Genomic DNA, 288358 nt, shown 5'->3' on the forward strand with positions numbered 1-288358 from the left:
AGGTCCCCACGGCCCCATGAAAATCATGAGATTTTTTTAAAAAGATTCTATTGTGCGTTTTAGGTCAGTCTCTTGCTGTTTGAAGCCCCCTGCCCGTTCGCAGGGCGTGTGCATGTGACAGTAGTGTTACCCATTCTCCCAGTGTGCTGCGTATGGTGATTTTGGCCCCTGCCGCAGGAGCTCTCACCCCCACATCTGCCCCTCTCTTGCCCAGCAATTAATGCTGTCCCCCAGCCCCCCATCAGTTCTGCCTCCACCCAACCCCCCTCAGTTCAGTTCCCCAACCCCCATCACCACCCCAACAGTTTGTCCCCCCTACCCTATCGACCCCCACCACCCTCAGATCATCTTCCCAGCACTCACCCCATCTGCGCAGAACCCACCATCAGTACAGCCCTCACCCTCCTCACATCAGTCCCCCTGGCCATAGTTCAGCCCTCCCAGCCGCACCTCTGCTCCTCTTAGGGTTCTTCACCCTCTCCAGGTCTGGGGGGCTGCAGTGGGGTCCCTCTCCCACATCCCATGCTGGCCTTAGTGGAAGAACTGGGAGGTGCACCTGCCCACTTCTAAAGGCTCCTCCCCCAGCCTAGCGGGAGGGACCACTGGACCCAGGAACCAACTAATCTCTTGGGACAACTAATGAGCAAATAGGGAGTGGAGTGATGGTCAAAGGTTCAAAATAAGGGTGCCAGATGGATATAAGGGGCAGGCCTCGGGAATGGGGATAAACCGCACCAGGTACACGCCCGTGCTCACAGCTCCGTGAAGGAGCCGCCAACCGATGTCCCCGGCGGGCCGTGGGACCAAGGTGGAATAAAGGCTGGCCCACTGGGGCTGGCAGTGGAGCCGTGGAGTCCCACCACATCCCATGCTGGCAGTGGGAGCCCCACCCCCCAGGGCTCACAGCGATTTCTAAGTAAAATTAAGCCTCACGCTTGACCTCGGCGTAGAACTCCCAGATGGCAAGATTTTTTTTTTTCAGCGGCAGCCACCATGGCCTTTCTGCTGATGTCCCCAGGTGCTGTAACCACATATGCCCTCTGTCCCGTCCTCACGGCACTCCAGGCCCAGTTAGTTTAAAGGTGCCCAGCTGTTTTTCTGGTCCCACGCCCTCCTTCTCCCTCCATGGAGGCAGGGCCCTTGCAGCCCAGCTCAGTAGTGCAAGCAGGGGGCCTGGTGGGGGCAGGCCCTGCAGGAAGAGCTGAGCTGGGGCAGGCAGCTGATTTCCCTAAGGGCTTGGCATCAAGCTGAGGGGGAGCCCAAGGGTCAGTGGAGCATGGGGAGTCAGAGAGGCGGGCAAAAGTCAAGGGAGGGCTCAGGCTGGAGGAAGTCAGGGGGAAGGGAAGTCAGGAGCCCCACATCTATCTGAACAGCAGCCATGGTTCCTGGCGCCAGCCCTGCCCATGTGCTGTGGGAAGAACCCCCAGCCCCAGGTGGGCCACGAGATCACAGGGACAGCGCCAGACCAGTGCCCAGCATCACCACAGCAAAGGCCAGAGAGACGCTGCCAGGAGGCCAAGCCCAGGCTGGGGGATGTGGAACGGGCTGAGTGGAGCACTGATTGCACAGCAATGGGCTGTGCTAGCCCTGGGGAGGCACAACTGGCTTGGAGACACTCCCAGAATATGGGCTTCTCAGCAGGGGGCAACAAGGAGGCTGAACCCCATGGCATGGCATGGCATAGCCCTTTGGCACAAGGCTGGGAGGGGCAGCCTGGGCACTGGGTACAAAGCAGAGCGGGATGCCAAGCAGTGGGTGTGGAACTGAGGGACAGCAAGAGGTGTGCAGCTCTTGGGGATTCTCCGGGCCTCTGCTTTCAGCTCCCCATGTAGCCATGTCCTCCGGTGCAGGCTGCCTGATGTAGTCCACGGTGCAGGCCCTGCCCTCTCAGGGGCTCCCCAAACCCAGCTGAGCTGCACCCTTCCTTGTGGAGCCCTGAGAAGAGCTGGTCTGGGCTCCTACAACATAAAAACGGCCATACTGGTCCATCAAGTCCTGTTTCCTGTCTTCCAAAAGTGGCCAGTGCCAGGTGCTTCAAAAGGAATGAACAGAACAGAGCAATTCTTGAGTGATCCAGACCCTGTCCTCCAGTGCCAGCTTCTGGCAGTCAGAGGCTAGGGACACCCAGAGCATGGGGTTGCATCCCTGGCCATCCTGACTAATAGCCATTGATGGAGCGCCATGAACTTATCTATTTCTGTCCTGAACTCACTTATACTTTTGGCCTTCACAACATCCCCTGGCAACAAGTTCCACAGGTTCACTGTGTATTTTGTGAAGATGGACTTCCTTTTGTTTTAATTTAATTTGCTTCTTAATTTCAGTGGGTGACCCCTGGTTCTTGTGTTCTGTGAAGGAGCAAATAACACTTCCTTATTCACTTTCTCCACCCGAATCATGATTTTATAGCCCTCTCTCATAGCCCCCTTGTTTAGTCATCTCTTTTCCAAGCTGAACAGTCCCAAGGCTTTTTAATCTCTCATACAGAAGCTGTTCCATACCACTAATCACTTTGTTGCCCTTCTCTGTGCCTTTTCCATTTCTAATATATCTGTTGGGAGCTGGGGCAACCAGAACTTCATGGAGTATTTAAGGTGTGGTGTACTATGGATTCCAATAGTGGCATTATGATATTTACTGTCTTATCTATCCTTTTCTTTATGGTTTCTAACATTGTTAGCTTTTTTGACTGCAGCCTCACATTGAGTGGATGCAGGGCCGACTCCAGGGTTTTGGCCGCCACAGGCAGCCAAAAAACAAACAAACAAAAGCCGCGATTGCGATCTGTGGCGGCAATTCGGCGGAAGGTCCTTCGCTCCGAGCAGGAGTGAGGGACCTGCCGCCCCTCTCCGGAGTGGCCGCCCCAAGCACCTGCTTGCCAAGCTGGTGCCTGGAGCCGGCCCTGAGTGGATGTTTTCAGAGAACTAGCCACAACGACGCCAAGATCTCTTTCCTGAGTGGTAACAGCTAATTTAGACCCCATCATTTTGTATGTATATTGGGGATTATGTTTTCCAATGTGCATTAACTTTGCATTTATCAGCATTGAATTTCATCTGCCATTTTGTTGCCCAGTTACCCAGTTTTGTGAGATCCTTTTGTAACTCTTTGCAATCTGCTTTGAACTTAACTATCAAGTAATTCTGTATCATCTGCAAACTTTGCCACCTCACTGTTTACCCCTTTTCCCAGATCATTTATGAATATGTTGAATAGGACTGGGCCCAGACCCCTGGGGGACACCACTATTTACCTCTCTTCATTCTGAAAACTGACCATTTATTCAGACTCAGACTTTAAGGTCAGAAGGGACCATCGTGATCATCTCATCTGACCGCCTGCATATTGCAGGCCACAGAATCTCACCCGCCTACTCCTATAATAGACCCCTAACTTGTGGCTGAGTTACCGAATTCCTCAAATCATGGCTTAAAGACTTCAAGTTACAAAGAATCAACCATTTATACTAGTTTAAACCTACAAGTGATCTGTGCCCCATGATGCAGAGGAAGGCGAAACCCCCTCCAGGATCTCTACCAATCTGACCTGGATGAAAATTCCTTCCCGACCCCAAATATGGTGATCATTTAGACTCTGAACATGTGGGCAAGACCCACCAGCCAAATACCTGAGGAAGTATTCTCTGTAGTAACTCAGAACCCTCCCCATCTAATGTCCCATCACTGCCCGTTGGGGATATTTGCTGCTAGCTGTCACCCATCAGTTACATGCCATTGTAGGCAGCCTTATCATACCATCCTCTCCATAAAATTATCAAGTTCAGTCTTGAAGTCAGTTAGGTTTTTTTGCCCCCACTGCTTCTCTTGGAAGGTTGTTCCAGAACTTCACTCCTCTGAGGGTTAGAAACCTTCATCTAATTTCATGCCTAAACTTATTGATAGCCAGTTCATATCCATTTGTTCTGGGATCCACATTGGCTCCTCTCCCTCCCTGGTATTTATCCCTCTGATGTATTTATTTATAGAGAGCTATCATATCTCCTCCTCAGCCTTCTTTTGGTTAAGCTAAACAAGCCAAGCTCTTTGAGTCTCCTCTCATAAGGCAGGTTTTCCATTCCTTGGATCATCCTAATCGCCCTTCTCTGCACCCTGTTCCAGTTTGAATTCATCTTTCTTAAACATGGGAGACCAGAATTGCACCCAGTATTCCAGGTGAGGTCTCACTAGTGCCTTGTGCAATGGTACTAACACTTCCCTGTCTCTACGGGAAATACCTCACCTGATGCATCTTAGGACTGGCTTGGCCTTTTTCATGGCCGCATCAGTGGCAGTCCATAGGCATCCTGTGATCAACCAAGACACCCAGGTCTTTCTCCTCCTCTGTCACTTCCAACTAAGTCCCAAGCTTATAGACTCATAGACTCATAGACTTTAAGGTCAGAAGGGACCATTATGATCATCTGGTCTGACCCCCTGCATGCTGCAGGCCACAAGACCCTTCCCTGGACTCTGCCGTTGAAGTCCCCAATCCTGTGTTTTAGTGACTTCAATCGGCAGAGACCCTCCTGCTAGTGATCCCTGACCCATGCTGCGGAGGAAGGCGAAAAACCTCCAGAGGCTCAGCCAATCTACCCTGGAGGAAAATTCCTTCCCGACCCCAAATATGGCAATCAGTAATACCCCGAGCATGTAGGCAAGAGTCTCTAGCCTGACCCTTGTTGGCCATTATACTATTTACATACCATTGCTTGGTTTTCCTTATGCCTTTGCTTATGGCAAAAATTGTTGTTGTTAGTCCCTAAGTGCATGACCTTGCACTTTGCACTATTAAATTTCATCCAATTTCTATTACTCCAGTTTTCAAGGTCATCCTACCTTTTGTTTTCTGTCTTTTAATCAGTTACTGATCCACGGGGAGCCCTTATCCCATGACTGCTTATGACCCTTTGGTGAGGGACCTTGTCAAAGGGTTTCTGAAAGTCCAAGTACACTATATCCACTGGATCACCCTTGTCCACATGGTTGTTGACACTCCCCTCCCCATAGAATTTGATTAGATGGGTGAGGTATGATTTCTCTTTACAAAAGCTGCGTTGACTTTTCCCCAACAACTTGTGTCCATTTCTGTGTCTGATAAGTCTGTTCTGTACTATAGTTTCAACTAGGGCTGTTGATTAATCACAGGTAACTCACACGATTAACTTAAAAAAAAATTAACTGCGATTAAAAAAATGAATCATGATTAATCGCACTGTTAAACAATAGAATACCAATTGAAATTTATTAAATATTTTGGATGTTTTTCTACATTTTCAAATATATTTATTTCTATTACCACACAGAATACAAAGTGTACAAAGCTCACTTTATATTATTATTTTTTATTACAAATATTTGCACTGTAAAAATGATAAAAAATACACTGTAGTATTTTTCAATTCACCTCATACAAGTACTGTAGTGCAATCTCTATCGTGAACGTGTAACTTACAAATGTAGATTTTTTTATTACATAACTGCACTCAAACACAAAACAATGTAAAACTTTAGATCCTACAAGTCTGCTCAGTCCTACTTCTTGTTCAGCCAATTGCTAAGACAAACAAGTTTACGGGAGATACTGCTGACTGCTTCTTAATTACAATGCCACCTGAAAGTGAGAACAGGTGTTTGCATGGCACTGTTGTAGCTGGCGGTGCAAGGTATTTATGTGCCAGATGTGCTAAACATTCATATGCCCCTTCATGCTTCGGCCACCATTCCAGAGGACATGCTTCCATGCTCATTAAAAAAATAATGCATTAATTAAATTTGTGACTGAACTCCTTGGGGGAGAATTGTATGTCTCCTACTCTGTTTTACCTGCATTCTGCCATATATTTCATGTTATAGCAGTCTCGGATGATGACCCAGCACATGTTTGTTTTAAGAACACTTTCACTGCAGATTTGACAAAACGCAAAGAAGGTACCAATGTGAGATTTCTAAAGATAGATACAGCACTCGACCCAAGAATCTGAAGTGCCTTCTAAAATCTGAGAGGGACGAGGGGTGAAGAGTGCTTTCAGAAGTCTTAAAAGAGCAACACACTGATGCAGAAACTACAGAACTTGAACCAGCAAAAAAGAAAATCAACCTTCTGCTGGTGGCATCTGACTCAGATGATGAAAATGAACATGCATTGGTCCCCTCTGCTTTGGATCATTATCGTGCAGAACCCATCATCAGCATGGACGCATGTATGTTGAAGCATGAAGGGACATATGAATCTTTAGTGCATCTGGCACGTAAATATCGTGTGATGCCAGCTACAACAATGCCATGCAAACACCTGTTCTCACTTTCAGGTGACATTGTAAACGTGGGCAGCATTACAGGTAGCTCCTGCAAATTGTAACCACACTTGTTTGAGCGATTGGCTGAAGTAGGACTGAGTGGACTTGCAGGTTCTAAAGTTTTACGTTGTTTTATTTTTGAATGCAGTTATTTTTTGTACATAATTCTACATTTGTAAGTTCAACTTTCATTATAAAGAGATTGAACTACAGTACTTGTATTAGGTGAATTGAAATATACTATTTCTTTTGTTTTTTACAGTGCAAATATTTGTAATAAAAATAAATACAAAGTGAGCATTGTACCCTTTGTATTCTGTATTGGAATTGAAATCAATATATTTTAAAATGTAGAAAACATCCACAAATATTTAAATAAATGGTATTCTATTATTGTTTAACAGTGTGATTAATTGCGATTAATTTTTTTAATTGCTTGACAGCCCTAGTTTCAACCAATTTGCCTGATACTGAAGTTAGGCTTACTGGCCTGTAATTGCCAGGATCATCTCTGAAGACTTTTTTAGAAATTTGCATCATATTAGCTATCCTCCAGTCATTTGGTACAGAGGCTGTTTTAAACAATAGGATACATACCAGAGTTAGTAGTTCTGCAAATTCATATCGGAGTTCCTCCAGAACTCTTGGGTGAATACCATCTGGTACTGGTAACTTATTACTCTTTAATTTATCAATTTGTTCCAAAACCTCCTCTTCTGACACCTCAATCTGGGACAGGTCCTCAGATTTGTCACCTAAAAAGAATGGCTCAGGTGTAGGAATCTCCCTCACAGACTCTGTAGTAAAGACTGATGCAAAGAATTCATTTAATTTCTCCCGCAACGGCCTTGTCTTCCTTGAGTGCTCCTTTAGCACCTTGATGGTCCATTGGCCCAACTGATTGTTTGGCAGCCTTCCTGCTTCTGATATACTTAAAGAATTTTTTTGCTATTACTTTTTGTCTTTTGCTAGTTGCTCTTCGTATTCTTTTTTGGCCTGTCTAATTATACTTGATTTGCCAGAGTTTATGCTCCTCTCTGTTTTCCTCAGTAGGATTTGCCTTCCAATTTTTAAACAATGCTTTTTTGCCTGTAATTGCCTCATCTACGCTGTTGTTTAGGCATAGTGGCATTTTTTGGTCCTCTTATTTTTTTTCATTTGGGGTATACATTTAACTTGAGCCTCTATTATGGTGTTTAAAAAGTTTCCATGCAGCTTGCAGACATTTCACTCTTGTGACTGTTCCTTTTAATTTCCATTTAACTAGCCTCCTCATTTGTGTGTAGTTCCCCTTCTTGAAAGTAAATGCTATTGTGGTGGGTTTCTTTGGTATATGCCCTGCAGAAGGATGTTAAATTCAATTACATTATCATCACTATTACTGAGCAGTTCAGCTACATGCACCTTTTGGACCAGTTCCTGTGCCCCACATAGGACTAAAACAAGAACTGCCTCTCCCCTGGTGGGTGCCAGGACTAGCTGCACCAAGAAGCAGTCATTAATGGTGTCTCTGAATCCCGGCCTGAGGTGACACCTCAGTATGGGGATAGGTGAAATCCCCCATTATTACTGCGTTTTCTGTATTTATAGCTGAGCCTAAGAGCCAACACAGGACTGAAACTCCTTCCATCTTATCCCCCAAATCAACATGGGCACCAGAAGCCCTTGCAGTGACCAGGCTCCCTGTGGAGGAGTCTGGGGCCTCGGGGAGAGATCAGATTTCCAATGCAGAAAGGCACTTGCCACTCTGGGCACTAGATGGGGCTCCATTTCCAGAAACACAGGTAGGCCGGCAGGACCAGGTAGTTCAGCCGTGGCTAGTGCTTCTTGGTGGGGCAGCTTGCAGGGCGGAGGAGGGTTACAAGGATGCCTCCTGTTCTGCCAGCAATAAGAGGAATCTCTCACCTGTGCGGGGTGCCCTCATTGCTCGTTCCCCTCGTGCCAGCCTGCTCCATGACTCAACCCTTTCTGGGCTGCTGAGGTCTCTCCCGCCACCCCAAGCCCCCTCAGGGATCACAGTTCCTCAGAGAGGAGCAGCCTTTGCTTCAGCAGATGCTCTAAAGCCAGCAGGAGTTCAGGTGGAAGTGTCCCTGCGAAGGAGCATGAGTCCCTGCAGACAGCAGGGATGGAGCCAACCAATCAGGCAGGCCACTGGCTTCAGTCTCTGTGACAAGCACCAGCTTAAATCATGGTTCACGAGAGGCCCTAAGTGCTGCAGCTTTCACCCGCAGAGCCACGCGTCCCACTCCAGACTGACTAGATGTAGCCTATTCAGTGACCAGCTCAGGGAGCAAAGCAGCTGACTCCATCCCAGCTCCCAGCTGTCCAGTTCCTAAGCACACACCTGGGCTCTGTGCACTGGGTGGTGTGCCAGCCAGGGTTCAGGCTCAGCTATCGCCTGGAAGGGGTAGGTGGGTCCCCGCCATCTCCCCAGTTAGCAACCTCCTGGCAGCATGGTCCAGCAGCTCACGCCTGGAAGCCCAGGGATGCTGCAGCTCAGTCTGCGGTGCTCTGAACAGACTGGGAATGTTCCCTCTCCAATGCCCTAATGCCCGTCCTTCCTAACCATTTCCCAAAGGGGGCAGAGCCTGGCATAGCCTGTGCCCAAGGACTTCAGCCCAGAGCTTGTCCGCAAGGCATGGTCCCAGGCACGACGCTTGCTAAGGAGTCATCTTAGTGGGATGGAGGGAAAGGGATGGGATGGAGGGCCATGCCCTCAGCTTGTGATCTAGCCAGCTCTCATGCTAGGCAGGGCTGCACTGGTCACTGGCTAAGGACGTGTGAGGATTTTGATGGTTCAGGAGGGCTCTAGCTAAGCATGTGCCCTGACTAAGTCTAATCATGGCATTACATGGGCATTAAATTACATGGGCTGGCTGGACAACCCAACTTTGGGCCATGGCTCCTCTGTGCAGAGGTGCTCACTCCACGCCAGCTGCTGAGTCAGATCCAGCTGCTGAAGACCTAGTGACCTCGGCTAACAAGCTGCCCGGTGCCCTTGCTCACACCTGAGCCCTGGCAGGATTCCCAAACTAAGTGTTCCCCTGCCCATCTCACCCCCAGCAAGCACCTGGATGTGTGTACAGCTATCCACCACCGAGTGGCCAGTAGTCCAGGGGTCAGCTGTGATGTGAAAAATCAGGCATCAAGTCCTTGCTCTGAAACAGGCAGAGCAGGAATTCAAACCCAGGTCTCCCGCACCCTAGTCAAGTGCTCTAACCACTGGGCAGAAGCGGTGGTGGGGTCTACCTCTGCTTTTTCATGAAAACCAGCTGAGCTGGCTCAGGCATCCAGCTTGAGGAAGGGTCATGGCTGAGAATCCAAGTGGAGAGGCACCTGACTCTCTCTCTCCGGGGTCCCTCTCCTCAGCATTTCCCACTGGCTAGTTTTGGCAGCTCCTTGTGCCACCTGCTGGTTTCTGTGACTCCCATTCTTAGACCCCTCTCCCTCCCCTCCCCCCCGAGCACAGTACAGAGAGCCTGGACATCCAGCTCACGCTGTGAATCTCCTAGGGGACAGGACCCCTGGGGGGAGGGGCTGCAATACTGCGCCTAACTCCCTTTGCAGCTCTAGCCCTCTGGAAACGAGCTGGTCCCCCTACCCACAGGAAGCCTGGCAGAGTGCAGCATCTCAGGACCGAAATGTCTTGTCACCCCAGCCTCAGTCCAGAAACAGCCTGAGCCCTGCTGACACCTCTGCAGAGAAGCCGCATCTCCAGCTCCCAGTGGAGAAAAGTGCTCGCAAGGCTCCTGCCTGGTGAATTCCACCCAGGCACATTCCACCAGGGGGACCCTGGACTGGGGCGAGGGTGTCCCAGAGCCGCTGGGGCTCAGCCTGCCTGGATGTACCTCCCCAGCTCCCGTAACAGAGTAACATCAGCCTAGGGATTGGGGAGGGGCAAGGCCCCAGCCCATTCCTCTTCTAGCCCTGGCGAGTCAAGATCCTGAGTCAGGACGGCAGGAGGAGCTGCTCCCCACACGCCCAGGCAGGCCCTGGGCAGCACACACTGCAATGTGGATCCCTTGCTTTGGTTGAGTAGCCAGCCCAAAGCAAGGGCTTTGGGCCAGGAGTCCTTAGCTTTCTGTGGGCTAGATCTCATAAACAAGGCCACTCCCAGGTGTTTGCTGCAAAGGAGCCTCTGGGGATAAGCACCGGGGGCTGCAGCTGGCTTGGCCGCCTAGCCATGGCTACTCTCACCCAGGGGCAGATGGGGGAGGGGCCAAGGGTCTGTTCTCTTCCAGGCGCCACCCACAAAATAAACTCCACCCACCCAGAACACCACTCACCGCAGATTGTGCAGCTGCCCTTGCTACGAGCACTTGGTCTCTAAGCGCCACTGGGCTCTCCTTAGTGGGGCTTCGTTGTGGCTGTAGGCTCAACTCCTTGACGGGGGGGGGGGAGGGGGGGGAGAGATAAGTGGTGGCATCATCTGAGATGCTGCTCTTGGTGAGTTATGCAGACCTGTGTAGCCCCCTCTCCCCCACGGCCCTTCCTTAGTTAAGGAATGAAACAGTTAATGTTTAAATCATCACTAGGCAATCGAGTTACTATTGCAATGAGGTGAGTGGAGCTGGTCACACCTCGCCAAGCGATTGTTCCAGGCTCTCTTCAGACTCAGGCAGTCATCTCTGCAACAGTCACACTCAGTTGTAAAGGTTTCTTTGTACCTGCCATTTGCTGCTTTTTCCACTTAGCATGGACCATCTCCCCAGCAGCCCAGGACAAGGGGTCCTAGGGAGCTGCCTGCATGCACCATGTTTGCTATAACAGGTTTAATCCTGCTATGCATCCACCCTCCCTCTCTGTCCTAATGGCTCTATACTTCTCCCCTCCTTGACCACTGCAGCCCCAGATCCCATCTCGCCTCCCTCCAGCCCACAGCGGTGAAAAGCCTCTTACCCGTAGCTTGGACAAGTCATTGCCTCCTCTCACCCTCCGGCCCAGCTTTGAGTTGGTCTTTGCTTTCAACTTGCGGCCTGGCTTGCATCTCTGGTGTCCTTTCCCACCATTCCTTCCCTTTGCCCTGCTCCCACCACCAGCTTCACTTCTCCCCGGCACCCCAAACAACCGCGCCACCCCAGCAGGGCTCAGCCTCTCCTTTCAACCCCCTTGTTAAAACTCACGATCTCTTCACAGCCCCAGGAGCAACATTGCTCCCTCCTTGCTGTGACCTGCAATCCCCAGCAGCCCTCCCTCACCCCCCGGAGACGGTGCTCTGACTACACCCACCCTGTCACCCCGGGGGTGGGGGAGTATAAACTTCGCAGGTCAGGAAGGGGTCTTCCTGGGAATGGAGCGCACTGCTGAGCACAAGGAGATCAGGGCGATAGGAACCCAGGTAGGGTAGCAACTGGCACTTGCTTTGTAATCCATTTGCAGTGACACTTTGTGCTCATTTTCTTTTCCTAAAAATAGTCCCTCACACTCTGCATAAATGGCAGGCCCGCCAACCCTGGGGTCTTGGCCGAATTCCAATTCTGCCTGCTTTAAACTCCCTCCGCCATTTGAACTGACTAAAGTATTCTATGCACCTGGACCCGGCGCCTGTGAAGGGCTGTTCTCTGTGGCTGAACTCCAGCAGAGATGGCTGCATACCAAGGAGGGGTAAAAAAGCAGCTTGCAAAATGGGGCCCTCCTGGATTAGATAGCTTGCACTTCACACACATTCCTGAGGTATACGCCCTCTCTGAGCCCTGTCCATTTGCTGCTACCTTCATTGACTCTTTCCAGCACAGCCACTATCCCAGCTACCTACTTCAGCTTGCGTCCCTTGGGGCAGATCTTGCTGAGCCTTGCATACCTCGGCTCTCCAGGGAAGGAAGGAAAACAGCAGCCAATTGGATGTTGGGTTTTTTATTTCATTATTATCCAAGTACCTTTTAAAAGATAATTGTACAAGTCAGCACATGAAAACGCTCAGGAGACGCCGTTTGTAGGCATGCCGCTGGCGGCTGACGCTGCGGTTAGAAAATGTACATATTTACAGTGGAACCCTTCAGAAACGAGGGCAAATGGAAAACCTGTGGCTGTCGGGTACATTAACAATCTCACCAGACACAGAATACAATCCGAACTTAAAAAAAGAAGAAAAATGTTTGTAATGCAGTTCCCTGGATGAAAACAATTTCTCATTTGCTGGACTTCACATAGTGATAGGCAAGTTACAGAACCGTGTTCAAAAGGCACTCTGTGACATATACAATATACTGAGAGGCAAACCTACCTGTGCGGATACACAATCACGCAGGCCTATCCCACTATATCACCTCTGACTGTCATCACCACGCCTGCGCCTAGCAACGCTGCAGCCAACAGAAAGAGTAGAGCTGAGAACACACAACAGAAGAACAACTGTGGCCAGAGTCAGTGCTGATGTGAAAGCCTTCACACCCTTACTGTGGGGCAGAAATGGACCCACTGATCTGCAGGCGGGGCATGGCCTGGTATCTGAAGGGGGTCTGGGTCACCGGGTGATTTAATTGACAAATATTTACATTGGACTCAGGAGCAGGGATGATCCGCAGTGTGACGGATTAAGAGAGCTCAGCGGGTTGGTGAAGAGAGGCCTGCAGAATGGTGCTCAGTGGGGAGCATATTTAAACAACAATCGCTTTGGAGTCTGAGCCCCCAGCATTCTTGCTTCTGAATAAACACTGGCCCTTTGGGAACCTTTCCTGAGGATCCTGTCGTCTCTGCAGCCAGGGTGACTGTTCTCCTTAGGGGATGTATCCTCCCGGGAGACTCCTGGTTAGCTCTACTGATGATAAATGGTCCTAGATGTGCCCATCGAGGGGGAAACAGGTAGAAACAGCTCTATTTACCACAGTCTCTCAGAGCACCCTTTCTCAGAGGATTCAGATATTGGCAGCGGTGCTACCAGAAGAGATCGACCTGCAGAGCCCATGGTGAGATTTCTCTCCTTTCCTGGCCGCGTGGAACAGAAACTGCAAGTTTCCAAGTGGTTTTCCCTCTACACTACATTTGCTCTGATTAAGACTCCCGTGACCACGTCAGGTCTCAGCATTGGCAGGGCTGACATGCCATGCCACAGCACGACAAATTATTACCATCTGCAGCCTAGCAACCCCCCTCGCGGGATGTTACATTCTAAGTCTTAAGAAGTAAGAGGCTTGAATGGAGGGCTCTCTTTGATTGCCAATTACATACGATGAGAGCCCTCCGGCAAAGCATGCGCTCGGGAAAGGCTTATGGCTGGGAGCAGGCATCACCAGACTTCTCCAACTATCACCTCTGATCTGCGGAGAAAAGAGCAGGAGACGGCACTTCACAAAGAAAGCTCTCATCAAAATGGTACCTGCTGATCCCAACCCTAATCCTGGTGCACCATGCTCCGGGTGCCCCCTCCTGGCCGGACTGTAGCTAACACTCACTGGGATGCACCTGAGTTGCAGGAACCAGACACTTATGGACTCCAGTGACAACCAGCCACAGTAGGTGCTCTAACAAAAGACCACTGTGTTAAGAGCTCCTAAATACAAACCCTCTCCTCCAATGCTTACTCAGTCACAAGAATGCTTGGAGAAAAAGCACCTAGGAGATCTGGTGGCTTAAAACATGGGCAAGGTTAACAGATTAAAAGTGGCTTGGTTAAAATGTCATAAATCCAGATTTTCAACCCTGCACTACGGTGGCCTTTGTACTGTCAGTGTGAGCCCGCCAAAGTGTGGGCTTCCATATCAGCATCTGAGATAGCAGCTTGTGTGGACTTCCCCGAGGGAGTTCTCCACCTCAACACACACAGTAGCATCAACTAAAAGCCATCCACTGTCAGGACACGGGGAGGGTCAGATGAAGGCAAGGCTCCATGCCGAGCTGGACAGATGGCTGTACACGCTGGGTGAGCTCCGAAGTACCTGTACGTCTTACATTTACATAAGAGCACTGTGACATTGGAAAGATTTTCCTTTTATTACAATATATCAAAAATATGCAGCTTTAGTAAACAAGGTCATATTACACTTTCTAATGCAACTGTACAATGCTACAATACACGTAATATTCTGTCTGGAGAGGGAGCCCGGCGGGGATCCCACTGGCAAGTCTGTGTGGTGGAACTCCTCCCACTGGCAACGCGTAGCTCCTGGAAGTCCTCGGGAGGGATCGAGGTGCCTCCCTCAGTCTGGGTCAGCCCAGTACCGAGGGATCTGTGCCTCCCAGAGCATCGACTCTGGATCTGCTCTAGACTGTTGAGATTTCCAAAATCTTTCCCAGGCCTCTCCCGTTAGTCAATCTTCTCGACCTTTCCAATGATCTTCTCCTCAAAGATGGGCAGGGTGGCCTCATCCTCGCGCACCTCCTCAAACACGACTCCGCAGTCAAACTCATGGCTCACTTTTTTAAAGTAATACCTGCAGAGCAGAGGGGGCCACGTGAACGACTCGCCCAGCTGGCAACAGCCCAGAACCCTGCAAGGTCCCACCCACCAAGGGCTGCACCAGCCCCAGCCATGGGCCCTAATAGGCTTTGGAAGCCCCACATTGACTCAAACCCAAGCATGCCGTACCCCTGATTCCTATGTGATAATGCCTGGGGGGTGGATATGATACACAGGAATAAATATCCATAACACCCAAATTGGCTCCAGGGCCAGAACTAAAACCCCTCTCCTGCCCTCCCACCAAACCCTCCCCTTCAGAAGCAGCATGGCAGAAGAGATACCAGGTGCCTGTGATAGCAGGGGACTGGACTCAAGTGTTCCTGCTGATCAGCTTTGCAGGTGATGGCAGGCTCACCAAGGCAGGCATTGCCAATCCGAGTACAAATACAGCGGGAGTGGCCCTTACCCCAACTATACTCGCAGCACTCCTCGCACCAGAGGCTGACCAGCTGGGTCCTGCAGCCCACCCCCCAAATAGTCCCACAGTATGGACCAAAGTTGCTCTCCATTTGAGGCTAGAGCTATGGCTCAGAGAGGCTACAAGTCCTAGAATGCAACTGGCCTCTATGCAAATGGCGAGCAGCCCAGGCAGCCCTCCATTGAGCAGCGTTTGGGGGCTGCTGGCTTGGTACACAACCAGGTTTTTGCTTGCAGCAATTGCTGTTGTAACACTCTTCAAAGCCAGATCCTGCTCTTGAAAAAACACGCTCAGGCCACACTGCCTTGTCTGCCCTGATCGTTTGGCTGCAAATAGTTCAGGTGCTGAACTGTCCTGTCTGGATTGCAGCACGGCACAAGCATAGATTGGAACCAAATCCCTAAAATACCCATAACTTGCCACTTCAATAACACACAGTGTACACACGTTCAGGGCCAAGGCCGAATTCCTGCCTGATCCACCCTTCTTTAAATTAGCTCCTGGCAGGCCATTCTACCTGTCTCTTAAAGAATATACACACAAGAAACCTCCTTAGCCACTGGGTGTTCTCACTCGTCTTCACGGCTAATGACAGCTGCAGCACTGCAGGAGGAAGTGCCACAGAACGGAGCCCCAGGGAGAGCACCTCTGACCACATCACCTGCATTGGCTCATTAATCTGTCTCTGCCGGGAGAGACAAATGGGCAAAGCACTCACACCATTGCCTGCTCACAGGTAACACGGATGGCGTCAGATCTCTCTGGATCCCGCTAGCACATCTCTGCCAGGGATGCCGTATTCCTAGGACTCAACGAGCCTTCTGCCCCTGCCCTGGCTTAGCCTACACTGCTGAGGCACTCACTCTCCTCTCCAACGGCCCTGCGCTGGACTAGCTGTATGCTTATCAGGGACTGAGCCTGCTCATTTCTCTGAACCCCAGGCTCTCTGCCCGTGGTGCCGCCTCCCTCCTTGCTTAAGGGTTGAGAAAGCTGTTCTTTTTAAAATTGGGAAAGATTTGCCAGCTCCTCCCTGCCCCCTGCAGGCCCTGCTTTGTTGGAACGTGGGGTTCAGCATAGGCTCAGAGAAAAGACTGGACTCAAGTGTTTAGCTTGGTGAGCCTTGGGGGAGGGATAGCTCAGTGGTTTGAGCATTGGCCTGCTAAACCCAGGGTTGTGAGTTCAATCCTTGAGGGGGCCACTTGGGGATCTGGGGCAAAATCAGTACTTGGTCCTGCTAGTGAAGGCAGGAGGCTGGACTCGACCTTTCAAGGTCCCTTCCAGTTCTAGGAGATGGGATATCTCCATAAAAAAAAAAAAAAAAAGACAGTTACCTTTTCCGTAACTGGCGTTCTTCGAGATGTGTTGCTCATGTCTATTCCACAATAGGTGTGCGTGCTCGCCACGTGCACCGGTGCCAGAAGTTTTCCCCCTAGCAGTACCTGTAGGGGACCCTTGGAATGGCACCTCCATGACGTGGTATAAGGGGCACTGCGCGCTCCCCCCACCCTCAGTTCCTTCTTGCCAGACAACTCCGACAGAGGGGAAGGAGGGCAGGATGTGAAATGGATATGAGCAACACATCTCAAAGAACAGCAGTTACAGAAACGGTAACTGTCTTTTCTTCTTTGAGTGATTGCTCATGTGTATTCCACAATAGGTGATTCCAAGCATATCTGCTGGAGGTGGGAAGGAGTTCACAAACTCTCGGGACAGAAGACGGCCAGGCCGAACCCGGCGTCCTCCCTGGTCTGGGAGACGATCACATAATGCGAGGTGAACGTGTGAACTGAAGACCATGTTTCAGCCCTACAAATGTCCTGAATGGGGACATGGGCCAAAAAGGCAGCCGATGAGGCCTGCACCCTAGTCGAGCGTGCCCTCACAATCGACAGCGGGGGGATATCTGCCGAGTTGTAACAGGTACGGATGCATGAGGTGATCCAGTTGGAGCATCGCTGAGTGGAGATCGGCCGACCTTTCATGTGCTTGGCCGAGGCGATGAACAGCTGCAAAGACTTCCTGAACGGCTTAGTCCGCTCCAAGTAAAAAGCCAGAGCCCGTCTCACATGCAGCATGTGGCGGCGGCGCTCCTCACTGGGATGCATGTGGCTTGGGGCAGAGGACCGGCAGAAAAATGTCCTGACCTACGTGATAGGCGGAGACCACCTTCGGGAGGAATGAAGGGTGTGGGCAGAGCTGGACCTTATCTTTATGAAACACCGTGTACGGGGGCTTGAAGGTCAGGGCCTTGAGTTCCGAGACCCGCCTAGCCAACGTGATCGCAACCAGGAAGGCCACTTTCCACGAGAGGTGTGACCAGGAGCATGTAGCTAGCAGCTCAAATGGGGGCCCCATGAGACGGGCCAACACCAGGTTTAGGTCCCACTGTGGGACTGGGGGCCTAACATACAGGAAGAGACAATCCAACCTGTCGGAGAAAAACTGAGTTCTCACTATTTTGTTTAGGTACAGCAAGTCAGAGCTTTATGCAAATAGAGATTTGAGAATGTTTGTTGTACTAGAAGTACAAAAGGGGGGGTTGTGGAAGCAGAGAAAAGAACTGACAGAAGGGAACTGCAATGCATGACGTTTGTTAGCAAGAGTCAGGCTAACTGTAACCCTGATAACGCGAGATTTGTAGAAGCGAGGATTGTGTGAGCCGGGTGAGAAAGAACTGTGTAAGAAGTCATTATGACCTCAGTATAGATAAGGTGTAGAAGACCTTGTGTAGATAAGGTATAGAAACTAATTGTATGTTGGCAAGAGTCAAAACAAGTGAGGAAATGAGATATCAAGATGGCCTATGTATAAACAAAATGCTGCTGTCCCTCATTATTTCTGTGATGAAAGGTATAAATGCTTGCTGTAATTAGTTACCAGAGAGAGACCTGCTTTGCTCTCTCCTCTGCACATGTGAGAGTTAATAAAGCTCTGACTTGCTGTACCTAAACAAAATAGTGAGAACTCAGTTTTTCTCCGACAATTTGGGGGCTCGTCCGGGATGGCAACGCCCACTGAGGCAACGGCAGCTGCTACGGATCGTTCCCCTTCGAACCCCATGGCGCCACAATAGAGGTAAGAGACCTTTTGAAATCTCTATTGGGGTGTCGGAGGAGGACTGTCCGTGGGGCCGTCTGCCCCTGTTGGGCTCACGCCATCCGAACTTATTGACTGTGCAGCAAGGTCAGATGCTGAGCGGCGTAATAGGGGAATTGTTTGCCGCCCCCTGTAAGCATATGCTAGGTGCATAGGGTTTGCACCTGTATTGAGGAGTTGTTACCGCCTCAAGAGGGGTTTTTACCGCCTCAAGTGATGCATCGAGGTACTTGGGAATAGTACCTGGAGGTACTCAGGAGTAGTACTTGGTATAAGGCCTTGGTATGTTGGTGTGTGTGGTCTGTGTGTGTGTGTGTACACAGTGTGAATTGAGTGTTACCGGAAGACGCCCAGAGTACTCTGCGAAGTCTTTTGGCTCGTGACCAGAACTACTCTAACGCAAGCCCGGTAACTAGAGGATCTTTTAGGAGATCCGACCCATGTAGGTTGACTCGGCCTGGCATCGTCCGGCGAGGAGGCTACCTGGGTCTAGGAGTGTGTGCACCCATCTTCCCTCCCCTTTTTCCTCTCCGTGTGAGCCACTGACAGTCTGACCATCTCACTGGATGCAACAGAGTAAGCGGCGCTTTCTCTCTGAGATTAGCCGACGCTCTTTGCTGAAGGGAGGTGTAGGGGGTCATGGCTATCCTCGTTAGTCACTCCTGTGTGAATACTCTGTAGGGAGAGTCCTTAGTTTATGAGCCGCTAGCGCGGACAGGGCATCCTTCCCCTTTTGAGTGTGTGATTGGAAATTGGGTGGGGGACAGTCTAAGTCTTCCCTTTCACCCTTTCCATTAAACAGGGAGCCAGAGGGCTCCTCCATCTCCTCCGCAGTGCCGACTAGTTGATGGTGCTGAAGGATCGCTGTGCGTCGACTCGGAGCGGCGCGCCGGAGCCAGGGTCAGCGCCGACTCCATCAAAATAACCCAGAGCCTAATGTCCCTTTATCTCTTGGTCCAAGGCTTAAACGACTTGCAAATCTTGCAGCGATCACTGAGATGGTTTCCACCAAACAGTGTAAACAGTCTGCATGCGGATCACTCACTGGCATAGGTTGCCTACAAGTGTCACATGACTTAAAACCCAGGGCACGGGGCATGCCCAGGCCCGGGCGCTCTAGCTAAACTAAACTAACTAATCAACTAACTAACTGCAGGTACCACACACTGAACGAACAAGCAGTTCTTGGGATGAGCCACAGCAAAGCTGGAGCAGAGCAGTTCCGAAGCACCTTCACTGGTGGCAAGAAGGAACTGAGGGTGGGGGGAATGTGCAGCACCCCTTATACCGCGCCATGGAGGCGCCACTCCAGGGGGTGCTAGGGGAAAAACTTCTGGCACCGGTGCACGTGGTGAGCATGCACACCTATTGTGGAATGGACATGAGCAATCACTCGAAGAAGGGCCCTTCTCAAAATACTGGGAACACATACCAGAGAACCCCGCCATGTGGTTAAGGCCAGGGCGGTGGTGGTGTTACTCTGGGATAGGAGGGGCCTTGTCCCCTTAGTCTCCAGCGCGCCCCCATGATTCCCACTCCCATTGACACCTGCTGCTTTGGGTTTAGCATCCTGGCATTGCACTGAGACAGCGTCCCCAGCTGACTCAGGAACACCTCCCCCCCGGGCAGTCCCTTGCCTCGTCTACCTTGCATGGCTCTGTCTCTGGAGGATCACTGCGAGACAAGATACCATGACATCCATGGTACTGGGGAACGTACACAGTAAGGAGCTAGTGCCGGCTCAGAGGGAGGCCCCGACACCCGCCTTAGGGGCAAAGGGGAGGAAGAGCCAAAAGGTGAACATGGCCATCCGTGGAAAGCAGAGATCTAGGAGCAGGCTGAGCTGAATGGACTTTTCCATAGGTCTCTCCTCCGCCTTACCTGTAGTTCCCTTTCTTGGTGAGCAGCTCCTTAAACTGTCCCAGTGTGACCACGCGCCCCTTGACCAAGGTGCGATAAGGGATGGGCTCTCCACAGAAGTAGTATGCGACCACGATATTCTCGCATGGCTGGGAAGCGCCATTGCCTGGTCTCTTCTGAGGCTTCAACCTGCCATGAAAAACAAGAACATTCCCACTAAGTAATGATGCCTGTTGGCTCGTTCTGGGAGAGGCTGCCGGAGTTTCCGAGGACTCGGGCTGCCACTGGGGAACGTGAGATGTGGGTTAATGGTAGACGTCATTAAGCCCTAGTTAACGCTCACTGCAGGCTCCTGGGGACCAGCTGACACGGGACGGGTGGGCTCCTGGAGTCCCATGGTCAGGGAATTGGTTCCCAGCTCCCCAGTGAAATGGGAGACACGTCCCATTATGAGTCTCCTGGCTCCACTGAGCCACCACATGTGGCAAGGAACTGAGGAAGGCTGCAGGGGGACTCTGCTGACCGCTGGCCTGCTGGGGGAATGCCTCTTCCCCTCTGGACTGATTTCTTCATTTCCAGTGTCAGCCAGGGCCAAAAGGCACATCTTGGGCCCCACCTCTGCCTCCTGGACTGTCTGGAGGAAGCAGAAACTCAGCAGCTTGGCCCATGACAGTCAGCCAGGGACGAACCGATGCCCGGGGCGGAAAGTTATATGGGCCTGTGGTGCCTGTGCTCCAGCAATATTGAGGGCCCGGGGGCTTGGCTCCACCAAGGTTCGGGGCTGGGTCTCTCCCACGGCCCCACCTGCTGCCCCCGTGCGCGTCCCCCATTGCTTGGGCAGCGGGCAGCAGACCCCTACCTGCAGCTCTGCGCTGCGCTCTGCCGGCTCCTGGCATCAAATGCCGCTGCAGGATCCTAGCGCCCCCAACCACTGGTGTCAGGGCAGGCTGACCCAGGCTGACCTTGACCCCGTCCTTCCGCCTTTGACGGATGGACCCTTCCCTTTTCTGGCAGGACCCTCCACCAGCACAGGGGGCCCCCTCGCCTGCAGTCACTGCTCCTGCCCCACTCTAGGCAAGGGGCAACCCCATCCCCCACCCTCAGTGAGGGGCAGCAGCAGGGGAGGAGGTGCCCACGTGATGATAGCTCCCCCCCCCACACCCACCACAGGGTAGGTGAGGGGACTTCCTGGACCTGAGAGGGGCCCTAGGAGCACGTGCAGTGACAGTGGTGTGAGGTGAGTGTGCTGCCGAGGGGAAAAGGGGGGTCTCTCCCCTGGAGCTCGCTGCTGCCGGTGGGGAGAGGGCTGGCGGGGGGAGTCCTCTCAGGCCTGCCTGCACCCCAAACTCCTCATCCCCGGCCCCGCCTCACCCCAGAGCCCGCACCCCCAGCCAGAGTCCCCACACCCCAGCCCTGAGCCCCTCCCACACCCCAAACTGATCTCTGGCCCCACCCCAGAGGCCGCACCCCCAGCCAGAGCCCCCACCTCCCCGCATTCCAACCCTCTGCCACAGCCCTGAGCCCCCTCCTGCACCGTGAACTCCTCATCCCCGGTCCCACCCCGCACACCAACCCTCTGCCCGAGCCTCTCCCACTCCGCAAACCCCTCATCCCCAGTCCCACCCCAGAGCCCTCACATTTTTACATTATTTTAAAAAATATAAATCGGCTTACAAGGCAGGTGTATGTTGGGGGGTGGAACTTGGGCCCGTTCAGGGCACCACCAAAAATTATACAAACCTGACAGCACGGAGCAGGTCCTGGAGGGAACGCCCTCACTCAGAGCCGTTCTGTCTTGTGGGGAGGATGGCATTTGGGTTTTTTAAATTGGAGTCCTCCTTCAGGACACCCCATCAGCTGATCCTGTCCCTCCCAGAGCTTGGGGGGGGCCTCCAAGGACCTGGGGGTGGGCTGTGGAGAAGTTTGACACTGGCTGCCTGAGAGGATGCAGTAACAATCAGCTGGCTTTATCTAAGAGAGCATGTGCCCCAGCTCTCCCAGCAACGGGGCCTCTTGCTGAGCCCATGGAGCTGTTTCATGAGGGTCGCCAGAACCAGCTACCGGGGAGGACATATTCTTCGGGGTTACACTGGCCCCTTCAGTGGTCCCCACACTGGCACCCAGATGTGACAATTTAGCAGAGATGGCCTCAAGGCCGAGTGCTGGCATGAACACCCCTGCCGCTCTGCACACAGCCAGGGGCCGGTCGGAGATCTGTGGCCGAGCCTATTCCTGGAACAGCCTTGTGGCAGTCCCTGCAGTCAGGGGTCAGCGCTGGGGGACTGGGGCCCTCTCTGCCATTGGCTGGTGTGACTGTCTATTGTCTGTATACAAACGGAGAGGGGCCCACGCTGCAGAACCCTACCCCTAGTAACGGAGGGAACAGGGTCTAATGATGAGTGGGGCTAGGATCCAGGAGCGTGGGGGGCTGATCCCTGGCGCTGTCAGTGACTCACCGTGCAATGTGACTTTGGTAACCCACTGGAGCTCTCCATGTCTCAGCCCCTGGCTCTCCAGACAGTGGGAGATAACGCTTGCCTGCCAGGAGGGGGTGCTGAGGTTTAATATGGATTCATGTTTGTAAATCCCTGTTGACTCCTGGATGACAGGGGCTAGTCACCAGTGAAGTATTGAGGAGCATCCTCTCCAAAGGTGAGCTTGAGCTCACCTGTGCCAGCATGCTTAGCCCATCAGGGCAGTATGGGGTTGCTAGCACAGCCTGCTCATTCCCGATACAAGGTACAGAGGGTCAGGCTGACAGACAGACCTGAATGGGCTGCTGCTAGGGAGAGAGGATGCAGGTTCTAGTTCAGCTGTGGCACATTTCAATCGCTCCCCTCCTCTTCCTGCAGCATCACTCCGTTTGAGGAAGAGGGCTCATGGGCCCACAAGCATGAGAGGGAAGGGGCTGTGCTAACAAGCCCTCCTCGGCTCTCAGGGCAGGAGCTCAGTGTCCCTTTGCAGGAGTCGGCGGGAGCGCTGCTAGCACGGGACACCTGTACAAACAGACAGGCGTGTGATTCCTGCTGACTGCGCCGCCTCCAGAGGCAATCTGTGTCTGCAGAGTGCAGGCAGCACGTTTCTACACCCTCCTACAAACCACGGACTGGCCAAGCGGAGCATCAGCACCGCAGGGTATTCAGCGTCTGCTAAGAGAGAATCTAATTTGTAATCTGCTGTGCATTCCCCCTCCTGCGCAATAAAAACCAGGAAGAGAGACAGCAATGACTTCTGAACAATCTGCAGAATCCCCCGTTCCTGGGTCCCGGAGCTAGCCATGTAAGCCAGCGGGGAACGCTCCCTGGGCAGCCCTGCATCCACAATTACAATGTAAACACACAGCCATGGCCAGCCTGTCTGCACCAGATCAGGATGGTGTTTCACTAGTCTACGCAAACCAGATCATTTCTCTTACTCCTACATACAGGAATGCATAAGGCAGCCTGACTTATTAAGGGCAGGACTCATTTTCTTATTGCCAAGTCAACTTTCCGGAGGTTTTAACATCCTCAAAAGAAGCAAATCAAAGAGATAACTCAGGCTACTATTATAGAGGAGCGCCCCCTTGCTGTCAGCAGCTAATTTAGCAGGTGGTTTTGAATCGACAATCTGGGAACGGATAAAAGGTTTCGGGGGGGGGGGGGGAGGGAGAGGAGCATAGGCGCCGACTCCGTGGGTGCTCCGTGGCTGGAGCACCCATGAGGAAAAATTGCTGGGTGCTCTGCACCCACCGGCAGCCAAGCTCCCCACCCCACCCCAGCTCACCTCCGCCTCCTCCCCTGAGTGCGCCATCTCTGCTTCTCCTCCCAGCGCTTGCTGCCGTGAAACAGCAGTTTCGCGGTGTAACAAGCTGTGGGAGGGAGGGGGGAGGAGTGTGAACGCAGCGTGCTCATGGCAAGAGGCTGGGCTGAGGCGGGGATTTGGGGAAGGAGTCCAATAGGGGCAGGGAGGGGGCAGAAACTTTGGGGAAGGGGTTGGAATGGTGTCGTCGGAGCAGGGCGGTGCGAGGACCCACTGGTGCCAGGAGAAGTTGGCACCTATGGGGAGGAGCACATACTCCCCTGAATCTGCAGAGCAGCTGTGTGTGTGAATGCACTTCTGGAGGTTTGGAGGCTACACAATCACGGTAAGTCCCCTTGGAGCTGTGACACAAATCCTAGGTAGCATTTTGTTAACAATCCTCCCAAAAGTCCATGTGCCAGACTGCTGGGGGTGGAAGCAGGTGGGCATGCTCCCAGTATGGGGGGCACATTTTAAATCTTATTATTTTCGGAACCTCTTAAAGTGTTGGTGCATTCGCTATGCACAAGCCAGGGTACTGAGTTAGCTGGCGCTATGGTTATGGCTGTCACATCACATCTCAAAAAGAACGCTATTTTCAAAGGTGGATACACCAAGCAATAATAGCACTTTGCACTTCTATAACGCCTTTCATCTGTGCTCTTCTCATTCATAAAGTTTAGACAAATTCACCACTTTGCACATGTGAGCTTAGCCAGAGGTGGCTTTAGCTCTGAAATCCATACAAGTTTGACAGCTTTGAAAATTACAAAACACTGGACTGGATTAAAGGATGGTTTTATATTTATATAACTGGAACTCACTATAAAAACAGAATTTGCCAAGCACATGAGCTAACCCCAGTTTTGCTATTTTGGAAATAACCTTTAAATATTGGCTCACATGCAGAGTGTCTTTTTTATTACATGCCTATGTAAATATCGACACGGAAAACCTGGGCAGGAGAAAATCTTTTTGCCTCCTTTCAAAGCCGTGCCATGTAACGTGCAACTCAACTGTTGGTGCATGTTCTGCTCAGAAGAGTCTGTGAAAAAGAGTGCAGGGTTTCTAAGCTCCCAGGGCCCCCCACTGCCAGCACAGCTGCAGAGCCTCTCCAAGCCGCATCACAAAGCATAGGCTGCCCAGTAGCTAGGAGAGCATTCAAAAAAATCGAACCATCCTTGGAAAACACATGCATTCCAATGAAAGTAAAAAACAGTTCATAAAGTCAGGGGAATTCTGAGCCAAAAGTTAATCGAAGAGGTGTGGAAAACCTCCCACTCCACTCCCCAGGTGTCTCCCAACTCTCCTAGCCCCAGGGATGGCTGAAATGTGTGCCTCAGAGGCCTAGGCTGTGCATTTGTGTGGTACAGAATATGCAAGTTACACATGGCATCCACAGGTTTAATCCATGTTGCTCACAATACTGATGGGTAAAGAAGCCCTTGTTCATCCTGTGAGATGGAGAGTGCTCGGTCTGTTCTGGGAACGAGAATGCCAAGGAACACAACGCCGGCAGCCTTGCCAGCCCCTCCGGGGCCCTGCTCCACCAGGGCAGCGTGAGTAAGGGAGAGATGGCAGTAGCTTGGTGCAGGTGGCCACGGCTCTCTCACAAACAGCTATTAACTGAACATGCTAAGAGCGGGGAAACTCAAAAGATCCGATGTCCCTTCTTCCTAGGGCTGAGAAAGGGGCTGCTGCAGTTCTGCTGGGGGGAGTGCAGGGGAAGGGAATGAGCACTGGCCCATCTGAGTCGCCTGTAAAGCACGTTCCCACTTGGAGAAGCAGCAGGATCCGATAGTTATGCTGAGCCTGCTGGAGCACATGTCTTTGGTGCCTCCCTTACTCCAAGGGCCTCTCAAAATGGAAGGGAGGGAGAAATGACACCACCATGGAAAATGGGCTTGGGTTCTAGGCATGGCTAGGAGAGCACCTGTTCCTTTCCAAAGCACAGGCACAGGTTGCTAATGCCTAGCAACGCTAACTCTGGTACTTTTTATGGGGCTGGGAACCTCCCCCCTCACATTTTTAGATGCCCCCCACTTTTGCCATAAATCAAAGCAGTGTGGGCTGCCGGCATTGGGACAGACAGATGACGGTTTACAGCGCGCACGCGAAGAGCAGTGACACATACTCAGACTTGGTGAGACACAGGTCAGAGACAATGGGTATTGCATTCAGCACTGGAATACTATCTGGCTGATAGAAGTGCGACCAGACTGGATCTAAAGAACAATCTCAAACTAGAAATGCGTGGCTACCCTCCACCGCTGCTAAAGATTACAGCACAGTATGGCACTGGCACAAGGGGCTGCAGCAGCTCACTCAATGGGGCATTCCAGGGAACGGGCAAGGACCATTTTCCCAACTCCTTGGTGGTGCGAAGGTCAGGAATTCACATCAGCTCTTCGCATCAGGGCATCCCAGCACACGTTGCCAAAGCACTCGCCCAGCCCTCAGTCACAGACAGGCATTTAGAGAGACTGCCGGAATAGCCAATCATTCCGTACGTATATTCCCCCTCCTCACAAGAACGCTCCTACACTCCACATGAGATCTACCTCTGCTACACACAGCAAGAGACCTGCTGTGCAATGTGTCTCCCCCGCTCTCTGACCTGGTTTCCAAGAGAAAAATGCATTCCTGTTGGAATGCTGGGAACACTGTTTGAATTGCTGGTGTCAGCTGTGTACAGCTCCTCTCTGTACCCTTTAACAAGACAGGGTTTGGTCCACCTATGCAGAATCTCTCTGCCTCAACATGAATTGATTTTAGCTGCAAATAAGCCTTAAATACCTTAAAAATAGCCTTAAAAAGTGCAAAAACAGATTGGTGTCCTGACTGAACAGCCATCCAAAATGTAACAGCTTACAAGAAGAAAAGATGGCTTGACCAAACCGACAGGGCACAAAAGGCGCTCTCACCTCTGGGCCAGGAACCCTGATAGAGAAGCAGCTCCTCGTGACACACCTGCTCCAGCACAACAAAGAGCAGGCAACAAACCAGAAAGACCACAGCACAGAGTGCTTCTTCGCAAACACCCCAGGAGTCACGATCAGAACGTCTAGCATGCGAGGAACTCTACTGATTGTGGAACAAGATCAAAAGTCTCAGAGCCGCTGCTTTTTGGAGCAGAACATTTTATTTGGGGTGATCAATGTACCCAACATACGCTTTCCTCCTGAAACTGCAGCTCGGGGGGGGGGGGGGGGGGGCTGTTTGTAAGTAATCTCTGACCCCTATAATAAACAAGCCGCCTTCTCACGAATGGGACACGACCACATCGCTGCCTGTTGCACCAGCCCTTTGCCATTCCAAGGAAGGCTCCCGAGCCCACCTTTGTCCAGTGTGCCATTACTGATTGTCCTGCTGGCTGGACTGTTCAAAAGGACAATGTATAAATACTCCATCACAACGCCCCGTCCTCCTCCCACACGGATGCATCTATAGGGCTCCCAGCCCCACTGAGCTAGTGGTTTTTCAGTATTGTCAGCTTTGGAAACGTGACGCTGAGTTACACACCACGTATAAAGCTCCAAAGTAATCGAGTGTTACTTCTGATCTGAACGTGAAATGCTACTGGAGAGCAAAGAGGATGCCTTAATGCTGCACTAAGATGACTCATTGCAGTTGCACTTCATTATTATCCCTTGTGACTATCTAACAGGCTATTACAATGACAGGTGTAGTTGCATCATGATGGAGCCGCAAGTGAAAGAGGCGCAGTTTCAACATGGAAGGAAGGTTCACAGCACCAAGGCTGGTGGTACCCTGAGCTGGACGTGGTGTCCGAGTAGCTTTATAAGGGCTGTGTTACTCCTGGGCAGAGGCAGAACAAATGGACTAGCCTGAGGTCTGAGTGTCTGTCCCTGCCATGGCCGCATTCATTACACATCATATGCACGTTAGAACGTCTGCTGGGCATAAACTAGTGTGCCACTTGCAGAAGCTGTCAGTCTGAACAGCTAATAGACATCACCACCTGCCTAAGGGCTTCCTACATCTCAGTGGGACCTAGCTAAAGAAACTGGCTGTGCACCTGACGTGAGGGAAATGGTTCAGAGACGCCAGTACAGGCAGAAAGAGAAGTGTGCCCCTTGGGATGGGGCCTTTAATAACTGGGGGGAGGCGTTGTGCACCCAACACCTAACAGCTTCAGAACAGTTCCCAAGGAAGCCTGTGCCTCCCGCAGCAGGGCCCCGCACAGGGAGAGCAGGGCCTGTCAGGTGAAGGTTTGCCTGTCGTTACAGTTGGGTACAGACACACACTTTACATCCAGAGCCAGAACACGGTAGTGGCTGGAGTGCTGTTGAGTGACACTGCTCACCTTTGTCTAGAACAGCCAGGTTTTTTTTTAGGAGACAGCATAAGAGATTGTGGGGCTTCTGGAGGGTCCCTTCAGAAGGAGGGGACAGCTTACGGAGAAGGTAAACGTGTGAGCAACACGGTCAATTTGACAGGGAAATTAACCCTTCCTAGAAGGGGTCGAAGAGCTTAGCTCTCTTAGAACGGTCATGGCCAGCTGGTGCCTCGTGCTCTCCTCCTCCGTCTGAAAGGAGGACCCTGGAGCCCCCCGAGGCAGGGTCTCTGTAGGGAAGCTCTCTCCGCTTTCCTAAGCAAAGGACCAGCCTCTACCAAACCTTGCTGTTTTGCTGGGCTTTTGGTTCCATTGTAGCGGCTCCCTGCTGAAGTGAATGGCATTTTAAAGGGCGTAGCCTATAGGTACAGGCAGGTGTGATATAAACATGGATTAAGGCAGTAATACAAAAGCCTACAAGCCTCAGGCCTGTAAGATATTTAGCATAGCCAAACAAGGCCTCAGGGCCAAAGAACGATTTGACGTAAGCAGCGAACATGATCTGGGGTCACTTTACTGGTTATCACAAGATGGCCATGGCCCAACACCCCAGGATATAAGAAGTGCGATAAAACTCCTGATATTTAGAAAATAGATACTGCAATGTACCAGTTAAAGCTGGTTCGAGCATTCTGGAGATTTTTCAGACATCAGATGTCCAACCACGAGAATACCACGGTAATTAATTGCCATATGTGCTAATAAGCCTGAGGTAAAAGGCCTAGTAATCTATGGGAGAAGGGCACCCCAACATTAGTGGGGTGTGGAAGTTCAAATGAGGAAGAGGGGCTAAAACACTACCAAATATGCATTAGACTTAGTGGAGTCAGTATAACATATTATCAAAGCGGTATCACAGCCTGCATGCCTGGGACAGGCCAAGACAAGGACCACTGGTGATGGTGACGTGGAAAATAATGATTAACACTTCAGGTTGTTCTGCAAGGGATGGAGTGAGTATATGGCTGCTCAGACACTCATTCTATATTCTCTCTATCTTGTTGGGTTTGAGTGTTTGTAACTTTGCTATCTGTGTTAATAAAACTATTGCAAATTCAAAACGTTTTTGCTAAGTGCAAATGTTGCAACCGTGCATGCCAGGGTTCCCAAGTGATTCTAATAATACTGGGCCTGATCTTGGGACAAGAACCTACCAAACCTTAGAGTGTTAGTTGGGAATTCTTAGGTAATCAATATAGTTAATACACAATTGTTTCTGTCATTGGAGGTTTTTAAAAACAGGTTAGACAAACACTTGCCAGGAATGATCTAGTTATTACATAGTCCTGCTTGAGTGCAGGGGACTGGACTAGATGATCTCTCAAGGACCCTTCCAGTCCTACACGTGTATGATTCTATGCTATGAAGCTGGCCAGCATCCCTGAAGGGGTGCAACAATGCTGCATGGAAACAGTCTCCTGTTAGAGCTAGGTGTCTCTCATCAACAGGTATCCTCTACTAACTTGGTTTCTGGGGTCTTTCTCCATAAGCCTGAATCTCAGCCTTTGTATCTCACTGGGACACCCCATTACCCAGAGATCTTATTTTCAAGTCTCCTGGATTGCTAGTCCTACAAGGGCATGGACTCTAAGGAGCCCAAACATGTTTCCATGTGAGCATCAGGGTTTCTCCAGGCAATACAATTCAGCAGGGACATTTCTACTGATAGGAACTCTTAGCTCCCCAGAGGACTCCTGCATGTGTTCTCGTGGGTCACTAAACATGCTACCCACAAAGGATACAGGCACCTTTGCCTTTTATAACAGCTGTATTATTCTCTCCAGTTTGCAAGGTTCTCTCAGAAACCAGAAATGAAACCATCCTTGTCGGCACATTCCATGCAACAGACAGGTTTGTTTCATTCCTGTGTTCTCAACAGAGGGGCAATATGCCCACCCATTTGGGGAGGTTGCTTGTTGTGTGTGTGAGCAGCAGCACAGCCCTGAGAATGCAGCTGATTATGCAGCTTGTTCTCTTGTCCTTGGCTTGACGCTAAATACCACAATAACAAACAACACACACCACCATGTAGGTCCTACAGAGAACGTTGTTTACTATACTTGCTATATTATTTTAATTCTGCAGGTAGCATGGGCCTCTGTATATAGGCCATGTGTCTGTGTCTATACATTTCTGGGAGGGTGGGTGGTTCTTTGAAATGCTCTTTGGAGCCAAGAGGACAATTCCTATTTGATCTCACCAGTTTATATGCAGGCTGGATATCTGGGGCTTAGCCTACTTGGGAGTGCCCTTTAATTACACACTTACCAACCTAAACTTCATGTAAACATTGCTTTGAGTCTGCCATAGGGCAGTTGCATGAGAAAATAATTAAAACCAGGCAATTAAAGGGTGCCTTTGAAAAATTATGTCTATGTTTCTAAGTAGGCAGACACTGAAGTTTCATGTCTCTGGAACACTGCATGAGTGGCTGTTTGCAATCGCCATTTAAAAAAGAATGTCATGGCTAATGTTAATTATCTTGTGCTTCTCAAATGCCTTTCATCTGAGGAGCTCAACATGTTTATGTAAACACAGATTAATCCCACACCTCTCCTGCCAGGTACGTTAGGGACAGGACTATTACCCCTGCTTGATAGATGAGGAAACTGAGTCACAGAGCAGTGAAGTGACTTGAACATGGCTGCACAGTATATCAGTGCCAGAACAGAACTACGGTAGAACCTCAGAGATACCAGTCAACTACATACCTGATTTGGAACCAGAAGTATGCAATCAGACAGCAGCAGAGACCAAAAAAAAGGGGGGAGGGGGCAAATAGAATACAGTATAGTACTGTGTTAAACATAAATAACTAAAAACATAAAGGGAAAGTTTAAAAAAAAGATTTGACCAGGTAAGGAACCTGAGCTGGTTTCACTTAAATTCAGATGGTTAAAAGCAGCATTTTTCTTCTGCATAGTAAAGTTTCAAAGCTGCATTAAGTCAATGTTCAGTTGTAAACTTTTGAAAGAACCATAACGTTTTGTTCAGAGTTACGAACAACCTCCATTCCCAAGGTGTTCGTAACTCTGAGGTTCTACTGTGGAACTGAGTGTTTCTGCCTCTCCCTTCTCTGTTCCTGCCACGAGAACCATCTGCCACTTCAACTTTTAAGGACACCAGCAAAAAGTGATCATTTTACAGTTGTCAACTTCAGGAAATTCGCTGCACCACAGAAAATAAAGGCCATTAAAAATCACATCCCCATTTAAATCATCTAAACAGCACAGACCTGATGAAAACAAGTGAGCTCTTCCCCACCAAAAACCACAAGCACACTGCTGGGGCAGTGAGAGAGGGCAACCCCATAGAGCCCCCATTCGAGCAGTTCCTAGAGCACTGCTTGGCACAGTTCCTTTCCAGGAACTGAAACAGGACTTTGCCTCGTGCCTACAGCAAGAGGATCCCTTCCGGCCCCGCCATCTAAAGGCCCTGCTCCTCATTCTCAAGCCAGTTTTTGGATTTTGCTCCTGGGATGCTCCCTGCTGTTGAATGGATGAAGCATTACAGAGCATGCAGCATCCTACAGCTTCCAAAACGTGCTCTTTGCTAACCACCCATCGCTCGCCTTTGTCTGGTAGATCCTGATAACAGCAGCAGGACCAGCTCAGTGGGTCACCGTGTCCTTCCCTCCTCGCCTCTAGGTTCTGCTTCAGAACAGCCTCCCCTCCCCTCTCCCTCCGATCAGACTAAATCATCTCACCTCTGTTTGGGGGGCAGTTTGCCAGCCCTCTTCTCCTCTTCCTCCAGTCGCCTGCGTGCTTCTTCCAGCTGCGTCAGAGGGTTGGGGGCTGGGTTGGGCGGCATGGTAGGATCTTGAATGAATGGGTGAGAAGGTTGGACGATGTTCCTGAGCTGGGCACTGACCCAGGGGTGCACAGCGACAGGGCGCTCGATGGAGAGAGGTCTGGGCATATCATGGGCCAGCTGCTTCTTGGCACCTGAGGAGCTTCACACACAAACACAACAACATTTGACCCATGCAGCCATGTCCCCTGACACACACAGAGCCGTTCAGTGCTTCATTGACTAGACACAACGATCGCCCAGCCACCCCAAGCCACTCTCTGCACTGTCACCCAGGTAGAAGGTTCCAGAGAATACCATCCATCCATCCTAGGGAGGATTTAGGGGGTACTGAGGAACCGTCTGAGATGGAATTTTGCAAGGCCACTGGGGAGAGCAACTGGCTTACTACAAAATGAGCCCTGGGGTCACACGTGGTTGGGACCTATTTTATGAGTCAGAGGAGACGTCCAATATGCATAAATAAAACTAACAGGAGTTAGTTAAAGAGCGGTCACTCCCCCTGTGCAGTAAGGTGTTCGAGATGTGTCCCTATGGGTACCCCGCAAGCTCTTGACTGGAGATTGTCATTAGCAGCGTCCATTCGGCCCATGCACACGCTGCAGATATCCTCGTGCCCCTCGCTGCGTGGTCGAACTGCCCTCAGCTCTTCTCCACTGCTGAGCCTCCGAAGGAAACTCCGAAGCAGAGGGGAAGGAGGGTGGGCAGTGGAGCACACGCAGGGGGCACATCTCGAAAAACTACAGTCACTGCACAGGGTGAGTAACCTCTCCGAGTAGTGCCCCTATGGGTGCTCCAATTCAGGTGACTCCCGAGCAGCATCCCCATAAGATGGAGGCAGCTTCAGAATTTAGTCCAGCACAGAACTGCATTGCCAACTGCTGCATCAGACCTAGAGGCACAGACTCAGGCGTAGGGCCTGGACCACTGTGGAGCAGCTCTGCAGATCTCAGATGCCAGGACATTTGAAGTAAAGCCTACGTCTAGACTGAGACCTCGCAGGGTGAGCTGCCACACCAGAATGGGGTGGAATGCTGGCAGCAGCGTACAAGCAGTAATACACCCAGAAATCCATTTTGATAGTCTTTGGGCAGAAACAGCACAACCTTTAGATCTGTCTGCAAATGAAACAAACAGTCTAGGAGATTTACGAAATGATTTAGTCTTATCCAGACTGATGGCTAACATGGCTCCTGACATCTAAGGTACAGAAAGCAGTCTCCAGATTGGAATTCTGGGGTTTTGGAAAGAAAGCCCATAGGTAAATGATCTGATTGAGATGAAACTCAGAAGACACTTTAGGAAGAAACCTGGGGCGTGGCCGTAAGGAAACCCTGTCTTTGTAGAATACTGTTAAAGGAAGGTCTGCCATTAAGGCCTCAATCTCTCCGACTCTGTGGGCTGATGTAATAACCACTAATAGACAGTCTTGATAGACAAATGCAGTAAAGAGCAGGTCGCCAGCAGCTCAAAAGAGGGTTTTATGACATTATTAAGAACAAAATTAAGGTCCCAAACTGGGGTGGGGACTTTCACCTGTGGAGAAAGGTTTCCCAGACCTTTCACGAACCTTACAGTTGTAGGGTGAGCAAACAGCGAGAACTCCTCAATAGTGGTATGAAAAGCTGTAAGGTGGTCAAACGAACCTTGAGAGAACTAACTGACAGTCCGGATTGCTTTCATTGCAGCAGGTAACCCAGAACAAGCAGAAGCGAGGCGGATTTGGGAACAGCTCCCTGGAGTTCACACCAGTCACTAAATCGTCTCCGCTTTTTGAAGGTAAGCATTTTTGGTAGACTCTTTCCTACCATTTAGTAATATCTGTTGTACCTCTGAAGAACAAGCCGACTAACCCCATGAACCATCAAGGAATCTTGAGGCGAAGAATGCTCAGATTGGGATGCAGCAGAGGATCGTCATTGTGGGAGAGGAGCAGAGGAGTGTCTAGGTGAAGCAGGTAAGGAAACCATGCCTGTCTCAAACACATCGGGGCTATTAGGATAACTCTGGCCTTGTCCTGTCTGAGAATCAGAGACACCAGGGGAAATGCATGAAACAGCTTCATCATCCAAGTGAGGAGAAAGGCATCCCCTAAGGAATTGCGACCTAGCCCCCTCTTGAACAGAGCAGATGGCATTTTGTTTGTAGCTATCCCGCTTCGGGAACCCCCAAAGTCTGAACTATGCCAACAAGAACCTGGGAATCCAACTTCTGTTCATAGTCTTGGGAAAAACACCCGCTGAGAGCGTTGGCTGTGACATTTCCCCTGCTCAGGAGATATACTGCTGGAATTCTTATGCGATGTTTCATAACCTTATTGCTTCGGTGCACAGGGAAGGCGATCTCGCTCCTCCCTGCTGGTTAATACAGAACATGCAGGCCACGTTGTCTGTCATGTCTCTGATAGACCTGTATCTGATGAGAGCAGAAAATGAAGGCAGATATTTCTAAGGCTTGGTCTACACTACCCCCCCTAATTCGAACTAAGGTACGCAACTTCAGCTACGTGAATAACGTAGCTGAAGTCGAAGTACCTTAGTTCGAACTTACCTTGGTCCACACGCGGCAGGCAGGCTCCCCCGTCGACTCCGCGGTACTCCTCTCGCCGAGCTGGAGTACCGCAGTCGACGGCAAGCACTTCCGGGTTCGACTTATCGCGTCCAGACTAGACGCGATAAGTCGAACCCAGAACTTCGATTTCCAGCCGTCGAACTAGCTGGTAAGTGTAGCCAAGGCCTAACTGCTCTGAGCTCCAACAGGCTGGTGTGGAGGGTGGTTTCTTGGGGTAACCATCTGCCCCGTACTGTGAGAGCATCGAGGTGAGTGCCCCATCCTAACAGAGATGCATCCATGGTTGTGGTTACCATTGGTGTCAGCTGGAGGAAGGGAACTCCTGCACCTACATTGCAGTGAGCCTGCCACCAGTCTAGGGAGCATTTCACCCATTGAGGAATTGAACCTGTTTGTTTCCAACAGTGGTTTTCAACCTTTTTCATTTGTGGACCCCTAAACATTTCAAATGGAAGTGTGAACCTCTTTGGAAATCTTAGACATAGTCTGTGGATCCCCTGGGATCCATGGATCATAGGTTGAAAACCACTGGTCTAGGCTATCTGGCTGGTGAGTAAACTGATCTAAGGCACCCCTGGAAATAAGTAATCTCGCATGTTCTGACACAAAAGTGCAAGCTGCTACGTGATGTAGAAGTTGAAGACAGTTTCTGACTGAAGTCCATTTTTCTTTGGCATGAGGAAGTACCTCAGATAGAAGCCCCTTCTTTTCTGCTGAGTTGGGACCAACTCTATCACTCCTAAACGAAGGAGGAAGTTGATTTCCTGTCTTGTTAAGAGCTCGGGAGAAGTGTCCCTGAAGAGGGATGGGGAAGGGAAATGAGAAGGAGAGAGGTAGATAAAATGGATGGCGTAGCCTGACGATATTATCTCCAGCACCCACTTGTCCAAGGTGATTCACTCCCATGCTTGTCGGAAACAGGAGAGTTGGTCTCCAAATGTGAGGAGGTTGGCAAATCGCTGCAGCTGACAGGGTAAAGAGAGGGGAGGGTCCAAACCCTCCATCATCCCGTCAAAACTGGTGCTTTGAAGACGAAGCCTGCTATGATCTTGTGCTGGGTGGGTTAGAGGATCTCTGGAGGCTACGTCTCTTTTTGGAGGGTCCGTTGGTCTCTGAAAACCAGAGAATTGCATCGGGTGGGATCTTTGAGCCGTTTGCCTTCTACTGGATTTTCTTTTGTTCGCAGGAGTGTAGATGACTAACGAATGTAATGTGGCCCTGGAATCTTTCAGGGTATGCAACCATTTGTTGGTATTCTCTGTGAACAACTTCAGACCATCAAATGGGAAATCCTCTACCATATTCTGGAATTTTCTGGAGAAACCAGACAACTCAGGGAAAGGGGGTTCTTATATGGGTACCCAGGAGAACCCTGGAGACATATCAATAATGCTGAAGGTAGGTTTCCATCATCGGTCTCTTCTTCCTCTAAAGGGGGAGCTCTGAGCGAAAGGGGAAGTGATGGTACCGGGACGTATAAGGGTCCAGAGACAAAGTGGTTCTCGGTACCGAGAGATGCTTGTTACCTGCAACAAACAGAGACTCTCGTTCACCAGTCACCAATAAGTCCTTGGATACCAAAAGTTTTGTGGCGCCGAGTGGCATTGCGGTACTGACGGCCCAGTATGCTTGTCCCTACAGGATGGTTCCAAGTAGGGTGACCAGATGTCCCAATTTTATAGGGATAGTCCCGATTTTTGGGTCTTTTTCTTATATAGGCTGCAATTACCCCCCACCCCCTGTCCCGTTTTTTTCACATTTGCTGTCCGGTCACCCTAGTTCCAAGGGTTTTGAATACTTCATAGGCGGTGCTGCCTGAAGGAGACGGAGGCTTAGTTTTACATGGGACTTGATTTCCCGGTTCTTCCATGCCCTGGATTTTAAGGCTAAACAGAAGTTACACTTCTGTAAGATGTGAGACTCTCCTAGGCTGCGAATGCACTTAGAGTGTCCATCTATGTGAGAGGCAATGTTTAAACCCCAGAGAAGGGGTATGCCCCTTGCATGGAGGATTTCCCTGGAGGAAATAAAACACTCTCTCAAATAACTAGTAACTAACTAGCAAACTAAGCAGCTAAACTAAAACAAACTCAGAACTAAGTCAGCAAGCAGCCGAGGCATGCACAATGAAGACATGCTCAGCTCTGTCTCAGGTTGAGATGTGTCAGAAGGAACTGGGGACAGTTTGCCGGTGCAGCCTGAGATAGCCTGGTGGGGGGGAGGAAGGCACGAGGATATCAGCGGCGAGTGTGTGGGATGAACAGACACCATTAACGAAAATCTCCGATGGCAGGAGAGTGGGGCACATGTGCCCTTGAAGTGGAGCACCCACGGGGACACTATTCAAAGAAGAATACTCTCTTGCAAAATTCCCCTAATAGCCCTAATAGACTTCCACAGAGCATGCTGGTAAGTGATGGCTCCATTTCCAGGCTATGAATCCCATTTGCTCACTATATTTTGCAATGTTGTTGTAGCTGTGTCGGTCCCAGGATATTAGAGAGACAAGGCGGGGGAGGTAATAGCTTTTATTGGACCAACTTCTGTTGGTGAGAGAGACAAGCTGTTGAGCTTACACTGAGCTCTCTGTAGCTCGAAAGTTTGTCTCCTTCACCAGCAGAAATTGGTCCAATAAAAGATATTACCTCCCCCGCCTTGTGTCTGTCACTATTTTTTGGCATATCCATGTGCAGTCAGCACTGCAGCACAGTGAGGGTCCTTCTCAAGCAGAAGCGGTGGCACAGGGTGACTTATAATCAGTAACTCAAACTTTCCACCGCCCTGGCACTCAGAGTCTGATTATGCTACGCAGTCAGACAATTGTGGGCACCACTGCAGGGGGAGAGAGGGCTAACAAAGGACTATCACTGAGCAAAAAGGAGATCAGCAGGGTAAAGCCAAGTGCTGGAATTTCTCTAGGTGCAAGAGATGCCCAGAACATTCAATCCTGCACTGCCAGGGTGCGGCTTAAGTTGGCCACATTTACAGTCAGCACTTAGTTAATAATTCTGTTGATGATGCGCAGCCGGACTAGTATCCAGCTCCCGTAACTGTTGGCTCTCGAGGCTGGCTGGAGAAGTCAAGGCTGAGTGCTGCCAGCAAGCCAAGCAGCCACGAGTCTGAAGCCAGGCCAGACAGGGAGCAGATCTGCTGAGTTAGAAAGGGCCTTCTGGGAAAGTCTCTTTTCTGCCCACACATTAAAGGGCTGAATATATTCCAGGGCTAGTGCATCCTGGTAAGCTAGAGCTCTTGGGACTTTGGAGGGCATGGAACTGAACACAACCATCCACTGGCACTGCCAGAGCACCTGCTTCCAGCCCTCCAGGCCTGAGGAGTGGTTCTTGAGAATCCCTGTAACCAGGCTCAGCTAGGGCTGGGGCGCTTCGATACAGCTACGCATATGAGAACGTGCGTTTGGTAATTGTATTAGGAGTCAAAACACCCTGTCCGTATAACCAAACCCCACACACCTGTCATGAACTTGTGGCACCTCAATACAGACTCCGGCCATCCCCACGGGGGGCACCCGAGCAAGACGCAGGGCTCCTGAAGAGCTGAGCCCTCACAACTGTGCTCTCACACATCTCCCCGCTGCCCCCAGGAATGCTGCTGTACAATGACATGCAGGCTCCACACACTGCCAGCCCTTACCCATGGCTTGTTTTCTTATGCCTGCTGATCTCCTTCTCTCCTTCGATGATCCACTGCAGGATTTTCTGGTTCCTCTCCACGTCCTCAGGAGACCCGGGCATCTCATAGTTGGCACCATCACTTTTCCCTGAATCAGTCTTCTTGACATTTCTTTTTGAGAGCAGACTCGCTTTCCCACTGCAAGAAGAAGGCTTGAGACGTTAGCTACTCATCTGAACCCATACATAGCAGAGAAGTGGCGGACCTGGGACGCTTTTTGCTTTCTAGCTACACTCAGATGGCAGCTCAATGCCCCTGAACGACAGCCCCACAATCTGAACTGGTTTACAGAAGCTCAGCAACACAGCTTGGGGATATCCCAGTGACACACAGAATCACTCCAGCACTGCGATCCACCAGTTTTCATTAGTTTAAATCAAAGACTAGGCCGTGCTTTGGGCTGAAAGCTGCCTGGGGCCTGGATCACCCGGATATATCCCACCTAATCAATTTGCTACCACTGCAGAGGCCTTGGGCATTGGTGGCATCTTGGTCTCGCCCGTCCTCTGCCTGTGCAACACAACAGTTTAGTCTCCCAAGGACTGAAATGCTTTAGTCTACCCAAGTTATTGGTTCAAAGCAGGGGTAACTAACTGGGTGAAATTGGCTGGCTTGGATCATCAGACTAGATAATCTAATGGTCCCTTCTGGTCTTAAATGCCATGAAACTAGGAAGGGCTAAGGCAGTGTGTATGCCTGTTTAAATCACAAGGATGTCAGGCCTCTCACCCGTTCTACACTGTGATGATTATCCTGTTACACAGCTGCTCTCCGGAACTAGAGGACTTCTCCATTGCCAAAGGGATCACAGCAATGTTACACAATTACGGCTGTCGATTAATCGCAGTTAACTCACGCGATTAATTAAAAAAATTAATTACTATAAAAATTAATTGCAATTAATAAAATTAATCACAGTTAATCACATTGTTAAACAATAGAATACCAATTGAAATTTATTAAATATTTTGGATGTCTTTCTACATTTTCAAATATACTGTATTGATTTCAATTACAACACAGAATACAAAGCACATGGTGCTCACTTATTTTTTATTACAAATATTTGCACTGTAAAAGTGATAAAGAAATAATGTTTTTCAATTCACCTCATACAAGTACCATAGTGCAATCTCTTTATCATGAAAGCGCAACTTACAAATTTAGATTTTTTTGGTTACATAACTGCGCCCAAAAAACAAAACGATGTAAAACTTTAGAGCCTACAAGTCTGCTCAGTTCTACTTCTTGTTCAGCCAATCGCTAAGAGAAACAAGTTTGTTTATATTTATGGGACATAATGCTGCCTGCTTCTTATTTACAGTCACCGGAAAGTGAGAACAGGCGTTCACAGAGCACGTTTGTAGCCGGCATTACAAGGTATTTACATGCCAGATATGCTAAACATTCGTATGCCCCTTCATGCTCGTTAAAAAAAATGCATTAATTACATTTTTGACTGAACTCCTTGGGGGAGAACTGTAGGTCTCCTGCTCTGTTTTACCCGCATTCTGCCATATATTTCTTGTTATAGCAGTCTTGGATGATGACCCAGCACATGTTTGTTTTAAGAGCACTTTCACTGCAGATTTGACAAAACACAAAGAAGGTACCAATGTGAGATTTCTAAAGATAGCCACAGTACTCCTGGCTGAACAAGAAGTAGGACTGAGTGGCCTTGTAGGCTCTTGTGTAACTTCTGTTTAGCCTTCAAATCCAGGGCACGGAAGAACTGGACTGAGTGGACTTGTAGGCTCTAAAGTTTTACATTGTTTTATTTTTATTTTTGAGTGCAGTTATTTTTTTTGTACATAATTCTACATTTGTAAGTTCTACGTTCATGATAAAGTGATTGCATTACATTATTTTTATTAGGTGAATTGAAAAATACTATTTCTTTTGTTTTTTACTGTGCAAATATTTGTAATAAAAATAATATAAAACAAGCACCGTACACTTTGTATTCTGTGTGGTAACCGAAATCAATATATTTAAAAATTTAGAAAACATCCACAAATATTTAAATAAATGGGATTCTATTATTATTTAACAGTGCGATTAATCGCGATTAAAATCGCTTGACAGCTCTAGATGCAATGCTTGGCAGATCTCCTAGATCCTGGCGAGGGAGTGAAAGCCTGGACTAACTTCCAAACTCTTAGCTTCAACATGGCAACACAGCCCAATCTTAGACCATCCGGCCAGTTCTGGAGCTGAAATTTACCACCCAGAAAAGGATTTGCCATTCCAGATCGGAGCATTGCTCCAAGTCTGGGTCTCTTCTTCCTGCCACACGAGGAGCTCATCGAGGGTCTGATACTCTGCTCCTACCACATCCCTCCCGGGTGCTTCTGCCCCGGATCCCTCTGCTCTCTGGCCCCCACTACTCTACTCTTAAAGGGGAAGCACCGTTCTCCCCTTCCTCATGGGGAAAATGTAGCAGCTTAAGCCTCTCTGCTCCTCCTCCCTCCTCTCAAAGGAGCTGTGTTGTTTAGGCTGCTCTATTCTGTGCCCCACACCTCCCATCCTAGGGAGGAGTCAGTGACGCTCCAGCCCCGCTCAGCCAGTTTTCCCATCAAAACTTCTACTCCCTGGGGCTTGTAGCTGAGTAGATTTGCCATGCCTGGCTCCAATTGATAAACATTCATTCTAGGGTTCTTGCAGCCAGCCCTCTCAATTAGTTCCACACTGTGGCATTTATTAGTACAGGGGATTTACTGAGCACCCATCAGCCGGGTCAGGACGATATCTGGATGATGCCTACAAGAATAATGCAATAATGTAACTAACAAAACTGGCCCAATGGAACACAACAAACTCTCATCACTGCCTTTTCCCCCACACCTGAGCAGAAAGAGAGGTGGAAACATGGGAAGTGAAGATGGAACAGGAAGGAATTTTAGATCCTCCAGTGATCGTCCTCAGGCAGATGGTCCCAAGAAATGACCTCATCACTGAGAAACGGCGGGCCTGACCCTATCAGACTGAACATTGGGATGGAGGGCTAGGTCAATTCAGCTAATCTTGGTTACTTTCACGAGACAGGGAAAGGAAGCTCCGGCAAGTCCCTTTGACCCTGAATTATGAAAGGGTCTTATGCACTTGCACTAACACTCCCTATTAACAAGGCCATGAAATAAAGCCGTTAGTTTAGGGGCTGTGAATGCAGCATGTGAGAAGAAGCCAACTTTTAGGCACCTATAGCATACAGAGAGCGCCCGGGCACCCGGCACACAGAGAGCGCCTGGGTACAACATTAATATCACCACTAGTAAAGGAGCAAAACAGCCCCCGGCTCTATAGTTCCAGGGCAACTTTAGAGGGAGCCTTTGCAGCAACATAGCCCAGAACTGATAAGGGACAGCATGCATGACTGTGGAGAGATCCACTGCTGAAGGGAAAGGACAGACTGCCGAGGAGAAGAGCGGGACTGGACTGCCATGCTCGGAGAACAGCCCAGAGTGACTCCTGAATTCCACACCTCTGTTACAAGCGGGGACCCAAACCCATTTTGCGCATTTATTTGCATGATGCAGTCCGTTCCCAAATGACCTTGCTACAAAGCAATGGCTATAGAACTCCCACTGGTCCTGCACTCACCTGTAGCCCAAGGAATCCGCAGGGTTGGGAGCCAGGCCCATGCTTTCAGTGTAGTTCCGGGATTTTGTTGCATAGTTATGTGAATCTACATTCCAAGCAAAACTGTTCTGCACTCTCTGAGTGGCTTCAGCCTCAATCTGCTCCTTCGGTTTCATCACACTGTGGTGATGAATGTGGTGGTAGATATGTTTATGGTGGTATAAGTTAGCTGCGTCCAGTTTCATTCCTGATTTTGTTGCATGCTTGCCATGCCCTGGAGGTATTGTCCCTTGCATCTTTCCAGCCTGGCCACTTTCCGGTGACCGGGGCTTAGGTGAATGGCGGCCAGGTCCAGGGGACTGACAACCTGGAGTTTTCATTACTCGCTGTACATGTTCATCGAGAATGCTCTCCGGATTTTCTTCATGAGCATCTCGCAGCTGCATCCCAGCACAACCCATCTCAGAGTAACGAGGAGTGAAGTGATGCAAGGCCTGGGTGGAAGGCAGCTTGTGGCTAATGACTGAAGGACCAGAAGAGATGTCTGCGTCCTCACCTTCTTCTTCCTGCAGGAAAATGGAAAAAGTGGAGAAAACTTGAAGTATATGTCGTCTATCATATTAGGGGCAGACAGCAAGATAGGCTTGTTTCAAACAACTATCAGTATGTGTGTGCGTCTCTCTGACCATATCATAAACAAACAGCTGAGATGAACAGATGGAAATCCTTGAAAACCATAATTTGATTGTATTAAGGAGAAAATAGTTCTTGCTTAAACTGCTGAGTTCCTTGGAGAAATGACTGTAATGACCAACAAAGGAAAGGCAGCTACATGTTGTACATATAGTTTCCAAAAAGCATTTAATAAAGTATCACATCAAAGCATACTGGATAAAATAGAAGAGTTATAGGATAGACAATAAAACAGTTTGTTGAATAGGAAAAAAAATGATAGGAAATAAGTGATGGAAAATGGAAAGAAATGGCAGGGCTATCCACAGGAGAGATTCGGGACTTACCATTCAGATGATTATTTCAGAATATAAGGAAAGCAGTGCTGAGCACACGAAAGCAGAGGATACAGGAGTTAATTTAATGATGACAGCAGCGTGCACGGTTTCAGAAACCAAGGCTCTACCTTCCAAATGCATGACCTCTGAGGCCTAAGGCAAAATACTTCACACATCTGAAGAAACCAGATTATAACTCAAATACTCACTGTGCTAGTCTGAGAGTGGATCACAGAGCGCAGCTGATAACTATATTTTAAAACACCAAATTCCATTCGAACCCATGGGCATGCCAGTAAGAAGGAAAACTTTCCAGTCCTGGCAGCCAGGAATTTTGAAGTTGACAAATCGTTTGATTCTCGAAAATTGCACTGAGATGCTTATGAAGTTGTTTTATAGGGAAGTCAGGATCTTGCTTTTATTTTATTACTTACCCAGGAGAATTAAACAATTTCTTTAGTCTGCCCCTTCCCCCTCCTATCAGGGACAGTAAGCCATGAGTTGCAGTGCAGGATGCTCTGTGCGGCTGTCTGGCCTGCCAATATAGCATGAGCTTTATCTGCCAGAGCATATTGGCTCACATCTGCTTTAACTGCCCACTTGCAGATGGCATCCACCTCCACCAATTAATTAGCTTCTAAAGTCACAAGTGGTAGGCATAGATCAAGGGAAGAAATACAAGATTTCTTTGCCATTCCGTACCTGAGAGTATAAAACCTAATTGACCTCACTAGTGTCAGGCATTTATGTCACATGGGCGCCCTTCACAATGGAGGCGAGGAGGCACATCCCAGAAATTAGAGAGGGAAAAGGCCTGGTAAGCCACCTACTCCAGCCCAGTGCCCACACCACCCTTGCCTCTGCTGCACCTGCTCTTGAATACCTGGGAGTTCATTCCATCCCGCACTAAGTCCCCCCCCGCAACTCCCTTCACACATACTGCAATCGTCACTAACACACTTGTGTTTGAAAGCAACCTAGGAAAATAGGTCCCCACTGACTGGGGAGTCGAGTGCCGAATGTGTGAGATAAACAGAGTAGGAGGGGCTGTCAGCACACGAGAGAATTCAAACCCTCCTTTCCCTTGAGCTTCAGGTCCCTGGCTTCCTCTCCAAGACAGTCCCAGCCTGCACTCTGCAGCTGTGTCAGGGAAGGGCCAATTCAATACAGACACACCTACTGTAGGGCTTGGCAAGACCAAACACCAAACAAGCCAAATAAGACGGTTACTCACCGTTGTAACTGTTGTTCTTCGAGATGTGTTGCTCATATCCATTCCATTAGGTGTGTGCGCGCCGCGTGCACGATCGTTGGAAGATTTTCTACCCTAGCAACACCGGCGGGTCGGCTGTGGAGCCCCCTAGAGTGGCGCCTTCATGGCGCTGAATATATACCCCAGCCGACCCGGCGCCCCCTCAGTTCCTTCTTGCCGGCTACTCCGACAGTGGGGACGGGGGGCGGGTTTGGAATGGATATGAGCAACACATCTCGAAGAACAACAGTTACAACGGTGAGTAACCGTCTTTTCTTCTTCGAGTGCTTGCTCATATCCATTCCATTAGGTGACTCCCAAGCCCAACTTAGGTGGTGGGGTCGGAGTGAGACATTGCTGTGTGCAAAACCGCTGATCCGAAAGCAGCATCGTCTCTGGACTGCTGCACTAGTGCATAGTGAGCTGTAAATGTGTGGACTGATGACCAAACCGCTGCTCTACAAATGTCCTGGATCGGAACTTGTGCCAGGAAAGCCGTCGAGGAAGCCTGGGCCCTCGTGGAGTGAGCGGTGAGGTGCGGTGCTGAGACACCTGCCAGGTCATAGCAAGTCCGGATGCAAGACGTAATCCAGGAGGATAGGCGTTGTGAGGAGACCGGTGAGCCTTTCATTCGGTCGGCCACTGCAACGAAGAGTTGCGTCGTCTTTCTAAAGTGCCTTGTGCGGTCAATATAGAAAGCCAGGGCCCTGTGTACGTCCAGAGAATGCAAACGTTGATCCTGGCGAGTAGCATGTGGTTTAGGATGAAAGACCGGGAGAAATATATCCTGGTTGATATGAAATGGAGAAACCACCTTAGGGAGAAAGGCAGGATGTGGGCGAAGCTGCACTTTATCCTTATGAAAAACTGTGTAAGGGGGCTCGGATGTAAGCGCCCTGAGTTCAGAAACACGCCTTGCTGAGGTGATGGCTACGAGGAAGGCTGTCTTCCAGGATAGGTACAGGAGTGAACAGGTGGCCAGTGGCTCGAATGGAGGACCTGTGAGCTTGGAGAGAACCAGGTTGAGGTCCCACGTCGGAACGGGCTGACGTTGTTGTGGGTACATCCGGTCTAAGCCCTTGAGGAATCTAACGACCATTGGGTTAGAGAATACCGAAGACGCGAGTTCCCCTGGATGAAAGGCCGATATAGCGGCCAGGTGAACTCTAATTGAAGATATCGCCAACCCTTGCTGTTTTAGGGAGAGGAGATATTCCAATATGAGAGGAATAGGTGCCTGTAACGGGGACGTGGCTCAATGTTCGCACCAACAGGAGAACCGCTTCCACTTGGCCAAGTATGTGGTCCGTGTTGAGGGCTTCCTACTGCTCAGCAGAATCTGTTGGACAGAGTGCGAGCACTGCTGCTCTGCCTGGGTGAACCATGGAGCAGCCACGCCGTGAGGTGGAGTGATTGCAGGTCGGGGTGACGCAGGCGGCCGTGGTCCTGAGAGATGAGATCCGGGCATAATGGAAGCGGGATCGGTGTCTGAACCGAGAGCTCCAACAGCGTGGTGTACCAATGTTGTCTCGGCCACGCTGGGGCGATCAGAATCACCTGTGCCTGGTCTCTGCGCAATTTGAGCAGTACCTTGTGGACCAGAGGAAACGGAGGAAAGGCATAAAACAGGTGGTCTTTCCAGGGAAGGAGAAACGCATCCGAGAGGGAGCCCGGAGCTCGACCTTGCAGGGAGCAGAACACGTGGCACTTCCTGTTGTCTCGAGATGCAAACAGGTCTATCTGGGGAAACCCCCACTTCTGGAAAACGGAATGTATGATGTCCGGACGGATAGACCACTCGTGTGTTTGAAAGGACCTGCTGAGTCGGTCCGCCAGAGTGTTCTGGACTCCAGGGAGGAACGATGCCGTGAGATGGATTGAGTGGGCGATGCAGAAGTCCCACAGGCGAATGGCCTCTTGGCATAGAATTGACGAACGTGCTCCTCCTTGCTTGTTGATGTAAAACATGGCCGTGGTGTTGTCGATGAGAACTAACACACAGCGGCCACGTAGGAGATTGAGAAATGCCTGGCACGCCAGGAGCACCGCCATCAGTTCCCGAACATTGATGTGCAGGGCTATCTGGGGTACAGTCCACAGGCCCTGGGTATGGTGTTCGTTGAGATGGGCGCCCCAACCCAGGGATGAAGCGTCTGTGACCAGGTGCAGAGAGGGTTGTGGGGCGTGAAACGGCATCCCCTCGCAAACCCCCTTGTGGTCTAGCCACCATGTGAGGGAGGTCAGGACCGAGTTCGGGACCGTGACCACCATGTTCAGGCTGTCCCGATGTGGGCGGTATATTGATGACACCCAGGTCTGGAGTGGGCGAAGCCGAAGTCTGGCATGCCTGGTTACGTACGTGCAGGAAGCCATGTGACCCAGCAGGGTAAGGCACGACCTCACCGTGGTAGTTGGGAAGGCCTTGAGTCCTTGAATGAGGCTCGTGATGGTGCAAAAGCGATTGTCTGGCAGGATGGCTTGTGCACGTCTGGAGTCTAGAACTGCGCCGATGAATTCTATTCTCTGGGTAGGTTCTAGAGTGGATTTGTCCTTGTTGAGTAGGATACCCAACTTGTTGAATGTGTGCACTATTATGAGGACGTGATCTCGAACTTGTTCTTTGGTGCGACCGCGTACCAGCCAGTCGTCTAGGTACGGGAACACCTGTATCCCTTGCCGACGAAGGTACGCTGCCAAGACAGCCATACATTTCGTGAACACCCTTGGGGCCGAGGATAGGCCGAAGGGAAGGACTGCAAATTGGTAGTGCACCCTGCTTACCACGAATCGCAGGAAGCGTCTGTGAGGCGGGTAAATTGCAATGTGAAAGTATGCGTCTTTCATATCGAGGGCGGCGAACCAGTCTCCAGGATCGAGGGAAGGGATAATGGCCCCCAGAGAGACCATGCGGAACTTCAACTTTACTACGAATTTGTTGAGTCCGCGCAAGTCCAAGATAGGTCGCAGACCTCCTTTGGACTTGGGAATGAGGAAGTAACGGGAATAGAATCCCCTGCCCCTTAACTCCACTGGAACCTCCTCTATGGCCCCCATAGCAAGGAGCGTGGAAACTTCCTGTATAAGAAGTTGCTCGTGAGAAGGGTCCCTGAAGAGGGACGGGGAAGGGGGGGAAGAGGGGGGAATTGAAGAAAACTGGATAGCATATCCCCTGTCCACCGTGCGAAGGACCCAACGGTCCGAGGTTATAAGGGACCAGGCATGGTGGAAATGGGAAAGGCGATCCCGAAAGGATGGGGCTGGATCCTGGGGGATGACTGGGGCGCCGTCCTCGACCGCACCTTCAAAAGTTCTGCCTGGGGCCTGAAGGTGGTCTAGGTGGTCCCTGGTTCTGACCAGGTTGAGGGCCGGTCCACCTTCTTCTACCACCTCGCCCTCGCCTCCGGGCCGAGTCCTGTCTCTGACGAGGCGGGGGGGGGTAGAAGCGCTGAGGCTGCGGTCTAAATGGCCTGCGCTGAGGGCCCACAACGTGCATCCCCAAGGAACGCATGATCGTCCTGGAGTCCTTGAGGCTCTGCAGGCGAGAGTCCGTCTTTTCTGAAAACAACCCTTGACCTTCGAAGGGTAGATCCTGCAGGGTTTGCTGCAGTTCCTGAGGCAGACCCGAGACCTGGAGCCAGGAGATCCTCCGCATAGCGATACCTGAGGCCAGGGTTCTCGCAGCAGAGTCCGCTATGTCTAAGGAGGCCTGTAAGGAGGTCCGAGCCACCTTCTTACCCTCCTCTACCAGGGCTCCAAACTCCTCCCTGGACTCTTGGGGAACCAACTCCTTGAACTTCCCCATAGAGTTCCAGGAGTTAAAGCTATAGCGGCTCAAGAGCGCCTGCTGGTTAGCCGCTCTAAGTTGCAGCCCTCCGGCTGAGTAAACTTTACGGCCGAATAAATCGAGGCGCTTAGCCTCCTTTGATTTGGGCGCTGCGGCCTGCTGACCGTGGCGCTCCCTTGCGTTAACTGATGCCACCACCAATGAACACGGCTGGGGGTGGGTATACAAGTACCCGTAGTCTTTAGACGGGACAAAGTATTTCCTTTCCACCCCTCTCGCTGTGGGTGGGATAGAGGCAGGAGTCTGCCATATCGTAGAAGCATTGGCCTGTATCGTGCGGATCAGGGGTAATGCCACCCTCGATGGGGCATCCGCTCCGAGGATATTCACGATCGGGTCGTGGACCTCCACTATCTCCTCCGCCTGCAGGTCCATATTACGGGCCATCCTACGCAGAAGATCCTGGTGAGCCCGAAGATCTATTGGAGGTGGACCTGTGCACGATGTGCCCGCCACTGCCTCATCCGGAGAAGAAGAGGAAGATGCCTCCGGTGGCACAGGATCCAAGGGTTGGTCCTGGTCTCCCTGTTCCTGGGCCGGAGCATCACCTGCGCCTGGGTCCAGGGCGTCAGGTGGTGCGGACACAGAAGCCTCCATGCCCCCTGGTGGAGGCCGAGAAATGGTGGACTCCGGGGCCCTTCTGACGGAGTGACCGGAGCGAGAGGTCGAAGCAATTGGAGCCCCTTGCGCCTGATGGTACGCCCACGGGGTCCAAAACGACCAGTGAGATGGGCCATGAGAATGGTCCTCTGTCGTGTCCTGCCAATGGCCCAAGTCCTGTTCCTCGGCTTGCCCCTGAGGGGGGTATGCCGATCTCGAGAGGTCCTCCGAGGAGCGAGACACCGATCTCGATGGCCACGGCGGTGCCGAGAGCGTCGAGACGATTCCCGTGGGCTGCGGTGCCGCACGGTGCCGGTCCGGAGATGATCTATCTCTACGCGGTGCCGGCGATCGGTGCCGGGACCGCGACCGGTGCCGATGACCTCGTCGGTGCCGGGAGTCGGATCTGGACCTCGACGAGGACCTGGAGTATGCCCGGTGCCGGGAGTGGCCTCTCGACGTCGAGCGTCGACCGTAGCGGTGCCGAGAACTACGTCTCGACGTTGATCGGTGCCGACGATCATAGCGGTGCCGAGACGTAGAGCGGTGCCGCGAAGAAGATCTTGGCCGCGAGTACGACCAGTGCCGAGGTGATATTCGGCGCCGGGACTGCGAGCGGCGTGGGGACCTGCTTCGGGACCTGGATCGGTGCCGAGGTTCCAGCCCTTGGGATGGAGGGCGCATCAAGGCAGGTTTCCCCCTCGACTGGACCGGGCGAGTCAACGGTGCCGGCTCCGTGAGAGCTATTAAGTCTCTCGCCGCCGCGAAGGTCTCTGGAGTCGACGGGAGGCACTGTATCACCGCCGGCCTCGGTGGAGACGTTATCTGCACCGGACTCAACGGCCTCGGCGCCGGAGTCGACGGTGCTGGAGGCACCTGTTTCCGGTGCTCCACCGGCGGACGCGGCTCTACCCCCGGCACTGGGGGAGCCGGCGTCTTCGGCACGGAGGTCCCCGTCTTATGGGCTTTTTTATGCCCTGGGGATAATGACCGGCGCCGAGGCACTTGCTGTGCTTGCGGTGCCGACGAGGTCCGGTGCCGGGGAGGCTTGTCCGACGCCACTCGCGTGGTCGTCGTAGCCGGTGCCGCCGGGGCACTGCGCATCGAGGCGCTAGGTGCCGGGGCCTGGCTTGTAGATGGAGCGTCCGGACTAAGTGCCGCCTCCATCAGGAGTTGCCGGAGCCGAAAGTCCCGCTCCTTCTTGGTCCTTGGTCTGAAGGCCTTACAGATCTTGCACTTATCTGTTTGATGGGACTCTCCCAGGCACTTCAGACAGGAGTCGTGCGGGTCGCTCGTGGGCATAGGCTTAGCGCAGGAGGCGCACTGCTTGAAGCCGGGAGCGTTGGGCATGAGCCCGGCCCCGCGGCCGGGGGAGAAAGGGGGAGACGACCCCCTTAATCCCCTGAACTACAACAACAACTAAAACAACTTTAAAACTATTTAACTATTTAACTATAACACTAGAACTAGAACTATAACTATAACTGCGAATGATCTAACTAAGCTAGGGAGAGTGGAGAACAGCTAAGCAGCGCTCCACAGTTCCAACGACCGTCAGGGGCGGTAAGAAGGAACTGAGGGGGCGCCGGGTCGGCTGGGGTATATATTCAGCGCCATGAAGGCGCCACTCTAGGGGGCTCCACAGCCGACCCGCCGGTGTTGCTAGGGTAGAAAATCTTCCGACGATCGTGCACGCGGCGCGCACACACCTAATGGAATGGATATGAGCAAGCACTCGAAGAAGAACTGTAAGGTCATAGAACAAGGCCCAGCCAGCGAGGACAGTGACCACATGCAGAACATTAACACACAGAATACCATGCCCGACCTTGGAGGTGGCACATTGGGACGTACATGTCCTGATGGACTACGCTACGTTCACACTGGTAGTTCACAGGAAGAAAAGGGGTCCTTCCTCTACATCTACAATAACCCTAACAGGGAAGTGCAACACTTGGGGTAGCTAATGCAGGTTATTAAAACAACATCCTTGAGAGAGATACAATGCATAAAGCTCTAGCATGGGGATACCACAGCTGTTACTGGCTTATGGAAACCTCACAACTCGTGAGGTGCTTCTCTGACATCCGCGATGGGATGGTTCCCTCCCAGAGGAGCTCAGCCAGAAGAGGCGGCACTGCAAGGCTAACAGCAATAGCCGTTTAGGACATTTACACTCAAACACACGTTTCCAGGGAGCGACTCTGCAGTTATGGCGGAAGCAGCATAAGTGCTGCCGTGCAAAGAGCATGCAGTGCAAATCTCAGCTCATTCGGCCAAGAACCTGCTTTTAAAAAATGACAGCTTCTCATAACCTTTCATGCCCACATTGAGATCAGAGGGGAGAATGCAAGAGATGACGCTCTCCCTGAGCTCTCCTGTAGTCAGTGTACACCACCCAGCCCTGGCTCCAAACACAACCAGACGAGATTATTAGCTGGTCTGTTCGGTTCTGTGGAGCAAGTGGTGACTGGCCTGATGGTGGCCTGTGCAGGCTCAGGCTGGCAGATGGCACTGTGCCAGCCAGTGCATGCTTAGGCTAGTCCCAGTTAGGAACATACTCATCACAGATATGAGCAAATACCAGCTCAGTCATTGAAATAACGTGAATGGCTCACAAATTATTCTGTGGCACCCAAAGACAATGAATTCATGTCTCCACTTCTGCTGACAGCTGTTAATATTCTTCTGCACCTCACAGCTCTTGGTATTAGTTTGCAGCTAAAATGACTGAAGTTGCACAAGGTCAAATTAGGACCCCGGTGTATAATACACCAGACCAAATCTCATTCACTGGGCCACTCTGCCCCTGGCAATGCATCTGCCAAGTGAAATGGTCATGTGATGGTACATCACTGCAGTGTGCGAGGAGGGGCTGCATAAGGAAGGACAATGGGGCTCTGGTTACTGGAATTGACTAGGGACCAGGAGACTCAGGTTCTGCCCAGGACTCGAGTGCAGACTTCAGCGATTCACAGATTCCAAGGCCAGAAGGGAACATTGTGATGATCTAATCCGACCTCCTGTATAACACAGGTCAGAGAACTTGCTCCAAAATCATTCCTAGAGCAGATCTTTAAGAAAAACATCTAAGAGTGATTTAAAAATCGCCAGTGATGGAGAATTCATCCCTCTCCACCTCTGGTAAGTTGTTCCAATGGTTAATTACTCTAGCCATTAAAAATTTACACCTTATTTCCAACCTGAATTTGTCTAGCTTCCACTTCCAGCAACTGGATCATGTTAGACCTTTATCTGCTAGATTGAAGAGCCCATTATTAAATATTTGTTCCCTGTGTATGTACTTACAGACGTACCCCTTAATCTTCTCTTTGTTAAGATAAACAGACTGACATCCTCGAGTCTATCACTATACGGCACATTTTCTAATCCTTTAATCATTCTTGTGGATCTTCTCTGAACCCTCTCCAATTTATCAACATCCTTCTTGAATTGCAGACACCAGAACTGGACACAGAATTCCAGCAGCAGTCGCACAAGCGCCAAATACAATAACCTCTCTACTCCTACTTGAGATTCCCATGTTTATGGATCCAAGGATTGTATATTAGTCCTTTTGGCCACAGAGTTGCACTGCGGATCAAGTTCAACTGATTATCTATCCCTGGACCCACAACAAATCTTTTTTTAGAGTCACTGCTTCCCAGGCCAGAGTCCCCCAAGCCATAAGGTTGGCCAACATTCTTTGGTCCTTCATGTGTACATTCACATTTAGACGTATTAAAACACATTTGTTTGCTTGTGCCCAGATTTCCAAGTGATCCAGATCACTCTGTACCAGTGACTTGTCCTCTTCATTATTTACCACTCCCCCAATTTTTGTGTCATCGGCAAATTTTACCAATGATGTTTTTTTCTTCCAGGTCATTGATAAAAATGTTAAATAGAGTAGTGCCAAGAACCAGTCCCTGCAGGACCCCATTTGAAACATACCAGTTCAATCAGGATTCCCCTTTAACAGTTACATTTTGAGATCTATCAGTTAGTCAGCTTTTAATCCATGTAACATGTGCCATGATAATTTTATAACTTTCTATATGTTTAATCAAAATGTCATGCGGTACCAACTCACATATTTTACAGAAGTCTAAGTATATCACATCAAGACTATTATCTTTATCAGCCAAACTTGCAATCTCATAAAAAAAATATCAAGTTAGTTTGACAGCATCTATTTTCCATCAATCCATGCTGATTGGCATTAATTATATTATCCTCCTTTGATTCGTTATCAGTTGAGTCCTGTATCACCTGCTCTATTATCTTGCCCGGGACTGATGTCAGACTGACAGGCGTATAATTACTTGGGTCATCCCGTTTACCCTTCTTCTCCTTGCTCTGCATCTCTTGGCTCGAGTTGCTTGAGCTCTCTCTCTGTGCTTCAGTTTCCTCATCTGTAGTATATCTGGCATCTCCAAGGACCTGATCTACCCCTTTGCCTTCTAAGATCTATGCGGATGCCATATTCACAATCACACCCTGCTTGGGATGAGAAGGCATCAGGAGGGGGAGACAGGGGTTGTGAAGGCAAGTGCCGTGTTTGGTGTTATATATTTGTAGACTGTAGTTCTGAGCCTGCTGAGCAGCAGGAGTGGGGCAGGAGGAGGGGAGCCTGTGATCCCTCCTTCCCCTCCCCATCAGGAATTTCCCTGAGAAAGGCACGGGGAAGCTGAGAACAGCCAGGCTCGGTGCATGTAACAGGGATACAGGGAAGCTGAGAAGAAGAGATTACTCACTTTGTGCAGTAACTGCGGTGCTTCAAGATCCGTGTGTTTATGGATGCTCCACTTCAGGCACACATGCGCCTCTTGAGCCCCCGATCAGAGATTTTCAGTTAGCAGTGTTGGTTCGGACCACACATGCTCCCTGTGCCGTACATCAAGGCTACATAGGAGCGTGTGGGCGAACCACCCTCAGGTTCCTTCTCCAGCCGAACATCCCACAGAGGACAGTCCGACGCAAAGGGGAAGGAGGGCAGGTAGTGGAGCACCCAAAGGGGACACACATCTCGAAGAGCCGTAATTACTGCACAAAGGGAGTAACCTCCTTTTCTTCTTCGTGTGTCCCTTGGGTGCTCCACTTCAGGTGACTTCCAAGCAGTATCCCCCGAGGGAGGAGGGAGCTTCAGAACTGAGACTAGAACTGAAGACAGTTCAGCAGAACCAAGTGCCACATTGGATTAGCAGCATGGATTAAAGTAATGTTTTAAAAACATATGTACACCCTACATATCTCAGATACCAGCACATTCTTATGTAATGCCGTGAATGTTACTTGTAGTCTGGTCGAATGTGCTATCACCCTTTGGGAGGATGAATGCCTCTTATCATAACATGTGATAATACATCCAGATATTCATCTTGATAGTCTGAGCAGAGATCATGAACCCCTTGGATCTATATGCAAAGAAGATGAAGAGCGTCGATGACTTTCTAAATTACTTGGTCCGATCTACATAATAAAAAGCCAACACCCTTCTAACATGCAGGGTATGGAAACAGGACTCCTACGGAGAGCTGTGCAGCTTTGGAAAGAACACAGGTAGATGAACAAATTGGTCAAGGTGGAACTGCCACAGAACCTTAGGCACGGATTTCGAGTGTGGATGTAAAGACACTTTGCCCTTGAAGAATACCATCAATAAGGGGTCTGCCATCAGGGTTCCAATCTCCCGACCCTCTGAGCCAACGTGATGACTATTAAAAACACCGTCTTCACAGATAAATGGAGCAAAGAACAGGATAATGTTGTCTGTCTGATTTTGTTCATCACCCTTGGTATCAGCGGCACTGGAAAAAATGCATAGAATAGACCCTTCTGCAAAAAAAGATGTCACTTCCTGTTTCTGGAGGTGGCCAAGAGACCTACCTCTGCCAGTACCCATCATTGGAATATGCTGTGGAGAGCTTGAGCGTCTAGCTTCTATTCATAGTCCTGAGAAAAGTGCTGCTGAGGACATCGGCTGTGGTATTCTGAATATCTGGAAGCAGACTGCAGAAATTTGGATCTGATGAACTACGAATGAGTTCCCTAGTTTCATGGGTTCAGCACACAGGGAGGGGGATCTTGCTTCTCCCTGTTTATTGATCTAGAACATAGAGGATATGTTGTCTGTCATGACCCTGATTGATTTGCCCCTGGTGAGGGGCTGGAAATGAAAGCAAGCATTCTTGATAGCCCTGAGCTCCAACAGATAGATGTGGAGACTGGTTTCCTGAGTTGTCCATCTACCCTGAGTCTAGGGAGTTCCTCCCTCCGTCACCTGTCTGTCCAAGGTGCCTCTGACAGGAGAATAGATCGCTCTGAGCCAGTCCTGGAAGCAGCAGAGGCATAGCCTTGTGTGATTGGTCAAAAAAGTTGCAAACTGCCATGTGTCCCAGGAGCTGTAGACAGTTCTTATTGTGGCCCCAGGGCTCCCCTGAATTGTCCGTACTAGACCGGAAGTTACAAATCTAAGGGAAGTCAGGCTCTGACTGTCAATGAGCCCAAATGTGCTCCTATAAACTTTATCTTTTGTACAGAGGTTTATATAGATTTTTTAAAAATTCAGCTGCAGACCCAACCTCTGCAACAGAGTTAGGTGCCATATGGGTGGAAGATAGCAGTGCTTGGTAGGATCGGCCCTTGAGTAGCAAGTCATCAAGGCACAGGAAGATTAGGATCACTTCTTGTCAGAGGTAAGCCATCACTATCGCCAGGACCTTTGAGAACAACCTGGGGACCAAGAAAAGGCAGAAAGGAAGCACTTGGAATTGGAAATGATCCTGGCCTATAGTTAAGCATATGAATTTCCTGTGCAATTGGTGTATCATAAGAACATAAAAACGGACATACTGGGTCAGACCAAAAGTCCATCTAGCCCAGTATCCTGTCTTCCAACAGTGGCCAGTGCCAGGTGCCCCAGAGGGAATGAACAGAACAGGTAATCAAGTGATTCATCCCCTGTCGCCCATTTCCAGCTTCTGGCAAACAGAGGCTAGGGACACCATTCCTGCCCATCTTGGCTAATAGCCATTGATGGACCTATCCTCCATGAATTTATCTAGTTCTTTTTTGAAGCCTGTTATAGTCTTGGCCTTCACAACATCCTCTGGCAACGAGTTTCACAGTGCTTGGAACATGGGGAGCTGAGAACAAGCAGGCTTGTAGCATGTCACATGGAAAAAAGCACAAAGACTGAGGGGGAGCTGATGATGTGTAATGCTCCCGGAACATGGTGTGAGCCTCCACAGGTTCCAATGTGGGGAAAGGATTATAGGGCTACCTCTGTTCCATCACTCTTGCTGCTCATGGTGGGGCTGGAATTCTGAGGGGGAACCCGCTTCCTCTATACAGGACATTAGCAAGTGATAGGCAGATTGGGTCTCCCCTTATGCCCTGGTGTTGACTTTAGCTGGGAGATGAGGAGCTGGGAGGAGTACCCAAGAACACATCCACACCTGTCCCTGAATCATGGCCCCCACACCACTGCCATTTTTCAAAACAACAGAAGTCACACACAAGAAAGCTACATTGACATGGAGTGAAGGTGGCCGGTGCTCAGCCCTGCCCTGTGTGCCTCATTCCCTTCCATTGCAGGAGAGAGTCATTCTCAAAGTTCAAACGCTGAGTGAGAGGGACCCTTCCCACCCAACACAGCCACAGCCTTAACGCTGTCCCTGTGGAGAATGCTATAGACACTGGGAGTGTAACAGCACCTGACCCTACCTAAGCAAACCTGTCGTTGTATCTGTGCCTAGCACAGCTCCCAGCAGCACTCCCATTCACATCCTCCACCTGAGCTCTGGATGGCACCAGAGACCTCGTTGGGACTTGTTGCTGCTTGGCAGACACTGAGGGAGTGGTGAGGAGTTCTTAGGGCTCACAGGGGCAGAGTTAAGGCTGTGGCTGTGCTGGGTAGGAAGTGTTTCTTGGCTGCATTTCCAGGTTTGCCAGCACTTGAGTTTTGGAAGAGGGGAAAGGAACACAGGGCAGAGCTGAGTGTCTGTGACCTTCACTCCATGGTAAAAAAAATGTCACGCATGTGAATGTACGCACACAATAGTTTATGCATCATAACCTCTATAAACTAAGAGCCACATTTTCAACAGCAGGCACAAAAAGCAAGTACCATATATACTTGTTCATAAGCCGAATATTTTTGGTAAAAAAATGACGCATCAAAGAGCGGGAGTCGGCTTATAAATGGGTCTACACCAAAATTTGATGATTTTAAACTCTATGGAATCACTGAATTGAATATCTAATACATTGTTGTTTTGTTTACCTGGAGCGTCTGCAGGCATGGAGCCCCTCAGCTCCTTGTGGCCGCGGTTTGCCATTCCCAGCCAAATAAACAAAATGTCCCACCAGTGGCTTACCTTGACAGGCCAGGAGCCAAAGTTTACCAACCCATTTATTGATGTCAATACTGCAGCCTTTTAAAGTTGCAAAGGCTTTGTTTAGTGGACTAGATTGGCTCAAAATGGACCTCATAAGTCTCGAGCCAATATGAAAATATAAAATGCAGAATCGATGGAATCGCTAATAAAATTGAAATAGCCTGTTATCCCTACAGACATGCCAACCTACAGGGCTGAAATAAACAAAGAACAATAATAATTTGACAGTGATAAAGCAGGTGACATTCCTATATAAAGTCCTACAAAATCTATAACTACAATAATAATAAACTATTTTCATACTAGTATTTAAAATGAACAACGGTGAAATCAAAAGAAAAAGGTCTTCTTATGCAGCATTCAAACTTAAAGTTGTTGAATATGTAGAAGCAAACAATAATTGTGCCGCTGCTCGTGAATTCTGTATCAATGAGAAGCAAGTAAGAGAATGGTGAAAAAATAAAAACACTAAAAGACATGCGAAGAAGCAAGAAAGAATGTCCAACGAGGTACGCTTCATTTCCTGAGCTGGAGAAAGATCTCAATAATTGGGTTGTTGAATGTCGACAAAATGGGTACATTGTCACTAGGACTGGAATTCATCTGCGTGCTCTGCAAATGACGAAAGACGACAAATACAAGTCAGTAAAGCCGTCAATGTTTGTCGCATCAGTGGTTGGAGAACTCGCTTCATGAACCGTCATGGTCTCTGTCTTCGTCAGCGAACAAAGATAGTGCAAAAGCTGCCTAGAGATCTGGAAGAAAAAATCGAATCTTTCCAAAGGTTTATTATAAAATATTGAAAGGAATATGCATTTGAACTGTCACAAATAGGAAATATGGATGAAACACCAATGACATTCCATCTCCTGCGCAACGGAACGGTAACCGGTGTTGGTGAAAAAACAGTTTTAATTAAAACCACTGGCCATGAAAAAAATCCATTTTACGGTGGTTTTATGATGTTTGGCAAATGGATCAAAGCTCCCTCCTGTTGTTAATTTTAAAAGAAAAACCTTGCCTAAAGACATGAAATTTCCTGCTGGTGTCATCGTACGTGCACACGAAAAGGGATGGATGGATGAAAGTGGGACTATTGAATGGCTGGAAAAAGTGTGGAATAAGAGACCAGGAGCACTTTTCAAGAAACCGGCTATGCTCGTTTGGGACATGTTTAGGGCACACAAGACGGATGAGGTGAAAAATGTGGCCAAAAATATGAAAACTACTTTGGCTGTAATACCTGGAGGCTTAACTTCAGTTCTACAACCACTTGATGTCTGCCTGAACAAACCCTTTAAAGACAGGCTATGCAAAATGTGGTCTGAACGGATGTGCTCAGGCATGGCGAAGTTGACAAAAGGCGGGAATCTTATGAAGCCCAAAATCAATCTGGTTGCCCAGTGGATCAAGGTCTCCATTCCCTCAGAAATGGTAGAAAAATCATTTAGGAAATGCTGTATCAGCAATGCACTCGACGGGTCAGAAGATGATGATATATTTGATGATGACACAGCAGAGGCTGCTGATGAGAAGGAATCTGAGTCTGAAGGTGACACTGCCAACATCTATGATGACAATGCATGTGCAGCTGTGACTGAAGCCAAGTTTAATGAACTGTTTGGTGAATCAGAGACTTGATTCAGACTTTGAAGATTTTAAGACTTTTTAAAGTCTCATATTGTTCTAAGTTACTTGTTTTAAATATCCATTTACTGATTTTAAATATTGACTGTAATTTTGTATTTGTTCAGTTATTATTATAACAAGAAGTTTTTCGTTAGATTACATTAAAATAATTCTAGCAAAACTTTTAAGTGTTTCTTGTGATGCCAGCTTTTAAAATAGAGCAGGGGTTGGCAAACTTTGGCTCCCAGCCTGTCAGGGTAAGCCGCTGGCGGGTTGGAACGTTTTGTTTACTTGGAGCGTCTGCAGGTATGGAGCCCCTCAGCTCCCAGCCAATGGGAGCTGCACTGGCTGGGAATGGCAAACCGCGGACACTGGGAGCTGAGGGGCTCTGTGCCTGCAGATGCTCCAAGTAAACAAAATCTCCCGACCCACCAGTGGCTTAACCTGACGGGCCGGGAGCCAAAGTTTGCCAACCCCTGAAATATAGGGTCGGCTTATGAAAGGGTCATACAGTTTTTGCTATTTTTACCTAACCATCTTGGGGGGGTCGGCTTATAAACAAATGGGCTAATGAACGAGTATATACACTAGTTAAATACATCCTCAAAATACATAGCTGGATGCCAACACGGAATGATTTTCTATGGTTTTGTCTACACAATTTAAGTGCCTACTTTTGAAAAATTATCCCTACATTTTATTTGAGGTATTTTTACTCCAAAGTTAATTTTGACTTCACTAGCTGCAAGATAAAATTATAAAAACGTGCCTTTTTGTCTGCTTAGGATAACAGCTGGATTTTGCACAGAAACAATATAGGGTTCAGCAAGCAGCTGATGTGATGGAGTCTTTGTGCATGAAAGGAAAGCAGTTCCGGGAGGCACACGCGCAAGCCCTTTCTTTGTGTGAGCTCTAAAGCAGGTATTTCAGTGCTGCTGGGAATGAAGCTTGGAGACAGCACGGCCTCTGCAGACTACACTTTCCGAAACACAGAATAATGAAAATCAGGTCTGCTGTGCCCACTAGATGGGGCCTGGTGGTTACAATATTGTCAGAGGCTCCTTTAATCAGATTTAGAATGCTCCAAGTCATTTAAAAACACATCTGCAGTGACATTATACCTAGGGAAGTCTGAACAGCCCTTTCTATTGAGCTAGGAACACACACACGTGCACACACACACACTGATAATCTGTAGAAGCAGCAACATCTCGTTTCCTCTCCTTTTTACCTATCAAATGACCCGCGATTGAGCTGAAAGGATTCCCCTGATGTATGTGTGCTTTTTGTTTTAACCGGCGATGCCACTGAGCAAAAATGATGCTGAAAGAAGTTCCCTTCCTAGCAATACCAGCAATGCTTTACATTAACACGGAAAGAATTGTAAACACAGATATGCTTCTCACTGGTGATGTGGCTGGTTGCTTTTCAAATTTCACTCAGGTCAGACAGTGACGCTAGATCAGTCTGTCAATAGCGCATTTGACTTTTTAGTTGCCATTCAGCAGCACAACACTGAAATGCTTGGGCTGGAAATACCACAGGGCAGTGGTTTTCATCTAGGGATACGTGTACCCCAGGTGTATGCAGAGGTCTTCCAGGGGGTACATCAACTCATCTAGATATTTGCCTAGTTTTACAACAGGCTACATAAAAAGCACTAGCGAAGTCAGTACAAACTAAAATTTCATACAGACAATGACTTGTTTATACTGCTCTATATACTATACACTGAAATGGAAGTACAATATTTATATTCCAATTGATTTATTTTATAATTATATGGTTAAAAACGAGAAAGTCAGCACTTTTTCAGTAACAGCGTGCTGCGACACTTTTGTATTTTTATGTCTGATTTTGTAAGCAAGAGGTTTTTTAAGTGAGGTGAAACTTGGGGTACATGAGACAAATCAGACTCCTGAAGGGGGTACAGTGGCTCTGGAAAGGTTCAGCACCACTGTTATAGGGGAATGCACACATCCAAAAAACCCTTTCTTGGGGATTTAAAGGGATGGATGAAGACAGTCCAGTGCTTGGTTTTTCTAAATGTTAAGAAAAAACCATAAATAGTGGGTATAAATTACTTGTCAGTGCTCCCTTAACAAAATCACGTGACTTTAAATTCACTTTCCTTTCTCCTGTATTCATTGACTCATGCTGCCTTGGAAAGGGAACTGCAGGCAGTTGGGTGAAGGGTATTTTTGTTTCAGTAGATTTTGCAAATGTTTCCAAGCCCTATGCTGAACCAATGATTGTGCTTGATGCTTTGCAATTTTTTTTTAAATTTTGGCACCGTTCAACGAGCCATCCCAGAGATTTGCACTGAGAGGAGGCCTCCAGTCCTGACATCGTGCCCCAAAAAGCTGTGGTGCATCAGGATTCAAGCTCTCCTTTTGCAGATACCAGCAGGTCCTGCACTTTAAGTACTAACCTAAAAGGGCTTATATTTAGTTATTCTGAATCCTTAATGCCTCGCACTGACCATCCAATACATTGTTCTATGTGACTACCACAGGGTTTACCATACAGCATTACCTAGAGACCCGGGCTCAAATGTGGATTAAGTCAAAAAGGAAATTTGCTTAAACAGACTTCAGTCTGTTATTTAGCCCAGCGTTTCTCAAACGGGGGTCCGCAAGAATACTCCAGGGGGTTCGCGGGCCCCCCGATCAACTCCTCCCCCTCCCTCCTAGTGCTTCCTGCATGCCGGGGAACAGCTGTTGAGCGGTGCACAGGAGGCACTGGAAGGGAGGGGGAGGAGCGGGAACGGGGCACACTCAGGGCAGGTCTTCATTACGGGGGGGGGGTCGATTTAAGATACGCAAATTCAGCTACACGAATAGCGTAGCTGAATTTGACGTATCGGAGCCAACTTACCCTGCTGTGAGGACGGCGGCAAAATCGACCTCCGTGGCTCCCCGTCGATGGCGCTTACTCCTACCTCCGCTGGTGGAGTAAGCGCATCGATTCGGGGATCGATTGTCGTGTCCCGACGAGACGCGATAATTCGATCCCCGAGAGATCGATTTCTACGCACCGATTCAGGTGGGTAGTGTAGACCTAGCCTCAGAGGAGGGGCGGAAAGAGGCAGGGAAGAGAAGGGGCGGGGTGGGGCCTTGGGGGAAGGGGTGGAGTGGGAGCGGGGCACTTGGGGGTCCGCAACAAATTTTACATCAAAATGGGGGTCCTTGGGTTGCTCAAGTTTGAGAATGGCTGCTCTAGCAGATTTTGATACTGCTACTGGCAGCATTTGCTGGCAGAGGGCTGGGACAACATGTAGTAATTGGGCCCATAGATTTACCCCACTTGTGAGCCTAACTGTGGAACTGTAAATAAAAGTTAATAAACTGTCACAATAACCTATAATAACAAATATGAATGGGAAAAGGTGCAAAAGGGAGACAGAAAGACTGAATTAGTCCAAACAAAACAGCCCACTCATATAATTCAAGGACTGTGTTAAGATCATGTTTGGTGAACACCTGGGACCAGGAATTGGCACGTGGGAGCTTAGGCCTAACGGGTGAACCAAATAAGGAGAAGACAGGTTATTCTGCCCATTACTCCCTTTGGCGCCCTCAGACAGAGACTTGAAGGGAAGCTGGCTACTATGACGCTGGGGGCCTGAAAGAGAAGAGAACAGGAGAAGGCACAATCTTCACCATCCTGGCTGCTGCCCCCATTAACTTTTGGGACCTACTGTGACACTGTTTGTCCTCCTTCATCCTAATCCTGAGAGACACCCTGACCAGACCGCTCCAGACAGAGGGAGCCAAATCACCACCTTCACTGGCTCCAGCTGAATCCCAACCACCAGCTGGGACCTTGTCACTCACACCTCCCTCAGGTGTTCTTTTCCTTCCCCACCTTATTTCTTCTCTTTCCTGACCCTCTCCTTTTGCCTTCTGTTTAATAAGAGTCTGGCTTAGCTGGCCAAGATTGCATTTTTGCAGTACTGGTGTAGGCTGTGACCAGAGGCAGCTAAAAGCAATCCCCTAAATAGCCTGGGGCTGGTACAAGTTTGCCAGGTCTTGCAGTGAGACAGGGTGGGTGAGGAGCATCTTTTACTGGGCCAACTTCTCTTGGTATAAGAAACAACCTTTTGAGCTTCACTGAGCCCTTCTGTGGGACTGGAAAAGGCAACCAAGTGTCCAGACAGTGCGCTAGCCTTGCGTTTCTCCAGCAGTGAGGTTGCAAGTGAAAGTCAACACCAGAGACAGAAGCTGCATTTTTACTCTTTGCCGTTCTTATCTTTCCCTTTTTGTTTGGATCTCATGTTGTCTTCTAGGAAATGTGACTGGACTTTTCACAACAGCAGCAGCAGCAACAGCTCCAGCCCATTTAAGTGCTCTTTTTTCTAAAAAGGACAGTTATTACCATGTTTAATATCATCAAAGAGACTGTCAGACCAGGTTTTCCCCCTTAAAGACTCTCTCCTGCTAAAGGGAAAGGGAAGATGGAATGTGGTTAAACTGAAAGCCTTACATTTCAACTGATTTAATGTTTCCTTCGTTTCTCTACCCTAATAAAGGGGTAAAGAATTTTTAATAGCATATTTGCCATGGCACTAAGTAGACCGAGGGCTCTGTATACCTGAACCTCGTTGACCACGGGTAATGTCGGACAGTTTCAGGGTCACGCTAGCACCTTTGACTCTTTGGGCCCTTTATTCCATCTAAATTAATACACCAGAGTGGTAAGGGAGGCATTGGGCAATGGTGGGGATGTGGGAGAGAGGTTCAGGACTGTATTAACAGGGAGTACCGCAAGCCAGGACTGAGGGGAATCAGCCGATGGTAGAGAACTGTCGTGGGCCAGGTTGGGAAGAGCAGAAGTTATCACAGGAGTTAGCACCTAGAATCTAGGCAGAAAAGACCAGGTAGGTCACCATCATCAACTCTCCTCTCTGCCAACTCACAGGTACTACAAGCAAGCTATTTAAGCCATGGAGTATATGTGGGGATAGATGCTTGTGTCGACATTCAAATCCCCTAACCCGTCTACATCTGGATCAGTTACAATGCACACCAGACATTCCAATCCACTACACTAGCATCTCAAAAAGAGATTTCTGACAAACGCATACAATTCATTTTTATGCTGGTGAAAGGTCTTCAATTGACAGCCCTGGACACTTAACCCGAATACAGAACCACAGAGCAGGCAGTGGTACTTCAAGCCTGCCCACACTAGCTGGCACCATTCTTTGTCCTGATGCCAACATGCCACCCTTAGGGGTAAAATGATAGTTTCAGATGCCATTGAGTCCTTGGACACTCAGCTGAAGCAGCCAACAGGGGAGCCCTTTGGTTTTGAGGGGTGGTGATTTTGGTATGTGGACAGTCATCTGCTAGGAACTGAGATGCACAAACTTATTTTGCTTAGCTATACAGTAGCAGGCTGTGATGTTAAGTAACACACTGATGCACTCAGCAAAATATCCTGTACTTACAAAATAGTATTTATACTTATCTAGGAACTCAGAACACCAGAAGTGTAAAGGGGCTACGTGAACTCTCTGAGCTTTCTGAGCATAGGACTGACCCACCTTTCTCCCATTCCCATCCTGCCACGGAGCTAAGAGCCTGGTATGATTTTTTGGCTAATCCAAGGCTCACCACTGAAAAAACGTACCCGGGTGTCCCACCTGGTCCTTTAAGCTCTCGTGAAACATCATATGGCTCAGCAGCATCGTGACCTATGACAATGTAGTGTTACTCAATACAGCTGCTGCTGAAGGATTCCCACAGTGCAAGTTATTCAAACAACCTGTATTTCCCAGTTTCCAGAGATGCTGAGGCTGCTACTAACCGCTCGAACACGTTTAAGGCGCTCCTCTAATTTCTCCTCTGCTTCACGTTCCCTTTGTACTTCCTCCAGGCGATTGATCAGCTCTGCAGCAAACTTCTGTGGTTCAACATGGATATCCTTTGGCATTCGGTACGTACGCTGAAGGAAGAACACACCATTGTTTAGCAAAAGGAGCAATAAACTGAAGCCAAAACTTAGAATTCCCTTTAAGATTTTAATCTCAGCTTGGAATAATAATAATTTATGGAAATATACCTATCTCATAGAACTGGAAGGGACCCTGAAAGGTCATCGAGTCCAGTCCCCTGCCTTCACTAGCAGGACCAAGTACTGATTTTGCCCCAGATCCCTAAGTGGCCCCTCAAGGATTGAACTCACAACCCTGGGTTTAGTAGGCCAATGCTCAAACCACTGAGCTATCCCTCCCCCCATGGTCCTACCATGGATCAGGCAGCACTAGGAGGGTAGAATTTGGGTAGGCTAGTGAACAACCCAAAGGGATGGTTTGGTCCATGCCAACAGCATTCCACTGATGAAACTGGAGTTCTGCTCTGCTTTCTGGGACCTCCTTCCGCACACCATCTACACAGTTCCTTAATGATGAAGAGATTTTCTAGGATGACAACTCTAGGGATGTGGTTATCATTGAATAACCAAACTCTGTTGCAGACATGCCAGTGCTCAGTCCTTGCTGCTTATATAAGTTAAATGTAACAAGCTAATAATACTCTTACGAAAGGGCTGAAACATCAGGAATTTGTAGCAGAAAAGTTACCATCTTTTTGTTTAACAGATGAGGGGGATTCTTACATGCATATCTGGCTTCTGTCACAGACCCACCAATCTAGGCTGGTGAAGTTTACCTACTTAACTGTGTAAGCATGGCCCAATGAGGCCAAAAAGGGTGAACTCTTGTGGCCTCTCGCCTGCTGGGATCTTCCATTCAGTTACATCCCACAGAGTTTGTGCTACTTAACCCATGCACAAAAGGCAACTGTTTCCCATGAAGCAACCTCTCTAATTGGAATAATGACACGGCACAACTGCATCTAGTTCTCTTCAAAGTCACGCAAAGGCAAAGGCTGCTGTTTGGACTCCTCAGAAAAGCAATATTTTGTCTTTTATAAAGTGCAAAAATATGGATATAATTTGACATTAACTAGAAAAAATAGCTCCAGCTTTACATTTACTGATAACTCTAAAAGGCAGCATGCTGTCCTTAGCTGGCCAGATGGTAAGGGGAAGAAAGTCTAAAGGAGCATTTTGCTAAGGAAACAAGACAAGTAAAAGAATGATTTGCTGCTTGTTCCATGAAGCAGAGAGACGCCCACTCACAGGGAGCAGAAAAAGCCAACTACTTTTTCCTTTTCCCCAGACCAAATTATGTTGCACCTGGGGAGCTGAACGATGGAATGGTGACATGCCCCATACCGAACTATCGAACTGACAACAATTGCATTTTCTCCATTGCCCTTTGTTCTATTGCTGTGCTGACCAAGTGAAATGACTTATCCCAACCAAAGATTTCACCAATGCCGAAAACAAGACAGAAAGTAGTCACGTGGAAACAGAATATGCTGTTACATGAAAAAGGAGGAGGGAGATGTACATTTTCTACAACGAGAGAGAACACAAAGGAACATGGAAGCAAAACAGCAGGTATGTCGGCCCGTCCGGAGCAGGAGGACTTGTGCAGTGTACTCGGCACCAGCCCTTTAACAGGTAAACTCAAAATTTGGCAGTCTGCACCTTTAAACTTGTAAATAAACAAAGTAACCACTTGATCCCTGTGTTTAAACAAGAGCCCTGACCTGGCCAAAGGCTCTGGGCTAGGATCGAGGGGCTCCTTTCCTGTTCCAGCCCCAGTGATGAAGTAGTGCCTGATGGCTCCTGATTGGTTAGTCTCTCTTTCTGGCCTTTCTAGACCCCTTGAGGACTAAGTCCTGTGAAGGTTCTTCCTAGGCAGGGGAATGCCTCCCCCAAAATGCGAGAAGACTGGATAGACGCTGTCATACGCAGGATAACGTATACACCTCTACCCCGATATAACGCTGTCCTCGGGAGCCAAAAAATCATACTGCGTTAGAGGTGAAACTGCTTTATATCGAACTTGCTTTGATCCACTGGAGTGCACAGCCCCGCCCCCCTGGAGCACTGCTATACCGCGTTACATCCAAATTCGTGTTATATCGGGTCACGTTATATCGAGATAGAGGTGTATAAAGAATGGCTATGATACCATGATACCAGGGAATCATACTGACGGAGGAGTAGAGACCAAATCTCTGTGAAGTTTTCAAGTTTCTTTCTCATGCAGAACATGAGAGTTAATCTACAGTCCAATAAGGAGGATGGAAATAATGCATTTCTGCAAGACTTAGAGGTGCAACCAAACTCTGTTTCTGCTCTGCCCCAGCACATGCTGGGGTGGGAGTCAGGGAAAGGAAGGTTATATTTAACATAGCCTTTAAAGGAAGCCAGAGCTCCTCCTATGGAAGCAACGAGTTGAGAACACCTTTTATTACATAAAAATCCACATCACAGATTGAAGCAATGGGCTTTGCTCATTGACCTCAGTGACAGTGAAACTGTGCTGGAAAGTACAGCTAATCAATGGCTAAGCCCAATGACATAGGCTACAAGTACTCTGGCCCATGACGGCTTTCCTATCCCCTTCCCTTCTCTTGCACTGCACATTTGCAATAGCATGCAGACCCAATGCTCCTGAAGGATTTCTGCAGCCAGCATGTAATTCTCACCCAAATTGATTCCTGGAAGAAAGTGCCTGACCTACATGAACCAATGAAAGGAGTGATGCACCAATGAGGTGCTGTTCTCCAAATGCCTTTGGGAGGCACGACTGGACTGGTGACAACACAGGACGTAAGGTGATTGACTATGCAGACTATAGGGGCCACACCCCAACCTGAAGAGACTAAGTAGGAAGGGAGGTGAACACAGACTTGCTGCAGGGAGCACTCTACTGGAGTCGCTTCCCACAGGATCCTGGGCTGGGGCGTGGTGGAAAGGGAGGGCCCAGGTCCCCTACCACACCCCCTTAAAGGCCTAGGCCTGGAGGTGGGTGGCAAGCTGAGGCAATCTGGCTTGAAGGTCAGGAGCAGGCGCCTCTACTGCCTGACAGAGAGGCCAGAAGCTGGGTGCACCAACCTCTAGGCCACCCAGCCCTCCGAGCTCCTATCGCAAAGTCCTTCGGCTTGCATTCTGACTTGTGAAAGGAATACAGCTGGATTTATTCAAACTGTGCTTCTCCCTTACCTGGGATTTCTGGTGAAGAAGTGGGACTTGTTTGGTCCTAAGGGGGAGGAGGAAGATGAGGATGATTTGGGCTGGCAGAGTGGGATCTCTGTAAGGAGTCTCACAACAATGTGGGGTCCTTAGAGAGGAGGGCAAGGAGGTCAGATATGCCCTCTCCATCTGCAGGCAGGCCCAAAGAATCCCAGGATTTTAGCACTTGCACTAACGGAATTCTGGGCATGTAGTTGAGTGTCACTGCTGTAAAGCAGTGGTTCTCAACAAGGGGCCTGGGGGCCACAAGCAGGGCAACCAAAAGACTATCAGGGGTTCTGATCAGATAGCCATTTCTGACTGAATATCTGTAAGCAACAACAAAGCACAGGAAGATTAGGTGGCTGTGGCCATCTGGATACTTTCAGCTCAAGGGTTTTCCAGCCTGTGCTATCTACTGGTTGAAGAGAATCTGAAGATTGACACTGGATTCCAGGGGAAGGTCTGAGATGGCTTGGATCATGAAGCCATGGGTGACACTACATTAAGAGGGGATAGCTAGAGACTGTAGATGGATGTTTCTAGATCCTCTGGACATTCGGGTGGTGGGTGGGACACGCAGGATCCAGTTCTGACACTTTATCCCTTCTCAGGCACCAAAGCTCTGAAGGTATAGAATTCGGGGGTAATGGAGACACATCCCAAGGTGAACATTTTTGCAACTGAAGGGTGAACTGGGAGGACATGCTTCGAAAATGAGTGACCCCTTCTCAACATCCTGTATTTTCTGCTCCACACTGGAACTGTATGTAAGCTGTTACCTCCAATATGTATGGGCCGCCCTCTGAGAATTTTCTGGGAGTTGGCGACTGAAGGAAGGCCAGGATCAGATCCTCTCTTCTTTTGCCTGGGTGATCCCTGTCTCTCCGGGGCATGGTGTGAAGAGCTGTAATTTCCTGCTTGTGGGGAGCTGCAAAGGTGTCCCTAGAGATGACTGAGGAAGGGACTGGTGAGGCTGCAGTGAGCTCTCGCGGAGAATATCATGGAAGGGTCTTTCACAGGTGCGTACAAAGAGGCTGCCAAGGACTTGTGGATCTAGGTAAAGGCCCCTGGGTTGAGGGTTTTCTGGAGGGCTCTGGAAGGGAAGGGTACCTTATACCTCCACGGAATTGTCCTCCTGGAAGCTCCTGTCGGAGTGCTGGTTCCCCAAATGTATTCTGGCGAATTCCCACTCTGAGTGTTGACACCTGACAGAGCTGACTGCCTGACGCAGGGCTGTTCCCGCTGTGACCTGGCTGCAGTGGAGCCACTTGGCAGTGGGCTGGTGGCCAGGCCCTTCACACAGAACAGGCCTGCTACGGGGGCTTGCAATGCACAGGCATAGGCAGTGCATTCCCTGCACGTTTCCTCATTTCTTCTGGGAATACACTTTCCCTTCTGATTCTCCATGTTGCTCCAGGACTCCACTTGAGTCCAAGAATGAGATGGAGCGTCCTCTGAGACCCAACAGCTGCAGCTGTTTCCCAGAGAAACAGGAGAATTGAAAAAAGGTCTTCCCACTTGCTGGAGAAGGGAGGAACTGGGCCCAACCATTTTATCTCATGGATCACTACCCATCTGAGAGGCAGGTGAGACACAAATCCACTGCCCATTTTAATGGCAAGGAGCTGGTTGACAGAAGAAAATACTAAACTCCTAAAGCATTTCTAGACACTGTAAAATGTGTGGAATATGTGGAACACAGGATGGCATGGGTTGGACTAAATGCTTTACTAAAGCTCATTTCAAGTGTCCTATAAAAACTCCCATGTGTGGCTTCACCATTTCTGATTAGCTTGGTCATTTCTAAACTCATGCTGATAAACTGGCTCTCTAGCATCATCAGGTAATCTTAATAGGTTGTTCTTTATATACCTTATTACAAAGGTACTGTCATAACACTGCTTCTGTCTCCTCCACCTGCGCTAGCGTTGACAAACAACCTAACCATGGATGCCTCTACCCAGATCGTGGTGTTGATTTGCAGACTGTGGCCTGCATTTCCCATTCACAGAAAACCAGGCTGGGGGGAACATCCAGTGTGAAAGGTGCCTGCGGGTGGAATCTCTCAGGAAGCAGGTGGGAGAGCTACAGGAGCAGGTGGCTAGGCTGAGGAGCATCCGTGCCCATGAGGAATTCCTTGAAAGTATTCATATGGAGACATACAAGGCTGAGGAAGATATCCAGCTATAGAGAACTGCTGCCACACCATCGGGGGAGGAGGATATGGGTCTGTCACAGGGAGGACACTTGCAGGTGATTACTTCTGGCAGCAGGCAGTGCTCCACTCCTACCCATTATGGTGATGGAAAACTGTTATGCTGCCCTGGCAACAAGCGATGAGGAACCACCCCCAAAGGTGGAGGAGGAGAAGCCAGGAACCCCCAAGGCTGGGAGGATCGCAGCCACCACTCCCAGGAGGAAACATAGGATAGTGGCGGTTGGTGACTCTCTTCTGAGGGGGATGGAGGCCCATCTGTAGCCCTGACATAGCATCCTGGGAGGTATGCTGCCTGCCAGGGCCCCATATCCAAGACGTTACAGAGGGATTGTCGAGGATCATCCAGACCTCTGACTACTACCCCATGCTACTCATCCATGTGGGCACTAATGATACTACAAGGTATGACCCTCAGCAGATCAGAAGTGACTACAGGGCTCTGGGAGTAAAGGTGAAGGAGTTGGGAGCGCAGGTGGTGTTCTCTTCGATCCTTCCAGTCAAGTGTAGGGGCCCAGGCAGAGACAGATGCATCCCGGAGGTGAATGCCTGGCTGAGAGGATAGAGTTGCCAGGAGGGCTTCGGCTTCCTTGAACATGGGATGCTGTTCCAGGAAGAAGAACTGCTAAGCAGAGATGGGGTCCACCTATTGAGGAAGGGGAAGAGCATATTTGGATACCGACTGGCTAATCTAATGAGGAGGGCTTTAAACTAGGTTCGAAGGGGGTAGGTGACCAAAGCACACAGGTAAATCAAAAGCATGGAGAACTGGGAGAAGGGTCGGAATTTGGGGGAGCATGGGCTGTGATAGCAGGGATAAGGGAAAGTCAAGACAGAACTGGGGGAGGGAATCAAATCAGTATCTTAGATGTCTGCATACTAATGCAAGTAGTATGAGGAATAAGCAGAAAACTCGAAATGCTAGTAAATAAACATAACTAGTGGGATAATACGCATGACTGGAATATTGGTATAGAAGGGTACAACTTGCTCAGGAAGGACAGGCAAGGAAAAAATGGAGGAGGTGTTGCCTTATATATTAAAAATGTATATACTTGGACTGAGGTTGAGATGGAAATAGGAGACAGACTTGTTGAAAGTCTCTGGGTAATGATAAAAGGGGTAAAAAACAAGAGTGATGTCATGGTAGGGGTCTACTATAGACCACCTAACCAGGAAGAAGAGGTGGATGAGGCTTTTTTTTACAGAACTAACAAAATCATCCAAAGCACAGGACTTGGTGGTCACTGGGGACTTCAACTACTCAGACATCTGTTGGGAAAATAACACAGCAGGGCACAATTATCCAACAAGTTCTTGGAATGTATTGGAGACAATTATTCATTTCAGAAGGTGGAGAAAGCTACTAGGGGAGAGGCTGTTCTAGAATTGATTTTGACAAACAGGGAGGAACTGGTTGAGAATTTGAAAGTGGAAGGCAGCTTGGGTGAAAGTGATCATGATTCTAAGGAATGGTAGGAGGGAGAACAGCAAAATAAAGACAGTGGATTTCAAGAAGGCAGACTTTAGCAAACTCAGGGAGTTGGTAGGTAAGATCCCATGGGAAGCAAGTCTAAGGGGAAAAACAATTGAAGACAATTGGCCGTTTTTCTAGGAGACGTTATTAAGGGCACAAGAGCAAACTATCCCACTGGGTAGGAAAGATAGGAAGTCTGGCAAGAGGCCACCCTGGCTTAACCAGGAGATCTTCAATGATCTAAAAAAAAAAAAAAAAAATCCTACAAAAAGTGGAAACTCGGTCAAATTACAAAGGATGAATATAAGCAAATAACACAAGTATGTAGGGACAAGGTTAGAAAGGCCAAGGCACAAAATGAGATCAAACTAGCTAGAGACAGAAAAGGTAACAAGAAAACAGTCTACAAATACATTAGAAGCAAGAGGAAGACCAAGGCCAGGCTAGGCCCATTATTCAATGTGGGGGAGGGGGGAAAAACAATAACAGAAAACGTGGAAATGGCAGAGGTGCTTAATGACTTATTTGTTTCGGTTTTCACCAAGAAGGTTGATGATGATTGCACAGGCGCCGACTCTGTGGGTGCTCTGGGGCTGGAGCACCCATGGGGAAAAATTGGTGGGTGCTTAGCACCCACTGGCAGCTCCCCTCAACGCCTTCTCGCTCCAGCTCACCTCCGCCTCCGCTCCTGAGCACGCCACGTGCCCACTTTTTCCCCCTAGCTCCCAGCACTTGCGCCGTGAAACAGCTGTTTCGTGCGGCAAGCGCTGGGAGGGAGGAGGGGGAATGCGGCACACTCGGGGAAGAGGCGGGGCCGGGGCGGGGATTTGGGGAAGGGGTCCAATAGGGGCCGGGGTGGAGTTGGGGCGGGGACTTTGGGGAAGGGGTTGGAATGGGAGCGGTGCAGGGGCAGGGAAAGGGTGGAGTCGGGGCAGGGCCAGGGGCGGGGAGGCGCGAGCACTCACCGGCGCTGGGGAAAGTTTGCGCCTATGGGTGATGGGTCATCTAACACAGTGAATGCCAGTGAAAATGAGGTAGGATCAGAGGCTAAAACAGGGAAAGAACAAGTTAAAAATTACTTAGACAAGTTAGATGTCTTCAAGTCACAAAGGCCTGATGAAATACATCCTAGAATACTCAAGGAGCTGAGCCATTAGCAATTATCTTTGAAAAGTCATGGAAGATGGGAGGGATTCCAGAAGATTGGAAAAGGGCAAATATATAATGCCAATTATAAAAAGAGAAATAAGGATAACCTGGGGAATTACAGACCAGTCAGCTTAGCTTCAGAAAGATAATGGAGCAAATAATTAAGCAATCAATTTGCATACATCTAGAAGATAATAAGGTGATAAGTAACAGTCAGCATGGATTTGTCAAGAACAAATTGTGTCAAACCAACTTGATAGCTTCTTTGACAAGGTAACAAGCCTTTTGAAAAGGGGTAAGTAGTAGACGTGGTATATCTTGACTTTAGTAAAGCTTTTGATACTGTCTCGCATGGTCTTCTCATAAACAAACTAGGGAAATGAAACCTATATGGAGCTACTATAAGGTGGGTGCATAATTGGTTGGAAAACTGTTCCCAGAGAGTAGTTATCAGTGGTTCACAGTCATGTTGGAAAGGATAACGAGTGGGGTCCTGCAAGGAACAGTTCTGAGTCCAGTTTTGTTGAATATCTTCATCAAAGATTTAGATAATGACATAGAGAGTAACTGGACAAACTGGAGAAATGGTCTGAAGTAAACAGGATTAAATTCAATAATGACAAATGCAAAGTACTCCACTTAGGAAGGAACAATCAGTTGCACACATACAAAATGGGAAATGACTGCCTAGGAAGGAGTACTGCGGAAAGGGATCTGGAGTTCATAGTGGACCACAAGCTAAATGAATCAACAGTGTAACACTGTTGCAAAAAAACAAAAACAAAACAAACCTCATTCTGGGACATATTAGCAGGAGTGTTGTAAGCAAGACACAAGAACTAATTCTTCTGCTCTACTCTGCAATGACTAAGCCTCAACTGGAGTATTGTGTCCAGTTCTGGGTGCCACATTTCAGGAAAGATGTGGACAAATTGGAGGAAGTCCAGAGAAGAGCAACAAAATTGATTAAAGGCTAGAAAACATTACCTATGAGGGAAAATTGAAAGAATTAGGTTTGTTTAGTCTGGAAAAGAGAAGACTGAGAGGGGACATGATAACAGTTTTCAAGTACATAAAAGGTTGTTAACAAGGAGGAGGGAGAAAAATTGTTCTTCTTAACCTCTGAGGCTAGGACAAGAGGCAATGGGCTTAAATTGCAGCAAGGGAGGTTCAGGTTGGACATTAGGAAAAACTTCCTAACTGTCAGGGTGGTTAAGCACTGGAATAAATTGCCTAGGGAGGTTGTGGAATCGCCATCATTGGAGATTTTTAAGAGCAGGTTAGACGAACACCTGCCAAGGAGATCTAGATAATACTTAGTCCTGCCATGAGTGCAGGGGACTGGACTAGATGACCTTTCGAGGTCCCTTCCAGTCCTAAGATTCTATAAAAGGCTCTATATAATCAATTTAACATTTATGTAGCTCCCAACAGAGCAGCAGCTAAACCAGGGGAGGGCAAACTATGACCCACAGGCTGGACGTGGTCTGTCAGGGCTTTCAATCTGGCCCGCAGGATTGCCAGCCCCCTGGCGCAGCGGGGCTAAGGCAGGCTCCCTGCCTGCCCTGGCCCCGCGCCGCTCCTGAAAGCAGCCGGCACTATGTCCCTGCGGCCCTTCGGGAATGGGGGGCCAGATGGCTCTGGCGCTGCCCTCACCTGCAGGCCCCGCCCCCTGCAGCTCCCATTGGCTGGGAACGGGGAACCACGGCCAATGGGAGCTTTGGGGGTGATACCCACAGGGGAGGGGAGCGTGCGGTGGTGCCACCAGCCCCACCCCACCCCCAGGAGCCACTGCCGGACATGCTGGCCACTTCTGGGAGTGGCATGGGGACAGGGCAGGCAGGGAGCCTGCCTTAGCCCCACTGCGTGCTGCTGCCATGCCGGAGCCGCTCGAGGTAAGCAGCGCCGGGTCGGAGCCTGCACCTCGAACCATAGGTGCCAACTCCGTGGGTGCTGTGGGGCTGGGGCACCCACGGGAAAAAAATTAGCAGGTGCTTCACACCCACCGGCAGCCAAGCTCCCGCCGCTCCACCCCCTCGCCTCCTCCTCTCCCAAGTGCGCCACGTCCCCGCTCCTTCCCCTCCCAGCGCTTCCCGCCCACCGCCTAACAGCTGTTTGGCGGCGCTTAGGACTTTCTGGAAGGGAGGGTGAGGGGTGAGGACATGGCACGCTTAGGGGAGGAGGCAGTAAAGAGATGGGGCAGGGGCAGGGACGTGGGGGAAGGGGTGGAATTGGGACGGGGCGAGGATGGGGCAGGGGTCAAGCACCCAGGGGGCAGAGGGGAAGTCGGCGCCTATGTCCCGAATCCCAACTGCACACTGCATCCCAACTCCCTGCCTTGAGCCCCCAACCCGCTGCCCTGAGTCCCCTGCCGCACCACTCCTGTACCCCAACCCCCTGCCCTGAGCCCCCCCACATGCTGCACCCCCTCCTGTACCTGAACCTCATCCCGATCCCCCTCTCACACTCTGCACCCCAACCCTCTGCCCGTAGCCCCCTGCCACCACCCCACAGGCAGCCCAACTGCCTGCCCTGAGCCGCCTCCTTCATTCCGCACTCCAACCCCTTGCCCTGAGCCCCTTCCTGCACACTGCACCCCCTCCCACACTCCAGCCCTACATTCATGGCCCTGCATACAATTTCCGCACCCAGATGTGGCCCTCAGGTCAAAAAGTTTGCCCACCCCTGAGCTAAACTCTTCACTGGTAAATGAATGGTGAAGTCCCTAGCGGACTTTGTGAACTCAGCTTCCTTCCTGGTAATGGTGGCTCTATACCATAATAAGGGGATTATGCAATGCATTCTGCAAGAACTATCTGCACTGGTTACATTATAGCAATTGGCTATTCTGATAAGGTTTGTTTCCCGTTATGAAATCCTCCAATAGAAGAAAGTTAATAGGTTACTACTGCCTGTCCGAGAGTGTGCTACACATCAGGGATTACTTTAACTATAGGCCATACTACGTAGCAGTGACTGATTTTGGAAAGCAACAATGGAAAAATGTATCCGCTTAGATGTTAATTGGGTAGATTTAATTCGACACACTTACATTTCATTTTAATTTTAAAAAATGAACTTTATAAAATGCCACACTGGCGTGTTCTAAAACATATTATCTTATTACCTTCTCCTTTCATAGCGGATGGATAAAGTGAGGGCAGAGCAGTGGCTCTCTGAAGTCTATGCCAATTCCATGCCAGTAATTGGCAGGCAGGAGGTGCCACAGTGTCTGAACTAAACTCTTATTCCCTGGAGAGAGACTAGAACTAACTTGCTTCCTCAGTCCTCTCAAATATAAATATGCAATGATATACCTTCTCCCATGGGACTTAAAATTAAAGCACAAAACCTAATGGGAAAACTGTATCTTTCACTGAGAAATCCTTGTGGAGTGTCTGTGTGAAATTTACAAGGAGCAGGTAATTCTCAAAGAACATGCAGATAAGCACTACAGTAGAAACGTTTATCAAGCAGCAGGTGTCCAATTTAAACCTTGCTTAAAAAAAAAAAACTGTTTTCCAAAAAAAGTGAATAAAATTTCATGCTAAGTAAAACTAATTAGGGTGCAAGTAACCACTGCTGGAATGACACTTATTCATCTCAACAAAAGAAATATCTGGCAGATGGAAGTTCGTTAAAGCAGAGTTCGCCATACATATTTTATGCGCCACACTCAGAATTTATAACCTGCGGTTCACTGAAGCGTTGCCAGTACACATGATCAATAGAAAGCCACTATTATTTTTATCCAAAAGGTAAAGCTGCTGACAGGCTTTGAAGTCAAAGAATATTCACTCAGTGGTTCCCACTGTTCGGCAACTGGAAAAAAAAAAAAAAAAAAAAAAAAAGGCCAAGCCTTCAAATTTCAACTCTAACAAAGCAATGCTTACAGTAAAAACGGCAGCAGCGGGAAATAAAAAGGCACCCAGCCAGTCTTTTCGACAGCAACCACACTGTGAAAGCAACTATGTGAAAGGAGAAGAGGCTGAACAACAGTGGCTAGTAAGCTTCCACAGCCAGGGCTTTTATTTTCAACCCAATGATCAAAGCACAGGAGACCCTCTTAAATCATCAGGAAAACAATCTAATTTAAAAGGCAAAATAAAGATTTTAAAACACAAGATTAAAACAAGCGTGGATTTTGCCTGCATTGCACTGCTTCTGAACAGGCAGGAGGAGAGTGGCTATGCTGAGTGAAGCCATTTCTCGGAGGACAGAGACACTGTCTCAATTTGATTTGTGCTAGAGCACAGCTGCCCAAGGAAGAAAGTAGTATCTTTATTTTCTGCTAAACATGACATATCACCTGTAACTTCTCGCTCAGGGGAAAAAAGGCTTACAGTGATCAGCAAATGTGCAAAAGTTGCTACAGAATCTTAAGGGTTATGTTAAGCGTCTAATACCAGGCTCTTTGCCCTGATGAAACTGGGGAAAAACTAGAGACAAGAAAGGAGCCCACCTTTCTATCTTATATCCCAAAATAGTGGTCCTCTGCATCAGGCTGGGCTGCCTGGACAGAAACACCAGTTGGGGACATGACATTTGTCAAATAACCATCAGTCCAGATCCTTAAATTGCCCCTAAGTTTACATCATTTCTCTGCTCAGCTTCGCTTTGTGCTAGATGGGTAGTTACACATTACAGAAATACATCCAAGATTAGCTCCAAAGAACTTACTGTGAGGGGTCTGCCACCATTATATGTGAGCTTGCCCGGCCATCCTACCCAACAACCCAGCCCCTGTCCTGGATCCTCAAACAGGCAACTATTCACCAATTACCTTAAAGGGCTGTGCATTTTAAAATCAAGTGTTGAGTAGGCGTAACAGTTTTGAAGTGGACTATCCAACTTTGCCTCTCAATAGCCCACTAGACCACCATTTTAAAAAGCAATGCACTCCCCTGTGACTCCATACAATAGTGAGACCACCTGGAGACCTGATCTTTTGCTGACCAAGTGTGCACCTGCAGTCGCTCATACTGGGAGATAAACTTATCGACAGGCAGAGTATTGCTACTTACAGGAATGTGAGGTAGTGGCACACGTCCATTTGCTTTGGCACTTTCCTGCATCTCTCGGCGATGCTGCTTTCGGAGTCTGTACGGGGGGATCCCATCTCTGCCAGGACAAAATGACAATATGCGCCACTTTAGTGCCTTCCATTAGATGATCTCAATGCACACTACGTTCATTTAAGCGTCATAACTCCCTTCTGAAGCAGGTATTATCTCTGTTTCAGAGATGAGGAAACTGAAGGAGAAAGGTTCCTTGTACACTCGTCAGGTGAGCTAGTTAAGGACTACAGGAGTTAATGAGGAGTAGTCAAATGTAAGAGTGCCATTTAAATATAACATATTAAGACAAGCAACTGAATATTGACAAAATGTACATGTGCTTATATACAAATGCTAGAAGTCTAAATATTTTCCATCATTGTTTGCAGTGGTGTTGTAGCCATGTTGATCCCAGGATGTTGGAGAGACAATGTGGGTGAGGTAATATCTTTTATTGGACCTGCTTCTGTTGGTGAAAGAGACAAGCTTTTGAGCTTTCAAAAACCCGTCTCTTTCACCAACAGAAGCTGGTCAAATAAAAGATACCACCTCTTCTCTCTAGATACTAAGATGAGTGAACTTGAGTGCATTAAAGGAGGATATTGATATAACAGGCATCATGGAAACTTGGTGAAATGAAGATAATCAATGGGACACAGTAATACCATTGTACAACACATCTAAGAATAAGAGAGTAGGTTGCACTGATGAGGGAGTGGCACTATATGTGAAAAAGTATTGAGTCAAATAAAGTAAAAATCTTAAATGACTCAAACTCTATGGATAGAAATTCCATGCTTGAACAATAAGTGTACAGCAGTAGCAATATACTACCATCTGACATAGGATGGTGACAGTGACTGTGAAATGCTTGGGGAGATTAGAGAGGCTGAAAAGGAAAAAAACACAATAATAATGGAGGATTTCAGCTATCTTCATATTGACTGGGTATTGTAGCAAGGTACCTCCTTCACCTCTCCAGGAAGTACAGGGGGCCTGGAGTAAATCAGTCCCATTCCACAGAGATTTTATTCCTCGCTCAGGTTTTATGTTTCAGTGTTTACAAGGTAGGCCTCAGGGTAGGCCCAAGGAGTACACTTAAGCCAAACAAACAAAAAACAAGTTAATAACATAAAGAGATCTAAGAGTCATCTGCTCAATGTGCAGTGGCAGTCAAAAAAAGCTAACAGAATGCTAGGAACCATTAGGAAAGGAATAGATAATAAAACAGAAAATATCATAATGCTGCTATATAAATCAATGGTACTCATACACCTTGAATACTGTGCGCAACTCTGGTTGCCCCATCTCAAAGAAGATATATTAGAATTGGAAAAGGTACAGAGTAGGGCAGCAAAAATGAATCAGGGTATGAAATAACTTCCATGTGAGGAGTGGTTAAAAAGACTGGGACTGCTCAGCTTAGAAAAGAAACGATAGAGGTCTATAAAATCATGACTGGTGTGGAGAATGTGAATAAGAACGTGTTATTTACCCCTTCACACAACACAAGAACTAGGGCTCACCAATGAAATGTATAGGCAGCAGTTTAAAACAAGCAAAAGGCAGTACTTATTCACACAACACACAGTCAACCTGTAGAACTAATTGCCATGGAGTACTGTGAAGGCCAAAAGTATAGCTGGGTTCAAAAAAGGATTAGATAAGTTTGATGGAGGATACTCCATCACTGGCTGTTAGTCAAGATGGTAGGGATGCAACCCCATGCTCTGGGTTTCCCTAAACCTCCAACTGGCTGAAGCTGGAACTTGGCAACAGGAGATGGATCACTCAAAATTGCTCTGTTCTGTTCATTTCCTCTGAAGCACCTGGCACTGGCTACTATCAGAAGAGAGGATACTGAGTTAGATGGACCATTGGTCTGACTCTGTATGGCCGTTCTTATAACTATATCTGTCTATATGACCACTAACTCCTACGAACAACATTTCTCTTTCTGTTCAAAACACTAGAAATTAAATGAGAAAACTTCATTAATGCAGCATTCAGGTTCCCTGGCTGTATCTCCTGCCATTCCAGAATGTCAAGTTCAGCAAAACTCACTTCTTTCCTATCATCTTTACCACGATATAGAATTCCCCCTTTAATAAATTCACCCCAAGAAATGTTTCCAACCACCTATCCACATTTGCTGGCTTTCCCCCAGCATTTGGTTTAAAAATTTCTCTCTAACCTCTTTTAATTTTACATGCCAGCAATCTGGTTCTGTTTTGGTGTAGGTGGAGCACCCATGGAAAAAAAATTAGCGGGTGCTTAGCACCCACTGACAGCCAGATCCCCCCATGCCTCCTGCTGACCGACGGCCCTGCCGATCAACTTCTCCACCTCCCTCCCAGTGCATCCCGCCCTCCGCGATCACCTGTTCCACGGCGTGCAGGAGGCAGTGGGGAGTGAGGAGCGTGATGGGGTGCACTTGTGGGAAGGGGCAGGGTGGGGGGTGGGAGCTTGGGGGAAGGGATGGAGTGGGGGCAGGGCTTGGAGTTGAGCTGGAGTTGAACACCCCCGGGGAAAGGAGGAAGCCAGTGCCTTTGGCGCAAGCAAACAATGTGTGTTTTAATATGGCTAAATGTAAATATATACAGCCAGGGACAATGAATGTAGGCCATTCTTACACAATGGGGGACCCTATCCTGGGAAGCAGTGACTCTGAAAAAGATTTGAGGGTCATGGTGGAAAATCAGCTGAACATGAGTTCCCAGTGCGACGCTGTGGCCAAAAGGACAAATGCGATCCTTGGATTCATAAACAAGGGAATCACAAGCAGAAATAGAGAGGTTATTTTACCTCTGTATTTGGCAGTTGGTGCACCTACTGCTAGAATACCATGTCCAGGTCTTGTGTCCTCGATTCAAGAAGGATGCTGATAAACTGGAGAGAGTTCAGAGAAAAGCTACAAGAATGATTAGAGAATTAGAAAATTTGCCTATAGCGGTAGACTCAAGGAGCTCAATCTATTTAGCTTAACAAAGAGAAGGTTAAGGGATGGCTTGATTATAGTCTATAAGTACCTACCATGGGGAACAAATATTTAATGATGAGCTCTTCAATCTAGCGGGGAAAGGTCTAACACAATCCAATGGCTGGAAATTGAAGCTAGACAAATTCAGACTGGAAATAAGGTGTAATTAACCATTGGAACACACTACCATGGGGCGCGGTGGGGGGGGGGGGGGGATTCTCCATCCCCAGCAATTTTAAATCAAGACAGGATTTTTTCTAAAAGCTCTGCTCCAGGAATGATTTCGGGGCAGTTCTCTAGCCTGTGCTACGCAGGGGGTCAGACTCGATGATCACGATGGTCCCTTCTGGCCTCAGAATCTATGAGGGAAATGTAGGGCTTGCAGGCAGTCCTGCCCCTATTCTCCCTGCCCTTCTCCTGTCACTCACCCCCATGCCACCCTTTCCAGTATCCCATCCCGCTCCTCTAACTTCAACTACGCCCCACTCCTTTCCATCCCTTGACCCACAACTGCTCTCCTACCAACTCAACCCTATGTTTTCCCCTCTCATAATCATCCATCTCCTTGTTGCACCACAAAGCTCTTTGGCAGCCCTGATCACTTTCCCCTCCCACAGAACATCTGCATGGGTAATTTATTTTCTTTTCAAAAAGAATGTCTGCGCCTTCTGAATACTCTGCTGTACTCCGACTACATCTCCCCAAAATACAAAAACCCCTTGGACAGAGGCAGGTAGTAGCAAGATGCCTCCTTTCTTTATGTCAGATTTCTGCCCATGGCTGGATTTGAGCTCACAGTGACTGGGTGTTGCTCAGGTTCAATGGCTGTAACATTCCTCCTTGAACTATTCAGTTCCCATGATTCACAGATAGTTTCCAATTGCCTCTATCTCTGCACATGCACAGTGTAATCTGTTTATTGTGGGAGCTTTAGAATTGCTTGGTGCATGCTTAACTAGAGAACCAAACTCTTTAATTTGATTTCTCTCGAAGGTGGCATGCACTCTTTTGGGGTAACTCTTGAGCTTTTGAGTTCCTGGTGCAATTATCTCAGCCCTAGTTTGCTATCTGTGTACACAAAATAGAAATTGCTAAAACAAGGGAACTTAGAGAAAAGCTGGGTTTTTGGGACGGCGGGAAATCCCTTGGTCATATGGCCCTGAATTTGGATCAGTAACCAAACCCATGCCACCAGGAGAGACACCAAATTTCAAGGCAATCTGAGTAACCATGAGGATTTTATAGCACTTAGAAGAGTTGTGCTTTAAACAGCTGGTCTTAACCTTCAGTGTAGCAGAGCTGGTGCTCCGCTGTAATACAGTGAGTAAACCACAGATTGGTCTGGGAGAGGAGGAGGAAGAAAAGGCAGTACAAGGATAACTATAGTGAGGAAAACTCAGCCTGGAAATCAAGAACACATTTTTAATAGAGAGGGTAGTTAACCACTGGAGCAGCTTCCAAAGGGATGTGGTGGATTCCCTATCACTGATATCTTTCTAAAAGACATACTGTAACTCAACCAGAAGTTATGGACTTGACCCAGGAATCACTGGATGAAAATTTTTGACCTGTGCTATGCAGGAGGTCAGACAAGATGATTGCCATGTTCCCTTCTGGCCTTAAAATCTATGTATTGTTACTGCATGGTTGGGTTCTGCTGAAAGTTCCAAAGAACAGTTTCTAATTAGCTCTGTTACCATGCATCTGAGGAACCTCATCCTCCCACATTCAGGTGCTATGATGCATGACAGTAAGTGTGTTTCTCCTTTCCCCTTGCCCAGTGGCCTCTGAACCCAGCCATCTGCTCTGAGGACACTGCCACAGGTGGGAGCTGGTCCACTCATCCACTGCAAGTAACGGCCATTGTGAATGTCTAGTGTTTCCATCAAATAATAATTTGCATATTTTCCATTTTTGCACATACTCCATGCCAACGCTCAGGAGGTTAGCCATTTGTTCAGACAGGTGGCTATAAATTTCCTGTTCAGTGTTTAAGTGGGGACTGCTCCAGCTACTTAAAGAGTTTCTGTGACTTCAGTGTCATTTCACTAATTCCCTTCTGTTTTCTCTTTCAGCTCATAGATGAGCAGGGGAAATGCAGAGCACAATAAAGTAAGAGTTAGTGGCTGCAATTAAGTATATTTGGTTATTTTCCCAATTATTTTTGAATGGTTATAATTCTAGTGTGTATGACTCATTTATTTGATCCTAATATTTAATTAATGTTTAATAAATGTTTTGTAATTTAAGCTGTGAATAATGTAAAATACTGAGGTAGTTTATATCTAATTCAGCGTGTTCTACTTATTACACATGATGTTTCTCCAACAAGCGGAGACCAGCCTAGCTGATACCTTAGCCCTTGGCTACACTCGGGACTTCACAGCGAGTGTAGTCGCGCCGCCAGCGCTGTGAGAGAGCTCTCGCAGCTCTGTACGTACTCCACCTCTCCGAGGGGAGTAGCTTGCAGCGCTGCGAGCGAGTGTGCAGCGCTGCAGGCACTGATTACATTAGCGCTTTACAACGCTGTACTTGCTGCACTCAGGGGGGTGTTTTTTCACACCCCTGAGCGTAGCAAGTTGCAACGCTGTACAGCACCAGTGTAGCCAAGGTCTTGGTTGCACTGGGGCTTGCACATCTGAGGCAGAGCCAAGAAGATGCCTTGGCTGCCACTGAGAGGGAAGCACCAGCATACAGAGCACAGAGAAGTTGCTGAAAGGCAGGGCAAAGCACTGTGTAACAGAGCTAGGCAGAGGGTTTGATCCACACTCGCACTGCGAGTCCCAGTGCAGGAGGAGCAATGCACAGGTAGCTCTGTGGTGGTGGACTCCGTCACAAAGTTCAGGGCAGCTGCACCTCTATTCCCCCTCTATGGGCCACCAAGGGCATCCACTTTAAGCTTTCATTTCCCAACCATCACCTCTCTTGGACAGAGAACCACATCTCACTCCCTCCTGACTGGGGTTTATCCAGGCTGCACAGTTCCCTGCCTACACTGTGTTATTTCCTGCAAGCCAGACTGCCTAAGCAGGCCAGTGTCTGTGTTTTGCTCTCTCCTCAGAGGCTATAAAGAGCATATTTTCCCACTGTCATAAGTTACCACCCAGGTCGTCTAAGCAAACATATTTATTTTTAAGGCAAAAGCATTAGAATCATAGGGTGAGTAGGGACTGCAAGAGTCATCTAGTCCAAACCCCTCAAGATGCAGGATTTGTTGGGTCTAAAACCATTCAAGACAGGTGGCTATCCAGCCTCCTTTTGGAAACTTCCAGTGAAGGAGCTTCCACAACCGCCTTAGGCAGTCTGTTCCATTGTCTTGCTGTTCTTAAGAGTTAGGAAGTTTTTCCTGGGATTTAATCTAAATCTGCTATGCTGTAGTTTGAACCCATTGCCTCTTGTTCTGGCCTCCGTGGCAGGAGAGAACAACTTTTCTCCATCTTTTTTATGGCAGCCTTTCAAATATTTGAAGACTGCTATCATGTCCCCCCCAAATCTCCTCTTTTCCAAACTAAACATACGCAGTTCCTTCAACCTTGCTCATATGGCCTGCATTCCATCCCTTTGATCATTTTTGTCGCTCGCCTCTGGATCCTTTCTACATCCTTTCTATACACTGGTGACCAAAATTGGACACATTACACCAGCTGAGGCCTAGCCAGCTCTGAATAGAGCGGTACTGTCACCTCCTGTGACTTGCATGCTATGCTTCTATTAATGCAACCTAAAATTGCATTTGCTTTTTTTCTGCTGACTCATGTTGAGGTTGTGATCCATCACAACTCACAGATCCTTCTTAGCAGTGCTGCTGCCAAGCCAGTTATTCCCCATTCTGTATTTGTTCATTTGTTTTTTCTTCCCTAAGTGTAGCACCTTACATTTGTCTTTGTTGAATTTCATTTTGGTGTCAATAGCCCAGTTCCCCAATTTATCAAGATCCCTCTGAATTTCAGCTCTATCCGCCAAAGTGTTGGCAACCTCCCCTACCCCCCAGCTTTGTGTCATTTGCAAATCTGATCAGTCTGCTCTCTATTCCCACATCCAGGTAATTAATAAAGATGTTAAACAGCACCGGACCCAGAACAGATCCCTGTGGAACCTCACTTGAGACCTCCCTCCAGTCTGGCATCATTCCATTAGTCGTTACTCTTTGTTTGTGGCTGTTTAACCAATTAAGTATCGCTTAATGGCAGTTCTGCCAAGCCCACACTTCTCCAGCTTGCTTATCAGAATGTCATGTGGCACTGTGTCAAAAGTCTTGCTGAAGTCCAGGTATATTATGTCCATCACATTCCCCCTATTCACCAAACCAGTTACCCTGTCAAAGAAGGAAATCAAGATGCTTTGGCATTTACTACAAGCTCTTAGTAAATTCATGCTTGTTTCTAGTGATTACCCCTTCATCCTCCAGGTATTCACAAATTGAGTTTTATACATTGCTTTAGTAGCTTCCCAGGTATTGAAGTCAGGCTGACTGGTCTATAATTTACCGGCTCCTCCTCTTTAAAGATGGGCACTACATTAGCCCTTCTCCAGTCTTCCGGGACCTCTCCTATCATCCATGAGTTAGCAAATATTATTACCAGTAGCTCCAAGATTTCCTCAGTAAATTACAGAGAAAACATATTAAAAACAATACAAGAACCTACACATGTATGATAATAAGCTTAACAGCAAACTTCAATAGGGGATCTAGTAGGAGTTAGTCCTTCAAACCACGCCGAGTTTTTCTATGGTTACAAGTTCATAGCCTTAGCTCAGAATGAGCACACCCATGATTAGGTTAGTCTTTCCTTTTGATCAAAGCTTGGGCCTTTGATCTTCAGATTCTGGCAACACATAATTGGTAGACAATGGTCCCCTCCTCAGGGTGTAGCTTGAAAAAGCTGGGCTTCTGCATAATCAGAGGTGGGAAGTTGCATTCACTTCTACCTAGAGGCCCCCAGGCAAACACTTGATGCTGTCCAAAAGTCCATTCTTGTCTGGCTCATTGTTCAATATAATCCTTTGAAGTTCTGAACACTTCCCTGGGCTCACTATAATACACAAGCTTTGCATTTAATACAATGGATTCCAAAGATACTTAAATTTAATCCAATGAGGTTTTTCACAGTCTTGGAGGAAATTGTCATATCTGTCACACATTGACTCTACTCCTGGTATCATATTTGGGTGCATAGTGAGTGCTGACACAGTATCTTTTACAGTAGTTGTGGGCACCAGGTTTTAAGACCATAATAAGAACATAAGAATGACCATACTGGGTCAGACCAAAGGTCCATCTAGCCCAGTATCCTGTCTTCCAACAGTGGCCAACGCCAGGTGCCTTAGAGGAAATGAACAGAACAGGTAATCATTAAGTTATCCATCCCCTATCGCCCATTCCCAGTTTCTGGCAAACAGAGGCTAGGGATACCATCCCTGCCCATCCTGGCTAACAGCCATTGATGGACCCCATAGACTCATAGACTTTAAGGTCAGAAGGGACCATTATGATATTCTTGTCTGACCTCCTGCACAGCACAAGCCACAGAATCTCACCATGCTCCATGAACTTATCTAGCTTTTTTGAACCTTGTTATAGTCTTGGCCTTCACATCATCCTCTGGCAAAGATTTCCACAGGTTGACTGTGCATTGTGGGAAAACAACCATTGCTACCGGTAAATCACTTTTTGCTTAGTACAGATGGGCCCAAGGCGGTTGCCCAACTGTAAAAAAAACAAAAACAAAACAAAAAAAACCCACAAAAAATTGTACTCTAATTTTCACCAAGACATATCCATACTATTCCAGAAGCTTATTTACCATTCCTACATTGACAAATATACAAATATAAAACATAATAAAAGTGGTACTCAGAGAGGACACCAACCCATGGAGATTGTATTATAAAACATGGAAAACAGGTTGATAGCCTAATGAAATTGGACTCTTTAGAAAGAAATCAAGGGGAAAAAAACAAATGCCCATTTAGGAATGTTGGCATTTTAATTTTTGCAGGTTATTATAGTTTAACCTGACACAACAAGAGCAATGAAATTTGAAATCTTTGAAATACAAATTAGACTCGCTCAGATAGTGTTTTTAGTTCTCAGACACTGTTTCATTAGACACACACAACTTCTCCTTACAACTGTTATACTATGCAACTCCAACAACAAATAGCCACCGCTTCATTCTGAAAAGCAGCACAAGTAATCCAGTCACAATACAACTCACAATGTTTAGATAATTCACGTTTACACATGCCAGCTGTATTTATTATTGTGTTAAAATAAAATTGCTAAATATATTCTTTATAGTTGCTTCCAAATATTGCATAAAACAAAGCTGTTTAAAACTGTCACATTACCAATTCCTGCATTCCCTTCACACACTATTTGACAATGAGAACAGACTGCTTACTGTACACTAAGCCTGAACAACCAAAGAATTACAACTACCAAACTGTTCAAGGAACAATAAAAGAGCAGACTTGTATTATAACTTATGTTTGCTACCAAACAGTTATTGCAATAGGCACTTCATTCAGTTGCTCTCTTTTTCAAATGTTAGTGACTAAAATTCATATTGTCCTCAGAGGATAATTCTCTTTCCTTATTATTGTGGGCACACAGGATTGCTGCAGATTTGCTAGTGTGACTCAATTACCTCATGTGAATGGAATTTTATTTAGTAACCCAAACACTCAAAATGAAATTCCATTAAACTGACATGATTAATGACAAGTGCTTTTTAATATGAAGATAACTGACAAAACAGAAACGTAGGCTAATTATGACTCTGCTTATTGGTTGCAAATAATGTAATATAAGAAAAACACAAATCTCAGAACACTACCTATACTGCACCAAGTCGGTAACATCATCCAAAGAGCCAAGTGTTTTTCTGAGAGTTATAACATGGAAGTGTTGCTATAACAACAGGCTATTGTGATGGCTTTCATTGTAGGGCATCCTTTTCTTTAATGGTGAATGTTCACGTGGAAAATAAATTTAGAACCACTGTAGTTAAATAAACCAGTTTCATCAATGTGCATTCAAAATGTAGCTCTCTCCAGACAAAATGACAATAGAACTACCGACAATTTTACAGAAGATGCTTTCCATATGGAATCGTTTTATCTATTTCTGTTATAAAGTCAAGGTCTCATAAATACGTAACAGTGGTGAGCTGATGGCTAAACACCAAACACTGTAGAAGAGTACAACTCGTGTATTCTAAGCAGCTTAAACATTCATGGTAAACGCAGCATTATGTTGGAAGGTAGGGTGCTGCTTTTTTTTTTTTTTTTTTTTTTTAAATTCTCTGCAGCACCAGTCCCAGAGGAAAGAGCAGAGTTTTGTTCAGAGCACAGTAGTGAAAGGCTGATAATGGCCTCTAATCTATCCAGCTTCAAACACATGTTCAGCCCTGCTGTGCTGCCTTTGATGTCACTTTAACTAGATTCCCCAGTGCCACCTCTGAACTCAGAACATTCCTTCATTCAATGCACTATGCCAACTCAACCAGAGGAAGCAAATTCAAAAGACAAGCACTTTAATTTTATCCCAACAAACCCTCATTCAGTAGATGGTGAAAGCAATGAAAACCAACACCATACTTTTGTTTTCCTTTTGTCAGGTAACTTTCTTTGAGATATTTTCAATAGCTAGAGAAGTTAAAAAGTAATCCATGATTTTCTTTTGCAGCAACTTTGCTTTTAAGTAACTTTATAAAACTGAGTTGACATGTTTGACTGGATGATCTTTGCTGGTACCAAAAAGAACTGCTGTTGGACTAGGAGGGAGAGCTGCTGAGATGGTTTGTGACTATCTTTTCTTTTTTTTCAGTGATAATTATTTAATGATACATTTCTAATCTGCTCGTCTGGAAACATTGGAGCTTCCGCTCCTTTCAAGACGGACAGGCAGCCACAACCAGTAATGACAGATTCTTTTGTTGGCCTGTAGCCAGTGCTCCCAGGTTATTTTCCTTTTCTCCCAAGTAGATAGCTTCCAAGCCCAATACATTAACTATACACTTGGGATAATTATTCAGGATTTTTAAATTAAAACTGCTAATAAACTTCCAGGATAAGAATTTTAGATCATTTTGGATCACTGGCCATGAGAGAGGCAGGAAGCATATCGGCAGGTAAGATGCCATTTTATGAACCATCACTTCTACCAATGCACAACTATGAATATTTGCCTCGTCAGCCCTCATTCACAGAAGCAAGCAGCGGGGTGGGAACTTCTTAGACATTGCTGCTCCTACAAACCCTTTGGTTAAACGCCCTCAGGTGAGGAAATGGAATCTAGCATGTCATGTTTTCAGGGGTGACCAGAGGACCAAACTGCTACCCTAAACTCAGTTATTCATGTGCAGCTTCTCTTCCTCTCATCCAGGAAACAATGGCTCAAGTGCAGTGACAGCTTTTACCTTGGTTGGGCAAGAACATTGCTCTCCCCTCCATATTTCAGCGGAATGATCTCTCATCCACCTTTGCAATAGTGGCCCTGAACATCCACCTGGCAACATAAGCAACGTATCTACTGGCCTAAATTCAAGTTCTTTCTGGTTAGAAACAGAGCCATACTCCTGACATCTAACAAATGCCTGTCCTTTTCCTTTTCCAGGAAGAGACCTTACAAATGAAACCACTGACTCGGGGCATATCTACACGGCACCTGGAGGCTTAACTCCAGCTTGGGAAGACATATATGCACTAGCTTTGATCAGAGGAAGTGTGCTAAGAATAGCAGTGTAGCCATGGCACCGACATGGGCTAGCCATCCTGGCACAATCATATCCGAGACCCTAGGTACATATACTTGCTGGCCCTTCCTGCTACTCAATCGCGGCAGCTACACGGCTATTTTTAGCGAGTAGCTCAATCAAAGCTAGTGCATGAACGTCTACCCAATGTGGAAATTACACTATAGACAAGCCCACAGATAAACCTGCACACGGGACAAGGCCCAGAGAAGGGAATTACATTCCTTTTTTACTGCGATAAAGGGCTGGGAAGAGCACATTCACTCTTGGTTAGAATTTGTAGGCTTTGCAAAACTGCAAGTCTAAGAAGAATTTAATGAGAGGGTGGTGGTTTGGCATCTATGGGGGCTGGGAGGTCATTCCTTCTGAAGGCAGCAACATGGAAGGAGGCACGGGAAGTACAAGAAGGAAATGAACGGGCTCTGAGGCATGGAGGAGCAAGAGAGGCAAGATGGAAAACAGAAACAGAGAATATCCGACTTGAGGACCAAGACAGAATTAGGTAGGAACTTGCAGAGGAGTTTAAATTTAATATGCTAAAGAACTCCTCCAGCAAAGGGACTCTAACATGGGGCTGATGTGGTCTAATTATAATACAGTGGCTAAGTGTACCCTGTTCCTCTGTGTGCCTACTCCATATAGAGGATAAGGGCCTGCCACCAGTAAATGGAATTACTCCTTTAGTTCAGGTGATGAAGACCTGCAGTTTTGATGCTGACAGTCTTGCTTCCTCCCTGCTGATGACCAAATGGTAGGGGCCACTACATAGTGAACAGTTGAGGAAGATGGCATCAAACTTGCCACTATGCAGAATGTCATCACAAGACAACTGTTTTAAGTGTGGGATTAAAAAAAAAATTAAAACGGTTTCTCATAATCTCCCCCAACAGGCAGCATTCTCACCAACCTTTGCAGAGGAACTGTGAGGGGCAGGGGGCTGGGAGAGAGGTCGAGGGAAGGATCAAGAAAAGAGAACGTTCCATCTCTCAAGTTTCCCCTGCACTCTACTCTGCCCACTCCATCCATGGGCCTCATCCCTTTCACCTGAAGGGACCACCTTTAAGGCTTTATGGCCTTAAAGATGCAGAAATTACTGGATAGGGTTCTCTGGCTTGTAATACACAGGCACAGGAAGTGGTCAGACTAGATTATCGGAATGGCTGCTTCTGGCCTTATTTATGGATCTATGCCAGGACAAGATGAGAAGGGAGTAGAGACTCTTAGTGCAGTACTTAGCAATGACCCACAAAGAGCTAGCTGGTCACATGGCACTGGTTCCTCCTTGTTCCAAGTCACGACATTTTATTAGAAGCTAAATACACTGCAAACCCTTTTCCAAATATGACTTTTCTGTGTAAGCAGATGCTATAGCTGCTACAGGGTTATGTAATCATAATATGTAGGGAAAGTAGGCCACTGATCCTGAACTAAAGGGGACGGGCTCATGGATAAATCTATTAACACCAGGTCCATATCATGGCCTCTCTCCTGAGGTTGCCAGCAAAGGGGCTAATTGTGATACTGGGGTTCCAGTCACTTGCACACTACGAAATGGATTAGGAAAATCAGCTTCTGTTCACTGAACTGCCACCAGATGGCAACACCTTCAGTTGCTACTAACTTCGACCAGAGTGGAACTGATGACCTAAATGTAGAAAATATGGTCTGATTATGATGATGAAGGTCAAGGCTTTGGATGTAAGCAAAAGCTAAGAGATGATCACATGAGAGCCTATTGTCCCTGAAAATTTCAATAGCGAGGGAAATATTATGTGGCACCCAGGAACCTAAACTGAGCTCCAAATTACAAGAATAAAAATCACATAACGCCAAAAAATTATGCTAATGTCATAGACCCCCAAGTTTACACTAGTCTTCAAGCCATAAATTACCAAATCTAAGGTGAACAATTCCCGGCCTGATTTACAGAGGTGTTCAGAACCCAACATTTCAGCTGAGTGCCCAGCACATCTGAAAGTCAGGTCCTCTGTCTTTAATCTTATGCAAAACTTCACTTACTTGACATCAAATTGCCTGTTACAGTAACCCCCTGCTCAGTCAGGGCAGTTTATTGTATACACTTGCCCACTATGTTTTCTAGCACCTTCCTATGAAGCATCTGTTAGTGACCTCTGTTGGAGCCAAGACCCTGGAGTAGCTGAGCCGTTAGCTCTCTTGTGGCAATTATCTATTTCCCTTTCTCACATTTTCCTCTCTGTCAAGCCCGTGGAACTGCTCCTTCAGCTCACGAGGTAGAGGGCATGATTTTGACCCAGGAGTCTGATTTCTGATGCCATATATATTGTGACTGTTATTTAACATTTACATATATGTGGGCCAGCATCTGACCATGCTTGTTTTCTAACACAAAGATACCTCATGCAAGTGTCTTCATGCCCCGTTCAGACACAGTCATTATCAAGTTTACTGCTTGCTGCATGCTGCCACTGTGTTCCTAATATTCCAGAGAATATTACTTCATGAATACTTTGAGGAGGTTTATATTACTGAAGATAAATTCCAATTAGATTATATACCCTGTAGGTGACACAATTAGCACCATTACCAAAGATGTTTCACACATCAAATACCGTGAAAGCTATAAACAGTTCAGCTGAGGAAACCTGAAATGGATATGTATTCCGTAGGTACAAAGGCCTTGGCTACACTTGCAGATGTACAGCGCTGTGAGTTAAACCTGACTTCGTGCAGCTGAGTAGGGAAAGCGCTGCAGTCTGTCCACACTGACAGCTGCCTAGCGCACTGTCGTGGCCACATTTGCGGCAACTGCAGCGCTATTGGGAGCGGTGCATTATGGGCAGCTATCCCACAGAGCACCTTTTCCCATTCTGGCGCCGTGGGTTGTGGGAAGGGGGCGTGAGTGTGGGGGATTCTGGGTCCTGTCCCAATGCCCTGTGATGCATCGCTTCGCATCCCAGAAATCCCTTTGTTTCCATCCACCTTTGGCGCCATCTTTCAACTGTTTCTGTGCAGCGCGATCTGTCTGCGGGAAATGGAGTCCGAACTGCTGAGGCGTATGCTGACGAGTCTCACCAGCACGTCACGTTTGGCTGTCGAACTATTTCTTAAGATCAAAAGTGAGAGTGAGAGTAAGGGTGAGGAGTCCGATGTAACGCGTACGACATAAAATTGCTTGTGGCATTCACGGACATGCTCAGCACCGTGGAACGCTGCTCTTGGTCTCGGGAAACAAGAACCGAGTGGTGGGATCACATCATCATGGAAGTCTGGGATGACGAGCAGTGGCTGCAGAACTTTCGGATGAGAAAAGCCACTTTCATGGGACTGTGTGAGGAGCTCGCCCCCACCCTGCGGCGCAAGGACACGAGATTGAGAGCTGCCTGCCAGTGGAGAAGCGGGTGGCTATTGCAATCTGGAAGCTGGCAACTCCAGACAGCTACCGGTCGGTCGCAAACCAGTTTGGAGTGGGAAAGTCGACCGTTGGAATCGTGTTGATGCAAGTTTGCAAGGCCATTAATCGCATCCTACTCAGAAGAACCGTGACTCTGGGTAATGTGCAGGAAATAGTGGATGGCTTTGCACAAATGGGGTTCCCTAACTGTGGAGGGGCGATAGATGGGACGCACATTTCTATTCTGGCACCACCCCACCTAGGATCCGAGTACGTTAATTGGAAGGGGTATTTCTCCATGGTTCTCCAGGCGCTTGTGGATCACCGTGGGCGTTTCATTGACATTAACATAGGCTGGCCCGGAAAGGTGCATGAAGCACGCATCTTTCGGAACACTTGGCTGTTCAGGAAGATGCAGGCCGGGACTGTTTTCCCAGAGCAGAAGATCATGGTAGGGGAAGTTGAAATGCCCATTGTGATCCTTGGAGATTCCGCTTACCCGTTAATGCCGTGGCTCATGAAACCCTACACAGGGAGTCTTGACAGCAGCAAGGGACGGTTCAACTACAGGCTGAGCCGGTGCCGAATGACTGTGGAGTGTGCCTTTGGCCGTTTAAAGGGCCGCTGGCGATCTCTGTATGGGAAGCTGGACTTGGCCGAAAACAGCATCCCCGCGGTTATATCCGCGTGCTGTGCCCTCCATAATATTTGTGAAGGGAAGGGTGAAAGCTTCACTTAGGCATGGACCTCTGAGGTTCAACACCTGGAGGCTGAATTTGCACAGCCAGAGAGCAGGGCTATTACAGGGGCCCAGCGCGGGGCTGCAAGGATTAGGGATGCTTTGAGGGAGCAATTTGAGGCTGAAAACCAGCAGTGATATCTGGTGCCCTGCACGGGAGTGAAGTGCAATAGTTCCAATCTTTAGGAATCAGTGTCTCCTTAGCAGACAAGCAGACTTGCAGTGCCTGTTTATTTCCTGGGCTAAGGAGTCTTTTACTTTATGCAATAATAAAGAATGTTTTCAAAGCCAAAGAATCCATTTATTGAAAAGAAAAAAAAATTATTTATTGAAAAGAAACAATGGGGTGGAGTGGGGAACAGTACAATCACAGATTCGCGTATGTCCTGTCTGGTGTGCTGTGCAGTGAGTGCTGCACTTCAGGACAGCTATACTGCATGGTGATGGGGGTTGAGTGCAGAGGGTAAGGGTCGTGGTTTTCAGGGCTGCGTGGTGAAGATACTGGTGTTGGAGGCAGCGGGTGGCGTGAAGAACACGGAAGTTGGGGAAAGTCTGTTGCAGGTGACAGTGGGGCACAACGGAAAGAGTTTTGGGACAAGGGCTATGGGGGGGGGGGGTGGCGGCGTTGGCGGTACTACTCCTCTTTCTGCATGGCTACCAGCTCCTGGATAGCATCTGCTTGGCGCTCCAGGATGCTTCCGAGCCTATCAGTGCTTTGCTGCCGGTGCGCTGCGTTTTCCTGGCGGATCCTGCTTTCTCTCTCCCTCCAGTTCTGTGCTTTCTCATTCTCTTTAATAGATTGCCGCATCACTTCTTGCGGCATGTCTTCTTTGCTTTTTCGCAGTCTCTTCCTGAGTCTTTGCAGTCTCTGAGCAGGCGATAAGAGGGACGGCTGAGGTCTCAAGGTTGATGCAGCTGTATAGGCAAAATGCAACATTTAACAGAGGCAGCATTATTTATACCAGACAGAGTAATGATTCCCCCCGCACTTAAGGAGTAGAAAACACACAGCGTCTACACAATAGCATAATTTTCCCGTCGGAAACAGAGCACACATATCCCACGGGAGCCTCAAAATGGTGAGTAAGGGGGACTGATTGTTTCAGGGCTGCACTGTCCTCTGGGTTTCTGTGCCTTGGGGAGAGCCAACAGCTTCAGGGGGCGCCTACACTGAACACTGTCCCAACATTTTCCACAGGAGTTCGCCCTGGACGATATCTCGCTGCTGAGGGTGACCTGGCAAGCAAGGGAGGGTCTTCTTGCAATACGGCTTACGCCCTGGCCCATATGCAGCTTGCCTGTGTGCAGCAATTGTCCCCCCGCTCCTCACGGCACAGTGGCGCGGACACATTAGCCTGGCTGGGACAAGGTCCACAGTGGCTCTTCTGATAAACCTGCGCAAGCGCATTGCACACGTTCTGGATGAGACATTCGAGGAGATTACCGAGGCCGATTACCGTGATGTGATAAACCACATCAATGCACTATTCCACATCTAGGCATGCATGCCTAACCCTCCTCTCCCAAAGAGCCCGCACCGAAAAAATTCCATCCCCAAAAAAACCCAAAACCTGCTTACCGGGAACCTGTTCTTCTGTTTGTCCTCCACCAAGTACTGGCCGCTGCGACTGGCTACCTTCCCTCCTGGCTCGAGAAGAGCTCCTGGCTGCATGGCTCCAGGGATTCTGAGGTGTCTCCATCCGGCCCACCACCATCACTCCCGTTTTCCTCCTCCTCCTCTTCCTCTTCCTCCTCCCCTCCCCACACCGGCTCTGAAGTGTCAATGGTGGTGCTCGGAGTGGAGGTGGGGTTAACCCCAAGTATTGCATCCAGCTCTTTGTAGAATTGGCAGGTCGCGGGGGGAGCACCCGAGCGGCCGTTTGCGTCGCGGGCTTTGCGGTAGGCACTCTGCAGCTCCTTCACTTTAATCCTGCACTGCAGGGCATCCCGGTCATGGCCCCTTTCCAACATGTCCTTTGATACCTTCCAGAAGGTATCGTAATTCCTACGTCTGGAGCGCAGCTGGGACTGGAAAGCTTCCTCCCCCCAAACACTGATGAGGTCCAGCAACTCGCCATTGCTCCATGCTGGGGCTCGCTTGGCGCGTGGAGGCATGGTCACCTGGAAAGACTCGCTGATAGCACTCCACGCCACGCCGGGCTGAGCAAACAGGAAGGGGATTTTTAAAATTCCCGGGGAATGTAAAGGGTCGGTCACATGGCTGGTTACCTGAGGCCAGTGCAGTAGAGTTTGAACTGATATCCTTTCTTTGATAGGATAACGAGCCTTGTGGATAAGGGTGAAGCGGTGGATGTGGTATACCTAGACTTTAGTAAGGCATTTGATACGGTCTCGCATGATATTCTTATCGATAAACTAGGCAAATACAAATTAGATGGGGCTACTATAAGGTGGGTGCATAACTGGCTGGATAATCGTACTCAGAGAGTTGTTATTAATGGTTCCCAATCCTGCTGGAAAGGCGTAACGAGTGGGGTACCGCAGGGGTCTGTTTTGGGACCGGCTCTGTTCAATATCTTCATCAACGACTTAGATATTGGCATAGAAAGTACGCTTATTAAGTTTGCGGATGATACCAAACAGGGAGGGATTGCAACTACTTTGGAGGACAGGGTCATAATTCAAAATGATCTGGACAAATTGGAGAAATGGTCTGAGTTAAACAGGATGAAGTTTAACAAAGACAAATGCAAAGTGCTCCACTTAGGAAGGAAAAATCAATTTCACACATACAGAATGGGAAAAGACTGTCTAGGAAGGAGTACGGCAGAAAGGGATCTAGGGGTTATAGTGGACCACAAGCTAAATATGAGTCAACAGTGTGATGCTGTTGCAAAAAAAGCAAACATGATTCTGGGATGCATTAACAGGTGTGTTGTGAGCAAGACACGAGAAGTCATTCTTCTGCTCTACTCTGCTCTGGTTAGGCCTCAGCTGGAGTATTGTGTCCAGTTCTGGGCGCCGCATTTTAAAAAAGATGTGGAGAAACTGGAAAGGGTCCAAAGAAGAGCAACAAGAATGATTAAAGGTCTTGAGAACATGACCTATGAAGGAAGGCTGAAAGAATTGGATTTGTTTAGTTTGGAAAAGAGAAGACTGAGAGGGGACATGATAGCAGTTTTCAGGTATATAAAAGGGTGTCATAAGGAGGAGGGAGAGAACTTGTTCACCTTAGCCTCTAAGGATAGAACCAGAAACAATGGGTTTAAACTGCAGCAAGGGAGGTCTAGATTGGACATTAGGAAAAAGTTCCTAACTGTCAGGGTGGTTAAACACTGGAACAAATTGCCTAGGGAGATTGTGGAATCTCCGTCTCTGGAGATATTTAAGAGTAGGTTAGATAAATGTCTATTAGGGATGGTCTAGGCAGTATTTGGTCCTGCCATGCGGGCAGGGGACTGGACTCGATGACCTCTCGAGGTCCCTTCCAGTCCTATAATCTATGAAACTATGAATCTATGATGACCAGAGTGGCTAGAACAGGCATTGTGGGATACTGCCGAATAATTCTGGAGGCCATCCACAGCACAGTGGGCGGCCACACTGGCGCCGCAGCGGCAGCGCAATACTCACTATTCCTCTCGGAGAGGTGGAGTACATGCAGTGCTGCAACCACGGAGATACAGCGCTGCAAATGCCTTGCCAGTGTGGACGGGGAGTGAGTTACAGCGCTGGGGGAGCCTTTACAGCGCTGTAACGCGCAAGTGTAGCCAAGGCCAAAGATATACCCTGTATGCTTCACTCCACCATTAGGGGATCATTGATACAATGCATTCAGGCATCAACTTCTGGAATGGCTACTGGTGGCAGATTTCTTTTGCTAATGTGGAATCAGGGTAAATTAAACTCCAGTCTGTACAATGTAATCTCAACACAGATGTCATAAGGAGAATACAATCAAAACTTTGAGGCAAAGCAACAACAAAGTAAGGGACTGCTCCCTTGCAGAACAGATATATGATGAAGAACAATCAACAATTTCACTAAGAACAAGGGTATTGCGGAAAAGCTATATGAATTCTTTGCATCGGTCTTCACTGCAGAGGCTGTGAAGAAGATTCTCACACATAAGCCAATCTTTTTAGGTGACAAATCTGAGGAACTGTCCTAGATTGAGGTAATTAGAGGAGGTTTTGGAACAAACTGATACATTAAACAGTGTAAGTCGCTAGATCCCGATGGGATTCACCCAAGAGTTCTGAAGGAACTCAAACATGAAACTGCAGAACTGCTAACTGGTATGTGACCTACTGCTTAAATCAGCCTCTGTACCAGACAACAGGTAGGCAGCTAACACCAATTTTTGAAAAAGGGTCTCAGTGACAGGCCCGTAAGTCTTGTTTCAGTACCGGGCAAAATGGTTGCAACAAGAGTAAAGTAAAGAATTATCAGACACATAGATGAACACTATATGTTGAGGAAAAGTCAACAGCTTCTATAAAGGGAAATCATGCCTCACCAATCTGTTAAAATTCTTTGAGGCAGTGAACAAACATGTGGACAAGCGTGACCCAGTGGATATAGTGTATTTGGAATTCAGAAAGCCTTTGACAAGGTCCCTCACCAAAAGGCTGTTAAGCAAAGTAAGCAGGATAAGAGGAAAGGTCCTTTCATGGATCGGTAACTGGTTAAAAGAAGGGAAATAAAGGGTAGGACTAAAAGGTCACAATGAAGAGAGGTAAATATTGGGATCCCAAAAGGAGCTGTGCTGGGATCTGTGTTGTTCAACATATAAATAAATGATCAGGAAAAAGGGCTAAAGAGTGAGGTGTCAAAGCTTGCAGATGATACAACCTGGAAAGGATGTTATTTACCCCTTCACATAATGCAGGAACCACGGGGTCACCCAATAAAATCAATAGGCAGCAGGTTTAAAACAAACATGAGGAAGTACTTTTTCATGCAATGCACAGCCAACCTGTGGAATCTGTAGCCAGGGTTAAATTGTTGTGAAGGCCAAAACTATAGCGGGGTTCCGAAAAATTAGTAAGTTCAAGGACAATAGGTCAATCGATGGCTATTAACCAAAATGGTCAGGGATGCAACCCCTTACTCTGGGCGTCCCTAAACTTCTGACGGCCAGAAGCTGGGATTGGATGACAGGGGATGGATCACTTGATGATTGCCTGTTCTGTTCATTCCCTCTGAAGCATCTGTTACTGGCCACTGTCAGAAGACAGGATACTGAGTTAGATGGACCATTGGTCTGACCCAGTATAGCCATTCTTACGCTCTTAGATGTAACAGTCCTCTCCTCTGTGTTACACAAGCAGACACCATGCCAGACAACTGCACAGCAGCTTGTGGATTTGCTGCAAAGACACAACGGAGGCCACATCAACTGGTGAGCTCCCATGTTGTGGTTTATGATTCTATGAAGAGGAGAAAGGGCTCTCAGGGAAGATGTAAAACTCTTCATGTGAAGTCTTTATTAAACAGGCCCAAACCAAGGCTATCACAATAACCAGGTTAGGAGCTTGCCCATCTCACAGATCAATACTGGCCATACTGCTGCTCAGAGTAGTTTAAGGGGCAAGCGCAAGAGAAGCCAATGGGGAAGAATCTTAACTTCAATGGCCTCTGCCTATTGCCAGGTCTATTGCTAGCTATTATCTTTACATGATGCCTCCTCTGCACCTACTTGCCACATCAAACAGCTAAAACAACACAGCTACTGGTCAGCTTATAAAAGCAATTTTGAGTAGAAAGGTCTGAAGCTGTTTTGCCTAGAAGGACATAGGAATTCATATGACAAAGGTGAGCTAAAAAGCCATCAGCAGTGCTGCATCCATTTGGGAGCAATGCATTTACAGCCACGTGAAAGGGAACTCCCTAAAAGAAGCAAAAAGACTGCAGAAGTATGTGTTATACATACAGTAAGCACATCCCAGCACAGCACAAGAATATTTGACAAAGTCTGCAATTACATCCTATTGAAAGATGGTCAGCAGCGACGGGGTTTGTACTAAGAGATCATGGGCAAAAATTTCAAAGCACCATAATACTACTACTACTTAACTCAGAAGGCTAAATCTAGTAAAATGATACTGCTTTTTGACAGTTTCCTATAACTGGATTGTGTGTGCGGTCGGTGAGGGGAAAGCATACACAGGGGTTTCCGGAATGGTCTTCCATGATTGTTCCTTAGACTATCAAAGCTTACAACTGAGTTGTGGACAACTGGCTGACACTACTCAAGATTTTGTCTTGCACTAGGTGTTGTTCTCCCTGACTGCACACTTCTATGAGCTTGTTTTTAGCACTCTGGGGCTCTCTTGGATTATCCCAGGCATACATTCTCCATTGGGATCCAGTGCTGTGTAGATTTCTATCCAAGCATTACACCCAGTTTAGTTATTGCCTTCAATAAGATGTTAGATTTCTCGATTAGAGCACTTGATTAATACTATAAATTGCAGTGCACTACAAATCTCCCCAATCACCAACTGAGTTTTTCACTGCAGAGTTTTGTTTAGGGTACGCCAGAATTCAAAGTACTCATACATGGAAGTCAAGTAGCAGAAGCCCCTTTTTCAGAGGCTGCTTTCGGTTGAGTTTCATTTTTGGCTGTCTTTAGCAATTCAGCAGAAACTCCTTTGAAACTCAGAAGGTATATAGCTTCAGGAATTCCATATAAAAGGTAACCATAGCCAGCAAGACTTTGGAACTACATAATGAAAAACAAATGTTAAATCTATATTGAGTATTTTGTAAGCCAAAGGTCAAAATTTTGTCTCTGTAGTTCACAGTGTTTGGGATAATAATGCATGCAGCCCAATCTGAAGAATACTAATTGAATGAAAACATTTTAAATCCACGTAGTCACATCAGTTTATTTAAAATGAGCCATAGCAATTATACTAGTTACTAACATGGAATGTAGCAAGGACCAAGTCTTGATAGCAATTAAAATCCTGAAACTCAGCGTTAGCATGTCATAACAGTCACAGAAGGGATGCATACACTGAAAGAAAAGGGGAATGGGAAGTCAAGAAAACACAGGATGGTTAAATGGGAAGAGATTACTCAAATATAAAAAAAAATCCATCCAGCAGATGGAACACATTGTGGCAGCTAAAATAGAAATTAGAAGGGCTAAGAGAGAACTTGAAGAGCAAATAATCAAGGACATAAAACATATATGCTTTAAAACAAGCATGCTGAAAGTAGGAAACCAGTGAGAGTCGGTAGGACAGCTACACTATCAGAGAGTAAACAGAAGCAATAAGGAGGTGAGAATACTGCCAAGAATTTTTCCCTCACTCTTCTCCACTGAGCACGAAGGAGCAATATGGCACCTGCTCTTTGCAGATAGTGCAAATCAGATTAGGGTTGGAAGAGACTTTAGGAGGTCATCTAGTCCAACCTCCTGCTCAAAGCAGGGCCAACACCAACTAAATCATCCCAGCCAGGACTTTGTCAAGCCAGGCCTTAAAAACCTCTAAAGATGGAGATTCCACCACCTCCCTAGGTAACTCATTCCAGTGCTTCACCACCCTCCTAGTGAAATAGTTTTTCCTAATATCCTACCTAGACCTCCCCCACTGCAACTTGAGACCATTGCTTCTTGTTCTGTCATCTGCCACCACTGAGAACAGCCTAGCTCCATCCTCTTTGGAACCCCCCTTCAGGTAGTTGAAGGCTGCCATCAAATCCCCCCTCACTCTTCTCTTCTGCAGACTAAATAAGCCCAGTTCCCTCAACCTTTCCTCATAAGCCATGTGTTCCAGTCCCCTAATCATTTTTGATGTCCTCCGCTGGACTCTCTCCAATTTGTCCATATCCTTTCTGTACTGGGGGGCTCAAAACTAGACACAGTACTCCAGATGTGGCCTCACCAATGCCAAATAGAGGGGAATAATCACTTCCCTTGATCTGCTGGCAATGCTCCTACTAATGCAGTCCAACATGCCGTTAGCTTTCTTGGCAACAAGGGCACACTATTGACTCGTATCCAACTTCTCATCCACTGTAATCCCCAGGTCCTTTTCTGCAGAACTGCTGCTTAGCCAGTCAGTCCCCAGCCAGTATTAGTGCATGGGATTCTTCCATCCTAAGTGCAGGATTCTGCACTTGTCCTTGTTGAACCTCATCAGATTTCTTTTGGCCCAATCCTCCCATTTGTCTAGGTCCCCCTAAACCTTATCCCTACCCTTCAGTGTATCTACCTCTCCCCCCAGCTTAATGTCATCCATGAACTTCCCGAGGGTGCAATCCATCCCATCATCCAGATCATTAATGAAGATATTGAACAAAACTGGCCCCAGGACCGACCCCTGGGGCACTCCGCTCAATACCGGCTGCCAACTAGACATCAAGCTGTTGATTACTACCCTTTGAGCCTGACAATCTAGCCAGCTTTCTATCCACCTTATAGTTCATTCATCCAATCCATACTTTTTTAACTTGCTGGCAAGAATACTGTGGGAGACTGTAAAAAAAGCTTTGCTAAAGTCAAGATATATCATGTCCACTGCTTTCCCCATATCCACAGAGCCAGTTATCTCATCATAGAAGGCAATCAGGTTGGTCAGGCATGACTTGCCCTTGGTGAATCCATGATGACTATTCCCGATCACCTTCCTCTCCTCCAAGTGCTTCAAAATGGATTCCTTGAGGACCTGCTCCATGATTTTTCCGGGGACTGGGATGAGGCTGACCGGTCTGTAATTCCCCAGATTCTCCTTCTTCCCTTTTTTAAAGATGGGTACCATATTTGCCTTTTTCCAGTCGCTCGGGACCCTCCCCCAATCGAGTTTTCAAAGATAATGGCCAATGGCTCTGCAATCACATCAGCCAACTCCCTCATTACCCTCGGATGCATTAGATCCAGCCCCATGGGCTTGTGCACGTCCAGCTTTTCTAAATAGTCCTTAACCTGTTCTTTCACCATTGAGGGCTGCTCACCTCCTCCTCATACTGTGCTGCCCACTGCAGCAGTCTGGAAGCTGACCTTGTCTGTGAAGACCGAGGCAGAAAAAAGCATTGAGTACCTCAGCTTTTTCCACATCATGTGTCACTAGGTTGCCTCTCCCATTGGGGTCCCACACTTTCCCTGATCATCTTGTTGCTAATATACTTGTAGAAACCTTTCTTGTTACCCTTCACATCCCTTGTTAGCTGCAATTCCAGTTGTGCTTTGGCCAAATGAGGTGCTGTTGGAAATGGAGGTATCAAGAGAGGAGGATTTGCACCAAACTTATCCCTTAAGAGAGTCGCTCTCAACCTATTCCATAGTGGGACCACCAAAGGACCTCCTCCCTCATTTAGCAATATGGGAAGGGGAAGGTTGTGGCATGTTTGTGACTGCCAGGTTGAGAACTCAGGACATATCCCATTTCTGGACAGATGCATTCAAAGTAAGCCAGTACTGATCACTGCTATATTTAAGAAAGGGCAGAGACAAATTTGGCGATGAAAATCTTTGTGTATCTGAGCTCAGACACTTGATTCAAAACTCTGCCATATGAAAGCCAGCAAACTTCAATGTGGAAGAGGACTGCAAATGTGTTACTCTGTGCAGTAACTGCAGTTCTTTGAGATGTGTGTCCCTATACACTCCACTTCAGGCACGCATGCACCTCTCAAGCTCTTGATCAGAGATTTTCAGTTAGCCATGTTGGTTTGGACTGCACATGCACCCTATGCCTCCTCATGCTGGACACCAAGAATATATAGTGGTGTGTGGGCAAACCACTCTGAGGTTATTTCTCCACCCAAAAGTCTGATAGAGAACAGTCTGATGCAGAGGGGCTGGAGGGTGGGTAGTGCAGCACCCATGAGGGCATACATCTCGAAGAACTACAATTACTGCACAAAGTGAGTAACTGCCTCTTCTTCTTCATGCAGTGTCCCTCTGGCTGCTCCAGTTCAGGTGACTTCCAAGCAGCATCCCCAGAGGAAGAAGGGAGCTTTGGAACTGAATCTAGAACTGAAGACAGTACTGCAGAACCAAGTGCTACATTGGATTTGGCGGCATGGATTAAAGTGTAATGTTTTGAAAATGTATGTTCCGAGGCCCATGTAGTGGTCCTATACATTTCAGATACCGGCATATTCTTAACTAATGCCATAGATGTGGCTTTAGATCTGGTTGAATCCGCTATCACACTTTGGGGGGATGAACGCCATGCAGCATCATAACACATGATATAATACATCCAGATATTCATCTCAACAGTCTCTGAGCAGAGATTGGAGACCCCTTAGATCTATACTGAAGATTAAAAGTCTAGTTGATTTTCAAAATCGCATGGTCCTATCTAAGTAGAAAGCCAACACCCTTCTAATATCCTGGCTATAAAAATAGGATTCCTGCAGAGACCTATGTAACTTTGGGGGGGGGGGCGGGGAACGAACAACCAGGTAGATGAATGGATTGGTTAAGGTGGAACTCTCACAGAACCTTCAGCACAAATTTAGGGTGTGGACGTAATGATACTTTGTCCTTGAAGAATACTGTTAAGGGGGAAATTTGCCATCAAGGCTGCAATCTCCCCGACCCTACGGGCTGACATGGTGGCTACTAATGAGGCTGTCATCTTAAATAAATGGAGCAGAGGAAAGGTTGCCATAGGTTCAAATGGAGGTCTCATAAGGTAACTAAGTATCAACCTGAGGTACCAGGTTGGGATGGGGTCTCTAATCTGGAGTTCGAGATCCTCTAAACCCTTAAACCTAGAGTATACCAGGAGAGGAAAAATGGAGAATCCTTCTCCTGGAGGATGAAAGGGTGATATTGCAGCCAAATGGATCATGATCAAACTAACCAATAACCCCATTTTTTTCAGATCAACAAGGAATCCAGGATGAGTGAAAGGGGCACAGATTCTGGCAGTGGCTACAAGAATCTTTTCCATTTTGGCAGGTAAGTAGTACTGGTTGACCTCTTCCTACTATTCAGGAATACATTTTGTACTTCTGTGGAGCAGGAGGATTCTAACCCCTTGAACCATCACGGAACCAAGCACTGAGGCATCCTGGGAGAGGAGAGAAGAAGTTGGGTGTTCGAGCAGTGGTTGGACACACAGTTGAAGCAGGTACGGGTACCAAGCTTTTCTCAGCCAGATTGGCACTCTAAGGATAATTCAGCCCTGACCAGCCTGATTTTGTTCATCACCCTTACTACCAGCAGCACTGGGGAAAACATACAGAACAGACCCTTCTTCCAAGATTGAAGAAAGGTTCTCCCAAGGAGTGGTGACCCAGACCCGTTCTTGAGCAGAAAAAAGGGCACTTTCTGTTTCTGGAGGTGGCCAAGAGACACCTCCCCACCCCCGGCAGTCCTCATTTTGGAATATACTGTGGAGAACTTGAGCATCTAGCTTTCATTCGTAGTCCTGTGAGAACTGTCTGCTGAGGACGTTGGTTGAGGTGTTCTGAATATCTGGAAGTAGACTGTTGCAATTTTGAACTTATGAACTATGAACCAGTTCCTTATCTTCCTGGGTTTGGCACACAGGGAGGGGGATCTTGCTTATCCCTGCTTGTTGATCTAGAACATACAGGATATGTTGTCCATCAGGACCCTGATTGATTTGCCCCTGACGAGGGGCTGGAAATGAAGGCAAGCATTCCTGACAGCCCTGAGCTCCAAGATAGATGTAGGAGCTGCCTTTGAGTAGCAAGTCATTGAGGTACGGGAAGACTAGGATCACTTCTTGTCAGACATAAGCAGCCATTACTGCCAGGACCTTTGAGAACACCGTTGGGGCTAAGGAAAGGCCAAAGGGAAGCAATTGGAACTGGAAATAATCCTGGCCTATAGTGAAACATAGGAATTTCCTGTGCAATGGGTGAATCATTATATTGGAAATAGGCGTCTTGTAGATCAAGGGCTGAAAACCATTCCCCTTTCTCCAGTGAAGCAATTATGTCTGCTAGAGTCACTATCCTGAACTTCTGAGACTTTACAAACATTTTAGAAGTCTTAGATCTAAGATCAGTTTCCACCCTTTGTTCTTTTCTGGCACAAAGAAATACTTGGAGTAAAACCTCATGCCGGTATTAGGAGGAAGGACCGATTCTATTGCTCCTAAAGGAGAGAGTTCACTTCTTGTCTCAGTGAAAGCTTGTGAGAGGGGTCCCTGAATAAGGACAGGGAATGGGGGTAGAAGGGAAGGAGTGATATAAAACTGATAGTATAGCCCGATGTTGTGATCTATATGACCCACTTGTCTGTAGTGATTCACCTCCAAGCATGTTGGAAATGGGAAAGATGGTCTCCAAAGGTGGGAAGGTGGGCCAATGGGTGCAGCTGTAAAGCCAGGGGTGTGGGAGGATTTGAATCCATGACCAACCCATCAAAATTTGCTTTGAAGATGGCTAGATGCTTGTGTTTGTGGAGGGCAGCTGGGTGGCCCTCTTTCTCTGAAATCTATGTATTTCCGGGGGCGGATGGGGGTTTCAGAGTGTCACATCCAGAAAAGTGAGCAGGATGTGATTTCTGGGCAGTCTGACCTACTAAACATTTTCTTATTTATAGGTGTAGCTATGCCCAGGAATTGTAAAGTAGCCCTAGAATCCTTCAGTGTGTGCAAGAACTCATCCGTGATCTCCAAGGAAAGTTTACAACCATCGAAAGGGAGGTCCTCAACAGTGTTCTGTACTTCAACCAAAAGCTGAAGTCATGATGCCCTGCGCATAACCACCGCCGTGGAAATGGACCTGGCAACAGCATCCAGAGCCTCGAAGAGCAGTTCTGGCTTGGCACTCAGAGGTGATGGACTGGAATTGCTCCCTATGCTCCTATAGCAGATGTTCAATAAAGGCCGTGAATCTGTTACCATTCGTAAAATCGTATTTGGCCATGAGCGCCTGATATTGCAGGGTTTCTGATGAAGAGGACTTTCGTCCAAAGAGATCATCTTTTCTGGTCTTTGTCCAAGGGATGGACAGCACAGTGCTGTCTACCCCTCCTACTTACCACATCCACATCCTGCAGGGAGTTAGACTAGTGGTTCTCAAACTTTTTTTTTTTACTGGTGACCCCTTTCACATCACAAGCTCTGAGTGCGACCTCCCCTAATAAATTAAAAACACTTTTTTACATATTTAACACCCTTATAAATGCTAGAGGCAAATCGGGATTTGGGGTGGAGGTTGACAGCTCGCGACCCCCATGTAATAACCTCGCGACCCCCTGAGGGGTCCTGACCCCCAGTTTGAGAATCCCTGAGTTAGACTCTCCCAACCAATGGATACACAGAGTGGCCATCGCTCACAGGGACAGCCGCTCGGTAGGAGAGGCAGAGTTTGAAACCTGGGTAGCCAGGCATGCCCTGCCAGGAAAAGTAAGTCTCCCAGAGTGGAGAGAGAGGAGAAAAGTGATTATAATTATACTAACAACTAACTATACTAACTGATCTTAACAACTATAGAAAAATAGAAAGCCGAGGACTCCTCAAAGGCTACGGCTCTGTCTCAGGCTGTGGCAGTTGAGAAGGAACAGAGGGTGGTTCACCTCAATATCCCTATATAGCCTTGGTCTCCAACCTGAGAAGGCACAGGGCAGGCCGAATGGACACTACTAAATGAGAATCTCCTCTCAAAGGCTTGAGAGGCGCACACACACCATGAAGTGGAACACCCATAGGGACACTATTCAAAGAAGAGTGCTCTTTTCTTCTCATCAGATAGTCCATTAGGCTCACCTATAATAAGGTTCACAACTTTCACAGCTTCAGCAAGTTCCTCTTTCAGTCACACTGGCAATCTCTTTGCCACAAAAGCTTCCCACTGAGTTGAACGACGAATCCAAACAGCTTGGGGTGCAATAGGTTGGATTCTAAGCACAAGGCCACAGTATTTTCTTGTCACAGCTCAGGCATCAGCACAGTGTTGCCGATCCAACCCTACCGCAAGATCTGACTGTTGAAAAGCTTCTAAATTTTTCCCCCCTGTAGCATACACCATCCGGGGAAAGCAAAACAGGCAGACCTCATGCATGGCTCTTTCCCACTTATACTGTAGTAATGTTAAAAGTTGGGCAGAAGATACCACACATCTGTAGTTTCATTAGTTGTATTGAAAGAAATTGTTCTCCTGTACCCTCAAACAGTTGTTCCTATACATCTGCAGCCATGGTGTGAATCCATTGTCTCACCGTATCACAGGGGAGGGGAACTGCTTTGATGCAACTGGCAGCATCAGATCCCAACAGAACATTAATGACACCCAAGACATAAGGTGAAATCAGTACTTCCTCCAAGAGGTTCAGCAGTTTTCAGCATTCATAGTGACACCAAGCAACTGCTCAGAGGACTTTAATGTTTACAGTATTGCTATTTACTGAATGAATGTCCGATTTCATAAACCCTCTTTTGCTTGAGAATTCCAGGGGTTTCTTTTCTAAGATGGAGGCTTTGCATTACTAATACAAAAAAAGCATAAAAACAATGTTTTGAAAAATGCTTTTACTCTTCTTTATCCATTACCGAGAAGCAAATGAAAGCACAAGCCCATTTTTTTATTTTATTTTATTTTACAGATCACCTTTCAGGGAATTAAGTGGTCTGAGGTGAGGGTGAGAGGTAAAGTTCCCTCATGAGGTTAGAAACTGGAAGAGACAAAAAAAGACTTAGAATTTTCTGCAGGGAAGGAGTATAACAGTGTAGTGGATGTGGTTAAACTATCTGAACAAGGACTGGCATAATTTACTAATTTAGAATAATCTCAAAGAGGGTGAGCACAGCAAGGTGGCAAAATTAGAAGGGAAGATTATACAGGTTATTTATTTAGGTTAATCAAGACTAAACTATATTGAAGAACTCATAAGAACCTAAAGTGAAGCTAGGTGATGAGGTAATATAATGGCAATTGATATTTAACATCAACAAGTGCATGGTAATACATATTTGGAGAAAAAAATTGAAAGCTCTTTAAAACACTGATGGTTTCCAAGTTCACTTTAACCACTCAGAAAATAGAAGTCTGTGGTTTCGAACAATTTCTTCCAGGGGTTTTAGAAGTGAGGAAAACGGGGGATTGGAATGAGCCCTGCAAGTTTTACCTATGAACATGGTGGATTGTCCTTCACCTGGAGACTTTAAATCAACATGGGATGTCTTCTTCTAAAAAATCTGCTCTAGCTCAACCGTGAATGACAGGCTTGATGCAGGAACTGCTGGGAGCAGTTCTCTGGCCTGTGGGATGCAGGAAGTCAGACAGAATGATCATAATGTCTGGACTTAAAAACTATATATATAACTCAGGGACACAAGGTACAGTCCTTCCCACAATGGACTGGAAGGCTAACTCATTCTCCTCGCCAGAAATTGACCCTTTAGGCAGTCCATGCATCAGACACCTGCCTGAAGGCACTTGCTTAGATACAGGTTTCCTTTCAGTCACTGTCATAGATCCCACAGTTATGATTGGACTGCTCAAGCGGTCAGTCCTGTAAGAATGCACATCTATTTGCTCCCAGTCTCTTAGGCTGTCCATGCAGATTTGTTCACTGAGCCGACACTACTGAAGAAATACTCATGTTTCCCAGCCTGGAATTCTCTTTATTCGTGCATTTCTCCTCTCTGTTTTGTGTACTGAAAGATTACACTCAAAACTAGAACCCAGTTGCCTCGCCGCTCACCTTTCATTCAGTCTTAGTCATCTGGAATTAATGTAAAGTTGAATGCTTCCCTCTCCTTGAGCTGACTTGGCCATACTGATATCTGTCTGACATTCCACCCACCAAAGCAGCTTTCGTAAGACATAAAGGTCTCAATCCTCCAATTCACCACCTTCCACTCATCCTCTGAACAGTGTCAGGCATTTGGTAAGAAGATTGTTGCAACAGACACCTTTCAGGGTCCCTCCATTTCATTCGAATGATGAATTGGAATGACAGCTTGCACATGCCCAATGTTCCTTCCCCCGGTCTGTTACTGTACAACCAGTTCTCTTTTGTAACCTACACTCACATGTTGTTTTGCATGGTCTGTAGCTTTATCTATGTATTCTCAGTCATCATGTTTATTCAGATTTTTTCTCTCTAGCAATTCAGGAGACACTTTCCTATTGACAGAATCCCAGAAGCCATTTATGGAAAAGGATACTTCAAAAACTTAAACCAGTATTCTGGCTACTTTACCCTCTCCTCCCTTTGCACAGTATGCCAAATCACAGCTTTTAAAGCCATTGTTTCCTGTTGGAGACTCAGCACATTTTATTAGAACAAGATTTTTTTACTTTCCTTATTAGGAGAGGAGAAAGGTAGAGGTTTTCCTTATTGGGGGTTAGGGACTTCAGAATTCCTTTGTATTACATTCCTCTTCTAGTGCACCAGACAACAAACACACTCATCTCTAATCCCCCTCTTCCTTACTCTCTCTTACCCTACTTCACTCAATTTAAAAAGTGTATCTGAAAGTAGAGGATTTATTTGCAGTTTGCCACACACTTTTAGCCCTTGTTAACAAGCTTTTCTCTAAGGCCTCATCTACACTACACAGTTTTGTTGACAAAAGTCTGAAAAGCTTAGTTTTATCAGTATAATAAAGTAAGGCTCTTGAAATATCTAGCGTGTGAATATCCTCTCCTTTTGCCCCTCCAGACCCATGAACATGATACAGTTCTGCGGTGACCTAGAAGTATCCTCACACCTTCTTGTCAAACTGTCTTAAATGGGCTATCTTGATTATCACTACAAAAGTTTTTTTTCTCCTGCTGACAATAGCTCATCTTAATTAATTAACTTCTCAGAGTTGGTAGGGGAACTCCCACCTTTTCATGTTCTCTGTATGTACAGTATATCTATCTCCTCACTATATGTTCCATTCTATGCATCCGATGAAGTGGGCTGTAGCCCACGAAAGCTTATGCTCAAATAAATTTGTTAGTCTCTAAGGTGCCACAAGTACGCCTGTTCTTTTTGTGGATACAGACTAACACGGCTGCAACTCTGAAACATGTAACACAATGTCATTTTCTACTGACACTTTGATGACTGGAATGAGAACACATGAATAAAGATGACCCAGTATCAATCAAATGGCCTGGGTGTGGAGTAAGTACCAGCTATGTATCTACATGAGCACTTCACAATCTTTAATGCATCTATCCTCCCAACCCTCCTGGGGGGGAGGGCAGGGCTATCACCCCCATTTTACAGATGGGGAAACTAAGGCACAGAGCAGCTAAGCAACTTGCCCAGGAGGTCTGTGGTGGAACAGGGACTGGAACCCAGATTTCCCATGTCCCAGGCTAGTACCCTAACCGCTTTTGCACGATCCTTCCTCCCTCTCGTGAGCCAAAATGTAAATGAGTGTAATTAAACATGGAAGGTATGATTACAGATAAATGAATTCCCTCCAAGCTTCAGGCATAAAGCCCAAGAAGTTCCCTGAACTGTACTCCAGTGATCACTGGGTGACACTCCGGTGCCATTATCTCGGTAATCAGATGTCTAAAAGGATTGTGTTTTCGATAAACCTGGGAAACTTCAGAAGATAAATCAAGTGGCAAACAGTGTAGCTGGAAGCCTGTTTGATTCAGTCCAGAAGGGGAGCAGTTTACCAGAAGCTAATCTCTGTTTTTACTTCGCAAACCCACCTGCAGTCGCTGGCTGTTAAAACCAGAAACACCTGCTGGTCATTATTTGGTTTAGATTACAAACATTCCCAGTCCATCAGACCAGAATAGTCCATGTCTCAACAGGTAACAACAAAGCAATACATCTAAAAAGGAAACCGTAACAGGAATGCATTGGAGCTAGATTGGTCACATGTCTGGTATATCCCATGTCAGCTACTTAACAGTTAGATATTCCTCCCCAGAATGATTCATCCCAACATCTAGGGCACTGACCTCTTTACACAGCCAAAGCCACAGGCTGGAATCTGAGAAATTAAATCTGCAGTCAATTCCAGCGGCCAGGAAATAGATACACAATGTCTCCTTTACTCCATGTCATGCTCAGTCCCCTGCCCAGGTAAGTTACTTACACACTGCTGTCTGTCAACGACATGGTGTCTGCATCACTAGACATGCTCTGCTGCTCACTGTCATTCGCACTGGTGGCTGGTGCCAGAGCATACCCTGTGTTGACATAGTAAGGGTTAACTGGCTCTCTCCACGGCCCATGCCTGAAAAAAATAAAATACAGTACAATTCAGATGACAATCTTAATTTCTGCTATTCCCACAGTCTGAACCAGCAAGAATCTGCAGCTATTTTATAGGTTTTCTTCATATTAAATACAATAAAGGATCTTGTAGTAATGGCGGCAGAGATAGCAATGAGAGGTGAGCTGCAAAGAACATAGGTTAATAAGTAGAAACAAGGAACAGGCACAGACATTATGATGGTATAATCAGACGACACTACAATACTTCACTGTACAGCTCTAGGCTAGACTGGATGTAGGGCTATGTATCACAAGAGCTTGACTGTAACCGTGCGGCACAGCAGGTAAATGAAAGAAGAGTCATATTTAATGCAATATTGTATATTGCCTCTTTCATCCCCTCTTTCATTGCCCTCTTTCACCAACAATAGGAACGTCTAAGGGCACGTCTTCACTGGCAATGTTAAAGCGCTGCCTTGGCTTGTGTAGTTGCAGCATAGCTCTAAAAAAACCACCTCCATGAGGGGAATAGCTACCAGTGCTGGTGCACTGGCTACACTGGCACGTTACAGCACTGAAACTTGCAGCGCTCAGGGGGGTGTTTTTTCACCCCCCTGAGCGAGAAAGTTGCAGCATTGTAAAGTGCCAGTGTAGACAAGACCTTAGACTGTGTCCCATCTACAGAGAAGAACACTGATGGGCAGCCATTCCCAGGGTAGATGGCAGCAGCCAGCCTACACAGAAATCTTTGGAGGCACACAAGGGCAAAAACCTACTCTAATAATGTGCCACAGAACCTTTAGCATCCTCACTAGATCTCTGGGTCACCCGCACATTGGGTGGAGGAGGTGTAGCATTCCCATCCATACCCCTCTGACTGTCTAGTAAATCCCCTTTCCATTTAGTCCCACATGCCAGTTCCATTGGACCTAGGCATGAACATGGATTTGGCCCTTTGTCCAGTGATGTTCCACACTGTGTGGGTATGTCTACACAACTGCTGGGAGCAGGTCTCACAGCCTGGGTCAACAGACTTGTGTTAGTGGGGCTCACGCTAGCACACTAAAAATAACTGCGTAGAGTTGCTTTGATATTTGGGCTTGGGCTGGAGCTCAAACTCTGAAGCCCACTCCCCTTCCTAGACTTCAGAACCTGAGCTCCAGCCCGAGCTGGAACGTCCACATGGCTTTTTTGAGCGTGCTAGCATGACTCGCTCCCAGCAGCTGCATAAACATGCCCTGTGTGGTTCTTTCCTTCTATTATCTGAGAGGAAGAATTCCATGCAGCTCCCTCTGACAACATTCGCTAATGCTGGAGTCACACTTTGATCTCCACAGACATGCCAGCAGTTTGGAGTCATGGTCACATGTGACTAGCACTGACAGCATGGAGCACTAAGGCAAAAAAGGGAAAGGCAGCTCTGCCCGCCTGGTGAGGGGACAATGGGCACTAGGCAACTAACACTTCAGTACCAACAGTGTGCATTTAAATCATCAGTGTTGCACCTCTGCTCAATTCATTAGCATGACAAGACAGGTGCTGCCAACGTCTCACAGACATACTGAACTCTGTCAGGTGTAGATGTAACAGACCAGGCCTCTGCCCAAGATTGGGCTTCACAGGGCGTTTGTCATTAACCACAGACTCCTACATCCATATTTAGGCACCCAAACAAGTCCCCTTATTTTCAAAAGTGTAGCCCAATGAGACAGACTGCAGCTCGTGAGCTGCGAGTATCTCTTTAATGAGTCTGCTGTGGCTCCTTGCAGCACATGATACTAAATCCCCATGTCATTTAATTAACAACCAAAGTTATTAACCAATCAGGATGCTTTTACTATGTTATTAACCAATTATGTTATCAACTTGCACTGTTATTAACTTCTTTGCTGTGCGAAGGAATATGAAAATATATATAAACTCAGTATTTCCTGTCATGCTGTTTAAATATGAATAGCACTATAGTAAATGAAACAATGAATTCACACTACCATGGCTCTTCCAAGTAATATTGGTTGCTAATTTGGCTCCTGAACCACTGAGGTCTGAGTATTACTGGTGTAGCCAAAACTGGAAAATCTACAGAGGTCGCACATGCATAGCTTGTGTCCGTTGAGCCCACTGTACTCTCCAGGGGCTCCTTGCATCACCATCCCTCCAATTTCCTGTAGGCCACACTTCCATTCCCCTCTATTGCAGGGACTCCCTGCAACTCCCCCTAATCTTGCCCCTGCCAGGGGTTGTGTGTGCCTCCCATACAGGTGGTCCCCCCCAAAATCCGTGACTATATGATTGTGTGCCTGGTTCTACACACAAAATAGCACCAAGAAACACGAAGTACTGTATCGAGAGGAATTTCCCAGTTTACTAAACTCTCTGGAGTTTTCTACAGAGTAGGGTATAACTAGCATAACCTGTATTTTCTCTTTTACTGCTGACATATATGCTGAAAGCAATGGTATTTGGCAAATAAATTGTGCACTGGTCTATCACATACATCTAAACATGGTATCTCAGATTGTTTATACATCTCAGAACTAGAAAGCTTCCATTTCAAGTGGTAATGTATTGTTTAAAAAAGACCATTCTATTTACAGGCAACTAAAACAGTGATGGCACTGCATGAATTCTAGGACTATTCTGGAATTAGTAACAAACTGTCATGCAAATTTACCAGCCAAGACACAAGATCTACTTATCTACAAAAACAATAAGGAGTCTGGTGGCACCTTAAAAAGACTAACAGATTTATTTGGGCATAAGTTTTCATGGGTAAAACCCCCACTTCTTCAGATGCACGGAGTGAAAATTGCAGATACAGGCATAAATATACTGGCACATGAAGAGAAGGGAGTTATCTTACAAGTAGAGAACCAGTGTTGACAAGGCCAATTCAGTCAGGGTGGATGTGGTCCACTCCCAATAATTGATGAGGCGGTATCAACACCAAGAGGGGGGGGAATTGTTTTTGTAGTGAGCCAGCCATTCCCAGTCCCTATTTAAGCCCAAATTAATGGTGTTAAGTTTGCAAATGAATTGTAGCTCTGCAGTTTCTCTTTGAAGTCTGTTTTAGAAGTTTTTTTTGTTGAAGGATGTTCAATCTGTTATTGAACGTCCAGGGAGATTGAAGTGTTCTCCTACTGGCTTTTGTATGTTACCATTCCTGATGTGTGTCCATTTATTCTTTTACGTAGAGACTGTCCAGTTTGGCCAATGTACGTGGCAGAGGGGCACTGCTGGTACATGATGGCATATATCACATTAGTAGATGTGCAGGTGAATGAGCCCCTGATGGTGTGGCTGATGTGGTTGGGTCCTCTGATGGTGTTGCTAGAGTAGATATGGGGAGAGAGTAGGCAACAGGGTTTGTTACAGGGATTGGTTCCTGGGTTAGTGTTTCAGTGGTGTGGTCTGTAGTTGCTGGTGAGCATTTATTTGCTTCAGGTTGGGGGGCTGCCTGTAAGCGAGGACTGGCCTGCCTCCCAAGGTCTGTGAGAGTGAGGGATCGTCTTCCAGGATAGGTTGCAGATCGTTGATGATGTGCTGGAGAGGTTTTAGCTGGGGGATGTACGTGGTAGCCAGTGATGTTCTGTTATTTTCCTTGTGGGCCTGTCAATGCATCTGAATAAGTTGGTTTTTTACCCACGAGGTTCCACCGGACTCCTTGTTGTTTTTGTGGATACAGACTAACAGGGCTACCCCTCTGATACTTGTCCTGTAGTAGGTGACGTCTGGGTACCCGTCTCACTCTGTCAATCTGTTTCCTCACTTCCCCAGGTGAGTATTGTAGTTTTAAGAATTCTTGATAAAGATCTATTTATCTGTTACTATGGTAACAAAAAACTAATATTTCCCTCATCTGTCAAAAAACAGCCCTTCTCAAGCAAGTAGGCTGTGCAGAATTTTTAAGGCTGGTATAGAGTATCCAAAGTTTTTCAGTTCTCAGTAAGCTATTTTATGTATTTTATTTTATTTTATGTAGAGAGAGTCCTGTGAGTCCTCTCCAGGATCTGGGGCAGTCTGGCAATCCACAGGTATGAGTACTCTCATGCTAAGCCCTACCTTGAGATGGCAAGCCAGCTTGTTCTTTTCCTAGCAAGCAAACTTTCCGGTTGTCATTTTAAATGTGCGCTGGCAGAACCTTAGTTCTATATTCCATTAGGTCTCAGAACAGGTTTCTAGGGCAAGGAAATAATTTGAACAAGTTTGTCCTAAACAGCAAGGCATAGCAAGTCACAATGTCACAACTCATATTTTCCATTTTTGCCTCCTGAATAATGGTCAGTTTTGAATAGTAAAGAAACACCACGAAGTATAATCCTCCTGTCAAGTTTGATATGACAGTTGGCACTATGGAGGCAGATATAACTTCTTACATCGGAGTGAGAATGATGGATAGGTCAGGCCTTCCCCGCCGGCAAAGAGATGGATACTTTTTTGGGTAACCCAATTAAAATGTACCACCACCTTCTAGTGGACTGTTTGCCAGGTACTCTCCTGGCCGCCACTAGATTTTTCCAGCAATACATTTAAATATAGTGCAGCAATTTATAATGCATTTAAGGACTACTACAGACAATATGTCTTATAAAAGACAATTTGATTAATCAATTCCTCTTTCACATCAGCTGATCATGTAAAATGGGCCGAAGAGAAGGAAAAGAAAAAACCTCCCAGATTAATCCTACTGATAATGCAATATTTGCCACATACTAGTCTGCAAGAGAGAAACAAAGCCCTTAAGTTATTTTTATAGTTAAAATGTTCAATTTTGTCCATTCCTTGCAACTGGCAGGGCTGAATTTGTTGTAGGAACCCCACGCTCCCCATACAGGGTCACACAATTCCTCTATAGGGGAAGGATCGCAGCTATCCTGCTGTTCCTGCACAGAGGACGTCCTCGGGAAAAGCAACTCAGCAAAATTCTGCAGTTTCATCATGACACACTCAGATATGGCTGGGTAGGCATCGTGCGGAAGTAAACACAAGAATAATTCTCTGCCACCACTACTTGGGGAAGAGTAGTGGGAAAGAGAACTTCTCTCTTTCCTTCAGCTCCCATTCTTCCTGCGCCCCCAGAAACAGCAGAGGTTCAGCTTGAGATATCACTCCTGCAGTGACCTAGAGGCATCATTTCATCCCATGGCTGCTGCTGCTAGGAGAGCATTACCTGCAGGAGCAAGAGCACAAGCAGGATTCTGCGTGGAGGAGAAAGTTTAAGGAGGCAGAAAAGAGAATAAAAACTTTTAAGGAGAGAGGACGCAAAAAGCAGGAGGAGCAGGAGACTCGCAGAAGAGGGTTGCTGGACCAATAACAATACTTAACATTAATGTGGGCTTTCCATCCAGCACACTAGCAGTACTGCAGGAATTTGGGATCCAGTTCAATGTACCACCCACAGAGCCAATAAGGACAGGGAGTGCCACTCAGTCTCTCTCCATGCTCCTAGCAACCCCTCTAGCTGAGCAAGGAAGCCATGGCTGCAGGCTGCAGAAGGGACAGTTCCAGTCTGCCCCTATGGAAAGATACATCAATCACTGCATTCATTCATTCACTTGATACAAACTCTCAGCTCCTTCTCTTAGTGACAGAGTTGATGTGAAAGTCAAAAGAAAAAAAACTCCTAACACTTCTCTCATGGCCCATGGAGCCCCATTATTTGAAAGTAGACGTGTCCGTGTGCTGGGCAAGGAGAGAACCAGCACCACTCTCCCTTCCTCCTCTTCCAGTAGAGCACCCAAAGAAAAGTAAAATTAAAGAACTGCTTGGTGCTGATATAGAAAGACATAAGGCAGTCCCCACCTCTGCAGCACTGCAGAACACTGTTAAGAGGAATTCTTTGGGTATCCATTTGAGATGGCGGAATGAATTCCAAAAGGATAACACCAAACAGATGGGTGCCTTTGATTCCTCTCAGTTCCAGAGGACTGAAGAAGATAAGCACTCTCCTATTAAAATGTACACGGCTGTGAACTTTCCATTGAGAATACAGGAAAGGGGTTAGTCCCAACTGTTATGTTTAGTTAAAATTATGCACTTAAGCATGTATACAGGAGGGATTACTTACAGCTTAGCTCTGGCCTCTAATACTCAAACGTGAATGTAAACTCTGGGTAAGCATAAGTAAAGAGTATAGGATTTCAAAGCAATCATAACAGGTGACGTTACTTTTGAGGAATCCATCTGCACTCCATCCTTCTCTAAATGTTCTCCTGCCCTGACAACTCTCTTCAGCTGGACCGTATCACTGTTTGAACGGTTCACACTGTGCCTCTGAAGAACACTTGCAACAGATACTAATAAAAAAACAAAAAAACATGCAGTCTAACAACGAGGAACTGATCCTCTTCTCAGTCAAGGAGATACAGCTACCTAAGGAATACAAACTCACTTACTCTGATTTTAAATTTCTGTTAAAGACACCTATGCACCAAATGCAAACTCTGACAGGAGAGTGAAGGAAGAGGATAAACAAACAAAAAGTTCCTCTTGATTTCTGAAATTACATTTTTATATCCACAGCACAAGGAAAACACCGCAAGAATTTCACAAGGACATACCAAACACTTAAACCTCAATCTCTCCACTGTTCAATTTCAAAAACAGTCACATACAGAACAATTAAAACAGGATTAAAGATCCAGTGAACCAAACATTGCAAAGCAGGGCAGAGAAAATCATCCTTAAACCAAGCTGTGATGACATGGCAGGAGCAAGGGTGGGAGGACTCAGCAATGGGGATGCTTCTGGCCCATATGCTCTAGACCAGGGGTGGGCAATCTAAGGCTTGTGGGCCGGATCCAGCCCATCAGGGCTTTAGATCTGGCCCACAGGATTGCCACCCCTGTCACGCCGCGGGTCCTGCACTGGTCCCTGAAGTGGCTGGCACCACATCCCTGCAGCCCCTGAGGATGGAGGAGGCAGAGGGCTCCACGCGCTGCCCTCGCCTGCAGGCACCGCCCCCCACAGCTCTCACTGGCCAAGAATGGGGAACCGCAGCCAATGGGAGTTTCAGGGGAGGTACCCAAGGTGAGGGCAGCGCACGGAGCCCTCTGCTCCCCTCTCCTGCTGGGGCTGCAGGGACGTGGTGCTGGCCGCTTCCAGGAGAGGCGCAGTGCAGGGCCAGGGCAGGCAGGGAGCCCGCCTTAGCCCCGCTGCATGCAGCTGCCACCCCAGAGCTGCTCACAGTAAATGGTGCTGGGCTGGAGCCCGCATCCCGCATGCCTGCCGCATCCTGCATCCCTCCTGCACCCCAACCCCCTGCCCTGAGCCCCCTCCCACACTCCTCCCTGCACCCCAACCTCTTGCCCTAAGCCTCCTCCTGCACACTGCACCCCCTTCCACACTCCCTCCTGCACCCCAACCTCCTGCCCAAGCCCTACATTCATAAGCCTGCATGCAATTTCCGCACCCAGATGTGGCCCGAGGGCCAAAAAGTTTGCCCACCCCTCCCCTAGGCACACACTTGAGAGGTAGAAGGCAGTCAATTTTGACCGAGTGTCTCTGCTTTGGGAGATTGCTGGAGTGGGTATTGTGACACCTGGATCAAGTCTCTCCCCTCCTCAACTGTTGACGTTCACAGAATATTTGCATGTGACAAAGATATCTTGGGAAATCAGTAAGCATCTCCCTCGGGCAGCACTCAGCCTCACTTTGATTAAATGCATATTCTACTTCTAAATATTAAACTGAACTAGTCAGAAAATTTATTTCTTTGGATTAAGATGATCACAAGCGTGATCATACTCTCATACTCTAGGCAACCAATGCAGGACCCTGATATTATCAAATGCATTTGCTTATATGACAGTATTATTCACAGAGAAGAAAAATATTTGTGCGTTCCTGTAGCCATTCGCCACTCTCCAAATATCACCTATTTTCCACTCCTAGAACAGAGACAAGAATAGTGCAAACTAAGTGTACAATGCTCTCACAACTTCAGTTTTGCTAAACTTTGTAGCTTAAATGTGAGTGGCTAAGCCCTGGTCTACACTACATGGTCAGGTCGATGCAAGGCAGCTTACATTGACCTAGCTGTGGATGTGTCTTCACTTACGCAAAACAGGATGTTAGGATCATTAACAAGAGGATAGAGAATAAGACTGAGAATATATTATTGCCCTTATATAAATCAAGGGTACGCCCTCATCTCAAATACTGCATACAGATGTGGTCTCCTCATCTCAAAAAAGATATACTGGCACTAGAAAAGGTTCAGAAAAGGGCAACTAAAATGATTAAGGGTTTGGAAAGGGTCCCATATGAGGAGATATTAAAGAGGCTAGGACTCTTCAGCTTGGAAAAGAGGAGACTAAGGGGGGATATGATAGAGGTACATAAAATCATGAGTGATGTGGAGAAAGTGGATAAGGAAAAGTTATTTACTTATTCCCATAATACAAGAACTAGGGGTCATCAAATTAAATTAACAGGCAGCAAGTTTAAAACAAATAAAAGGAAGTTCTTCTTCACGCAGCGCACAGTCAACTTGTGGAACTCCTTACCTGAGGAGGTTGTGAAGGCTAGGACTATAACAGAGTTTAAAACAGAACTGGATAAATTCATGGTGGTTAAGTCCATTAATGACTATTAGCCAGGACGGGTAAGGAATGGTGTCCCTAGCCTCTGTCTGTCAGAGGGTGGAGATGGATGGCAGGAGAGAGATCACTTGATCATTGCCTGTTAGTTTCACTCCCTCTGGGGCACTTGGCATTGGCTACTGTCGGTAGACAGGATACTGGGCTAGATGGACCTTTGGTCTGACCCGGTACGGCCTTTCTTATGTTATGTTCTTAAATTTGGCTCCTGGAGACATAAGTGCCCCACTACGCTGACTTAATAACGCTACCTCCCCAAGCAGCATAGAGTCATCATCGGCGTAATTAGGTCAATGCAGCGATAGTGTAGACACTGAATTACTTACGCTGACTGTTACTGGCCTCCAGTAGCTGTCCCACACTGACCACTCTGGTCACTGTTGAGAACTCGGTTGCCCAGCAGTCAGGAAGCTGCCCCTCCCCTTTACAGCCTGCAAATTTTTGAAATTCCTTTTCCTGATTGGCCGTCTTGGTGAGTACACCTAGCAGCTCTCCATTATTGAGTGTAACTGCTCAGCTGACCATGCCGGCTACACGCTGCAGACATGCTCCAGCGTGGAGTACACGGGAAGTGGTGGATCTCCTGGGTCTGTAGAGTGAAGAGGCTGCGCAGGCACAGGTCCGATCCAGCCGTAGAAATGTAGACATCTATGAACAGATTGCTCAGGGGATGCAGGAGGAGGACTATGACAGGCATCTGCAGCAGTGCCATGTGAAAGCTGCGGCAGGTGAAGCAGTAGGCCAAGGAGACCAACGATCGATACGGTGCTGAGCCACAGATCTGCTGCTTTTACAAAGAGCTCCATGCCCATCCTCAGTGAAGACTGCCCCTTGCCCCCACCAAGAGCTCTGTGGATATTTCCAAGTCACAGGCCTCTGTTGTGAACAGCGAGGAGGAGGAGTATGGGGGGCAGGCGACCAGGGGCTCCAGCTGCACAGCAAACCAGGACGTGTTTTTGACTCCACCGCAGTCCAGGCAGTCCCCACAGTCCAGCACCTGAGCCTGGTGCAGGGGAAGGAACCTCTGGTAAGTGTTTTCTTTGAAATTACAGGGCTGGAACCCCCAAAGTAGCAGGACACATCTGCTGATTTACTCTGTTTTACTTGTGCAAGAAGAGGCAGTGGAACAACCACGAGAGGCAGAGTTGCTGTCTGCTTTTCATTCCCCCTTAGAGCGAGGCAGAGGGGGCCACGTGGAGCAATTTATGTGCACTGGGATGTCCCGTGAATCCTCCATAGAGATCTCGATGACACTTCCATGGAGGTACTCAGCAATCCTCTGCCAAAGTTTCTGGGGAGGGCTGCCTGATTTCTTCTGCCTCAGAAGGACACTTCCCCATGCCTCTCAGCGATTACTTCAGCAGGCACCACTGCAGTATGCAGGCTAGAAGCATACGGGACCAGGCAGCATGGGGATGCCAGCAGCAGCTGTGCTCTCTCTGCCTCTGTTACCCTCAGGGGTGAGATATCAGCTAAAATCACAACTGTTCTGTGGAACACTGCCAAGGCCTGGAGGATCCCCCCTACACACAGCATGGAGGAGGGTAGTGCTGAGAGAAGAAAAGCGCAGGAAAAGGAGAGGGATGTGCAGCAGCAGCAGGAAATGCTTGCACTTCTCAGAGAGCAAAGAGAGATGCTGCAGACTCTGGTCTTCCTGTGCAGCCCATAGAGAACTCAGTTTTGGAACCTCCCTACACCCCCTCAACATTCCACATGGCCTCAGGGGTCGGTGCACCTCCCTTACCGCTCCACCCAGGGGGGACATTAAAGACAATCACAGGTTCTCAGCATACAATGACCCGTGAAAGCCACGGTGGGCGTACGTGTACCTGAAATGGAATGTTCTTTCCCCTTAATAAATTAAGGGAACAAAACTTAGGAAGTTTTCATATTTTTTTTAATTGCCTGGTTCATGTTACAGAATAAGATTCTATTTTTTGGAACAAAATTCACCTTTATTAGTTGACAACATGTGCTGTCTGATGCTGAGCTGGTCTGACACCCACCAATTACTTGCCATTTCACTTTTTCACAGAACCCATAACACCATTCACGGACAATATTTATAGGTGCAACGACAATGTCATATTCCAGCATACAGTGCAAACACTACAAGATTTATACCGGGTTGCAAAAGAGCAAGGCCAGGTAGAGCACACTACACCACCGCACACTACTCTGACTTGCTATTTAAAGGGTCTTTTAAAGACTCCCTAAGCCGTATAGCTGTGCGTTGAGCTCTTCTTACATCCCTGATATCTGGCTGTTCAAATTTAGCAGACAGTCACTCCACCTCCACCCTGGCAGAAACTTCGCCCCCTTTGCGTCACAGATATTATACAGGACACAGCAGGCAGCTATAACCATTGGGATACTTTTCTCACTGAGGTCCAATCTTGTAAGTAAACAGCACCAGAAACCCTTCAAATGACCAACGGCACATTCATCTGGTGAGCCTGTAGTTGAAGCGAACCTTGGTGCTGTTGAGATGGCCTGTGTACGTCTTCATGAGCCACGGGAGTAAGAGGTAGGCTGGGTCTCCCAGGATCACTATTAGCATTTCAATATCACCAATGGTAATCCATTGGTTAGGAAAAAAAGTCCCTGCTTGCAGCTTTCTGAACAGTCCTGTGTTCTTAAAGATGTGTGCATCATGCACCTTCCCTAACCAGCCCACACTGATGTCAGTAAAATGTCCCTGGTGATCCACCACAGAAATATGGCCCTTTCTGTTGACGTATTCTGTGGCAAGGTGTGTTGGTGCTAAAATAGGGATACGCGTGTCATCTATCACCCCACCGCTGTTCAGGAACTCCACTGCTGCAAATCCATCCACTATGTCCTGCACTGGGAGGCGATTAATGGCCCTGCCCCTGCGGTGAATTTCCCAACTCCAAATTGATTCCTGACTGACCGGTAGCTATCTGGAGTTGCAAGTTTCCGCAGTGCAATTGCCACTCACTTCTCCACTGTCAGTGTGGATCTTATTTTGATGTCTCTGTACTGGAGGACTGGGGTGAGTTTGGCACTACAGATCCAGGAACATGGTCTTGGGCATCCAAAAGTTCTGCAGCCACCGCTCATCATCCCAAACCTGCATGACAACACAATCCCACCAGTCAGTGCTTGTTTCTCAGGCCCAGAACAGCGCTCCACCATCTGCAACTGCTCCATGAATATCACCAACAATTCTTAATTGCTTCTTATAATGTCCCACAGCAATCTAGCCTCCAAGGAATCGTCATGTTCCCATCTGCTCCTCTTGCAGCTCTGCAAATTCTGCAGGGTCATGCACCCTGTGCTTGCAACACTCATGACAATAGTGCAGAGCTGTGCACATGCCATGCTGCTGACCGAGATGGTGGAGAGCGAGGAGGGACGCCCAAGTTTGTGGGGATTTTGAAAAGAAGGCACAAGATATTATGGGATGCATATGAAATTATGGGATGGAGAACACTGCATTATGGGACGCTGACCCCATGCTCCCAGTCACCCCTGCGTGACTCATTTTGGCCCCATCAAGCATTGTAAAAACTTCCCAAAACACCCTGCCCTGGATGATGGCAAGTTGTACAGTGGGATATGCTGCACTCTGCATCGATACAAGCGCTCCTGGGGAGACACGCATCGCTGGCACAAGGAACAAAGTTTGCACGTGCACAAGCAATGTACTAACTGCAGCAGCTGTATTGTTGACGTAACTTAGGTCAACATAATTTTCCGGTGTAGACATGGCCATAGAATCCTGACTACTCAGAGCTATCCAGGACTTCCCAACACCTCTACCACTTGATATTTAGTTGTAGGACCTCTGCCAATTCACTTTCACCGAAGCACTGCAATCACATCCTCTGCTATTCCAGTCCTGGCCTCACATAGCTCTGTCAGTGCATCTCGGTGCTGACTTGCAGAATGCCCTGCTACTGAGTTCTGGGCCTCTCCTGGTCCTCTGCTGATTTCTGCCAAACACACTGCTATTGCTTTTAATAAAAAGAGTAAGAGAACACGATTTGGAAAAGAATTTCTTCTAGCCCCAAATGATCTACCAAGTAGGGTACTTTGGAAATATTTACATTTTCTGTATCCCAGCAAGAAGTGTTTGTAAACACAGAGGCAGCCAAATACATTCTGGAACATGCTGGTAAGGCTGGCTGCATTTCAGAGGCTAGTCTCCTCTAGCATTGGCAGGCAACACCCTGAAAGGCCTTTCTAATATCGCAGTCCAGGGATGGAGATTCTGAAGGACTGGTGTATGCCACCTTCACCTGAACACCCTGTTTCTACACAGACAATGATGCTCTAATTGCAAAGAACCGAATATGCCTAACACAGGAGGACTATGGTGGTAAGAGAAGGCAGCAAAATAAAGACAATATTTTCCAAACAGGTGACACAGCACAACCAGATTTCACAGCTCCTTGCTACAATGCTACTCAAGAGCTCTATTAGCCGACATGAAATACCTGTTTATCCTCTTTGCTTGAGTTTATAACACCTCTTATTTCTAACCAAGGTTTGAAACAACTCGCTTGCCATAGGCAAATCAGAAATTTTCCCTGAAGACGAGGGGCCTCTAAGCTACCAATTTCTGCAGAATTTAAGCTTTAATTTTAAAGAGGACGTTTCCCAACATTAGGCTGCAAAGATAACGTTCCATCTGTGGACCAATGCAGTACTGTCTACCCAAGCCTGCAAGCGACTGCAGCCTCTAATGCTGCTCATAATTTACCCTAGAACCAGAAGGGAAACTGACTAGCCTCTAGCCAGTTTCATGGCTACACTTGAGAACCCTCTCTGAAACTATCAAGAAAAACAACCAGCTTCATGCTGTGGCCACTGTCTTGGAAAGCGCTGAGGAGCAGCAGAGTCAGGCACTGGAGCAAGTAATAGGGATGGACACTCCAAAAATGGGAGCTGGCAAAGGTACAAAGTAACAGAGACCTTTCCTGTCGCCTTCACTTTCAGCAGACAAGAGGCAGAGGCCCAGGCAAAACAGTTCAGACACCCCTCTTCCCTTCACAACAACCAGGAGAGCATGGGAGAATAAAGTTCCTTCTCCCTTTTAATGGTCAAAGGATAGAAGAGAGAAGTTCATATTTGCTGTCACCTACTCGATAGAGATTAATATAAAAGATAGAACCCCTGAGCAGGGTCTACGAACAACACACGAGTTAGAATCCTTGCAATCTACCCTGAAACTCAGCTTTTCATATCAGCCTCTGGCTAGATGGTTAAACCTTCTGACTAGTAAATGTTTCAAGCCCTGTGCTAAAGATTTTCAACACATAATTGCCTTTTCCACGTCAAAACACTAATGACGCAGTCTTATGTTTATGAAACACCAATACTTCAGTCTGTTTGAAGAACGTGTTACATTTTTGCTTCATTGTTCATTACCAATTTATTTATAAAGCGCCTAGGACACCATAGTATCTACTGGTGCAGCAGACACTGTAGGGATATAATCCAAAAGTCCAAGTTCCCTCTAAAGGGACAAGTGGTCTACCCCTCCTTCATTCCAATTTCTCAAGTGAATACCTTAATTGACTGTCTTTTGGGAGAAAGGTACAACAGCTCTGCACATGGTTTGGTCCCCTTTGATTCCACTCTCCTCCTCAAAAAGCAGCAGTTTAAAGAAATGTAATGAGTGCCTTCACAACTGGGAAGATGTGGCCCATATTGAAACAATTCTCCAGCTAACCCTTCAGAGAAAGCTGTTCTAACCCCACAGATGTAGTCTGTGAAAAATTAAGCTTTAGATGAACACATTATCATGTGCCTCCCTCCCTCCTGAAAAAGGATGCCTTTAGAAATGACAGCTTGCTGATTCTTAGGCTGACAACGAATATTAAAACAGAGTTCTCTTGTTTACGATATTTACATCTACCACGCATGTGGGTAATTGTCCCATGGAGTCAGATTTTCACAGCAGCCTTAGTTCTGTACTGAAGTATCAAACCCAGCAAGCTCCCTGCTAGATACATTAAGAAGCCAGGAAAGCATATAATAATACTTCATGTACTGCTAAATTTTACTGTTATAGTCAGCCAAATAAAAATGTGCACTCATTATCCTATGCTACATGACCTTCAGCAATTCCCTAGGCATATTTAAATATCATGTGCTGTCAATTATCTGATAATAATGCCCAAATGGTGGAGTTGCCTTTAAACAAGAGATTAGAATAAAATCTACAAGGATGTTTTGGCATTAAAGAGCGAAAAAGATTACTTATCAGGTGAACAGAAAGGTTTAGTATTCAAATGTATGATAAAACAAAGGCTGGTCTCTCATGCACTAAATGTTGTGCCTTGTTGTGTTTAGTGCTGAGAGACTAGCACTACAGAACTCACAAGAACAGTGCCAGCATCTTTTGCAGCTGAAAGTGAAACAGATTACAAAGAAGCAAAGCTAACCAACTTTCCTCCCATCTGGATTTAACCTACACTTGTGTTTCAAAGAGTCTAATCAAAAGGCTGAAATTGGGGATTGATTTGATAATCTGACAGCAAATCCTCAGAACTGCTCAGTCCACAGTCCTTCTCAATAGACTGTGTGATCAGATGCCAGCGTGTGTGTCAACTTTATCATTGTGTCAGGCTAATAGCAGCGGTTTTAGGCAGAAGTGACTTCCCTGGAAGAGCAGATCATCTTTGGACAGACTATTCTGTTCTCTGCAGAAGTCAAAAAGTTAACTCCTAGCTGTGTCGCATGTAAGGGAAGCAATAAAATCACTCCACACAACACTAGAAAGGCAGCCGATCAAAATTTGATCCTCCAAAAAAATAAAACATCTAGAGAGTTTGAAAGGGAACAGCAGTCTGTCATCTGCAGGTATAAGCAGGATTCGTCACATTCTGCAGATGTCAGGGAATTTAAGTTTACAGACTATTTTTTAAAAAGCTAATAAGACGACACCCTCTCACCCCCGTTTGCACATTTATATATTCTGATATGAAAAAAATGCAATGCACAGATGAGCACTCTCTTCTTCCTATATTCCAATAATCTAAACAAAGCTGTCAACTCCCACTGGCGGTACACTAGTAACTGTTACATGGATCAGGTCTACACTAAAAAGTTTTGCTGGCTTTGTTGGCTAGGTGTGTGAAAAGCAAATCACACCCAGCCAATAGTCATGCCAGCAACCTTTCTTCCCTCCTCCCCCTCCAGTGGCCTATACACAGCTTACTCTGGAAAGAGCCCTTTTGCTAAGAAAGCTAATGTCATTTGGGGAGGTAGTTTATCCTATCAAAAGAACTCCTTTGGTTGGTACAAACTGCATCTCCACTAGGAGGCTTTGCTGGTAGAGCTGTACTGGCCAAGACTTTGTAGCGTGGACTAACACATAAGGAGTGTAAGTTGCTACTGGCAGATATTAAATAGAGTTAAACCACCTAGACACAGGGCTCTAGCAATCTGAGTTTCTAGGTCTTTTGACTCCTGTGCACTGCTGTGAATATGGCAGTTTTGAAGACCCACAGCACAGACGATGCATCCATTCATGCAAACTGCAGCTGCAACGCGCATCAGAAATGCCCCATTGTGCACAAAAGTGCATATGAAAAGAGTGGCATGGATTTTGTAAAAACTGGAAAGACACTGCAGTGCAGGAGAGAAAAACTGAAAATACTTAGAAGCATGTTGGGAATTCTCCTTTGAAATGGAATCTTTGGGCTGAGTATTTCACTTTTCATCTAACCTATAATAAAATACTTTTTCTTAAAATACGAACGGCATAATTTGACTTACACCACTTAACATTTATTTGTCCATTAAAGTTGGCAATTTCCTTTAAAAACCTGATTATTCCAAATATTTCAGGGATGGCTGATATATCCCTAACCTAACCTACTCAGAAATTAGCACTTTAGAAAACAGGATACGACTACGAAGTTGCAAAGAAATTGGAAAAAAAACTTTCTAGAGATTTCAACTGACTATGCCTCTATACATACTAACTCCAAATCCTTCTGATCATCAGAAGTGAGACTGTTTCCATCTTACCTACCCAGGTGTAATCTAGACTGTTTCCAGATACAGGTTTTAATTTAAAATTGTATAAACCTAATCTTGCTACTGCAGAATATAAATTCAGGTCTTCCTCTGAAAGATTGCATACCTTTCCCTTGTATGTTTAGGATTAAAAATCTCATATGTTTAATACTTAAGTGCAAAATAAATGAGTTAAAGTAAAAACACAAAACAGAAAGAATACATGTATTTTTGGTCATCTATCAACTGCAACACTGGTCCTAGGAATAGGGTTTCAGATCAGAGCAGCATAACATTTTGTTCTACATCTCTGAATTTACGGCCTCCAACAATCACAGAATCATAGAAATGTAGGAGTGGAAGGGACCTTGATTGATTATCTAGTCCAGTCCCCTGAACTGAGGCAGGATTAAGTATTTTCTAGATCATTTTTGACAGGTATTTATCTAACTTGTTCTTACAATCCTCCAAAGACAGAGATTCCACAACCTTTCTAGGTAATTTGTTCTAGTGCTTAACTATTCTTACAATTAGGAAGTTTTTCCCTAATGTCTAACCTAAATCTTGCTTGCTGCAATTTAAGTCAATTACTTCTTGTCCTGTCCTCAGTGGATAAGGAGAATAATTTATCACCCTCCTCTTTATCACAACCTTCTACAAACTGAAAACTGTTATCATGTGTCCCTCAGTGTTCTCTTCTCTAGACTAAACAAACCTAATTTTTTCAATAGCTCCTCACAGGTCATGTTTTCTAGATCTTTAATAATGTTTGTTGTTCTCCTCTGGACTTCTTCCAATTTGGACACATCCTTCTTGAAGTGTGGTGCCCAGAACTAGACACAGTACTCCAGTTGAGGCCTTATCAGCGCTGAGTAGAGTGGAAGAATTACTTCCCGGGTTTGCCTACAACACTCCTGCTAATACATCCCAGAATGATGTTCGCTTTATTTGAAACAGTATTATATTGCTGACTTATTTTTAATTTGTAGACTATACAATAACCCACAGATCCTTTTCTGCAGTACTCTCTCCTAGACAGTCATTTCCCATTTTGTATGTGTGCAATTATTTCTTCCTAAATGTAGTACTTTGCATTTGTCCTTATTTAATTTCATCCTATTTATTTCAGACTGGTTATCCAGTTTTTTTAAGATCACATTGAATTCTAATCCTGCCCTCCAAAGCACTTGCAACTCTTCCCAGCTTGGTATCATCCACAAACTTTATAAGTGTACTCTGTATGCCATTATCTAAATCATTTGTGAAGATAGTGAATAGAACCGGACCCATGACACATCCCCGGGGTGTCAGCTTGACTGTGAAACATTGTCAATTACTCTCTGAGTACGGTTTTCTAACCAGTTGTGCACCCACCTTATAGCGGATCATCTAGACTATACTTTCTAGTTTACTTATGAGAAGGTGATGTGAGATGGTATCAGAAGCCTTACTAAAGTTGAGATATATGGTATCTGTTCATGCTCATTTGGACAAGTTAGATTGGACTTGCAAGGAAAACTTGGCCATTTTAAAAACACAGCTTCTGTGTATTGTGAGAGATTAAAAATGTTGACATTAAATGTCTCCAGTAACATCTACCAGACAGTTAATTGAGAGCAACAGTTTAAAATGCAAACTTAATGAAAAAAGGAAACGTGAGGTTTGCCAGTGTCCCCCATTCTGGAAGCAGCACTCACCATTCCTACCAGCACCAGGGAAAGGTGTCATACAAAAGAACTGTCACAGTGACCTGTAAGATTACTACACAGAGGAACTGGCCAACAGAGTCCTCACAACTGTCACAGAAGGAATTCCCAGGATCCACCACTGAGGGTCTCTTATACCAACAGTGGTATTAAAAATTATCTCCTAGCCCCTCTAAGGACAATTGTTTGATGAAGGCCATGCAACTGGCACAGAGACCCACTGCAACAGCAAAATATAAAGTCAGTCTGCCCTGAAAAGACATTTCAATATCTGAACACATGACTGACTTTTAGAAACCATAGCGAGAGATACCTTAGAAAAGCTAGACAGAAACATGCCATAGCTGAGGGGCAGTATATGAACCCAAGGGCAGACAGACATCACTTATGGACGTCTGCAATTGCTTCTCCTTGCCTGCAGGACACGCAGAGGCACCAGGTCAGCTTCCCTCCAACACAGACTGCAGAAAAGGGTTTTACAGTTATTACAAGTATATAAAAGGGCAGTTGTACCAGACATCTCAGAAGGATCTTAACTATAAATTCACTACCAGTAAAAACACTGTAAACAAGATCTAAATGCAAATCAATTCAAACTACAGAAAATCAAAAACTAACATTGTGGCCAGCCCTTCTGCCTCATATCAACGATGTTTTCCTTAACATAAATTGTGATATCGAGCAAAGCTTTTAAACAGATTCATCCAGGATGTTTCCCCTTTGCTTGGTAAGTAGCTTATCAAAGGGAAATTACATTTAATTAGTGCGGCAGGTATTGCATTAGAATTTCAACATGCAAACTAGCCAGCCCTTTAAGATAACACATGGGAGTAACACCTCCCCACAGGGCAAGTGAGACAGCACCTTCCTCCCAGTCCCCCACCCCCTAAATTACAGCAGGCAGATAAAATAGCAGCTCCTGGCCACACCTTCACAAAAAGTACAGGAGTCTTGTGTATCAGCCATTTAGTTGAAAGGCTTATATTTCTGGGGGTTGGGTGTGTATGTATGGGGGTGGAGGTGGATTTAAGATTCGGACCCACCCAGGAACCACTCCCGGGACTAAAGATCCAAACAGAAAGGTTCCTGCCATCCAGGAAAAAAGGGAGTATGATATTGGAATGTCCTTATATCCAGTTATAGTTTTTACGTTGAAAACATACAAATATAACCAAGAAAAACAAAGTGTTAAAAGCCTCCAGAAAACATGCTGAGCAAGCAAATGCTGCAATTAATCCCTTCACTCTTCTCTGTATTGATTTCAGGAAAGGCACTTGAAGAAATGCAGATGAAATAAACAGCTGGAAGCAGCTCCCTGATCTCCAGCTTTGGGAAATCTTCACAGAATTTCACAAAGCACAACCCTCAAGAAGAGACCATCCCCCTTGTCTGGTCTGCAAGCTCAGTGAGGGGTGATGGGCGAAAGAGGCTCCTTGAAACAAATTAGTTCCAAATGCCTGTCACTGAGGCACTACAGAGGGACAGGGAAGGAAGCACAAGGCTATACATGGTCTGCTCACATTCTAAAGAAAGCAGCCACTCTGTTTACAAATACAGATGCCTGCAAACTATCAAATTGATTCTGGGATTTCAACAGCTTTTCTTGATTACTGCTAGTTTCAACCAAGCCACAGATTCATTTAATGACTAAACCAGGCAAGCAAGCACTTTGTTTTCCAGACAGCAAGGAACCTTTCTAACAGGATCCAGGTTTTCAGATAATATATCTACCTAAAGTCATGATGATGAGAGTGTTTCTTAGCCTTGTTCCTCACTAACTTTTGAAATCACCAGCATTCTACATTAGGAGAGGCAGACAAACCTCTACAAGCAGGCAACAAAACAGTAAAAAGGAGGACACACACTAAGCAGAGCAGAGCAGTGCCTCACTGGATTCGGGACCCAGCTCAGATACAAATCAAGTGGGATATAATAAAAAGAACACTCTCTTCCAGAAATCATTTGAATGGTCTCTTGGATTCTAGCAAGAACATCCAATGCTATAACCTCAATCTGACACTTTGTAACACTCTGCCTGCTGTATTGTTGGTTGCCCTGCCTTCTCTGAAATGGCAGAGCATTTCCCTTCCCCATCTATTCCAAGGGAAGATATGGAGAGGCCTGGCATAGCCAGTCAGTGATTGTCCAATCCTTAATTATTGCTTGCCAATGTTCTGTTTAACAAAATAAGGGCTTAGGGAAAAATTGGTAAGTATGGCTTGGTCTACACTGTACAGTTAGGTTGACGTAAGGCACCTTACGTCAGCCTAATTAGGTCAGTGTACACACTACAGCCTTGTTCCCACCGATATAAGGCCCCTCTACATCGACCTAATAACTCCATCTCCAGGAGAGGCTTAGGCGGTGTACAGCACTGCAACTTGCTGTGCTCAGGGGTGTGAAAACGCCCCCCTGAGCGCAGCGACTACAGAGCTGTGAAGCGCCAGTGTAATCGGAGCCTGCAGCGCTGCACACTCGCTCGCAGCGCTGCAGGCTATTCCCCTCGGAGGGGTGGAGTACATACAGCGCTGCGAGAGAGCTCTCACAGCGCTGGCGGCGCGACTACACTCGCTGCGGCAGCGCTGTGAAGTCCCGAGTGTAGCCAAGGCCATAGGTCCCCACTCCCAGCCGGGGCTGCTGCCTGTGCTCCCTTAAAAATTCTCACTTCAAAACTACTTGCTTACAAAAATCAGACATAAAAATAGAAAAGTGTTACAGCCACCACTACTGACAAATTGCGGACTCTCTCATTTTTACCATACAATTATAAAACAAATAAACTGAAATGAAAATATTGTACTTCTCTATATTCTATAGAATGAAATGTCACTATAAACAAGTTGTCTGTATGAGATCCCAGGAGAAAATGAAGGTCCCAATGCAGCTGTGGCTAAATAGGCACATATAGGTTGTTTCAAACCCACGGGGCACAGCGAGTTGTTGGGCGATAATGGAAAGGTGAGCATCTCCATTCTGAAACTGGCCTTTTGTACAAAAGTATTGAGAAGGGAGAAGACCAAGATAGTAGCGTCATTCCTCTCAGGAAACAAGATGAATTGCCCCAATACTGAATAAGATGTGCACTGCTTGGAGCAAGAACTTGTCTCTAATCAACTTGTCAATGGGAAGGAGAGAGGATTGGAGGAGATATCTGGTAAACACCGAGAAAGAACAAAGCTCTGCTGAATATCACCAACGGACAGTTTCTAGTGCCCACTGCCCACAGCAGAACCAATCCAGATAGGAAGAAACTATTTCAGCCATCCCTGCATTTCACCAGCAACCCTTCATTTCAAATTGGCACCAGGAGGCCCAGAAGTGGTGGTAGTAGACGTGGATGATCGGACAGGAGCTCTGGGTCCAAACAAGAGGCCACAACCTTGGGAATAGCTCCTCATTTGGAAACATGAGGACCTCTGGCATAGAGTGGAATATATAGAAATTAAGAGGTTAACTGTTGTGTCAGAATGTCTTGGTCATGACCCATCTGTCTGTGGAGCAAAGGTAGAAGAGAGCCAGCAGAAATGAAATGGCCCAAGAACCAGGGGAGTGGTCTGTATGGGTGCATGACATCCTGGTCACAGGTGGACAAGCTAGGTTGCCTGGACCATAGGGCAGAAGCCAAAACGCCCTGGATGAAGACACTGGAGTGGTATCCTACCCTTGGAGGAGTATGTGGGCAGGGCAGCAGAGAGCAGAGGGGAAGCAAGAGAACAAAGACTTGTTTCCATGAGGAACTGTTAGGCACATAAGTATGGTCCTCAAGACTGTCAGGAAGCCAGGTGCTGAGGGCAAGAGAAGGGAAAAGCAAAAAAGATCTGCAACTCCTCCTGCAGAGGCAGCAGAGTGGGGCTAGGGTAGTCGCTGAGACTCTCAGAGTGCCAGCAACTGGATACAAAAATACGCCTCAAGGACTGCTGATTTGCACATGAGCACTATATAATTCAGCAGTTACAACAGTGATGGATGTTTGTTCACTGGAGAATTCGGCAATGCAGACATTTTCTTGGGTTGCCACATTCTGCCATTTGAGAGTAGAACTGAGGAATAATACAAACAGTGTCTAAGCAGCTGCTCAAAAAGAACAGGAGTACTTGTGGCACCTTAGAGACTAACAAATTTATTAGAGCATAAGCTTTCGTGGGCTACAACCCACTTCTTCGGATGCTGTGAACTAGAGAGGCAGAGAAGAAAATTGGTGGGGAGAGCTGGCACCAGTGTGAAGAGCAGTGTTGGAAGGGATTAATACTGCTCAAAAGGAAGGACGCAGCATTGTTGTAGCTGCGTCTGTCCCAGGATATTAGTGAGACAAGGTGGGGGAGGTAATATCTGTTATTGGACCAACTTCAGTGGGTGAGAGACAAGCTTTCGAGCTACACAGAGCTCTTCATGCACATCACACACACCTACATCCCAGTCGCTCTTTGTTTCTAATCATTTACAATTCCTCCACTAATCCCCAGGATTTTCACTATAAATTTTCGGTTTAGTTTTAAGTTCTACCCTGTACTGGTTTCTTCTCCAGTTTTTGAAGCAGTCTCCAGGGGAAGTCTGGTGCATTGCAGTTATGAAGCTGCAGAACTTGGTAAATGGTGACAAACATTTTTGGATGAATTGCCTACATATCTGAAAATGGGAAGGACCTGCTCCTGAAGTCTCAGCGGATGGGCAAATGTACAGATGAAGGGCAACATTTCTTCCCATGCAGGAACTGTGTTCCATTGGGAAAGCACGGCATTCTTACTCCGTATTTCTTTCAGATTCACAAGCATGTCAGCAGACTTATTGCTGGTTATCTCATTACATTAAGGCCTAAGGGCACAAGTCAGAATCAGGCCCCACTTTGCTGGGCACTGTGCAACACACAGGGAGATGAGGTCCCTGCCCCAAAGAGCTTTTAATGTACCATAAGTTAAGACAAGATGCAACAAAACGTTAAAATACAAGGGGAGTGAAAGGGAATGTAGCAGTATTAAGGATGTGTAGTTACCCAGCTCTAAACCATTTTAGTTACCCAGCTCTAAACCATTTTAAAATAGTTCATAAAAATTACACCTTTTATTATACTTTTCAGGGCCGGCTTTAGTAAGTGCGGGGCCCGATTCGAATACCCAGCAGCGGTCTGGGTCTTTGGCGGCGGGTCCTTCACTCACTCCAGATCTTCCGCAGCACTGAAGGACCCGCCGCCGAAATGCTGCCGAAGACCCGGAGGGAGAGAAGGACCCGCCGCCGACATGCCACCAAAGACCCGGACCGCCGCTGGGTGAGTAAAAAAATTAAAAAGGCGCCTAAGTTAGGCGCTCTTCTTTAGGGCGCGGGGCCCGATTCGGGGGAAATCAGGGGAATCAGCCTAAAGCTAGCCCTGATACTTCTCATCCCCAAGCATCCATACAGGATCACCTCACGGACCACTAAAATACAGCCTTCTCTGGGGTGAAAGGTGGCAACTGTTAAACTGCACTCAGCAACTGTGTAGGAAGCAAGGGGAAAACTGCAAGGGGAATCTGAACTAGATAGAACGGAACTGCCCAAATTTGAGTTTAGCCAGGACAGCACAATTAACACTACTACTTTTGCATCTCTACAAGAAGTACAAAGCCTCCAAAAAGGTCAGGTCCTCTGTTTCATATCCCATCCAACCCACCACCACCACCCTTCTCCCCAGCAGTACTGCATCTATCTCACAGGTTAAGGTCAGAAGGGGCCATTATGATCGTCTAATATGCAATCAAAAAAAAAAGCAAAAAAAAAGCCAGAGATTTTCATCCAGGTATTCTTGCATCAAGCCAATGACTTCTGGTAGAACTAAATTGAGTTTGACACAAAATTGAGATGCTGAGAACAAATTTTATTAAGGAATCAAAGGATGCGAAGAGAAGAAATTCTTGAACTGCCCATACATTAATATTAGGAGCCTGGGTAACAAAGGAGAAATTAGAATTGCTCGTTTACGAGTATAAATCCAATATAGTTGATATTCCTGAAACCTGGTGGGATGATTCCTATGACTGCCATGTTAAAATCAATGCTTATAACCTATTTAAGAAGGATTGAGTGGGCAAAAGGCAAAGAGGAGAGGCCCTCTATGTAGGAAATGGCATTACCTGTTTCTGAGATCCTGACAGCTCAAAAGAAAATGATCTTAAATACTTAAGCATCAACAAATAAAGCACAAGATGGGGTACTAGTTGGTGTCTGCTACAGACCACCAAATCACACTAGGGAACAGGATGACTAGCTCTTTATGCACCCACCTATAGTGCGTAGAAACAAAAGCTGCATGATCATGTGAAAATCAAGGAGCTGAGAAAAGCGTACCAGAAGACCAAAGAGTCAAACGGACGCTCCGGATCCCAGCCCCAGACATGCCGTTTCTACGAGGCACTGCATTCCATTCGAGGTGCGGCTGCCACCACTACCCCACCACTGACCGTGGACTCTGAGGATGGGATATTGTTGACGGCCGCTTCCTCGGAGATGTTAGCGGACGGGGAAGATGAGGAAGGTGAGGACGACGACGAAGCAGGCGACAGCGCTTACAACGCTGATTTCCCAGACAGCCAGGATCTCTTCATCACCCTCACAGAAATCCCCTACCAACCGTCCCGAGGCGTTAACCCGGACCCTGAATCAGGGGAAGGATCAGTCGGTAAGTGTTTTACACATGTAAACATTTATTTTGAACAGAACAGGAATATAATCAATGGGTTTTTCATGATTTGTTTGCCCTAGGCGCTTATCGTTTTAGTCCTTGGCAGTGCAACTACTGCAAAAGAATCTAACAATGTCCGGTTTATCATGATTACTTTGCCCTAGGCGCTCAACTTTTTAGTCCTTGCCAATGCAGCTACTGGAAAAGAAGATCTATATGTACGGGGATAGAGCTGAAATCCTCATGGGACATCTCCATGAAGCTCTCCTGGAGGTAATTGGAAAGCCTTTGCATGAGGTTCCTGGGGAGAGGGGCCTTATTGTGTCCTCCGTAGTAGGAAACTTTTCCTCGCCAGGCTATCATCAAGTACTCTGGGATCATTGCCTTGCAGAGCATGGCGGCATACGGCCCTGGTTTTTGCTGGCTTTCACGCAGCATGCGTTCTTTGTCGGTCTCAGAAATTCTCAGCAGAGTGATGTCGCTCATGGTGACCTGCTTAGAATTAGGGGAATGTTACTATTGGGACTGCTTGCCTGTTCCTTTACAGAACTCTCACCGGCGGTTTACAGCCACGCGGTGGAGGCGGGAGAGGGGCAGCATACAGGGATCTTTCCCGGGGACAGCCGTGAGGGGGTGGGAAAGGGGCAGAGTTCATGCTTGCCGGCAGCAGGAACTGGCCAACGATAGGAGCATTGCTTTGAACTTGAAAGGAGGGCACAGCTATAATTTAAGTTTTAAGCAGCCAAAAGTCTACAGCTTACCATGTCAGCCTGCTACCCGAATTCCGCTGTCCTGCCCCGGTTGTCTGATCTCCACTGCAAGACCCCAGGCACTGAATGCGAAGGCCGAAAATTCGACCTTGTCCTGAGTGTGCATGTGATAGGTGTTGTGCATGGTCTTGCTCACAGAGAAAGACTATGTTCATTGTTCACCAAAAATTATCTTTGTGAGGAATTCACTCCCTTTTTCCCATTCCACAGCTGCGAATGTCTCCCGACCTACCCTGCCATCCCCCTCACAGAGGCTGGCGCAGATTAGGTGGAGAAAGAAAAGGACACGGGACGACATGTTCTCAGAACTTCTGGGCTGCTCCCGAGCCAAGTCGGCACAGCAGACCCAGTGGAGGGAGAACATGTCGCAATACCAGTGAGCACACAGCGAACGGGAGGAGAGGTGGCGGCAGGAAGACCAGCAGGCGACTCAAACGCTGCTTGGACTAATAAGGGAGCAAATGGACATGCTCCGGCGCCTTGTGGATGTTCTGCAGGACCGGAGGCAGGAGGACAGAGCCCCGCTGCAGTCTCTCTCTAACCGCCATCCCCCGCCACAAAGTCACATACCCCCCTCACCCAAAGTCCCAAGAAGGAGGAGCAGCAGGTGCCGTGAAAACTGTCACTCCACCCCTGCAGATTGCTCAAGTACCAGAAGGCTCTCATTCCCATAAATTTGATAAGTCTTTTCCTTCCCGCTTCACCCAAGCCCCCATCCCAGTTTCATCCCCTAAGTGTGTAGTTAATAAAAGATACGTTTCTGTTAATTACTGTATCCATCATGTTCTTTTAGGGGAGACTGTGTTTGAAGGGGGAGGAAGGGGGTTGGTAATTGGAGAGGATAGTCACCTTTACCAGGGTACAGACACGGGGGCAGTTCAGCAGAAGGTCACACACACATTGCAGTCACTAGGCACCCTGGTCAGTCTGGGAGGTGGTTTTCATGTTCTGGGGGGGGGGGGGGGGGGGGAATGTGACTTTGTGGCGGGGGAGGGCGGATAGAGATCTTATGCAGCGGTCCTTGTCCTGGATCACAGAGCCACGCAGCAGGGGATCTGTAACCGTCCTCCCCCACCACAAAGTCACATAGCCCCCACACACAGAGTCCCGAAAAGGAGGGGTGGCAGGCTCCGTTGAAACAACCAGTCCACCACTGCGGACCTCTCTAGGAGCAGGAGCCTGTCATTCCTCGAGTTTAGAAGTGTTCTTTCCATCAGTACGCCCGCTACCCACCACAGTCTGCGTCCAACTTTCAACACTTTACCGTGAAATGCGTAATAAAGAAAACGGTGTCCATTAACAAAGTTCCGTGTCTTTTATTTTTAAATGTGTGTTGGAAGGGGGGGGGACGGGGTGAATGGGGTATGTAGCTGGAGAGGATAGTCAACAGTAAGTGGGTAAAGAAACAGGGGCAGGTTCAGCTTCTCTTTAAACAAACTTAATAGTCACAGGTTACCCTGCTCACTGAGGAACCTAGCTTTCAAAGCCTCCCAGATGCACAGCGCATCCCGCTGGGCTCTTCAAATCGCACGGCTGTCTGGCTGGGCGTAATCAGCAGCCAGGCTATTCACCTCAACCTCCCATCCCGCCATAAAGGTCTCCCCCTTGCTCTCACAGAGATTGTGGAGCACACAGCAAGCTGCAATAACAATGGGGATATTGGTTTTGCTGAGATCAGAGCGAGTCAGTAAGCTTCTCCATCTCCCCTTGAGACGTCCAAAAGCACACTCCACCACCATTCTGCACTTGCTCAGCCGGTAGTTGAAGAGTTCTTTTTCACTGTCCAGGGCGCCTGTATAGGGCTTCATGAGCCAGGGCATTAGCGGGTAGGCTGGGTCCCCGAGGATCACTATAGGCATCTCCACATCCCCAACAGTTATTTTCTGGTCCGGGAAGTAAATACCTTCCTGCTGCCATCTAAACAGACCAGAGTTCCTGAAAACACGAGCGTCATGAACCTTGCCCGGCCATTCGACATTGATGTTGGTAAAATGTCCCCTATGGTCCACCAGTGCTTGCAGCACCATTGAAAAATAGCCCTTTCAGTTAATGTACTGGCTGTCCTGGTGGTCCGGTCCCAGGATAGGGATGTGAGTTCCATCTATAGCCCCACCGCAATTTGGGAATCCCATCACGGCGAAGCCATCTATGATAACCTGGACGTTTCCAAGGGTCACTACCTTTGACAGCAGTGGCTCAACGATTGCATTGGCTACTTGCATCACAGCAACCCCCATGGTAGATTTCCCGACACCAAAGTGATTCGCGACTGACCGGTAGCTGTCTGGCGTAGCAAGCTTCCAGAGGGCTATGGCCACTCGCTTCTGGACAGTCAGGGCTGCTCGCATCCGGGTGTCCTTGCTCTTCGGGGCAGGGGACAGCAACTCACAAAGTTCCAGGAAAGTTCCCTTACGCATGCGTAAGTTTCGCAGCCACTGTGATTCATCCCAGACCTGCAGCACTATGCAGTCCCACCAGTCCGTGCTTGTTTCCCGGGCCCAGAATCGCCGTTCCACAGCATCAACATGACCCATTGTGTCCATGATGTTCACTGCGTGGGGTCCCGTGCTTTGCGAGAGGCCTGTGCCACTCTCAGCCTTCATGTCCTCAGCGCGCTGCCGTAGCCTCCTCTCCCGATTTCTCAGCATCTGCCTCTGGAAAAGGTGGATGATAAGCTGTGAGGTGTTGACAATGGCCATAACTGTAGCGATGGTCGCAGCGGGCTCCATGCTCGCAGTGCTGTGGCGTCCGCGCTGTCACTCACCAGAAAAGTGCGTGAACTGATTGCCCGCCGGCGCTTTCAGGGAGGGAGGGCGGGAGTGACTGTTGGATGATGACAGTTACCCAGAACCACCCTCGACACATTTTTTTCCCCAGCAGGCACTGGGGGCTCGACACAGAATTCCAATGGGCAGCGGGGACTGCGGGAACTGTGGAATAGCTGCCCACAGTGCACCGCTTCCAATGTCAACGCTTGCCCCGTTAGTGTGGACTCACAAAGTCGAATTACTGTCCTTAGTGTGGATATACACGTTCGACTTTGTAATATCAATTCCACATATTCGATTTAAGTACAATCGAAATACTCTCGTAGTGTAGACATACCCTTAGAGACTAACAAATTTATTTGAGCATAAGCTTTCGTGGGCTACATCCCATTCCCAGTCTTTATTCAAACCTAAATTGATTGTGTCTAATTTGCATATCAATTCGAGTTCAGCAGTTTCTCGTTGGAGTCTGTTTTTGAAGCTTTTCTGTTGTAAATTGATATGCAAATTAGACACAATCAATTTAGGTTTGAATAAAGACTGGGAATGGCTGAGCCATTACAAACATTGAATCTATCTCCCCATGTAAGTACTCTCACACTTCTTATCAACCTGTCCATACTGGGCTATCTTGATTATCACTTCAAAAGTTTTTTTTCCTCTTACTTAATTGGCCTCTCAGAGTTGGTAAGACAACTCCCACCTGTTCATGCTCTCTGTATGTGTGTGTATATATATCTCCTCAATATATGTTCCATTCTATGCATCCGAAGAAGTGGGATGTAGCCCACGAAAGCTTACGCTCAAATAAATTTGTTAGTCTCTAAGGTGCCACAAGTACTCCTGTTCTTTTTGCGGATACAGACTAACACGGCTGCTACTCTGAAACCAGTGTTAATGTAACATACTTAGATTTCTGAGGTGTTTGACTTAATACCAAATTACATTTTGATTAAAAAACTAGAAAAATATAAAGTTGACATGACTCATATTAAATGAATTAAAAGCTGGCTGACTGATTGGTCTCAAAATGTAGCTGTAAGCAGGGAATCACAATCGAGCAAGTGTGTGTCCAGCGGGGTTCTGAAGGGATCAGTTCTTGGCCCTACTCTATTTAACACTTTTATCAATGACCTGGAAGAAAACAAAAGAATTACTGAGAAAGTTTGCAGATGACACAAAAATTGGGGGCATGGTAAATAACGAAGAGGACAGGTCGCTGCTGTAGAACTGGATCACTTGGTAAGCTGGGTGCAAGCAAAAAATAAGCGCTTTAGTATGGCTAAATGTAAATGTCTATAGCTAGGAACAAAAAAATGTAGGCTATACTTACACAATGGGAGACTCTATCCCATGAAGCAGTGACTCTGAAAAAGATTTGGGGGTCCTGGTGGATAATCAGCTGCACCGAGCTCCCAGTGTGACACTGTGACCAAAAGGGAGAACGCAATCCTTGGATGCATAAACAGGGGAATCTTAAGGAGTAGAGAGGCTATTTTACCTTTGTATTTAGCACTGGTGCAATTGCTGCTGGAAACCACGTCCAGTTCTGGTTTCCACAGTTCAAGAAGTATGTTAATAAATTGGAGAAGGTTCAGAGAAGAGCCATGAGAACGATTGAAGGATTAAAAAGCCTACCTTATAATGACAGACTCAAAGTGCTCAATCTTTTTAGTTTAAAGAGAAGCTTAAGGGGTGACTTGATTACAGTCTATAAGTACCTACTTGGCAAACATGCTATGCATCCGAAGAAGTGAGGTTTTTACTCACGAAAGCTTATGCCCAAATAAATCTGTTAGTCTTTAAGGTGCCACCAGACTCCTTGTTGTTTTTGTAGATACAGACTAACACGGCTACCCCCTGATACTTGGCAAACAAATATTTAATAATGGGCTCTTCAATCTAGCAGAGAAAAGTGTAACACATCCGATGCCTAGAAGTTATAGCTAGTCAAATCCAGACAGGAAATAAGCTGTATATTTTTACCAGTGAGAGTAATTAACCACTGGAATAATTTAACAAGGGTCACAGTGGATTCTTCATCTCTGACAATTTTTAAATCAAGACAGGATGTTTTTCTAAAAGATCTGCTCTAGGAATTATTTTGTGGAAAATCTCTGGCCTGTGTTACATAGAAGTTGGACTAGATGATCACAATGGTTCCTTCTGGCCTTGGAATCTATTAATCTATGGATATATAAAGCAAACCTTTTAGAAAAGCACACAGTCTTGATTTAAAGACTACAAGTGACCATATTCCTTGGTAATCTGTTCCAATGGTTTTAGTGTAGGACAGACTTAAGGTTGTGTGTGTGCACTGAGTGTGCACTTCCAAATGTTAACATATTGGATTTCTTATAAATTTAACCTGAACTCTGGTTTATAATGCTTATTCTAGGGATAATTACAACATTCCAGTAACATACTGTTCTCTAAATTACTGATACATATTCTCAACCTTCACTCAATTTTAACAGTTGTTTTGGGAACAGAAAAATAATTACATCTCGGGCCAGGTCTACACTATAAGTTTCCATTGGTATAACTATATCGCTCAGGGGTGTGAAAATCCACCCCCCCCCCAGGCGATGCAATTATACCGAACTAGCCCCCGGTGTAGATGGTGTTATGTTGACAGGTAGGGCTTATCCTGTCAACATAGCTACCGCCTCTCGGGGAGGTGTATTAACTATGAAAACAGAAGAGACTCTCCTGTCGGCGTAATAGCGTCTTCGCCAAAGCACTATAGCTGCACCTCTGCAGCGTTCTAGGAGTAGACCTGCCCTAAATCAATTCATCCAACAAAAGTCAGAGCACTGCGAGAATACTGTTAAAGATCAATTTTGGCAAATAGCATCAAGAAAATAGAATAATATATTGTGTTCCCTAAGTAGCATGGGCAATAGAAACATTCAGCATTGAATTTAAGACACTGATTACCGACTCTCTTGTAATGGGTCAAGCACACATGACCTTGGGGTCATCTCACTACACCTGCCAGTACCATACAAGTCTGCTAGAGAATGAGGCAGTCAAAGAGGGTCAGGTAAGCACCTTTTTAGTATTGAATGCCCACAATCTTCACTAATTCAGAGTTTTAAGTTGCCTGGTTTTGCCTTGTGCTTTTCCAGAACGTCAAGTTCAGCTATATTCACACTCTGAAAACTAAGGTTAAGGTAACACAAAATTAAATTTCTGAAAACCAAGAAATACAAAGCTAAGGTACAGGCTATTCCTGCACTAACTCTGCCCCTGGAGTTGGGAATAGCCACTGGGAATGGTTCAATACAGTATAAGCAGAGATGAAGAAGTCCTAAGAGAATGTGCCTTTATTTGCATGTTGTGTTATGGGGATTTGAATTCCAGCATTTATCTGCATGCACTCCCACTGCCTTTACGGTGCTAGTTTATAAGAATCTGAAATTATGATCAGCAGCTCATGTTAAGGCAGCTGTATGTCAGGAGCCTCTTGACCAAATGACCCAGCAACTTGCTTTCCTTCAATCACACTCAGTCCCATTGTTCAGGAAAAAGGTGAAGGACATGAATCAGGATTCCATTATCCTCACTGCTTGTTAACGTCTTTCATCTTCCTGCTACGTAACTCATGCTAACTTCCTTGACAATGCTTCTAAAGTAAAACCAGGTCTGCATGTGGACTTCAGAGCACTTTACATTATAGCTCTTACACCAGAAATTTTGGTTCCACAGCAGAACAGAGGCAAGAGCATCTAATATGTGCACAAAACATTCTCTGAGAACTGCCAAGGGAAGGGCTCAAACTCTGAGTGCATGGGTGTAGCTCAGGTTCAATTACCACAACGTGTCTCCTTGAGCCACCCAGTTACTGTGACAACAGAGTGCTCACAAACCCTCTGGCCCATGTCTTGCTGCATTTGCACACTTTGAGGCACCTCCATTTAGCCTGCGCATTGACTCAGAGTTCCAACGTTACCAAAACTATCTTTTCTAATATTGCTTCCCCAAAAGGGCACTTGTGCTGTGCACTAGCTCAGACAAATCCTGAGGGGTGGTATCAGTTTGGGGAGGATCAGAGCCATACTTTGAATCCCAGAGGTAGCAGAAGAAACTGGACCACTAATCCTATCGTGCACCCCCATGAGGCACAATACAAGTTAAAACAATCTGTCAACATATGGATTTTAGGGCCCTTAGAACAGTTGCCTTTTAAAGAGTAAGCAACTTTCAGCCTTAACTTCTGTCGCTCAATTATAATATTGTAGGATTTGGGGAAAACTTTAAAGGGCACTTATCCAACCTCTTTCCCCCTGTCAGGTCAGCTCCATGGACTTGCAGGCTTCCATCGGAGAAGTAACATTCCTGGCACAGAGCATGAGCTAGTGACCTGCAATTTTCAGGGAATATGAAAGGTAAAGAGGATAGGTCTGAAGTAAATTAAATGCTGAATGCCCTGCTTGACTTTGACCCTTGGGGATCTCAGCATAGCATGGATAGCCCTATTTACACAATCTCTTCAAAGAGAAAATGATTTTAGGAGATTTGCAGTCCAAACGAATCTGATTAAGAAAGATACTGCACTGTCTTCACTTTTATTACGGTATGAACACGGCAACATGCAGCTCACACATTCTATGAAGGACTCACAGGAGTAATGAGAACTCATGGTTAATACTTCACTGCCACTTCCAAGCCAAAATCTTTGAAATGCTTTAAAACTAAAGAAATAAAACTGCTAGTAGACCTTTGGCACTGTTTAAACCACCAGGTTTCTTTTAAGAGATGCAGAATTGCTCGATGCCCTTTATATTAATTATTTATTATGAGTCCAGGTTCCAGGCCGTATGCAATAATTAAAATCTCAGTAGGTCAAATGACCTCTATCCCCCCAACCCCCCAAATACATTCCGAACCACTGCATTAATAAACTGGTCTTCAAAGCCTAATTCAACCTCACTCCCTGCTCCAAAAAAGCCTAGTAAACTGATAAGCTTTGCAGGATGCCTGAGGGTCACCCCAAATCCAGGCTCTGGGAGATCAGGTAAGGAAATTTCAGAGTCCAGAGAATTCCCTGCCTCCAGCCACCCAGTGTTAGAGCAAGCGTCTCACTGATTGCAACTATTGGATTTCATTCAAGGAGAGAGGCAGAGTCTCTAAGGATACATCTACATAGCTTATGGCCGCAAGCCTCCCAGCCCGGGTCAATAGACTTGGGCTACGGGCGCTTGTGCTAGCGTTTTAAAAATTAGCTGGGGGGCCGGTGCTTTGAAGTTGCAACTCAGGCTCTGAAGCCTAGGGAGGGGGTAGGGTCCGAGCTGCGATTTCAAAGCGCTGTCTACGGATCTATTTCTAGAGCATAAGCTTAGCCAGCCTGAGTTTGTTGCCCTGGGCCGGGAGGTTCACTGTTGCAGGCTGTGTAAAGGTACCCTAAGCCGATATCATACAGCAGACTTCTAGAACTCCACACGCCCCTAAGACTGAATCATCTGAGGATACTGGGGTCAGGTAATTAATTAATTAGTGGTGATGGAGATCAATTGAAAACACCTTCAAGCTATACAATGCTTTTAATAGCTATGGCGTTTGGAGCCCAACTCTTAAGATATCTCAGTGCCCATAGTGAACACAGACCATAGCCAAGTGTCCTTCTGGTTTCTGCTGGGGCTGGGAATCTGACACTCCCTTTTCAAATTTAAACGGATTTATCCTTTGTGCTAAGGAGTAAGGATTCTCCTGTTGAAAGAGTCTATTAGGGACTGGCAACAATTACAGACCCCTGGAAAGAGAGTGGAATGACAAGTAACCACAGGAGGTGCTCTGCGTAGAAGCAGTATTCACTGGAGACAAATATGGCAAAAACGGATCTCCAAGAAATGTCGTGGGCTGAAAATGTTTTCCGATTTCAGCTCAGGTTAATGGCAGACAACCTCAAAAGAGACACCCCAAAGTAGTAACTGTGCATGTGGAAGTTATTCTGGGCAAGGATATCAACAACAGATCTCCTTCTAAAAAGGAGAAAAATACAAAAATATTCTCTCTTTAGATGGTGCAAGGCCTCAAGCATCCAAGTCCAAACCTTTGTCCATTTCACCCAGGCCTTTTATCCCAATACATACCCCGGCCCTACCCTCAGTTAGCTCTGCTTAAACTACACCTTCCATCTAGAAGCGCAAGATAGGAGAACGCTTGAGGTAGCTGCAATGTTCTTCCAGCCAGTTTGCAAAGGTGCCCAAGCATTAACACAAACATCTTTGCTGGAAGAAAACGAATACACGCTTTCTGCACAGCAGTAACACTCTAAATTCAATGCACAAACGAAAATCCAAGCACTGGTCATAATTGCAGGTCTCTTGCAGGACACAACCACCAATGCCAGCAAAAAAATCACAGTAAATATATATATGAAAAATTATAAAAATTAAACTGATTCCAATGGCATCAGAATATTCCACATTTATCAATGGTGCACAATGCTCAACAGCTCTCTGGTAAACCTGGAACATATAAATATGATCTCTGTAAAGAATTCTACACTGCAAGGGATCCAATTCCTTTGCCCAAAGTAAAGTATGAAAATAGAGCATGTAACAGTTATAAACCTCTACAGAACAGGAGGAATTTTAGGAAAAATGCCCAGGTTTTGAACTTGACCACATCTGCACAGGCATTCATTAAGCAGTTCAAGGTACCTAGAACTAACTCACCTCATGAAATGGATATGAAAATAAACTGGAAGAAGACCAAAATAACTAAGTGAGGTAAATAATGACTGCCCACACACAATTCCTTCAGCAGCTAAAACAACAGTAAAGACAGAATGTCAGTACATTACAACAGCCAGGACTCTCAGAAGGGATCTGGGGGGGAAGGTTCATATAAGGAGACGAAGTTCCTTTTATGTTTATGTCACATCATTGTGAAGCCAGCCCACTTATCTCAAATGAAGGCAGTCATACAGCTAACATCCTCTCTGTGTTGGTCCAGCATTGGGCTTATTGTCAATGGTTCACTAACTAGGCAGGTTCTGTGTTCCCTACTGTTACTTTCTCAGGCCCTTCGCACACTTTGTAGCTTCCATGCTTTAATGAAATATCTTGACAGCTACCCTCATTTCTCTCCACTGTAGGGCTTTCCTAGTTTGGTTCTCACATATTAAACCAGGTAGATATGTGAGCTTTTTCTTCCTATCTATTTTTATGTGATTAAAAGAAGTAGTTTGATGCCACAATATAAGGAAAGAAGTGACAGTGCAGAAAATATGCTATTTGTTCCAAATACATTAGCCATTGTTCTGATGGAAGGCTGCCTTTTTGTCTGGTTCTACAATCTGAAGGGCAGGGGATGTGTTATGTAACGCAGTGAATTTAAAGGGAAGCTTTACTGATCATTCTTCCTTGTGTGTTGACTGCCCCCAGTACAGACAGTTGGACTCTGAACAACAATCCCTAGACACTGGAGGAGAGAAAGGGAGACCAAATTTTCACAACCAGGCAGACCCACTGGCACACACCAAAGTCCAACCCAGGTGATCATAACTAGCAGTGAAATACTGTGGAGGAAGAAAAGGTACAGAAATAGCTATGACTAAGCAAGGCATGGAGCACAAGAACTATGGGTAACTGAATGCCACATGTGCAGAAAACAAGACATCACAACTGATTTGTGTGTGAGATACATACAGGCGTTCTTTTTGTTGAGTGTTTTAGGGAAAGGCAGTGGTGGATGAAATACTCTTCTGTTTATTCTTTGCTTATAGTTTTGAATATTTACTTGTAAAATATTAATTTTAGATATTATATACAAAAACTATGTAAAAATAATATCACGGTAGCAAAATCAAGCTATTCAGAATTAGAAAGTGCTGGATTTCTGGTTCCCCTTCAACCTTAATTTGGCCCCCTTGTAGATATACTTTATGGTACCATATTTAATTACATGATCACATACTATTTTTTCCATAGAACCGCTACCTCATTCAGTGCACAGGATGAATGGTGCTCCCTGAACAGGCAGTTATTCAATATTTTTTAATCCATTTCATTCAGTGGGTGGCTCCATACCTTGTTCACCATATATCATCCAAAGCCTGCACTGAACACAGAATTACTCATTTTCTTTCGGGCTTTTTTACAGCACATACCACAGTAGATCCTGAGTACGTCACAAGCATTAATGCATTTTCCTTGACAACATCCCTGTAAGGCAGGGAGGTTTTATTATCCCCATTTTACACATGGGGATCCAAGGCGCACACATTGTAAGGCTAAAATTGTCAGTAGTGTCCACTAATTTTGGGTGCCCAACTTGAGATGCTTACGGTCTAATTCTGTATAGCCTTTTATAAAGCACAGCTCCCACTGACTTCAGCCATAGTTGTGCACACCCAGTGCTTCTCAAGTTGAGCTCCCAGAAGAGGAGGAACACACAATAAGTGTCTCCCTGTGAAAAGTTTTGATTTAAGTGGCTTGTCCTACATCATACAAGAACTCTGTGGCAGAGGCGGGGACAGAATTCAGTTCTCCAGGATGACAATCACCTATGTGCCTTAACCACAGAGTCATACATTCTCTTCTTGCAGCCCTCTGCCCCATTCAGTACACACCTTCCAACTTCTGCAACCAAGGCTGAGGTCCTATAGACAACAGCCTCAGTCACTACACAACCCTGATTCATTCCCTGAGCACCATCCACCCTGCATACTGATTGAGGCAGAGGTTCTGTGGAAAAAATAATACATGATTGTGTAATTGAAGACTGTATCACAATGCATAGGCACAAAGGTGCCGAATTAAGATTGAATGGGCAACCTTAATTCCTACATTTTTAAACTTGAGTGCTTGACTTTCCAACTTTAATGTGCTTTAAATATTTTTGTATGCAATTTCCATTTGATAAAAATCCACAAAAACCCTAATAACTCAAATTTTATGATGTGGAACTAGAGTGATTCCCACATTGGTCATCAGCAAGATTAGTCTCTATGCATCTGAAGAAGTGAGGTTTTTACCCACGAAAGCTTATGCCCAAATAAATCTGTTAGTCTTTAAGGTGCCACCAGACTCCTTGTTGCTTTTGTAGATACAGACTAACACGGCTACCCCCGATACTTGACAGCAAGATTAGGACTTTCAGATCCACAGTCCAGACTTCTACCATTTAGGCTTACAGAGTAGTAATACTAGGCTGTTATCCTCTATGTGGACCAGTCATTGGAAGGGAATGACATACCCTGCACCAGGAGGTTTACTGCTATTTGCTGGACAGAAGAGGAATTCTGGAACTCAGGATGTTCTATTCCTGGTTGTGGAAGGGAATGTTCTTTAGTAGTTATAGACTTTTGCCCCAGACTGTCCCATTCTGACCCTGCCTCCTGTGTTGCTGTTCTCCTCCATCCTATTCTCCCCATCCACCCACTCAACCTGTCTCTATTCCCCGCCTCCATTCAACTCAGGCTGTTGCCTCCACCTCCATGCTACATGGGCACCAGTAGGGGAAGCACTGAGAGCAGAAGAGAGAATCGCCTTGCTCTCAGTGCCAGTGCTGGGTGCCACAGGAGCACTCAGTACATGGGAAGAATAATTGCAGAGAAAGTGCTGTTCAGCCCTTGTTAGAGCATGCCAAGTAAAAATGGAACTATCAGAGATGTTGACTGCAACACGCTAACAAGTCTGTAGTAAATATGTGCAAACAGCAGTTTCCAGAGGCTTATAATTTAGCTAAACTTGAGTGAATTTTCATAGGGACATCAAAAAGCATCTCTCTTACCCCAGGGCAACTCACTTGGCAAATTACTAGTGCCTGCTTCAAAGCATGGAGGAATTGAAGTTTCTCCACAGTTGTAAAGTTTTTGTTTGTTTTTTTACCATTTGCAAACAATATATTTTCCCATAACTTCTGTTTTTGCTGAAATTTTCCAAAATATTTCAGCCTAGCATGGAAAACTGCAGCCTGATCAGTTACAGTTTGGTAAAGTTACAAGCAACTGAAAACAGGGTTTTTATATAATGGGAATTGTTAGGCAACCTTAACCACAGGCATTGCTGCCAACTCTGCCTATATAATAAATGGGTGAGATTTTAAGATTTCTTGATAACAGAAAAAAATGTGGAGTGAAAAAATAGAGTTGAGCCTATAACATGAGTCGCAACCTTTTCCCAGACAGAATAAGGGCAAAGGTGATGAAAATATCCATCCATAAACGCGTGTGGAAAAAGTAGTTGTGTGACTTAAGAAATGCAGCAGCCTGCAAAATTATTGTCTTGAGTCAGCCCATGGATTTACGTGAGCAAACAGACAAATAAAAATCCCATTCCCATGTATGAGTGTGTGACTGTGAAACATCTTGCCATGACATGACAGAAATCACTTGCATACCTCAACACACCCCGTATCTCGTCTTTGTCATCTCTAGGACAACAAAATTCTTCCTTTTACATTCACGTTTACATCTCCAAGAAAATGTAAAATTCACACATTGAACAAGGGAACTGAAAAATATTTGTAATCACTGCAACTAAAAACAACAACAGCTCTTAAATGTCAACATTGTTTCTCAGATAACAAAACAGATGTGCCCGTAGAGCTTTCATTTGTCCAGTCACTACATAACTTTAAACAAACATTAATAAATGAGTGTGTTCGTGAGAAAGGCGGCCAGGGTAGCTGCGTTTTACACAGCCTCTCTGCATACAGGATGCTCTCCCTTGAGAGAAAGGGAACTAACTGGGCACAGAACATGTTCCCTGATGCAGGAACAGACCCTGCTTATCAGAATTTTTGGCCCAAGTTCTCTAAGTTCATAATTGCTGCCAGTTACCCCCAACGGAAACCCCTCTGGTACCAGTGACACATCAGTGAGGTAGGCTGCACCAGGAAATGGGAGAAGACAAGCTGTAGCAGTAGCCAAGGCTAGGGGCTGCACATGCTTTCTCCACAAAACTGACAGCACTCCTCAGTCCTGACCTGCTGCAGCATTCCCTGCTGTTCCAGTCCTGAGCCTCCCTGATTCGGCTGCCAGTTGTGCTAGACTGGATGGTGGTTCTGCAACACGAGTGTCCAGAGGCTAGACCAACAACCACCCAGCCTCATTCACTTTGAGCATAAGCCTCAAGTTGAATCCCAGAGTCCAGTTGTTGAATTAACCCTCTAACCTGCCCCCGGCCACACCAGTGTGATTAAGCAGAACAGGGTTCTTTAAAGTAGTACAACTTAGGGTATGTCTACACTACGAAATTAGGTTGATTTTATAGAAGTCGATTTTTAAAAACCGATTTTATACAGTCGATTGCGTATGTCCCCACTAAGCGCATTAAGTCAGCGGAGTACGTCCTCACTACCATGGCTAGCATCGACTTACGGAGCGGTGCACTGTGGGTAGCTATCCCACAGTTCATGCAGTCGCCGCCGCCTATTGGAATTCTGGGCTAAGCTCCCAATGCCTGATGAGGCAAAAACATTGTTGCGGGTGGTTTTGGGTACATGTCGTCAGTCGCCCCTCCCTCCGTGAAAGCAATGACAGACAATCGTTTCACGCCTTTTTTGCTGGGTTACCCGTGCAGACGCCATACCACGGCAAGCCTGGAGCCCACTTAGCTCACCGTCACCGCTGCTGTTGTGGGCAAATCTACTGTGTGGGCTGCTGTCATCCAAGTAGCCAATGCAATCATTGACGTTCTCTTATCAAGAGTCAAGGAGTCTGGTGGCACCTTAAAGACTAACAGATAAGGTGCCACCAGACTCCTTGTTGTTTTTGTAGATACAGACTAACACGGCTACCCCCTGATACTTACCAAGAGTCGTGACTCTGGAAAATGTGAGGGCCTTTTCAGATTTTAGGTGCATCATATTCCTGTCCTTTGTCGCTGGTGAAGAAGTTTTGCAGCCGTACATTCCAGTCCGGTTGGCGCTGTAACACACCATAGCACTTCTGTGGTTGACACATGTAACCACTCCAGAGCTCTTGCTCTTTTGCCGTGGCCGAGGTACCTTGCCCTACCAGGACCTCCAAGCATTCAACACAGAAGCACCTGCAGCAGCTGGCATTGCTACACAGCAGCAGCTCCTTGCCTTCGCAGCAGACGGTGCAGTAGAACTGGTACCTGTCCTTTTCGGACATGTAGCTTGGCCGGGGGTTCTGGGATCCGTTCTGGTCCTCCTGGGTGCTGCTGGCAGACATGGTACTGCTGCTCTGGGAGGACTCCTTGGAATCCTCCTCAGTGAAGCCCATCAGGGGCGCCTGGACAGGCATGGCCATCCTCCTCTTAGAGCACCGAATGGGAGCCAGAGACTCCAGGTCATTCTCTTCTTTAAGTTTTGTCTCATGGAGATTCAGTCCTGCCTGGAATATCATGCGAGCTGGAGGCTTCTGCCTCAGGCTGCTCTCCCAGCCGGCAGCACTGCGCAGTTGCACCTACCCCAGCCTACCCCTTGCTCCCATGGCTCATGAAACCTGGACAGTAGTAAGGAGCAGTTCAACTATAGGCTGAGCAAGTGCAGAATGGTGGTAGAATGTGCCTTTGGATGTTTAAAAGCTCACTGGTGCTGTTGGTCAGACCTCAGCGCAACCAACATTCCCATTGTTATTGCTGCTTGCTGTGTGCTCCATAATATCTGAGAAAGTAAGGGGGAAGATGTTTATGGCGGGGTGGGAGGTTGAGGCAAATCGCCTGGCGTCCAATTTTGAGCAGCCAGACACCAGGGCGATTAGAAGAGCACAGCAAGGCACGCTGCGCATCAGAAAGGCTTTGAAAACCAGTTTCATGACTGGCCAGGCTTCAGTGTGACAGTTGTGTGTGTTTCTCCTTGATGCAAACCCACCCCCTTTGATTTTAATTCCCTGTAAGCCAACCACCCTCCCCCCTTCGAAATAAAGTAACTATTGTTTTGAAACCATACATTCTTTCTTTATTAATTAAAAAAAAATGAGATAACGGACAAGATAGCCCGGGTAGGGTGGGGGAGGAGTGAAGGACAAGGCCACATAGCTTATTGTAGCCACACTAAAAAAATCAAACTGTTTGAATGACAGCCTTCTGTTGCTTGGGCGATCCTCTGGAGTGGAGTGGCTGGGTGCCCAGAGCCGCCCCCCCCACTTTTTTGGGCGTCTGGCTGAGGAGGCTATGGAATATGGGGAGGAGGGGAGGCAGTTATACAGTGGATGCAGGGGGGTCTGTGCTCTTGTTGGCTTTCCTGCAGCTCCAACAGACACTTCATCATGTCCGTTTGCTCCCCCACTAGCCTCAGCATCATGTCCAGCCTCCGCTCTTCGCGCTCACTTAATTCTTTCCTGGCCTCTGCCACGGAATGGACTCCATGCATTAAACTGTGCCCTATGAGTGCAGGAGGACTGCATGAGCTCGGAAAACATGTCATCACGAGTGCGTTTTTTTCGCCTTCTAATCTGCGATAACCTCAGGGACGGACATGATAGGGGGAGCGTAGAAACATTCTGGGGGACTGCATGGTCACCTGTGCTGCTGAGTTCGCCACGCTGACCAAACAGGAAATGAAATTCAAAAGTTCCCGGGGCTTTTCCTGTGTACCTGGCTAGTGCATCGGAGTTCAAAGTGCTGTCCAGAGCAGTCACAATGGAACACTCAGCTGGGGCTGACTGGAAGGACTTTAGTTACATAAAATGAAATGTTAAATTATTTTTACTTCTAGGGCAAAAAAATTATTTTGACCCAGATTCAGATTTCTTTTAAACCAACGTCTAAGCAAAAGCAGCTGAAGTTTAAATGATCCAATTTTGCAGGCCACTACACTGCTGTTGCACAATTCACTTGAATCCCAAAAATTCTGAAGATGTGCCAATGCAAATCCATGCACATCTCTGTGTGTCTTCAACTGGGCTTCCCACCCTTCCAATAAAAGCCTTCATTCCATTAGAACATTTTTTGGGAATGTCAAACACTAAAGCCTCCCTATATATTTATTTTGATTTCTTTGGCTACACAACCACAAGCGTTTGAACTCCCATCTCCAGTTGGGAAGTCCTTGTCTAACGGAAATTAAGTAATGTAAATACAGACCAGTGATCTCCAAACCTTTCATCCTGACAAACATGTTCCCAAAGGTCAAGAGGCCCCAATCAGTATAAGGGGCACATTCTCTGCCCTGTTCTGCTTCTGTGTGCTAACAAGAACCACCCATAAATCCTCTTCTGGGGATTCCCCTCATGTGGTTAAGTCAGGTTAGTCTGTTTCAGCACTCCCCCCATTCCTTGCTAGGAACGCCCCCAGGCTCAGGCAGAGCCAACTGAACTCCTGCTCAGTGCTCCCCGCATCCAGCAGGGAAGCAGCTCAGGGCACTCAGAACAACTCCTGGAGTAGTACTTCAAGGAAGACAGCTGGGGAGGCAGCTCTCCTGACCTCCCTGCAGCGATGGGGCTGATACACACACTTCAGTTTAGCTACAGGATGTAGCTCAAGGAACCCATCTTCAATTCATCTTCAAATGCACATTTCCTTCTTAATTCGGGCCCCATCCAGGACCATAGTGAAGCACACTGTGTAACAGTTACCAAATACAACAGGACTTGTTAAAGGAACACAGACAGCTGCATGTTGAAATGTAGGGTTCAGGCACCCCTTGAAGATGCCACAGCACACTCAGGCGGGCGCTGCTGAGCCCACCCACTGAAAACCATTAGGTCCTCTCTCTATTAAAGGGTCACAACAACGGGTAGGTCGGGGTTATAAATCTCTAAACTGGTTGACTATCAGTACACGCACCATGTACGCATTACAAACAGTGCAACCTCATTTGGGCAGAGTGGCCCAAATGGAGTGAGCTGAATTAAGGGAATAGCAGGAATTAACCAAATGTCCTTAATTTTATAGGTATGTCTTCAGCTTATTATGTCAGCAAATACTTTTTGTTTAGAGCAACACTTTCAGATTCAAATTATATTTGTTTAAAATTTTTCCTCTGTTAACATTTTAGATTAAAACCACAAGAATTTGTAAAAGTTTATGTCCAGATGGTGCTGTTTATTGATGACAGCAATAAATGGCTAAATTTAAGATATCTCAACTCCAATACCCAGCTTTAAGAAGCTTAGTGTGATCCTATAGCACTTGCCTGAACTAGTGCAAGCCTGTGCTTTACAGTTCCTATTGAAACTCAAACAGAGTCACCCTATGTGAAGCATTCATTTTTTTCCACAACCCAAAACTGTGTTTTAGGCAGTGGGCACCCCCATGATTGTTTATAAGGTGAACATAGCAGGAATGCATACTTGTAAAAAAAAAAAAAAAAAAAAAATCACTAGTGTTCTGATTCATACCTGAGGCACATTACATACTACCCTAAATCTACGACATTCAGACCAATCTATGTGACGGAGACATACAGCACATTGCATCAGAATCTAAGGCCTTGTCTACACTGCCACTTACAGCACTGAAACTTTCTTCGCTCGGGGGGTGAAAAAACACCCCCCTGAGCAATGCAAGTTTCAGTGCTGTAAAGTGGCAGTGTAGATAGTGCTCCCAGCACTAGTAGCTAGTCCCCTCACGGAGGTGGTTTTATTACAGCGCTGGGAGAGCTGCGGCAGCGCTTTAACGTGGCTGTGTAGACATACCCCAATACATTTCAATTCCAGGCATGGATTCCAATCCCCAAACTAATAAAACAATACATGTAACCAAAGAAGAAAAGGGAACGCTGCTCCTTCAGGGAAACTGGCCTTATCCTGCTGCTTTGCAATGCAGAAACTTCAGGTGTGCATGGGTATAAATCCTGATGCAGCTGTACCTGCGGGCCAGTGTGTCCAGGCAGCTCTGCAGGAACCATGCCTGCTGCAGGAAAAAGTCAGGCTCCTATGGCTGCTTCCCGGCCTCTTTTGAAGCCACTTTCTTTTCTTGTCCTTCTGTTTGCCTGCTCTGTCTCCCTTTTTAATTCCTAGCAGTCTTTGCAGTAGCTGGCTGAGGGAGCAGCACTTCCAAGAACACAGCTACCCTAAAGTGGAGGAGCCGTGAGCAAAGGGACAGAGCTTCTATCAGGGACTGCATGGCGGTGGGATTTGTGGGTTAGTAGATAACACCTGGGGCAAGTTGCAGGAAAAAGGGACTTCTTCCCACAGCAGGGGCTATTCCTGCACAGCCTCTTGGACCCAAGGGATACCTCTTTAAATTTGTGCTTGACAGCCCATCTGAGTATTGTTAAAGGCTGAAAGTATGGTTGTGCCATCAGAAGTGACTAAGAATGGTCTGGGAAAACGGGGAGTCCCTGGCTTATTATGTGTCAAAGAATTGCAGACTAAGTTTCCTTGGTTTAGAACTCTGTTTTTTCTAATTGCCAGTTGCGCACATCCCACCTGGCATCTCTGAGGGCACTGAAATAACTAACCCAGCTATTATTCACACCTTTGGTTATTCCAGTGCAAGTCTGTGTGTGGACAGACATTTCAGAATAGCTGTCCTATTTCAATTGAACCTCCTTTTTTCTTTTAACCAACTTAAGCAAAATTGAAATAGGACATGGCTGTTCTGAAATAAGGGTGTCCACATGCAGACTTTCACCAGAATAACCAAAGATGTTAATTACAACTGATTTAGTTGTTTTGGTGATGCTTTAAACGTTGGCTGGCTGGCCTGGCTTGGGACATATGCTAGAGTTTAAATGTTGCTTTCCGTCCAGCTGCCAGAGGCCCACCAGAGAGACTGTGACACTGACAGGCCAGGGATGACACCTTGGTAGAAATTCCAGTATCCTCTCCTCCTCCCAGCAACTAAGATGGTAGGGGAAAGGGCTTCTCACTAGGTTGTTACCCCAGACTTCCTTGGTGGGGTGTCCCATCTTCAGCATGTTTACCTTTAATTAGAATGTTCAGTCCTCTGCTACTGGATGTTTGGGGAAATTTGTCAAGCCCTATTTCTGCATGTTCAATATTTCTGACTATAAGTATATACTATTAGAGAGGGTCTCCAAAGTACTTCAAAATTAAGAAGTACTCTGTGCCAATTACTACAGATAAAACTGCCAGTTGTCATTTACATTGTTTAACTTGACCCTCTGGCATACTTCAGATCTCTTCTAAACAAAATGCAACATGTTTACTAAGGGGGAGGATGTGCAAGGTGCCGATGTACAGTGTGCCTGCACTGGAGGGTTTTACCTTGCCAATTAACACACAGCACTGAACACACTGGTACAGGCTAGTCTAGTGTGGACACTCCTCAAATGCTCGTTCCAGGGTACAACATTTGTGGTTTACACTAGGGATGTGCCAAGGGTAAAGAACAAACATTTGCGTCCTGGAGCAAATATCTGGGGAAATTTTCATACTACCTTTTTAAAACGTTTATAGAGGCTATCGTGTAGACAACCAATTAGGAAGTTGGGAACCCAAGTCCTACTGTAAATCAATGAGAGTTGTGGGTCTAATCCCCTTAGGCACTTTTGAAAATCCCACCCTAAAGATGTAATGCCAATGGTTTGAAATGTACACAATTCCTTTGTGACTGTCCAGTAGCATACACTTTGTGCTTGCATAGATACTACTGCTAGTAAAGCAGAGGGCTTTCATTTTGTATTCAAAGCTCAGAACGTTGAAATCTTTCTCTGCATAGCCTGGAAAGAATCTCAGCAATTTAAAACTACAAGAATCTCCCTCCCTCCCTGCCTGCAAACTCTGGCCCATTTTTAGGACAGTCCCTCTACAAGGCCTAATTTCAGCTAAACGTTGCTCACAAACCAATTATTTAAATTATTCACATCTATGTTAGTGCATGCCATGGTTTGAAGAAAGTATTCATTTAGTTACCTCTGTTTTACTGCATAAATGGGACAAATTTCCTCACCCCCTACAAGTCTATTATGCATTCTATTTATACCACAAACATTTGGTGCACAATTCAGTAGCAGCAGGAACAGGTGATGTAATGCACTGTACAAACAACATTCGATTCAAACAGTGGGAAAATAAACTGTATTCTATGGGTTTCTTTGATCAGCTTAAAACAATCAGATTAGAAGTCACAGATAACCCAGTATGTACTGGAGATGAAAGGCCTCTGGAGAAATAAATTACCCAAAGTTAGATATTAAGCAAGATTTCTCTCTCAACAATCAACTTATCTGTGGATAGAAGAGGACTGGCCATGGGGTTTCAAACTCCTGCCAGGCACTTTATTTATTTTTATAACACTGTATAGCTACTCCACCCAGAATGAACTTTGCATTGCACAACACATCAAAGGCACTTTATGGCCTAAATTAAGCAATAAAATTGTTAAGATTGTGTGTTATGCTGAAAATTGGCTGGCCTCTAGTGTGAAGTAAGACAGGAGGTGAATGGCATATGCTTCCTGGAGAAGGCTCAGGGCAGCATGGCCTGGGGTATCAAAGTGTGCGGCACTCTTATATTTAACCTTTTATGGACCAAAGTAAAATACTCTGGGACTTGAGTATCCATTTTAACCCTCTGTCCCACAAGGGATTTTAGCCTTCCCCCCCTGAAGCCTACAGCCTTGTAGCTAAGCCCCAGCAATGACCAGACAGACATCAATACCACTCCTTAAATCTTTCAATAGAGTCACTGTTGACTGAGCTGACTCACTCCCTTCCCCGAGAGCTATTCCACACCATTCCCCAGCTACGGCGTAACAGACCAGAAATAAAACTAAAGCCAAAGCAACTGCATGTTTACGTGTCTTTAGTTTAGTAAAAGGGGATTTTTTTTTTTAAACTTTCAAGTTTTTGTTTAAAAAATTCCTCAAAGGGGACTTTTACTGCTCTCCATTTGCTCCCTTCCGACTTGGCATCCGCGTCATCCACACACTTCGGCAGATGCTGCCATGTGGCCGTGACTTTTAACACATGTTCGAGTGACAAAAGAAACAGAGGGATGTTTAAACCTATTGACTTAGTTTAAGAAAAAATAGAAGTTATAAGAAAAACCCAACTGAAATGTTCTGGTAATCTACAGGAGTGGTCGCAGAGCCATTCATAAAACAGCCTTTCTTGGCACAGTTTCCAGTACTGCTTCAGCAGAGAATGAGACAGCTTTTAACTTTCACTTTTTATTTACCTTCTCTTATTTATTCATTACCTCACAACATTAAGCCCTGACAGTTTACCACATAGGCTGTCTACACTAGCGCATTCTTCCCCCCACCTTCTCCAAATTTCCCCCATAGTTTCTCCAGCAACAGTGCAGGTCAGATCCAGTCTAGATGACCTGCAGGATAGAACCCTAGCAGCCAGTCTACACCAACACTTTCACCTTTGCTACCATAGGAAACCTCAAGAAAAATGTTGTGTAAGTAAGGCCAGAGTGCAACAGAAATTACATTAAACTTTCGCAAGCAGTAGTTGATTCAAAACCAGGAGGTATTCATTCCAAAAGTGTTTTAAAAGTAAAATATAGGTCTGGGAATTCAATTAAAATAACACACACAACCCCTTCTTTAGAATATATTAGCTAATCATGGCACACATGCGCCTTACTGCTGCATGCAGGATGGGAACAAAGCCAAAGGAAAAGCCAAGAGAGCCCACATTGGGGGGGAAAGTAACTAAAGTAGAATGGTCCTGCCTGCAGAATAATACACACGGGGCCAAAGTAGTGGACAAGGCCAGAGATAAGAGGAGCCGGCACACTGACTAGCATGCTACTCCCACCTCTAGACTTCCAGGAAGCCATAGGGAAAGTCCTGGGAAGTTAGCAGTAACTCCCAGAACACCGCTGACAGCTTTTGGTCAATGCTGAGGAATACATTAAAGTATTAAAAAAATTGAAGATATAAATGTCCTTTACACGCTACTGTTTATGCTTTTTGTTCACAATTTGAATTTTTCACTTCTTGGACTGTGAAAACAGACATTTAATGTTCTGCTTTTCTAATATGTTTTTAGTGCATTTACTTCCAGTTTTCATGCATTAGCTCGGTGCTATTGTATTTGGGATTGCAAACACAGCACGTAAATGTTTATTTGTTAAATAACATTATTTCCATTGGAATTTATAAAAAAAAAAAATATTTCTCTTGATAGTTTTTTTATAAAAAGCTGTTGATTAACAAAACCTAATGTTGGGGCTAAATTTGACTGCATACCATTCCTTTAAAATCATTGGGGCTAATGTAGAAATTGGGTACTATCGAAATGAGTGGTTTCCCATTAATATGGATTCATGTTAGGGGGCAATTTTTGGCTTGACTGTGCATAAATTCACAGCTTTTCAAATCTTAAATATCTGATATAAAATCTGGCAGCCCTATTGCAGAACAAAAATTCACTTCCAGGAGAACAAAGTCACTATAACTCTCACCTCCCAGGAGAATGGTGGTATGATTCAGGGATTATGAGTTGATTGAATAAACACAACACCCCATTTTGAAACTGACAAAGTTACATGCCAAGATTCCCATGCGGCGTTCTAAAGGATGCTGTTTGAAGGCTTGTGTAAATGACTCTAAATTACCTGCAATTTGTTGGGAGTTGCCATTTCTAAGTGCTTATTGCCTCTGTGGATATCTGAGGAAGCACTTGATTATCCTGAGCTTGTAAAGTATAATTAGCCATTTTTTTAATTGTTGTCCTCAGTGGAAACAATATAATTACCTGTAGTGTATAGCTTTTTGTTTGCTAGCGCCACAGACAGGAAACCAGGAGAGTCTGCTTGGGATGAGTTCAGGCACTCAGTTATGAAAGGTCGTTTGTACAGGGTGATTTTAAAAGAATTGAGTGCCTCATTTTATTAACACTGGGCCATTACATAGTCCTTTGCAGCTTTCAAAGTCCTTTACATAACTTAAATGTCTGTCAATGTCAGTGCATGGATAACTGTCTCATACTTGATTAAAACATTCACTGTTGACACAAGTGAAATCTTTCAAGATGGCGGCATCTCCTTCTCTTACTTCTCCTGTAATGGGTGAGGCGTTGTGCAAAGAGAGCAGTTCTGGCACAGGCTGGAGAAAGGCTACAGTGTGATTAGTCAGAGCTCTTGCGGATGTTCACTAAAATTGTAGAGGGAAATAAAATAATACAGAAATCAGCAGCTTCAAGAGAGCCAGGGAGTCCAGGAATCCCTCTGGCCCCCATCTCTCCAGGGCGGGGAGAGGGCACAGTGTGGGGCCTGAAAATGGGGTGCAGAGAAGGAATCTGAAAGCCGTACTGCAGCTGCATGGAGGGGACTTCCGTGCCTCTCCCTACAACCATGGCAGCACTATTAGCCATGTTTTCGTCACAGGGAAGGAACTAATTTTAAAATATTATTTTAAAATCTGACAGTGTCCCTTTGAGATATCAGTTATTGTTTCCCATCCCTTGCAGGCAATGGCACCCTTTCTCCTGACTATCACCAGCTAGTGCTTCACGTGTGTCCACTTCACTTGTGTGCATTGCAACTTTCCATAATGCTCACTGAGTCAACAATAGTGAGACACAGAGAAACTGACAGAAGCACCAAGATGTGCATATGACAGATGAGAAGCTGCTATGTATTAATGTATGAATATTGATATGTAGTAATGCTATGAGTATTGTAACTGACCTGGTTAGTGTGGTAAAGTTACATGGTGGGTTATTAGAATGCCCTTACAATTGTACTGATCTAGCTTAATAAGAGGGAAGAGCAAACAGGAAAGCAACACAATAGCTCTAGAGAAAGGCACCCCAATCATGACTTGAAAAACAACAGGGCAAGCTATTAGCTTAAAGGATCCTGTCTCCAAGGAAGATGCCAGCTTGTTTTCTCAGGCTGGGAACTTGAGATCAAAAGAACACTAGAGAGTTAAAAAGCGTTTTCAAGGAGAAGGTGAGTTCACTTATCAGACAATGTCTTCTAGGGAGACAGCTTTAAAGAGGCTGTTTGGTCACTGATGATTACCACTGTCATTGCCCTGGAGGGAACCAAACTGCAGGCTCAGGGCCTAAACTCAGACCTGCTGAGGCATTCACCATTAGTGTCAGGGCCCAGTCTGAAAGTGGGAGAATCGTGATATTCCACCCCAAGAGACAGGTGGCAGCTAGGGGCCTGAGACCTGACAGACAGTGTGCTCAGAGACCAGGAGGGGTCAGAGCAGGGCCGGCTCTGGCTTTTTTGCCGCCCCAGGCAAAAAAGACTCCGGCCGCTCCCCCCCCCCACCAGCGCAGCAGGGGAGGGCGCCGGAGGAGGGCGGCCAGCCCCAGCCGGGGCGCCGCTCTCCCCGGCGGCCGGGGTGGGGGGGGAAGGGAGGGTGCCCAGAGCCCTGGGAGGAGGGCGGAGTGCCCGGCCGGGGCTCCGCTCTCCCCGGCGGCCAGAGCGCTGGGGGGAGGGCGGCGAGCCCGGCCGTGGCCCCGCTCTCCCCGGTGGCCGGAGCACCACACCACGCCGCCCCTATCCAGGTGCCGCCCCAAGCACAAGGTTGGTGGGCTGGTGCCTGGAGCCGGCCCTGGGTCAGAGATGCAGTTTGCTTGCTAACCATGGCACAGAAGTGGGCTGGTACATCACAGAAGGTGTAGAACACCAAGTTCCCTGTCCCAAAAGGGGAATGGTCTAAACAGTAGATGTGAAATGATGGGTAAGAAGGGAGGGGATGGAGTGGCATAAATTGAGGCATCATCGGATCATGTTGCCATCAGCCGCTGTCCTTCTGGCACCCCATCCCCACCCTACTTTCTCAACTTATCACATCTCAAATGTAGCCTGTATACTCTTTTGGAGAGGGAACAAGTTGCTCTATATCATCTGTGAAGCATTAGCCCACTCTGGGGAGCTATCCAGTATTTGCGTGCTGTTCCAAACTCCAATTCAAAGGCTCTCTTCATTACACTTTCTGAAGAGGAAGCCTGAGGCCTTGGCTACACTTAAGAATTCACAGCGCTGCCGCGGCAGCGCTGAAGTGTGAATGTAGTCGCGCCGCCAGCGCTGTGAGAGCTCTCTCGCAGCGCTGTATGTACTCCACCTCTCCGAGGGGAATAGCTTGCAGCGCTGCGGGCGCTGATTACACTGGTGCTTTACAGCGCTGCGCTCGGGGGGAGGGGGGGGCGTTTTCACACCCCTGAGCACAGCAAGTTGCAGCGCTGTACAGCGCCAGTGTAGCCAAGGCCTGAGTATCAGTTGCAGAAGCCTCAAGCACCAACAGTAGTAGTGCAGAGCAGTGGCTGGGAAGCTGCCGCAAAGCATCTTTAACAATATATTTTTCTATAGCTGTTTTTGCCAAGTACTGCCTTTCGTTTCCAAATTCCCTCTCTGCACACTTCCTATTTGGAATTTATAAACTAAAATTTAAGCCATCGGCAGATGAAAATCACTGGACTAACAACAATATAACCCATTGCCTTGGAATGACAGTCTGTGGGGAGGAGAGGAAGGGAAAGAAAGCAGAAGGCAAAAGGATTTTCTGTAGAGGATGAACAACTTGGGGAGACACTTGAAGACCTGAAGACAATCCTTGCAATCTAAATTTACACTCTGGGTCCAGTACTCTATACACTGACCCCTCCAAAGGAGGGAAATGATAATTTACAAATTCTGTTCCCACAACCACTGTATATATAATAAGTAACTTCCTAGAAACAGCCTTCCTTCCCACAACTTTAAGTAGAATGATGTCTGACTTTGGAGTTACTGGTCTTCTATGCCGAAGGCTCGATGTCTTGATGGTGGTACAAATGAACTTTGGGCTTGATAATGGAACAAAAAGTCTCTATCTGGAGACAATTTAATGTCATATGACAAAACAGTTTAGCTGATCTGTAGTTAGCAAGCTAACAATAGATGGTTTATGCTTTCAGGTGCTCGCTCTTGTACTCCTGTTTTTGCCTACTCACAGTGCCCCAAAAAAATACATATAACATTCAGATTTTAGAAGAGGCAAATTTTCCTTCCCTGTTAATTGCTTTCTGTGGCTTGGCAATACCAATGTGGACACTAGGGTGTTCCTGCTTCTGCTGTCCCATCAGGAAAAAGTGGTTTGGCTCCAGTCCCACCCGCTTTCCTAAGCTCACTCCTTAGACTCAGCTCCCAGGATGACTTCCAAGGCTGTGAAATCAAAGGATTAGCCTACTCTGCACTACCTGAGGCTACATGCTACACCCAAATCTACACCCAGGATGGGCTACTTGAGAGGGCTTGGCTGTTGCCAAGCCACAGAAGGCAAACAACAGGGAAGTCGGGTTTGCCTGTAGCGTGGCTGATGGCTCTGACTAGCAGAACCACCAGAGGATGAGAAAGCAAGCCATCACACGGTAGGTCTTCACTGCAGGTCACTTGGGTGATCAGCACCTGGGTCAGCATAGCTTGGGTGTGAGCAGCCACACAGCAAAGCCATACCTGAACTACTGTGCACTCTTATTGGTGCTGCACTCACTTAAGTCTGCAGGACTGCTGGGGTATATCCCACAACTCTTTGTGCGTCAGAAGCTGAGCTGCTCGGATTCTTTCCCAGCAAATTGTGGGAAAACTTGTCTGTCCTTCTGGGCACATAGGAGAATTGTGGGAAAGCACTGGAGGCCTATCAGCATTCAATAGCTTTAGTCTGCAACCTCACTGCAAAGCTGGCAGGGTACTAGCCCGAATGGAAGTCTCATTTGGGTTTTAGCTTATAGACCCGATGAGGCAGCTAGCTTGGGTTGAAAGCACCACCAAACTTGGGTCACAGGTTTGTGTGTGGAGTCAGAGGCAATACCTGAGTAAGCGCCTAGGTTAACTCTGCAGCAGACCCATGGTAGACTGGGGAGGAGAGAGTATGTTTCAAGTGCGGGGGATCCTGGCTTTTCCCCAAAGATTGCTCCAAGGCTAAGGCAAAAGGACTGCCCTCAACTCTGTAATCTTAGCCAAAGGGGTCAAGTCTAGGCAGTAGTGCCTAGCCAAAGCGTGGATGGAGCATCATCAAGTGTCTTCCCTCAGAGTTCACTCACAGGGTATGTCTATACTGCAATTAGACACCCTCAGCTGGCCCATGCCAGCTGACTTGGGCTTGTGGGGTCCAGGGTAAGAAGCTGTTTAATTGCAGGGTAGATGTTTGGGTTTGGGTTGCAGCCCGAACTCTGGGACCCTCCCACAGTTCTAGAGCCTGGGCTCCAGCCCAAGCCCAAACGTCTAACCGCAATTTAACAGCCCCTTAGCATGAGCCCTGCGAGCCCGAGTCAGCTGGCACAGGCCAGCCGCGGATGTCTGATTGCAGTGTAGACATACCCTCTGAAGCTTCACTTCATTCAGCCTAGAAGCATCAACTGCTCCAGTACAGCAAGCCCAAAGTTTTGACTGGGCAATCAAGATTGGATGCTGGCTTACACTGGTCCCCAGTATGGCACTATGGGAAAGAACCAAGGCATTGTCAAAACATAGGCTGATGCCTGGATTGGAGAAGGTCACTGCAGCAGGTACACCACTCCAATTTCTTGGCCAGAAGTTACCGGTGCTGCTATGGCTCCTTAGGTTGTTACTGTTGTTCCAGGCCAATTCTCTGCACTTCTTGGTCCTGAAGAAAAGTTGGAACCTACACACGCTCAGAATTAAATGGTGCCTTAAGCAAGAGTTGCCACCTGCTTCTTCCTGGACAAGCAGGAAACAATTGGGAGAGAGATGGAGGTGGAACTGGAGCCAGAATTCTTTTTCCTAGTGAGATACCACCTGCCTGATGCGCAGCAGAGAAAAGCACAGCTCATCTCCACACTGATGTTGCCAGGACAGAGAAATGTCTGTATTAAAACCCACCTGACCTATCCAAACTGAACCACTTCCCCCATCAGCTCCCTGCTCTCAAGGAAAGTAGATGGGCTTTGCCATGTGCCCTGAAGGACAACGGATTTGTGACATGATATGTTCCCAAGCCCAGCCCTTTACTGGCTCCTCCCTCTTACACTGGGAGCAGATAGCTCAAGCAGCTCAGCTTATGAGAACTTCTGCAGAATCACTGGGAAAGAGGCAGATCCTAACCATTCAGAGCTTTTCAGGTCAACACCTACCCCCATGAACTGGGAACTAAAAGTGCCAGCAGGCTATATGGCACACATGCAATATGTCCCCTATGGGAAACCCCACGAAGAGGGCAGGCAGCTGCATTCGGCACCACCTGAAGCTGCTGAGTGTTCCGTAAGGTGCAGCCGCATACAGAGTGGCACTGTTGTAACTCAGTCAGGAGTCCCTACCCCAAAGAAAAAGCTGCCAATTGCAGATGGATAGAAACATTTGCAAACGCCTTGTAGGATGAATGAAAACCAATTTTTTATTTAAATCAGATTTTTTAAATTTAACTTAAATACAGGAAACCTATTTCACATCAAATTTAAAATTGACAACCTATGTTAAGGCTTAAACATCTTATAGTCTATTACAATCATTTAAATTAAACACAAAATATTACTAAAGAGCACATGCCGGTATTTCTTGCCAAGTTTTAAAAAATGTCCAACCCCTGAGCTGGTGGTGTAGCTAGAATCAGAGTTTGGTGCAGCGCTAGACCAGAAGAGGCTACTGCTGTCAAAAGTTGAAGGTCCAAATAGAATATTTTCTTCATTTCAGTTTATTCAATTCATTCACTTCAATGATTAATTCATACAAAGGTAAGAAAACAGTTGGGAGTTGAAAAGGCAGAAAAACTTGTTTTCCTGTTCCAGTCTATGAATAAAAATAGGCATCAGAGGGTGAGATCTACTAGTTCTAAAATCTTGAAGAACACATCGTGACCAGAAATAATGAGTTGAATTCACTAACTACAGATAATACTTCCTATGTTTAATAAATCAGTTAGTCGTAAATGCAAAGCATTTTTGTTAAACATTTTTCCTTCCATAACCAGCATATTTAAGATAGTATTATTTAATTAAAAAAATTAAAATGTTGGTTTTGGGCATTTTAATTGAATTCCAATTTCCATCCAAATACACAAACCACAAGGAAAAAAAAACAATCAGCCAGTAAATAAGAAATGCAACATTCACTGTTTTCTAACATAATAAAAAATGTAAAAATGAAGAATCTGAATAAATGTATATTAAGCTATATAACTGTTTAAATAAATGTGTATAGATATAGTATAGCCTCCTGATTAACAAAAAGCACCAAATTTAGTGTACAGGTTATATTTATTTTTGATACTGTCTCGCATGACTTTCTCATATACAGGCTAGTGAAATACAACCTAGATGGATCTACTATAAGGTGGGTGCATAACTGGTTGGAAAACCGTTCCCAGAGAGTAATCATCAGTGGTTCACAGTCATGCTGGAAGGGCATAATGAGTGGGGTACTGCAGCGATTAGTTCTGGGTCCGGTTCTAGTCAATATCTTCATCAATGATTTAGATAATGGCATAGAGAGTACACGTATAAAGTTTGTGGACGATACCATGCTGGGAGGGGTTGCAAGTGCTTTGGAAGATAGGATTAGAATTCAAAATGATCTGTAGAAACTGGAGGAATGGCCTGAAGTAAATAAGATGGAATTCAGTAAGGACAAATGCAAAGTACTCCACTTAGGAAGGAACAATCAGTTGCACACATACAAAATGGGAAATGACTGCCTAGGAAGGAGTACTACGGAAAGGGATCGGAGGGTCATAGTGAACCACAAGCTAAATATGAGTCAACAGTGAAAGACTGTTGCAAAAAAAGCGAACCTTATTCTGGGATGTATTAGCAGAAGTGTTGTAAACAAGACACAAGAAGTAATTCTTCCGCTCTACTCTGCGCTGATTAGGTCTCAACTGGAGTATTTTGTCCAGTTCTGGGTGCCACATTTCAGGAAAGATGTGGACAAAGTGGAGAAAGTCCAGAGAAGAGCGACAAAAATTATTAAAGGTCTAGAAAACAGGACCTATGAGGGAAGATTGAAAAAATTGGGTTTGTTTAGTCTGGAAAAGAGAAGACTGAGAGGGGACATGATAACAGTTTTCAAGTACATAAAAGGTTGTTACAAGGAGGAGGGAGAAAAATTGTTCTTCTTAACCTCTGAGGATAGGACAAGAAGCAATGGGCTTAAATTGCAGCAAGGGATGTTTAGACTGGACATTAGGAAAAACTTCCTAACTGTCAGGGTGGTTAAGCACTGGAATAAATTGCCTAGGGAGGTTGTGGAATCTCCATCATTGGGGATTTTTAAGAGCAGGTTGGACAAACACCTGTCAGGGATGGTCTAGATAATACGTAGTCCAGCCATGAGTGCAGGGGACTGGAGTAGATGACCTCTCGAGGTCCCTTCCAGTCTTATGATTCTATGATTTGCAAATCAACATGTTTCACTGGTTACCAACCAGTGAGAATCAACCTTTCTTTAATAAAATAACTAAAAAGTGCAAATGCAAAACACAATTAAAATTGATGATTCAAATCAAGGCTGCCTGATTGTTGATTTAAATTATGATTAAAAACAGTGATTTAAGTCACTTTGACTTAACTCAGTCCACCCTGATACAATGTGGATTAGTGCCTCTGAGTATTTTAGAGAATTAAAAATCAAGATACTGAATCTCACTTTGCTAGGTGTTAGACAATACTCCAACGCCTGGATAAATCAGAGGAAAGATGTTGCAACGCTCTCCATACCCTTGAAAGGGATAGGAAGGCTGGGTGGGAGGGAGTTCTGAAACTGCCCATTTGTCAGGTTCTAAGTAGACTCCCCTAATATCCTTAATGCTCTTCTCTTGCCCGCTCCCATTGCCACTATAGCTCATACAAAGACAGATCCTGGTGTAGTCTCAGAAAATATGAATGAAATAAAACTAGATCATAATGCAACAGGTAACTCAGCCACAGTGGACTATGGCTACACTAGGCTTGTCCCCCCACATCTGCAATTTCTCCAACAGTACGAACAAGGTCACTTGTGTAGGTCAACTACTGGCATTTTTAACATCACATAGCCTAACTCTACACAGAGCTGGCTTAGATGAAACATTTGTTAAAATGCTGGCAGATACTCCCCACATCTACTATAGCACTTCCACCGTTGCTTTGACTGGTGGAGCCACACCGGTGGAAATTTTAAAGAAAAAAGCTAGTGCAGAGAAAGGTGTGTAAGATTTACCTTAGAAGGGATTTATATCTGGAGCACTTACCCTTAAGAAACTGCTGAGACAGCCATTTTCTCAGGTGTATAAACATCCCAAGCTGTAAGTGCCAGGCTTGCAAGAATTTTCCCCCCAAAGCTTAAGAATAAATGCAAATGTTTTAAAATAATTATGGATGAATCATTCTGAAAACTTTCTACACTTCACCTTCAGTTACTGACACCAACTGTGCAGCTGTTACTAAATTACCCGTGCCCACCTACATACACACTGTGGAGAGGACACCCTCAAAGCTGTAACTAGCTAAGTACTTCGGGCAGCAGGAAGCCCAGTTTCTGAGTTACAGATTGTGTGTGTAAAATTCACTGTGGTGTATAACAGTGTGATCACAGTGGTTAGCACAGTAGAGTTTATTATTATGGAAAAAGAACAGAGTCACAACTAAATTTCCATTACAAGCCCAATTTTGGTCTCTGCACTGAAATCTACAAAAAAAGAATACTGGCATCAAAATTGGTAGGTTAGGTCAGGTCAGGGGACAAGGTAGAATTGTTCTGAGAAATGAAGTCTACCAGGCCCTGGGAGGCTGCTACTGAAAACTGCACCCTGATGAAGTTGGCACTAAGGCCCATCTCCAAGCATTTGAGAGAATTCAACAGTTTCTTTAACTGTCGAGTGCGGTCAATCTGTAACAAGCAGAGAATTTTTTCAATTTCCCCAAAAATGGTACAGTCATTGTAGCATGACTAGCATGACTACTTTCCAGAATGTAGCATAGTCAGTATCATCTGAAATGCTCCAAGTCTTTGCAGGACACTGGAACCTGTCACAGTTGGTCCTCTATTGCCAGAAGCGGATTAGACTAGCAATGGACATGGTCACTAGTTCTGGGAACCACAGCCTCCATTGCCAGTCCAAGGCTACAAGGAAGAAGATTCATGGAGATTGGGCAATCTTCTGCAATACTGTCTAGCATGGGCCAGAGAGGAAGGATGATATACACTGGCCCAAAATTCCAAGAGAATGCAAATGCATCTGTTATTCTTGATCTGGGCTCCTTGAACCTGCTGGAGGATTTTGTTTCTTCTGGAAACCTGCCTGTATCTTGGGCCATGCTATACTCAGCTGCATCCTGCTCATCCAGTCTTTTATACACTTCCGCTTTCTTCTCACCGGAATAGCCAACAGGCTGAGAGATTTCACTCTGTCCAAGAAATGAGTAGCTGTATTTCCCTTGGTCATATCTTGGTTCCCACACCCCCTTGCCCTGTAGCAATGTCTGACTCACTCTTGCAGGGGTGTTCTTATTTTGTTGTGAAAGTGCAATAGTACAAATCTGAGGACTTTGGTATCCATTCTGTTTATGGATCACTTTCTCTCTGCCAGAGACCACCTGACTTGCCTTAGTGGGCACCCCAACGCTGTAAGCCAAAATCTAGCATAAACACTTTCCATTCTCAATGGCTCAGGGGATACCGCCATCCCCAGGTTTCCTGTGATCAGACACCATCACACTTTTCTTGAGAAAACTAGTCATTTGCAACAGTTTCTGATTCTGCTTTTGACTGCGCTAACAGAAACAGTTGCAACCCTCTTGTGAAATCTGGGGATAAAGAACAACTTCAAGGCTTGGTGCCACTGAGCACAGGACTTGAAGACAGCTGCAACCAATGCACTTCTTGTGGTGTGACAAAGCTTGCATCCAGTGTCACAGCTTGATCAGTTTCTCGTAAGTAAGAGATTCATGCCCTTCCCTGGTGTTGAACCTTACTTCCAGGATTAGTGGATCTTGGGAAGGCTGCTCTTCATCCTCTTTATTATCCCTCCATGTGATTCGAAGATGTTGCAGATTTCCATGACTGACAGGTTGATTTGTCTATTCCAATCTGGCTCTGATGAGTCAGTCATTCAAGAACAGGTGGGCACATCTCTTCATATACTCAGCTGCAAGCAAAAGCAAGAGTCCTCATGGCTGCAGCCAGCCCTAGGGATAGTACCTAATACTAACCTGTTAGCCCACTATACCAAACAGGTACCTCTGATGGGAGTGGAGGCTGGGTATGCAAAAGCACGATGAATCCTGGGGTCCCCAAGGTCACAGAAATTGGCCTTAATTCAGCAACAACTGACTGACTTCAAGGGCTCCACATTGAAACTTGGGATGCTAAAAGAGGAATTGACTCTTTTCAGATTCAGTCCTCATTTTGTCACTGGGATGGCAACAGACTGAATTCCTTAGCCCCTCTGCTGCTCCAGGACCAGTATGATGACTATAACCCAAAGTACATGGCTCAGTGTTTCCTGTACGCCTTCCTGTTTAGCCACCTTGCAGCAGGGTGACTGAAGATGAAAGTCACATCTTTTCCAAGGACACAAGGCTCTGTAGCGGTTAAACCTTTCTTTTCTGTTATACTGATCTGGGGTCATTGGAGTAGACAGTAGGACTTCGCTCTTCTGAATGTGCTGTTAAACTGTGTGCCTCTGGCTCATCCCATAGGCCTGTCTCATGGCAGACCCAGATTCTTTGGAATTGTTAGAACTTTTCTAGCATCTCCACAAGTAGGAGTCTGCCTAGAAAGGTAGAGTAGATCATTTGACTTTAGGGCACATATCTGCTCCATCACTTATTGCTTCAGCCACAGGACCCTCCTGGCTAAGATCAACAAGGCAATACAGCATGAGCTATTTTTGATCACATTGAATATGACCTTGCAGATGAAAGGGCATGCCTAACCAAGCAGCCAGAGCACCCTGGCTAGTTCCGACTGCTTGTCCTCACATTCCTGGGGACTCCAGAATCTCTGAAACCATCTTACTGCCACTCTGGATGCATAGGCACCCTAAACAGACATTTACAGGAAAAGCCGGATGATTCTAACAGTATCTTCAGGGACCCTGCAATTTCTCTCTCCAAAGGCTCCTTCAGGGCTGCTCTCCTCTGACAGCATTGACATTGGTCTAGCAACCATGGAGATGGGAATATCACCTTTTGGGTTCCCTAGCAAAACCTTTGCATTTGCAGGTCAGGCAGGGTGGGTGATGCAAAGCCTTGACTGTCTTGAGGGGGATGAATCCCTGTTTGAAATGCACGACTTATTATGTACCTTTTTCTCTGTGGGAGGGTGACCAAGCAACAGTTGCAACAGCTCATATGAGGAAAGCAGCAAGCCTGAGCTCTTGCTCTGCTGGCATTTCTACCTCCAGGTCAGGGGTAGGCAACCTATGGCACGCGTGCCAAAGGCAGCACACGAGCTGATTTTCAGTAGCACTCACACTGCCCGGGTCCTGGCCACCGATCCGGGGGGCTCTACATTTTAGTTTAATTTTAAATGAAGCTTCTTAAACATTTTAAAAACCTTATTTACTTTACATACCACAATAGTTTAGTTATATATTATAGACTTATAGAAAGAGACCTTCTAAAAACGTTAACATGTATTACTGGCACACGCAACTTTAAATTAGAGTGAATAAATGAAGACTCGGCACACCACTTCTGAAAGGTTGCTGACCCCTGGTCTAGGTCATCTAAGTTGAAAGGTGGAAGAATCCTCCTTTTTTCAATACACACAACTCACCTGTCTCCTGGGACTGCCAGTCTAGGATGTCCCTTCCTTGGGCAAATTCTCCTCTTCCCACACTGCTTTCCCCTCTTCTGATGCCTGATCCCAACAGCTGGGATGGTGAACATTGCCCTTTCACTGTGTGTGTGCTGGACAGGGGGTTGTTTTCTCTTCTGCTTCTCCCTGAGGGCTTGGAAAAGAGTCCAGGAGCTCCGCTAGGTTGGGGTTGGGCTGCCCCGAGGGTCCAAGCAGGGGGCTTGTGATTGAATGAGGTTGAGAAGGGAGCTTGAGATGTCCCTCCACCTCTGTCCTCTTCCCCAGACCATATGATCAAGGAGCCCGCATAAAGATGACCATATAACAACTGGGGGCAGGGGAGACACTTTACACCTACCCTGAGCTTCCTTTCTGCACCCTGGGAATTGCTACTTCCATGCACATTGGACCCTGCCTGTCTCCTGTGCTTCCCCGGGGGTCTATCTGTGAGCAAATGCATAGCTGCTTGGCTACCACCTCTCAAAGGGGTGATCTGTGGGTGATCTGGTGCAGGGATAACTGTTGGAGTTGCAGTGTTCCTCCCCTTCCAAGCCTGGGCTATAGTGCTGCAAGTGGGAGTCTCCTGCACACAGAAACCATGGAAGGCTACAGCCACTCTGCTAGGGAAGAGGGCAGCAGTTTGCTGGCACCAGGGCCAGTTCCCAAGCAGATTCCACATGCCTTGCTCTCCCGCCCCACTCTAGGGCATGCGCAGGAGCCATTCTTTTGATTCCCTCTAAGGCCTAACTATTGGCCTAAGGGCAGGGCAGGGCAGTGCCTGCATCTGCTCTCTTCTTCCTATTCCCTGAGCAGGAGGCATTGTGGGGCCTGTGACCTGGGAGGATGTAGCCGAGCCAGAGGGTAGTTGGAAACTCTGCAGCACATACCTCTTGGGTGCTATGCTGAAGGTTCTATCCATTGGGGGCTCTCTGCTGGTCCGTCGCCCCTAGGTGTGGGGATTCTTCAGAGTCCAAACCTACACATACAATTCAGGCAGAAGGATCTGAAAGGGGTGGGGGTGGGTGTGCACACATGCAAATATATTTTGCTACTTGATTCCCTAACTCTGATTTGAATACTGGCCTTCTTTCCCCCCTTGTGTGTGTGGGGTGGTGGGATGGGGTGGAGGGGTAGTTATGCCTAGAGGAATCAGAACATGTTTATGGCCTGGTCTTTCTTGCACTGCTCTGGCACAGTGCTGTCTGTGAGGGGGAGCAGGGGAACCAGGCACTGAGGATTACCCCCTGTGCCACACTCCATGAAGGTGGGCAGGGGAAGCAGTGCGGATTTCATTTATTCCCTCTTCCAGAGTTCATCCCTATAACCTTGTTTCAGAATAGGGAGCACAATTGGGTTCAGAGACTGCTCTGAAAATATGTCCAGTGGCTAGCCATCTCCCTGGCCTCAAAGATTCTGGCTTATTTGTCTCTCCTCCCACACATCAGCCCTTCTGGGTCTCAAGCCTGGGTTCCCAGAAGCTCTACCCCCTCTGCTGCAGGGGATCCACATGGGCCAGGTGGGTCCATGTTTCCCCTGGAGTTCTCAGCCTGGTATATCAGTAGGGATCCTCGAGGGAAGGGAGGGGGAGGGAGGGAGCTTGCTATACAAGCGGCAATAGGGGGAGGAAGCTGGGCTGGAGGCACCTTTCTGCACTGGTATTGGCAGCATCCAGAGCCCATGGGGAAGTGGAGAAGCAAGGGGAGGAGGTAACTGCTCTTCTGGCTTCATTCCTCTCATAGAAAAGGGGTGAGGGAGGCCTTTCCCAAAACCTGACTGCCTAGAGGAGAGGGGCTGAAGCAACTCCACCTGTCTTGGGCTGTGAGGGAAACTGCACTCTGCCCACAGGGCCAGCCAAGCTCCCCAGCGAGAAACTTGATAAGGGGGCAACAGGAGAGACAGACTCTTTCTTCGGCCTCTGGCTTTTCTTGGCTTAGCTCACTCCCTCAAGCTTCCGGGGCACCAGCCACTGCAAACACTTCAGAAGGGGAAGCAGAGCTGAGGGGACAATCACTCCAAAAATCAAAATGCAGACCTGGGACATGGCTGGGAATTAGACAGAGACAGGACTGAGCCCAATTGTTCTTCTGAACATTTGAAGTGAAGTTTGGAGATTCCCCTCTGAAAAGCTCTGCAGCAGGGAGGGACTGCAAAGAAAACTGGGATCTTCAGGGGACAGGGCCTTCCCTAGTTGCCAGAGACTGCCAGGCTGAAGTACCCATTGGAACAGTTCTGTGGACCTTACCACAAAGAATGATTCTTCCTAGCCTTGAAATCTTAGCTATTCACATGGGAAGAGGACCCAACAATGGAAATTGAGCGAGGCAGACTGCCTTTGCAACACATAGGGGTGTAAGGACAGCCCTAGTTGGAAGGAAATCTAACTTTGATTCCTGGTTCAGCCACACGCTTCCTGGGTGACCATGGGCAAGTCAATTAGTCCCTCTCTGCCTCAGTTCTCCACTTGTAAAGTGTGGTGATATTTCTGAGGAGAACACCCATCAATGGTTGTGAGGTGTCAGCGATGAAAGCCCAGTAAGTACCTAAGATAGCAAAACCCAATCTCCACATCTCTGTTTTTTGGATTTCTACCAAGGTCCTGTCTCTGGAACCTGCTTAGGGGGATTCATATGTTGCTACTGCAACAGGTGGAAAAGCAGCTCTCTCCCCAACTCTCCAAATAAATGACTTGCTCATCATGATATATGAAGTCTATGGTAAAGCGCTGGACAGAGCCCAGTCCTCCTGGGCCCCAAGCCATTGCCGAACCATACAACATCTTTGTCTTTATCTTCCTTCCAGCACTTGCACATGATGGAATTTAAATATAGTGACTATCATAAGAGAGGTGATTATTGCCTGGAGCAATTCAGCTTTGGCAGGGTCATTTCAAAGACTAAGTGGATGAGGTTTGATCTTCTGCCATATCAAAGACCTAGGTTTTATCCCTAGCTCTGCTATAAGTGACCTAGTGAAATTTCTCTGATATCTTGTCTGTAAAATTGCAGGGAAGGATAGTTGCCTCTCTCTAGGATAGGGATATAAGGCTTTGGTCAATAATAAGAGCTTATGAATTGCACAAATATTAACAGCAGTTGTAAGAGGAGAAATCAAGCAGCAACATCACATTAGAAGGTGAAAACATCAATAAAGTAGAGAAGTTCATCTACCCAGACAGCACCAGAGTAGTCAATGGAGACCTCAAGAAAGAAGTCACATCAAGGATAGGAACGGCATCCACAGCATTCACTAAACTCAACAAGATATGGAAATGACAGGTATTCAGCACCAGAAAAAAACCAAGAATCTCAGTGCTAACATATGGGTATGATAATGGGAGATGTGCCGAAGTGTTCAACAGAAAACGAGACAACTTCAAAAATAAGCGCCTATGAGAGATCCTGGGTGTTGGATGGAAAGACTTAATCACCAATGAAGAGATCAGAGAAATCACCATCCAACTGCTTGTCTCCACTAGAAACAGAAGGAAGCGCTGGTCATATCTGGGGCATGTACTCCAAATACCCACATACAGACTCCCACATGGAGTCATCAAATGGAAACCAACTGGTGTGAAGAAACATGGGAGTCCAAGAGAAAATTCAAGAAGAACTCTTTGTAGGTAGGGCAGAACAGTTGATCTCAACACCATGGAGCAGATGGAAGCAGGAGCGGATGACAGAGAGGAACAAAAGATTAATTTCCACCCTTTACACCAACATTGACATGGGGAGGATGTAAACGTAATGGAAGACGAGACGACTTGACTGCATGTCTTCTCTCAGGCCTCCCAGTATAAAGGATATTTTTTGGTTGGGAAGGGTCTCTCCCTTTGCTCTCTTTCCTTTGTGCTTCCCAGCCATACATTGCTCACAGAAACTCAGTGCACCACTCCGCAGATCCAGAAACAAAGTCTAATAACTTTTGAATTATTGTGTTTTGAGGCCTAACAGATTTCAGCTGAGCAGTTCAATGATCAAAGTTTTCTGAGATACTGCCTATAGTTCCAAAGACTCCCAATCTCTGCAACAAAAAGTATTAAGAAAGCAGGTATTCTAAAGAAAGAGTTACGTCTCAAGAACCCCTTAACCAAATGACCCTAAATTTGCACCACAAACTCTACTCTGGGCTCTGGATTTATATCAAGTCAATTTGACTACATATGTGTATTTTAAAGAACTTTGCAAATTCAACTTTACTCAGAAACCTCTGCAGCCTTAACTACTAATTGCCTCATAATAGAGAAAGACTTGGGACAACATGGTAAATAATAATACTGAGTTATGAGATATTGCTTTATGCAGAAGATGACCTGCCTACCAATGGTAACATCTTACAGAACTGCTGAGTGACTACTTAATGGAAAATGAACCATGGTAAGTTTCATACGGGCAGAAAGATGAATGAGGAGACAGATTTATCTCAGAATGTAATTGTAACCTTGTTGAAACATACAGATTTGGCAAAGGGAGGTTCATAAATGTCCATGGGGTTTCACTGTAGAACTGAAGAGACCCTTGCTTTGCAGTGAATAAAGAAAGACTCAAGAATGATAAATAACATAGGACCTCAATTAAGATAACATTTTTTCCTATTGTAGTTGAGAGAGATCAAGATTCTCATATGTCTAGCCGGACAAGGAGAAAATTCTGCTTAGAGCAGGAAGTGAGGCAGTTTATCCTCATGAATGTAAAAGCATGTTTTAAAATAACATTATACATGTCTTTTTAACATTTTTGGTTTTTAGGCATCTAACAAACAATTAAGTCTAAGGGGGTTAACAGACCCTTTAAATGATGGAATTTACTGTTCTTTATTTCAAAAGATTCACTTCACCAATTTTTGGCAACTGTAGGTTTGTCATATTAATGCTAGGATAGCAATAGAAATGTGACCGTTAAATTAATTATTATTACTGGGGATATGATTTTTGAAGCCATAACATATAAATATTGCATTTTTAGAACAAAAATTGCTTTTTTGGTCAACAGATTGTCACTAAAATAGCTGTATATTGTTGGGGGCTTGGTTCAACAGCAGAGGTACCTATTTTGTAGATTCCCAGGCTACAGAACTGCATGTTCATGCTAGGTAGACTGTAATTAGTTAATTACTGGCATTAGGCTTGATGACGTTGGACTTGTTTAATAGCCTATACAGACAGTAGTGTAGCTGCTCCTCCAAACATGGGTTAACTACCAAATTACCACCATTAAAATAAACTGGAAAAGTTATGACAGTCCATTGTCACTGAAGAGTTTCATAATAAGCCACTGACTGTAACTACCCCCAACCAACAGCAGAGAAATACTTGCACACAGAGAACACACTTTATACTGTCCATCAGGGCAGGGGAAAAACTAATTGCTGTTTTAGTTTGCAGCATACTAGTTTTAGTATGTCCGCACTTGCCAAATAAGTGTCAAATTCTTTCAGAGAGATGTTCCGAATTACACATACAACCAATTTGGCTTTTTAATCATTTCAATTTCTGTGACTAAAACCCTTATAGCTGAACAAAAGAAAAAAAAAATCTCTCCATACTGAAACATTATGCCTAGCTTCACAGACCATACCAAATTGTATGGGTTCTTGCTTTGTCGTCTTCACATATTCCATTTAGAACACATAATTAACCTCAGTTTCTATCTAATTTCAAATCTTTCCACATAGAGAAACCAACTAATCCAGTGCACTCAGTGGCAGATTGCAAATTAAATCATTACTACAGCTCCCACCTGTATCTTAAAAAAATACGGGGTTCCTTCTTTTCAATGACTAACTGTAATTTCTTAAAAGATTTAAGGATGAACCTGATAATCCAGAGATTATATTTCTATAAACTATTTCAGGTGTCAGTGCCTCTGTTAAGAGTCTTCTTAAAATGTCACTTTTCTGCACTAAATGAATGGCCACTTTTCAAACCAGAATTTTCTTTTCCCGCTAAATATTTAGGAGTATTTTTTTTTAAATAAAATGTACAGCAATTGCTTGATACAAATTAATCACCCACATTTTACCTCTCTTAGCTATGGTGATCTACATAAACTGCAATCAAAACAACAAAAAGGAAAAAGTTTTGGGGGTATTTAGCCCAAAGTTTATCTATCTGTATCTGCCCTGAAGATGTCAAAACATGAGCAATGGCCTCTAGTCACTGCCATGCCATTTATTTATGCATTCATTTGTAGTGGCGGAGGCATATATAATATAATAAAATCCAAACAAATTAGAATTGTCCAAAATTGACTCCACCCATCCCCACTGAAATCACTGTCCTCTAAGAGGTGGATCTTCACTGACTTCGGTGGTGTTGTGTGAGAGCATAGCCATTGCAGGAAGGAGACTTAAGACTCTCCCAGCAACCTATTCAACCTATGAATTACGGCTTTGCAGCACAACTTGATAGTTAATACATCCACACTCCGACCGACCAATTAAAGAAAGCGAGTTACAGATGCAGTAACTGCACGAACGTCCTGCATTCTGAAATTACACAGGGAAAATTAGCCCCCTATAGCCACAACAAAGAACATCTCCAAACAGATAAACCAAAGTTAAGGTTGAACTGCAAGGCACGTAAATGTACCATATGGCCCACTTATTGGGTATATTCAGCACAGATTTCTGGGATTGGATCAATTTTCATTTAGCTTTTCAGTACCCATCTTTTTTGGAAATTGCACAGAATTCAAAATTACTCCAACTATGTTTCCCAAATACCGGACTCTGGGACTTGTGTCAACAGAATTGTGGGAAAGCGGAGGTGGACATATCACTAGAAATGTACACCTTTTAGAAATGTGCATGAAGCTAGGTATCAAATCAGGCAAAGCTTCTCCATGAAAGGTAAGACATCCTTTAACAAGGAGTTTACGGTATCAATGTATTGCTAATTTATGAGCTTCAGTATGTGACAACAAACCCAGGGATACTAGAAATGGAGAAGCTAGTCTAAAACCAATTTGGAAGACTAAGACATCATTTAATTCTATTTAAAATACTTGTTTTTTAAAAATGTAAGTTTTGTGATCTGAATAAGATTCAATGCAATCCTTGCAAGGAAAGGTACACATTCAGGGAAGGGGGGAGGGAGATAACATTGTCATTGCTTATCAAAACAGATGGCCAGAGGTTTGCTGTCTCTCTCTCTAAAAAGAAACCCAAATATCAATCCACACCCAAACAACAACAGATGAACTATTTCTTCAATTCAATTGATGAATAAGAGCTTGTCTACATATAAACACTGTTCAGGTTTACATAACATCAATTTTTAACTCAAAGCCGAGCAAAACCTTGTAACAACACACTTTACATTGTTGATATAAGTGTGTCCATGCAGGCGCTCATATCAGTTTAACTACATCAATTTAAAAATGGGTTTTAATTAAACCAGTTAAAACAAGGAGTCCGGTGGCACCTTAAAGACTAACAGATTTATTTGGGCATAAGCTTTTGTGCGTAAAAAACCCACTTCTTCAGATGCATGGAATGAAAATTACAGATGCAGGCATTATTATACTGACACATGAAAAGAAGGGAGTTATCTTACAAGTGGAGAACCAGTGTTGGCAGAGTAGACTAACACGGCTACCCTCTGATAGTTAAACCAGTGCAACTTGATTGTACAGAAGGGCCTCTCAACTGGAAGGAGATACTCTTCTAGCCAGGTGTATATGGAACAAGTCTTTCTTGAGCACAGCTCCTATCTGATTTTTTAAACCCAGCCATTGATCTAGTCAGATCCCCAAGTTATGCCTTCAGCTTAACAATGGTGGTTGAATGCTCCCAATTCTAGAGACAGACATAATCGCCACCTTCACTTCCAGTTGTTTCTCCTTACCTACCAGCATCACCCCCGTCTTGTTCAATGGAGCCTCAACCAGCTCCATGCCCCAATCGCCACCACATGCTGGAGCAACTGAGATAAACACTAAGCTGGTTGTCATCAGCAGATTGAAAGCATTGCTGACCAAGTCTCCTCATTAACCTCCCTACTGATCCCACATATATACTAAGTTTCAGAGTAACAACCGTGTTAGTCTGTATCCACAAAAAGAAGAACAGGAGTACTTGTGGCACCTTAGAGACTAACAAATTTATTAGAGCATAAGCTTTCGTGGACTACAGCCCACATGCATCCGAAGAAGTGAGAGGGAAGACCCTATTCGGACACAGACTGGCTAACCTAGTGAGAAGGGCTTTAAACTAGGTTCGACGGGGACAGGTGAGCAAAGCCCACAGGTAAGTGGGGAACATGGAGACCGGGGAGATGGGTCAGAAACGAGAGGGAGTGTGGGCTATATTGGCAGAGAGAAAGGAGAGTCAGGAAAAAACTGGGAGGAAAGATCAAACCAGTATTTTAGATGCCTATATACAAATGCGAGAAGTATGGGGAATAAGCAGGAAGAACTGGAAGTGCTAATAAATAAATACAACTATGACATTGTTGGCATCACTGAAACTTGGTGGGATAATACACATGATTGGAATGTTGGTGTGGATGGGTACAGCTTGCTCAGGAAGGATAGACAGGGGAAAAAGGGAGGAGGTGTTGCCTTATATATTAAAAATGTACACACTTGGACAGAGGTAGAGATGGACATAGGAGACGGAAGTGTTGAGAGTCTCTGGGTTAGGCTTAAAGGGGCAAAAAACAAGGGAGATGTCATGCTAGGCGTCTACTACAGGCCACCTAACCAGGTGGAAGAGGTGGATGAGGCTTTTTTCAAGCAACTAACAAAATCATCCAAAGCCCAAGACTTGGTGGTGATGGGGGACTTCAACTATCCGGATATATGTTGGGAAAATAACACAGCGGGGAACAGACTATCCAACAAATTCTTGGACTGCATTGGAGACAACTTTTTATTTCAGAAGGTTGAAAAAGCTACTAGGGGGGAAGCTGTTCTAGACTTGATTTTAACAAATAGGGAGGAACTCGTTGAGAATGTGAAAGTAGAAGGCAGCCTGGGTGAAAGTGATCATGAAATCATAGACTTTGCAATTCTAAGGAAGGGTAGAAGGGAGAACAGCAAAATAGAGACAATGGATTTCAGGAAGGCAGATTTTGGGAAGCTCAGAGAGCTGATAGGTAAGGTCCCATGGGAATCAAGACTGAGGGGAAAAACAACTGAGGAGAGTTGGCAGTTTTTCAAAGGGACACTATTAAGGGCCCAAAAGCAAGCTATTCCGCTGGTTAGGAAAGATAGAAAATGTGGCAAAAGACCACCTTGGCTTAACCACGAGATCTTGCACGATCTAAAAAATAAAAAGGAGTCATATAAAAAATGGAAACTAGGACAGATTACAAAGGATGAATATAGGCAAACAACACAGGAATGCAGGGGCAAGATTAGAAAGGCAAAGGCACAAAATGAGCTCAAACTAGCTACGGGAATAAAAGGAAACAAGAAGACTTTTTATCAATACATTAGAAGCAAGAGGAAGACCAAAGACAGGGTAGGCCCACTGCTTAGTGAAGAGGGAGAAACAGTAACAGGAAACTTGGAAATGGCAGAGATGCTTAATGACTTCTTTGTTTCGGTCTTCACCGAGAAGTCTGAAGGAATGCCTAACATAGTGAATGCTAATGGGAAGGGGGTAGGTTTAGCGGATAAAATAAAAAAAGAACAAGTTAAAAATCACTTAGAAAAGTTAGATGCCTGCAAGTCACCCGGGCCTGATGAAATGCATCCTAGAATACTCAAGGAGCTAATAGAGGAGGTATCTGAGCCTCTAGCTATTATCTTTGGAAAGTCATGGGAGACGGGAGAGATTCCAGAAGACTGGAAAAGGGCAAATATAGTGCCCATCTATAAAAAGGGAACTAAAAACAACCCAGGTAACTACAGACCAGTTAGTTTAACTTCTGTGCCAGGGAAGATAATGGAGCAAGTAATTAAGGAAATCATCTGCCAACACTTGGAAGGTGGTAAGGTGATAGGGAATAGCCAGCATGGATTTGTGAAGAACAAATCATGTCAAACCAATCTGATAGCTTTCTTTGATAGGATAACGAGCCTTGTGGATAAGGGTGAAGCGGTGGATGTGGTATATCTAGACTTTAGTAAGGCATTTGATACGGTCTCGCATGATATTCTTATCGATAAACTAGGCAAATACAAATTAGATGGGGCTACTATAAGGTGGGTGCATAACTGGCTGGATAATCGTACTCAGAGAGTTGTTATTAATGGTTCCCAATCCTGCTGGAAAGGCGTAACGAGTGGGGTACCGCAGGGGTCTGTTTTGGGACCGGCTCTGTTCAATATCTTCATCAACGACTTAGATATTGGCATAGAAAGTACGCTTATTAAGTTTGCGGATGATACCAAACTGGGAGGGATTGCAACTACTTTGGAGGACAGGGTCATAATTCAAAATGATCTGGACAAATTGGAGAAATGGTCTGAGTTAAACAGGATGAAGTTTAACAAAGACAAATGCAAAGTGCTCCACTTAGGAAGGAAAAATCAATTTCACACATACAGAATGGGAAAAGACTGTCTAGGAAGGAGTACGGCAGAAAGGGATCTAGGGGTTATAGTGGACCACAAGCTAAATATGAGTCAACAGTGTGATGCTGTTGCAAAAAAAGCAAACATGATTCTGGGATGCATTAACAGGTGTGTTGTGAGCAAGACACGAGAAGTCATTCTTCCGCTCTACTCTGCTCTGGTTAGGCCTCAGCTGGAGTATTGTGTCCAGTTCTGGGCGCCGCATTTTAAAAAAGATGTGGAGAAACTGGAAAGGGTCCAAAGAAGAGCAACAAGAATGATTAAAGGTCTTGAGAACATGACCTATGAAGGAAGGCTGAAAGAATTGGGTTTGTTTAGTTTGGAAAAGAGAAGACTGAGAGGGGACATGATAGCAGTTTTCAGGTATATAAAAGGGTGTCATAAGGAGGAGGGAGAGAACTTGTTCACCTTAGCCTCTAAGGATAGAACCAGAAACAATGGGTTTAAACTGCAGCAAGGGAGGTCTAGATTGGACATTAGGAAAAAGTTCCTAACTGTCAGGGTGGTTAAACACTGGAACAAATTGCCTAGGGAGGTTGTGGAATCTCCGTCTCTGGAGATATTTAAGGGTAGGTTAGATAAATGTCTACTAGGGATGGTCTAGGCAGTATTTGGTCCTGCCATGCGGGCAGGGGACTGGACTCGATGACCTCTCGAGGTCCCTTCCAGTCCTAGAATCTATGAATCTATGAATCTATAAGTGGGCTGTAGTCCACGAAAGCTTATGCTCTAATAAATTTGTTAGTCTCTAAGGTGCCACAAGTACTCCTGTTCTTCTTTTTGCACATATATACTGAATATGAAGGACGATAAATTAATATCCTATGCTAGCCCATGAGAGTGCCCTTGGAGTTGACAAGCAATTACCCAGTACAACCCTTTGGGGCCTTTCAGCTATCAGATAACAAAACAAGGTAACGCCATACACTCCTGCTAGAGACTGCAGACGACTCAGCAATGCCTCATGATCACCAGTATGGAGAGCAGCTGGTATATCTGCTATATCAGCAGTGACCCCTAATTGTTGTTAATCGCTAAGAGAACATCGACCAAACAACAAGAGCTGTACCAAACCCAGATCTGTACCCAGACTGACAAGGGTCAAGATAATCAAAGACAACTAGAGCTACGAGAACCAATGTGCCACAACCTTCTCAAAATCTTACTCCAAAAGAGAAGACACCACACTGGACTGCCTAGACTGTCTATGTCAATGTCAAAAGATGATTTTTTGAAGAAAGGAAGCATGCTAGCCTCCATGCTCTCCCTAACAGAGAGACTATCTCCAGCAATAACAGATTGCACTGGCCTTCACCAGCCAGGAAGGACTTGATTCTGACGCACAGATTGTGGCCTATTATTGGCTACAAGTCAAGGTTGTGATTTTCCTCAAATCAAACAAAACATTTTTTTCCCTGGGGAAAAAAACCATTAAGATTTTGCAAAAAAGTCACAAAACAGAGGGCTCCAAGTGATTCTCTTTCAAAGCATATTATTTTCCCCAAGTAAAAGAAGGAACATCTTGTCCAAGAAAAAGCTTGTACTTCTGTAAATAGAACAAACAAGCTCCCCTAGTGAGGTCTAACGCTTTTTTGTATCTGCCCTTACATACAAGTATACCTTCAGTAACTATTTGCTCTTTCAGTAACCAGCCTATTATGAAGTTTCAGCCAGACCAATCCAAACATACTAAAACATGTTCAGTTAATGCTGAGCTGGCTACACCACAATGCAGGTTATAAAAATGGACAAAATTCTGAATTAAACTGTCCTAGGTTTTTACTTCCACAATTTCCCCCCACTTCAGCGCAATGAACCGTGACACACACTCCTTCGCCAACAGAGGCTGAGGTAGAAATTTGGGTCTCAAAATGTAACTGCTAACAGAGAAGAAACATCAAGATCACCTTCCACTAGCCACGCTTCAGCTTCTTCTTCTTGATATGCACTCAACTTATGACATTTTTATTTGGGATCAGTTATGTTCACTGAATTATTTTTCAGTGTTCTCTCTGTGTAGCTGCAGTTCTTCACTGTTGGTTAAATCAAGTCAGATTTCCACTAAAACTGCAAGAGAAGTGTCCGAGTAAATTGTCATGTCCTTCTGAAACCTCCTTCAATTGTTTCTGTAAGTCTCATACCTCACAGTAGAGTACCATGTTATGAAAAAATGGGCTGCATTTTGATCAGAGTCCATCTCATGCTTGGTGAAAATTTCAACACTGATAATATTTGAATACAAATATACAGAACTTTCTAAGAAGAGTCCTTGGGGAATCATGGCATCTATCCTCCTTTTTCAACAAACCAACCAACTCTGAAGTTAATGGTGATTGAAAGCATTTTTGACTATGCATAAAGTTTTTTAAAATAGAGAGAGAGAGAGAGAGAGAGAGATACCTATCTCCTAGAACTGGAAGGGACCCCTGAAGGGTCATCAAGTCCAGCCCCCTGCCTTCACTAGCAGGACCAAGTACTGATTTTTGCCCCAGATCCCTAAGTGTGGGGTCCCATCGTGACCCTTACCTCCTCATGGAACTTTCCATTAGGTTGGTGTGGGGATGATACATCCCCACACCTCCCCCCTTTTTCTTAAATAAGGCCTGTAGGAGGGTCCAACTAACATTAGGACAATTACTAGCCACCTGACTACTCTCTTCGAACCTATAAAACTGACGACAGGTGACATTCAACAACTGGGAAATATATAGAGAACTAAAAAATACCATAATATTACATAAATACCCACGAAAACCATTGGGGTGTAAATAAGGATAGCCAATAAGACATATTCTAAAGGGATCCGATGGGGGTGGCCATGGACAAGCAAAAAGGGCTTCTTGGCCAGTCTGGTTCACCCAGGTGACCCAAACATTTTGTCATGGGTTAACAAAAGGTACAGAATTTGGACATACAAAGACCCCTGCTCCTATAATAAGGAGTCCGAACAAATAGAAGTACAGCATTATCAGGTGTCTAGGCTGTGACAAACAACAAGTGCAGGTCCGGTGTCGCGAGGTTCTGTGGATCCGGTGTCACTACTGGATAAGCCTCGGGCGCAAATTCCCCCTCTATATGGGCTTTCCTAATAAGTCCGTGCCAACGCCTTACGGGGTCCGGGGGGCCCGAGCCGCCCGGGATATTGTCCGAAGCATGTCGCAGGGTGGAAACATCGGTTGAGTATGCCGGAGGCTTTGGAGCAAACGGGTTGGCGACATCCAGTGGCTGGTGCGTGGACACGTTATTCCGTCCAGTGCACCCAATCGCGCAGCCCCACAAACCACAACGAGGACAGGGGGTAGCTACATCATCCGCCGGAGGGATCTTATCCGGTGGTTTTTTCCTATATGTCCTTTCAAAGTTAGATAAGCCTGGCTCCGCCATTCTTTCCAACCTATTCCGCAACTGCTTACCCTGCCCCGGGAACTCCGCCCGGAACTCTGGGGTACAAACATCATTGGTGACAGGAAAGCCGGGCTGGTTCAGGGCTTGCAATGTGTGGGACTGCGGGGGATGGCTCTCACCGGCCAAATGGGACAACTGATTCAGCATGTCCTGTAGCTGAAGGCCCTGTTTGTACATTTCCGCCCGAAATTTTTGTAACTTATCCCCTTCTGGGCTCGAGACCTCCATTTTATCCGCAGGGTCGTCCGGTAACGGGACGATACTAGGATCAGCTTCGGGTGCATTGGGGATGAGTGGTATGATAGTGTCCTTACCCCCAAAGAACTCACGGGCTCCCACCGGCAACACATAAGGCGGCTCCTCTTTTGGCCGAAAGAGGTCATTAATGGCCGACTGGACCTCGGCTTCTGCCACAAGCGTCTCTATCAGTTTCTTAGATTTGCACCATATTTGGCTCAATGACAAGGCCTCCTTGTTGCCGTGAGAGACCGACTCCCAGAGGTCAGAGCCTAGACTTTCCCAGACTGCCTTATCAAAGACAGTATCAAGAGTAACAAAAAACCCGCGTCTCTGCCCCCATTTCAACAAACGGGACAACACGTCAGAGGGAAGCTTCTCTCCCTGCTTTTCAGCGATGCGTAATAAAAAATCATGCACCGTCTTCTCCTTTGCAGACAAAGCAGAGCCCATTTTATTAAATGCAGCCGCTCACCTGTGAGTTCACGAACGTCCCTCTCGGACGACCAGGAGCCGGTATCCTCCGATACCTCCTGCCTCGGCTGCCACCTCCGCCTTTTCTCACCGAACGCTTCAGTCGGCTGTGAGCTCATGAACGTCTCTCTTAGACGACCAGGAGCCGGTATCCTCCGGTACCTCCTGCCTCGGCTGCCACCTCTGCCTTTTCTCACCGAACGCTTCAGTCGGCTGCCTCGATGTCCAAGCCGAATCACGTCGGGGTCACCATTTGTGGGGTCCCATGCGGAGCGGATTCAGCTTGCAACCACACTGGTCGTGTGCTTTATCCGCTCCACATGGGACCCCACACCTAAGTGACCCCCTCAAGGATTGAACTCAGAACCCTGGGTTCAGCAGGCCAATGCTCAAACCACTGAGCTATCCCTCCCCCAATGGTGTTGTTTATTTCACAATGCAGTTTAAGTAATAAGCTTTGTACCCATAAATCAGAAGTTTAGGATCTTTAAATCCAAGCAATTCTCATTTTTTAAACTTTTATTTTTATTGTCTGAGCAAATGGCTGTCATACTTTCCTCTACGTTCCTGGATGGCATCTTCACCAATTTTACATAATCTGTGGTTTTCTTTTGAGACATCAAATCAAATTTTCCTAGTATGGATTCTTGAAACCATTATTTCTTATGATTAACCAGCCATTTTTTCATTAATTTAAGTGCTGATTTTTCAGTTTTTATTTAAGTATATATTTTTCGCTCCAGAACCCCTATATAAAATTACATTTGAGATTATGACAAACTATGTTAAAGCCTACATTTACTATAATCTACTAAAATCAATTAATGTAAACAAATAATATTCAAGCAGTAGGTTTGCTGCCAAAGTCTCAAAAAAAGTCAAACTACAGAATTGGTGGGCGTCACTGGCTAAGCACCTGGAACCAGAGTTGGCTGAAGTGCTAAGCCAGCTTTTGACAGCAGTAGCCTCCTCTTGTGCAGGTGCAGAGAGTATTTTCTTCATTTCAGTTTATTCAACTCATTCAATTCAATAACTAACTCATACAAAGTTAAAAAACAATTGGGAGTTGAGAAAAAGCAGGGAAGTTTATTTTTCTCTTCCAATTTAGGACTAAAAATAAAGTGTGGAAAGAAGAGATCTACTAGTTTTAAAATCTTTAAGGACATGGGGTCCAGAAACAATCAGTTCATTTCACTAACTACAGATATTAAACAAAAAAAGTAACTCGGTTTTATAAGCAGAACGTGCTTTGATAACCGTATAAAAGAAAAGTATCTAGCACATTTAAGGTCATTTTTATTTTTTTAAAAAAATGTAATGCTGGTTTTGTGCATTTTAATTGAATTCTAAATTTCCATCCAAATGCAGCTTGAAACATGTGAGAAGTAAAAATGAAAAATCTGAATAAATTAATGTTATGCTATATTATTGTTTAAATAGTGTGTATAGATAATATATTCTCCTAGTTAGTAAAAGTAGTGCCAAATTATACGAAAGAAAATCAACTTTAAAAATTAGGAAAATAAAGTACAAATGCAAAACAAGATTAAAATTGATTTTAATCAAGCCACCCTGCAGCACGATATAGCGAAGATTCCAAGATGAATGCTTCAGTTATTCCTTTAAGCCAGTGGTCCCCAACGCAGTGCCCACGGGCACCATGGAGCCCGCCGGGGCATTTATGTGCACCCGCCTAGTGCCCAGCAGGGGAGAGAAGCCACAGCCCCGCGCCTGATGGGGACAGCGAACTCAGGCTGTGGATGCGGTGTTCTCTGTTTCCGGCAGGCGCAAAGCCCGCCTAGTGCCCAGCATGGAAGAGAAGCTGCGGCCCCATGCCTGCCGGGGACAGAGAACTCCGGGGGTGCAGACTGCGGGCGCTGGTGTTCTCTGTCCCCAGCAGGTGCGGGGCCGCGGCTTCTCTCCAGCTTAAGTCGCGGCCCAGTGCCTGCTGGGGACAGAGAACTCCGGGGCTGCAGGTTGCGGGCGCCGGTGTTCTCTGTCCCCAGCAGGCGCAGGGTCCGCCTAGTGCCCAGCAGGGGAGAGAAGCCGGGGCCCCGTGCCTGCTGGGGACAGAGTACTCCGGGGCTGCAGGCGCCGGTGTTTCTGTCCTCGTGGCTTTTCTCTGGCTTCTCTCTGGATTCATATATTATGTAATATTAAATATGATGTTTTTCGTATTATTTAATGTACAAATACAAAATAAGCCTTGAAAAATTGTTGGCGCCCGCCACACTCTTCTGAAACCATGAATGTGCTACTGGCCACAAAAAGGTTGGGGACCACTGCTTTAAGCTGATCATTTTGTGCTACAATTAAGGCAATGTTGTTAGAATGAAGAAGGTTGCAACTTTTTTATCAAGTTAATATCTTTGATTTTCAATTATTGTTATGGTATAATCACCCATTGATCTTTGCCATTTGTTGGATGTTGAAGGTGAATAGAGACCACTCTGAATTTACCTGGAATTGAATTGCTGCTGGAAGGCCTGGAACAGGGACTTACATTATCACATATCTATTTTAAAGTCTTACTTGCAAGATCACCAAACTTCTTCAAATCATTGTACTACGCTTCCACTTCAATAAAAGTTTTATTCAATGCACATTTGTTCTTGAACAACCTAAAGAAACCAATTTTTTCCCACGTTTTGAGATGAGCACAGATCTGTCCAATTCTACCACTTAACTTCTGACAATGTTTACATTTACTTTTAAAGAGTTAAAGATAAGTACTTCCGTCCATTCAAATCACTTTTCCTATTATTTCCTTCAACTTTGGTTATGCTGAGTCAGATAAATTCACATGCTGAAGTTTGATAATCAGTACACACAATTATCTGTTTTCAGTATTAAATAGCAGCTTTCACATTTACTATAGTTGGAATGAAATACCACCGCCGTAGTGCATTCAACTCTGCGAAGACTGGAAAATAAGATTAGCTAGCCAGCTTCATAAAAAAACTACTTTATGTTATCATACATCGCGCCCACCTTCCACAAGTTTCCCAGTTCTAGCAATTCAAGCTGAGTCAAACTTTCCACTCTAAAATAGCCAATGACAATTGATTCCACCTTTAACCATGTCCTCCTCCAATCACGAATCACTCCACCTATTTTCGCTCTCTAATGTATGTCATGTTCATGGAAACATTTCAGAGTGACACAAATTTTCAAAAAATTTTAAAAAACGAGAAACCAAACACCACTAGATTGTTTTTTCCAAAAATATAGCCAAAACAGTTGTTACACAATGCTGCCCCCTTAATTACTACTACCAAAACAAAGCCAAGAAAGTGTGTGTAACTTCTAAAACAAAGTTAATTATTCTTTAACAAAACGGTAGCTGGAAGTTTATAATTTAGTAAAGCAAGTATGTTCAACAGGAGGTTTTGTAACTCCTGGTTTATGGTGTAAGTCCAAAGGACATTCAGAGCTCCGGATGGGCATCCGTAGGTGGGGAGATCTTAGACCAAATAGCTAGTAGAAGAAACCTACACACATAAAAGAAGAATGTGACATATAACCTGGTAACTTTATGACTAGCAATAGAGTTCCAAATCTTTAAATGTGCAGGTTTTATTAGAATACTTCAAAATAAATCTGCAAGGCAGTTCTGAGGCAAAAGTTTAATTACTGCTCTTCATATCTCGGAAAAATCCGATCAGTGGATGTCAAAAGAAGGTTAATGAAAGATTTAGTCACGCTCACTACCATGCTAGTGTCAGTTTTGGAAGCTGTGCGTTAATGCACGAGATCTTCTGAGGTTACCTTCTTTGAAGTTCACTGATCCATAACCAATGTCCAATTAATTTGCAGTAGCCTACCTGCAATGACTATTGGCCTTTTCCTTCATATACAAAAACACAGTAGGTAATAAGATGACACTTTTTATTTTAAACAATGCTCTCCATACTACACATGAGTGAACACTCACCTTCAGGAATATAGCACACTAATAACAGGCTTAATTTAAATGGTTTGAGCAAATATTTATATTTGTTTAATTTAAATTGAAGTGATTTTAATCATGATTTAAATATCAATTTTAATTTTGTTTTGCATTTTTACTTTTCAGTTATTTTCCTAAAGAAAAGTTGATTTCTCATTGGTTGGTACCATTAAAACATTATTTTGCAGTGAAATATAGCCTTTTCCCCTAATTTTTTTTTTATTTTTGTTAATCAAGAGAATAATATATCTGTACTCATTTCAGTAATTCTATAGCTTAATTTAAAATTTATTCAGATTAATTTTTACATTTTTATTATGTTAGAAAAACAGTGAACGATACTTTTTTATTTAGTAGATAATTGTTATTTGTGTCAAGTTCTATTTCGATGGAAATTCAAATTGAATTGAAAATATACAAAAACATTTTAAAATGGTTGGGGGGGTTTATAAGTTAAATAAGAGCATCTTAAATGGGCTGGATACCTAACAACAAAATGGTTTATCAGAAAGTTTATCAAAATAGTTTTTAAAACAAACTGATTTATTAAATGTAGGCAGTCTAATTGGTGGTTAGTGAATTGAACTGACTGTTTCTGGTCACCCTGTCCTTCAAGATTTTAGAACTAGTAGATCTCATCCTCTCATTCCTAGTTTTTATTCATAGATTGGAAGGGGAAAACAAGCTTTCCTGCTTTTTCACAACTCCCAACTAGTTTCTTATCTCAGAATGAACTACTCATTGAACTGAACTAGCTGAATAAACTAAAATGAAGAAAATAGTCTCTCCATTTGCAGAAGAGGCTACTGCTGTCAAAAGCTGATTTAGCACTTTAACAAACGCTGGTCTGTTAGGCAGTAGAGCTTTGCCAGTGACTTTCACCAGTTCAGTGGTTTGACTTTCTTTAAAGCTCGGCAGCAAACACATACTGCTTTATTTTAAAAAACATTAATTTAAATTATTTTAATGGATTATAATGAGTTTAGATGTTAGTATAGGTTGACAATTATACTTTTTTTATTTTTCTTTAAATTGAATTTTAAAAAATCCAGTTTTAATAAAAAAATCAAATTAAAAAAAAAATTTATCCATTGTGGAGAAAAGTACTCAGGCACTTAAGTGTTTTCAGGACCAAGGTCTTAATGTTTAGAAGGCCACTCAAAACAATGGTTAGTATACTGTACCCTTGGAGGACTTTAGCTAGATGACCTGTTCTACAAGGATGGATTGGCAATTAAGATGTCAAATTACTTTTAGCTTATGAGCTTTTTGGGAGGGTGGATCATGTCTACATATATATTTGTACAGACCCTTTGCACAATGGGTCCTCTGGACCTACAGTAATACATATATTGATGTTTTCAAAATTTTTATTCCTATTCAGTAATTCCTGGTATGGAAACGCATCTCACTTAAGTGCCCATTGATGGCAAGAATTTCCAAGAGGCACTTGACAATGAAAAATCTGTACCCGTAGTGACGGACTGTTGGGTACAAAGTTTTACGAAAGATGAATATCCCAGTTTATTTTTTCTGAGATGCACAACCTGTGTTTAATCCCATCTCATATTGCTCTGATCTAGTATGAAAGCCTCTGAACTTTATGAACCTCATTACACAGTGCCACTAATTCATGGTGTTTTAAAACAGTTTTCAAGTAAGTATTCAACCAATACATTCACGGTATTTTCCTTAAATTAGATCTGAGAAGTGCAGAACTGCTAAATACTCTTTTGTTACCATTCTAGAAGTGAGAAAACTGCACCTCAAATAAATTATTTCCAATCTTAAAAGCTATTTAGCACGTAAATAAAAAGATACTTAAATCTTAAAATTTTCTAATCTTCCCTTATAGTAGGTACCCAATTGGTCAGTCAAAATGCACTTCAAGAAATGTTCAAGGTTTTTATTAACTCCACAGGAAAGTCCCAGGATGTGGGGTTTTGTTTTTCAGACTCTTGATTAAACCAGCAGGGAGTCACATGAATTCCCCCATTTTTCAAAGTTTCACATTCAACCTTCCCTCCTCAAAATCTGTACAAAAACAAGGATCAAAATGAAAATGCTTCAGCATCTGCAATGGGCTGAGGCTTTGCAGAGGGAGGGATGAATTTCCAGCTGCCAGCCTAAAGGGACTGCTGAGTGAGATTAAATCCATAAATACCTTCTCCTAAGGCTGGGGCAGCTTTGATCAGGACACTTTTAGCTGCTTCATTTTATAACCTTCACAAAGTGGCCAAATTTTAGCCTAAGATGTATTTTAAAAAGGTGATTTTATTTTAAAGAAATTAGAACACATTCTGGACATGTTACTGCACCTGGAGAACTCCCTGCTAAATTAAATATTTGGCATTTTAACTGAACTTACAAATCTGTGTTAGCTGGAAGGGTGTGGGAGGAATGACAGGAAATAGAGTAACTTATTTATGAAAAACAATTATTTGGATGAAAGGAAAAGCCTTAAAGGGAAAATAAATAGCTAAATTTGGCAACTCCTACTTTTGGATGGCACTGGTAGAATCCACTGTCAGAAAGCCTTTAAGACCAAATCAAAAATCACTTCCAGGGATTGCTATGCACCCCATTTGGTATAGAGGAATATGATGGCTACTATCGCTCAAGTGACAAAGAACTTGTAGTCACCAGCCACCGGTCACATTGAGTATTCCCTTCCATATTTACACAGCAAAGTCCTATTACGAGTAAGGCCCTACCAATTTCACGGTCATAGGATTTTAAAAATTGACGATTTCATGATTTCAGATACATAAATCTGAAATTTCACAGTGTTGTAATTGTAGGGGTCCTGACCCAAAAAGGAGCTGTGGAGATGGTTGCAAGGTTATTGTAGGAGGGTTGCAGTACTGCTACCCTTACTTCTGTACTGCTGCTGACGGCAGCACTGCCTTCAGAGCTGAGCGGCCGGAGAGCGACGGCTGCTGGCTGGGAGCCCAGTTCTGAAGGCAGCAGCAGCGCAGAAGTAAGGGTGGCATGGTATGGTATTGCCACTGCTGCCTTCAGAGCTGGGCCCTTGGTCATCAGCCGCCACTCTCCAGCTGCCTAGCTCTGAAAGCAGCAGTGCAGAAGTCAGGGTGGCATGATATGGTATTGCATTGCCACCCTGACTTCTCCACTGGTGCTGGTAGGGCGCTGCCTTCAGAGCTGGGCGCCCAGCCAAAAGTCACTGCTCTCCGGCTGCCCAGCTCTGAAGGCAGTGCAGAAATACCACGCCCCCCCCTAAAATAACCTTGCAACCCCCCTACAACTTCCTTTTGGGTCAGGACCCCCAATTTGAGAAACGCTGGTCTATCCCTGTGAAATCTGTATAGTATCGGGTAAAAGCATATAAAAGACCAAATTTCACAGAGGGAGACCAGATTTCACCATCCATGATGTATTTTTTGTGGCCATGAATTTGGTAGGGCCCTAATTATGAGTATATAAATCTACAATCCAACCACTAAATACTGACATTTCTCCCCTACAGGCCAAATCCGAACCTGGAAATGCAGCTCATTTGAATCATCCTTCAGTGCACATGAGAGGATCACCCATGGCCATGATTGATGCATTAGCCCTCCATCTTTCACCAGCCCTAGCTTCATATCACACTCTCCATCAGCTCCTTAAGATGAGAAACACACTTCAGGTGTGATTAATAGAAATCATAGAGAAACTGACAAGCGCAGTTCTCAGTTTCCACAGATATTTCAGACTGACTCTCCTCAAAAAAAAAAAAAAGCTTGCATTCCAAACAAAATTTCCAAATGAAAAAGTAGCGTTCATCCCCAAAACTGACACTTACGCAGTCCCACGTGCATCCCCAAATTCACAACAGCCCCAAGAAGCCCAAACAGCTTTCATGGAAGTTCTACAGACACAAGACACTAGAAATTTTATTCTATCAGGCTAATGTACCTGAACTCTCTTCCTTCGCTATATCGCCTGGTTGATGTGGCACGCTGGGTGGCTGTCTCCAAAAGCAGCTTCTGAGTAAGCCTGCTGGATGGGGCTGAATCTCGGCTGGTTTCCTCTTCGATGTCTTGGTCACACTTCCACTCCTCATCCTCATTAAGAGTAGGCAAATATCCAGGCAGTCCTTTTCCTGTCCCAGATCCTGAGCTCTGATCACTATAAATTTTAGGACTTTCCCCACCTGTCCTTGTATATTCCAAATAAATATCTGACTTAAGGAACAAAGGATAGGTATTATCTTCGATCATGCACTGAATCTCAGTTTGGGCCTGGTCAAACATGTCAGGATCAATTTGCAGTTTCATAACACAATCTTTTATGAAGCTTTTTGTGGCTGGTTTGATTTGCCGGGATACTATCCCATTATTGTCCAGAATGTATTTTTTGTAAATAGCTTTAGCCAATTTGAGCCTCTTTTCCTCATTGGAGACACAGAGCTCTAGCTTCCTGAAGCCACTGCAGGCAAACCAGAAGTCCAGCAAATCTGCACAGTCCTCCTGCTTCAGGAAAGTCCTGAACAGATTTATCCCATCTTGATCATCCAACAATGAGTGCAACGACTCAGCCCATTTCAGGTAGGGTGGAGTTGGAGAAGCACTCCCCTCAGGTTCATACCCCAAATCCAGATCAGAGCGCCTCGGTGTTGCTGTAGAAGTCTCATTTTTAATCACGTCACTTTTACCAGAGTAGAAGCCGTGGCTGATTGGCCTTGGATCTGTAGAAACCAGCTCACCCTCCTCACCAGGGACCGGTGGCCTTGGAGCATCTTCGGTGAAGCTTCCCCCAAGATCCAAAGGGAAGCCTTTCCCCTGGATATTCATTTTTATGGTGCCTGCTTGCACAGGAACAATGAGGGAACAGGCTTAGTCTCAAAACACCAGTATCAGTAGTTCCAGAGTGAATGCGTTTGTCCTGCTAAAACAAATGAGAACAACATTAAGAAATATTGCAGACAAAAATTCTAACACAACTATTTTTTAGAATACTCCAGTATTTCTAAGCTTTCAAATACTGAGGTAGCTAAACAAACTGATGACCAACCCCTAGAAGAGGATTTCTTAAACAGGGGATTTACTTGAATTTTTTTAATGTGTATATATGTATACCAGACTTAAGTCATAAAACATACAGTATTTTTACATAGCTAAACACCAGGTAAATTCACGTCTCCATAATAGTTTTAGAATTTCTTTCAGGGCATATGAAAATATTCTGAAAAAACTTCCAATTAGCATTAAAATCAAGAATATAACTTAATCAAGCATGGACAACTTTCAATACAATCAACGATCATTACACATTATGAAATTCCCCTCCAGTCCTGGAAACATTTTGACAGTGTCTTAGCACATTTAACAGACAAGCATTTTGCGCATTCATTAGGTTAAGTTAACAATATACTTCAGTGAAATTAAAATCATAATGTACAGATAATCATAATACAGTCGTGCCCAGAATATTTTGCACTATTTCTCAATTACACTCCTGTAATAAATTAGCATAATGTAAAAATTGTGTGTATTGTGTACAGCACTACTAAATATATCATTATACTTCATGAAATGGAGGGTATTTACTGACACTTCATGTAAGCTAACAAACATCATTTGCTGCTGGCCCTGAGAACATTTCTAGTCACCACCTGATGATGAGAAACAAACAATATTTTTTAAAGTAATTTGAATCAACATGGTGCAGAAGGTGTGTGTTTATGGAGGCAGGAGTAGAAGCGTACAACCTCTGGTACCTACTTTTGTAATAAATCAATATAACTTAAATTCTTTAAAGACACTAACAAAAGTTGTGTTACAAAATAATACTGGTGAACTCAAAAACCTGAATGCTGTAAAGCTGCAGCTGTCTTACAAATCACTTCTTTACATGGACTAACTCAATTGCATATGAAAATATGCCAAGGAAAATAATTATGAAATAAAAGCCTCTCTCACAAAGCTCACCCCACACAAAGGAATACATCTTTCAGACAACTTTCCCACTTCTGTTGCTCCCAACTGAGCTGAAAAAATACAGCTAGAAGGTGCCCTTGCTGGCCTTCAAGACACCAAACAGTTTGTATGTCATCACAGAACAAAATAAGGTGGGAAACAAGCAGGTTAACTGATTTTAATTCCTAGATAACTGTGCTTCAACTGTTTTTTGTGATCATGAGACCAAGATATACTGTTACTCATTACACCTACTGGATCAAAACACAACATTCAGGTGCTATTCTGAGGTTTGCCTTAACACCTGTAATTTAGTGTCTTCTTATTTCATACTATGCCCCGTTTACAGTATGTTTCTCGTCCATCACTAGAACAATGAGGCCGTGGAATTAATCTGATCTTCACAATAAAGATCCTAAAGTTCCCAGCACCTAAATATCCAACATAACGTTTCAACCTTTTCATTGAGTTGAACCCCACACTCCGAAACTGACACACGAGCCATTTTGCTCCAAGTTGCAAGCAAGGCTCCATTTCTCTCGACCTAATAAGCTCTGAGCATTTCAACTCCGGGGAAAGCTTGAAGGCACTTCTGTAAATCACCATGCCTGGTGACTCTGGGCACAGCCCAGGTACATGGTGCGGAGACACATGCACTGTCTGAGGCCCCGATCCCGGCGGCTATGTGCTGCTGTTCCGGCGCGGATCGAGGCCTTGGTGTCCAGACCCTGGATTTTCACCCTATAATCCCTCCTAACTGTTCGGATAATGATCCTCCCCCGCGCTGCCCAGGGTCTCCCAAGTGGGCTGCTCGTTCGCCCTGCTGCTGGCCAGTGCCCCGAGCTCGGAGGCTCCCGCAGCCCCGGGCCAGCTCCGGTAGCGCGCTGCGGCACTGACAGGAGCCATGGCTCCGCCTGAGCGAGCAGGACGCGGGGCCCGGGACCCTCGCGGGCCGAGCCGGCACTCCGCGGGGAGCCTGGCTGCCCGCACCCGCCGGGGACCCCGGGAGCCCGATCCCCCTCCTCCCGCCGGCCCGGCCGGAGCCCAGCGCCCGCGGGCGGATCCCGCACGCCCGGCCCGGCCCGGCCCGCTCCCCTCCCAGCGCGGCGGCCTAGCGCCGGCTCGGAGCTGGCCCGTCCCGGCGGCCCCACAATGGGGCGGCCTCCCCGGCTCGGCCCCGCGGCCTCGGCGCAGCACGGCCGGGGCCTGGCTCCGGCCGCTCCCGCTCGCTCACCCGCTCGGAGCAGCCGCGGCGCGGGGCCCGGCCCATGCGGCTCAGCAGTGGCGGCGGCCAGAGGCCGCAGGCGGCGGCCGCGGGGAAGCAGCACAAGGCGGGCGGCCCGGGACCCCCATGGCCGCAGCCGCTCGGTCTGGCGGCGACACGGAGAGCAGCGAGCCCCGCACGGCTCAGCCTGCGCCGCGGCTCCAGCCCAGCCGCTGCCGGGAGAGACCGGCTCCGCCGCGCCCCCCGCGCCTCCACCCGGTACTGCGGGCGCCGCGCCGGGAGAGCCCGAGCCAGGAGGCGCAGGAGAGCCCCGGCTCCGGGGGCGGGCTCCGCCGTGCTCAGGAGAGGAGAGAGCCAAACCTGGAGCCTCCAGAGCTGCTGTCCGTGCCCTCCGTGCAGGCCGGGCTGCACGCCTCCCTCCCCTTTCCCACTGCAGGGAACGAAGCCGTTTCCAAATTTGGCAGCAGTGCTCTGCAGAAGCCAGCTCAGTTTCCCGGGTCATTTTAAAAAGAGGATATTTACCAACTTTGCAAGACAAAGGCATACAGCTGCTCCTTTCTGGACCCTGGTCCTGGACAGGCTAACCTTTGGGGGTTCTTCTAAACAATCACCCGCACTCTGCTAACATCGCTGCCACAAGCCACTTTAAAAATTAAATACAAAGAGCTTATCCTTATTCATTGTAACCTCATCAGTCTCCAGTAAGAAAAGCCATCAGACCTCTCAGCTCCATCACCATCTTCCCATTTGCCATGCTACAGGGACAGTTACCTTTGCAGCAGCTGCAAACTCCCTGTTTCTAATAAGGAACTGCCTCCAAGTCCAACTCTTTTCTCCCACCTCCAATCCTAGGCCCTATGAGTAAGAAGGGACCAAGATATGGGGGAAAGTGAAGGTCACATCATCAGAGGCCCAACTCTGTACCTTTGCTGCACCTTTGGGGTTTGCCAGATGAAAGCCCTTGTCTACAGGGCCGGATTAAGGCACAAAAGGCCAGTGCCTAGGGCTTTAGCTCCTGGAGTCATGTGATTACATCAAAATCTCAGTTTTCATAAACACACAAAGTTAACTTCTAGCCCTCCTGGTTGGATAGAATAGTTTGTAAACAGGACACAAGAGTAATTGATGTCTGTTACCTGCCTGAGTTTGCTGAGAGCCTGACCTAGTAGCTCTGATGAGGAGGAGGAACTGCTCTATACACCATGTTATCTCTGAGACATGCTGCTCTGAGGAGCTTGGCCCATCCACCTCAGGTGCTGGGACAAGAACAGGGGAATCACTGCTGCCACCTCTGCTGCTCCCAAAGGGAAGGGGAACCTGCTGCTGCTTCTAGGCAGGGAGAAGTGGGCCCCATACTGCTGCCTCTCTGGGGGCAGAACTGGGGGACCCCGTCATTGCCACTGGAAGTGGGGAGACAGGGCCACAGGGGCCTGATGTGGTGCCGTTCCTAAAGGCCCAGATTGCTTTCATCCTGCCCAGCCCTTCTGGGGGACCTGAGTAGAGTGACCACCTTTGCTGGATGGAAATAAGGGAAAACCATGTGAAAAATAAGGAACAATGCTTTATTTTAAGGGACATTTTAGGAAAACAGTATTTCCATGAGCCTATGTATTTTTCTCTCATGTACATTTCTACTGCCTTCAAGCATACCATGCAATTAGTGTAAGCTTCAATGTTGTGTAAAATGGTACTTATCAGTTTTAATACATTTCAGTACATGTTAAAATAAAGGACCTGAGGAAATCTGTTGGGCTGAGACTCAGCCGTTGGGCTTCACAAATGAGAGAGAAAGAGGCTGGGGGTTTGGACAGAGTGGATAGTGGGAGAGATCCTTATCCTCATAGCAGAGCCAGTTCTATGGCCCCAGTGGAGAGCCTGGCTCCTGATTCCATCAGCTCTAATCCCAGCCACAATGGTTTTTCCTTTTCCTTTTCCCCCCTTTTATTTTTATGATTGTTCCTTCAACCTAAACTATCATAAAACTCAAAAAAAAAACAAAAAAAAAACCACAATCAATATGTTTAGGAGCCTGCGGAAAGACCATGGAACAGGGGTGCCAGCCACCCACTGGGACTGGGGGGCTGGAATCTTCCAGGAAGATGGGAACTAGTTGGTGACAGGGGCCCGGCTGTCATCCAAGAGCACCACTACTCAGCCCTGCTCTCTAGCCCTGCCCTGCTGCCAATCTGTGTTATCCATGCCCCCCTTAAGGAGTGTTGCTGTGCCAGTGAATAGGAGGGGAAGCTGGCCTGTAAGGAGGCATGGGAGGCACCAGAGCCCTGCAGGAGCTAGCACACGCAGTAATGTGAATTACTACCACCACTGATGCCTAAAGAGTGATATTAAGTGAAATCAACTGTTCAGCCTTTTCGCGATCCAATGCTAGAAACACCCCTCTTTCCATAATGACCACAACAAAGGTAGGGCAAGACCTGCAGCATGCCTTCCCTCCACCACCACCACGACCTGTCTTATCAAGCTGCTGCTCCCAAGTGGGTCAAAATTCTCATACAGCACCTTAGCATTTAGCCCCAATGCAGTACCCTGCTCAACATGCTGGAAACACAGGTGGAAATGAAGCAACCAGTAGCTGTGACTGGCCCAGAGAGCAGGTGGGTTCTGTTCCCCTACTGAAAGGAGTGCAAGTGACTCAGCTGAAATGCTAGCTTGATTGGGTGACTCAAATCCCAAAGGCAGGGGGGTAAAATAGTCTGTCCTTTTTCTCCCGTTTATTCTGAACAGAGTAACCCAAGCTAGAAATAATCCTTTGGAAAGGTTCTGGCCAGAACACTGCCCAGGAAAGGCTCACTCTTCAGAGACTTCTCTGTCTGCAGAGCTGAATCTGGGAAAGGATGTCTTAATTTAAAACTGAAATACTGGTGTGGTTCCCAAAGTTCAGTAACCAACAGGATTTAATGCCATGTGTTTGCCTGAAAAATATTCCAAGCCTTACATTTGTGTCAGTGGATGAAGGGGTGTAGATACTTGCCTTAAGAGTTGCTCTTTTCAAGTCAAACAGATAGAACTGGTTGAAAAAACAGGGTAGGTATTGTCTCTGATTTCCCTACTCAGTTGAAATAAATTCTGTAGCCAGAGTCAACATGTGAACTCACCAAGAGGTGGCGCTATAGGGAGTGCAATGTGAAAAACAACTTGAACTATAACTCTGAGAAAGGCATGATAGGAATCATGTCCTACCTAGATATAGACTGTTTTTTAAAAAACTGTTGGTTAAATATATGTTACCACAGTTAAATTTGTAATGTTTCCAGGCTCAGGAAGAGTTCTGCACCACATTCTGCAAAAGCACAGAATGGGAGCTCTGTGCCCATCACTCAAGTGTGGGGGTGGGGGTTGTTACCGTAGTTCAAGTCTCTGCTGCTTACCATGTGTTCATGGCTGAATTAGGGTTGCCAGGCATCGGGTTTTCAACCAGAAAGCCCAGTCGTAAAGGGACCCTGGCAAGTCTGGTCAGCACTGCCAACCAGGCCATTAAAAGTCCGGTCGGCAGCACAGCGGGAGTTTGGGGCTAAGGCAGGCTCCCTGTCTGCCCTAGCTCCAAATGGCTCTCAGAAGCGGCCGCCAGGTCTCCGCAGCCCCTAGGCCCATGGGCAGCCAGGGAGGCGCCATGCGCTGCCCTCGCGTTTGCAGGTGCTGCCACCACAGCTCCCATTGGTCGTGGTTCCCAGCCAATGAGAGCTGCAGGGGCGACACCTGCGGGCGCGAGGGCAATGCGCGGAGCCTCCCTGGACACCCATGGGCCTAGGGGCATGGAGGGAGGGGGGATGGAGCTAGTTAGGGTGGGACCTCAGAGAAGGGGTGGGGTCTTGGAGAAGGAGCAGTGCAGGCGTCTTCGGTTTTGTGCCTTTAGAAAGTTGGCAACCTTGGGTGAATAAAGCTTTTCCTGTTTAAAATGTGACTCTTCTCTGAAAAATGACTATACAAAAGTCCCATTCTGACTCAGCAAACCAGCTATCTGGGCACGTTCCAGTGTTGCCAAACCTAAAAGTTCAAAAATCCTGTGATAGCGCCCCCAAAATCATGAGGGGCTTAGAAACAGAAAGATTTGATGTGTAGGGTCTGTTTTCTGATGTTTAGGGTTACCATATTTCAACAATCAAAAAAGAGGACAGGAGGAGCCCCGCCCTAGCCCTGCCCCCGTCCTGTCCTAGCCCCGCCCCTGCCCCTTCCATTCCCTCCCACTTCCTGCCCCCTCAGAACCCCCAACCCTCCCCCCCACTCCTTGTCCCCTGACTGCCCCCCAGGACTCCACCCCCTCCCTAAGCCTCCCTGCCTCTTGTCCCCTGACTGCCCCCTCCTGAGACCTTCCCCACATCCTAACTGGCCCCCTAGGACCCTACCCCCTACCTGTCCCCTGACTGCCCCAACCCTTATCCACACCCCCACCCCCTGACAGCCCCCCCGAACTCCTGACCCATCTAAACCCCTCTGCTCCCTGTCCCCCCCCCTCCTGGGACCCCTGCTCCTAACTGCCCTCTAGAACCCCACCCCCTACCTAAGCCTCCCTGTTCCTTATCCCCTAACTGCCCCTTCCTAAGACCCCTCTCCCTAACTGCCCCCCCAGGACCCTACCTCCTACCTGTACCCTGACTGCCCAAAACCTTATCCACCCCCGCCATAAAGCCCCCCCCCAAACTCCCAACCCCCCCCCCGCTCCTTGTCCCCTGACTGCCCCCTCCTGGGACCCCTGCTCCTAACTGCCCCCCAGGACTCCACCCCCTACCTAAGCCTCCCTGTTCCTTGTCCCCTAACTGCCCCCTCCTGAGACCCCCCCACCTGTACCCTGACTGCCCAAAACCTTACACCCCCAACCCCCAGACAGCCCCCCCCGAACTCCTGACCCATCCAACCCTCCCCCCTGCTCCCTGTCTCTTGACTACCCCCCCTACCCCAGAACCTCCCTGCCGCTTCTCTGGCCCCCGGCCCTTTTACTGTGCTGCAGAGCAGCGCGCTCGGAAGCGGGGGAGGGGAGCAGGGTTGGAGCTCCAGACTGCCGGAGGCAGAGGCCGGCCGGCCATCTGCGAATGCAGGGAGGGAGGGGAAGGGAGGGAGAGGAGGGGAGTGGTGTCAAGTTTCAGGAGAGAGGAGGGGGAAGTGAAGGAAGGGCTCTGGCTGCCGGAGCCCCGAGCGAGTGGCAGGATCCGGGCTGCCCTGTAAGCTGCGCACGCTCTGCATGGGGGGCGGGGGAAGTCCGGAGATTGACAAATTCCCCCCGGATGCTATTTTTAACTCGAAAAAGCCGGACATGTCCGGGGGAATCCAGACGAATGGTAACCCTACTGATGTTTGAATTCCCAAGAGGTATCACCCCTTTGTGTGTATGCACACGTGTGTGCCTGGGAGTGCACATGTTCAGGTATGCGTAGGCATGTGTGTGTGTGTGTGTGTGTGCACGCGCATAGGCACATTTCAGGGAATGTAATCTGAAATATAAAAACTACATACATGGCAGGCCCCTCATCCAGCACTTCTCACTGGCAGGAAGGGTCCTTCTTGAGCAGATACCCTACACCTTTCCCTGCTCTCTTCCAGGGGCTTTCAGCAGCTCTTTCCCCTGAGTACTGCCCCCCAACTTGCTCTCTAGAATCATAGAATCATAGAATATCAGGGTTGGAAGGGACCTCAAGAGGTCATCTAGTCCAACCCCCTGCTCAAAGCAGGACCAATTCCCAGCTAAATCATCCCAGCCAGGGCTTTGTCAAGCCTGACCTTAAAAACCTCTAAGGAAGGAGATTCCGCCACCTCTCTAGGTAACCCATTCCAGGGCTTCACCACGCTCCTAGTGAAAAAGTTTTTCCTAATATCCAACCTAAACCTCCCCCACTGCAACTTGAGACCATTGCTCCTTGTTCTGTCATCTGCTACCACTGAGAACAGTCTAGATCCATCCTCTTTGGAACCCCGTTTCAGGTAGTTGAAAGCAGCTATCAAATCCCCCCTCATTCTTCTCTTCTGCAGACTAAACAATCCCAGTCCCCTCAGCCTCTCCTCATAAGTCCTGTGTTCCAGCCCCCTAATCATTTTTGTTGCCCTCCACTAGACTCTTTCCAATTTTTCCACATCCTTCTTGTACTGTGGGGCCCAAAACTGGACACAGTACTCCAGATGAGGCCTCACCAATGTCGAATAGAGTGGAATGATCACATCCCTCGATCTGCTGGCAATGCCCCTACTTATACAGCCCAAAATGCCGTTAGCCTTCTTGGCAACAAGGGCGCACTGTTGATTCATATCCAGCTTCTCGTCCACTGTAACCCCTAGATCCTTTTCTGCAGAACTGCTGCCTAGCCATTCGGTCCCTAGTCTGTAGCAGTGCACGGGATTCTTCCATCCTAAGTGCAGGACTCTGCACTTGTCCTTGTTGAACCTCATCAGGTTTCTTTTGGCCCAATCCTCTAATTTGTCTAGGTCCCTCTGTATCCTAACCCTACCCTCCAGCGTATCTACCACTCCTCCCAGTTTAGTGTTCTCTACACAGAGAAGTTTCCCTTTCTCCATCTTGCTTCCCACCAGGCCACTGGCCCTGTCTAATTCTCCCTTCTGCCCCCCATCGCAAGCCTTGCAGTTATTGCCTTTCCCACCAATGGGCTCAGTTCCCTTTCCAGCACTCTCCATCCTATGGACAGCGTTTCTGGTCCCTGCCCAGCTCCCTCCCAGGACAGTGCCCCTGCTTCCTCTCCTGCCTCTCCTTTTAGGATAAATGTGGTGTTTAGGGCAACTGCCTGTGTGCCATTCAGTGCAAATTACATAATTAACTAATTTGCATGTAACAATGCAATGTCAATCCCAGGCAAAAAAAGAACGGAAAAACGGATATGGGATTAAATTGATAAAGAATTACAGGATAGGATCGAAAGTAGGTCTTGTCTAACAACTCTGATTTCATTCTTTGACGAGCTGTTACAAGTTTGGATGATAAAGGTAACTGCATCGATGCAAATAACGTAGACTTTTTTAAGGCATTTGACTTAGCACCACATGGCAGTCTGATTAAAAAAGTATACAATAGCAATAAGCACGTGTTAAATGGATTAAAAACTGGCAGCTAACTGACAGAGCTCAAAAAGTAGTCGTGAAAGGGGTCAGCATGCAATGTGGGTGTTGATAATGGGGTTTGACAGGGGTCAGAACTAGACCTGATGCTGTTCCACTTTTCATCTATGATCTGGAAATAAATATGAAATCACTGCTGATCAAGTTTGCAGATGACATAAAGATTGGCGGTGTGGAAAATAATGAGGAGGATCTGGAGGGATTTGGATCACATTTTAAAATGCGGTTGAAAAATTGCAGGAGAGCTGGAGAAAATGCCTTACAGTGAAAGCTTGTCAAAAAGAAGATTGAAAGGGGACTTGATTACAGTGTATAAGAACCTTTGTGGGGAAATGGGATAGGGTGTGTACACCACAAAGGCCCTGAAGGGGTTTATGTGGGCCTGAGAGGCCAATTAACATACCTGGCAGCACCTGCAAGAGAGAGAAAGCCAGGCTGAATCCATATTGAAGCCCAGCTGGGGAGGGGGTGGGTTGTGATTATAAAGCCTGGAAGTTTGTAACAGAAAGGGGCTGGGCTAATGTCTGACCTCCAAGTGAAGTCACTCTGGAAACTGAAGAAGAGTCTATTGGAGAGGGAGAAGGGGAGGGGGAGAGGGAGAAACAAAAAAATAAAAGAGTAGAAGCAGATGACAATATTGGCAAAAAAGCAAAGCTGAGAAAGGAAATTAACCAAAGTGTTATAACTGTAAGATCCCTAGCCAAAGAAATAAAAGACAGAGATGTTAACCCTGTGAAAGTAGCTGACTGGATTGAAAAAAAGCATAGAGAATACAGTAAAAGCCAGTAGGTTGCACCATGGGGTTCTTTTAGTTGAATTTAAAAACAAAGAGAAGGCTGATAAATTGCTAACAATGAAAATACTAGGGAAAGTTAAAATCAGTTGCCAGCTACAAAAGTATTTGACTGAAACAAAGGGGGTAGCCTGTGGACTGCCATTAGAACGGCCCAATGATGAGAGAACAAAAAGCCTAAGAGCAGGGCCGTCCCTAGCCATTTGGGTGCCCTACGCAGCCCCCCCGTGGGGGGAGGGCTGTGTGGGGCCCCAGGCTTCCCCCCCCCCAGCGTCTGGGAGGCAGGAGCTGTGGGGGGCCACTTTTGGGGGCCCCACAGGCCCAGAGTGGCCCGGGGGATTAGCGGGGGGGGCCGGGAGCAGCCCGCTCCGCTTCCCTCGCCCTGGCCCCAGCCGTGTCACTCAGGGGAGAGGGCTTGGGGGAAGGGATCCCCCACTCACCAGCAGCGGTGGGAAGCAGAGCAGCCCGGCCCCAGCCCGCTCTACTGCGCCAGCTCCCAGCTGCTGCGCTCCACTTCCCGCTGCTGGTGAGAGCCGGGGGTGGTCCTTTCCCCAACCTGAGCGACATGGCTGGGGCCGGGGCAAGGGAAGCGGAGCAGGCTGGGGCTGTGTCTCTCCGCTTCCCGCTGCCCGTGAGTGCAGGGGGCGATCCTTTCCCCACGGGAGCGGTGCTTGCAGGCAGGAGCAGCGCAAGGAGACCCCTGCCCCCTCCAGGCCGCTGGGGGCATGCTGGGCGCTTCCTGGAGCGGCATGGGACCGGGGCAGGCAGGGAGCTTGCCTTAGCAGCAGTCCCGCTGCACCCACTGGAGATCGCGATCGACTGGGAAAGTCTCCAGAATTAACCAGTCAATCACAATCAACTGATTGGTTACCACTGCAATAGAGAATGAAGAAGCAAACCTAGCATATAATGCTGTTGAGATCCCAATGCAGACGTCATATTTTCTTTAAGGATTTATAATATCTATAACCTGTGTGGGAAATCAGAAAGTTCAGAGCTGCAAGAAATAGTGCAGAATGCTAAAAAGATCTTATATTATATGTGGTGACCTAATAATAGTAATAATAATAATTGTGGTAGGATGAGAGCTTGAGACATAAGCTTTTCTATTAGACGCCTAATATGAGGCAAGACCTGCTCACAGAATCTGGCAAGAACAGGGCTGATATTGCAGAAATACATATTCCTAAGAAGTGCTAGCCATGGAGCACTCACGCAGACACATCCAGATATCAAGTGGTAACAGATCATCCCGAAATCAAGAATGTTACAAAAACATTCCCCAAGAATAACAGAAACACACTGACCCCTCCTAAAAGATAAGGTCAGGATGACAGTACGTAATAGAGATGTTTTGATCGAACCAACATGTATAAGGTGATAAGTGATAACTAGCCACATCGGGGGCAGTAATTACAGTAACTATGTCAGAGGGGCAGTATTAACTTGTTTGTATTCGGGTATAAAGAGGTATCTCAGAGGGAATATCTTTGTCTGACCTAGGGAAGAACGGAAAGTCTCGCTGTTCACTGAGCTGGTCCATTGTTACAGGCATACATGTATTAGTGGTCCAGTACAGTCTGCAGGATACTAGTACCATGCTTTGTCAACAATAAACCTGGCTGGGTGCCTTCTTCCCTCAACAGATCTTGTGGTCATTGGGCGGTTCACTCAAGGTCTGCCATGCCAGCTGTCTGTGCAGGGCTGCGGCAACACACAGAGGGAACAAACACACACAGCCAAACATCTATCAACATCTAACCACAATAATAATAAATGGTGGGGCAATAAGGCAACTGATAACAATGGCACATGCTTAGAAAAGTTCATTGATGAAAACAATCTACTGGTTTTAAACAATGGCACCTCAACTAAATTTAATGCAGCAGATGGTAGTTTTTCTTTCTTAGACCTGGGATTTATAACAGCAGATATTGCAAATGAGAAATAGTAATGATTTAAGATAAGGCAATCACACAAAGATTTACCAAACAAAACAAACAAAAACAGTTGGAGAAAATAAAGAAAGATAACAAGACAACAGAAATATACAGGCAAATAAAAAAAAAAGAATGGAATTCAGACTAAGAATAGAAACATCCAAGTTCTTATTGCCATCAATAAAATTGTCAGAAGTTCTGATAATGAGAAAGCAGAAGTTTTAACAGAAACTTTCAGAGAGGTGAGTAATGATAAAAATCAAAGTGCAGGTTTTTGCCAGAGTCAAAGACAAGTAATTGAAGGGAGTCATGAACTATTATTTAGGTGAGGTAAAGATGAAGATACTGTCCTGAAAGAATGGGTTTTTATGTGAGAATTTGAGATGAGCTATTGACATCAGCAAGAATACATCCCCAGCTAAAATAATATATGCACAATAATATTTAAATTTCTCTCTGAAGGCAGTTTGAAGTTTCTCTTGGAAGTATATAATACTATATGGAGAAAAAAAGAGTGATACTGGTAGGATAGTATCAGGGGGTAGCCGTGTTAGTCTGTATCTACAAAAACAACAAAGAGTCTGGTGGCACCTTAAAGACTAACAGATTTATTTGGGCATAAGCTTTCGTGAGTAAAAACCTCACTTCTTCGGATGCATAGAGTGAAAGCTACAGATGCAGGCATTATATACAGACACATGGAGAAGTAACTCCCTGCTCTCCATGTGTCTGTATATAATGCCTGCATCTGTAGCTTTCACTCTATGCATCCGAAGAAGTGAGGTTTTTACTCACGAAAGCTTATGCCCAAATAAATCTGTTAGTCTTTAAGGTGCCACCAGACTCTTTGTTGTTTTGGTAGGATAGAAACATGCAGAAATAATTCCAATATGAACACCAGGCAAACAAGTGGATACTTATAGACCTATTGCCCATATGTTCTCTCTGAGTAAAACTATGGAGAGAATGGTGAATGGAAGATCGGTTGCCTATTTGGAAAAAAATGGTATTATAGATAAGGTACAAGGTGGTTTTAGGAGAGGAAGATGCACCATTGATCACACTGTTAAATTAGAAGATGTAATACATGAGGCACGAAGGTTACATGATAGCTGTCTTTCTAGATATTGAAAAGGTGTATGACATTTTCTGGAGGGAAGGCTTGTTGTACAAAGTAGGTGCACTAGGGATAAGAGGAAGAATGTATGGGTGGAGACTTTTTGAGTAAAAGGACCATGCAGGTCAGAGCTGGGAAAGTTATGTTGACGAAGTGTTATCAGCCCAACCTTATTTATTATGATAAATGATCTCCCAAAACGAATAAGTGCCAGAAGCAGGTGTCACTCTATTCGCAGATGATTGTGCTCTGTGGGTTAGGAACAGGAATACGGAGTTGGCAGAAAAGAGAATCAATCAAGAGTTAGGAGAGACCTTTGACTGGGGCAGTGCATGGTTCAAGTTCTTCATTGCCAAAACCAAAGGATTAATCTTTACAAAAAGGAAAATTACAAAGGAATGTAAACTGTATCTGTATGGAGAACAAATAGATATAGTTAAAAGGTTTAAATTCCTATGGGTAATATCTGATATTAAATTACTTTGGAAAGATCATATAAACTACGTTAAAGATAAATGCACAAGAAGGATTAATCTGCATAAAAGTCTTGCTAGGACCAGTTGAGGGGTGGAAAAGAAAATGCTTCTGATCGTACACAGACCCTGAATCAAACTGGTTATTAACTATAGCTGCCACGCATTTGGGTCAGCATCAAAATTGGAACTTAAAAAAGATGAGATTTAATAAAAGCCCAGGTACTTTGAATTGCATGTTGCGCAGTTATTATAGCACCTGTATGCATGCTACGGCTAACTTCTGGTGAAATGCCAGTTACATGACCAATGAAACTACAGGACCTAACTTTCCAGGCCAAAGTTAATGAGAATTGCAATGATAAAAGTACCAAACAAATATATAAGGACTGTTGGGAATTTGATAGGTGAACTATCGCCCACTATGTTAGAATGTCACATGCCATTCAAGTTAAAGTGTGGATGCAGTAGCTGAAAGACAAGGAAAAAGTAAATGATGTCAAAACTCTTGGTTATGGGATAATTAATTGTAGATGGAAAGTTGCATATCCAAATGTGGATTTAGATTCATTTTATAAACTTAAGGGTAAAAAAGAGACAAAGTATTAAAAGTGAAGTGTATATAGATGAAAAGTAAAGTTGTTTTTGTCAAATATATACAAATGGGTCCAAAAGAGAAATGACAGAGAACGCAGTTGAAAATGCTGTAAGAAATGAAAAGATTGACACAGAAATACTCTTGAGTAATCAGGAATTCAAAAGTGTAATACAGAAAAATTTAAAAGAGGAATAACAAAAAATATCGGATTAATGAAAAAAAGAGAAAGAAAATTTTTGAATTGTGCCCCAGAGTTGAGAATTATGACATACTACAGGGAATGGATAGGAAAAGTGAAGTGATTTTATTTAGAGTATTAACTGGCCATTGTGGCCATTGTGGCTAAACAGAAGTCTTTGTCAAATAAATAGAAGAAACAATTGATCACCTTTTATGGGTAAGTAAGGGCTTTGATAAAGAAGGGAAACAGCTTTCTGAGGAATTCAAACATCTTATGGTAACAAAAGTTACATTATGTTATTTAGTTAAAATATTGAGGAAATGGGGTAATATTAGAAAGGTATTGTTACATTGCCCGAAGGATACAGGGCAGAGTGAGATAATTTCAGCCATGGATTATTTAGGAATTATAGTGGGTGGCAGCTGTAGATTATTCAGTGAAGTCTGCTTCACTATTAAGAAAAGAAAAAAAGAAAGAAAAGAGTTGCAGGGAGAAAGTCTGCAGTCAAACTCTGGGGGTTAGACAAGGGAGGAAGCGGTCCAGGAAGGCAGCAAGCAGTCGGAGGGAGTAGGCCTTGGCTGCCAGATGGCTTCCCTGGGATGGACCCCAGAGTAGAGGGAAGACCTGGGTTCCCCTACCTGCCACTGAGGAAGGTGGGGCATAAGGACCACTTTGCCCAGAGAGAGATGGAAGGTCATTGGACTATTGCTAGGTTGGACTCTCTGGTACCCCGGAAGCAGTGGACTAAAGCATGACCTGGCTGGAGGGCCAAGCTGTGGGAAGAGAAGAGAACACTGCTGCAACTGAGTGACTGTCAATAGGGGGCACTTTACGGGGAGTCAGCTGCTACCCTGCCCCTGGCCACAAGAAAGTGCTCCAGTGGTGAGCAAAGCCTTTTACAGAAGAAAATACTGGGTCCTAAAGCACTCGTGATTCTAACGGAGAAAGGCAGAACAAGAGTCAACGTCTGGAAGCTGAAGCCAGACAAATTCAGGTCAGAAATACAGCACACGTTAATAGTGAGGTGATTATGCACTGGAACAAGCTACCAAGGGAGGTGGCGAATTCTCGGTCTCTGGATGGCTTCAGATCAAGACCGGATGTCTTTCTGGAAAAGGTTTTGGCCCAACACAAGTCATTGAGCTCTATGCAGGGGTAAGCGTGCGAGGTTCTTTGGTCTGCGCTATCCGGGAGGCCAGGCTAGATGATCTGATGATCACGTCTGGCCTTAATCTCTATGAATTTATTATGTACAATTCTGGCTTAAAGTCAACACATGCAGCCCAAAGCAGAGGTGGGGACATGGAGCTACACAGACCTTGGCTGTGGTGGCTGGGGAAAGCCAGTGTCTGTTGGGGATAGCTGAGAGGGGAGATGCTTGGATGGCTGGGAGTGATGGGGTGGGTGTTCATCGCTGACTGTGGCAGATGTGCTTGTTTGCAGGCACTGAGGGACGGTAAGGGCAGGGGTGAAAGTAAGCTGGTATGAGCCGGTACAGCATACCGATAAAAAGTGTCCGCTGGTACCAGCCCATACTCAGCTGACGTTAAAGCACTGCTGCAGCAGCACTTTAAGATCGTTGCTCCTCCTCCCCCCCCTCGGACCAGTGGTCAGAGCCACAGGCCCTTTAAATCTCCACTGGAGCCCCGGGTGGCGTGGGCCAGGCAGTGCGGATGGGTTGGCTGGGGGACGCTGACCCCCAGCCCCGCCCCTTCCGCCTGAGGACCCGCCCCTTCCTGGGGCCAGAGCCGGCCCCCATACCAGTAAGTGTTGAATGTTACTTTCACCCCTGGGTAAGGGGTGCTGGGTACAGGGACTGCATCTGGAATTGGGAGGGAAGGGAGCTGCTGGAGGGACAGGGTGGTGGCTGGGGCCTGGAATGGTGTAATGTGGAGGTGTGGGGAGTGGCAGCTGTTTTAGTGCTGGTTTGGGTGTTGAGGGAGGCAGCACGGGGGTAGTTCCTGAGAGGGTGTCTTTGCTTGGGGTGAATACCCCATGCATCTGACGAAGTGGGTATTCACCCACGAAAGCTTATGCTCCAATACGTCTGTTAGTCTATAAGGTGCCACAGAACTCTTTATTGCTTTTTACAGATCCAGACTAACATGGCTACCTCTCTGATACTTTGCTTGGGGCAGCTGGTTGTAACTGGCTGTAGATGGGAGGGCAGAGAGCCTGCACTAAATTGGGTCTCTCTCCTTGCCCTGTGGGTCCTTCCTGCCTGGGATCGAGCAGAGGGAACAGTGAGAGAAGAGGTGCCACAGTGATCTCTGCTGGCCAGCAGGTGCAACTGCCTGGCCTGCCCACTGCTCAGACAGACGTGTGAGGTTGCAGGTGGGCTTCCACTTGGGAGTGCCATGTGAGGTAGATGCTTGGCAGTGCAGTGGGCTGGGGGTATGGAGAGGGCACGAGCTCCTGGCTCTCTCCTTTCTCCTCCCAGGGCAGTGCTATATGGGGCCATGTAGGTAGCAGCTGTCGCTGCTGCTGCCTCCAGGGCCATGTCCTGCACAGGCAGCTTGCTGCTGGGGAGCAGTACCGGCAGGAGCCAGCCCTGCAGCAGCCTCTGCGGACAGCAGCCGGAACTGCAGGCCAATGCCAACAGCATCTAGTGACTAGACCAGAACTGCAGTGTCCCGAAGGAATCCTGAGCTGCTCTTGAGATCGCCAGATGCCAAGAGAGTGCTGCACTATTGTGGAATTCGTGGTGAGGCAGAGCTGCTGACATTCACTCAAGAGTAACTCACTGCAGTTTTCTACCCACCCTTAGCCTTGCAGAGCCAGAACAGTGCTCAGGGAGGCTCATCCACCGTGAGAATGGCTTGGGGATGTTCAGGCAGCAACGCCTGTGCAACTGGAAACTGCACGGGGTGGCAGAGGGTGCGTTCATAGCTGCCTGCTCCTTACAGCTAAAAGAGTGACGTTTTTCCATTGGTGACAAGACATCACTAATTCACCCCCTTCCTCCCCCGGGGCTCCTCCAGGCAGTGGGAGCAGAGACCGGATCTTATTGCTTGAACCCCAGAGAAGCTGGAGGGATAGTGAGGCTATAGGGTGCATAAGGCCTTTTGTTCACACCTACCATCCAGTGTTCTGCCACTCTGGTTCCTATAGGGGGCCCTGGCCTGCTTTGTGTTCCCAGTTTCCCTGCTGTTGGCTCCTACAAATGGCACCTGACCTCCCCTGTTCCTGATAAGGAGCCCTGTCTGTGATGTGGGTAGAAAATGCAGTGCTTCCCTGCTGATCACACACTCGCTCCAGGCTGAATCCTCTCTGAAGCCGGGAGCTGCTGTGTGCTGAAACGCACACTTGCAAAGCTTTCTGCGCACCAGAACGCTTGTCACAGCATTTGCAGCTGCAGTTTCTTGTTCAGCTAGACCAGCCATATTGTGCTGGGTTGCTCAAAAGCCAAAACAGCTTCCCTCCCCCACGGAGTGGCTCCAGCTGCAAACACACCTGCTGACAACTTGCTTCTTGGCAAAAACCAGCATGCCCCTTTCTGTGTGTGCAGTAAAGGAGATGAAAGGGCCAGGAGAATCAATCATTCTCAAATTGCCCAAGGGTCAGAGATTTCTCTGCACTGTATTGATTCTCTTTTTAATGCTTAAACATTGCAAGCAAGAGGTTTGCTCATCCCAGGGCATTGGTCTTGCACATTGGAGACTGCAGTATCCTGGGGCCATCATTGATCTTAGTGTAAGCCACACACCTCCTGGGTGTGGTGTTCCGTCCCCTCTAGTGGCACCGAGACCACTTAGAGATTAATGAGGCTGCTACACCCTTAACTAAGGGCCATGTGGCTTTTAGCTCATGCTCATTCACTAAGCTCCCAAGGTCCCAGGTTCAATCCTATATACTGGGATCTGTCGCTATTACATTAGTACTGGGCACTATCCTCTGGCAGAATTACACGTGAGGCCTAACTTAATCCCTTCCTTTAGAACCCTTTCCCAGTGAGGACTCCCATGTCTGTCAGGCAAAAGCAACCTCTGCTAATGCAGGCACAAAGGTCTGGGCATCGTGAGCACAGTTGAGATATACAAGGGGGAGACTGTACAACTTGTCAAGAGGTTTCACTTCTGAAAGCAAATAGAGATGTTCAGAGAGGAAATTATAAGCACCAGCCAGTTTGGGGGTCTTTGATACATGTCAGCACTGGGCAGCTGTAGTATCAGACCCTAAACAGACAGCCAATATTAAAGTCACACAGCCTTCTCTTTCCACACTGGAGGGCAAATTCAATATGAACTCAAGCCAAACACTTCACTGGAGACCTTCTTTCCCTCTTCCTCTTTCAACTTTAAGTGCTATAACCCAGATCAGAGGCAAAGAATAAAGCAAAAGTTTCACTGGCTCTTGCTGGAGGCAGTTGCCTTTCACAAATGGATACATCTGAATGAGAGAACCTGCTTCGGTGTCACACTTAAAGTTGACTAGGTAGACCTGTTAATATAAAAATAACCTATTGTAAAAACTGGAGTCTTCCCTCCCTGTCTCATTGATAACTCCCGAGAGGATTCAGACTGAAAGAACTTTCAAAATCTAATTTCCTGGTCACTCAGAAAGCTGTTCCTTTGCTTTTATCTTTCAGAGGTATAGACAGTGATGTCAAACTGGTCAGTTTCCCTTTCTGTTTTTAGTCACTTTCACAATCTAGGTCTCCAGCTCAGGAGGTTACTTACAGAAAACAAAAAACAAGCAAACAAAAAAAAACCAGACCATTTTGAGATAAATCTTTAAACCATAGCTATTCCGGATAGGTTTTCTAACCCTTTGTAACAAAAGCTAAATTTGCATTCTAAAATCAATGGACTGTTCTTTGATATTTTATTCTTTTCTACTGGAAGTTTGCAATTAAAATCCTAAATGTATATTACAGCCCCTACTTACTAAGTCATGTGAATGACATGGAGATCCCTTGTGAATTACTGAATTTTGCAAGTTAGTAAGCTCCTGATCCTGCAAACACTTAGAACATATGTAACTATTCATGTGAATAACCCCACTGAGTTAAATGCAGCTACTCCTGTGAGTAAAGTTAAGCATGTGTTTAGGTGTTTGCAGGATTAGGGTGTAGGTGACAAAATACCACAAGAGAAGGGACAGTGCATCACAGAATGTACTTTCTTCAGTTAATTAGACACTTGCAGTTTGTTTGAATTACATATCACATTATTATTACACCCACAGTAAATACCGGGGAATAGTCAGGTTTTAAAGATAATGACACCTTCATGATTAATATGAGACCTCACTTCAGCACATGCAGAGTGCAGCTTTGTGAAGGAGTAGAAAGAGGCCATTGATATTTTGGATGAATTATAGGGTAGGTCTACACTGCAACCAGAGGTGTGACTGCAGCATGTGTAGCTTTGATCTCACTAGCTCCAATAACAATAGAGGGAAACCATGGCAGTGAGGGTCATGCAAGCCCGCCTGGACCCCTGGGAATATACTCAAGCAGTTAGCTCATGCTGTCAAGGCTTCAGTGCTATTGTTACTCCAGCTAGCTAGATGAGGGCTAGCCCGGTTATGTCTACTACTGCTGCAGTCACACCTCGTATTGCAGTGTTCTGTGTAGACATACGCTGAGTGTGAGCAGGTCTGGTTTAAGACTAACTAAGGCCTGGTCTACACTATGAGTTTAGGTTGACTTTAGCAGCGTTAAATCGAATTAAGCCTGGACACGTCCACGCGACGAAGCCCTTTTTTTTGTCTTAAAGGGCCCTTTAAACCGGTTTCTTTACTCCACCTCCGACGAGGGGATTAGCGCTAAAATCGGCTCTTGCGGGTCGGATTTGGGGTAGTGTGGGTGGAATTCGACGTTATTGGCCTCCGGGAGCTATCCCACAGTGCTTCATTGTGACCGCTCTGGACAGCGCTCTCAACTCAGATGCACTGACCGGGTAGACAGGAAAAGCCCCGCGAACATTTGAATTTCATTTCCTGTTTGCCCAGCGTTGAGAGTACAGGTGACCACACAGAGCTCATCAGCACAGGTAACCATGATCAAGTCCCAGGATCGCAAAAGAGCTCCAGCATGGACTGAACGGGAGGTACGGGATCTGCTTGCCATACGGGGAGACAAATCAGTGCTAGCTGAACTCCATAGCAGTAAACGAAATGGCAAAATATTAGAAAAAGTCTCAAAGGCCATGAAGGACAGAGGCCATAACAGGGACGCACAGCAGTGCCGCGTGAAAATTAAGGAGCTAAGGCAAGCCAACCACAAAGCCAGAGAGGCAAACGGAAGGTCTGGGGCAAAGCCGCAAACATGCCGCTTCTACGCGGAGCTGCATGCCATTCTAGGGGGTGCAGCCACCACTACCCCAACCGTGTGCTTTGACTTCATCAATGGAGAATCACGCAACAGGGAAGCGGGTTCGGGGTACGTGGAAGATGATGATGATGATGAAGACAATGAAGATAGCTCACAGCAAGGAAGCAGAGAAACCGGTTTCCCCAACAGCCAGGATATGTTTATCACCCTGGACCTGGAACCAGTAACCCCCGAACTCACCCAAGGCGTGCTCCCAGACCCTGAGGGCACACAAGGGACCTTTGTAAATATTTCACATGGTTTAAAAGCAAGCGTGTTTAATGATTAATGATTAATTTGCCTTGGCAATTGTGGCCAGTACAGCTACTGGAAAAGTCTGTTAACGTGTATGGGGATGGAGCGGAAATCCTCCAGGGACATCTCCAGAAAGCTCTTCTTCATGTACTCCCAAAGCCTTTGCAAAAGGTTTCTGGGGAGGGCTGCCTTATCCCGTCCACCATGGTAGGACACTTTACCACGCCAGGCCAGTAGCACATAGTCTAGAATCATTGCATAACAAAACATGGCAGCGTATGGTCTCGGTGTTTGCTGGCATGCAGACAACATCCATTCCTTATCTCTCTTTGTTATCCTCAGGAGAGTGATATTATTCACAGTCACCTGGTTGAAATGGGGCGATTTTATTAAGGGGACATTCAGAGGTGCCCATTCCTGCTCGGCTGAACAGAAATGTTCCCCGCTGTTAGCCACGCGGTGGGGGGGAGGGGTGAAATGATCATCCCAGAGAATTGGGTGTGTGTGTGGGGGGGGGGGGGGGGTAGTTGGGTTTGTGCTGCATGTTAACCCGGAAACCGCAGCCCCTCCTTTTACATTGTAAACCCATTTTAAATGGCCAACCCAACGGGTCCTTGGTATGGGAAATAAGGGCGCTGCTGTTTGAAACCATTCTCACATGTTATGAAGGTTAAAAAGGCCAAAAGACTGTGGCTTACCATGGCTGCTTGCAAGCCAAATTCTGTTGCCTGGCACTGCGTGAGTGATCTCTCACATCAAACTGGCAGGCCCTCAATATAAGAGGAAAAATGCGACCTTGTAACGAAAGCAAATGTGCTGTGTAATGTGAACAGCAAAATTTAACGTGAAAGAGTGTACCCATTGTTCTCTAAAATGTGTCTTTTTTAACCACCTCTTCCTTCTCCTCCACCAGCTGCAAATGTTTCTCCTTCACAGAGGCTAGTGAAGATTAGAAAGAGAAAACGGCGGACTCGGGATGATATGTTCTCGGAGCTCCAGATGTCCTCCCACGCCGACAGAGCACAGCAGAATGCGTGGAGGCAGTCAATGTCAGAGTGCAAAAAAGCACAATATGAACGAGAGGAGAGGTGGCAGACTGAAGAGAGCAAGTGGCGGGCTGAAGAGGATAGGTGGCGTCAGCTTGCTGACAGAAGGCAAGAGTCGATGCTTCGGCTGTGTGACGTTATTGATATAATCTGGGACCATATAGATCAGTGTTGCAACCAAGGTCCTGTAGTGGCACCCAGATCTTGTATAAAGGGGGTCAAATGGGGTGTCTAAGACAAGGTTATGGTTTATGGGTTATGATTATGCTGTCTGTATGTGTGTATCAATTTTGTAGTTGAAGTTATGAATATTGGCTCTATACTGTCTGTATTTCAAACTTATGCTATGCTGCTGGGTGACATCCCAGACAAACTGGTGCTAGCTCTGCCTAGCCTGCTTGATGGCCCATTAAGGACCATCAGCTATACAATGGACCCATTGAGAGAAGGCAGATACGCCTTGTAACTCAGCAGAGTATGCAGGGACTGGCCCATGTGACTACAGACTCCATTTTGCTGTAATTTTCCACAATAAGAACAAAGAGGTGTTCTTACACCTGGAAAAGACTATATAAGGCTGATGCCTCATCTCCATCTGGTCTTCAATCCTGCTTCATACCTCTGGAGGAACTTTGCCACAAGCTGAAGCTTTGAACAAAGGACTGAGGACCCATCCCAGCGGGGGATGTATTCCAGAGACTTGATTTGAACCTGCAGTTTATTCCATTGCTGCTGCAAGCCTGAACCAAGAACTTTGCCATTACTGTATGTAATTGATTCCATTTAACCAATTCTAACTCTCATCTCTATCTTTTTCCTTTTATAAATAAACCTTTAGATTTTAGATTCTAAAGGACTGGCAACAGCGTGATTTGTGGGAAAGATCTGATTTGTATATTGACCTGGGTCTGGGGCTTGGTCCTTTGGGATCAGGAGAACCTTTTTCTGTTACTTGGGTATTGGTTTTCATAACCATTTGTCCCCATAACGAGTGGCACTGGTGGTTATACTGGGAAACTGGAGTGTCTAAGGAGATTGCTTGAGAAACTTGTGGTTAGCCAGTGGGGTGAGACCGAAGTCCCCTTAGTCTGGCTGGTTTGGTTTGCCTTAGAGGTGGAAAAAACCCCAGCCTTGGGCTGCAACTGCCCTGTTTGAGCAATTTGTCCAGAGTTGGCACTCTCAGTTGGGTTCCGCCAGAACCGCATCGTTACAGGCTGCTGGAGCATCAAACTGAAATGCTCCAGCGTATGGCTGAGCTGCAGGAAAGGCAGCAGGAGCAGAGACCGCTGCTACAGCCCCTGTGTAACCAACAGCCCTCCTCCCCAAGTTCCATAGCCTCCTCACCCAGACGCCCAAGAACACGGTGGGGGGGCCTCCGGCCACCCAGCCACTCCACCCCCAGATGACTGCCCAAGCACAAGAAGGCTGGCTTTCAATAAGAGTTAAAGTTCTAAAGTTTTAAAGATTTAAACTGCAGTGTGTCCTTGTCCTCCCCCATCCCAACTGGCGCTTCCCTCCTCCCCCACCCCTCCCGGGCTACCTTGGCAGTTATCCCCCTAGTTGTGTGATGAATTAATATAGAATGCATGAATGTGAAGTAACAATGACTTTATTGTCTCTGCAAGCGGTGCTCGAAGAGGGGAGGGGAGGGTGGTTAACTTACAGGGAAGTAGAGTGAACCGGGGGTGGGGGGGTGGGAGGGTTCATCAAGGAGAAACAAACAGAAGTTTCACATCGTAGCCTGGCCAGTCACAAAACTCGTTTTCAAAGCTTCTCTGATGCGCACCATGCCCTGCTGTACTCTTCTAACTGCCCTGGTGTCTGGCTGCGCGTAATCAGTGGCCAGGCAATTTGCCTCAACCTCCTACCCCGCCATAAATGTCTCCCCCTTACTCTCACAGATATTGTGGAGCGCACAGCAAGCAGCAATAACAATTGGAATATTGGCTTCGCTGAGGTCTATCCGAGTCAGTAAACTGCGCCAGCACGCTTTTAAACATCCAAATGCACATTCCACCACCATTCGGCACTTGCTCAGCCTGTAGTTGAACAGATCCTGACTCCTGTCCAGGCTGCCTGTGTACAGCTTCATGAGCCATGGCATTAAGGGGTAGGCTGGGTCCCCAAGGATAACGATAGGCATTTCAACATCCCCAACAGTTATTTTCTGGTCCGGGAAGAAAGTCCCTTCCTCCAGCTTTTGAAACAGACCAGAGTTCCTGAAGACGCGAGCATCATGTATCTTTCCCGGCCATCCCACGTTGATGTTAGTGAAACGTCCCTTGTGATCCACCAGGGCTTACAGCAGCATTGAAAAGTACCCCTTGCGGTTTATGTACTCGGTGGCTTGGTGCTCCGGTGATAAGATAGGGATGTGGGTTCCGTCTATCGCCCCACCACAGTTTGGGAATCCCATTGCAGCAAAGCCATCCACTATGACCTGCACGTTTCCCAGAGTCACTACCCTTGATATCAGCAGGTCTTTGATTGCTTTAGCTACTTGGATCACAGCAGCCCCCACAGTAGATTTGCCCACTCCAAATTGATTCCCGACTGACCGGTAGCTGTCTGGCGTTGCAAGCTTCCACAGGGCTATCGCCACTTGCTTCTCAACTGTGAGGGCTGCTCTCATCCTGGTATTCTGGCGCTTCAGGGCAGGGGAAAGCAAGCCACAAAGTTCCATGAAAGTGCCCTTACGCATGCGAAAGTTTCACAGCCACTGGGAATCGTCCCACACCTGCAACACGATGCGGTCCCACCAGTCTGTGCTTGTTTCCCGGGCCCAGAATCAGCATTCCATGGCATGAACACCATGATTTGCACATTGCTGGGGCCTGTACTTTGTGAGAGGTCTATGTCCATGTCAATTTCCTCATCACTCTCGTCGCCGCGCTGCAATCGCTGCAATCGCCTCCTCACCTGGTTTTGCTTTGGCATGTTCTGGCTCTGCATATACTCCAGGACAATGCGCATGGTGTTCATAGTGCTCATAATTGCCGCGGTGATCTGAGCGGGCTCCATGATCCCAGTGCTATGGCGTCTGGGCTGAAAAAAGGCGCGAAACTATTGTCTGACGGAGGGAGGGAGGGGCGAGTGACGACATGGAAGGTACAGGGAATTAAAATCAACAAAGGTGGCTGTGCATCAGGGAGAAACACAAACAACTGTCACACAGAATGGCCCCCCCAAAGATTGAACTCAAAACCCTGGGTTTAGCAGGCCGTTGATTTCACTGAGGGAGGGGGAAGCAAATGAATACAGAACAAATCTGGTCTATTTTTTACATCTTAAGCTGGCAGCAGACGGTGCAGCATTACTGATAGCCATCGGCATCTTCTGGGTGCTTGGCAGAAAATGATGTACTACGACTGCTAGCCATCATTGTCAAGATGGTTCAATAGGCCAGGAGACAAAACATGTCTGCCCAGGTGCCTCTGATTGAACTCACTGAGGAATACGACGATGACGGATACCAGTCGTAAGACACCATCCACTGCCAAAAGGCAAGGAGCTGCTGCTGTGTAGCAATGCAGCCCCACGTCTGCCGTCACCCAGATGACATATGGTGACGGTGAGCTGAGCTGAGTGGGCTCCATGCTTGCCGTGGTATGTTGTCTGCACAGGTAACCCAGGTAAAAAGGCGCGAATCGATTGTCTGCCGTTGCTCTGACGGAGGGGGAGGGGCCTGACGACATGTACCCAGAACCCCCCGTGACACTGTTTTTGCATCATGAGGCATTGGGATCTCAACCCAGAATTCCAATCGGCGGCGGAGACTGCGGGAACTGTGGGATAGCTACCCACAGTGCAACGCTCCGGAAGTCGACGCTAGCCTCGGTATTGTGGACGCGGTCCGCCGACTTAATGCACTTAGAGCATTTTATGTGGGGACATACACAATCGACTGTATAAAACCGATTTCTATAAACCCGACTTCTATAAATTCGACCTAATTTCGTAGTGTAGACGTACCCTAAGGCTTGGATCCAACCTACCAAAGGCCCTACCAAATCCAAGTGCCCTCACTTTATATGCTAAGCCAACAGAAGTGACTGTGTACATTTTCTGCCCAATTCTAATACACACTTTAATTTCTGCCTTAGGGTGAAATTCACTCCTACAAAGCTCTATGAGCCACTCAAGGCCCACTTAAGGCTTATTTTTAGGATTTAAGTGGGACGTAAGTGGTGTGTGGGCATTGCACTGTCAGCTTCACCTGTGGTGAATACGAATGATCAGCCAACAAGCGTTTCACATCACTATCCTAGTTTAACTTGCCTAAAGATTGCATCCAAGCATCCTGACCCTGTGCATATAGTGAACACATGCAAAGCCTGTGTGTGTCGGGAGATTACTGTAGCTAGGTTATAAAACTGTATGCAAACATCTGCCTGAGTCTGAAAATGAATTTTCTTGTCAAGTGTTTGCATCTCTTCCAGGTTTGCTTTCCAGATCCATCCAGCCGCTCAAGTCTCACTGACACAAAGACTCCAGAGACGTAAATGAAGCTTGAGGGCTGACATATACTGCAAGTGAGTTTTGATGCATATATTTGATTGTAATACTAGCAATTCACACTGTGCTGGGTAGTTACACAAACCATCCAGTCAGGGACGAGGGAAAATACCAGCTTTCTCTGGATCCAAACTTCCTGGGTTCATGGACCTCCCCTCAGCCCAAGCCCTGGTCTGTGGATCCTGTCTTAATTGCTCCCTGAGTGTGAAGATAAATGAAGTGTGGGTTAATGAGGTACTGCTCTAAGATTACATTGATAGTGGAATATAAAACCAGGTTTATGACAGAAATGCCCATTTACTCTTAATTACAGATATGCTACATTTGACTGTACCAATGAGTGTAATGCGACATTGCAGGCTCTGGGACTTTCATTCTGATGTGCATCGCAGCTTCACTAGATGGTGCTGTGGAGTAGTATTGCTCAGAGGCAACCTTTGGTAATAGTTTAAAAGGAACTTTCAGGTAAAATTTGGTCCCAAATGTAGGTTTTATAAATTAAAAAAATAAATTAATTAATTAAAAATCCTGTAAGACTTTCATGCTATTGTAAAAGAAGTCTAATTGTAACAGCTATTTTAAACGAACATTGCCTGGGCAGCATCTGCAGCCCAATATTGCTACACTGTGCTAGCTCATAAGAATGTGAAGTTGACTAGAAACTGACTAAAAACAGTGAAACTGACCTGTCAATATTCATTTTCCAAGCCTAAAGAAATTAACCCTGAACTTTGCACATTTCAGCTACAAAACTGTAGTGTTTTGGGGTTGGGTGGTGCTTTTATTGCTTGTACATTAAAAAAAATAATAAGGGGGGCGGAATTGAATCTAATGACTCAGTTCAGATATCCTGAGAGTATAAATCCAGAAGGGACCATTAGATCATCTAGTCTGACCTGTATACCACAGGCCCTTGCATTTCACCCGGTTATGCCCGCTATTGTATTGACCCCAATTGTAATAAATGAAAGGGTGGGGATACCTCCCTTTTATGGACACCCAGTCAGCCAGTTAGCTATAAAATCCTCTTAGTAGCTGTTTTCTACTTGCTTTACCTGTAAAGGGTTAAAAAGTCCTTAGGTAAAAGGAAGAGAGTGGGCACCTGACCAAAAGAGCCAATGGGAAGGCTAAAACTTTTTAAAAATTGGGAAAAAAACTTCCCCTTTGTCTGTTTGTATTGTTCTCCCAGAGAGCAGAGACAGGTCTGGAACTATGCTGTAAGAGCTTGGGCCAGGTATGAAAAATCATCAGATCATACCTAGAAACTACTCATTTGAAACCCCAGATACGTAAGTAGATCACAAAATGTCTAGGAAGACGGGATTAGGTTTATCTCTTTTATTTCTTACTGGCTTGCGGATTCCGATGTGCTAACCCCAAATGCTTTTGTTTTGCTGGTAACCTTTAAGCTGGACCTCAAGAAGGTTATTCTTGATGCTTAATTTTTGTAAGTGGGTTTTTTAAATCTAGCAATAGCCTGAGAGTTCAAGTGTATTTCTTTCCTTTTGGTTTTAATAACATTTACCTTTTTTAAGACCAGGATTGGATTTTGTGTCCTAAGAGGTTTGTGAACATGTTGTTTAATTAGCTGGTGGCAACAGCTAATTTCCTTTGTTTTCTTTCTCAGGTCTTCCCTGGAGGAGGGGAGTGAAAGGGCTTGAGAGTACCCCACAGGAAGGAATTCCCAAGTGCACCTTCCTGGGTTCTCAAAGGCATAGGTGCTGACTCCGTGGGTGCTCCGGGGCTGGGGCACCCACAGGGAAAAATTAGCGGGTGCTCTGCACCCACTGGCAACCAAGCTCCACCCTTCTCGCCTCCTTCTCCCCCCCAGTGCACCGCGACCCCACACCTCCCCCTTCCTCCCAGCGCTTCCTGCCCCCCTCCGCCACCTAACAGCTGTTTGGCAGTGCTTAGGACTTTCTGGGATGGAGGGGGAGGAGAGGGGACACGATGCGCTCAAGGGAGGAGGTGGAAAAGAGGCAGGGCAGGAGCAGGGACTTGGGGGAAGGGGGTGGAATGGGTGTGGGATGAGGGCAGTGCAGGGGTGGGAAGAGGTGGGGCAGGGGGGGTGTAGCATGCCTGGCAGAGGGGAAGTCAGCACCTATACTCAAAGGGGTTTTTGCACTTGGGTGGTGGCAGCATCTACCCTCCAGGGTCAGAGAAAAGCTGTAACCTTGGGAGTTTAATACAAGCCTGGAGTGGCCAGTATTAATTTTTAGCATCCTTGCGGGCTCCCACCTTCTGCACTCGAAGTGCCAGAGTGGGGAAATCAGCGTTAACACCAATAACTTGTGTTTGCCTAAAGCATATTTTCCAGAAATGCATGCTGTCTTGATGTGATCATGTAATGGAAAATCCACTGTTTCCCCTGGTAGTTTGTTCTTGGGGTTAAGCACCTGCGCCGTTTAAAAATCGTGCCTAATTTCTAACTTGAATTTATTTGGCTTTATCTTCCAGCCATTGGTTCTTGTTCTGCCTTTCTCTGCTAGACTGAGGAGCCCTTTTGTACCTGGTATTTTCTCTCCATGAAGGTACTTATCACTTTAATCGAGTCACCTCTCAATCTCTGGTTTGATACACTAAACAGACCGAGCTTTTGAAGTCTCTCACTCGAGGGCCAGGGTTGTTCAATAGGCAGACTGTGAGCCAAAGCTGGACTGCCAGATGCTTTTGAATAGACCCTGAAATCTTTTTATTATTTATTATCATCATTATTATGTTTTGTGTTATTTCCTCTGGAGTCTGGACCTTGACTATACCTTGACCAAGAAATTTGGTCCTTGACAAAGAATAATTAATTACCCTGCTCTAGGGCATTTTCACCAGTCCTTGAATCATTTTTGTGGCTCTTTTCTGCACCTCTTCAATTTTTCAACATCCTTTTTAAAAGGTTGATGTCACAACTGGATGCACTATTCCAGTATTGGTCTCAGAATGCTGTACACAGAGGTAAAATCAGCTCCTTACTCCCCGCTTTAGCCATCCAAGGATTGCATTATCCCTTTTTACCACAGCATCGCACTGGGAGCTCATGTTCAGTTGCTTGTCCCTGCTGAGCCCTAAATCCTTTTCAGAGTCACTGCTTCCAGAATACAGCCCCCAATTCTGTAGGCATGGCCTGTATTCTTTGCTCCTAAATGTATAATTTTGCATTTGTTGGTATTAAAACACGTTGTGTTTGAATGGGCCCAGGTAACCAGTTGATCCCAATTGCTCTCTATGACTGCCTTGTCCTCCCATCATTATATTAATCATTCTGCCAGTCTTCATGTCATCTGCAAATTTTATATTTACTTTCAGATCATGAATAAAAAATTCTAATGGTGTAGGGTCTACTACTGATCCCTGCAGAACCCTACTAGAAACATCTCCATTCCATGATGATTCCCCATTGATAACTAATTTGAGATCATTGTTAGCCAGTTTAACCATTTAACATGCACTTTACTGATATTGTACAGTGCTAAATTATTCAGAATGTTGTGCACTGCTAAGTCAAATGCCTCACAGAAATCTATGTACATTACATCTATGCAGTTACCTTCAACAACCAAATTGGTACTCTCACCAAAGAATGAAATCAAGTTTGTTTGACACGACTTATTTTTCATAAAACCATGTTGACTGGCATTAATGATATTACTATTCTTCATTGATTGAATCCCATATGAGCTTTTCCAACGTTTTGCCTGAGATTTGTCAGCCTAACTAGCCTATAGTTACCAGGTCATCCTGCTAGCCCTTTCTGAATATTGGCACAGCATTAGCACTCTTCCAGTCTTCTGGAATTTCTCTGGTATTCCAAGATTTATTAAACCTTAACATCAGTGGGCTAGAGATCTCCGTAGCCAACTCTTTTAGGACTCTTGGGTGCAAGTTACCTGGTTTTGCCGATTTAAAAATGTTTAGTCCTAATAGACATTGTCTAGCATCCTCCAGTTACTAATGGACTGGAAAGTACTTAGTCATTCTCATGTGATACGTGATCCTGCTTCTTTCCAAATACAGAGCAGAAATATTTATTGTACACGTCCACCTTTTCTGCATCATTAACAATTTTACCATCTCCATTTAGTAATAGGCCTAGGCCACTGCTAGGATTTTTTGGGTTCCTCATATACATTAAAAAAAACTTCTTATTCATAGGCTCCAAGGCCAGAAGGGATGACTGTGATCATTTAGTATGACCTCATGTACAGCACAGGCTGGAGAACTTCCTCAAAATAATTCTTAGAGCAGATCTTTGGAAAAACATTCAGTCTTGATTTAAAAATTTCAGGTGATGAAGAATCTACCACCACCACTGATAAATTGTTCCAATGATTAATTACTCTCACAGTTAAAACAAATGTACACTTTATTTCCAGTCTCAATTTGTCTATTTTTAACTTCCAGCCATCGGCTCATCTCTGCTAGATTAAAGAGTCTATTCAATATTTGTTCCTCATGTAGGTACGGCGGCACGGCTGGGAGTCAGGGGAGCAGAGGAGGCTGGGGCCAGGTCACTCCACTTCCCGCAGGAAGTGGCCATCCCCCATCCCCCACAGAGGTCTGGGGCCACACCCCCTCCCACGGAGCCCCCCCACGGAGGCCTGGGACCAGCCACACCCCCACACACACACTCAGGCCTGGGGGCTGTGTAGGGCACTAAAATAGCTAGGGACAGCCCTGAGTCTACCACTATAAGGCAGGTTTTCTAATCCTTTACTCATTCTCTTGGCTCTTCTCTGAACCCTCTCCAGTTTATCAACAATTGGAATTGTGGACACCAGTACTGGACGCAGTATTCTAGCAGCAGTTGCACCAGTGTCACATACAGAGGTAAAATAACCTCTCTGCTCCTACCCAAGATTCCCCTGTTTATGCATCAAAGGATCGCATTAACCCTTTTGGCCTTAGTGCCGCAATGGGAGCTCATGTTCAACTGATTAATTCACCGTGACCCCAAATCTTTTTCAGAGTCACTGTTTCCCAGGATAGCATCCCCCATCCTGTAAGTAGGGCTCCATTTTTTGTTCTTAGATGTATACATTTAGCCATATTAAAATGCAAATTAGTTGCTTGTGTCCAGTTTACCAAGTAATCCAGATCGCGCTCTAGCAGTGACCTGTCCTCATTATTATTTACCACTCTCCCGATTTTTGGGTCATCTGCAAACTTCATCAGTGATTGTAATGGGGGACACTCACCTCTTGTGAGTGCCTCCTATCAGCTGGGTGTGGTGCTGCAATCTTTTTTCCCTATTCCTGGCACCCCCTGTAGGTTGCCAACCACATGAGGTAGGTCTTTGGTGGCTCAGTCCTCCAGCCAAGTCACACAGCCAAAATGAATGAACCCCTTCTGGGGTATCAAAGAGTTCAACAAACTGTCAGCCCTCACCAGGATCTTCAGCCCCATCTCTGGGCCCTTTAAATCCTACCCTTCACTCAGGCTTCTAAACAAGCCTTGTCCCCTTCTTGGGGCTTAGGCCACTTCATCAGTGGCCAGTGGGGGAACCTGGGCCCACCCACTACTCTGGGTCCAACCCAGGGACCCTACACACAGCAGCCACATACCACTGCCTTCAGTTTATGTGGTGATGGGATGTTCCCTGGGCCTTTTCCCACATTGCCCCCTTCTCTTCGCCCTGACTTCAGGGCTGAAGTTCTCAGATCCTCTTCCTCCTCACTATGTGCAAAATACCACTAGAACCCATCCTTTGGATCTCTCTCAAGCTCCTGTGACCAGCCAGGAGTCCCCATCCCTGCTGCTCTAGTCCCAGCCAGGCTCAGCCCCTCCAGCTCCTTTTATCTGAGCCTACTGTGTTCTGATTGGCTGCTTCTGTGCAGCCTTTCTAGGCAGCCCTGGAGGACCCATCTTCACTGCTACTTTCTGGGACAGTGTGTAGTAGGACCATAGAGCCTCCAGCAGGGGGCCATGAAGGCCCAGGTACATCCCATCACACTGATTATTTAAGTTATCTTTCAGGTCTTTGATAAAAATATTAAATAGCTTTAGGCCAAGAACTGATTCCTGCAGGACCTCACTGAAAACACACCCATTCCATCATAATTCCTCATTTACAATTAATTTTTGAGACCTTCAATTAGCCATCTTTTAATCCATTTATTATAGGCCATGTGACTTCTGTACCTTTCTAGTATTTTTAATCAAAATGTTGTGCAGTACCAAGTTAAATGCCTTATTAAAGTCTTAAGTTTATTACATCAACTCTATTATCTTTATTAATCAAACCTGTAATTTCATTAAAAAAAAGATACCAAACTGTAATTCTGCCAGCTCCTCAGCCACCCTGTTTCCACAGACCTCAGGTGGTGGCCAGGATGTGATAGCTGGCTGAGAAGTCACAGGCCTTGGTTCGAGACCTGTGACATCAGTCTGTTCCCCTCATGTGGCACCTGGGATCAGCTGGGCAAAGCAATTCCATCTGGGATATTCTGATGCCAAATGGGGAGGCATTGGGCCTGGGGTCAGCTGGTGTGAGGTCTCTCAGGTGGGGTTGGGGGTGTGCTCCAGTGTCAGGTAGGAGAGTCTACTTTGTGCCTTGCCCTGCCTGGACCTTCTGTAGCTGTGGCCCCCGCAGCTGTGGGATCTGAGCCACTCCAAGCCAGCAGGTGTGTACAGTTTCGGCCCATCAGAGAAGGGAAGAGATGCCTGCCCCATGTCTCAGTGCAGCCAGCCACTTGCCCTGTGGCAGTGGGAATGAAAAGGCCACCTTCAAACTCTCCCAGCCAGAGACACCTCTCTGCCACCATTCTAGCCAGTCAACTGTCAGAACTCCCTGCCCCCTCTGAATTCTAGCCAATCAGCTGGTGAGAGATTGTCACATGCCAGGCATTCCAGCCAATCAGTTGACAATGCGATGCTGTGCCACTTAGCAGACATTATTAATTCAGTTAAAATGAAAATATGAAAACTTAATAACTAGAAAATACATGACTCCTTGTTCTAGGCGGACAGCCCCGAGTCCCCGCCCTTCACTCAGATAGTGAGCAGCCATCATTGCCAGGCAACACAGAAATCACACACCAATGAGGGGACAGGCAATGGCATCGAGAGGCAGCAGAACACTGACCAAAGGAACCACACTCCCATGACACAGTTAGCCTGTGGAACTCACAGCCACTAGGGAACATGGAGGCAAAGAGATGAGGATTCCAGCGGGCACTGGACATTTCAATGGGCATCGAGACCATCTTGAGTTCTATCAGAGAGGATGAAAACACACTTGGAAAAGGCCAAAACCCTGCTGTCCTGGGCACAAGCCACTCACTGGCTGATAAGGGTTCAGGGGAAACTTCCTCTCTGGCCCGTTACACCATTATGGGCTTGCTAAGCTTCCAACTCCCCTCATACAGCTAGCAATGAGCACAACCAGGGACAAGGTGGACAAGCAGGGTGCTGCCCTGTTCCAGGATGGCGACCTTGGTGACCTTCGGATTGGAATGGGCACTACAAAGCCATGACAGAGCAAAGCAGGTTCCAACCACCTAGCCCTGCTGCCATCCAGCTCCTCCCAACTACCCAGCCCTTTGCCATCATGCTGCATTGCCCTGGTTAGGGCTTGTTAGATATGCCCTCCTCTTTAATGCACTAGCTTGCCTAGAGAAGAGCAGAAACAGAACCGGATCTGAGGATGGAAACAGAGCGCGGCGACCTGCTGCAGAGGGGTGGGGGATCTGCCATAGCAGGGAGGGTAAAAGAGTCTGAGATCCTGTCCTTTGGAAGAGGACATCTGGGATGGCCTGGAGTCTGTACCCTGTCTCACAATATGAGAGCCAGTGGCAAAGACCACACATTCGTAATGAGTGCAAAGGAACAGTAGCTACGATGTGGAACTGGCTGCTCCAGGATGGGACTGAGGCTGATCTGGATTCAGAAAACACCTGGCCTTTCTACGGGTGTTGCAGGACACCTGTATATTACAGTGTCGCTCACATGAGCTGTACCCCAGAACTCCTCCCAGAGCGGTCCTTAGTGACAGCAAACAGGGGAGGGAGGAGATACGGACCAGAGGGGGCAGATGTGGAGAGAGGGCAGGAGCTGAAGAAGGGACAGCTCCTGCACCACCAGTGAGAGATCTCATGGCGGAGCAGAGGGGAGCTAGTGCCGGTTGAATGGGGGAGGAGAGCTGAGGCGGAGCTAGGTCTTAAAAATGGCACCTCCCATGTGGTGTGACCTCACAGACTCTGTGTGTGTGAGGTCACGCCACATGCGGGAGGAGCACCATTTGAAGAGTGTGTTGCTCCACCCCCGCCAGTGTGGCCTTGCTATCTAGTTTAATACCGGAAGAGAGGCCTGACTAGTTTAATACCGGAAGAGTGGCCTGCCTAGGCTGGGGTCAGAAGTGAGGCGCACCAGCAGAGCTGTGTGGAGGAACCCAGGATTGGGATAGCAGGGGGCTATAGGTCAGGATTGAGGGGCACTGACAAAGCTGGGGGATGGTGGGAGCCCAGGACTGGGATAGCAGGGGGCTCTGGGATTGGGATTGAGGAGCATTGGCAGAGCTGTGTGTGAGGAGCACAGGATTGAGATAGCAGGGGGCCGTGGGTTGAGATTGAGGGGCACCAACAGAGCTGGGGGGTGGGGGGAGCCCAGGGCTGAGACAGCAGGGGGCTCTGGATCGGGATTGAGAGGCATCAGCAGAGCTGCGTGAGGACCCTGCACGAGAACAGCAGGGGTTGTTCTTGCACCAGAGGCAGGTGTGCTAATAATGCTCCAGTATGTAAGGAGCTTTGCACAACGGCTGCCCCACAAGGCCAGGGTGTAACAGTGCTGCGGCACATTTGTGGTCGCAAACCCCACGTCCTGAGAGTGGCCAGGAGCTAGTGGTTGCTGAGTGAATGAAATGCCAGGTGGAGAAAGCTCTCGCTGAAAGCACAGCATTTTCTGTGATCCATGTTTATTGTTTTTATAGGCAATTCCTTCCAGCCAGGTCACTATGCATGTTTCTCCTTTCCCCTGCAGGATGAACCATCCCAGGCGGTCTCCAATTGCACTACCCTGACTGTGCCACTTCCCCAGTGGCTGGATGGGGAACTCAGCCCCCTTCCCCACCCCCCGTTCTCTGCATTCCAGCCCAGGGACCCTATAACCAGAGGCTAAGGTCTGCACTGTCCCAAACCTTGCTGCTCTTTCCCTGGACTGCTTCTTACGCTGCCTCTCTCAGGCTCCTTCTCCACCCTCCTGCGGACATGTCCTTCCCCCTGGGCCACACCCCCTGCTCTCCCTAGCTTCAGAGAGAGGGACTGCAGCCCTCCTCCATGCAGCCCACTTCTGCCCTCAGCTACCTGGCTTTCTACCAGCCCCACCTGTTCCTGGCTTCACCCTTTAATCAGTCCTCCTTGCTCCCTGGCTCCTCCTCCAGGTGCAGCCGCCGCAGTTCACTGGCCCACCCAGCAACCTTAATCTCTCTGGCTGGTGTGGGGTGAACATACCATCACAGTCTGGTTTCTCGGAGATGCTGGGCATCTGAAGCTCCCAGTGAGTTCAGTTGCAGGCTTAAGTGTTCAGCATGTCTGAAAATCAGACCCCAGGTGTCTTCATTTGGGCACTATGGAAATTAGTTGCCACCTCTGAAGTCATTGGTTTAATCACAGAAGAGACCAGTAGCGGAGTCTGAACCCAGGTTTCCTGGGTCTCCACCCACTCCAGTGACTTAACCAGGAAACTGTCCTCTCTCGTCCTTCATGGCCCTGCCTCAGTCCCATGTTCCAACTTCTGCTGTGAATGAGGCTGGAGTCCTGCAGGCAACAGCCTCAGTCCCTACTGAGCCCTGATTAGCTGGGCCATCCACTGGCTGCTGAAGGTACAAGGAATAGTGCATAGCATGTCCTGCACTGCATGAGACAGGGTCCTGAGCAAAACCAGCATGTTAGTGTGGGACATAATGGCCAGGAACCAGGGGCCTGAATTAGGTTTGTGGACCGCAATAACTGTCATTTCTTAACATTTGAGTGCTTGGCTTTGCAACTTAACAATGGGCCTTTCAATGGAGTTTTTATTATGAATTTCCTAGTTTTTTTTCCAAAAGAAAACTGAATCTCCCCAGACAGTCCCTGCTCCTGGAGAAGAGTGCAAAAGTATGTCTACACTGCAAATGGACATGTCACTGTAGCATGGCTAGGTGCACTCACATGAGTTTTAATCTAACTAGTGCGGGTACTAGTAGCAGCGAAGGTGTGGATGCCAGAGCGGACTAGCTGCCCTAGAACATGCCTGCTGGGGATCTTGTGGGTTGCTAGCCCACTCTGAAGATTGTGCCACCCTGTTAGTGCTCCTATTATTATGCACACTAGCTAGACTGGCACGAGTGAGTGTCAATCCACAGCCACTGCTGCAGTTACACCATAGGTTGTGGTTTAGATGGCCTCCACCAGGTTTGGCCCTGGCCACTCCTCCTTTGTGAAAGGCCAGAGCAATTCCCCACAGCCGGCCTGCCGAGCCGCATGGCCATGGTGGGTGCCAAGCATCACTGGCTGTTGGGGAGGGCTGGGTGCCCCTTTACTGCACTAGAATAATGGGGCCTGTTTGGCTGCGAGACTTGTTTTCAGTTTTCTGAGCATGTTTCTAGGCCAGGAACAGCCAGTGGGTTCTCCTCCCATCCTGCCTCCATCTGTCTAGGCTCTCACACACTCTGCTGGAAGCAGCATCCTGAGTGTGGTGGGCACTTAGGGTGACCAGATGTTCCGATTTTATAGGGACAGTCCCGATTTTTGGGTCTTTTTCTTATATAGGCTCCTATTACCCCCCACCTCCCGTCCCGATTGTTCACATTTGCTGTCTGGTCACTCTATGAGCACTGAATGGCGCTGCCAGAGTAATAAGACCAGAGCCTGCACATAAAATCCCCGACACCCCCCGGCTCCATTTCCCTGCCCATTACAGTTGTTGCAGCAGGTCCTGTGCTGCTCACATTGCAAAGGCACTGGACTTATGGGGTGGGAAGGAACACATTGCCTGAAGGAGCACATGCCCACGCTGGCCAAACCATCACACACCTTCTTGGCTGCTGCCACCTGCAGGTGGCCATGCTGTCAGAGCAGCCAGCTACCATTAAAGCAGGGACGGGCAAACTTTTTGTCCTGAGGGCCGCACTGGGTTTTGTAAATTGTATGGAGGGCTGGTTAGGGGAGGGAGTCATGGCCCAGCCCCCACCTCCTATCTGCACCACCCCCCGGGACTCCTGCCCCATCCAACCCCCCTGTTCCCTGACAGCCCCTCTGGGACCCCTGCCCCATCCACACACCCGCGCTCCCTGTCCCCTGACTACCCCCGAAACCCCTGCCCCTGACTGCCCCCTGGTGCCCCATCCAACCCCCCCTTCCTTCCTGACTGCCCCCCGGGGATCCCTGCCCCCATTCAACCCCCTGTTTCCTCCCCGACCCCTATCCACACCCTCGCCCCCTGACCAGCACCCCGAACTCCCCTGCCCTCTATCCAATACCCCCTGCTCCCTGCCCCCTTACTGCGCTGCCTGGAGCACCGGTGGCTGGCGGCGCTACAGCTGCGCCACCCAGCTGGAGCCAGGCCACACTGCCGCCACCGCCACCACGCAGCACAGAGCACCGGGTCAGGCCGGCTCTGCAGCTGTGCTGCCCCAGGAGCTCACAGCCCCACCACCCAGACTAGCATTGCGCTGGCGGCTGAGTGAGCAAACTGAGGCTGCGGCGGGAGGGGAAGGGGGGGACAGCAGGGGAGGGGCTGGGGGCTAGCCTCCCGGGCCAGGAGCTTGACGGCTGGGCAGGACAGTCCTGTGGGCCGGATGTGGCCCGCGGGCAGTAGGTTGCCCACCCCTGCATTAAAGGCAGGAATCCAGGCCCGCTTCTGTGAAGGCCTGGGCCCTCTCTCCACCCACCTTACAGCCTTCAGGGCAGGCCTGCCCTCTGCATGCCAGCTCCAGCAGCGTCCTGCAGCTTTCTGCCGCATCCCTGGGTTGTAACATCTGCCTCTCATCTTGGCGAGTGGGGGCATGGGATTCTGTCCTTTTGCTTCCCAGTGCTGCTGCTCTGTAAAGAGAAGAGGTGCAGGCTGTTAGATCTCTGAGAGCCTGCGACACCCTGCAGAGAGGGGGACTCAGCCCACAAACTGCAACCCTCAAGTTCAGGAGAGTTACATCTGGGGGCTGTTCTGGCCCCAGACAAGCCCCATGTTATCACCCTTCTTTTCAATCTCTCCCCTGCCCTTTAAACATGTTCCCTTCTTTGGCTGCTCCAGGTGGTTGGTTGCAGAGCATGGCACTGAATTAGGCCAGCCATTGCTGGCTCCTGCACAGTGGCCTGCGGAGCACTGGCTGATCACCGGTGCTTGACTGCATTAAAAGATGCTAAATTTACCTGAAATAGCCTCCCCGCCTCATTAGCTGCCGTGCACAGATGCATTGATTGCCAAAGGAATGTCACTAGACAGCCAATGGGAGAGGAGGTAGGAATGTGTGCCAGCCAATGGGAAGGAATGGAGAGTGGGGGGTCTGCATGGCAGCCAATGAGAGAGCAAGGTCCTGACCCTGTGAATTGCTGAGTGCCCTGCATGACTGCTGAGAGTGCTCAGCTCTTCTCAGGCTCAGTTCCCTAACGTACATCTCTACCCCCAGGGCCGGCTCTAGGCATCAGCAAAACAAGCTGGTGCTTGGGGCGGCACATTTTTAGGGGCGGCATGGCCGGCGCCAGAATGCCGCCCCTAAAAATGTGCCCCGGCCGCCCTAGCTCACCTCCGCTGCTGCTGACATGGCGCGTGAAGCAGCTGATTCGCGCGCCGCTACTCGCCCTCCCTCCCAGGCTCTCAAGCCTGGGAGGGAGGGGGAGATCCCGAGCGGCTGTTTCGCGCGCCGCTGCTCCCCCTCCTTCCCAGGCTTGGGAGCCAGGGAGGGAGGGGGAGAAGCAGCGCCCGCGCCGCGGCCACTCGGGGTCTCCCCCTCCGTCCCAGGCTCTCAAACCTGGGGGGGGAGACTCCGAGTGGCCGCGGCGCGGGCGCCGCTTCTCCCCCTCCCTCCCTCCTAGGCTTGAGAGCCTGGAGGGAGGAGGCAGGGCTGGGGATTTGGGGAAGGGGCGGAGTTGAGGCGGGGCCGGGGGTGGGGTAATTAAAGAACCGGGAGACGGGGGGGGCGGCCAAAATTGTTTTTGCTTTGGGCGGCAAAAATCCTAGAGCCGGCCCTGTCTACCCCGATACAATGCGACCCGATATAACACGAATTCGGATATAACGCGGTAAAGCAGTGCTCTGGGCCATTTCGAGCACAGGGTGAGTGAGGTACACCACATGTTGTGATAGACATGTGTAGGACCCATGGATCTTGAACGGTGCATTGTGGGGGTGTTGATCATCATAGCAATGGAGATATGTCTGCAGATTTTGCATCTGTTGTTCTGGCAGCGTCTGGTACTGCTTTGAGGTGCTGTGTCCTGGTCTGTGGAAAGCTTGGGCGGGAGGCATGGGGGGAGTTCTTTGAAGGCCAGAAGAGGGGGTTCAGAAAAGATTTCCTTTAGGATGGGGTCACCATCCAGTATGGGTTGTAGTTTGATGAAACACCGTATGCGTTCCAGTGTGGGCTGGTAGGTGACAACTAGGGATGTGCAACTGGAAGGGTTTTTATTTCTGTATTGAAGCAGATTCTCTCTGGATATTGGGGTGGCCCTTCCATGATGCCATCTACTTCTCTGGTGGGGTGTCCTTGTTCGATGAAGGCAGTTTTGAGTGTGTTACGGTTTATATCCCAGACTTTCTCCTCAGAGCATAATCTGTGGTATCTGAATGCCTGGCTGTAGATCACAGATTTCTTGGTGTGTTTGGAGTGGTTAGGAGTGGCAAGCCGCGAGTTTCTTGTATGTAGCTGTCTGTAGGATTCTATTGCTGCAGCTGATTATGCTGTCCCCAATATGCCACTATTTTCATAGGTTACCTTGAAGAAGAATTTTTGGACAAATGCTCCGCAAAACCATCAGAGACATTTTCATCCTCTGGACAGGCGACTTAAACTCCCTCATAGATTTCCACCACAATTTCAACAACCACCATTTGTCCATAAAACTCTCTGGTTCACTCCAACACTAGCATCATCTTCCTTTTGCCAGAACAGGAAGATTGTAAGAATTCCACCTCCCTGACATTACTGTACTGGCAAAAATTTCTAATGTAGTTCTGGCCTAAATTTATGGGTCATATCAATTATTTACAAATGTTCAAGTTTGTTCATTCATTGAGTTGCTCAAAATGTCACAGAGGGAGTTGCACAAAACTGTCCAGCCCTGTTTTTCGAAGACACCTGTCACCATGGTATCTAGCCTTCCTTGCATTCACACTGGAGCCAAATACCTTGTGCTTCCTGCTGCACACCATGCAACAACCCCGAGACTGCAGGTGGTGGGGTATCATTCCAGCCCAGGTGCTGGCTAGTACTGTCTGCTTCCTGCTGTGCCCAGTCTCAGTGACTCCAGTGGGGTCACACAGCACAGTCAGCATGGGCATGTGTGTGCAGGGCAAGGAAGGGGAGAGCAGGGCTCTGTCACGTGCATGGTGTCTGCTTCACTCTTTATGACCTTGCCTTCTCCGCTGGCATTTTTCAAGAGCAGCAACGCTCCCATTACAGGGGACGGAGAGTGGGCCAGGGGACAATCTGAGAAACACCAAGCTGGGTCTGACCAGGGGCCATCTGGCTCAGTCTCCTGGCACTGATGGTGGCCAGGACCCGATGTTGTCGAGGAAGGGCAGGAAACCCCCTAATGATGAGTTCTGATACAACCTGCCCACTAGGGCAGTGTCACCCTACCCCCACCAGGGAGGGTGGTTCATGCCCTGGAGCGAACAGTTCTCCGGTTCTCATACATGTCGGTCTCCTCTGTTGCAGCCATACTAGTTCTCATTATCCACGGAAGGGCCTACAAGGTTTTTGAACCCCACTAAGCCCTTGGCCCTGAGGTCATCTTGTGGCAGTGAGTTCCACACATTAATTATGTTTTACGTGAAAAAGTACTTTCCCCTTCACATTTCAATCCACCGCCCCTTATTCTTCCATTACCAGAGCCCGATGAGTCACATCCCTCCTCTTCTGTAGGCCATGCATACACATCTGCTGGGTCCCTTCCTGTTACAGAGGCGGCTGGGTGAGAGCAGGGTCAGGAAAGCAGCGGAGGTGTTCTGTGGAGCATCAAAGCAGCTTGCTCTTCCTAGCGAGGAAGCGGTATAGCACCAGCATTTCAGAAGAACTGAGAACAGCCTGGAAACAGCAGCTTAGGGTGAAAATGTCTCTTCTTGGAGAATCGCAGACCTGCCGCCATGATGCTCTAATGACAGCATCCTAGTGGGGTACAAAGCCGGGCTCTCCCCTCTCAGTTGGCCTGGTTTGCAGGATTTCCATGAGCCCCCACTTTAAGGCCTAGTCTACACTTAAAACTTAGGTGGATATAGCTATGGCACTCAGGGGGCAGAAGGGCTGAAAAATTCCACCCCACCCCCCACCAGGTAAGCCAACCTAATCTCCAGTGTAGAGGCAGCTGGGTCACTGGAGAATACTTCTGTCAACCTAGCTACCAATGCTTGGGGAGGTGACGTTCCTACAGCAATGCAGAAACCTCTTCCATCGCTGTAGGTGGCATCTACACTATGGGGTTATGCCAGCATAGCTATGGTGCTGTAGCTATGCCCGTATAGACTGCATAGCATAGTCATGGCCCAAGGTGGCATCTCAGCGCTGGGGGCAAGTGTTCCTAGATGGGCAGTGCCCTGAGTTCTCAGCATCCTCTGGCTCCAGGCACCCTTTGCAGCCGGGCTGAGTGCCTCCCGACATAGGGGGCCTTGTTACGGTGCCCGTGCAGGAAGGAGACATGAGAGAAAGGACATAAGCATACATCCCATTCTCAGCCTCGCCCAGTGCTCTCTCCACACGCTCTGCTCCTCAGTCAGTGGGGTTTAATTTGCACAGGACGCTGTTCCTGCTTCGGTTGGAGAAAGCTCCATGCAATCCAGAGACTGAAATGAGGGCTGGGTGGCCTGTGCAGCCAGCTGGATGACATTAAGCTGCGATTCCTTCATTAAATGCCATGGATCCTCCAGAGAGAAATTCTGTCACACAGAGAAGAGTCAATTACCCAGCGCTTGGACGAGCCAGCCAGTCAGAACGGGGAAGCTGCACACAACTAAATTCCCATTAATTTGATCCCCAGTGACCTTGCCCATTATTCTGCTCTACAGCAGGCAGGACAGCGGTGCCTTTATGAAGTTTTAGACCCTGATGATGGGGAGCCTGGCATATCAGATACCAGTGCTGGGATGCCCCCCCTCACCATCTGCCAGCCCACTCCTGGGGTGCTCCCCCCCAGCTAGCCCCCTCCTAGGGTTCTCTGCTTCCCAAGTCTCCCTCCTCCTAACAGCTACTCCCCCTGCAATGCCTGGAACCCCCAGACTGGTTCACCAGCCTCTCAGGCATGCATTACTCAAGATAGTGCAAATAGCCCCTCCCCCATATGGTCACCTCAAGGGACATCTCTCCCACATGCCACTTCCTCAGATGGCCCTCTGCGGAGAAGCCCTTTCCTAGGCAGTCACCTCCTGTGGAGTCTGTCCCAGACCCCCATGTCCTTTACCCTGCTCACCTTGCAGAGCCCTGCCCTTGCAGCACAAGTGAGTGCTATGAACAGGCATTGCCTTGAGATCCTGGGGCCCAGGGCACACCTGGTCATTGATTCCAATGGCAGACATGCCCCAAACAAGCCAGCACTGGGATTTCCAGTGAGCAAAAGACAGATTCTGGGTTTGACTCTCAGCCTTGTGCTCACACCCCCAGCATGGTCTGAGGGTCTGGTTCCCATTGTGCCCTGCTGTAAATTGGAGTAGCCATGGCCAGGCCATGCACTGGACTTCTCCCTCTCCCACCTTCCTCACATCCAGGCCATGTCCAGATCCTGCACAGCCCCTCAGAGGCCTTCACAGGCCCTCACCCTCTCTCCCCTGACTATCATGATCATTATTCATTGGGTGTATTGCAGCAGCCATGGACCTGCTGCACCAGGTGCTGGCCAAACAGAATGAGATGGTTCTTGCTCCAAAGAGCTGGCAGTCTGTGCCGCTGCCTCCTCTCCGGTTTCCCCTTACCCCCATCGGCCTGCAGCCCATAGCAAAGGCAACCCCCAAAACCATTTACCTGACCTGCTAGTCTGGCCACATCACCCCCAGTGGGAATCTTTCCACTGGCTCCCCGTCATTGAATGCAGCTTCTCCTCCTTGCCTTCAGGTCCTGTGATATGCTGCCTGTGGCCTAGCGCCCCACTGTGCTGCCCAACCCACTCCGCTCATGGTGCCAGCCTTGATGCCCCATTTGTCTGCTTCTCTCCCAACCAATCACATCTTTCCCATGCAGCCTCCTGGGCATGGAATGCTCACCCCAAACCAGCTCGCCAGGCTCCTCCAGGCCTCCTGAACATGCTGCCCGGAGGAGGGAAGCCATCCAGGCCACAGCTGCTGTACATATATAATATAGGCTGGAAACTCAACCCCCTTCCCCCGCCAGGCAGGTGCCTTTGCTGAGTGACCAGGAACGATGGTGCTGCATCCATCTTTCTCCCCCAGCTCCACCCAGCTGAGCAGTCTCCCCTTTGTTGCACCATGTGTTAGTCAGCCTGTGAACACCAGGTATCTGGATGTAGGATGACCAGATAGCAAGTGTGAAAAATCGGGACAGGGGGTGGGGGGCAATAGGAGCCCATATTAAAAAAAGCCCCAAATATCGGGACTGTCCCTATAAAATCGGGACGTCTGGTCACCCTATCTGGATGGCACCCAGCACATTTTTAGCTGTCAAGGGCTAAATAATTAGTGTGCATCTGGCTCATTAGGGCAGGTCCCCGGCCCCAGCGCTATTCAACATCTTTACCAACAATGTGGAAGACTTTGTACAATCACTCCTGGTAAACCTTGCAGAGGACACAAAGTGGTGAAGTGGAAATAATGATGGGGACAGGGCGGTTCTACAGAGCTGTCTGGATTGCTTGGTAAACTGAGCTCATTTAACCAACATGCATGTTAAATACATGTCAATGCAAGGTCACACATCTAGGAACAAAGAATGCAGGTCACACTTCCAGGATGGGAGAATGTATCCTGGGAAGCAGCGACTCTGAGAAGAACCATGGTGGAAACCAGCTGAACATGAGCTCCCAGGGCTATGTGATGGCTATGGCGATAATGGATACTTGGACGTTCAAGCAGAGGAATATCCAGGAGAAGTAGGGAGATGCTATTACCAGTGTATACAGCATTGGTGAGGCCATTACAGGAACACTGCGTCCACTCTTCAAAAAAGAAAGGATTCAGAAAAGAGCTACTAGAAGGATTCAAGGGCTGGAAAACCTGCCACACAGTGGAAGACTTAAGAAGCTCAGACAATTTAAACCCAAGAGACTGTTAAGAGGTGACTTCATCACCATTTATACCAGGGGTCGGCAACCTTTGGGAAGTGGTGTGCCACTTCATTTATTCACTCTAATTTAAGGTTTCGCATGCCAGTAATACATTTTAACATTTTTAGAAGGTCTCTTTCTATAAGTCTATAATATATATCTAAACTATTGTATGTCAAGTAAATAAGGTTTTTAAAATGTTTAAGAAACTTCATTTAAAATTAAATTAAAATGCAGAGGCCCCCGGACCAGTGGCCAGGACCCGGGCAGTGTGAGTGCCGCTGAAAATCAGCTCGTGTGCCGCCTTCGGCACGCGTGCCATAGGTTGCCTACCCCTGATTTATACGTTCCTACATCGGGAGGAGATTTCTGAGGGCGGAGGATGCTTTAATACAGCAGACATAGGTGTAACAAGACCCAATAGCTGCCAGCTGAAGGTAGACAAATCTGGACTAGAAATGAGGTGCATATTTTTAACAGTGAGCGTAATTAACCATTGGAACTAGGGCCGGTTGGAAATTCTGTCAAAACTGTTTTTCCAACAGAAAATTGGGCTCTGGATTAAATGATTTTTTTAAAAATAGGTTTCTCCTTTCTGTAGGAAATTAACTTTTTGTCAAAAAAATGAAACCCCGCCCCCCCAGTTTTTGGATTTTGCCCTTGCAGTCACATGCCTGTTTCCAAAGCTGCCTTTCCCTGTAGCCTGTGGAATAGTCTGGGCTTGGAAGATGGCTGGACTAGCTTGTCTTTAAAGTGCCTTGTCTGCTTATGAGGAATAACCTCCCTGTTCCATTCGACTGTTGCTGCTGAGTAAATGTCAAGTGGCCCAGGAGACTAATTAACTCTAACGGCAGTGCCAGAGATGGCTTGAGAGGCCAGATGTCTCACAGCTCTGCATATCCCAGAAGCTCTTGTGAGACCTTCCAAGCACCGTGGCCGCTGGACTGGGCAGAAGTGAGATTCCAGGCCCCCCTGCTGTAGGTCACTCCATACTGCACTCTGGTTTCTGGGCTTTTGAAATCTATGCTGTAGTTCTCAGGCAGTGTCAGCCAGCCTTGCTCCATTCAAGGCAATAGAGCTGCATTCATATATGCTAGCTGAGGAGCTGACCTAATAAGCCTTGGCCTGAATCTTCCCCCATTCCTGACAGCCAGTCCTGCCAGAAACACTGAGCTCTGACGGAGGTTTTTTGCCTTATTTTCCATGCCTATGCAGGGGAAACAGCCCATATCTGGTGAGAGCAGAACTATGGAGTATTCAGAGATAAGTTCTTGCACTATTTCTGCCTTGGCAGGAAATGGGAAACCCAGGTTGGCAAAGCGAAAGAGGTTCAGACAGCTCACGCAGTTAAGGGCCAGGGCTGCTGGTACACTCCAGCTGACTGGAGGCCTCTCCAGTGACAGAACGTGAATAGCTGGCTATATTGCAACCCTGGAGTACCACAATGAACTGAAGAGTCTAGCCAAAAGCACCTGCCTTTTTATTCAGTCTGAGCCCAAAGACTGAAGCAGATGAATAATTGCTAATGATGACATTATTGCTTCTTGGAAAGACATGGTCAGCCAGTGACAAATGTCCTCAGGAGTCAACTCAGCATATGTGTCAACAGCATGTGTACTCGGTATGATATATAGCATCACTATTAGCATTGCCCTATGCTGCAGCGACGTGAAAGACACACAGTGCCAGTCTTGCCATATCAAGGAGTGAAGGCAAGAGTTTTAACTATCACCCTTCTAAATCCATTAAAGGGAGGATGAGATTCTAACGAATCAGCAACCCGGAGCTAACAGCTCGGACAATGCTCTGGACAAGCGGCTTGCTGTAAGAGGTGCAGGAATGAGTAAGAAGAATCATAGAAAAGGTGGTGGGGAAATTAAAAGTAAAGAGTTGAATTTCTTCCGAGAAAATACTGAGGCCAAAGAGTGGAGGATTTAGTGGGGTTTGGCAGGGCAATACCTCAGATGGGAGGGCCCCGTGCAGTGTCCCAGGGAAAGCTAGCGAGCAGGACTCTGCGAATATTCCTCTCGGTGCCACCCCAGCCTGCTCTCACAGCCCAACCCAACGTGGCCAGTTCTGGTCAGCACGTGCCTGGAAGACCTCCAGGGAAAAGCCAAGAATTGCAGGAAATAGTGTTGATGGGCACCGTTCCCAGTGAGTAAATAGTTAACCAATGCTTCAGCATGGCGCTAGGGGCTGCTGTCTGTCCTAAGAGACATGCTTAAGGTCAGAGCACTTTTCACCGGGGCAGAGGCATTAGCTCCAGCATCCAGGCCAAATTCCAGTTTGGGATGTTGCTTTCTCTCGCTGTACGTTCCCCCGCTATATCTGCATGAATACAGTGCTCCGATTCCCTTCCCAGCTGAAACTGCTGCGCAGTGCTGCTGTGTACTGTTAACTGATGTAGCTCTGCACTGCATCCCAGAGATGGCTGTATCTCAAAGGAGGAGAGCACGTATTTATCCTGTGATCTGCATCCCCTTTGAGCCCAACAGGTACAGAAAACAGGCAGCAGTGTCTGCTAAAAGGGAGCAAGTGTCCTGAGTACAACATGAGGGCTCCTGCCCCAGGCCAGTGCCTCCCCCCAAGCTCCCAGATGCATGCTGGTGCAGCAGTGCAGATGGGAGCCTGTATTGTACAGGAGCAGCTGCCTTTCCAGCTCAGGGCTGTTGCCCTAGTCCTTGCGCTGAGGATATTTCCCATAAGTGGAGCGTTTTCTCTCTGCTGATCCTCGAGCGCTCCTCCTTTCCCTCTGTGTGGCTCTGGGAACAGAGGTGCTCCTCATTAGCAAGCCAGTGCCACGCTTTGCTTGGGCAAGGCGCATGCTGATTAGCCGATCGATGGCTCCGGACTCGTCGGAGAGGTGTTATGGATTTATGGAAATAGGGGATGCTCCAGGCGGGGTACTCACATGGCAGCCAGTGTTTTGCTCAGTGCTGAAGCGTAAGTGCCTCTGGCTTTGCCTCTGGCCCCTCATCCGGATGCCACCTGAGCACTGATTGCTTGTGACAGGCTGAATGCATCGGCTGGGCTGGATTATGCAGTGCGCAGTCCCCGCCCAAGCAACAGAGGATGTGTGAGAGTGACCCCTGCCCCATCTCACACTAAATCTTCCCCAGAACTAGGCTATGTTCCCCCTCACGCCAACGCCCTGTCTAGCCACTATGCATCTGCTCAGTGCAGCCCCTCCCATGGCAGGGAGCCATCTCAGTCCTGAGCCAGCCACACAACTGGGGCCCAACATCCCTGAGGTCCCACGGGCCAGCCTCTGAGCAGCAGTTATATGTATAGCTGCAGCAAGTTCCCTGCCCTCAGCTGGACAGACCTGAGTGGGCCTGACTAGGGCCCAAGCCCCACCAGGGGATGGGTGTGTTTGATGGTGCGGTACAACCTCACCACGGAGGAGGCCTTAGCAGAGCTTCTCAGTACTGTGGTGGCACTGGAGAGGCAAAGGCTGGTGAGCTGGTTCTATTGTACCTTGAGCTTTTTTCCACAGTGTCCTCTCCACTGGCTGTGGCTCTCCAGAACACCACAGTTGATAGATGGCTTGTAATAGAGGAAGCAGGAGAGGCAGCGCTTGGCAATTCAGCCTGGGAAGGGAAGACCTCTTAGCTGTGAGTCTGACAATAGTGCATTGTGCACTCATCTGGAGAGCAGGTGCATCACAAAGGCTAGGAATGTTACCTGTTTAAGCTTGTGGGTATCTAAAAAGCACTAAGATGGGGATTTCTGGGCTTGGACACTCCAGGGCCAGGCAGCCCAGTACCTGTTTCCAACAGGGGTCAGCGCCAGATGCTTCAGAGGAATAACCAAGTTTCTTCCCACCCTTTCACTTGGGGGTTGGCTCATGCTCTGATATGCTGTTTGAACCTCTCCACTGTAGCTGCAGATGTCCTCATTACCCAGAGAAATATCCAATCTGTTTTGAATCCTACTAAGCTCTTGGCCTCAGTGAAACTTTGTGATATCCTCTCAGAGGGGGAAGGGGCTGGAGGGAGGAGCATTCCTGGGGTGCCCACAGATAGTGAGTGCCAGGCAGAGTGATGGTCTGGGGACAGAGGGAACAGGTTGGGGCGTGAAGTGGGATGGACAGAAGCCTGCATTGCTGGAGTAGAGAAGGAAGTGAGAATTCATGGGCATTGCTAGAGCTGACTTAGACACACGAGCTGCTCAGCACTTGCTTTCCCAGTAAAATCGTTGGGCTCCAGCACAAACTCCCCAAGAGAAATGGGTGGTGGGGGCAGATTAGGTGCACTTCCCTAGTGTGCACAAAGTTTCCCAAGTGAAGCTAAGCAGCTCCATTATCAATGAGGTGGGGTCTGAACTTCCCCAGGACAGGTCTACTGCAGCATTGACCATGGGCAGGCCATGGCCAGTGCTGATGGCCACTTAATACAAAGGAACTAAACCCTTACCAGTTAAAACTCTAAACTAACTATGCTATAGACAGGAGCAATACGGGGCTGATCCAACCATGTCACACCCAACCCAAGCCATCTCTTGTGGTAGCTCCCTCTCTTTATATGTGGGATGTGCTGTTGTATCACAGTATCTTGCCAATGGGCAGCACGACCCAAACAAACTTAAAAAGTATGCCCCCTGCTTGCAGTCTGCAGTCGTGGTGAAACAGCATCATCCACACTGCTGCAGTATGACGCAGACGGTCAGGTTTACCCAAGACCCTGCTGCCAGTGACCGTACTGCAATGGAAGAGCATGCTAGTAATGAGTCCTCCTCACCATCCATCCAGTCAGACCTGAGCTGAAGCCCTACATGCAGTGTTGGGCATCCCATTTTTAAGAAGATAGAGACATCAGAGAGAGTACACGTAATAGAAACACAAAAGATAGAAAAGTTTGTAAAAACAAGGGTTGTGAGGAAGGGTGAAGAACCCAGAGTATGCTCGGTCTGGATGAGAGGAAAGCAAGGATAGGTGAGATAACTGCCTGGAAGTGCAGAAAGGGGAGTTCATGCTCATTAGTTTGTGTGGAGATGAAGTTATTGTGGGTTTGTTCATAGATTTCAAGGCCATAAGGCACCTATGTAACCAGCCAGTCTGTGCTCCTAAATCACACAGACCACAGAACGCCCCCCGGGGATTCCAGTATCCAACCCAATGACTCCTGGTTGAACTAGCATGTATCTTTTGAAAGCCATCTAATCCTGATTTAAAGATTTCCAGTGATGGAGAATCCACCCTCCACTTCCCCCCCGGATACGCTGTTCCAGTCGTGAATTACTCTCACTGTTAAATATTTGCATCTTACTTCCAGTTAGAACATAGCTGGCATCAGCTTCCTGCCAGGGGCTCTGTAGGCTGTTTTGAAGAGCCCTTTGGTATCAGATACAGAATGCAAGCAGATGTAATGGGTGTCAGAACAGTTTAGGTACTGGAAGGAGCTGGCAGTGGGGATGTGTAAACTCTGGAGCTGTTCCAGATTGACATGATACACGTCTCAGGGATGTTTTTGGAATAATGGCCTCAGTCCTGTGTAGATGCAGGGGGATGAATTGCGTCACCCATGAGAGGCCCCTTCCCAGCCAAATGATTCTACAGTTCTGTATCAGTGATGATCCTGTTTGTGCTGATTTTCTCTGCTGCTCAGAGGTACAGGGAGTTGCCCTGGACTGAGGCAGTGTCTTTGCCCGCTAATAGGATAGGCTTCCAGCAAAAATGGTGTCCTGGACAGTGCATGTCTTTAAAACCCAGCAGTCTGGCAACACAACACAACCTACAACACCTGAACATAAACACACACACTAAAAACCACCAGCAGGCCACTTTTCAGACAGCAGCAGCCAGAGACTGTAACCAGAGCCAGGAACTCAAACTGATACTGATCAATGGTGGATCAGACCAAACCATCCATGGCCATGTATCTATTAAGCCCCCTTATCTAGCCTACATTACTGAGATTGTGGGCTTTATCCTGGCTGAGTTTGCTCCACTGAGTTCCCGTTCATTTCAGGCTCAGATAGGTCACCCAACCTTACACGTGTCCTCAGCCATTGGCAGCAACAGGCCCCAACCAGACCTGCATATCAACTGGGTTCAACAGCCTCTGTCAGTGGAAACAAGAAGTACAGAAACTCAAATACTGGTAGCAGCAACACTGCCAACCACGAGAGAGAGAAGTATGTGAGGAGTTCCTCCTGTGTTGTGCCACAATTATAGATGAGGCCAAGAGATCCCTCCTCTTCTCTGCCATAGTATCCAAAGGCAATCTGGTAATGCTATTCTGAATCTTGAACAGCAGTGATAACCTGGAACACCCATGCACAATCCCAGAACACAGCACAGACTGAGTAGATAAGAACCTGAATTCAAGATGGTCCCTTGATCACACACATGACCTTTCTCAGGACCACAGAATGCAAACTGTTCAAGCATGAAGAAGTCCCAGAAAATCTCCAGGTCCTTAGAGGCACTGCATGTGATTCTGACCTGGGCCTTTCCCAGCAGTAGGAAGATAGTTGAGAACTTCTCGGCCTCCTGATTACCTAACTCTTCAAATCTTCCTTCAAAGTAAGCAGCTACTATGCTCCCAAAACCTGCAATAACCCAACACTTGATTTGATCAACTTCACCTACACTCAGTGTGGTTAAAACACATTGATTTATTTTTTAAATAAAAGTGTATTTAATCTTTAAAAAATCCAGTTTTTTTTAAAATAGCCTATTTAAAATTAAATTTGAAATTGACAAGTTATGTTAAGGTCTAAACTATTATCATTTAAATTAATATAAAAAATAATATTAAGCAGTCCATGCTTGCTGCCATTTTTAAATAAAGTCAAACCACAGAACAGGTGAAAGTTGCTGGCTACTCACCTGGAAACAGTTTGTTGACATGCTAAGCCAGCTTTTCAAAGCATTAGCCTGTTCTGTAGGTGCAGAAAGATTTTCTTAATTTCAGTTTATTCAGTTCAATGACTAGTTCACTCAAAGTTAAGACAATTGGGATTGAGAAGAAGCTTTCATGCTTTTTTCTCTTCCAATCTATGAATAAAAACTAGGGGTTGGTCTAAAATGTTAGATCACTCAGGGATGTGAAACATCCACATCTGAACAATGTAGCTAAGCCAACCTAACTCCTGGTGTAGACAGCACTAGATCGATGGAAAAATTCTTCCATCAACCTAGCTACCACCTCTCAGGGAGGTGGATTATCTACGCCAACGGGAGAACCTCTCAAGATGGTGTAGATAGTGTCCACACCAAAGTGTTATAGAGGTGCAGCTGCAGCATTTCAAATATAGATAAGCCCTCAGTGTGAGAGGATGAGCTTCTAAAATCTCAAAGGACATGGTAACCAGAAACGATCAGTTTCATTCACTAACTACAGATAATAGTCCCTTGGAATCTTGCTGGATTCATGGCCTCAATGATGTTTTGTGGTGAGGTTCATAGTTTAATCACACGTTGTGTGACAAAGCATTGCCTTTGATCAATTTTGAATTTCTCACCTTTCAGTGTGATTGACTATCCCCTTGCTCTTGTGTTATGAAACAGGGAGAATAGAAGCTCCCAATCTCTTGTCTGTAGTCCAGTAAGACTTTTATAGACTTATCTTGTTCCCTCTTATCTGACTCCTCTCTAAGGGAACAATCCCAATTGTTTCAATTTCTCTTCACTAGAGTTTCTCCAGCCCTTGATCATCCTTGTTGCCATCCTCTGAACCCCTCAAGTTCTGTTCTATCCTGTGTAAGATCAGGGCACCAGAACTGCACAAAGTATCCAGATGGGGCTGCTCCATTGATTTATCTGAAACCATTACAGTATTACTTATTTTATTCTCCATCCCATTCCTTATACATCCTAACATCATGTTTGCTTTGTTGACCACAGCTTCATGTAGAGCAGAGGCCCCCATTTAGCTGACAACAGCAATGTCAAGGTCTCTTTCCTGAGCTGATACAGTTAATTTAGACCCCTGTGAGGTGTACAAGGATTCTACATTTCCCTCTCCAACATGCATTGCTTTGCATTTATTGACATTGAACTTCATCTGCTATCGTGTTGCCCATTCTCCCAGTTGGGTCAGGTCTCCCTGAAGTTCCTTACAGTCCAATCTGCTGATGATTAACCTAAATAATTTTGTGTCAACTGCAAGTTTTGCCCCCACACTGCTAATCCCCCAACTTTTCAGATCATTAAAGCAGGGTGAATCAGAAGGTGAAGGGTGCACTGGGTAGATGTTTGCATTGAGCTCTCAAATCCTGAGAAGCACATCTTTTACCTGAGTTCTTACCTTTAATCTAGGACCCATCTGTGTGTATAAATCCTTCAGATTGTTCCATACATTACATTGAATTGCATCCACCACCATTCTGCTCATTCTCATAACTTTGTTAGGTCCATGTACCAGGGTGGCACTGACCTCTCACGAGCACCCCTGGCCAGGTGTGCATCTGCACCTCTCTCAATCTGTGGTAATCCTTGGCAGTGGTTTCTCAGGTGGTTTCAGTGATTCAGACCTCCAGTCGAGTCACACACAGTCCATGTGAAAGATAAACAAAGCAGACCCCTTCCTGGGTAGACAGTCCAATAGAGGCCTATCGCAAGGCCACTCAGTCTTTAAGCAGTCTCACCATATCTCTCAATACCGGCCCTGGCCCCAGCTAGGCTGCTAAGAAATTCAGGTCCTCTTCCAGGGGTGTATCAGAGTCCAAACAGTTCACTATCACTGACCCACTTCAGGGGTCTCCAATCCCCTCTTCAGGGCCTGGTTCAACTTCCCTCTCTGGGATTAAGGCCACTCTGCCTGTGGCTGGTGTGAAGGACCTGAGCCTGCCCACTACTTCAGATCCCAGCCCAGTGACCCTATCAATAGCAGCCACCCGCTGCATCCCTTTACCCAGTCACTATACTGCTACAATTCCCTGGGCCACTTACCACAGGCCCCAGCACTTTCACCTTCTGCTCCACCCTTACCGTAGGGTTCTTCTATCTTCAGTCCCAGCTAGGGTGACCAGATGTCCCGATTTTATAGGGACAGTCCCGATTTTTGGGTCTTTTTCTTATATAGGTTCCTATTACCCCCACCCCCTGTCCCGATTTTTCACAATTGCTGTCTGGTCACCCTAGTCCCAGCATCCAGACAGGAGCTCCTTCTTGGTCCCCCAGTCTCTGTCAGCAACTGCTATGTCCATGGTCCCATAGCTCCCTCAGTCAGCCAGGAAAACCATTCACACTCCTCCAACTCCAAGCAACAACTGACTCTCTCTAGCTCTGCAGCTCCTTTTATGTGAGCCTGCTGGGCCTGGATTGGCTACTTCCATGCAGCCTCTCCCTGATTGGCTGCTTTCCCTACAGACTCTCTAGGCCGCTTGGAGGACTCACCTTCACTACTCCTTTCTGGGGAGGGGTGTGGTATGACCCTGAGGCCTCCAGCAGGGAATCTCTGAACCTGGTTCACCCCACTACAGTCCCTCTGAAGCTCCTTACAGTCTTTTCTAATCTTGACTACCTATCCTAAATTATTTTATGTTACCTATATATTTTGCCATCTCACTGCTCAGCCCCACTTACAGAATGTTAATAAGAATATTGTACAACACCACTCTACAGACACCAGCATCCCAGTTGTAACCTCCAGGACCATTCATTCCTACTCTTTGTTTTCTGTCTCATCCGATTCTAATTTACGACCAAACTTGACCTTTCATCCCATTGTTACTTTTTCTCCTTAACAACCTCCTGAGAGGAAATCTATCAAAGTCCAAATAAGTTATACTACCACTTCTCCTTTATCCACTATTCTACTAGCCATCTCAATGAATTCTAACAAATTGGAAAAACATACGTTTCCTTTAGCGAAGCCATAATGATTTGTCTCTATTATATTTCTAATACTTTTGGCACCTTAGAGCCTAACAAATTTATTTGGGCATAAGCTTTTGTGGGCTAAAACCCACTTCATCGGATGCATGCAGTGGAAAATATAGTAGGAAGATATATCTACACAGAAAACATGAAAAAATGGGTGTTGCCATACCAACTATAGGGAGACTAATCAATTAAGGTGGTCTATTATCAGCAGGAGAAAAAAAACGTTTGTAGTGATAATCAGGATGGCCCATTTCCAACAGTTGACAAGAAGATGTGAGTAACAGTAGGGAGAAAATTCGTATGGGGAAATAGGTTTTACTTTGTGTAAAAACCCATCCACTCCCAGTCTTTATTCAAGCCCCTTCATGCTTCGGCCACCATTCCAGAGGACATGCTTCCATGCTGATGACACTCGTTAAAAAAAAATGCGTTAATTAAATATTGACTGAACTCGTTGCGGGAGAATAATATGTCTCCTGCTGTTTTACCTGCATTCTGCCCTGTATTTCATACTATAGCAGTCTCGGATGATGACCCAGCACATGTTGTTCGTTTTAAGAACACTTTCCCTGCAGATCTGACAAAACGCAAAGAAGGTACCAATGTGAGATTTCTAAAGATAGCTACAGCACTCAACCCAAGGTTTAAGAATCTGAAGTGCCTTCCAAAATCTGAGAGGGACGAGGTGTGGAGCATACTTTCTGAACTCTTAAAAGAGCAACACTCCTATGCAGAAACTACAGACTGAACCACCAAAAAAGAAAATCAGCCTTCTGCTGGTGGCATCTGATTCAGATGATGAAAGTGAACAAGTGTCGGTCTACACTGCTTTGGATAGTTATCGAGCAGAACCTGTCATCAGCATGGACACATGTCCTCTGGAATGGTAGTTGAAGCTGAAGGTACATATGAATCCTTAGCGCATCTGGCACGTAAATATTTTGCGACGCTGGCTACAACAGTGCCATGCAAATGTCTGTTCTCACTTTCAGGTGACATTGTAAACAAGAAGCAGACAGCATTATCTCCCGCAATGAGTTCAGTCAAAATGTAATTAACTCATTATTTTTTTAACGAGTGTCATCAGCATGGAAGCATGTCCTCTGGAATGGTGGCCGTAGCATGAAGGGGCATACAAATGTTTTGCATATCTGGCACGTAAATACCTTGCAATTGTGGCTACAAAAGCCTCAAGCGAATGCCTGTTCTCACTTTCAGGTGACATTGTAAATAAGAAGCAGTCAGCAGTATCTCCCGTAAATGTAAACAGACTTGTTTGTCTTAGCGATTTGCTGAATAAGAAGTAGGACTGAGTGGACTTGTAGGCTCTAAAGTTTTACATTGTTTTGTTTTTGAGTGCAGTTATGTAACAAAAAAAATCTACATTTGTAAGTTGCACTGTCATGATAAAGAGATTGCACTATGATACTTGTATGAGGTGAATTGAAAAAAAAATTCTTTTGTTTATAATTTTTACAGTACAAATATTTGTAATAAAAATAATAATATAAAGTGAGCACTGTACACTTTGTATTCTGTGTTGTAATTTAAATCAATATATTTGAAAATGTTGAAAAATATCCAAAAATATTTAATACATTTCAATTGGTATTCTATTGTTTAACAGTGTGATTAAAATTGTGATTAATCACGATTAATTTTTTTGAGTTAATCGCGTGATTTAACTGCAATTATTGGCAACCCTATATGTGTATATTGTGACAGACCCAGACCAGTGGGGTACAGGAGTCTGGTAGAGGGCAAATATACTGGTCACTGGATGAGTAGTTTTCTGTTCCCTGAGTGACCAGAGAAGGGGCTGCACTAGAGGAATCAGGAACCTGCTAGAACCAGTTAAGGCAGGCAGGCTAATTAGGACACCTGGAGCCAATTAAGAAGAAGCTGCTAGAATCAATTAAGGCAGGCTAATCAAGGCACCTGGGTTTTAAGAGGAGCTCACTTCAGTTTGTGGTGCGAGTGTGAGGAGCTGGGAGCAAGAGGCGCAAGGAGCTGAGAGTGAGAGGGTGTGCTGCTGGAGGACTGAGGAGCACAAGCATTATCAGACACCAGGAGGAAGGTCCTGTGGTGAGAATAAGGAAGGTGTTTGGAGGAGGCCATGGGGAAGTAGTCCAGGGAGTTGTAGCTGTCATGCAGCTGTTACAGGAGGCACTATAGACAGCTGCAGTCCACAGGGCCCTGAGCTGGAACCCGGAGTAGAGGGCGGGCCCGGGTTCCCCCCAAACCTCCCAATTGACCTGGACTGTGGGTTCTTCCAGAGGGGAAGGTCTCTGGGCTGTTCCCCAACCCACATGGTGAATCTCTGCGGCAAGAAAATCCGCCAATAAGCGCAAGACCCACCAAGATAAAGGAGGAATTTTGTATATATATATATATATATATATATATATATATAAAACACTGGTGACTCTCCAGTCCTCAGGTATGGTAGCCGATTGGAATGACAGATTATGTATTTCTGCTAGCAGATCAGTCACTTTCTTCATTTTCTTATATCCTTTCAAGATTGCTGGATAGCCACCATACAGATAGGGTGACTTGTTGCTATTCAGTTTATTATTTTTGTGCCAACACTTCATCTTTGATCATTGAATTTCTGGAAGTGCCCCATATTTGTTACCTAGGGGAAAAATCATTTTGAGGTAAGTATCTCCTCAACATCTCTGGGATACAAAAGAACCATTTGGCTTCTTTCCAATTTATCATCCTTAAAGCCCCCATTATCCCCTGCAGCTCCAGCAGACCAACCAGTTCTCTTGCAGTCTTCCTACTTCTGATAGGCTTAAATAATTGAACTTTATTTGTTTCTGTTTTTGACTATTTGATTTTCAGATTCCTGCTTAGCCCCCCTGACTTCCATCTGACACTTCATCTGCCTTAGTTTATACTCCTTTCTATTGGCTTCACTTGGACTGGGCTTCCATTTGCTTAGGGACACTTCAGTCACTTAAGTAATGTCTTCTATCTAGCTTTCTAAGCCCACATTACCATAGTATGTTTAATGTCTTGTACCCTGCCATTTAGCTCTATTGGGGGTAGAGTGGGTTTCTAACCTTCCTTTTCAGCGTTTCAGTATATCATTATAGGAAGGATGCCCCCTTTCTGAAATAACTAGGACTTCAAAATGAAATCAGTAGAATATAGCTTAGTCCTAGAAATGAGGGGCTGTGTTGTGTGGAGCTCTGTACCATTACTAATAAGCCCAGCTCATCTGACATGCTAAGGATGCTATCCTGCTCTGACACTGTGTTTTCAGAGAGTCCTCGCCAAAGGGAGAAGAATGTCCTGACAACGGTAACAGAGCTGAGGCCAGTCTTAAAAACCTGTCTGCCATGAACAGAACTCTTTCATGGCTGGTGCAAGAATCTGACATTAGCCCAGCAAAATGGGACTCATTAGGAGCCTGTGAACACTTATGTTACTTCTTGAGTGCTCTGCTTCTTGTGAAGAGAATTGTATTTCCTTTACCAAGGGCTTCCTTATCCATGGATCTCTGCCAAATTTGTGACACCATCTGTGTTTAGCTATATTCCTGCCTCTCACTTCTCCATTTTCCTGTTGCTCCTCCATCTTGGCCCCTCTAACCAGCCCTGTGGCAATCCACTGCCCTGCCTCACCTGGCCAATGGTATTCCACCCTCCAGCATACCTGCAGAAAGGCCTCTGATTACTTTACTCAGAAAAGTAATCAGCTCTAATTGATGACAGTGACATCTATAACAGTGGCAGTGACATAGATTCATAGACTATAAGGCCCAAAGAAACCACTGCGATTATTTAGTCTGACCTCCTGTATAACACAGGACCTGGAACTTCCCTGAATTAATTCCTGTTTGAGCTAGAGCATATCTTTCACAAAAAACAACCTGTCTTGATCTAAAAATTTCCAGTGATGGAGAATTCACCACTACTTTGGGTAAGTTGTTCCAGTGATGGAGAATTCACCTACCACCTTGGGTAACTTGTTCCAGTAGTTCATTTTTCTCACTGTTAAAAATTTGAACCTTTTTTTCTAGGAATTTGTCTAGCTTCCACTTCCAGCCGTTGGAACATGTTATACCTTTCTGCTAGATGGAAGAGTACATGTAGATAGTTATAGCTGTGATCAAGTGAATGCTTAACTTTCTCTTTGTTAAGCTAAACAGCTTGAGATCCTCAAATCTCTCACTATAAGGCATGTTTTCCAATCCCTTTAATCATTCTTGTGGCTCTTCTCTGAACCCTCCCCAATTTATCAACATCTTTCTTGAACTGTGGACACCAGGACTGGACACAGTATTCCAGCAGTGGTTGCACCAGTACCAAATACAGAGATAAAATAACTTTCCTACTTGATATTCCCTTGTTTATGCATCCAAGCATCGCATTAGCTCTTTTGCCCATAGCATCACACTGGGCACTCATATTCAGCTGATTATCTACCATGATTCTCACGTATGTTTCAGTTGCTGCTTCACAGGCTAGAGTCCCCCACCACGTAAGCATGGCCTACATTTGTTGTTAATAGATGTATGCCCTTACATTTGGCCATATTAAAATGCATATTACTTGCTTGCACTCAGTTTACAGAACAATCTGGATTGCTTGGGATCAGTGACCTGTCCTCTTAATTAATTATCACTTCCCCAAATGTAGGAAAATCCACAGCTTTGTCAGTGATGATTTTATGTTTTCTTCTAGGTCATCAATAAAAGGGTTAACTTGCGTACATCTCAGGAGGGAGAGGCTGGGATTAGGTCAATTGCCTTCACAGCAGAGTTGACCTCATACCCCTCACTAACACTGGGCACTCACTCCTCAGAAGGTCCTTTCCCTGGGCCTCTGCTTCAGTTGGAGTTTGTTCAGTTGGGGCTCCTTGAGGGCTTGGGTGGGGGGATTCTCACTATTATGGATCAGGTAAATATCTGTACCTGCTGCTGCCCATTGGTTCTGAACATGCCCGCTTTGTGGGGAACGTCCCCAGCCTCCACTGCTCAAGCTAGTTGTGAAGGGCTGGTTGTGCCATGGATGTGGAATCAGATTTCTGCACATGGGAGGACAGACCAGCCTCACATCAGGGCTATGCAACAGGAACTGTTGTTTATGGCCCATTCAAATACTTTCCCTTCAAGGAATCTCTACATCATGGAGTCATCCCCCCAGGTTTCCAAGTTCCCCCTAAGGGTCTCTTCCTTCACTGCTGCAGTCTCTTTCATGGCTGAACCATTCCGCCTCCAGTTATGGTCCTGACCCATTAGTAGCAATACTGAGGAGTTAACTAGCTTCTGCCATTACTTCCAGACCCTGGGTCCAAATGTATCAGCCAACCCTACTATTGTCTCAAGAGCCGGGATTGGGCTGAGCCTGGGATGGCCTCAAGAACCGGGACTGGGTCAGTGACGAGGCTGGGCCCCATGAAGGCACATCTACACAGCCCATGGCAGCAAACCTCCCGGCCTGGGTTGACAGACTTGGGGTGGCGGTGCTCACGATAGCACTCTAAGTATAGATGTGTAGACAACACTCTGAAGCTGAGACTTGGGCGCTAGAGTCCATCCCTCTGAATAGGCTTCAGAGCCTGAGCTTTGGCCCAAGCTGCAACTTCAAAGCGCTGTCTATACAGCTATTATTAGAGCTAGAGTGGGCCCTGCAAGTCTGAATCTGTTGCCCTGGCTGGGAGACTTGCTGCAGCGGGCTGTGTAGATGAATCCTGAGAGGCTCTGAGGTAGGGAGTGGGCCGAGCCCACAGGAGGCTCCAAGGCAGGGTACAGGGCTGTGCTGGGGGCCACTCTTTCCTCTTTGTGTTCTCTTGAATGAGCAGTTCAGTGTAAACATCTCAGTGGAGCTCTTTGAAATGAAAATAAAACTGATAAAAGTCTTGCAAATCACCCACCCCCAGCCCTACTGCTGACCCGGGAAGTCTCTCTTTCTGCTGCCTTGCAAGCTCCAAGTGGCAGAGTTATAAATACATTATGTATGCTGGTGTCCATCAGCCAGAGCCTTTTGTTGGCGCTGAATATGTCATGGCCAACAAAAGTAGACTGGATTAGCCACAGTGGATTAAAAGATTTTCTTCTTAGAGTTTACCTAATAATATAACAATTGACATAGAAGGTTCCTTTGAAATCTACACGACTCTGTTATTTTACCATCTGTGAGTTTGCTTTCCATTAGTATGCGACTATGATGAAGAGGCTGTTTCTGGTGGTGCTTATGCTTGGGTAACACTGCCTATTGCTCAATTTCCTACTCACAACAAAAATAAACACGTATGTAAAGAGGAGCAGCAGTAACAGAGAGTAGCTGAACTCCTCCCTTTGCTGATGTCCCTGCTGCTCTTAGCCCTGAGGGCTCTGGGATGCTACAACTTTGGGAGGAAAAAGAAACCCAACAAAGTAGGCTCAACCTCTGAAGAAAGCATCCATCAGCCGCTGACAAAAGCAATGAACTGCCGTGCTATTCAAGGTGTCCTGGGAGGTTCTGACTGAAATACGCTCATTTATTAAAAACAAATTTGGAATCCCAGCTACTTAGTTTCTGAACTCTCTTTCTCTCCCTCCACTGCCACAAGCTGATGGAGTTTGTTTGTCCCCATTTCAGCCATTCAGCTACAGTTGCGTAATTATCTGCCTCCATCCCTGACTGACATCACATTTGCAGTATCCATTGCAAGATGGGTCACACAGCAGCAGCCGCGACACTCGGAAACATGGAGGGCAGCAGCAGCAGGGGAGGAGAGCTCCCCCCGCGATCCTGCGGCTCGGTTCCTTACACTCATCCCCCTCCTCTAGCCATCACAACAGCAAACACACACAACTGTGTCCTGGCTCTTTGGCTTTGATCTCATAAAGGGACTCCATTTACAAGTCATTAATAGCAGCCTTTGGAAATATCCATCCTCAGAAGTCTTGAGAATGAGATTTGGAGACTATGATCAATTTAGGAGCCGCTCTCTTTCGGTCTTTTTGCAAACACACTTTTTAAGCCGCTCTGACTTTGCGATGAATTGTCGCATCATCCAAGATCTGGCGGGGGAGGGGGCCATGTGGGCGGCAGGAATATGGGTTGAGGCTCTCTCAGTGAGAGCCCAGCTGGGGGCCTTTGATGAGGCTGCTTTGAGAAATTTGATTTGAAAGGCCTACGATAACAATTTTGGGAGAATAGTTGAGCGTTTTTCCATACAGCTCTCTTTGTCTCTCCTCTGATAGGGGTTTTATTGTTGGTTTCAGGGGTGGGGGTGAGAGAGTCGGTGGTGGCCGAGGGTGGGGTGGGGCGGCGGAGGGGGCTGCGGTGAAGGAGAACAATAAATGGAGATATAGGGAGAGCTGTATTTTCTCACCTGCCTCCCCTGCTGCGTTTCCTTCCTGCTGGGTTTTCGCAGTCCGCCATGACAGGAGAAGCCGCCCTGTTTGCTGTCCGGAGCACTTTCCAACACTCTTAAACCTATTTCCCTTTCTTGGTAACTGTGTGGCTGGAAGATGGGAATCTTTACTTTATATTGCAGCTTTGGCTCCTCAACCTGATTGGCTGAAGCCAGGACCAAATGATGGTCCTTCGAATCCTATTGTAACTATGGCAACCAGCCCCTTTAGGCACCACTGATTTACTTATAATTGCTGGGTAAACAGTCGAGACAGACCACTTTCATCCCACACAGAAAGATTGTCTTCCCTTTCTTTTTAGGATGAGGCACTAAAAAGCAGGGACACTTAAGCAAACTCTTTCAACACTGCTGAAATAAGCTGTTGTCTTTCCTCCAGCCAGCCGGCTTTCCCCCGCTGCTGCTGCCGCATCTGATCCTGACTGCACAATGACTTGATACTGGGGCTTTCTGCACCACCCTCCAGACCTCGCCACCCTCCTCCTCCAAAGAGGAGCTGCTTTGGCTCAGGGCTGGGGAAAGCACACCGTGTGTTTCTACACTGCAGCGAGGGGGTGTAATTCCCAGGGTGGGCAGACTAGCTCGGCTCGAGGTAGTGCACTAACAGCAGCAGTGTGGATGCTGTGGCACAGGTGATGGCTTGGTTAGCTGCCCAAGCTCTGACCCAGGGGTCAGGAGGACTTGGATTTCAGCGGCTAGCCTGAGCCGCTGCCCATGTCATAAGTCCACTCTGCTATTTTTAGCACACTAGGTTGAGCTGTGGTAGCATGAGTAAGTCCTTCCAGGCCAGAAATCGCACCTCCCATCTACAGCATAGACATCTCCCGACTACGCAGGCCAGGAATCGCACCTCCCACCTGCAGCAAAGACATCTCTCGACTACACAGGCCAGGAATCGCACCTCCCACCTGCAGTATAGACATCTCCCTACTGCAGCATAGACATCTCCTGTCTACACAGGCCAGGAATTGCTCTGTTTCTTAGAAACCTCAGCTGCTTGCACTGAAGCCCGGAGCTGGGCACAATGGTGCTATGTGAGCCTGGGTCTCACAGCTGAGGGAGGGAATTTGTTATGAAGGATGATTATCATCATCTATGTGATTAGCTAATGAAAGACCCAGCTCAAAATGACAGGATGATGGTGAGCCACCAATGTGATACAGCCATGAAAAAAAGACAAATGTGATCCCAGGATGTATCAGGCAAGGTATTTCCAACAAGTGCCATGGCCCTGGTGAGACCTCTTCTGGAGTACTGCATACAATACTGGTGACTCAAGAGAGATGAATTCACACTGCAACAACTGCAGAGAAGAGCTACTAGGATGATCAGGGGACTGAAAAACCTACCTTATGAGAGGAGACTGGAAGAGCTTGGTTTGTTTAATCTAGCAAAACGAAGGCGGAGGGCTGTGAAGAGCTGTGTAAGCAAAAGGACAATGTTGGCACAAGAACAAATGGCTATTTAACTGACCACGAGTAAACTGAAGCTGGGCATTAGAAGGTTTCTAACCATTAGAAGAATGAGGTTCTGGAACAGACTCCCAATGGAGGCATAGGATCTATCTAGTTTTAAGATGGAGCTTGATAAATTAATGAACAGGATTCTATGATGGGGTGACCTGCTATAGCAGGGGATTGGGCTTGACATCCCAGATGGTCCCTTCCAGTCCTATGTTCCTATAAGACCCAGGGGCAAAGGAGTCGGATTAAGGTGGCCAGGGGATCCTCCTAACCTCAGTGCTTCTGCCTGTTTGTGGGTGAAGTCTCAGAGTTCAGGCTCATCCCTGATGAGTTCTTGCATAGAATTTCCTGTGTTTTATAAAGGGAAAGACAAAATGAGACCAGAGAAACGTAGGCCTTCAGAAAAATCGTTTGAATTATTCCAACCCTATCTATAGCGCTGGGAACTGTGAGCAATGGTGGGATGATTTCTCTCTTCCCCACCTTGGGACCTGCTTGTCTGTTCCTGAACATTTCTCATGGAGGAAAAGCCATGTTAAAAAAAGGACAGCTCAGACACAAAGACGTGGGGTCAAACTACTGTATATTGAAACATGTGAGGTCAGAAGTGGGGCTGCAAGTTTAGAGATCTGGCTGCTTTTAAATGTGCAGACTCATTTCTGACTACACTGGTTTCAGTCTACAGCAAAAATGCCAATTCCTCTCCCTGCTCCCACACTCCCCAAAAGAACTTATGGAGCATTTTAGGGACGGTGGAGTTCTTGGGGAAATGTCTAGATAACCTGTCTAAAAAAACTAAAGCACGTGAGCAGAAGACTGATCTTCTGGGGTGTGGAATGGAAATGCACTGAAGAGCATGAAGCAGAATGCGAAGAGTTGAAAAGATTACTCACCTTTGCATCCACATTTTGATGTTTCCTGCCCTACAAAAATGTCTATGGGTGCCTCAAAAGAGGGATTGGGGCAATACTACCGCGAAGGAACGGCTGTGACTGGAGGCCTGTCGCGTGTGCAGTCAGAGCCTTCACATACCCAAAGAGGAAAAGATGTGGGGAGCATCTCTCATTGCTGTTGAAGATGTGGCATGCAGAGACCAAAGCTCATCCTTCATCCTGGAGGGGGCACTCTGGACGGCAGGGAGCTACAGACTACATTAAGACTCTGGCTGCTGTTTTGTAAGAGTTGAGTGATGGTTAAATAAAATAGTGCAATTATTTAAATGCTTTAATGCACAGAATAGCACAGTGTTCTTCCTAATATGTATATCATCAGAATCCTGTAATATCATCTGCATTGTGCTGGCACCCTGGTTGTTCTGAGTCATGTAGTGAGTTAATGGTAACAAATGGTATCAAACAGCATACTCTGTGTAGTTGCCGTTTAATTATTATGTAAGTACAGTGCCCTGTTATAAAGCGTTACATAGGGATTGCCATTTAAACAGATATCTGAAGCAAGGCCCAGCCATGGCTAGCTTCGATCCCTATCTGAGAGCCAGTGGGTGGTTTATGAATCCTCAGAGAAGGAATTATGTTAGCCCTAGTTGTGTCTTCTTTACCTTGTCCATTTTAATGGCTGAACTCCATGCCCCTTATAATTGGGGGATTTTGGTATTTTTGTAACTATCACCTCTTTATCCAGATGAACTGTGCTTTTTCTAACATGCCTTTCTTACCCGTGACATTTTTTGATCAGATGGAAGAACAATATTAGGACGTACTATGAACAAGTCAGCTTATTAAAAACCAACGATAGGAGTTACATTGATCGAACCAAGTCTGTCCTCTGCTATGCTATCTATCTATGAACTTGTAAAAGTGCATGCAAATTTCCACACCAATCAGAAGGAATCTGCTATGTGTTTTAATCATCCCTACAAATGCCAGGATTTCCCTGCACTGTAGCCATACATTTCCACTGACCCTGTTAAACTGGCTTCTTTGCAGTTAACATTGGAGTGAATTGGTTTCTGCAAGAACAAACAGAATGAAGTCCTAGGTCTTTGTACTGTCTTGGCAGCACACCAGACCCTGCCGGGAGCTCAGTCCCGGACAGATGACAAGGCTGAGGGGCACACAGTGACAGGAGACTCAGAGTCACAAGTTTATTGATAATTGAGGGTCAGGCTGAGCCCCACCCTCACTGGGATCTGACTGGCCCTTTTGACCCTGAACCTGCCCCCATGGCAGGGTGCTTCGCTGGGACTATGGCACTTCCTGCTCTGCCATTTCACCCTGTAGTGGGGGCAGGGGAAGGAATGAGGAAGAGGAAGAAGGACCCTTCCTCTCTTAGGCAGGAGAGGGTGTGAGCTGGGCCTCCTCACGAGTGTCACAAACAAACACAGTCACGGGCCCGAAGCCTCTCCTCCCTCTGCTGTGGAAATCCATTTCCTGCCCTTCATCTCCACTGACAAGGCATAAAGGAATATGGCTGTGTGTGACAGAGTTCACTCACCGTGGTGGTGCCTCCTGCTAGTCACCCTAGGGATTAGCTTCACCAGTTGGTGCGCCTTTTCCGGTGGTATCTCTCCTGTTGTCTCTGACTGCAGGCCTGCTTCATTGCAGGAACTGCAGCCTCCTTTTCATGACTTGGCCCTCCGGCCGGGTCACCATCAATGTTGCCCGCTTCCGGGGGATAGGTAGCACTGTCCAATAGTTAGGCCACTTCCCCAGTGGCAAATGGGGGGGACCCAGGCCCACACACTACTCCAGGTCCCAACCCAGGGACCTTGTAGATAGCAGCTTCCTGCTGTGCCTCTTTAACTTCTGGCAATGCTGCTACAATTCCCTGGGCCACTTCTGCACAGCTTTAGCACCTTCTTCACCCTGACCTCAGGGCGTTCAGCTGCTCACTCCCAGCAGCCAGCCAGCAGCTCCCTCCTGCTCCCCCAGTCCTTGCCAGCAGCTGTCCTGTTCAAGGCACTACTGTTCCCTCAGCCTGCTAAGGACACAGTCCTCACTCCCTATGCTCCCAGCAGCCACTGACTCTGGCCCTGCAGCTCCTTCTATGTGAGCCTGCTGGGCTCTGATGGGCTGCTCCTTGCAGCTTCTCTCCAATTGCCTGCTTCCTGAGTGGCTGCTCTAGGCTGCTTGGAGGGCTCCCCTCTGCTACTCCATGCTGGGGCAGGACATGGATAATCCCTTCCACCCCATGGGGGGTGGACACCCCATCATACTGCATCACCCAAAATGGAGAACATTCAATTCAAGATGGCAGCCATGACCCTAGGCTCCACACTGTGTGTTGTTTGCTGCCAGGAGACTCCCACTAGGCTCTTAGAAACGCCCGGACCCACCAGTAGGACAAAACTGCAGCCAGGCTCTACTGTTGCTCAGCAGAGTAGAATTGCTGGAGATGAGGAAGCACAGAGATGGCCGAGTCTCCTTTATGACTCTTGGCTCTCACTCACTCCTTGTCTTCTTGCTGGGCTAAAGGGTCTGCATGGGCCGCAGCATGAAGCTAGTAGCCAGGAGCTCCTGGGTTTGGATCCTGGCACTTGATGCTTTCTTGCTTAGGACAACATTGTCAAAAGTAGCCACTAATTTCCAGCTCCTTATTTTTGTGGACACCCAACTCTGCACAGCCATGGCCTGGCCCTGAATCACTTAGCCAGGGGAATTTTGTCACTGATTTAATGGGAATCGGATCAAGATGCTAGGGCCTGGTTTCCAGAGGTGCTGAGCACCCATGACTTAATTTGATATACATGAGAGAGATTGGGGGTGCACCTCCTCGGACTATCAGGCCTGTGGTGGCTTAGGTTGGGCAGCCCTGAAATTAGTGGTCACTTTTGGTCTTCACCTCTGTGTCACACTTTCTGCGCCCATAAAATGGGGAGAATCATGTTGTGCAGAAAAGTCCTAATGGCTGCCATCAAAAAAGTCTTTGATCCAGAGGCAGTCATTAAAGCCAACGGGTCTGCCAGGCACTCTTTCAGACTCAATGGAAGGAGCAATTTAAGAAAGGCAGCTGCGGACAAGGGCAACTGCCCAAAGCAATAGCCATGTGGCAGAACAGAGCTAAATTGTGTGGATGGAGGGGTTTCTCGGGTAGGAGGCTGTGGGGGTCAGAGGCAGAAAGCCAGCAGAAGTAGTTGCAAGCATGAACCTGAGGGATAGCAGAGACATAGAGCTTTTTGGCCACAGACCTTCGTGGAGGGACAGACTTGGGGATTTCTGGGCAAGGAAACTTCCTGCTGCTGATTGTTTTTCCTGTGTTCAGGGAAACGAGACTTTGTGTGCATTCTTTGTAAATAAAAAAGATTGCACCAAGAACAGGCCTGAATCATCCCATCGATACCTCCTTTGAATGGAAACAGCCCTGCAAGGCCCTGAACACTGGCCAACTGCTTGGGCTGACGGGGGCAAGGGCCTTGCTGGGATGAGCGCTTTGAAGAGATGAAGCACTATGCAAGCATGGCATGTTATTGTCACTCCCAGGCCATCTTGATCTGTGAGCCAGGGCCAGCACACGGCACATACCTGCTTGTTCTCACCCTCAGCCCTTTCCTTAATCCTCAGCTCCTACCACTTTTGTACTGTTGTTAATATTATTTACCGCAGGGCCTGACAGAGTGTGGGTGCTTTACATACACAGACTGGATAATGTCCCTCTCTGAAGAGCTCACAGTCTGACTGTAGCTGTTACACAATCTGAGGGTGACTAGCAATAGGAGGGGCAGACTGAGCAGATAGGAGGGTTGCATGAGTGAGATCGGGCAGGTGTGTCCTTCTGGTGATTGCACTCCCCACGCTCCTCCCAGCCTGATCGCTGTAGCTTTCCGTGTGTAACACACTATATTGTCAAGGGCAAATGAAATGGGTGTTCCAGGAGCACATCCCAGCGAGGATTAACCATACTAATGAGCAATTAACAACGATTGTATTTATAAAGTCCCTGTGAGCATTTGGCATTCAAATGTAGCAAACCACCATTATACCACCTGAGAAGAGATCACAGAAACAGCTAAACAAACCACGCAGAACTTCGTGATTGAGGGAGGGCAGGGCCAGCCACCAGAGGCAAAGCAGCCTGCCTCTGATGAGGAGTGGGAAGGCAGGGCTGAAATGGATGCTGCAGGGAGAGAAATCCCAGATTGTCACAGCAAACGTTGTCAGCCACTGATCTAAGTGGCACTGTTAGAAGCTCCAAAAGACAAGTGCTGCCTGAGAGCGGATCGCACAGGAGGCTGAAGCTCCAAAGCCAATGTAGGGAATAGGTTTCCCATTGTATACTGGTGATTGCACAGAATTTCCACCTTGAACATACACATTTGCAAGGAGTCCTGCCTCGTGCTGGGGAGATAACGGGAATGGGTGATGTCAGGCCTCCAGAGAGCTGTGGGTCCAGCTAGGAAGGGCTCACTTAGGTAACCAAAGAACACCATCAAGCTGCATGCATTATTCTCTTTCGCCCCAATTCAGCAATGCACTTAAGCACATGCATCAGTCCATGGGAGTTAAACAAGTGCTCCTCTGACTCGAGGCCTTAGCAAACACACAATTGCTCTAGCTGCAGCTCTGTGCTCCTTTCCCCCTACCCACACCCACCTGTTGTGGCATGTCAGTGTTTAGACTGCAAGCTCTTTGGGGCAGAGTCATGACTGCTACCTGCTCTACAAAGCACACAGCCCTGCGCAAATAATGAAAAGTGACAGCACTGCAGAAGGCCTACAACTCTGGGGGCCGTGGGACTGCTGGCCCCATGGCTGCATTCATCGAGAGCTTTGGTGCTGGATCAGTTCCAGCAGTAACCATGTTCAGGTTTTGAAAACCAAATGTTTGCACTGTGAAATGTTTGCTGGTCAGTCTCTGGGTTTTGGGGGGGAGGGTTTTAAATTTTGTCAAAAATGAAATATTTCTGGTTTTGACAAAACGCCACGTTTCACTTATGTTACTTTTGGATGAAAAAAAGAAGGTTGATCAGATCTACCTCGAGGTTGCAGACCCAGCAGATTCAGTGGTGACAGCCTGATAGCCACCCTGGTGCTGCAGAGGCCTGGCTGTGGCCCCTCCCCCTCAACTTCTCAAAATCCACGGGCCATGGAACATTTGAAGACATGCTCAGTCATAGCTGTCCAGCCAAGTGCTTCCAACCAAGGAATGTCTCTGTGGCCAGTGGCCATTAATCAACATTTCATCAACGTGTCCAGGCAAAGATGGTTCTGGATTTAGAGTCTAAACATAAGAATTTCTGCTGATCTCCCCAGCAAGCCCCAGCACTCACCCATCCCCACATAACACTGCAGCATTCAGGGAGGCCAGGCCCATGGGCAGAGGTTGCAAGGCAGGGCCAGGAATGTCCAACATCTTCAGGAGGGATCAGGAACAGCCTGACTAGGGCTGGAGGAGGATGAAATGCTCCCCCTGGAGATGCAGAGGTGAGGACACTCAGCTGGACACACAGCGCCCCGCAAAAGGCTAAATTCAGTTGCTAAGGAATCCTCAGGGGTTCTCTAGGAACCATGCGCTAGGTTGATGGTGATGCACGTTGCTAGGCAACCTCCCAGATGACGGCCATGCCTGCAGTCACAACAGTGGATGATGGGAAGAGGAGACAAGGCTGAAGTGTCTGGGCTGATTCTGTCATCACTAAGCAGTTTTCCATACCAGTGACCAGCAGGCAGCACCTTGCAGGAGCAGCTGCAGTGGCTTTGCAGTGGCTGAGCCCTTTCCTGTCCAGGAGCCCAGGGAGAAGCGCTGGTGTGGCAACTGCTTATTCTGCCTGAGATCTCCACTCCCAGCAACGCCTACGCCTGCAAGCCCAGCTGCATCTTTGCGACCGTTGACTCCATGCTCAAACCTCCCTGCTCCAGTCCCCATTGCCCACCATGCTCTCACTGCCCTCCCTGACGGCTTCAAAGAGAAAACCAGCAAACCAGGACGGAACCTCCAGCCCTTCCCTCCCGACCTGTTACTTTTGTTTGTTAAGATCTTTATTTGAGGGAGGCAGTCAGGGGTGACAGTGTAGTGAGTGGCATAATTGCCAAGTTGAAAGGCTTTGGCTAAGGGCCTGTCTACACGTCTAATGTGGTGCACATTTTGTGTGTCTGCATTAAGTGATCCACAACAGCTACTGCACGATTGGTTCAAGCACACCGCCTTGTTACCACAGTCAATTTACTGTTGTGGCCACACAGCACAATACTGTTTTGCAAGGAGCCCTCAGCATTGTGATCAGTCTCCCCACAGTGTATTTCTCTGTTGCTGTTCCATATGCATTCTGGGATGTTTCATGCTGTGCACTGTGCAGTGGCAGATTAATAATTTTGCCGCCCCTAAGCTGGGAAATAATTGCCGCCCTGGCCCCGCCCCATCTCCGCCCTTTTCCTGCCCCCATTCCAACCCCCTTCCCAAAGTCCTGGCCCCAACTCCGACCCCTCCGTTCCCCTATTGGATCCCTTCCCCAAATCCCCGCCCCCGGCCCCACCTCTTCCCCCGCTTGCGGCGTTCCCCATCCTCTCCCTCCCTCCCTGCCCCGCGAAACAGCTGTTTCAGGGCACAAGCGCTGGGAGGGGAGAGAAACAGGGCGCGGCAGTGCACTTGAAGAGGAGGTGGAGGTGAGCTGGAGCAGGGGGGGAAGGGCACGGAGGGGAGCTTCCGCCCCTGCAAATTTGCCACCCGAGGCCTAGGTCTTGTTGGCCTAGGCAATAATACGGTGCTGGCACTGTGGGATTCTTAAGGGAAGGCGATGGAATCATGGGACTTGGGAGGGGGGAGAGACAAACTGAATAATTCCCATGATTCCTCTTGTTTCATCTCATCATCCTTCTTGTTTCTGTGATCCAGAGCCATTTTACAGGCACTGTCAGGCAGCATGTATGATCACTGCTGACCTCCAGTCATGAACACAGAGACTATTGGTAGAGTAGTTGGCTATCCAAACAGGATGATAAGGGCACCAGAAGAGGAGGAGACTGAAAACAACCAGACTCTTCTCCTACATATTCTCCTGAAGCAGATTCACTCATCAGCGTGTTGCTTTGAGGCTTGGCCAGCTACTACTGACTGGTGGGGCAGGATAGGGCTGCAAACCTGGGACAACCAGAACTGGGGGCAGAAATTCAGGATGTCAAAAGCCACTTTCTTAGAACTCTCTGCAGAGCTTGTCTAAGAGCTGCACTGGTGAAGCACCACATGCGAGCTCTCCTTCGCATGGAGAAGCACGTGGCCATCACCACTGGAAGATCGCCCCCCTCCCTCGTCCCCCCAACTGTAGTCTGTTAGTTGCTGACCAGTTTGGTGTTGATCAACAGTTGGGCTGTTGTACTGTTGTAACAGAGGTCTGTGCCACTATCAAGAAGGTGCTGTCTGTCCCCTTGGGACATAAAACTAGGCTCTGTGCAGACAGCTATTAAGGTTCTTACATGGTTGGGGTTCCCTAAATGCATAGGGGCCACGATGGGACCTACATGTCTATTCTTTGCCCCCCCTCATCAAGCCTCATTGTTCAGCAGCTCCTTGATGCTGCAAAGCCTGATTGATCACTGTGGAAGACTCACCAGTATTAATGTGGGGTGGTCTGGAAAGGTCCATGATGACAGGATCTTTAAATGTCTGCACTTTCTATGCAGTGACAAATGGTACTTTTGCACCCAGGGTCTACATGGACATTAGTGGCATCGCCTTCCCTCCTGTCATTCTGCTCCCCTGGCTTAGGAAGCTTTTCACTGGACAACTGGAAAGGAGAAAGGAACTGTTCACTTGCACCCTGAGGAAGTGCAGAATGACTGGGTAATGTGCCTTTGGAAGACTGGGTCCTGATGTCAAGGCTGGATTCTGATGAAGACCATCGCACAGCCTTTGTGAGAGCAATATGAAAACACATATTGCTGGCATATGGATGGGTGCAGGAAGGGGGCATACTTGGTGAGCATTTTGAACAGCCAGAGCAGAGGCCTTTATTGACCGATGCAGCCACTTAGGGCACATAGTGCGGGATGCATTGTGCTCCTACTTGGCGTTCTAGGGCCCACTTGTGAGAAAAGTTACGTCTTTGTTTAAGGCATTGTCATAAACATACAGCTAAGGGTAGCATAAAATCCCTCCTTACCTGTAAAGGGTTAAGAAGCTCAGATAACCTGGTTGGCACCTGACCAGAAGGAGCAATGGGGAAGGAAGATACTTTCAAATCGGGAGGCGGGGGAGGGGGGAAGGCTTTGTTTTGTGCTATGTGGGTGTTCTCTCCAGAGAGAAAGGGAGAGACCAAGCAAGTAATCCGGCTCCCACTGAAATGATACATCTAATATTACAGAAAAAGTAAGTAATAGCAAGGAAATGCGTTAGAGTATCTTTTGTTTTAGCTTGTGAATTTTCCCTGTGCTAAGAGGAAGGTTTATTCCTGTTGAGTTTTTTTTGTTTTTTTTTTTTTGGGTGGGGGGGGTAACTTTAAAGTTTTGCCTAGAAGGGAAATCCTCTGTGTTTTGAATCTTTTGTTACCCTGTAAAGTTATCTTCCATCCTGATTTTACAGAGGTGATCCTTTTATCTTTAAATAAATTCTTCTTTTAAGAACCTGATTGCTTTTTCATTGTTCTTAAGATCCAAGGGTTTGAGTCTGTGTTCACTTGTACCAATTGGTGAGGATATTATTCTCAAGCCTTCCCCAGGAAAGGGGGTGTAGGCCTTGGGGGAATATTTTGGAGGAATAGGACTCCAAGTGGTCCTTTCCCTGATTCTTTGTCTAAATCACTTGGTGGTGGCAGCATACTGTTCCAGAACAAGGTGGAATTTGTGTCTTGGAAAAGTTTTTAACCTAAGCTGGTAAAAATAAGCTTAGGGGGTCTTTCATGCAGGTCGCCACATCTGTACCCCAGAGTTCAGATTGGGGAAGGAACCCTGACAGGCATTTATTAACATCAGAGCACATTACCTCTTTGTAATGCACTGCATGTGTGGTTTGTAATGTGGTGTTTTTACCCCAGTGCTTGTTTTGATACTGTTATTGACCCGGGTGCTTTGCAATAGAAAGGAGGTCCAAGCTCCAGTCCCACGAATGCCACCACATTTTCAAATTACTTTTGTAAACACCACATCATAATACACCGAGGTGAACTTTGTTAGCATTTTAGAGTTGTACTGAGCGGTCATACTGCAGTGCAAACTTAGCAGGCCATGTGCTCCAGCAATGTGGTCTGCCTTTCCATAATCCAATGTTCTTTTCTTGCCTCTTCCTTATGCTGCTGATACAGTAAAATAAAGAACTTTTGAAAAGTCAGATTTCAATATATGTGTCTTAACTTCAAACAGTCTCCTTCCCCTAGGGTTACCATACGTCCGGTTTTTCCCGGACATGTCCAGCTTTTTGGTAATTAAACCCCCATCCGGGGGGAATTGCCAAAAAGCCGAACATGTCTGGGAAAAATATCGCAGGCCGGGCACTTCCCCTCCCACGGCTGCTGTGCTCCCTACCTTGACTCTTCTGCTCTATTTAAAGCCGAGCTGCCCGAGCGCTACCAGCTTAGGGCAGCCCCCATGCTCCCGGACCCTGAGCCGCCGGCCGGGCACTTCCCCTCCCGGGCTCTAGGGGCGCAGGGTCCAGAGGCATGGGGGCTGCCCGAAGCCGGTAGCGCTCGGACAGCTCGGCGCTTACAGAGCCCAGGAGTTCAGGGAGCACAGCAGCCGCCGGAGCCTGGGAGGGGAAGTGCCTGGCCAGGGGCGCAGGGTCCGGAGGCATGGGGGCTGACCGAAGCCCGAGTACTACCGGCTTCACGGTTTGCCGGGCAGCCTCCAGACCCTGTGTCCCCAGCTGGGCGCTTCCCCTCCCAGGCTCCAGCTGCGCTGGGGAAGCGCCGGCTGGGGGTGCAGGGTCTGGGGGCTGCCCGGCAAACCATGAAGCCGGTAGTGCTCGGGCAGCCCTTTTCACGTGGCTGGGAGGGAGGAGGGGGAAAGCGGGGTGCTCAGGGGAGGGGGCGGAATTAGGGCGGGGACTTTGGGGAAGGGGCAGGGAAAGAGCGGAGTTGGGGCGGGGCCGGGGGTGGTGAAGGGGTGGGACCAGGGCCCCATGGAGTGTCCTCTTTTTTTATTTTTTAAATATGGTAACCCTACTTTCCCCAGGAAGCCACATGGCGCCATTGCTCTTGGGGTGGGTGGGGGTTTGACCAGGTGGAGGGTGAAGAACAATTACACCCCCAGGTAGGTTGGGATGGGGGCAGCACACAGCAAAGCTACACGGTGATACTGGGTTTTCATATTGCTATTTAAATGAGGGGAGAGTTTGTGCAGTCTCTGGTGCAGCCTTTGCATTGAGCACAGGGGTGAGGTTCCAAAGCCAACGAGCTAGAGAAAAGTTAGACCAACATGGCGAAATTCTTATGGCAGCCGGTCACATGTAAACACTTCTGATCCCTCCTGTTGTGGTGTATTTTGATAAATTATTTCTTACAGGAATTGGTGCCATCCACAGTAGGGTCGGGACCTCTGTGACTCTGGCTCAGGGTTAAATGGTCTCACACGGTCGCCCACATCTGGGATGAGTCAGGCTGTGTCCACAACAAACTCTGGTACAGATGCAGCCAAACTCCACAGCAGACCGTGGTACCACTCTGTAGTCACTTTGTACTTCATATGTCTATGGCCCAGCCAGAGCTCCTTTGTTAGCTCTTTACTGCCAACCTACCATGTGATCCAGCCCATCAGGTGGTGGTTACTCATACTGCCTTCCCTGCATGCCAGCCTCAGTTGATTGCTGGCCACCCAGGTTCTGGAGGGCCCCGTTTAGCAAGGGGTACGTGTCTTTCAGGCAGACTATGTCTGCCCCTATGAGGAAGTCAGTCTCTCAGAAATGCTTCATGGGCCTCCAGACCCCATGACACAGCACAGACTTGGGCCCAAGCTGAATGCTCTGCGGACAAATTCTTATGGAAGTACTCCTGCCTCTGCTTCGAGGCCAGGGGGAGCTCAGTGATCATTACATCTCCCTCATGCAGGGTGGCAAGGATGCCCATGATGCTAGCCAATCACCTTCTTGCCCCAGAAGTTGAACTTCTGCTCCTCAAAATATTTACGAAGGGTTAGAGCTGCCTCCCAGAGGAGTGCTGCCACCCCAAGTTGGGCCCTGTAGTGCTGGTCAATGGTTAACATGTGGCTGCAGAAGGGGTAGCTGGTCTCCCTGGAGAAGATGTCAGCCAAGAGCCCGACCTCCTGGGGGAATACAGCCTCCAGCCCCTCAAGGGTGGCATCCGCAGCAGCCGCCTGTGGCACCTGGGCAACCCATGCCCCACAGGGGAGAAGGGAGGCTGCCTGGATGCAGCCATCGTGCAAGGCACACAACACAGCTCTCTCTAGCATCACATACACCACACAGTGCTAATAACCACTCTGCCTGTTGGGACCTTTCAAGGAAGAGCACTCCCTCGCCTTCGCACACACTACATTGGAGCGAAGTGAGTACTAGAGACGCCTGGTTTCCCTGTAGCTTCACCAGCTTTTAGGTCCTCCTTTGATCTAAGTAAAAAGATTTGTTTGAACCTTGTAGCCCTTATATCTGATGTTTTATTAGTGTTCTTCCTTCCACACCTGTTTCTATTTGATTCATGGAAAACCATGTGAATACTGTGCTGGCCACTGCATGTTCCTGAAAGACAGCATAGCCCAGAGGACAAAGGCCTCGCTCACTGGAGCTTAAGCAGTAGCACTATTGGCTAGTAGACGTAGTAATCCTTATCCTGTTCGATTCAGCCACTAGTAGGAGGCAGCACATTTAACCAGTGTGATATATATCATTAAAGGTCCACTGTTTTATTACAGAACTGCAATAGGGAAGGGAAGGGAAATTCTAAGCTCATTTAAACAGTGTCGACAGAGAGTGACTCCAGCAAAGACAAGAGGTTTATATAAATGAGGCCGGAATTTGATGTTCCACATTTAAGATTCTATGTAAAGATGAGTGAATAAATTACTCAACAAGTTTTGCCTTATTAGTTGTGAATTGTCAGCCTACAGATCACAAAATCCCACATGTATTCATTACTTGTTATTATTCACAAATCTCTTTGATAAATAATTCTTAGACAGTCAGAGAGACACGGTGAGTTAGGAAATACCTGTTAATGGACCAACGTCTGATGGGGGGAGAGAGAAGCTTTTGAGCTGCCCAAAGTTCTTGACTTCCTCTTTAAGAAATAGTTTGTTGCAAATATTCACAATTCAAGCTGTCTTGATTAGTTACATGGTATTGTTTCTGTTTCCTGATTGGATGAGTTATATAAAAACAATACAGTACAAATCACAAATTTAACAACCAAATATACACTTTGAAATACACCAGCAGGTATGTAGAATGTGACACATTTACACTCGTAGCCAGTGATGTGAAACATTTCTAAAAAATTGTTGCAATAACCATATTAAATCTGTATCCCCATTAGGTGGGACTGGGCAGGACATGGGGCCAGAGTTAAGGTTGTTTCTGGAAATTAAGTCTGAATTCCCCCTACTGTCAACTTAAAAAAACCAACGGCAATGTTTGTATTATTATTTGTATCACTGTAGTGCCTAGGAGACTAGTCATGGCCCAGGGCCCAAATGTATCAGGCACTGTACAAATACAGAACAAAAAGACAGTCTCTGCCCCAGAGAGCTTTGTTTCTTTTTGTTTGCAATCTAGCTTTCCGTCCTTAGTTTTATCTTAATGACATTTACAGGATGGGATATTAATATTATTTGGCCTAAATTTTCACAAGTGGCCAATGATTTTGGGGGTCCATCCTTTAAGATAGGTTTCAGAGTAGCAGCCGTGTTAGTCTGTATCCGCAAAAAGAACAGGAGTACTTGTGGCACCTTAGAGACTAACAAATTTATTTGAGCGTAAGCTTTCGTGGGCTACAACTACTGTTGCATCCAATGAAGTGGGCTGTAGCCCACGAAAGCTTATGCTCAAATAAATTTGTTAGTCTCTAAGATGCCACAAGTACTCCTATCCTTTAAGATGTGTCAATTGCAACACCCAAAACTTGGGGCACCCACAAATATTAATCACGTGTGAAAACGTGGGGCTTGAAGTCCTGTATGAAATGCTCTAAGAGGGCTAGCTTCTGATGGCACTGGTGTCAATCTGGAGTAACTCCATTTCCCTTTGATGGCCACACTCTGGAGTCAGTCTGATATAAGTGAGGTTCCCTAGTTGAAGTTCGGTTTTATAGAGACTCAACCTTTGGCTATATAGGAAGAACACACCACCCCCACCACCCCTAAAATGACAACCCTTACTCTTTGAGTGGGAAATGTTTTTTCTGAGAATTTACAAGTAAACCCATTATAAGTTTCTGAGCTACAATTAATTCATATATGAGCTCTTGAAGAAATTTAACCCCATGTCAAACATTTTTTGTCCTGAATTATCTCAGTGACCATGAGGGGTAAAAAAAATTGAAAATCTAAGGTCTTTAAAAAGCAATTTAATCTCATTTTGGGATCACAAGCACTGAAATGCCTTGATCATACTTGTACACTGGCGCTGATACAATGGTGTCACTAGAGGGCAGAGGTAAGGTTGGTTGGATGCCCTAGCTGTGCATTTCTAGACTGTAACATCCCTGTTGAGTATTTTGCCTTCCATTCCTGGTCTGTGTTCTCTAGCATCAATCTGTCTTAATGCTGGGTTTTATTTTGCTTGTGTTATTATTGTTTTGTTCTTTTCCAGGATATTGAAGAAACTGGGTGTTTCCAATACATTAGTGGATGGAATCAGAATGGGATTTCTCTACTACCTGAAATAATCCCTCTAAAAATCCCAAGGATGGTAACTTCCTTTTTCACTATAAGGTCCCACTTTAATTTAACTTTCTACGAATGCTTCTTTAGCCACACAATTATACATTAATTAATTCTTACCACATTTTCTAGTGAAATATCTGATCCCAAACCCATCACATGAAACAAAGCTAAGCAAAAACAAACAGCTGAGCTGGCTAATGGTGTGATCAATCATGAAGGAATCAGTCGCTTTGTTGGCCAAGGGAAACAAGACTCACTTTGTGCTAAGTGGATTGCCTTGATCAGACATCCAGCGGTGGTGTAATGGGGGACACTCACCTCTCGTGAGCACCTCCTGTTGGCTGGGTGTGACATTGCAATCTCTCCTGGTCCCGGTGCCCCCTGTAGGTTGTTGACCTTGCTTGGTAGGTCTTCAGTGGCTCAGTCCTCCGGCCAAACCACACAATGAAATGGATGAATGAACCCCTTCTGGGGTAGCAAAGAGTTCAACAAAACTATCAACCCTCACTGGGGTCTTCAGTCCTGTCTCTGGGTCCTTTAAATCTAGGCCCTTTTCTCGGGTTTTTTAAACCAGCCGTGTCCCCTTTTCAGTGCTTAGACCCCTCCAGCACTAGCTGGGGATAGAGGGGGGAACCAGGATGGCCCACTACTCCAGTTCCCAACCCAGGGACCCTATAAATAGCCACCTGCTGCTTCTTTTACTTGGCTGTTGCTACATTCCCTGGTCCTCTTCCCACCTAGGCTCTTCACCTCTGTCTGTTACCTTAGGACTAGAGCACTCAGCCCCTCTCGTTCCTAGGTTTAGCTAATGCAGCCCACAGCAGAGCCCCCATCCTTCCCTCTCTGGCCGAGCTGGGGCCTGCCCTTCTCAGCCCTTGCAGCTCCTTTTATCTGAGCCTGCTTTGCTCTGATTGGCTGCTTCTGTGCAGCCTTTCTAAGAAGGCCTGGAGGATGCTCCTTTCAGGGCCTGGTATGGTAGGACTTAGGGTTACCATATTTCAGCAAGCAAAAAAGAGGACGGGAGGAGCCCCGCCCTAGCCCCGCCCCTCCCACTTCCCGCCCCCCCAGAACTCCCAACCCTCCCCCCGTTCCTTGTTCCCTGACTGCCCCCTCCTGGGACCCCTGCCCCTAACTGCCCCCCAGGACTCCACTCCCTATCTAAGCCTCCCTGCCTCTTGTCCCCTGACTGCCCCAACCCTTATCCACACCCCCACCCCCAGACAGACCCCTGGGACTCCCACGCCCCATCCAACCACTCCCCACCCCCTGACAGCCCCCCCCAGAACTCCCAACCCATCTAAACCCCTCTGCTCCCTGTCCCCTGACTGCTCCGATCCCTCTCCCCACTCCTGCCCCCTGACAGCTCCCCCCCAGAACTCCCAACCCATCTAAACCCCTCTGCTCCCTGTCCCCTGACTGCTCCGATCCCTCTCCCCACTCCTGCCCCCTGACAGCTCCCCCCCAGAACTCCCACCCCCCCACCCCCCCGCTCTTTGTCCCCTGACTGCCCCCTCCTGGGACCCCTGCTCCTAACTGCCCTCCAGAACCCCACCCCCTACCTAAGACTTCCTGTTCCTTGTCCCCTAACTGCCCCCTCCTAAGACCCCCCCAACTGCCCCCCAGGACCCTACCCCCTACTGTACCCTGACTGCCCAAAACTTTCTCCACTCCCCCCAAAAAGCCCCCCCCGAACTCCCGACCCCCCCCTGTTTCTTGACTGCCCCCTCCAGAACCTCCCTGCCCCTTCTCTTGCCCCCTGGCCCCCTTACCCTGCTGCTCAGAACAGGGTGTTGGGCTCTGTGCAAGCTGGACACGTGGCTGCGCTCCCCAGCACAACACACAACCCGGTCCCTGGCCCTGCACAGTGCTGCCGGAGCCGGGCTGCAGGGGAGAGCTGCCGGCTCAGAATGCAGGGCGGAGCTCCTCTACAGCTGCTCCGGAGTCCAGCCCGGGACTTTCCTGCAGCCCTCCCAGCCGCTCGCTCGCTCTGCTCTGCCGGGGGAGGGGGGAAATCCCGGACATTTTGAGTGCTTTACAAATTCCCCCCGGACGCTATTTTTAGCACAAAAAGGAGGACATGTCCGGGTAAATCCGGACGAATGGTAACCCTAGTAGGACTGTAGGGCCTCTAGCAGGGGGCCTTAAAAGCAGGGCCGGCTCTAGGTTTTTTGCTGCCCCAAGCAAAAAAATTTTTGGCTGCCCCCCACCTCAGCTCTCACCCCCCCCCCCACCAGTGCCCTCCCCCACCCGGATCCCCTGCCATCCCAGGCCTGGTCTCTCTCCCCCACACACACCCGCACCCCCTGTCGCCCCAGCCCTGGGCTCCCCCCACCAGTGCTGACTCCACCCGCTCCCCCCTTGCCTCCAGCCAGTCCGGCGCTGGCAGGGTCGGGGTAAGCAGTGGGGCTTTCGGGCCGCGCCTCAGCCCAGGATCCCTCCAGCCAGGGATCCCACCTCCAGGACCGGCCGGACCCGGGAGGGCAGAGCTGGGGGACCGCCCCGGCAGGGGGCTGAGGAGCCGGGACAGGGTAGCCCCAGAGGGAGTGGAGCCCCGGAGAGCGGGATGCGGGCCCCGCATGGCAGCACCCCGCCCTCTATGGCCCCGCTGCTGCTTCTGCTTCTGGCTGCCCTGCTGCAGTCCCTGGGTTGTTCGTAACTGAAATGTTTGTAACTCTGAACAAAACATTATGGTTCTTTCAAAAATTTACAGCTGAACACTGACTTAATACAGCTTTGAAACGTTACTTTGCAGAAGAAAAATGCTGCTTTCCCTTTAGTTTTTTAATAGTTTACGTTTAACACAGTACTGTGCTGTCTGCTTTTTCTTTTTTTGGCTCTGTCGCTGCCTGATTGCATACTTCTGGTTCCAAGTGAGGTGTGTGGTTGACTGGTCAGTTCGTAACTCTGGTGTTCTTAACTCTGAAGTTCTACTATACATTTGTGCTTGTATGGTGGGAAACTGGGACTAGCCAGCAGGGCCGGCTTTAGCAAGAGCGGGGCCCGATTCCTGGGAGCGGGGCTTGCTGCAAGCCCCGCCCCCAGGAATCGAGCCGCGCTCTGGCCGGGGTTGCTGGGCTTGGGTCCGATCCGGAGCCGCGCCGCGGGAGCCGGGCCGGACCCGAGCCGCGCCGTGGGGGCCGGGCCGGGGACGGGCTGGACCCGAGCCGCGCCGCGGGGGGCGGGCCAGGGCCGGAGCCGACCCAAGCCGCGCCGGACCCGACCCGAGCCGCGCCGCGGGGGCCAGGCCAGACCTGAGCCGGGCCAGAGCCGCTGGGGCCTGCATGCTCGGCGGGAACGGGCAGCGCCTCCCCGGAGCCCTTCTCGCGCCCCCACCACCCCAGCTTACCTTGTGTTGCCTGCCCTCCCCTGCTTCTTTTCAGACTTCCTGCGAATCAGAGATTCGCGGGAAGCAGGGGAGGGGGTGGAGCGTTCAGGGGAGGGGAGGAGGGGGAAGTGAGCTGGGGGCGGGGTGGAGAGCTGCAGCGCGGGGCCCTCTTGGCACGGGGCCCAATTCAGCCGAATCGGCTGAATTGGCCTAAAGCCGGCCCTGCTAGCCAGCCCATAATCCCTTCTAATATGGCACATGATAAGCCATTGCTTTATTTACCCAATGCCTTTCGCTAATAAAGTATATGCAAACAGTTCAGCAACAGAGGTGAGACACAGACCCTGAGAGCAGAACTTGCCCATCAGAGCCCCACTCCGTTGTACGGAACAGTCCTTCCTGTCCAAAATGAACTGACCCAAAGCTCTGCCCAGAACTGGAACCAACACTGCTTTTTTTGAAGTTCAAAACAGCTCAGTACCTTTCCCCTGCCCCCCGTGAGGCTCTTGCCCATCCTGGTCACACGCCCACGTCCTAGCACTGGCAACCCACGAGAGGGCTGTTCTCTCTGTGTTTCCAGCTTGGCTGAGACCAGGAAATGCTGCAGGCTGCCAGGGGAGCCTCTCCTCTCAGCAGTGACAGAGCAGAAGGAGCCACCGTTTTCCAAAAACAAAGCCTGGCCCTTTATCCCATCCATAATCTGATCCAAACTGAACCTCTGAGTCCTTCCTCAGCAAGGACGGGGAGGTACCTGGTGGGGAGAGAAGAGCAACAGAGCCTGTGCCTGCAGCCTGTGCCACACTGGGGCACCTGGTGACCAGACACACACCCACACCTTTCCACATGCCCAGGCCCAAACGTGGGGCACGAGCGGGGACAAAGTCCCAAACTGAAGGAACACAAACCAGCTTTTCATACAGAAAAAGTCAATGCCTGCAGGATTCCTCCCTGGGATTCCAATTGCCACCTGAAATCTCAGCTTCATGTGTCTTTATTTTGGGTGTAACTCATTTTCGGCTGTAAAAGTGAGGGGACGCCATATTTTATCTGGAACAAAGGGTACCGGGGACAGTGGCAGCCCTTGAGTTGAGGGCACTGGAGAGCTATGCATGCACCCTGCCAGCCTACCCCTCACCTTAGTGTGTCCAGCAGGGTTCTTGGGGTTTAGTTTGCAATCACCCACTTTGTATCTTGTGGGGTCTGGGCTTCCCATATCCGCTGCTGAGCAGCCACCATTACAGACCTAAAGGGTGCTCTGTGGTGGCAGTAGCAGCACTGACAGGGCAGGCTGCAGGGCCTAGTTCAGGCAGAGCTCCAGAGCTTGGTTTGGCCATCAGGAAGGAGACCAGTCCACCTCACAAACCAAAGCAGGCCCATTCCTCAACTAACCCCCGAATAGCAGAGGCCAAAGCACAGCTCTCTTCCCACCTCAAGGAGCATCAGACAGCGAGGCCTCCACCTTTCAGGGCTAGAGAGAGCAATGGGAGTTCCCAGTGCACTGCTGAGAGGGAGCTCAGCTCATTTCCAGCACATTATTGGAAAGTTCTGCAGGGAGAACCTGCCAGTCAAAGCCCCTGCATGCTGAGCCACATGCAAGCACCAGCACCCACACTGATGTAGGGGAGTTGTCTCCACTGGCTGGGGCTATGGGTCTGGCAGCAGATCTCTCCTGGCTGGGGATTGTAGAGGGCCGACACCAGGTGCCCTCTCTGCTCTTCTGATTTGGAGCAGAAGCTGGGCTGGCACTGGGGAGACGGGCAGCTGCAGATGCTGCAGGATTCCCACTCAGCAGCAGCAGCTTGGCCCCATCTCCTTCCCTCATTCTTGTGTGCTGCCTTAATGACATGGACTGACACCCACAGACTAACATGAGATTCACATACAAAGCGGGTGGGACCAGTGCCGTCCTGTAGGGGGCAGTGATGCTCTTTGTCTCTTGCGCAGACGCATGCATGCACACTCCAGGTCTGAACTGTCCTCTCCAGCAGGGGGCAGTGGTGCTCTCTCTCTCACTCACTGTGTGTAAAGGCCTCTATGTAACAACACAAGGGAGTGTGGCAAGAAAACCAACAAATAGCAGAGTGTACAGAAAGGAGTCTGGAGCCTTCTTTCTGTGAGTGTTTCACACCTTCTTCTTGGCCAGCAAGGGTATATCTACACCTGCAGCCGGCCTGTGCCAGCTGACTCGAACTCGTGTGGCTCAGGCTTGCAGGGCTGTTTAATTGTGGGGTAGATGTCTGGGCTCAGGCTGGAGCCCAGGCTCTAGGACCATGCGATGTGGGAGGACCCCAAAGCTTGGGCTGCCGCCCAGGCCTGAATCGCTACACCAAGTCAGCCGGCACAGGCCGGTCGCAGGTGTCTAATTGCAGGATAAACATCCCCTAAGTCACAGTTTGCTGGTTCCTCATGCTTTGGTGCACGGCAGTAAGTCTAAGGGCCTCTGACTGATGCTCACCCGTCAACCCTGAATCCCTCTCTCCCTCTGAAGCGTACAGCACATTGTACGGTACAGTTAGGGTGACCAGACAGCAAATGTGAAAAATCAGGACAGGGGGTGGGGGGTAATAGGAGCCTATATAAGAAAAAGACCCAAAAATCCAGACTGTCCCTATAAAATCGGGACATCTGGTCACCCTAGGTACGGTGATCTCCTGGCCAGGCAGCCATTGTCACAGGCAACAATAGAATTATCATCCAAACACAGCTGACTATGTTCCAAATATAACTGAAATCAAACCTTCCGTGATCTGCTGTCTGCTTAGCAGCTCGCTATTGTGGGAGCTCAGCAGTGCCTCACCAGGGTCAGGCAGCCAGCCCATTGTGAAGCCGTGGGCGAAAAGCTGAACAAACAGAGGAGGACAGCATGCCTGCTGGGTCTTCCTTGTTGCCCAGAATGAACAGGGCAACAGGAGGTCTGGGCTGCTGCACCATTACCAGTGTGCTTGCTGCTGCCAGGGCCTGAAATGCAAATGTTCCCTGGTGCACCAAGAGCTCCTAGCCACAGAGCTAGGAGAACAGCCACCACCAGAGACGCAGCTTTGGGTAGGTGGCATTTTGGATAGAGGGGACCCAGAGGAGGGCAGTGGGGGAAGAAAAGTCCCTCTTTAACAATGGGCAGAGGGACTCCCCTGAGCCCAAATGAGAACAACTCTTGCATTCTACCTTGGAACTGGAATTTCTTTATGCAAGCGACTACAATGGAGCCCCCTGGTGGGAACTATTTACCACAATCCTGGACCAATCACCAGAGAAGAGCTAGGCAGGAATCTGTTCAACTGGAGCCCAGGGTGCAAATATCAGTTGATTGCATATGGTATGGTCTAGATGCCAAGGGGCAGAAGTGGGAACAGCTGGGAGGGCTTAAGTGACAACCACCAGCTGGGACTGAACGAGGGACTGCCAGAGCTAACAGTCTGAATCACTGCAGCTTGAGCCAAGGAGCCAGCCCTGCTAGGGAAAAGCTGCAACAGACTCACATCCTCTATGGATGAAACACACGTTTTTTACCCACGAAAGCTTATGCCCAAATAAATCTGTTAGTCTTTAAAGTGCCACCGGACTCCTCACTGACCAGTGGGTTTCACTCCCACATTAGAAGGGTTCCTGAAAGGTTGGCAGTGCTCTGAGTGGCTCTTTCCGACACCTCTGAGCCCTTGCTGCCCTGCGCCCAGAGAAACCAGATGTGCAGAGACTGCCTGCTGTAGCCTGACTGCATGCAGACAGCCCCTTGCCTTGCAGCATGCAGTGTACACACTTGGAGCTACAAGGCCATGCGCAGTGCCTAATCATTTGCTGGATGTAACAGGAGCGGGGGTTACTGTGGGGACAAAACATCACACTCGGGTCAGTGATGGCACTCATGGGACAGAGTCCCTTGGCCCGAGTGGATGGCTAATAACTGGAGCCTTAGTGGGTTGGTTCCATTAGGAGGGGAAATTGAAACGGAGGCAGGCATTTCTTTGGTGCAATCCTGTGTATTGACAAACAATGGACACAGAGTCCTGTCTCCCTGCGCACAGCAGCAAGAAATGTCCTTGCTCATCATTCCACGCCTGCCTTTCCAGCCAGCACTCTGCCCCAGAGACACTTCCTCCCAGGGCCTCTCTCACCAGTGCTTCTCTGGCCCTGTCTGCTTGTGGCACACACTGCTCCACCAGCCAGGGGCTCTGCCCTGGCCTTTGCTATCTTCTTATTCTTCCTGAGTTAGCTTTTGCTCAGGCCTCCCCATGTCCAGTGCCTTGGGCAGTGGCTACTGTTGTTTCATCTATCTTACTTCATATAGGAGCTTAATTGCTTCTTCCATATAGCCTGAATGAAGGGCAGCTCACACCCCCGTCAGCTTCAGTGATGTTTGTGATTGCCCATGGATCAAATCCTCCAGCACAACAGTCTGTCCTGGCAGCCCTGGGTGAAGATTTGATTAACTTGGACCACAGGCTTTCTTAGTCCTCCCAAGGCAGGATGCCTTAGTAATCCCTGCCTGGACACTGCAAGGCACCTCCTGCTCCGGTTCCCAGCCCAGACGTGTTTCCAGGAGCTAAGGGCTCATTCTGGGTCCCCTCAGCCCCCAGTGGTGCCCTGTGGGAATGCTGATTCTGCAGGTGACAGAAGAAGATGCTGAGATGCCTTGGAATTAATTTGCAAATTGGACACCATTAAATTAGGCTTGATTAGAGACTGGGAGTGGATGAGCCATTACACAAACTAAAACTATTTCCCCATGCTTATTTCCCCCGCCCCCCAGTTCCTCATATCTCCTTGTCAATTGCTGGAAATGGGCCATTTTCATTACCACTACAAACAGTTCTTTTTCTCTCCTACTGATAAAAGCTCACCTTAATTGATCACTCTCCTTATATGCATGTGAGGGTGGAGGGATCCAAGAGAAGCCAGCTTGCCCTGCAGGGGAAGGAAGGCTGCAGGTGGGGAGTCAGCTCGTACTGCCTTGCCTCTGCTGCCTGGATGCAGTCCAAGTCCTGTGCACGATCCAGCTCTGGGGCATTTCTCTGATGAGTGCACTGGGCTACGCTTAGCTCTGTGTTCTCTCCCTAATTCCTGGCTTTTTGGGCAGTGCCTCTGTTATTACTGTTGTTTATTAGATGTATTACGGTGATGCCCAGGCACCCCAGTCATGGCCCAAGAGCCTGCTGCGCTAGGTGCTGTACAAACACAGACCAAACCGACAGTCCCTGCCCTAGACAGTGGGCAGTCACTGAACTCTGCCTTGACAGCTCTGTAGCTTGTCCAGCCTCCGAGCTGACACTGCCTGGTTCTCCCTTTGCCTCCATTGGTCCCAGTGAAAGCTGAGCACAATTCTCTGGTTTGGATCTGAGATGGTGTTTTGCTGCTTGCGTGTGTCTCCCGGAGCTTTGTGGGGGATGCTCCCTGGGTGCTGTGGCTATTTCCAGGCGTGGAGAAGGGAACGTGTTCCCTGGCAGGTCTGTGGTGTGAGCTGTGTTAGTTCTGAGGCTGCTGCAGGGCAGGACGAGAAGGAAGGGTGGGAGGGGCTCTGCCAGCCACTGAGAGGGAGGATCTGCTCTGAAGTTTGACGGGTTCCCCACTCACCTGCTATGGGACCCTGGAATCAGGCCCCTCACTGATCTGCCAGAGAGGCCATGAAGGGAAGTCTTCCAGCCATCACTTACTCTAGCAAGCCCCCTCCGCCTCCCCACGTCAAGTGGGGCTAACTAGAATTATATGAAGCATGTTTGTTGTTTTTTAATTTAGTGGCTGGAACTCAGAGACCACCTGGGGTGTCTGATGGGCCATACCTAATTAGCACTTTGTCAGAAAGCGGGGGCCATGGCAGGCTGTTTTGAGCTCATTTCCATCCTCCCTGCTTTCTCCTCACATAATGAACCTTTGCAACTAATTAATGTTGCAAATCCCTTGGAACTGGCTGGAGGCTGGAGAGCCGGAGGAGGCAAGCGCAGCAAGGAGAGCCAATTAATACCATCAACGTGCTTCCAGCTTCAGGAGGGGGAACAACAGGAGACCTTCCACCTGTCGGGCTGGGCTGGAGGGGCCATGCCCCAGTGCAGGAGAGCAGCACCACAAACACCAGGCTGGGCTTAGAGCTCACACACAGGCTTGGAGCTTTGAAAAGTTTGTCATCAAATTTGAAAAGAATCTTCAGAACTAAAACCTGAGCTCCCAGCCGCTGTGGCTAGCAAAGGGTGTGACGTTGCACTCTATATGATTTTATGAAAATATGCTAATGTAACTGGAATATGCTTCATGCAAAATGTCTCTTGTAAGGTATCATTACAAAGCTTATAATCTGCGGAGTGTGATCATCCTATTTGTATAAATGTATCATTCTTGTATCTGAAATTAGAAATATGAAATATAACTCTGAGGGCCTATCGTAATTATGCAAAGTGCAGGCCATTAATGGTGGTTTGGAATCTTGATGACTCCCATTAACCAGGACAATTGATTGCAGATGGCTGTGTTTACCTGTAAGTCTTCCTGGATATGTGTGTTCTGGCAAGTGGGTAATGCAGTCGTACAGTGACATGTGATCATGTCACCTGAACGGAAATCCATCTTTAACCTAGTGCTTTTCCATTGAGAAGGGCGGGGGGACCCAGGGGGACAAAGGATTCCCACTTATGCAAAAGATATATAAACGTGTGGAAGAGAACAAAGAAGGAGGCCATCATGAGAAATCCCCTAGCTACCACCTGAGCTGGAACAAGGGCTGTACCGGGGGAAAGGATTGTGCCCAGACTAGGAAGGTGTCCAGTCTGTGAAAGAAACATACTGAAACATCTCTGAGAGTGAGATCTTATCTGTATTCAGTTTCTTACTGTATTAGACATAGACTTGCGTGTTTTATTTTATTTTGCTTGGTAATTCACTTTGTTCTGTCTGTTACTACTTGGAACCCCTTAAATCCTACTTTCTGTATTTAATAAAATCACTTTTTACTTATTAATTAACTCAGAGTATGTATTAATACCTGGGGGAGCAAACAGCTGTGCATCTCTCTCTATCAGTGTTATAAAGGGCGAACAATTTATGAGTTTACCCTGTATAAGCTTTATACAGGGTAAAACAGATTTATTTGGGTTTAGACCCAACTGGGAGTTGGGCATCTGAGTGTTAAAGATGAGAACACTTCTGTAAGCAGCTTTCAGTTAAGTCTGCAGCTTTGGGGCAAGTAATTCAGACCCTGGGTCTGTGTTGGAGCAGACAGGTGTGTCTGGCTCAGCAAGACAGGGTGCTGGGGTCCTGAGCTGGCAGGGAAGGCAGGGGCAGAAGTAGTCTTGGCACATCAGTTGGCAGCTCCCAAGGGGGTTTCTGTGATCCAACCCATCACAAAGGGCTCCTGGCAATTTTCCTGAGAAAATTAGCTCCACTGTCCTGGCCAAATTCTATGCTAAGTAATTCCATTCTGCCTAAAGAGTCCAGAATCTCAGTCCCACTGGGACAGCCACAGTTTTGTAAAAGCTGCCCCAGTGGGCCAGGAACTTCTCTTGGGAGCCCCATTTTTTCATTTCATTGATTCAAACATTTCAGTTTGCTGTGGGTGAATTGCTGCCCTGAGCATGCCCTGCTCTGTGTTTGTCTGGTACGAGCAGGCCAGTGGCACGAGGGCCCAGCGTGTTTTGGGGGAGGAGGGAAGTGGAAGGAGTGCAGGCACTATCAGAGCTGCTCAGTGTGAATGGGAGTGTCTGTTTTATACACAGATGTCTCTGGAGTTGGCTTCTGAGGCTCAGAACCTGCAGTGAGAAGGCCATCTCTAGATGATCTCTAGATGATCAATTTCAAACCAACTCTGAATGTTGCCCCCTAACCTCTCATAGCCATTAATTCTGTCAGGATGAGGACACCCAGTTTACCCTTGTATTTTCACTCCAGGGCCTGGTTACACGGAAGGTTGCTTTTTGAATGGGCAGCTTCCCTCCTGGCTGCAGCCATCCTCTCCAGTGGCGAAGGATGGCTGCCTGCAGACAGTATAAATAAGTACACTTTCAGAAGCTAATGAATGCTGTTAATTGAGTTTATGCTTAGGCACAGAAATTCTAGCTCGCCTATAGTAAAGATGCACGTTTGTTTGCTTGTGTATCACCTGTGTGGAGAGCAATAATTGCTTGTGATATCCAAGTCATGAGTCAAACTGGAGACCGTATTGAAAGTCCAAGAGAAATGTGGCCAGACACTCATGTCTGACAATTCCAGGAGAAAGTGGGACCAGGCAGCAGGAGCCCAGGTCACATGGACTTTTGTTTAGCACATTTGGAAAGTCAGGCGGCCATTGGCTGAACTTCAGGCTTTGCTACATCTCAGCTGGATCCATGGAAGAGCAGCAGAGTCACAGGGAGCATGGTTAATTACCTCTCACTGCAACAAGAAGGGGCAAAAGGGCAATTCCCAGAGGAGTGGCTGGTGTTGTTCTGTCTGATTCCAGCCACAGCATGAAAGACTGAGAACCTTTCACCGCTGCTGCAGGTGCCCAGGGATTGTCTATGTTGGCCTGGTCTGAATCAGTTTAATAAACCCCACATCACTCAACACTGTGCTCCAGAGCACTGATGAGGCCTCCAACACTCCTGGTTCTGGCTTATTGACCCAGGTGAGAAACCAGCCAGGGAAGGAATTCCAGGCCAGATCAACACTGCCAGCTTATATTGGTATAACTGCCTGACTCTACACGCCCCTGAGCGACGTAGTTATACCAACCTACTCCACGGTATGGGAAGCGCTATGTCAACGGGGGTGGTGGCGTGGGGGGGGCTTCTCCCATCGATACAGCTACTTCCTCTTGGGGAGATGGCGTGTATACACTGATGGGAGAGCTCTGCCTTTGGCATAGGAAGTGTCTTCACTAAGCACCATGGGGGGCAGCTGCAGTGCTGTAAGTGTAACCAAGCCCCCAGTGTCTGCTCATTTGCCTGGGTCCCAAATGTAACCAAACAATTGACACTAACACAATAGGAAATTGGCTTCCTTTTCCTCATATGCCTGGTGGAGGAACAGCACCTCTCTGATCTGATTCTGCTCCCACTTACACCTGGCGTCAGTGGAGAGACTCCTGGTTTCCACCAGTCTGAGCGTAAGCATAAGGCCCGTGGGGGTGTGTGGTAAATGGTTGTGAGGGGCCAGCATGTGCATGTTCCTTGAATCAAAGTTCCCCTGCACAATGACTAGTCTTTCCGCTAGAAGGAGCCAGGACAGGACTGTGGATGCAGGAGCGAGAACAAGTGTGGGCTGAGGAGCTCCACAGATGTCCTTGTCTGCCAACAAGAAACAGAATGTAACAATCTTTCTCATCACGTACCTGCGAGCTAGCAGGATCCTGCTTGGGATGGGGACTCTATGGAGCACCAGGTGGTTCTAGGCACTTCCAGGACCCTGCTGGGCCCACCAGGGTTTTGGTAACACCTGCTACGGCATCAGGAAGCACCAGCCAGCGGGTGTGGAGAAGGGAGGAGGCTGGGAACGTGTCAGGCAGCATTTGTGTGTGGCGGGGCATCGGAGGCTGCAGGGCACTGAGTACCAGAGAGTAGCCTGACACCCTGTGGAGAGCCACGGCAACTGTGCCTACCGACACCCCATGGACAGACCCGGCAACTGGGCCTACCGACACCCCGTGGATAGACCTGGCAACTGGGCCTACCGCCACCCATGGACAGACATGGTGACTGGCCAGGTGCCTGCCTCTTCCACAAGCAGTGCTTCTTTAACCTGCCCCACCCCCTTTGTGCCCTAGAGCCCTGCCTCCAGCCTGGGGGGTTCAAGTAATGGCACATCCCGCTTTTGCAGGGGGGAGCTCCCCTTAAGCAGCTTTAACTGGTTTTCATGGTGTTTTGTCTTTGTGAGAGAATGGGGCTTTGCCTTGTTGTGTTCTCATTGGCCTGGCAGAGGGTGTGACTGTTCTTGCCTGACGGGGCTCTCGCTGCAGTCACCCCAGACTGGGCCACCACAAGGGTCTCGACGTGGCTCTATTGCTACGGTGCATCCAGAGCCATGCGCTGGGTGCAGCCTGGGTTACCCACAGCTGTACTGGAGCCCTGCATCAGCACGCACCTGCCTTCCATCCTGGGCACTGGCTTCCACCTGCTTTCTGGGTTTTACTTTGGCTCTGTGAAGCCCTTTGTGGGTGCTGGGTATCTGCACAAATCCCCAGGTTGCTGGGTTTTGCTGTGGGTCTCCATGGCTGCTATTCAGATGCAGTGTCACAGGTCCCTGTGCAGTATCTGCTGAGCAACAGGAAGGGACACACCCATGTGGATGATTTACACAATTTAACATCATTTCATTGTGCAGGTGCAGCATTGCCAACACCAGTTAAAAATCATGGGTTTCTCCCCCTGCCTCCCTCTCTTTCTGGAGTTAAAGCTGCTCTCAGGACATGTTGGGGACTGCTCTCCAGAGGGTCACCGTGCCTGGTGGCACTTCAACAGCTCAGTCACATAGGCAGGGCAGGGGCCTCGGAACCTGAACCCGGAGAGCCTGCCCCAGCAGCTGTCGGACCTGCTGGGAGTTCTGGGGATACAGGGGCAACGGGATACTGGCCCCTCCCCCTTGTCATCAGTGGCGTCCACTGGTGCCTGGCCTCATCTTTGCAAAGACCAGCCAAGATAGCTATAAAAGCAGCTGGAAGCAAAAAGGAGACGCCAACCTATTTCGATTACATGCCAGCGCTGTACAAGGAAGCGGGACCATTAGAAGCCAC

The 288358-nt window shown here is 47.2% G+C and overlaps 2 protein-coding genes and 1 pseudogene across 3 annotated transcripts; 1 reads left to right on the top strand and 2 right to left on the bottom strand.

Moving 5' to 3' along the window:
* Positions 1–12132: 12132 nt before the first annotated feature.
* Positions 12133–198497, bottom strand: AXIN1 (axin 1). Of its 2 annotated transcripts, none has more exons than XM_054042109.1 (10): positions 198277–198497; positions 195040–196008; positions 111403–111543; positions 77556–77652; positions 64403–64540; positions 41876–42420; positions 38237–38413; positions 31911–32156; positions 20089–20256; positions 12133–14664 (listed from the first exon to the last, which is right to left on the bottom strand). In XM_054042109.1, exons 2-10 carry the CDS (start codon positions 195915–195917, stop codon positions 14538–14540), a joined length of 2517 nt encoding a protein of 838 aa, XP_053898084.1. In that variant the 5' UTR covers positions 195918–196008; positions 198277–198497; the 3' UTR covers positions 12133–14537. The 2 variants fall into 2 exon arrangements, with proteins under 2 accessions (XP_053898084.1, XP_053898085.1); XM_054042110.1 differs by having other exon boundaries at positions 195040–196011.
* LOC128844517 (translation initiation factor IF-2-like) lies at positions 197947–198774 on the top strand. The gene has a single exon (XM_054042311.1). It carries the CDS (start codon positions 197947–197949, stop codon positions 198772–198774), a length of 828 nt encoding a protein of 275 aa, XP_053898286.1.
* A 72504-nt stretch (positions 198775–271278) lies between these two features.
* LOC128844518 (EEF1A lysine methyltransferase 3-like) lies at positions 271279–271922 on the bottom strand (annotated as a pseudogene).
* Between the last annotated feature and the right edge of the window lie 16436 nt (positions 271923–288358).

This window comes from Malaclemys terrapin, chromosome 10 (genome assembly GCF_027887155.1).
Source record: "Malaclemys terrapin pileata isolate rMalTer1 chromosome 10, rMalTer1.hap1, whole genome shotgun sequence".
Taxonomy (NCBI): Eukaryota; Metazoa; Chordata; order Testudines; family Emydidae; genus Malaclemys; species Malaclemys terrapin.

Bases quoted from the DNA above. Each gene is read 5' to 3' on its own strand.
- LOC128844517 (XM_054042311.1), top strand. From the start codon at position 197,947: ATGGCTCCGCCTGAGCGAGCAGGACGCGGGGCCCGGGACCCTCGCGGG.
- AXIN1 (XM_054042109.1), bottom strand. From the start codon at position 195,917: ATGAATATCCAGGGGAAAGGCTTCCCTTTGGATCTTGGGGGAAGCTTC. The intron at 111,544-195,039 runs GTACATTAGCCT...TATTTTTTTCAG, and splicing joins AGCGAAGGAAGAGAGTTCAG to GCATGGGCCGTGGAGAGAGC. The intron at 20,257-31,910 runs GTGAGATGATTT...TTTTCATGGCAG, and splicing joins AAACTGCCCCCCAAACAGAG to GTTGAAGCCTCAGAAGAGAC.